The sequence below is a fragment of the Sarcophilus harrisii genome, chromosome 3, assembly GCF_902635505.1.
Source record: "Sarcophilus harrisii chromosome 3, mSarHar1.11, whole genome shotgun sequence".
Lineage (NCBI taxonomy): Eukaryota > Metazoa > Chordata > Mammalia > Dasyuromorphia > Dasyuridae > Sarcophilus > Sarcophilus harrisii.
The window spans coordinates 353085602-353373959 of NC_045428.1; the positions used below are offsets into that span (position 1 = coordinate 353085602).

Here is a 288358-nt window from a genome sequence, read left to right on the forward strand (position 1 = left end):
CAAAACATACTCATGGAGGTAACTTGGACCATTTTGCTTCCTTGGCATCCAAGGGAAAGGATGAGCTACTATGGCCCTTAGATAGGTTTCTGATCTTCCTCAGGAACAGTCAGCCTAAAGTCCCAAGAACATGATACTGCTGCTATTGAGAGAAGTAGCATTAACCCTAGTGGTCTCTTCTTTCTACCCAGGACACCATGAAGTCATAAGAACTTAGTCGCTGTAATGTCAATTCTTTCCCATCTTAACAAAAAAAAAGAAAAAATTGGAGATAGAGCAGACTAGTTTTTGACTTTGTGAATTTTGAAAGGTCAGGATAACTCCCAGAAGTCTGAAAGCTGAAGTACATCACAGAGTTTGCAGTCAGACAAACCAAAATGCCCTTAGGATTGAATGGGATATTGACTAGAAATAAATTGATCTTATAATCAAGATGTCAGTTCCTAAAAGAAAAAAAAAAATGTTTTTCCACTGGTTGTAACGTTCAGAGGTAAATTTGTTATCTGTATGAATGTTTGTGTTTGGGGTGTACTGGGATGAATACTTTATAGAAAGATTTGTTTGAGCCTACTCTCCTAGAACCTGGGGTAGGATAAGGAAGAGTATGTTCCTTCCTTCTCCCCCAGTGTGTTGGTGGTACATCTTTGTACATCTTTTCTTACTACATCTCCTCAGTACATAGCCTTTCATAAAAACTAATCATTGTTATTTGGTTAAATGATATTGGGAAACAAGTATAATTGCCATTTGATATTGGAGAGAACACAAAAAATGGAAATTTAAGCCAATAGAATTCAAGGGGGGAAAAATGAGAAAAACAACATCTCAGGAGCATCCAGAACTTTGAGAGGATGATGCAGTCTGCTGTGAACTCTATGAGGAAACTGCTCAACAGTGTGAGTGTAAATTAGGCTAAGGACCCCAGAATTAAAAAAAAAATCTAAATACACATAACTGATTCTACTGGGAAATAGAATCTGTAGAAAGATGGATTTTGTAACAAGTCTTTGACTCATATTATTTGACCATATAATCTTTAGAGATGACCTTAGGTAAATTATACGTTAAGTATAGCTTGACTTCTATGTTCCTTGTACTTTCAATATCTCCCCTTTTTCCAAAGTTCCCATCCTTTTCTTCCTGAGTCAGCTAATGTTCAAGATTGGTTTCTCTACCCTTATTCTCTCATATTTCAATAACAAAAACTTGTTGCTAATAGGCTTACCCCTTACAAATTTGCTTGTCCTCTATTTTATTCCTTTTGGCCCCAAGTGTCAGACATTCAATAATATAAATTATTTTACACTGATGAATGCCTATGCACATAAAATTTGCACTTTGATTATGACCTTTCCTAGAATAATATTTCCATCTTTGTTGTATGACCCATCAGCTAAAAAAAAGTTATGATGGAAGGGGTTAAAGGGGCAAGGAAGTTGATTGTTTGAAAGCCATTTGGTGGTTAGTATGCATGTTATCTCTGCTTCTTAAAACCAAGTTATTGAATTGATTGGTACATAAATGAGTGGCTGAGTTTGATAAAGAGGGCTTTTTTAATGGGTATAAAATATGTATATTTAAAAGTAAAATTTAACATAAATAATGTCATTGGTAAGCCACAAGATGGGAAATCTAATGCACTTTGGGAGATCTGATTTGGATTTGTATATCTACTTTCTTTCACTTCAAAATTCAGAAGGAAGGCCCCTGAGGCAACTTACTTAACTCTAAAACTTGATAGTTCAAGTCTTCTTGGCAGACTTAACTTTGCCCTCTTATACAGAGGCATTATGATAGAATCTTTTATTATGTTATCATATAACACTGTGTGACATACCATTTATCAAATAATACAATAGGAACCATATTTGTTCTCTAATCTTAACTGTGCATATATAGTTTGAGGATTGCATTCCACAGAGTATTCCCCAGATAAATTTGATTACTGTTCATCTAGTAAGATTTTTAGACTAAGCTGAATTTTGTAAGGTATATTTTTTGTTTTAAATGGAACACCATTGTCCAATGAAAATATTCTTCATATTGCAGGATATCATACATGTGAAATGTAATAATTGATAATCTTAAATTCCAAAGTTGAATTAGGAGGGTGGATTTTCAATAATATAGATCTCAAACCTGTATTTGTCAAAACAGCTATACTAGCTTAACTTTGAAACAGTCTTACATATTATGTGTCTATATCTGTGTATTTGCATGGCTGCATATATGTGTATATGTGTGAGAGAGAGACAGAGACAAGAGACAGAGACAGAGAGAGAGAGACAAAGAAAGAGATAGAGACAGAGACAGAGAGACAAAGAGATGAAGAAAACAGGAAAGACAGAGAAATAGAGACAGACAGAAGCCTAGAGAGAGAGAGGAGAGACAAAGTTATAGGGGTAGAGATAGAGTCAAAGAGAGAAAGACAAAAAAAAGCAATGTTCCCTTTCCTAAAAGTAATACATTTTCCTAAATGATAGATTCCCTAAAACTTGGAAGTTATATAATTTGGGGATAAATGAAAGTATCACTTTGTCCTCTAGCTTAATACCAATGGAATTCACTGGTTCTTGAGATAATGGTAACAATACAAAATTCAGAAAGATTCATACAATAAATTATTATTAGAAAATTAGAATTGTTAGAATTTCATTGATGGATTTTGAGGATAAGGTAACTATAAAATGATTATTGTGCCTTCCTACAACTATGCTTTGATGAAACTGTCATAAGCAGGACCTCAGAGTGAACATATCAAGTTTCTGATGACAAATGACATTTCTTAAGATCTTATGATTTAGGAGTCAGAATAGAGAAAATTAATCACTCGTCATAAAGAAATGTAAAGATTTACACCTATGCTAATTATTTAGAAACAATATCACTTCTACCAATTTTCTTCTATATCAAATAGGGAAAATATATTTTTATTTCTTCCTGTTATGATAACTATGACTGACTTCTTATTACTTATAAAACTCATAGAACTAGGAGAAGCAAGCTCATTCCCATACTTTTAGACTTTTTCCTAAAAACTAGGAAAGAGTAAGTAAAGGGTAGATAGATTATAGGTTCCCTAGATAACCTGAAGGTATGTTGGGGACATTTTTGAGGGGATGAAAGAGAAACTGAAGCTGGGTTAAATCATCACTCTATTAATGTTGCTAATATTGCAAATAGATGCTGTCTTTCCTTTTCACTTTTTCCTTCTCTCTTTTTCCTTCTTTTTTATTTTCCCCTATCTTGTTTTTTTTTCTTTTGTTTTTGCAAAGCAATTGAAGTAAGTGACTTGCCCAAGGTCACACAGCTAGTAAGTTTTAAGTGTCTGAGGCTGGATTTGAAATTAGATCCTTCTGACTCCAGAATAGGTGCTTTATCTACTGTACCATCTAGCTATCCCTATTTTCTCCTTTCTTAAACCAGTCTTTTACTCTAGCATTTAAATATGTATTGCCATTGAGTATACTAATTTCTACCATCAGCATTAATGTTAATCTTTCATAGGCACACATATTTCTTATATTAATACAAGCATTTGTACTCATTTATTCTCCTTTTTCAAAAGTAGCAGAACATACTATACTTTTCAAACTTTTGTTTGAAATAACATCTTATTGCATTTAATATATTTTTGAAGAAAAGGCGTGCAGTACACTTTATCATTTGTCATTTTTTTATAGGTTTGGGTTTTTAAGGCCTATTTTCCAAAGTAGGTTAATTTTAATTTTCTTATATTAATTTTGATGTTAAATTTCTTAGTAGCAGCAAGGTGGACTATGGTGCAATTTACTTTAATCCAGGTCTTATTATAAGAATGGGTCATCTACTTTACCTTTAAGAATAGGTTTCTATTACGAGAACAGAGCCTGATACATAGTAGGAACTTAATAAATGTATGTGAACCTATTCATTGATATTACATAATAACAGGTATTTACAAATCAAAACATATTTGTAAATATAACAGACATTTTTTAAATAATCAAAATTTCAAAAATGAAGATAATTTATTCCCCCCCCTTTTCCATTTCTATTTTTTCTTTATTTTTCTGTTTATACATATACATTAAATTTTTAAAGTGCATGTTTCTCTATGAATCATGTGAGGAGAGAAAAAGGAAAACACATAAGAGAAAAAATAGAAGAAAAAGAAAAAAATGAACATAGTATATTATGATTTTCAGTCTTTCTCCATAGTCCCCTTTCTATTTCATTATTTTCATATTTCATAACTTATTCAGTAATTCCCCAACTGATGGGCATCCACTCACTTTCCAATTCTTTGCTCCCACAAACAGACCTGCTACAAATATTTTTGCACATGTGACTTCTTTTCCATTCTTTATGATTTCTGTGGGATATAGACCCAGTAATGACCCTATTGCATCAAAGAATATACATAGTTTTATAACCTTTGGACATAGTTCCAAATTACTCTCCAAAATGGCTAAATCATTTCACGACTCCACGAACAATACATTAGTGTCCCAGTTTTCCCACATCCCTTCCAACATTTATCATTATCTTTTTCTGTCATCTTAGACAATCTGAGGGGCATGAGGTGGTACCTCAGAATCATTTTAATTTGCATTTCTTGAATCAATAGTGATTTAGAGCAATTTTTTTCAATTGGGGAATGGCATAAATTTGCCTAGTCCTTTATATATTTTAGAAATGATGACTTTCTGAGAAACAGGATGTAAAAATTTTTCCTCATCTTTGTACTTCCCTTTTAATCTAGTTTGTGTTGTTTGTTTGTGCAGAAACTTTTAAATTTAATATGTTCAAAGTTGTCCATTTTGCATTTCATAATGTTCTCTAGTTCTTCTTTGGTCATAAATTTCTGCCTATTTTTGTATTATCAGAGTGACTTCTCTTAATGTAGAAAAGGTGAATTAGAGGGAATGAACAGAGATGGAAAAATGAATTGATAAAACCTTTAATAATATGTTGGTGAAGGGGGCAGAGTCAAACTGATGGTGTTAAGGCAAGAATTCAACATGCTCTCCCTGAAACTGCTCCACGTTTCTTTAAATAAGGATTCTAAACAAACCTGAGAGCATAAAAAATATTAATGAATTGTTAGTGGAGTTGTGAAATGATCTACCCATTTTGGAGAGCAATTTGGAACTATTCCCAAAGAGCTATAAAATTGTGCATACCCTTTGATCCAGCAGTGCCACTACTGAATCTGTATCCCAAGGAAATCATAAAGGAGGGAAAAGAAAACACATGTACAAAAATATTTGTAGTAGTTCTTTTATGATAGTAAAAATTTAGAAAATGGTAGTTCTGAGGGTGCAGGCAAAATGGCAGAATAAAATCAAGAAGCTGCTCAAGCTCTCCCAATTTCCCTCAAAAACCACATGAAACCAAGCCTCTGAACACAGTCTGATGGTCCTCTCTCCAGCTCAAAATAAACTGAAAAAAACTTCAAGAAAGGTCAGTTTCACTGGGGTGAAAAGGGTGTTCAGCCCAGGTCAGATGGACTCTGGAAAAGTTAGTGAGAGGTTCTTAACCACAGCAAATCAGCAACTAAGAGCCTCAGTCCTGGCTCAGTAGAGGAGCAAATAAAAAATCTAGCTATATGAAAAGATGTTCCAAGTCATTATTAATCAGAGAAATCAAATTAAGACAATTCTGAGATACCACTACATACCAGTCAGACTGGCTAGAATGACAGGGAAAGATAATGCAGAATGTTGGAGGGGATGTGGGAAAACAGGGAACCTAATACATTGTTGGTGCAATTGTGAATACATCTAGCCATTCTGGAGAGCAATTTGGAACTATGCTCAAAAAGTTATCAAAATGTGCATACCCTTTGATTCAGCAGTGTTACTTCTGGGCTTATATCCCAAAGAGATTTTAAAGAAGGGAAAAAGACCTGTATATGCTAGAATTTTTGTGGCAGCCCTCTTTGTAGTGGCCAGAAACTGGAAACTGAGTGGATGTCCATCAATTGGAGAATGGCTGAATAAATTGTAGTATATGAATATTATGGAATATTATTGTACAGGAAGAAATGAACAACAGTATGATTTCAGAAAGGCCTGCAGAGACTTACATGAACTGATGCTGATTGAAATGAGTAGGATCAGGAGATCATTGTATACTTCAACAACAATCCTATATGATGATCAATTCTGATGGACCTGGCCATCTTCAGCAATGAGATGAACCAAATCAGTTCCAGTGGAGCAGTAATGAATTGAACCAGCTACACCCAGCGAAAGAACTCTGGGAGATGACTAAAAACCATTACATAGAATTCCCAATCCCTATATTTTTGTCTGCCTGCATTTTTGATTTCCTTCACAGGCTAATTGTACACTATTTCAGAGTCTGATTCTTTTTGTACAGCAAAATAACTGTTTGGACATGTATACTTATTTTGTATTTAATTTATACTGTAACATATTTAACATGTATTGATCAACCTGCCATTGGGGGGAGTGGGGGGGAGAAGGAGGGGGAAAATTGAAACAAAAGGTTTGCCAATTGTCAATGCTGTAAAATTACCCATGCATATAACTTGTAAAAAAAGCTATAATAAAAAAAAAAATATTCGCCTAACTGAAAGTCATGACCAAAAGAATGGCCTGGATAGCATTCTACAGGAAGTCATTAAGGAAAACTGCCCCAATATTCTAGAAACACAAGGGGAGATACTCATTCAATGAATCCATTGATCACTTCTAGAAAAAAAGATCCCATAAGGAAAACCCCAAGGAACACTGTTGTAAATTCTAAAACTATAATCTTGAGTAAAAAATGCTGCAAATTGTCAGACAAAAACAATTCACATATCAAGGAGCAACATTAAGGAGTATCCAAGATCTGGCAGCTTCTACAATAAAGGATGAGAGGGACTGGAATATCACATTTTGGGAAGGCAAAGGACTTGGACTTACAACCAAGAATTAACTATCCAGTGAGATTCAGCATCATCTTAGAGGAGAAGCTGGAGCTTCAATGAAGTAAGAGACTTTCAATTATTTCTACTGAAAAAAAAAAAACAAAACTAAACAGAAAATTCAGTCTACAAACACAGGACTCAAGAGAACCATAGAAAGGTAAACAGGGGGAGGGAAATTATATATATAATGAGTGGATCAGTGGATCAAATAACAAATCAAAGAAAAAATCCATAATTTCGCCCAAGAAAATGATAGTAAGGAGAAAACTTATCAAAACCTATGAGACTCAAGCAAAGCAGTCCTTAGGGGAAAATTTTATATCTCTAAATTAACTATATAAATAAAATAGGGAAAATAAAGATCAATGAATTAGGCATGCAACTAAAAACCATAAAAAAAGAATAAATTAAAACCCCCAATTAATACCAAATTAGAAATTTGGAATTCAAATGAGAGATTAATAAAATACAAATTAAGAAAACTATTGAAATAATAAAGAAAAACTAAGTTGGTTTTATGAAAAAACCCAACAAGATAGATAAACCTTTGGTTAATCTGATCAGATAAAGGAAAAAAAAAAGAAACAAATCACCAGCATCAAACATGAAAGACATGGACTCACCACCAATGAAAAAGAAATTAAAAAAATAATTAGGAGTTACTTTGCCCATTTCTGTTATGGGTCAGCACTTGAACAAGGTGCCAAGTCATTGGAATGGATAGAGACAATGCTTATGTATTTAGTTCACACCTTTAGAGTTCACATCTTTAAGAGAGTTCACACATTTAGAGAGCTTATATAAGCTAGGATCCTCAACTAGAGACTTTGAGAGATTCACAAGTCAGGATTCAGTGGAGGAGATTCACAAGTCACAGCTCCTACAAGCCCACTCTCTTGGAGGAGGAGTCAGATCCATTCGATATTCCACCATTGTGTTGGCTGGAGGTTTTGGATTCAGAGGGAGCTGGAGGCTGAAGCTGGCAGAGGCAAAGAACCAGCAACAAGAGCTCTTAGAACCAAGGAAAGCTAACCAGGCTATTTTGGAAGAGACAATAAAGGACTAGACTTTAACAGCTGGCTGTATTTGAGGTGATTATTACACTGAACTGAAATTAAGGCTCCTTCCAGAACCCCCCCCCCCCAAGAAATCTGCTCACAGAGAACAATATACTTTAGAGAAGAGAACACTACACATTTCTATGGCAGCAAGTCTGACAATCTAACTAAAGTGGATGAATATTTACAAAAACATTAATTGCTCAGGTTGACAGAAGAGGAAATAAATTACTTACATAGTTCCCATTTTTGGAAAAAAGAAATTGAAAAATTCATTAATGAGCTCCCTAAGAAAAAATCTCCAAGGCCAGATGGATTCACAAGTGAATTCTACCAAACATTTAAAGAACAATCAATTCCATGTAAACTATTTGAAAAAAAATAAAGAAGGAGTACTGTCAAATCCCTTTTATGACATCAATATGACACTGATAGCTAAAGCAGGAAAGGTCAAAACAGAGAAAGAAAATTACAAACCAATCTCCCTAATGAACGTAGATGCAAAAATCTTAAATCAAATACTAACAAAGAGATTATAGCAATTTATTAGCAGGATAATACACTATAATTAAGTAGGATTTATACCAGGAAGGCAGGGGTATTTTAATATCAGGAAAACCATTACCATAATTGACCATATCAATAAAAATATCAACAGAAAACATGAAAATCTTAATAGATGCAGAAAAATATTTTGACAAAATACAGCACCCATTCCTCTTAAAAACACTAGCGAGCTTAGGGATAAAGGAAACTTTCCTTAAAATAATGATCATCTATCTAAAACCTACAGCAAGCATTATTTATAATGGAGAGTTGCTGGACACATTTCCAATAAGATTAGGAATGAAACAAGGATGCCCATTATCATCACTATTATTCAATATTGTTCTAGGAATGTTGGCTTTAGTAATAAGAAAAGAAAAAGAAATTAAAGGAATTAGAATAGGTAATGAGGATATAAAACTATCCCTTTTGCACATTTTATGATGGTATGATTAGAAATTTTTGGAAAATCATCCAAAAACATACTAGAAACAATTCATAGCTTTAGCAAAATTGCAGGATATAAAATAAACTTGCAATTACCATCAGCATTTCTGTATATTACTGACAAAGTCCATCAGTAAGAGATAGAAAGAGACAAATTACTTTAAATTTACTTTAGAGAAAATAAAATGCTTGGGTGTCTACCTGCCAAGATAATCTCAAGAACTATATGAACACAATTACAAAACACTTCTCACAACAATAAAATTAGATTTAAACAAGTGGAAAAATATCATTTTTCATGGCTGTCCGAGTTAATATAATAAAATTGACAGTTCTGCCAAAATTGGTCTACTTTGTTCAGTGTCATACCAAAGAAATTGCCAAAATTTTTTTTATAGAATTAGAAAAAAAAATTAGCAAAATTCATCTGAAAAAACAAGAGGTCAAGAATATCAATGTAACTAATGAAAAAAAATACAAAGGATGGTGTTTTACCAGTACCAAACCTAAAACTATGTTATAAAGCAGTGTCCATCAAAACCATTTGGTACTGGCTAAGAAACAGAATAGTGGATCAATGGAATAGATTAGATACACATGACACATTAATCAAGGCCTATAGCAATCTAGTATTTGATAAATCCTCAAACTCCAGCTTCTGGAATAAGAACTCACTATTTGACAAAAATTGATAGAATAACTGGAAAATAATGTCAGAAAATTGTCATGACCCACGTCTCACACCCCATAGCAAAATAAGGTCAGAATGGATAAGTGACTTGGGCATAAAGGATAATTCCATAAACAAATCAAGAAAGAAAGAGATAATTTACCTATCACATCTTTGGAAAAGGAAAAAAATGACCAAAGTATAACTAGAGAGCATAATCAAAGGCAAAATGGACAACTTTGATTACATTACATTAAAATGGTTTTGCACAAATAAGACCAACAGAAACAAGATTAAAGGTGTAGTAAAAAAAACTGGGAAAAATAGTTATATCCAGTATTTCTGGCAAAAATCTTATTTCTATTATATATAATGAAGTATCAAATTTATAAGAATACAAGTCATTACTCAATAGATAAATGGTCAAAAGATATGGACAAATAATTTTCAGATGATGAAATTAAAGCCATTTATAATTATATAAAAATGCTCTAAGTCACTATCAGAGAAATGTAAATTAAAACAACTCTGACATACCAACTCACATTTCTCAGATTGGTTAAGGTGACAGGAATAGATAATGATAAATGTTGGAGGGCATGTTGGAAAACTGGGACACTAATGTATTTTTGGAGGTCTTGTGAACTGATCTGACCATTTTGAAAAGCAATATGGAACTATGCTCAAAAGGCTAAAAACTTTATATACCCTTTGACCCAGCAGTGCCATTACTGGGTCTATACTGCAAGGAATCATAAAGGATGGAAAAGGAGTGGATGCCCATCTATTGTGGAAGGGTTAAACAAGCTATTGTACATGAAGGTAATAAAATATTGTTGTTCTATGAAAAATGTTGAAGAAGCTGGTTACACAAAGGCCTGGAAAGATTTTCATGAACAGATGCTGAGCGAAACAAGCAGAGCTAGGAATATTCTGTACACAATAAGAGCAAGAATGTGTGCTCATTAATTATGAAAGGCTTGATTCTTCTAAGTTGTTCAGTCCCAATAGACTTTGGACAGAAAATGACATCTGCATATAGGAAAACATCTAAGGAGACTGAATGTAAATCAATACATACTATATTCGTTTCTTTTTTCTATTTTTTAATCTCTCCCATGGTTTTTGCTTTTTCTTCTGATTTTTCTCTCTCAACACAATTCATAAAGTGAGGTGTATTAAAAAAAATAAACTTGCCAAAAAAAAAGAAAGAAAAGGAAAATTCCTTTTACTGGGGAATGGCTGAATAAATTGTGGTCTATGAAGTTAATGGAATATTATTGTTTTACCTAAAAAACAATGAATAAACTAATTTCAGAAAGGCCTGGAAAGATTTACATGAACTGATGTTGATTGAACCAAGCAGAACCAGGAATACACAGTGACAGCAAGATCATGTGATGATCAACTATGAAACACTTGGTTCTTTTCAGTGGTTCAGTAATCTAAGGCAATCCCAATAAACTTTGTTTTTACGGAACAATCTGCATGCAGAAAGAGAACTATGAAGACTGAATGCATGCTGGGTTCACTTCTTTTTTCTGTTTTTATTTTTTCTCATGATTTTTTCTATCAATTTGATAAAGAAATGTATATTTAAAAATAGTTTACATGTATAACAAAAAAGTAAAACAATTTATAAAATTTTCTTTAAAAAAAAACTCATAAAAGATGGAGAACTATATTACAGTAGAAGACACCTTAGAAGAGCAGCAAGAAAAGTCTGTGGCACCAGGGTGAGAGTCCAGGATACAGACCCAGTACAGCCCTGACCCCAGGGCCAGCAAAGCCAGGACTGGCCTAAAGATCTCTGAAACAATGGCAGTACTGGTGGCTTCTAAATCTCTTAACCCAGAGACACACTAAAGATGACTTGCAAGGTCAGTAAAAAAGATCGGTGACACCAGTATACAAGCCCAGCACACAGTTGCAGTACATGTCACATGAATGCAGCCTTAGCTCCAGCCCAAGCCTCAGCTCTAGTCCCAAGTTCCAGCAACAGAAGAATGGGCTGGGAAATTCTGAATCAGTACCAGGACTGGTGGCTTCTAGACTTTTCAGCCCAGAGACACCAAAGAGGACCTTGAAATTTGTCAAGCAAAATTTGTCAATAAAATGAGTGGACCTTGGGAAGCCAGCAACTTGGAGTAGGCATGAGCAGTGGGAGCTGTGGCAGCTTCCAGAGGCCTTAGGTCACAGAAGGTCTCTTTATTAGCAGTGAGAAACAACTTTGTTGATTTAGCACACTAGATCTTACATCCATAGTGGAGTGTGGACACTGCTTACAATTCCAGGCTAGAAAAGAGTGCCTCTGGTTAGTCCTTAGAAGAATCTTTGAAAATAGCTGCAAAAACTCCTGAAGCTTAGGACACTGCACCCTCCATCCTGGAAACAGCAACAAAGAGTTAAAAGACAAGTAATAGGCTGGGGAAAAGAGTAAACAACAACAAAAAAAAGATTCTTTTTTTTTCCCTTTTCTTTTTTTTTTTAATTAAAGCTTTTTATTTATAAAATATATGCATGGATAATTTTTTTTAACTTTGACCCTTACAGAGCCTTCTGTTCCAAATTATCCTCTCCTTCTCCCCATTCCCTCCTCTAGATGGCAGGTAATCCAATACATGTTAAATATATTAAAATATATATTAAATCCAATATATGTATACATATTGATACAGTTATCTCACTGCACAAGAAAAATCAGATCAAAAACAACAACAACAACAAAAAACTGGGAAAGAAAACAAAATGCAAGCAAACAACAACAAAAAGAGTGAGAATGCTGTGTTGTGGTCCAAACTTACCTCCCATGGTCCTCTCTTTGGGTCTAGATGGCTCTCTTCATCACTGAACAATTGGAACTGATTTGAATCATCTCAATGTTGAAGAGAACCATGTCCATCAGAATTGATCTTTATATAGTCTTGTTGTTGCCGTGTATAATGATCGTCCGGTTCTGCTCATTTCACTTAGTATCAGTTCATATAAGTCTCTCTAGGCCTCTCTGAAATCATCCAGTTGGTCATTTCTTACAGAAAAATAATATTCCATAACATTCCTATACCATAATTTATTCAGCCATTCTCCAATTGATAGACATCCATTCACTTTCCAGTTCCTTGCCACTACAAAAAGGGCTGCCAGAAACACTTTTGCACATATAGGTCCCTTTGTCTCCTTTAAGATCTCTTTGGAATATAAGCCTAATAGAAACACTGCTGGACCAAAGGATATGCTCAATTTGATAACTTTTCAAGCAAAGTTTCAAATTGCTCTCTAGAATGGTTGGATTTGTTCACAGTTCCACCAGTAATGTATCAGTGTCCCAATTTCCCCACATCCCCTCCAGAATTTGTCATCTTTTCCTGTCATCTTAGCCAATCTGAAAGGTGTATAGTGGTATCTTAGAGTTATCTTAATTTGCATTTCTCTAATAAATAGTGATTTGGAACACCTTTTCATATGATTACAAATAGTTTCAATTTTTTCATCTGAAAATTGTGTGTTCATGTCCTTTGACCATTTATCAATTGGAGAATGGCTTGAATTGTTATCAAGTTGAGTCAATTCTCTATAGATTTTAGAAATGAGGCTTTTATCATAACCTTTGAATGTAAAAATTTTATTGCTTCCCTTCTAATTTTGTCTGCATAAGGTTTGTTTGTACAAAAACTTCTACAAAAAGATTCCAATCACAGACAGTTATTGTGGTAAAAGAAAGATCAAAATACATAACCAAAAGAAGACACCAAAGTTAAAGCTCCTACATCCAAAGACACCAAGAAAAATAAGAATTGGGCTCAGGCCAAGGAAGAACTCAAAAGAGATTTTGAAAGCAATGTATGAGAGATAGAGGAAAAATTAGGAAAAGAATTGAGAAGGGTACAAAACAAAATACAAAAAGCTAACGAGGAGAAGAATATCTTCAAAAGCAAAATTGGCTAAATGGGAAAAAAGATATAAAAGCTCATTGAGGAAAATAAGTCCTTAATAATTAGAATTGATCAAATGGAAGCTAATGACTTCATGAGAAATCAAAATATGATAAAACAAAACCAAGAAAAAAAATTTAAAAATAGAAAAAACTGGGGGAGGGGTTTGAAATATGACATTCTGGAGAGTAATGGAGCTAAGTTTACAACAAAAAAATCACCTACTCAGTACAACTGAATATAATCTTTTAGGGGAAAAGGTGGATAATCAATGAAATGGAGAACTTTCAAGCATTAGTGGTGAAAATGCCAAAGTTAAATAAAAATTTTGATTTTCAAATACAGGATTCAGAAGAAGCATAAGGAGTAAAGTGGGAAAGTGATAAGGAACTTAATACAGTTTATTTATATTTTAACATGGGAGGTTGAAATTTGTAACTTATTAAAGCTTTCTCATTATTATGGCAGTTAGAAAGAATATATTTAGACAGAAGACACAGGTGTGAGTTAATATGAATAAAGTTAACTGGTAAGAGAAGAATTTATTGGGAGAAAAGAAAAGGGATAAGTGGAATGGTTTTCTGCCATAAAATTATCTGCCATAAAAATTACAAGGAAAAGCTTTTACAGAAGAAGGGAAGAGAGAGAGTAGAGGATCAGTAAGTGAACCATACTCTCATCATAATTGGTTCAAAGGAGAAATAACATGCATACACAGTATGGTATAGAAATTATTTTACCTTGCAAGAGAGTAAGAAGAGAAGGGGATTTGAAAAGCATGGGACGGTGATAGAAGTGAGAGTATATTGGGGGAGGGAGAAGTCAGTAGCAAAATACTTTTGAGGAGTGACAACATGAAAGGAGAGAGAAAGAGAGAGAATAGAATGAATGGGGGAAAAATAGTTAACAATGATAATTCTAAAAACATTTTCCAGATTAATAACTTTTTATTTTTTATTTTTTAATGTTTGCACAATTTGTTTTTTTTTTGGATTCCAAAATTTTTCCCTTCCTTTCATGTGAAATCTTCTCTACATATTCTCACAGTTATCAGGCTGCATAAGAAAAATCATATCAAAAAGAAAAAAGAAAGAAAGAAAGAAAACAAAATACAAGCAAATAACAACAAAAAGTGAAAATACTATGTTGTAATCCACACTCAATCCCCACAGTCCTCTTTGAGGGTGCAGATGGTTCTCTCAATATCAAGACCATTGGGACTGACCTGAAACACCTCACTGTTGAAAAAAGCTGTACCCATCAGAATTAGTCATTGTATCATCTTGCTGTCACTGTATACAGTGTTCTCCAGATTCTACTCATTTCACTTAGCATCAATTCATGTAAATCTCCCCAGACCTTCCTGAAGTCATATTGCTGAACATTTCTTTTTTTTTTTTTTTTTTTTGGCTTTTTTTGTTTTTTTTTTTTTTTTGGTTTTTATTTAATAGCCTTTTATTTATAGGATATATGCATGGGTAACTTTAGAGCATTAACAATTGCCAAACCTCTTGTTCCAATTTTTTACCTCTTACCCCCACCCCTCCCTAGATGGCAGGATGATCAGTAGATGTTAAATATATTAAAATATAAATTAGATACACAATAAGTATACATGACCAAAACGTTATTTTGCTGTACAAAAAGAATCAGACTCTGAAATATTGTACAATTAGCTTGTGAAGGAAATCAAAAATGCATGTGTGCATAAATATAGGGATTGGGAATTCAATGTAATAGATTTTAGCCATCTCCCAGAGTTCTTTTTCTGGGCATAGCTGGTTCAGTTCATTACTGCTCCATTGGAAATGATTTGGTTGATCTCGTTGCTGAGGATGGCCTGGTCCATCAGAACTGGTCATCATATAGTACTGTTGTTGAAGTATATAATGATCTCCTGGTCCTGCTCATTTCACTCAGCATCAGTTCGTGTAAGTCTCTTCAGGCCTTTCTTAAATCATCCTTTTGGTCATTTCTTACAGAACAGTAATATTCCATAATATTCATATACCACAATTTATTCAGCCATTCTCCAACTGATGGACATCCATTCAGTTTCCAGTTTTTAGCCACTACAAAAAGGGCTGCCACAAACATTCGTGCACATACAGGTCCCTTTCCCTTCTTTATAATCTCTTTGGGATATAATCCCAGTAGTAACACTGCTGGATCAAAGGGTATTCACAGTTTGATAACTTTTTGAGCATAGTTCCAAACTACTCTCCAAAATGGTTGGATTCGTTCACAACTCCACCAACAATGCATCAATGTCCCAGTTTTCCCGCATCCCCTCCAACAATCATCATTAATTTTTCCTGTCATCTTAGCCAATCTGACAGGTGTGTAGTGGTATCTTAGAGTTGTCTTAATTTGCATTTCTCTGATTAATAATGACTTGGAGCATCTTTTCATATGACTAGAAATAGGTTCAATTTCTTCATCTGAGAATTGTCTGTTCATATCCTTTGACCATTTTTCAATTGGAGAATGTCTTGATTTTTTATAAATTAGAGTTAATTCTCTATATATTTTGGAAATGAGGCCTTTATCGGAACTTTTGACTGTAAAAATATTTTAGCAGTTTATTGCTTCCCTTCTAATCTTGTCTGCATTAGTTTTGTTTGTACAAAAACTTTTCAGTTTGGTATAATCGAAATTTTCTATTTTGTGATCAGTAATGATCTCTAGTTCTGCTTTGGTCATAAAGACCTTCCCCTTCCACAGGTCTGAGAGGTAAACTATCCTGTGTTCCTCTAATTTATTAATAATTTCATTCTTTATCCCTAGGTCATGAACCCATTTTGACCTTATCTTGGTGTACGGTGTTAAGTATGGATCAATGCCTAGTTTCTGCCATATTAGTTTCCAATTTTCCCAGAAATTTTTATCAAACAGTAAGCTCTTATCCCAAAAGCTGGGATCTTTGGGTTTGTCAAAGACTAGGTTGCTATATTTGTTGACTGTTTTATCCCTTGAACCTAATCTATTCCACTGATCAACTAATCTATTCCTTAGCCAATACCAAATAGTTTTGGTAACTGCTGCTCTATAACATAATTTTAGATCTGGTACAGCTAAGCCACCTTCATTTGATTTTTCTTTCATTAATTCCCTTGCAATTCTTGACCTTTTGTTTTTCCATATGAACTTTGTTGTTATTTTTTCTAGGTCATTAAAATAGTTTTTTGGGACTCTGATTGGTATAGCGCTAAATAAATAGATTAGTTTAGGTAATATTGTCATCTTTATTATATTTGCTTGCCCTATCCAAGAGCATTTAAAAGGGGGAAAGAGGGTTGGGGGAGGCAAGAATAAGTAAAGCATAATCTGGGGTTATTAAGATGGCAGGAAATACAGATTTAGTAATTCTAACCGTAAATGTGAATGGGATGAACTCCCCATAAAGAGGAGGCAGATAGCAGACTGGATCAAAAGTCAGAACCCTACAATATGTTGTTTACAAGAAACACATTTAAAGCAGGGAGATACATATAGAGTAAAGATAAAAGGCTGGAGCAAAATCTATTATGCTTCAGGTGAAGTCAAAAAGTGAGGTAGCCATCCTTATCTCAGATCAAGCAAAAGCAAAAATTGATCTAATTAAAAGAGATAAGGAAGGAAACTACATCCTGCTAAAGGGTAGTATAAACAACGAAACAATATCAATATTAAACATATATGCACCAAGTGGTATGGCATCCAACTTCCTAAAGAAGTTAAGAGAGCTGCAAGAAGAAATAGACAACAAAACTGTAATAGTGGGAGATCTCAACCTTGCACTTCAGAATTAGACAAATCAAACCACAAAAAAATAAGAAAGAAATTAAAGAAGTAAATAGAATATTAGAAAAATTAGTATGTTGGATCTTTGGAGAAAATTGAATGGAGATAGAAAGGAATATACTTTCTTCTCAGCAGTTCATGGAACCTATTCAAAAATTGACCATATATTAGGACATAAAGACCTCAAAATTAAATGCAAGAAAGCAGAAATAGTAAATGCTTTCTTTTCAGATCATGATGCAATAAAAACTACATTCAACAAAAAGTTAGGGGGAAATAGACCAAAAAGTAATTGGAAACTAAACAATGTCATCTTAAAGAATGATTGGGTGAAGCAGCAAATTATAGATACAATTAATAATTTCACTCAAGACAATGACAATGATGAGACATCATACCAAAATTTGTGGGATGCAGCCAAAGCGATAATAAGAGGGAATTTTATATCCTTAGAGGCTTACTTGAATAAAACAGAGAAAGAAAAGATTAATGAATTGGGCTTGCAACTAAAAAACTAAAAAGACCAAATTAAAAACCCCCAATCAAATACTAAATTGGAAATTCTAAAATTAAAAGGAGAAATTAAAAATATTGAAAGTAAAAAACTATTGAACTAATTAATAAAACTAAGAGTTGGTTCTATGAAAAAGCCAATAAAATAGATAAGCCTTTGGTAAATCTGATTAGAAAAAGGAGGGAGGAAAATGAAATTAGTAGTCTTAAAATGAAAAGGAGAACTTTCCACCAATGAAGAGGAAATTAGAGAAATAATAAGGAGTTATTTTGCTCAACTTTATGCCAATAAATTTGATAACCTAAGTGAAATGGATGATTACCTCCAAAAATATAGACTTCCCAGACTAACAGAGGAGGAAGTAAATTGCTTGAATAGTCCCATTTCAGAAAAAAGAAATAGAACAGGCAATTAAACAACTCCCTAAGAAAAAATCCCCAGGACCAGATGGATTTACATGTGAATTTTACCAAACATTTAAAGAACAATTGGCCCCAATGCTATATAAATTATTTGATAAAATAGGGAATGAAGGAGTCCTACCAAATTCCTTCTATGACACAGACATGGTACTGATACCTAAACCAGGTAGGCTGAAAACAGAGAAAGAAAATTATAGACCAATCTCCCTAATGAATAATGATGCTAAAATCTTAAATAAGATATTAGCAAAAAGACTACAGAAAATCATCTCCAAGATAATACACTATGATCAAGTAGGATTTATACCAGGAATGCAGGGCTGGTTCAATATTAGGATAACTATCAATATAATTGGCCATGTTAATAACCAAATTAACAAAAACCATATGATCATCTCAATAGATGCAGAAAAAGCATTTGATAAAATCCAACATCCATTCCTATTAAAAACACTTGAGAGTATAGGAATAAATGGACTTTTCCTTAAAATAATCAGCAGCATCTATTTAAAACCATCAGTAAGCATCATATGTAATGGAGACAAACTGCAACCATTCCCAATAAGATCTGGAGTGAAACAAGGTTGCCCACTATCACCGTTACTATTTAATATTGTATTAGAAACGCTAGCTTTAGCAATAAGAGCTGAGAAAGAGATTAAAGGGATAAGAATAGGCAATGAGGAAACCAAATTATCACTCTTTGCCGATGACATGATGGTATACTTAGAGAACCCCAGAGATTCTACTAAAAGTTATTAGAAATAATCCACAACTTTAGCAAAAGTTGCTGGTTATAAAATAAACCCACATAAGTCATCAGCATTCTTATATATCACTAACAAAATCCAACAGTCAGAGTTACAAAGAGAAATTCCATTTAAAGTAACTACTGATAATATAAAATATTTAGGAATCTATCTGCCAAGGGAAAATCAGAAACTTTATGAGCAAAATTACAGACCACTTTTCACACAAATTAAGTCTGATCTAACCAATTGAACATTTCTTATAGAAAAACAATATTCCATAATATTCATATATCATATCTTATGCAACCATTCTCCAACTGATGGACATTGATTCAGTTTCTAGTATCTTGCCACTACAAAAAGGGCTGATACAAACATTTTTGCACATGCCTGTCCTTTTCCCTTTTTTATAATCTCTTTGTAATACAAGCCCAGTAGAAGCACTACTGGATCAAAGGTTATGAACAATTAGATAGCCCTTTGTGTATAGTTCCATACTGCTCTCTAGAATGGTTGGCTCAGTTCACAACTCCATCAAAATGTATTAGTGTCCCAGTTTTCCCACACCCCCTCCAATATTCATCATTATCTTTTCCTATCATCTTAGCCAATCTGAAAGGTGTGTAGAGGTACCTCAGAGTTATCTTAATTTGCATTTCTCTGATCAATAGTGATTTAGAACATTGTTTCATATGACTAGAACTGATTTTAATTTCTTAATTGAAAATTGTTAAATCATATCCGTTGACCGCTTATCAATTGGAGAATGGCTTGAATTCTTATAAATATGAATAAATTCTTTATCAGAATACTTGATGTAAAAATTTTTTTTGCATGTTTTCCCATCTTACTGCTTCCCTTCTAATCTTGTCTGCATTGGCATTCTTTGTAGTAAAAATAAGGCCTCATTTCTTGAACATATAGGAACATGAGTGAAATTTAAAAAAGATAACAGCCATGTCCAATTGATAAATGATCAAAAGATATGAACTATATCCAAAGGGCTATAAAATCATGCATATTCTCTGATCAAACAATACCAGTAGTAGGCATGAATCCCAAAGATCTGTACATGCAAAGATACTTATTGCAGCTCTCTTCTCAGAGCAAAAAAAGTGGAAACCAAGAGGGTGCCATCAATTGGGAAATGGCTGAATAAATTGTTGTATGTGATTATGATGGAATATTAATAACAAACAAAGTGAAATGTACTGTATACAAAGTAATTACAATGTGTTAAAATGCTTAGCTTTGAATGACTTTGCTATTACCAGAAATAAAATGAGCACAACTATTCTGAAGGACTTAAGATGAAAAATTCTTTCCATACTCATACAGATTGAAATATTCTCTCTCTCTCTCTCTCTCTCTCTCTCTCTCTCTCTTTCTTTCTCTCTCTCTCTCTCTCATCCCCTCACTCACTTTATTTTTCTTGAGGGTTTTTTTTTCTGGTGGGTGCATTTATATTTTATAAACAACATAACTTTTACAGAAATGTTTTGCACAATTTCTTTCTTAATTAAGGGTGGGATGGGGAGGAAGGGAGAGAATCTAAAACTGAAAGTTTTAAAAACAAACTTAAAATGTGTTTTAAATGTAACTGGGTAAAAATGGAAATATTTAAAACAAATTTTAAATCTTTTATACTACCTTAAAAAATAATACCTTGGTGAAGGTCAGGTGGAGGCATGATGATGCAACAGAGGGAGTGCTACAATTGAACTATCTTTACATTCACCTCCAAATACCTTTAAACTAATACCTTAAAAATAGAGTGGTGGAGCAAACAGAAAGAGATGATGAAACATTTTTCCTCTCCAAGATAACTTAGAAATTCTGAAGGAGAGCTTTCTAATATTGGGTTGGGAGTTGGTACAGAACCCATGTGGCAGCAACACCAGGTATGGGACTGAATGGTGCTGACAACAATAGTAGCTTCCAGAGTACTCAGCTCCCTTAAGCAGATCTTTAGAAAATTGGCCAGAAGGAGATTACTATCACGGAGTATAGAACAAGGCACTGTTTGGGAAATCTGTAGCTGTAATCTAGTAGCAAATTGCCATTTCAGGGAGGAGAGGAGTACTGTCAGTCACTTGTGAACAAGGGCCATGAGGAGCACTAACAATTGTGACTAGAAGGATCAGAAACTTTTTTTTGGAAAGGATCAGAGAGAGCATAGAGCAAGAAGGCAGTGACCACATCTCTGTGGATCACACTACCTTGAAATCCCCCAAAGCTTTCACACACCTTGAACTAGCTCCAAAAGAAAGCAGGGCAAAGAAGCAAAACTTGAGATTACTATCCCCTGCTCCAGTTGAGCAGTGCCCATTTTAGTATAAAGTTCTAAGTCAAGAAATAGATTGTAAATAAAGAGCAAACAACAAAAAGAACCTGAATGGCTAGTAGCAAATCTAGTAGCAAAGAACCTGAATCAAGACAGCAACCTAGAATACAATAATGTGAAAACACCTCTAAACAAAACCTCAACCCTAAAAGATTGCAATTTGCAAAAAGAAGCCAACACTAATTCCTGGTAGAGTTAAAAATATTAAAAAAAAAAAAAACAAATAAGAGTGTTTGAGGGGGAAAATGGGAAATTAAAACAACAAGAAAATTATGAAGACACAAGTTTGATAAAAAAGAAAAGCAAAATTTACTAAAAACCTTTAAAAATGATTGACAAATAGTAAAATATTTAGAAAAGATCACTGAGGAAAATGTTTCTTTAAAAATTAGAGTTGAGTAAGTGGAAGCTAATGATTTCATGAGACATTAAGAAAGAAAAAAAGTCAAAAGAGTGAAAAAATGTAAATATGTTATTGGAAAAACAATAGAATTGGAAAATGTATTGAGGAGGAATAATTTAATATATAATTATAAGATACATGAAAATCATGATATTTGAACCTAATTATAATATTGGGAAAATATTATAAAGGAAAACTATGCTGATATCATATATCAGAGTGTAAAATAGAATCTATCAGTCATCCTGAAAGAAATCCCCAAATGAAAACTTTCAGTAATATTATAGCTAAATTCTAGAACTCCTGAATTACTGAAAGCAGAGAGAAAGAAACCATTCAAAATATCATTGAGTCACTGTAAGGGTCACACAATATTTAGCAGAACAGAGGGTTAGGAATATGATATTCCAGAAAGCAAAGGATCTAGAATTAGAGTAAAAAATAATCTACCTAGCAAAACAAAGTATAATCCTTCAGAGGAAAAATTTAATGAAATAAATAACTTTCAAAAGTACTTATGAAACTATCAGAGCTGAATAGAAAATTTAACTTTGCAAATATAAGACTCAAGAAAAGCATAATAAAGTAAAAATGAAAGAGAAATCATAAGGGATGCAATATTGCTAAACTGTTTACATTTGCATGTGGAAAGATGGGAAAGATGATATGTAAGTTACATGTATCATCTTTCCACATGCAAATGTAAACAAAGTTATTTTAAAAAAATTAACAACTTTGTCATTGAAGATGGGATGGTTATCCTGGCAAAATGGTAGGGTAGGTTATAAAATTCCAAGCCCTCCAGATTTTCTGCACAAACAAGATAAAATTATGCCTCAGGACAAACATAGAGTGCTAAAAACAAATAAGAGTTGGGGGAGAACAAGATCCAAAGAAAGATACCAGCCTTGAGGTTTGACCCAGTTGAAGTGTAAACACCTCCATGCTAATTCTGTTGAAACAGCAAGTGACAAGCTTTACTTTCCCAGGCAGTGTGATGAGTCAACTGTCTGAGTCAGGGAAGATTGAGGGGACCTCTGCTGATAAGGAACACCACTTCTAGCTATGCTGTCCAAACCTGGCCCTGGGTAAGAAGGAATGGGCATACCCCTAGTGAGTACAAAAACAGTGAGGAAGGGAAGGTGCTGGCTGCAGTCACTAACAGGAGGGTGGAGTTCTTGGTTTTGGGTTTCAGACCATAAGAAAGAACAGAAAAAAGACCTGAGGTCAGAGGTACCATTCTTCCCCCACCTCCCACTAAAGAACTAGAGGTAATTACACTAACAAGCTCTTATTTAAAAAAAAATACATGAGCAGGTAAAGGAGAAAGAACCCAGTCATGGGAAGTTACTATGGGAATATGGAAGAATTGGGTTCATCTTTAGAGGAAGGAACTGATTTTTAAAAAAGCCTCTTCTAATCCCAAAAGTAAGATCAAATTCATCACCTGGCCATAAACAATTCAAAGAAAAACTTAAAATACCTTTTAAAATAAAATGAGAAATATTGAAAAACAAACAAAAATAAGAACAAGGCAAGAAAAATAACAAGATTATGTAAAAAAGTCAACCAACTAGAAAAGGATATCCAGAATCACAGGGAAGCAAAAGACTCCCTGAAAACTGGGACTGAGCAAGGAGAAGTCAAAGAAGTAAAAAGGGACCAAATGAAATATAAAGAATGAAAAAAATAGAAAAGAATGTGAAACATTCATAAAGGAACAGCAGATCTTTACAACAGGTCAAGAAGAGAAAATATAAGAATAATTGCACTACATAAAAGCTATGACCAAAAAAAATTAGATATAATAATGAAAGAAATAATTAAGAAAACTGTTCTGTGAATGTGGTTCACAACTTAGCAATTCCATTCTTTTTGTTGTTGCCTGCTTGCATTTTATTTTGTTTCTTTTTTTTTTTTTTTATACTGGTTTAATTTTATTTTTCTTGTGCTGCACAATAATTGTATGCATACGTTAGATTTAACATATATTTCTACCATGTTTAGCAGTATTGGACTACTTGCCATCTAGGGGAGTATGTGAGGGAAGGGAGGGAAAATTGGAATGCAAGGTTTTGCAAAGGCTAATATTGAAGAATTATCCACGTATATATTTTGAAAAGTAAAAAGCTTTAATAAAAAAAAATAAAATTGTTCTGATATTAGAACAAAAGGGGAAAATAGAAGAAGAAAAAAAATCTACTGATCATCACATGAAAGAGATTCTATTATGAAATCATAGAATAAATCATAGAAATATAGCTAAATTCTTAATAGTCAGGTCAAGAAAAAATATCATCATCATCAACAACAACAAAATCAAAAACAATTGAAATATTACAGTGCTACAATTAGAATCACCTAAGACCAAGCAGTGGCTGCATTAAAAGACTGTCATTCTTGGGACACTATACATCAAAGAGTCAAAAGACTCAAGTTGTGGCTTAAAATATCATATGAAGTAAAGTTAAGCATAATCCTTAAGAAGGCTTTTTAATGAATTATCAGACTTTCAGGATTTAGTTGAAAGAAAATGTGACCTTAATAGAAAATCTGACGTATAAGAAGCAAGAAAAATATTAGATAAACATCAAAGATCAATTTCAAGCAATTCAATAAGGACAGCTATTTATGTTTTACATATGGAGATGTTAACCATATGTCTAAGACTGTCATTAGTAAGTTAGTAGTTCAAAAGAAAGATCGGGATAGAACTGAGTAAAAGAAAAAAACTGAAAAAGAAACTGAAGGAAAAGTTAAAAAAAGCAATTAGACTATATGAATGAGGTGTAGGAATAAGAAGTGATAAAGAGATATTACATGGGAGAGGAGGGATATCTGGAATCCTATTCACATTGGGAATAGATTAAAGAGGGAACAATTTACATACACATGTAGTAAGGCAAGATATTAGATGGATATAAAATAGAGGAGTCAGCAGGGATAGGAAACAGATACATATTAATATAATAATAAATATCAGGAGTAGAATTTATTAGAAAAAAGCAGGGGTAGTAATCATTGATCTCAGATGAATTTGAAGTTTAAAATTCATTTAAGAGAAAAATAGGGAAACTACAATGTATGTCAGCCATATTAAACATTATTGTATGAGACTATTGAAAACAACTAGATAGTATAGCATTGGAATATTGTTGTGATGTAGGAAATAAGGAATTGGTTGATTTAGAAAAATATGGAAAGAATTGGAACTAATAAGCATGATGTTATCCACCTTCAAAAAAACAGAAAATAAACAAAGCACAAATTTATATAGATGTATGTGAATGTATATGTGTATATATATATATATGATTATACATATCTGTGTATATATGTTTATGTATGTATTCATATGTATGTGTATGTGTGTGTGAGTGTATATGTGTATCCACACTTAGGTCTCGTCTTCTAAAGGGAGGTAAAGGAGAAGAAAGGGAAAAAAATGAATAAAGTAAAAAATGCACATGTACATGTATACACAAACAATAAATGGCAGTAGATGTATAGATTAAAAATTATTTGGAAATTAAATAATTTAATCCTAAAGAATGGATGGGTCAAAGTACAAATCAAAAACAATAAACAATTTCATTAAATAGCATGATGACAATGAGATAACGTGCCAAAATATGTGGGATGGAGCCAAAGCAGTTCATGGGACAAATTTATATTTCTAAATGCATGCATCAATAAGAAAGAGAAAGAGAAAAATCAATAAATTGGGAATGCAAAAAAAAAAAAAAGAAAAAAGAAAACCAAATGAAACGAGAGAGGGAAAAAATTAAATAGCTTATCTTAGGAAATTGAGCAAGCCATAAATAAGCTCCCTAAAAGAAAATCCCAAGGACCAAGTAGATTTAAAAATGAATTCTACCAAACATTTAGGGAAAATAACTTCCACTATTATAATTTTTTTTTAAAAGGTAGAGGAGTCCTACCAAATTCCTCTTAGGACTTAAATATGGTTTTTAGATCTAAACCAGAAGAACAAAAAACAGTAAAAGAAAAAAGCTATAGGTTAATTTCCCTTATAATTATTTATGTAAAATTAAAAAAAAACTTACAAGAATATTATAGCAATATGTCACAAAGATCATACACTGTGACTACATGAAGTCTATACCAGGAATTCAGGGTTGTTCAGTATTTGGAAATCAATAAGAATAATCAACCAAATTGATAGTAAAGTCCAGCAGCAAAAGATAAAAAGAGAAATTCCATTTTAAAATAAAAGTGGATAATACAAAACACAAGAGAATATGTCTGCCAAAACAAATGTATGACTATATGAACATAATTACAAACACTTTTCACACAAATAAAACAAAAATCAAAGAAATATTAATTGCTCATAAGCAAAAAAATATATTAAAAATAATAATTCTATTTAAATTAATTTACTTAATCAGTCTTATACCAATTAAATAACCAAAGAAATTATTTTGTAGAGTCACAAATTCTTATTGGAAAAATAGTCAAGAATACAGAGTGTCAATGAAAAAAATGTGAAAGAAGGCAAACTAATAGTACCAGATTTTAAACGATTATGCAAAAAGAAAATCACAAAATCAATATGACATTGGTTCAGAAATAGAGTGTTAGATCAGAGGAATAGATTAGACATTGTATAGTAGTAAATGACCATAGCAATCTAGTGTTTGATAAACCTAAAGATCAAAGCTTTTGAAGTAACAACTCACCATCTGATAAAAATTGCTAAGAAAATTGAAAAGCAGTTTGACAAAAAATAGTCATAGACCAACACCTCTTATAGTGTTACAATATAAGGTCAATATGAGAACATGTTCTAAAAAGAAAGAATAATTAGGGAAAGAAATTAGGGAAGTATGGAAAAATTTGCCTGTCATACTTACGGATAAGAGCAGAGTTTATGACTAAACAAGAGATAAAAAGGATCATGGGAAGTAAGATGGATAATTTTTTTGATGCCAAATTAAAAAAGGTTTTGCACAAATAAAACAAATGCAGTCAAAATAAGGAGAGTAGGAAATTAGGGATGGCTGAGTGGGAAATATACTATATTACTCAGATAAAGTCCTCTTTTCTCAAAAATATGGTGGATTGAGCCAATTTATTTTTAAATAGCCGTTCTTTAATTGATAAATAAATAAAGAATGTGAAAAGGAAGTTTTCAGATGAAGAAATCAGAACCACATGGAAAAATGCTGCTAATCAATATTGATTAGAGCAATATAAATTAAAATAATTCTGAAGTATCATTTATCTGATTGGTTCAAAAGATTGAAAAAGAAAAATAGCAAATGATTGAGGGCATGTGGGAAAATAGGTACCTTAATGCATTGTTGTTGGTGCTGTAAAACTGTGCATTCACTTTGACCTAGTAATACCACTATAGGATTTGAATCCAAGAGACTTTTCAGTCTCTAAGATAAAGGATATACAGATATAAAAATATTTTATAGTAGCTTTTTGTTTCAGCAAAGAATTAGAATTTGGTGGGATGTTTTGCAACTGGGGAATGGTTGAGCAAGTTATAGTAAATGATTTTGAAGGGAATAGTTTTAGAAAAATCTGGAACTTTTATGTGAACTGATAAAAACTAAGATAAGCAGAACTAGGAGTACATTGTTCATAGTAGCAACAATATCATAAGGATCATTGACTGGAAAATTTAGGTACTCAAATCAATACAATGATACAACATAATTCCAAAGAACCCATGAAGAAAAAATGTCTATCTACCTCCAGAGAGAGAACTGATGAACTTTTAGTGCAGATTGAGATATACTTTCTTTTTAATCCTTTCTTTTTCCACCTTTTCATTTCAACATGGCAAATATGATTTACATGATTTTACATATAGATTAAGGATTATATTGCTTTCCTTCTCAATGGGTAATGAAAGAGCTAACAGGTATGAGAAAATATTAGCTCAAAAATTTAAAAAAATGAATGATAAAAATAAATATATATAGCACACCCTCAATAATTGTATTATTAGTGTCAATAATTTTGGGAACAATCATGATGAATGAGAAATGTTGTAGGTCTTAAGAAAGTCTGTCTCTCTTTCTTTGTCTCCCCTCTTGGTATGTTTCTCTATGTTTCTCTTTCTCTTTCTCTCTCTCCTTTTTCCCCTTTCTCTGTCTTTCTCTTTTCATCAAGGACATCTTAATACATTACTATGCCATTGTCCTTAAGATTTTATAGAAATGAAGTAATAGACAGGTAAAGAGTTAATAGTTCCTGTCAACTTCTCAGTCACCTTTTCTATATTAGTACTTGTTTGTAATTCTGACATTTTTTTTGATATTTGAAAACTGATCACAAATATCTTAAAAATTGTGTCACATCACAGATTCATTCTGAATTTATTTTAGTCCAGTCAATTTGCTTGTTCTTGATTTCATCTGCTCCAGTGGCATTTATACAAACACACATTAGATTTAGGAAGTTTGTTGACATCAGTAATGAGAATAGATTTCTATAGAGAAACAAGTAAATCTGTGCTACTTCACAACTATTTGTTTTCCTTCTTGGGATGATTTGGCACAGTTTGGTTTTATGCCAACTTCCTGCAAGCGCCAATTTTCCTCTCCACTGATTTTTATAGTTTTGCATGATGACAATGCTCAAAATTCTGCTATCTTTTTTTTAATGTTTTACAAATGAGCTTTTATTCAATGTTGCCTTTGGCTGCCATGATTCTAAGTTTGGCAAGGAAATAATGTATTTTGTAGCTAAATAAAATTTAGGACTTCTTCAATTTTTACAATATGAATTGTTTTCAACTGGTTCAATTATTTGTGAAAATAAGTTGATATCTAATGAATTTGCCATTTTTAAGCGTCAACAATTTGTTTAAATAGTTTCAGTTGAAGGTGGGGCAATTATCTACACTTTCAATTTTCATTGATTTTTCTGATGCAATATTGAATAAATATTTAAATAGTTAATGATTTGACCACATACAGATTTATTCTGAAATGGTTTCTATATCCAGAAGAAATCTTTTATTTGTTGTTTTTCCCTAAGAGATTAAGGATTAATATTGTTTTTGTGCTATTATGTGTGAGGTTGTGTACATAATGAGTTAATATTAGTTGGCAAGAAAATTTTCAGTAACCTTGGATTTGGCATTGAATTTCTTAGTCCTTACCTTCCAACATGGCTTTCAACAACATGCATTTTTGTTATTTTTTCCTATGTGTACAATGATAATCTTTGGTATATATCGGCTCTGCTGGTAGGTAATTCTTTCATCAAGTTATTAATAAAATTTCTTTTCATGTTATAATATAATTATATATTATCACATCACCAGCACCATCATCATCATCAAAACTTCTTTAGTAACTTCTGAGAAAAACTGCAAATGAAATGTTCTTTTTCTGTTACAACTTTTTATGTTGTCTGGTTTCATGTACAGTGAAATATCAATGTGAATGTGGTTCATTAACAAGGTCAGTGCTACAGAAGGAAAATAAACAAGAGACACAAAGGCATACAGGAACTTGGCCTGGCTTATGACCTCTCTAGTTGATAATTACTCTATGTGGAGCATCATGAAAGAGTATAAATGAGCATACCTTCTCTATCTCTCATAGAGCTATCTTGTCTTCTGAAAGGATGTATTCAAGATAAAATATACATGCCTCCATGTCTATCAGATTTGTTACCTAGCATCATTAGTTCTTCTAGCTGACCAACAAATCAGAGTACTCTCAAAAGATAAATCATACATGGCTGGAAGTTGTTACTCCTCCTGCCCCTCCCTCTCTAACTTCCCTATTGGTAAATTAAAATGATAGTTGCACATGCACTGGCAGAGGTTTCAAACTCAGTAGTACCATCCAACCAGAAGTAAACAAAATATAATTAGCCAATATTTCATAAAATAAATACAATTATAAAACAACATAGATAAGTTTAATTTATGATTTTAGTGTCAGTGGAAAATCTGAATAAATTTAAGTTTTACACTACTGGAGTAGAGCAATTCTACTTTTCATTAGGACAGTACCTAAATTATTTCCTCTATGGTAAAACATGTGATTATCTGGAAAACCCAACACAAATCCAGGATGACATCGATACTATAATAAAGAGTAAGAATGGAACTCTTGTATAGGCTCTCAAAATTTGGTATCACATTTTTTCATAACTTATTCATCAAAACTTTTGAAGTTTAAAATAACTTCCTTAATAAATTTCAAAATTTTTTAACTGATTCACAAACATCTCTTTTGAATAAATAATGCATTTTTTTTTTCCTGAGGCAATTAGGGTTAAGTGACTTACCTGGGGTCATATAGCTAGGAAGTGTTAAGTGTCTGAGATCAGATTTGAACTCAGGACCTCCTGATTTCAAGACTGGTGTTCTATCCAATGCACCAACTAGCTGTCCAATAATGTATCTTTAATGCCATTCCAAATATGCTTCAAATCCTTCACAGACCTTTTTTTTTTCCTTTTAGTTTTGACCCATTTTGACCCATAATAACTCCTGGGATATCCAACACATCTTCATAACAAATATCGACACATTAGCCCTTCTTGGGTTAATCCTTGCTGCAACTGGAAAATCAGCCCTGCATTGCTGATTCTTCATAAATATCCAATTATCAAGCCTCTTCTTGAGTTAAATGATTTACATGTTAGAAGGAACATTGGATTTGGGATAAAGATGCAATAAAATGTCATTTTCAAAGAGAGGATATTTTTTCCTATTTTATGGAATGTTTATATTTTTAATGTAACTTAGTAACTTTTTGGATTCATATTGTTACTATTGTTATTGTTGTTATTGTTTAGCTTTAATATGGATTTTTAAGTCAGAGGATCTGAGTTCAAATTTAGCTCTCATACTAATTAAGTGTTTGATCTTGGGCAGATGACTTAAACTTTCTGCACCTCAATTTGCTAATCATTAAAAGAAAACACATGGCTTCAGAGATCCCTTTTAGCTCTAAATCTATGATTTTCTGAATCTTTGGTTTAGAATCTCCAATAGTTTTATCCATATGCCATGCTATACAATGGAGATAGTGCTAAGTATGAAAAAACATATATAGAATCCTGGGAAGATGTAAAGTGATGGGACACCTAGATTGAAGCTATGCCTTCCCCCACCATATAAAATTAACAGAAAACTAATCACTTCCCCATTGTTGAATAAAGATCAATTGAGGAAAAAAGAAAAGCTTTATGAAAAATAATTCTCACAGAAATAAGTGAATATGGTTTAATTATCCTGTTACTTTAGCTATTCTTTATTTTCCCTCACTTAACAGAAGATTTTCCCATATTAATTGTAGGAGTTACAGTCATAAGCATAAATTTTTATAGTTCATACCTTAGTAATATTAAAGGGGGTACCTCATTAGCATAGTAAATAGTAAATTTGTTAGCATAGTAAATTGAAATCAGTCCTGAAGTTTTAGGAGTCCATAGAGTATAGAAAACAGAAAGAAAAATTCTATAGAAAAGGAACAGGACAAAGAGTAGAGTTCTGTTTAAAGCAAATTAATGCTAAATTGTTTTGAGAAAAATTTAGAGAAGAAAGACCGACTTGAAAAATCTTTCCTGGATTTCCCTTTCAACAGTGCCCAGGAGTACCTATTTAGTTTTATAGACTATTGTATTCAACTAACTACTGAGACTAGTCTAGACACCATAAAAAGTCGTTTATAAAGAGGAAAATAGAATCCACAAATGGATGGGTAGTAAGGGTGACAAATAGGCTCAACTATATAAGTTTTTCTTTTTTTTTTTTTCTGGAAGTGGCCCTACTAGTCACCTTCATCTCTTAAGAGCCAAATATCTTCTCTAATCCACCACCTAAGGAAGAGAAATTATCAAGCAATGAAAAAAAAAGCTATTTAATAAAAAAAAATGTCATTATCTAATGAAAGCACATTACAACAAAATCTGCACAGTTCCTTGAAAGAACAATGAAGCAATATCAAGAGCTACCAAAATGATTCATAAAAGCAACAAAAGAATTAATGAATCCGATAATAATAGAAATTAGAAATCTTGAGGAGGAAATCAAAAAGTCTAAAATGAAAGTACAAAATTAGAAATACAAAAGCAAAACAATTGTCTTTTCAAAAGACTAGACATTCTGAAAAAGAGAAAGACAGAATCTGAAAATATAAATTAATTCTGAGAAAAGGGAAAAAATAATTGAACAAGTCTAATTACAATTATTTTAAGAAGTGTGAGAAGCAAAAGTAACATGAGGATAAGAAAAGATATAATCTAGTGATTTTCCATTCATTCCAATACAGATTCTGATTTTATAGTGAAGTCTTTGGACTTCACTATAATACCTCAATTGTTTTCTCACCCAGGAAGTATCTTGGATAGTTCCAGCCTTCTCACCCTGAAAACACACAAGATGAAATCCTATAGTTCCCTTCTTCCCAGATTTCTGAGACAGTGCTCAGACCAGCTGTCCAGCTCTCCTAATTTCCTGAATTTTGCAAAAATATCCCAAAAGAAGTACCTTCAGCGCAAATTTTTTCTGCTCCCTTTTTGCATTTTATATTTCTGAATCAGAATGTAAGGTTTTTAAGAGCAGGGATCATCTTTCTTTTTTTTTTCTCTTATCCTTGTATCTGTAGCACTTAATTCAATAGTATGTGCTTAATGCAAGCAAAAAGTGTTTATTGACTTAATTTCCAAAAAAATCAGTATGAAATAATAATATGTAAGATTGACAAAAACTACACTTTCTTTCTATGTTAAAGAAAATGTTTTGGAAAATTATATAGAAATATTAGAGGTAAAAGGAAGTGTGTGTGTATGTGTATATATTTGTATGTGTGTGTGTGTTAATGTATGAATGTGTTATAGAGAGAGAGCAAGAGAGAGAGTGCACAAACCTATGGAACATAAACAGAAAGAAATGCAAAATCTAACTCAACAGGAAACATCATGGTCAAACTAGAATTTTAGAATAAATCAGCAAATTTTGCAATTAATATAAAAGTTTACATTAAAAGGATAATCTATCAGAAATAAGTTTATCCATTGCATAAAACAGTTCAAAAGAAAAATTATAGTATTTAATATTCCGAAATAAAAAGATTGACTCATATTCCAAAATAGTATAAACTAAAAAAACTCATATAACATAAGTAGATCTCAAAGAAGAAAAAATGATTGATTCCTTAAAAATACCTAGAGAAAAGCAGGATTTTCAGTGTGTGCATTGATCAAGACAAATACAAATAAACTCATTCAAATAGTATTGAAAGACTAAGAAATTATATGTATGTTTTATATAAACTAAAGCTAAACAATGTCATGAATGTGGGATGTCATTTAAATAAAGAAATAAATATTTATACACATATGCGATTTTCTTAAAAAAAAAAAAAAAACCTTGCCAATTATCTTAGAGTTATGGAAGAAAAGTAAACACGACAATATAACATTAACAAGATAAAAAAAAAAAAAAACTTAAATGAACAAGTAGATACTAGTAATAGCCTGGGAAGCTAGATAGATTGAGGAATTGAATGATGAGTCATAGGTTTAGGCAAGTATAGAAAGAGATGGAGTGATAGATTATGAACATATATAAAGCCATTTCAGAGTTCTTGATCAGTGAAGTTTAACATTTTTGTACTTAGGCCATCAGTCTTGTCCTGGCTACATTAACTTTTTTCCTAATACTGACCCTCTGATAAAGCCATTCAATCCAATATCTTCCTTTACCCTGTATTCCCTTATTCCCTCTATACCCAAAAATCTTTTAGTATCTTATACTTTTATCCATCACTTCTCAACTATACATTACTCCCACTTACCACCTCTTTGTTTCCACACACATACTGCTGAATGAAACTAGAAGAAACCATGCAAACACATTAACTGGACTACTACACATTTATTATCCAATCTTAACTAAGCCATCAACTTAGACTTTTTGCCTCACCCTATTCAACCAGTTGATATGCATTCCTCATATATTATGAAGGACAATTAAGACTATTACCTAGAAACTCTATTTCTTCTCTTCTAATCATCTCACAATCTCTTTCCTTTTTAAAAAAACCTTCACTGACATCATACCATAATGTTAGTTCATTTATTCCAGTTTATGATGAAAACATAACTCCTTTTCTCACTAAAACCAATCTACTTTATGTATACCTATAGTCCCACACACTCCCATCTACTTCAGAAGAATACTCCTACTTTTATTCTTGCTCATCCCTTCATTTTAAATCTTTATCTAAGTTTTGTTTCTTTGCTATAAATCTAAATGGATACTGGAAAACATTTTCCTGATCACTCATAGTTAAGAGAAAAGAAAATTAAAGCATTGAATTTTCACTTGATATAATTTGCAAAAATGACTGAAAAGTGAATTTTTGGTGTTGGAGAAGCTATGACAAAAAAAAAAAAACCAAACCAAAACAAAACAAAACAAAAAAAAAATAAATACAATGTTGGTAGAACTGGGAATTAATCCAGAAATTCTGTATATTAATTTGGAATCAGTCATATAAGAAAAGTGACCAAGTTGCTCTTACTCTTAGATTTGTAGATCACTACTATGTATATAGCTCAAGGAGGGCGATCTCATAAAGCAATTTCCAAAATATATTAAAATATACACTTTAGTAACAGTCTTTGGGGGAATCAAAAAAACTAGGAAAAAAATGTCAGGACCTATCAATTTAATAATGTCTGAAAAATCATGGTATGTGAAAGCAGAGAATATCATTTCACTCTTGATCAGTCTATACAAATCTTCATATGCTTTTATGACTTTTTCATGTTTGTTATTTCTATATTCGTAATAACATTCATTTATACCATGCATTAAGACACAACAGGGTTGCAATCTATATTAGAAGAGAGAATATTCATTGGGTAAATGGTATAAAAAGGTATAAAAGTAGTATAAAATGCATTTGAATTATTCTTGGATGACTGTCTGTAAAAAGGAAATTATATTACTGTTTATAGATTCTGAGCTTTACTAATTAGCACTTCATACCTTGTTTTTTAGATACTGCTCAATAAGTCTTCTTCTTCCACAGGAGTTGATCTGAGTTCTCTTTATAGTGTAGAGGGAACCTAAGATTTCTGAAGGATACACCAGTGAAGCACAGACTATGGTTTCATTGATTTTCAAACGTTTTGAGGAAAGACCTCGTGATAAAAACCCCATTTCTGGTCTTTGAGGGCTAAAGTTAGAGTAGTCTGTCACCTGAAACTGCTATACCAGGTGAAGAAATCTTTGTTTAACCTTACAATAATAATAAAGAAACTTGCTAAAATACATCAAAAGTAATTTGATTTCAAAGTGAGTTTGCATCTAGAGGTTCTTTTTCTTTGTTAGACATTGCTTAAAGATGTGATAATGTCCTACATAAGCTCATAAGATTTAGAGCTAGGGAAAAAAAACCTTTAGAGAGCATCTACACCAGTATTGTCAAGCTCAAATAGAAATAAAGGCTACAAAATCATATATAAAGATCGTGTTGGATCCAGCATGGTGGAGAGGGCATAAGTTTCTTTCTGACCTTCTGCTACAACCCTCAGACCAATTAGCAAATCCAGCCTCTGAATTAGTTCTGGATCTGCATAATCCACAAATGTTGGGAGTGCAACAAATTACCAACAGAAAATAATTTCGAAGATTGCTAGAAAAGGTCTGTTATAATTAGGACCCATGAGAGGTAGGCCAAGCACAAACAAGCTGAGCACAGATGCCAGTGAAGACAGAGCAGAGTCCCAGGATGCTGCAGAATCCACATGGTGGAAAATTTAAGGGGAGGAATCTACAGGAGCAGTGTTGGCTACTTTGCCTGGTTGTAAGCCAGTAGATCAGCAGAGAAATTACAAAACACCCAACACAAACACAAAAGGTAAGTAGTGAACCTAGAAACACAAAATCTCATAGAATCTGGCCATGACCACCCAGCACCAGAAGGTAATCAGCACTAATTCAGCACAGTTGTGGCCCCTTATAGAGGAAGCTGCTGCTTGTAAAGAAAGCTTGGAAAACCTTCCCTGCCCTAAAAGCAGGCTTTAACTTTTTAAAAAATGAGTAAAAAAGCAAAGAGAAGTCTGATAATAGACAGTTTTTATGGTGAAAGAGAATAGATTTCAAACTCTGAGGAGACTAAAAGAAGATCATCACCAGATGAAGTCCCAAAAGGTGATATAATCTGGTCTCCATCACACAAGGCTCTACTAGAAGAAATTAAAAAGGATTTTAAAAGAGAGAAGAAAAACATGAAAAGAAAATGAAAACTTTGCAAGAAGGTTTGAAAAAAGACATATAACTCATTAAAAGATACATTTGATAAAATGGAAAAAGAAAACAACTCCCAGAAAAACAGAATTTGTGAAACAGAAAAAGAAAATAAGTCCTTAAAAACAGAATTTTTAAAATGGAAAAAGATAATAACTCTTTAAAAAACAGAATTTGTGAAATGGAAAAAAAAATCCATAGAACAAAACAACTCACTTAAAAATTCAATTGGACAATACAAAAAGAAGTAAAAAAAAAAAAAAAGGTAAATGAAGAAAATAATTCACTAAAATTCAGAACAAATAGTAATACATGACTCAATGAGACAACAAGAAAGAGTCAAATGAAACAAAAAAAAATAAAGAAGAATAGAAAAATTGTAAAATAATTGGGAAAACAACTGATCTGGAAAGTAGATCTAAGAGAAAAAATCTAAGGATTATTGGACTCCCTGAAAACTATGATGTAAAAAAGAACCTAGACACTATTTTTTATGAAATCATCAAAGAGAACTGCCTCAATGTCATAGAATCTGAAGTATTGAAAGTATTCACCAAACATCTCCTGAAAGAGACTTCAAAAATAAACTCCAAGGAATATCATGGCTAACAGAACTATCAGACCAAGTAAAAAAAAATATTACAAAGCAGCCAGAAAGAAACAATTCAAATACCAAGGAGCCACAATAAGGATTACCCAGAATCTAGCAGCTTCTACTGTAAATGATCAAAGGGCCTGGAATCTGACATTCAGAAAGGCAAAAGAACTTGGAATGCAGCCAAGAATAAATTATCCCATTAAACTGAGCATTTTCTTTCAGGGAAAAAGATGGATATTCAATGAAACAGGTGAATTCCATTTTTTTCTAATGAAAAGACCAGACAAAACAAAATAAAAAAAAATGACGTCCAAATATAGAACTCAATAGAAGCATAACAAGGTAAAAAAAAAAGAACTCTTAAGAACAGTATTTCTGTTCTGAGTATACATAGAGATTGCATGTATAATCTGATTTTATTGTTATAATATAAAAAAGAATGTAGAGATGGAAAGAGGAATGCCATGGAAAAAAAGCAGAAAGTGAAGGTAAAATGAGGTTAATTACATCTCAGGAAGAGGCAAAAAAACCTATTATAATTGAGGGAATAAAAGAACATTGTGTGAATCTTACTTGCATCACGTTTGGCTCAAAGAAAGAATATTAGACATATTTGGTTTCACCGAGAAACTTCTCTCACATTATAGAAAAACTGGAGGGGAAAGGGGAAAAGGAAAGGGGTAGGCTAAATAGAAGGGAAAACAAATAGTAGGGGCAAGTATAAGAAAGGGGGAGGGTCTCTAAAGGGGGAGAAGTGCTTGAGATAAGTAATACTCATAAGTAAAATACTGAGAAGGAGAGAAAGGGGGAAAAAGAAAGAGAAAAGCAAAATTTGGGGTTAATAAGATGGCAGAAAATGCAGAATTAGTATTTTTAATCATAAATGTGAATTGGGTGAACTCTCACATAAAAGGTAAGTGGATAGCAGATAGGATTAAAAACTAGAATCCTGTAATATGTTGTTTACAAGAAACACATTTAAAGCAGAGTGATACATACAGAGTAAAGGTAAAAGGGTGGAGCAGAATCTATTATGTTTCAGGTGAAATACAAAGCAGGGGTAGCCATCCTTTTCTCAGATCAAGCAAAAGCAAAAATTGATCTAATTAAAAGAGATAAGAAAGGAAACTATATCTTTCTAAAGGATGCCATAATGAAACAATATCAATATTAAACATGTATGTACCAAGTGGTACAGCATCTAAATTCCTAAAGGAGAAGTAAAGAGAGTTGCAAGAAAAAAATAGACAGCAAAACTATAATAGTGGGAGACCTCAGCATTGCACTATCAGAACTAGATAAATAAAACCATGAAATATATAAGAAAGATGTTAAAGAAATAAATAGAATACTAGAAAAGTGAGGTAGGTATGATAAATCTTTGGAAGAGAGTGCCTGTTCATCTCAGTAGTTCATGGAACCTATACAAAAATTAACAATATATTAGGACATAAAGTCCTCAAAATCAAATACAGAAAGGCAGAAATAGTAAATGCATTTTTTTTTCTAGATCACAATGCAGAAAAAATACATTCAATAAAGTGCCAGGGGAAAATAGACCAAAAAGTAATTGGAAACTAAATAATCTCATCCTAAAGAATAAATGGGTGAAATAGCTAATCAGACACACTCAATAATTTCATCCAAGATAATGACAATAATGAGACAACATACCAAAAGTTGTGGGATACCAAAGCCATAATAAGCCTTTTGCCGTAATGTGGGATGCCAAAGCCATAATTTAGTCAATGTAGTAATAAGGGTAAATTTTATATTTCTAAATGCTTATTTGCATAAAATAGAGAAAGAGAAGATCAATGAATTGGGCTTGCAACTAAAAAATCTAGAAAAAAGAACAAATTTAAAAACCCCAATCAAATATTAAATTTGAAATTCTAAAAATAAAAGGAGAGATCAATAAAACTGAAACTAAAAAAAAATTGAATCAATAAATAAAACAGACTCGGTTTTATGTAAAAAAACAATATAGATAAATCTTTAGTTGATTAGAAAAAGAAAGGAGAAAAATCAAATTGTTAGTCTTAAAAATGAAAAGGGAGAACATTCTATCAATGAAGAGGAAATTAGAGCAATAATTAGGAGTTACTTTGCCCAATTTTATGCCAATAAATTTGACAACCTAAGTGAAATGGAGGAATATCTACAGAAATATAGATTGCCCAGATTAACAGTGTAAAGGTCTGAAACTCTGGAGTTAATGCACTGAGATTAGACAACTGAGCACTTAAGGCTAACTACCGATTGGACAATATTCTATTAGCATATGCTTGGAAACTGGCCCTTTCCACTATTCTGTGCTGGTTCAATCTTTTGGTGTATACAGAGAATTGTGAAAAGGATTAGGGGGTAGAGTAAGACAAGCCAGAGTCACTTGGGGCAGTGGAGATGGAAAAGGAAGGATGTGGAGATACTGTGTCCATTACTTTCACTTCTACCCCTAAAGACCAAGGATTTTTGCTTATCCTGACTCCAGCTGATTCTAAGGTATCCAGGGTGCTAACTCCATTTTCACATAACAGAAAAGAAAATAAATTATTTAAATAGTGCCATTTTTGAAAAAAAGAAATTGAACAAACCATTAATCAACTCCCTAAGAAAAAATCCCCAGGACCAAATGGATTTACATATGAATTCTACCAAAACATTTAAAGAACAATTAACTCCAATACTATATAAACTATTTGAAAAAATAGGAAATGAAGGACTCCTACAAAATTCCTTTTATGACACAGACATGGTACTGATACCCGAACCAGATAGAATGAATATGGAGAAAGAAAATTATAGACCAATCTCCCTAATGAATATTGATGCAAAAATCTTAAATAAAATATTATCAAAGAGATTACAAAAAAAATCATCCCTAGATAATACACCATGACCAAGCAGGATTTATAACAGAAAGTCAGGACTGGTTCAATATTAGGAAAACTATTAACATAATTGAGTATACCAATAACCAAATTAATAAAAACCATATGATTATATCAATGGATGCAGAAAAAGCATTTGATAACATCCAACATCCATTCCTAATAAAAACACTTGAGGTATAGGAATAAATAGGCTTTTCCTTAAAACAGTCAGTAGCATCTATTTAAAACCGTCAGCAAGTATTATATGTAATGAGGATAAACTGGAAACATTCTCAGTAAAATCAGGGGTGAAACAAGGTTGCCCACTATCACCATTATTTTTCAATATAGTATTAGAAATGCTAACTTTGGCAAAAAGAGAAGAAGAAAAGTTTAAAGGAATTAGAGTAGGTAATGAGGAAACCAAGTTATCACTCTTTGCAGATGATATGATGGTATGCTTAGAGAAACCTAGAGAATCAATTAAAAAACTATTAGAAATAATCCACAACTTTAGCAAAGTTGCAGGGTACAAAATAAATTTACATAAATAATCAGCATTTTTATACATCACTAACAAAATCCAACAGCAAGAGATATAAAGAGAAATTCCATCGAAAATAACTAGCAATATGATAAAATATTTGGGAATCTACTTACCAAGGGAGGGTCAGGAACAATATGAGTGCAACTACAAAACTTTCCACACATATAAAGTCATATCTCAGCAATTGGAAAAGTATCAAGTGCTCTTGGATAAGTCAAGCAAATATAATAAAGATGGCAATAATACCTCAACTATTTTATTTATTTAGTGCTATACCAATCAAACTGCCAAGAAACTATTTTACTGATCTAGAAAAAATAACAAAATTCATCTGGAAGAACAAAAGGTCAAGAATTTCAAGGAAATTAATAAAAAGAAAATCAAATGAAGGTGGCCTAACTTTACTAGATCAAAAACTATGTTATAAAGGAATGGTCATCAAAATCATTTGGTACTGGCTAAGAAATAGAGCAGTTGATCAGTTGAATAGGTTAGATTCACAGAACAAAATAGTCAGTGACTATAGTAATCTAGTTTTTTTTTTTTACACAAACCTAAAGACCCCAGCTTTTGGGATAAGAATTTCCTATTTGGCAAAAACTTCTGGGAAAATTGGAAACTAGTATGGCAGAAACTAGGCACTGACCCATATTTAACACCATACACCAAGATATGGTCAAAAAAATGGGTTCATGATCTAGACATAAAAAATGATATTATAAACAAATTAGAAGAATATAACATAGTTTACCTTTCAGATCTGTGGAGGAGGAAGGAATTTGTGACCAAAGAAGAACTAAAAATTATTATTGATTACAAAATAATTTTGATTATATTAAGTTAAAAAACTTCTGTACAAAAAAAAACTAATATAGACAAGATTAGAAGGAAACAATAAACTGGGGAAACATTTTTACATTCAAAGGTTCTGATAAAAGCCTCATTTCTAAAATATATAAAGAAGTGCCTCAAATTTATAAGAAATTAAGCCTTTTTCCAGTTGATAAATGGTCAAAGGAAATGAACTGACAATTTTCAGATGAAGAAATTGAAACTATTTGTAGTCATATGAAAAGGTGTTTCAAATCATTATTGATCAGAGAAATGCAAATTAAGACAACTCTGAGATACCACTACACATCTCTCAGATTGGCTAAGATGACAGGAAAAGATAATGACAAATTCTGGAGGGGATGTGGGAAAATTGGGACACTGATATATTGTTGGTGGAACTGTAAACAAATGCAACCATTCTAGAGAGCAATTTGAAACTTTGCTTGAAAAGTTATCAAATTGTGTATACTTTTTTGATCCAGCAGTGTTTCTACTGGAATTATATCCCAAAGAGACTTTAAAGAATCAGGACCTGGCTCTCTTCAACAATGAGATTATTCAAACCAGTTATACTTGTTCAGTGATGAAGAGAGCCATCTACACCCAGAGAGAGGGAACTGAGTGTAGACCACAACATAGCATTCTCATTCTTTCTGTTGTTATTTGCTTGCATTTTGTTTTCTTTCTCGGTGTTTTTTTCCTTCTTGATTTTTCTCATGCAGCAAGATGATTGTATAAATATGTGTACATACATTGGATTTAAGATATATTTTAAAATATTTAACATGTATTGGACTACCTGCCAGCTAGGGGAATGGGTGTGGAAAGGAGAGGAAAATTTGGAACAAAAGATGTTGCAAGGGTCAATGTGAAAAATTACCCATGCTTTGATTAATTAATTTAATGAATAAAAAAGCTTTAATTAATTAATAAAAATGATCATATTGTGCCACATATCAACCAGAAAAACACATATCTGCTTTATCTTATTTTTATTTATTTTGTTAAATATTTCCTAATTATATTTTAATCTGGCTCAGACTGTACTTGGGAATGTTTTAGACTACGTTTGACACTTCTAGTCTACTCGAACATGCTCATTTCATACATGAGGAAATGGAAGTCTAGAACAGATAAATATCTCATGTAAGGCCCCACAGACAGTGGATAACAGAACCAGAATTTCAACACATATTCTGACTCACAATCTAGTATGTATTCAGTATTCTACACTTTTCATTATGCGTCCTTGTAATATCTATATCTATACATATATACTTATGTGGATGTATGTATATATATATATATATATATATATATATATACACACACACACATATACACATATGTGTGTTATTCTGCACCTGCCAATCACCCTCAAAGAAGTATTTCCATATAGAAATAGAACATAAAATTATGAATCATCATTCTATCCCCATTTTTTCATTTAATTGTTTTTGCTTTTTTCTTTATTTTATAAATAGTATTTCATTTTTTCCAATTACATGTAAATTTTTACAAAAATTTTAATTCCAAATTTTTCTTACTCCCTCTTCTCCCCTCTCCTCAAGATGACAAGCAATTGGATATAGGTTATACATGTGTAATCATGTTAAACATATTTCCCCATTAGTTATGTTGTGAAAGAAGTATTAGAACAAAAGACAAAAACCATGAGAAAGAAAAAGTGAAAATAATATACCTTAATTGGCATTCATATTCCATAATTTTTTCTCTGATGGAATAAGTCTTCAGGAATTGTTTTAGATCATTGTATTGCTGATAAGAGCTCAGCTTGCCTTAGTTTATCATTATACAATGTTGCTGTTACTGTGTATGATGTTCCTCTTGTTCTACATATGTCACTGAGCATCAGTTCATGTAAGTCTTTCCATGTTTTTGTGAAATCTGCCTAGTCATCATTTCTCATTGTACAATAAGTATTCCATTGCATCCATTGCATTCCATTTATATCAAAACATGTTCCGTCACTTTCAAGTTGATGGGCATTACCTCAATTTCTAATTCTTTAACACCATAAAAAATTGTTCTAAATATTTTTGTACATGTAAGTTCTTTTACCTTTTTATGATCTTTTATCCCATTGTTTTTTAATATAATAAAATCAACCTGCTGCTTTAAAAACTGTAAAATTTATCTATGCTTCTTTCTAAAATGCCCTGTGCACTCCTCTTTGCAAATTTCAATGGTCCTCTTATTATTTCTTTCCTTGTTGTATGTTGAGAAAGGACATTACCATTGCTATTCTTTTCTCTATCCAATTAAAATGTGTGTGTATGGGTAGGAGAAGATGTCTCTTTTGACAAATAATCATAGTACAGCAAAATAGACTCATGCAGTGATCAAGTCCAAAAATGTATGTATCATTCCCCTACTTTCATACCATCACCTTTTTGTCAGCTGGTGAGGAAGAGGGTAACATGTTTTTCACCCTAGGTCCTCTAGAGATGTTACCTATGTCATTTTAAATTCATTTGTATTGACCAGTGTTCAAGGACTTAAATTTCTCAACAAAGTTTCTCCTAGTTCTATTCCATTTCACCTTCCTTTAGTTTTCTTGGATATATTGTCAGACTTCAGTGCCTATCATTCTGAAAAATGTTCTAATCTTTTAATAGCCAATTTTAGTGCTATCTCTAGGTTTCTTAATTCCCTTTTTTATGCCTTTAAATTTAGGATCAGATTTATTCAAAGTAGAACAGGTACATAAGAATTGTTTAATACCTTTTCATGACTTTTATTATCTTTAAGAAAGCCTTTTTTATATTGCTAATTGCATTTAAATTTATAAGTATCAGTGAAACTTTTGGGGCCATTTTCCTAAATTGGAATTATAACTTCTTCTTGTCCACATTCTTACATACTTTTTAGTCTTTGAAAATCCACCAGAATCACCCCATAAGAACTATTTTTTAGATATTATAACATCTATAAAGAAACATTTCCAGCTAAGAATGGGTTCAGCTTGCCAACCAAGGACCTCAGTTAATCTTTTATGTAGTTATGAGTTCCCAAGTACCTATATTCCAATATATCTAAAATAGAGACAATCTATTGTTGACATTTTTTCTACTTTGTCAAACTTTTAGGAATTTTGCATTTTATTTTTAAATAAATGAAAGATGGTATAATTAATACAAATAAGTTACTAATATTTTTATTAGGAGTAAGAGATTAATACACTTAGCAAAATTAATGATTTTAAAACCTTTTACTCAATGAAATAAAATAATGGAAATTCAAAGAGTCAGATTGCCACCTATAGAAAAAAAGAGTATATGAAAAGAAAAATGTCTAAATCATGTTCCCAAAAGAGAATTATAATTATATATTTGGGTCCCAATCAACTTATATTAATTTAAATAAAGTGTTTTAATTTGGTTATGAGCAACCACCAGTGGACTTGGTTTCAATATACACAGTTGTTCCATATAAGGACTATTATAGTGCTTAGAGATAGAGAAGATTGCCCATAAGTATTGTAATTAATTCAATGGTAAGGGCCTCCATCTCCAGCACAGAGGTTAGTTGCAGATAGCATTGAAGACAACATCTATTCAGATATCAAAGGAGGAAGAAATAAAGGATGAGAGGAATAGAACCTTGTGTCTTATTGGAAAAAATAATTAAAAATAAGAGTTTAGTAAAAATTGATACAAAGAATTCTGTATACTTGTGGTAGCCATAATGCATACAACTACTGCAACATGATACAATATTGAATGGTATTGAGAATGTCATTTTAACTCTATCTCTTTCAACCATCAGAGCAGTTAAAGAGCCTTCTCACTCATGATCTTTAACATAGGATGTGAGGCTCTAGTAATCTAATACTGCCTTTTCATTCTTCCTCATAATGGTTCTCAATCTTCATCCTTCTTGATCTCTCTGCAACCTTTGACATTGCAGAACACTTTCTTTCTGATACTCTGTTCTCTCCAGTTTTTCATGACATTGTTGTGTCCTGATTTTCTGCCTGATGTCTTCTATCTGTCTAATATTCAAAATCTTCTTTACTGGATCTTTATCCAGATAATGCCTGGTAATCAGCAGTGTCCTCAGGGGAATGCCAGAGCCAGTTCATCCTGTTGTGAGAAAGCCAATTATTAAATTTTCAACTCAGAAATCAGTAAATGCTACAAATCAAGGCTTGATTTATTGTTTTTTGATTGTCTAAGCTTAATGAAGTGATAGAGAAAAAGTTAGCAATGCAGATTAAATTTAAAAGTGTGTCATGATTTTTTTCCCCAGAGGTCTGGTTAGTAAATATTTATAAGCATACCACTAGATGTATTTTAAGATTCTTTCTGGTTCCTCTTCTCTTTTAGTAATATTATTCATTGGTATGGAATCAATTATCAGGTCTATGATGTTTCCAAGATCTGCTTTTCTGGTCCTAATCTTTCTTCTGACATCCATTTTATTTTTCACTACTTATTAAGCATCACATATTTGATGTCTTAAAGCTATATAAACTCAGTTGTCCAAAATTGAATTCACATTTTTCCTAAAAAAGCTTCCCTTCTTAACTTTTTTGTTTCTGTTGAAAATACCATGTCCTTTTTGGCAAGAAACTGGAAATTAAGTGGCTGCTCATCAATTGGAGAATGTGAAAAGGTTATGGTATATGAATGTTATGGAATATTATTGTTCTATAAGAAACAATCAGTAGTATGATTTTAGAGAGCCCTGGAGAGACTTACATGAACTGATGCTAAGTGAAATGAGCAAAACCAGGAAATCATTGTACATGGCAACATCAATGTTACATGTGATGGACGTGGCTCTTTCCAACAATGAGATGACTGAGACCAGTTCCAATGATCTTGTGACAAAGAGAGCCATCTACACCCAGAGAGAGGACTGTGAAACTGAATGTGGATCACAGCATAATATTCTCATTCTGTTTGTTGTTGTTTGCTTGCATTTTGCTTTCTTACTCATTTGCTTTCTTTTTTTTTTTTGATCTGATTCCTCTTATACAGCAAGAAAATTGTATAAATATGTTTATACATATTTGATTTAACATATATTTTAACATGTGTAACATATATTGGATTGCTTGCCATCTGGATGAGGCTGGGGGGGAAGGAGGGGAAAATCTGAAACACAAGGCTATGCAAGGGTCAATGCTGAAAATTTATCTGTGCGTGTTTTGAAAATAAAATGCTTTAAAAAATGATTCATATGTTATGCTCAGTGCAAAAAAAGAGTATCCATATTTTTTTTTGTTGTTGTTGTATGTCCTTCGTTCTCAAAAGAAACCAATGTATCAGGGAGATGATGCCATGAAATGTAAATAAATTGGATTTAAGTGAGGAAAGGCTGTGCAAGGTCACCTGTCTCACTTTTCCCTTCAGAGCCATTTGGGTCCAGTGGCAAAATATAGAATAAATAAATGGAAATGGTCCTGGATGATATGGGATCCAATTGCCTTTTGAAGCTGAATTCTTCACAACAAAAGGACCTCATAAAAGTTTTAGTCCAATTTCTTATTTTATATATGAGGAAACTGAGACTCAAAGAAATGAACTTAATTTCTTAAAGTCACTCAGCTATCAGATGGCAGTCTTCTGACTTTAAATTCTATGGATTCATATATATATATATATATATATATATATATATATATATATATATATGAGATAGTGCTCATGTGCCCCCATACATTTATGTATATTCATGCCACAACTATGACCTAAATAGCTAGGCAATACAGTGAATAAAGTGCTGGACTTAGAGACAGGAAGACCTGAGTTCAAATCTAGTCACAGACACTAGCTATATGACTAAGAGCAAGTCACTTACCAGCTATCTCCTCAGTTTCCTCAATTGTACAATGGAGACAAAAGTCCCACCTACAGCACAGGGGTTGTTATAAAGATCAAAGGAGAGAATATGTATAAAGTATACTTTACAAACCTTAAGGTGCTATCTATCAACCATTCTGGAGAGCAATTTGGAATTATGGCCAAAGGGCAATCAAACTCTGCATACTCTTTGATTCAGCAATACCATTACTGGATCTGTATCCCAAAGAGATCATGCAAAAGCAGATCATACATGTTCAAAGTAACTTATACATCATCCTTAATTCTGTCTCTCATCATTCATAGTCAAACAGATACTAAACCTTATTTATTTCAATACATCTCTTTGTTATAACTCTTTTATGTGCCCCCTTGTCTTCTTTAATAGCATCACCACTCTGGTTTAAGCCTTCCTCACTTCATGTATCTATTAATCCACAGGCTAGTGGCTAGTCTCCCTAATTCAAGTATCCATTCTAGTCCATTCAGCCATCAAATTCATCTTCCTGAAGCATGGTCTGACAGTGTGACATACTCACCCTCATTCTGTAAACTTCAATGTCATTCTATTACTTACAGGAACAAATAATATTATCTGCTTGGCTTTTATAGATCTTTACAAAATTGTCAATTCTTATTTTTCCAATCTTCTTTTTAACATATTGCTCCCCTCCATATACTGTTTGTGCTAATAACATTGGTTTCCTCATAAAAGACATCCCATCCATCTCTTTACTTAATGCATTTGCAACAATTTTTTCCCTACTTCTCAAATTAGCTCCCTCCTCATTTCTGTCTTCTGTCTTCTCACTTCTTTCAAATGTTAAATAAAATTCTACTTTCTACAGGAAACTTTTCTTGATTTTTTTCTTAATGTTAGTGTCCTTCATCTATTCAATATCTTTAATTTATTGTATATGTAAAAATCTGTGTACAGAATTGTTTGTTTTTTGTTTCCCCTATTAGAAAGGAAGCTCTTTTAATTACGGAGGTTTTTTTTTTTTCTCCAAATTTGTATCTCTACTATTTTACCTAGCAGATAATAGTTTCTACATGTGTGATATAAGGAGGATGAGTGTGTTTGTACCTTTTGCCTTTTTTATTCTTTTTGATTACAATCCAGAGACTTGAGATATTGGAGTTAGTGAGTTTTTGCCGGAAAAGGTGGAAGTAACTTGATCAGTGGCAAAGCATGCTAAAAAAATACATAAGAATTAATAACAATTAAGAACATTGTCTTTGGATGAGGTTTGGGCAGTGTTATTCTTTTATTATTTAATTCTTGACTTCTAGTAAGAAGAAAGGAATTACCAAGGCAGCTCAATGCCATAATCTAGTCCTCAAATTTGAGAAGTGATTTTTTAAAACTTTTGTCTTGCTTTGTTTTTGTTTTTACAACATCAGCTTTAGGGGTTACCCTTTAAGTAATACCAAATTCAAGCATTAGGTTTCTCCACCCAGAGAATTTAAATTCCTTGAACTTGTGTCTCTCAGAAAATCAGAGTAGCAATTGGAGAATCGGTAAGGGATTAACTATTTCAGTGAGAAACTGAGATAGTGCAGGTCCTAACAGCTTCAAAGTGTTTTTGTCTTACAGGCAAATCACAAAATCACAAACCATACATAGGCTTTATGATGCTTGAGGGGAAAGTCTGTGTAGAAAGAAAGTTTCACTGGAATTTCAAATCATTGTCCTAATAAAACTACAATATCAGTTCATTTTTGAGAATATCTCAAAATATAATATGGTGACACTGAGTTTGGAGAATTTTAGGGTGCTGGGCAAATTAGAAACCACCAAAAAAAAAAGAGAATTACAAAGATATGGCATACTGAGACTGTCTTTATGAGTTTGCTACATTTCACGATGAATACCATCAAGTCCTTTACATTATTTGTCTTGTGAAATAAAATATATATATTTTTTTACCTCAAGTGCTTATTATGGGAACTGTGTACCCCATTGCTCACATTTGTGGAACGCTATACATGAGCTATATATTATTTTCACTGATAAATCAGTAAACTCTGGGTTGGTAACATAAAGAGCTAAAGTGATATTGATAATATTTTATAGCCATGATTCCTAAACTTTCTTGTTTTGGGACCTCTTTATACTTTTAAAATTATTTAAGACTCCCCCAAGGGGTTTGTGGGTGCATATATTTATTATTGCATGAATCATCTTAGTATTATTATGAACATAATTTCATGGAACATAATTCCATGAAAAGTTTGTGTGGATTCTAAGGAGATCCTATTCTCTGCTTTGAGAATCTGTTTTAAAGGTACCCTTACGATTGAAACCTGTCCATGTAAATATAGAGGTACTAAGCTATGATTTAAAATTATAAGGAGCATGTTCATAGTATTATACTCAGAGCCTACTGTTACTGCCAAAATGTAATTGTTAGCCTTCTAAATCAGGTAAACACTAAAGCTGTGTCTATAGGTTCATATTTCCACTTCAAATAGCAAATGAAACTGAATTTTTTGAATACTTCAATAATCCAATTATGCCATTTTATCAACATAAATCAACATCACCTATATTGGGTTGCTCATCAGAAATTCAGTTCCAACTGTGATAAATAAGCTTGTCCCAGTTATCTCATAGTCTCACTCTCATGATCTTACCAAGCTAATAATTAGAGATGACCTGTCAATGAGACCAGATCTAAGCTGGCAAGATGGAGAGGGATTCTCTCCAGGAGTTTCTATAGCCATAAGATAGAGCTTTAAAATGAAGTGATTAAAATGAATTATTTTTCTAAATGCTTAATTTTAGAGGGCTGGTAAGAGGAAACAATCAAACCTAATCCAAATCAATATATAAGTCAATAAGAAAACAGATAATCCAAGTTCTCCACTTTTTTCAGCCTGTTTCTATATAGAACACATTTAATAAAGCAATTATTTCAGACAGGTGAAAGAATTCAGTTAATAGAAATTTGTACATTGTGATAAATCATTACCTATGCTTTCAAACTCAAACTAGATATTGTTTTAGAAATAACTTATAGGTGACCAGATCTCCTAGTATTTTTAGAAGAATTTGGCAAAGTCAGACCTGGTTAGTTCAGAGAAGCATTGAATAAGCATCCCAGTTTCTGTCAGTTTTGTGCAAATTAGAATCCAAATTCTGGAGCTTTTGAGATTGGCCCATTGCTAATTACAAATGTAGCTATTGCTGATTAGCTAACATATTCAAAATTGAACCCATTTGTCAGATCTACAGCACGGTAAATGTGCCAGGTCTTTTATGTTAAGTTCTTTGAGTATAGGGACACAAGATCTAGCAGAGAAAAACAAAAGCTCTACTGCAGAATACAAAATAGTTTTACACTCATTTCTTTCCCCCTTGTTCCTTTCCATTAATTTATTTTTTTTCCTTCAGTGACACTGATATTTCATACTGCTTAGAAAATTTGGAACCTCACCCAATCACTTTTAAATAATTAGCTTGACGTCATGATACCTAGCCCAAATTATTATGGGCAATTTTCTGATTCAGTAGTTGGCAAAAATGGGCATTCTTTTTGGCACCAAGAATATGACATATTGGTGTATATAACTACTTCCACAGATCTCAGATTGGTGAATGGATAGTTGTGGGGCAGTCTTGGGGATTTTGACTGAGACTAAATTAACATATTGTACCTTATTCTATCATCTCCTTCCTGCTATTGGGTCTAGAAAGTATTTCTGTGAGAGTTTAGGAATTCTAGATGAAGTACCTCCAGAGAGTAAAAAGAATTCAAATTTAATTGGGTTTCCATATAATTTAATTTAATGAAGACCTGAGAAAAACTTTCTCAGGTATGTCTACTACAATATTGGCACACTAAATACAAATATAAAGTCACTTATAAAGGGTTCATAAACTTCAATTCCTTAGTATTTGTACCCTCACATTATTCCCACAAGCCATTAATCTCTACTTGGTGATTACAATACTTGCCCATCAATCCAATGTCAGTTTTTCCACAAATAGTTATTTATCGACTGGATCAAGGGAACTATCCTTCAAACAAAATGAGATATTCTTTTCACAATTAGGTCATTAATATCTCAGCAAAGTTACTTTTCTTCAAAGAATAAGAAAATAAATCTTTAAAGGGATTTACATCCATATAGGCCTGTTAATGAGCAACCGTGGTGTCATTTTTCAAAATTTACGTGACTTTGTCGCTTAATAAAATTTGCATAATATTTTAAGGTCCATATTTGGTAATTATCATAGAAATCACTTATAGTAGCAAATGCTTTTCTGGCCATTGACAGCTTCTGGGTTTTTTCTCTCAGTTTTAATAAAAATGTTAACACATTTTTGAGAAAACTGTAGTAGTTATTGTAATAAATTAACTATGGCTGCAAGTATGTTTGCAGAGACCTCAGACTTTAGTAATAAAACACCATGCTTATCTAAAATCTTGATGATGTGTTCTTTGGGAGTATATCTTCAGATCATTAGCTAAACTTGCAAGAATACCAAAAATGACAATTTCTGCAAATCATAGGTCTTGCAGTCTTTTTTTCCTTCCATGATGCAAATAATTCAATTTTTTTTCCCCATGTAGTTTGCTAAAACACAAGCTTTTTTGAAAACTGAAACGTCTTTGGGGTTCTCAAGTAGTACAATTATGTGCCTGTTCCATCCAACTTTGTTTTTATTTTCTTTTTTGGTGAGGCAGTTGAGGTTAAGTGACTTGCCTAGTGTCATACATACATAATAGGGGTTGAGTTTTCTGAAGTGAGATTTGAACTCATCCACTACACCATCCAGCCACCCCTCATCTCACTTTATTAATTAACTCTATATTGATATGATAGAGGTAAAAGCATTACAAGAAAGGAGATAGTTATTTACATAGCAATGATTTTATAAATGAAATGTATCACTGTATTATTAGGTCTTTATTTTCAAAGAAATTTATAATCTATATAATCATTTTATGATTTTATAGATCAGGAAACTCCAAGTCACATGAGTGCTAACTTATAGAGCCAGGAATTAAACCCAATCCCTTTGACTTGTAATGAAATGCTCTCTCTGTTGTAATGCATTGTATCCATACATTTATATAAATAGCCCAAATCAAGAATAAGAACCTCAAATCAGTTTTTATTGAATCCTGAGAAAATAATCAGATTGGGTTGAGTTAAATGAGGCTGCTTGTATGCTTTGCATGGAGAATCCCAGAGATCATATTGTACAATGATACCTACACAGGGATCTCTCTTTTCTATATAATAGCTAGCATTTATAAAAGATTTTAAGGATTGCAAAACATTTTAAAATATTTTCTCATTTTCTCCTTGTTCAGTCTTTTATTTGTGTTTAACTCTTCTTGACACCTTAGACCAAAACACGCCAGACCCTTCTTTCTAGCCTTCCCTATCTAAAATCTGACCAAATTCATGTTTTTTGTTTTGTTTTGTTTTGTTTTTTGTTTTTTGTTTGTTTTTTTTTTTTTTTTTGGTTTCCTTGATACTATCTGTTTATGTTATCTTTTAACACTTTTTTTCCCTTTTGCCATTTATATTTTCTAACATCAGGGTTTGTAAGTCTGTTTTCCCAATCAATCCCATTGTTTCATTATGTGACCAAAGTATTTAAACTTTAGCTTTGGTATTTGACTTTTCAGTGAACAACCTGTGTTAATTTCTTTAAGTACTGAACAATTTGATTCCTTTGCTGTCCAAATAATTCTCAAAAGTCTTCTTCAGAGCCATAATTTGAAAATGTTGATTCAGCATCACTTGGCTTTACTTATTGTCCAACTTTCAAAACTACTATTGCTACTAGGAAAACCATAGTTTTGACTCTATGGACCTTTATGAATAAGATGATTTCTCTGCTTTCTAGTGTGCTGGCCAGATTTTGCCAAAGCTTTCCTTTCAAAGAGCAAACTTATTTTTTTTTTAATTTCATGACTGCAGTTCCCATCTGTAGTGATATTTTAGCCCAAGAATATAAAATCTGACACTGTTGCCATTTCTTCTTCTATTTGCCAGGAAACAATGGGACCAGTTGCCAACATCTTTTTCTTCCTTCCTTCCTTCCTTCCTTGCTTCCTTCCTTCCTTCCTTCCTTCCTTCCTTCCTTCCTTTCTTTCTTTTTTTCTTTCTTTCTTTCTTTCAGCTCCAAACCAGCTTTGGATCTCTCTTCTTTCACCCTCATGAAGCCATTTGGCTTCTTAATTTCCTTTCATTTTCTGCCATCAAAGTGGTATATTATACATATCTGGTATTGGTAATATTTCTTCTGGCAACCTTAATTCCAGTTTTATAATTCATCCAACCCAGCATTTCACATGAAATACTTTGATTATAAGTTAAACCAATAAAGTGAAATATAATGCCTTGCCATACTCCTTGTCCAGTCTTAAAAAACAATCAGTTATTTTATATATGGTTGTGTTACTTCTTGACCCACATATAGATTCCTCAGAAATAAAGATGATCTGGTACTCCCATCTCTTTGAGGACTTGAACATTTTGTTGTGATCCACATAGTAAAAGTCTTTAGTGCAGTCAATAAAGCAATAGTAGCTTTCCCTGTTTCCCCTGGAATTCCCTTTCTTTCTCCATAATCAGTAAATGATGGCAATTTGATCTGCAGCTCCTCTGGCTCTTTGAAAACCAGTTTGCTCTCAGTTCACATATTGTTAAAGTATAGATTGCAGAATCTAAAGTATAACTTTGCTGTCATTTAAAATAAGTGGAATTGTTTGGTAATTTGGTAATTCTTCAGCATTGCCTTTCTTAGGATTAGAACATAAACTGATCTTTTCCAGTCTAGTGAATATTGTTGTGTTTTCCAGATATGGTAGTATATTCAGTCCAGCACCATATATCAGGGTTTTAAATAGTTCAGCTGAAATTCCATCATCTCCACTCGCTTTATTGTTAGCAATACTTCTTTTTTTATGTTGTTTTCCTCATTATAATGTAAATTTCTTTTTTTTTAATTATAGCTTTTAATTTACAAAATATATGCATGGGAAATTTTTTCAACATTGACCCTTGCAAAATCTTCTGTTCCAAATTTCCCCCTCCTTCCTCCGAACCCCTCCTCTAGATGGCAGGTAATCCAATACATGTCAAATATGTTAAAATATATGTTAAATGCAACATATGTATATATATTTATACAGTTATCTTGCTGCACAAGAAAAATTAGATTTCAAAAGAAACAAAATAACATGAGAAGGAAAACAAAAACGCAAGCAAACAATAACAGAAAGAGTGAAAATGCTATTTTATGATCCACACTCATTTCCCAGAGTTCTTTCACTGGGTTTAGCTCATTCTATTCATTATTGAACAAATGGAACTGATTTGGTTCATCTCATTGTTGAAGAAAGACAGATCCATCAGAATTGATCATCGTATAGTCTTCTTGTTGTCCTGTATAGTTATCTCCTGGTCCTGCTCATTTCACTTAACATCAATTCATGTAAGTCTCTTCAGGCCTTTCTTAAATCATCCTTTTGGTCATTTCTTACATAACAATAATATTCCATAACATTCATATACCACAAGTTATTCAGCCATTCTCCAACTGATGGGCATCCATTTAGTTTCCAGGTTCTAGCCACTACAAAAAGGGCTGCCACAAATAGTTTACACATGTGGGTCCCTTTCCCTCTTTTAAGATCTCTTTGGGATATAAGCCCAGTAGAAACACTGCTGGGTCAAAGCATATGCACAATTTGATAATTTTTTGAGCATAGTTCCAAATTGATCTCCAGAATGGTTGGATCTGTTCACGTTTCCACTAACAATGTATCAGTGCCCCAGTTTTCCCACATACCCTCCAACATTCAGCACTATCTTTTCCTGTCATCTTAGCCAATCGGAGAGGTGTGTAGTGATATCTCAGAGTTATCTTAATTTGCATTTTTCTGATCAATAGTGTTTTGGAGCACTCTTTCATATGACTACAGATACCTTTAATTTCTTCTTCTAAAAATTGTCTGTTCATATCCTTTGACCATTTATCAGTTAGAAATTGGCTAATTTCTTATAAATTTGAGTCAATTTTCTACATATTTTGGAAAGGAGTCCTTTGTCAGAACCTTTGAATGTAAAAAATGTTTTCCCAGTTTATTGCTTCCTTCGAATTTTGTCTGCATTAGTTTTGTTTGTACAAAAACTTTTTAACTTAATATATTCAAAATGATGTATTTTGTGATCAATAATGATGTATAGTTCTTCTTTGATCACAAATTCCTGCCTCCTCCACAAATCTGAGAGGTAAACTATCCTATGTTCTTCTAATTTGTTTATAATATCATTCTTTATGTCTAGATCATGAATCCATTTCAATCTTATCTTGGTATATGATGTTAAATGTGGGTCAATGCCTAGTTTCTAGTTCCAATTTTCCCATCATTTTTGTCAAATAGTGAATTCTTATTCCAAAAGCTGGGGTCTTTGGGTTTGTCAAACACTAGATTGCTATAGTTGTTGACTATTTTGTCCTGTGAACCTAACCTATTTTACTGATCAAATAGTCTATTTCTTAGCCAGTACCAAAAGGTTTTGATGACAGCTGCTTTATAATATAGTTTTAGATCTGGTACAATTAGGTCACTTTAATTTGATTTTTTTTTTCATTACTTCCCTTGAAATTTTTGACCTTTTGTTCTTCCAGATGAATTTTGTTGTTATTTTTTCTGGGTCAGTATAATAGTTTCTTGAGATTTTGACTGTTATAGCTATAAATAAATAGATTAGGTTAGGGAGCATTGTCATCTTTATTATATTTGCTCAAACTATCCACAAGCACATGCTAGTTCTCCAGTTGCTTAGATATGACTTTATTTGTGTGGAAAGTGGTTTGTAATTTTGCTCATATAGTTCTTGACTTTTCCTTGACAAATAGATTCCTAAATATTTTATAATATTGCCAGTTATTTTAAGTGGAATTTCTCTTTGTATCTCTTACTGCTGGAATTTGTTAGTAATGTATAAAAATACTGATGATTTATGTGGATTTATTTTGTATCCTGCAACTTTGCTAAAGTTCTAATAGTTTTTTAGTTGATTCTCTGGGGTTCATTATATATATATATATATATATATATATATATATATATATACCATCATATCATCTGCAAAGAGTGATAACTTGGTTTCCTCATTACCTACTCTAATTCTTTTAAACTTTTTTTCTTCTCTTATTGCCAAAGTTAGCATTTCTAATACTATATTGAATAGTAATGTGATAGTGGGCAACCTTGTTTTATCCTTGATCTTACTGGGCATGGTTTCAGTTTATCCCTATTACATATGATGCTCATTGATGGTTTTAAGTAAATGCTATTATTTTAAGGAAAAGTCCATTTATTCCTAGACTCTCTAGTGTTTTTAATAGGAATGGGTGTTGGATTTTATAAAATGCCTTTTCTGCATCTATTGAGATAATCATATGTTTTTTGTTAATTTGGTTATTGATATACTCAATTATTCTAATAGTTTTCCTAATATTAAAGCAGCCCTGTATTCCTGGTACAAATCCTACTTAGTCATAGTATATTATCCAGGGGATGATTTTCTGTAATCTCTTTGCTAATATTTTATTTAAAATTTTTGCATTAATATTCATTAGGGGGATTGGTCTATAATTTTCTTTTTCTGTTTTCATTCTGCCTGGTTTAGGTATCAGTACAATGTCTGTGTCATAAAAGGGACTTGGTAGGAGTCCTTCATTCCCTATTTTTTCAAATAGTTTATATAGTATTGGAGTTAATTGTTCTTTAAATGTTTGGTAGAATTCACATCTGTGAATTCAGGGTTCACTATTTATCTTTTTTTTTATTCTTTATTCATTTTTATTTTATTTTATTTTATTTTATTTTATTTTATTTTATTTTATTTTATTTTATTTAATAGCCTTTTATTTACAGGATATATACATGGGTAACTTTACAGCATTAACAATTGCCAAACCTCTTGTTCCAATTTTTCACCTCTTACCCCCACCCCTCCCTAGATGGCAGGATGACCAGTAGATGTTAAATATATTAAAATATAAATTAGATACACAATAAGTATACATGACCAAAACGTTATTTTGCTGTACAAAAAGAATCAGACTCTGAAATATTGTACAATTAGCTTGTGAAGGAAATCAAAAATGCAGGTGTGCATAAATATAGGGATTAGAATTCAATGTAATGGTTTTAGTCATCTCCCAGAGTTCTTTTTCTGGGCATAGCTAGTTCAGTTCATTACTGCTCCATTAGAAATGATTTGGTTGATCTCGTTGCTGAGAAGGGCCTGATCCATCAGAACTGGTCATCATATAGTATTGTTGTTGAAGTATATAATGATCTCCTGGTCCTGCTCATTTCACTCAGCATCAGTTCATGTAAGTCTCTCAGGCCTTTCTGAAATTATCCTGTTGGTCATTTCTTACAGAACAGTAATATTCCATAATTTTCATATACCACAATTTATTCAACCATTCTCCAACTGATGGACATCCATTCAGTTTCCAGTTTTAGCCACTACAAAAGGGCTGCCACAAACATTCATGCACATACAGGTCCCTTTCCCTTCTTTATAATCTCTTTGGGATATAATCCCAGTAGTAACACTGCTGGATCAAAGGGTATGCACAGTTTGATAACTTTTTGAGCATAGTTCAAACTATTCTCCAAAATGGTTGGATTCGTTCACAACTCCACCAACAATGCACCAATGTCCCAGTTTTCCGCATCCCCTCAACAATCATCATTATTTTTCCTGTCATCTTAGCCAATCTGACAGGTGTGTAGTGGTATCTTAGAGTTGTCTTAATTTGCATTTCTCTGATTAATAATGACTTGGAGCATCTTTTCATATGACTAGAAATAGTTTCAATTTCTTCATCTGAGGAATTGTCTGTTCATATCCTTTGACCATTTTCAATTGGAGAATGGCTTGATTTTTATAAATTAGAGTTAATTCTCTATATATTTTGGAAATGAGGCCTTTATCAGAACCTTTGACTGTAAAAATATTTTCCCAGTTTATTGCTTCCCTTCTAATCTTGTCTGCATTAGTTTTCTTTGTACAAAAACTTTTCAGTTTGGTATAATCGAAATTTTCTATTTTGTGATCTCTAGTTCTGCTTTGGCCATAAAGACCTTCCCCTTCCACATGTCCACTATTTATCTTTTGTGTTTTTGTTGGATGTTTTATGACTTCTCTGATGATCTACTGGCTTGCAACCAAGAAGGACTAGCCAACACTGGGTGTAGAGTCCTCCACAGAGTGCTCAGAGTCTGCACCATCTTGGAGAGACTACACCCCACCCAGGGTCTGCACAGTGTGCCCTGGCCTCTGTGCTTTGTCTTCCTGCGCCTGGCCACCTCTCTCTTTGCCTGACCTAAACAGACCTTTTCTAACAACCTTTGAAATTATCTTCTGCTAGTAATTTGTTGCACTCCAAATATTTGTGGATTTTGCTGATCCAGAGCTAATTCAAAGGCTGAATTTGCTAATTAGTTGAGGGTATAGGAGAAGATCAGAAAAAAGTGGATGTCCTCTCCTTCATCTTGGCTCTGGCCCCAGCAATACTTGTTAAGTCCCTCTTGACTTTATTTTCTAGGATTTATTGCTCTAGATCAGGACTTCTTTAACTTTTTCATCTCAACCTCTTTTCTCCCATGAAAATTTTACATGAACTTGGGTGTATATGGATGTAAAACACTTTTACAAATCAAACATTTACTGATAAGAAATCAAAATTTTGTGACCCCATACTCAGTTATGACATCCTATATTAGGTTTTGATTCACAACAAGTTTAAGAAGCTGGGTCCCAGATCAGTAACCACACCATCATAATTATCAGTGATATTAAGATCTTTCTTGGGTATTCTTTCCATGTCTTCTTAATCTCTTTGATTTCTCTCAAATCCCTAGTATTTTTATTTTTATTGTGCCCATTTTTTTTGCATAAAACATCCCCTTCATATTTCCAATTTTTAAAAAAGATATTTCTTTTCTTTCTCATTTCATTACTTTCTTCTATTTCTTTGCATGGCTCATTTGAGAAAATCTTCTAATCTCTCCTTGCTATTCTCTGGAATATTTCCTTCAACTGAGTATATTTTTTCTCTTTATCCTTTTTCTTTCCCTTTCCTGCTTTGCTCAGCTATTTGCAAAGCCCCACCAACTATTTTATTTTCTTGATCTTTTTCTCTGGAATGTTTGTTTATTATTTTTGCTGCTGCTACTGAATACTATACTGCTACTGCTTCCTCACAATGTTGGGACTATCCATAGTTACATTTTATTTATTACATCTAATTGCTTAAATATATTCAGCACCTCTACTTCCTATTAATATTCTAGCTAGGTTCCATTATTATTTCCATTTTACAGAATGTCTACTGCAGTTTAGTCTACTGTTTACTGCAGTAAACAGAGACTAAAAGGTGTGTATAGTGTCACAGCTTATAAGTATTTGAGGACAAATTTGAATTCAGATCTTCCTAAATACAAAGTCAACACTGTATCCACTTTGCCACCCAGCTTTTATCTAAAATTTTATTAATGCATGCTTACCCAGATGCTGTTTGAATACTTTCAGTGAATAATAACCCACTATCTCTTAGGCAGCTTGTTACACTTTGGCAAATCTCTAATTGTTACAAAGTTGTTTATTTCATCAACTTAATATCAATCACTTAATTATCAAATTTCTTTGTAAGTCTTCTCTAGTCTAAACTCTCTCGTTGCCTCCAAAACTTCCTCATAGGGCAATGGTTTCTAGTCAACTCAAGACTTTAGATAAGTGAACTACAAAAAAAAATACACCAATTTTGTTATATTCTTGGTGATTTAGCGACTATTTAAATCAAATTTCAAATTAACTGGCAAAATTAGAAGTGTTTACTCTTTCTCTCCAATTCTCCTGTAGTATTTTATCTAGCTCTTTCCTTGGCTCTTATCACTTCTGTCTTATATAATACTTTTGTTCACAGTTTAAATTCCTTCAATGCAGAACCTTTAGAATTTGTATTTGTCCCCAATGTTGGTGTCTTCAAGATTTTTTTTTTTGATCAATTTAGGAAATTCCAAATGAGTAATTCATCTATCAATGACAACTAGCATTTTCTTTGAAACTTATAGTCTTATGAACCACTACATAGAATTCCCAATCCCTCTATTTTTGTCTGCCTGCATTTTTTATTTCCTTCACAGGTTAATTGTACACTATTTCAAAGTCCAACTCTTTTTGTACAGCAAAATAACTGTTTGGACATGTATACATATATTTTATTTAATTTATACTTTAACATATTTAACATGTATTGTTCAACCTGCCATCTAGGGGAAGGGGTGGGGGGAAGGAGGGAAAAAATTGGAACAAAAGGATTTGCAACCATCAATGCTGAAAAATTACCTATGCATATAATTTGTAAATAAAAAGCTATAATAATAACAAAAAAAAAAGAAACTTATAGTCTTACGAGGTTGTCAAATTTTGTGACATATACAAGTTTACCCAGTCAGTGTGTGGCAAAGGCAGGACTTAAAATAAAAGTCAGTTTTCCCTTTACCTTCCTGGGTTGCTTCTTTCTATGTGCCAAGAATAGGAGGAACTCAATAAACTAAACTAAATAGAAAATCTCATTCTAAGGGAAATGTCTCAAGAGCTAACCGAGTTTTTCACTTATTTGCATTTTCCTGAATTTAACCTTCCTTTTTTTTTTTTTTTTTTTTTTTTTTTTAACCTCTGGTCTCTTTGCATAAGCTGAATTGTGAGCCTGGAATAAACTCCTTCAACTAAGAAGCAGTTGTGCAGTAATTAGAATAGAACACTAGGTAAACCCAAGTACAAATCTAGTTACAAATATTAGCTGCATGATCCTGGACAAGCCACTTAACTTCTATTTGCTTCAGTTTACTCAACTACAAAGAATATAATCATAGCCCATCCCTCCCAGGCTAGTTCTGAGGATCAAAAACAATTGCCTGTAAAATGCACAGTGCCTGACATACAGTAAGTACTTAAAAAAAGATTTCTTTCCTTCTGTGCTACCTGTGCTACCTAGAATCTCTGGTTTTCTTCATTATTCAATTCATGTCTTTCATGATCTTACTAATGCTTTAAGCTCTTTCCTTCCTCAAGTTGCATAGGGTTATAAGATCCAAAAGAAAAACTAGAAGGACTTTTAGAAGTCATTTAGTTCCCTTCATACTTTTATAAGGATCAGGATGAAGATTAAAAGAAGCAAAACAGATGCTACCTTCTTAAAGTTTACATTCTTAGGGGATAGAAGTGGCACCAAAATGAACAAATACAAAATACAAAATGTTTTCATTTTGGTGAGACAATTTGAAGAGAGAATACTGATAACTGAGGGGATCTAGTAAGGCACCAGGAAGGAATCAATACCTCATCTGAACTTTGAAGTGAGAAAACCAGAAAAAATGAGAAGTCCAATCAGGGCATAATGGTCTTATTGGGTGGGGAGAGAATGATGCAAGAGCTTTTTTTTTTCTTCCAGAAAACAAAATAACAGTTCACAGAGGCTCTTTTTAATATGTATTGATTATTTTGTCATGTGAGACTATATCAAGAGGCAGCAAGGTAAATGTATAGTAAATAGAGAGTTGGTCTTGGAGCAGGAAGATCTGAATTCAGGTTCTAACAATTTTTTGCCTATGTGACAATCTCCCAAAGGTCTAAGGCAACTAGAACTAAAGCAACTAATTTGCATTAAAAGGTCTGATCTGCCTAGATTCCTCATTGGGAGCTTCAGACACCTCTGAAATCATAAGTCCAGGTCTATGCTTCAGATCATTTCAGAATAAGTCATCCATATGTAGTCCTATCATAGACTGCTTACCAGATAGGTCAAAATTAATGCCAATTTAAAAGAAAAAAAATGAGAAGGTACTAAGGACCTGAGAAGCATAATTTTATGTATGTGGGAGATGGTAATGGTGGATGGGATATAGGGAGTTCACAGTTGGAGGAAAAAGAAGTATTCAAAGGTTTCAGGAAAGGGAATCCTAAATCTAGTTTCCTGAGAAATCTCCTATACTCTAGGTTTGGATGGAACTAGTAATAACAAATCTTCAATTAATACATTGTTTTGTTTTGTTTTACCCCAAAAACAATCATGTTCCACAGCTGGAAAAGATATAATGAATCTCACCAGAGGAGCAGAGTTATTGGAAAGATACTGGATGTTCATGTAAGGAATAAAAGATATAGACGGATTAGATGAAAAAGACAATTTAATTATAGCTGGAACCTGTGAGTTCAGAACCTAATTTATTTAACCTCAGTCTTTCTAGGATCTGGTCAAGTAAGGTGAACAATAGGACAAAGACACTGTAGATACAGAAGCTAGGCTAAGAAGGACTTTTAGACTCAAGTTAACCTCACTTTCAGGTCCCCAACCCTTCAAGCTCATCCCATTCTATTTCCCTTTGTGTTTGTTACAGAAACCAAGAAGGAAAGCAATTAAATTGCTCACTCTTTGTGTATGGAGGTGAGAGTGATAAGAGTGGGGGCCTTATCTGTAAACATAATACTTCCAGATTTTAATTAACAACCCAGAGTAAAGGAATAAAGACTAATGTCCCAGGAAATACTTATCTGTGATTTGACAAAGGATAATGTAATAGAAAAGTACACCTTTAAACCTAGGATGGGACATTCATCTAACTCAGTCTCTTCCTATCCACATTTATAGAACAAACTGTAGAAAAAGAATCTCCTCCTTCTTCCCACTGTCAATGTAAATTCAGTTAAAATGTCTAAATTTCTAGTAATTTAGTGTCTATTTTCAAAACAGAATTATATAAAAATACTTTGCAGTATTTTTTGTTTGTTTGCTTTTGTTCTAAAGGAAGTCATGTTGCTAGGATGAAGGAGATAGAAACAATCAGGCCAATAAGGATGTCAGAATCAATGGGATGGGGGTGGGGAAGAGTGTTCCACTGCTCCTGCAACCTATGATTTAGTAGGGTCAGTAGGCATTTTCCCATTAGCTAACAAATAATCCACTTAGGCTCTCTATGCAGAAGAGTCAAATGGGAATCTTCAAGAGTAAAACTGGGTTGTATGCCAAGTATATTGATGGAAATTTACTTCCTTATCTTAGATTACTCCGAGAAGTAAGTTAGCTGAGAGCATCTACATGCTGAAGTTATAAATATTAAGCTAATTCTTGACTTAACAAAGCCACAACTAGTTGTTGATCAAACTAGGTGGCTACCCATATAACACAACTTTCTCTTCCTCTTTCCCTCCCTTCCTTCCTTCCTTCTTTCCTTCCTTCCTTCCTTCCTTCTTTCCTTCCTTCCTTCTTTCCTTCCTTCCTTCCTTCCTTCCTTCCTTCCTTCTTCTTTCCTTCCTTCTTCTTTCCTTCCTTCCTTCCTTCCTTCCTTCCTTCCTTCCTTCCTTCCTTCCTTCCTTCCTTCCCCTTCTACTAGGTCTAGAATAAGACCACTTTAACTCATTTATGAATCTGTATTTTTCTCCTATTTTGTGAGATTTTTGGTAGAACAGACTTGCCTTGTAGATCTATTTATCTACACATTTTATCATTATGCAAATTTTGGTAGATTTAGAAGTGATTTCTGAGCAAGTCAACTTATAAGAGCGTAGGATCTATCTCAATAGTGCTGACACAAACTTGCATGGAAGGGAAACTTCTAGGTTCCACACAGAATCTACTTTCAGAGAGAAAAGCCTGGACAAGAGTCATAATGGGTCAGATTTTCATTGATTGTAGTAAAAAGAGAATGATACTAGGAGTAGAAACACCGGAGTTCAAATCTCAGCTCTTTGAGGCACTACTTATGTGATTTCATATTAGCTTCTATTTCTAAATTTTCTGATCTATAAAATAAGGGATCTGTGCTAGATAGCTTCAAAAGTCACTTCTAGTTCTAAATCTGTAGATCTGTGATTTGACTTCTTACCTCTTTAAGTTAACTAGATAATGACTGAGTGGGATTATAAGAGATGAAATTGGAAAGTATTGCTATTGTTTTCTTCATCATATTTGGGTGGTGGTGGTGACAAAATATTAAAATATGATAATCCACTCAAAAAGGAAATGTCTACTTACTTTATTCCTTAGGCAACTATGAAAAAAAGTATTATTTTAAACAGGGAATTAAATAAGCAAGTACTATTGTGTGTTGAGAATTATATAGAAAACTAGACTCAATAGCAGTATTCTGTAAGGATGATCTAAATATTCTTACTCTTGCCCTTATATTTGTAAAATATAGATTGTCCTCCAAAATCTTCTTGTGAATAAAAAAAAATCAAAGTTCAGTCAACAACAATGACAAAAAAAGACACCCCCCCCAGAAATATTCATATGAGTGAAAAATAATCATTTTTTGAAGAAAGCAATGTACAAAACCTGGAAATGATCATGTTCCATACTTTTATCTTCCTTTTTTATGACAAATTTGGAAGTTCAAGGGGCAGGCAAGATTAAAGGAAAAACTCTTTGTGGCTATAATAGTACTGTCAATAGTGCCTGTTATTTTCTCAGTAGAGGCATATTGTTCAGATTAATCAACTAGGATTTGTAAAATACCTTAAGTTCCTGTGATAATGTACTAGAAATAGTAGTAAAAGGAGTCAAAGTAGTGAAAAATGCTGTAACTAAAATGGTTCTTCACTGTTTTTATAATATAGAGCCAAAATAAAGAAGAGTGAATTTTTAATTCTCTGAAATTTTTCTCTTTCTTCCTTCCTTCCTTTCTTCCTCTCTCCTTCCCTCCCTCCTGCCTTTCTTCCTTTTTTCTTTCTTTCTTTCTTTCTTTCTTTCTTTCTTTCTTTCTTTCTTTCTTTCTTTCTTTCTTTCTTTCTTTCTTCCTTTTTCTTTCTTTCTTCTTTCTTTCTTTCTTTCTTTCTTTCTTTCTTTCTTTCTTTCTTTCTTTCTTTCTTTCTTTCTTTCTTCTTTCTTTCTTTCTTTCTTTCTTTCTTTCTTTCTTTCTTTCTTTCTTTCTTTGTTTTCTTTCTGTCTTCTTTATTTCTTTCTTCCTTCCTTCTTTCTTCCCTTCCTTCCTTTCTTCCTCTCTCCTTCCTTCTTTCTTCCTCCTTTTATTTCCTTTCTTTCTTTCTCTCTTTTTTTTTTTAAATTTTAAATTCTCACCTCATATTGGTTTAGGATTTCATTTTCTTCTTTGGTAATGTTAGTTCATGAATTCTACTCATGAAGAAAAGATGAATTTTGTAGGTGTGAGAAAAAGAAACTCTAAAATACAAGATATTTTCTAATATGGCAAACAAAGATTTAGGAATATTGTCAAGTAAGAGAACTAATAATTCACTGGGGAAATCACCCTGCGATGTATAGTTCCTGATTGTTTCATCTAGCCACTTAAAATAAATAATACTTTTCCCTACTATCTTTCATGAGATTATTTCATTTAGAAGATTGTCTGTCAATGAACAACTTCAAATTTGCCTTTAAAATATTTAAGAATGAAGCTGTTACTACTTTGGAAAATAAAAGTCATTCAATTTGATTTTCAATTTATACATGAAATATTTTGTTCCTGTGTCCTCAAACTTATGTGTCTAAAGAACAGGATTTAACATGTGGTTATAGGGCAATTTTATAGCACAGTGAGTATCTGGCTTGAGTCAGGAAGTCTCATCTTCCTGAGTTTAAATCCAGCCTCAGATATTTTCTAGCTGTCCTGGACAAGTCACTTAAACCTCTTTACCTTTATTTCTTCATCTGTAAAATGAATTGGACAAGGGAATGGCAAACCAGTCCAGTCATCTGCCAAGAAAACCTCTAAGGGGTCAAGAAAAGTCAAACTAAAAATAGCTGAACAACAAAATCTGTGGCTATTATTATTTATTATTATTAAGTAGGATTAACTAGGAAGCAAAATGATCACAAATGACAAATGTATCTCTGTCCCTAATTGTTAGATTTCCATTCTGGAAATATTTTACTAGCCTCTCTGTATATTTGCATCTTTCCCTTTTATATTCCATATCTAGTAGATTCTAAGTTCCTTGAAGACAATTAATTTAATTTCCTTTTTTTTCTGTTTCTTAATTTCTTTATCTCTTTCTTTCTTTCTTTTCCCAAAGGAGAGATTAGTAAATGTTTGGTAATTATGTTGAATTCAATCTTTAGTTCTAAAATCATTGTATAATGATTGATCAGAATTTTTTTTTTCTTTTTGTTTGTTTAAGCTCCAAAAGTTAGGATAGTGGCTGGTACTTAGTTCTTAATCATTTTTGTTCATTGAGTGATCATGGCCCAGGACTTCTTCAAAGAACATTGTACATTTGTACTATCAGTCTAGTTGCATCATGTATAATTTACAAACAAAATTTAGTCTTTAAAAAAAAATGGTTCTGTTTTTAGTAGGTAGAACTTATCAGTCAAGCAATCAAAGTTTTTAGATTCTTGTTCCAGGTCTGCCACTAAGGAGGGATATACTTTGGGAAAAGTCAGGTAATGATTCTTCAACTTAGTTTGCTTATTCATCTGGAAAGGCCTTAGCAAAGATCAAGGCCTCTTGAACCTGTTTGTGTGTTCTAAACACGTTTGGCAATCTGGGATGCCTTTGGACCATTATGAATTGTTGCCTTTAGTCATGATCAAAGGAAATGCTAAATTTAGCTAAAAGCTAGTGAAAATGAAGGTTTTTTTTCCTCATCAATGTACTTGAACCATTTGAAATCTATCCATAAACCCCTTTGGGTTCTCCGTATCCCAGGTTAAAAACCACTGAAGTAGATATTTCCTAAGGTCTCTTTCTGCTTCCAAATTCTGTGGTTTTGAATTCCTGTGGTAACAATTAAAAACTAATTCTTTTCAGATGTTCATAAGATATACTATTTTAACTATTTCAGCATTGAAATCCAGAATAATGGTTTAAAACAATACTTTTTAATACATGTGTGACAGAAATTTTTATGTCTATTTTACCAGAATTCTTTGTGTAAAGGTGGAATAGGAAATATTGTTGAAAAATTAAAAATGGTAGAAGCACTTTAATACAAGTTTAAATAAAACAAACTCCCCTCTCTCCCATAAATGCTAGTTATAGCCACCTCTTTCCTTTATCTTGGAATATTAGTTATTTGATCATCAAATGTAACAAATACAGTAAGAAACCTCTTAAACTCTCCTTTTCCCCCAGATAGCATATCATTATCCCATGTGATTTTACTTTATATTTTGTCAGCAAAAAGTGGGAGAGAAATGAATATGATTCAGTAAAATGCAAACAGCAAACTGACCTGACAACTGAAATTTGAAAGGGAAAGTATTTACTGTACTTGCGCATTGGCTACTGCTTTCAAATTGTATATTTGGCAGCAATGAAGCTAAATATGAGAGCTAGGAAGATCTCTAATGCCAGGAAATAAGGATCTGCTCTTTCAGGAAATGCTGGAGTTGACCTAAGTAGCTGAATCTCCTTTTTCCAACTTACTCTTGTCCTTTTCAAGTGTCATCTGGAAAAGGAGAACTAAGCAAGCAAGGTGTTCGTGACTCAACAACTCTTCAAGAAGTTGAGGATGGATTAATCCATAGAAAAACAAAAGAATGAACTACAGCCCTTTACTTCTTATAGTTTTGTCCCACTGCACAATAAGTCAAATTACAATGAAAGTTTCAAAGAAAAATCCTCAAATAAGCCTTTTCCAAGATCTGATATCATTTTATTTAATTCATTGATAGTCCAGGCACAGTTCAGGTTACCAAGGGAAGATTCATTCTTTTCTGAAGCATAATTACATTATCAGATATTAAGAAGAGGCCATAAACCACAAAATGGAAATTAGTCTTCCAATGGTCATTTTATACTCTGAAGATGATCATATTTTAATATTTTTGTTGTCAACCAGAGCAGTGGCAAGTTACAATTGTGAATCCCAAATTTCAACATCACTCCAACCTGAATAAAATTTAAATATATGAACACTAAATTGAATAATCAATAATAGTCTTTTTTAGCAAGATAACCATCTCTCTGGCAGTAACCAGCACATGGACAGATCCATCTTAGCAAACTCGATCTTCATTAGTGTCACTACATTGCATGATCTTTTTGAAGCAAGAGGAAACTTTGCATGTTTCCCTTAGCTCTATTGTTTTTAGGTCTCCATTAAAAATAGAAGGCTGCAGGACTGCTTTTTCTTCTTCATTGCCCATTCAGATTTGTAAATGGAATTTATTGCATTCAGAGTCCTCTTATAGATTAAATTAATGTTATTGTAAAGAGCTTTAATCCTCAGAGATATTTATGAGTCATGCTGAGAAAGGGTCTGTACTCAGTTATGATGATTAATACAATTTCCCCAAGTTCTCACAGATGAAATTGCCGCAATGTGCATATTTTGAGCACAAACCACATAATAATTCTAAAAAAAAAGCTTCAATGATTTTGTTATTGATGTGTCATTTGGAATTAGCAAGTTATTAGTGACCTGGAATATTTTCTGTTCCTGTCTATCTCTCTTTGTCTTTTTCTCTGTTTCTGTCTGTGTCTGTTTTTCTGTGCCCATCTTAGTGTCTCTTTCTCTCTCATTTCTCTCTGTCTCTGCCTGTGTCTCTATCTCTGTTTTTTCTCTCTGTTTATCTCTTTGTCTCTGTTTGCATGTCTGTTTCTGTTTATCTTTCTATCTGTCTCTGTATCCTTCGTCTCTTTGTCTCTCTCTTCTTCTTTCTACATACCAAGCAGACTAAAACATTTGCATATTTCTAAAACAATTGTACTGATGTGATTCTTATAAATGAGAAATGGAAACATCCAGCTCTGCTTATAACAATTTCCATTTCCATAGTATTTTATGGTTACTAAATGATTTATGGATATTATCTTACTAAAGCTTTACAATAACCCATTGGGGTAAGGTAGGGAACACATGAGTATCCAAATTTATTTCTGAGGGGACTGACTTTTCTGGAGAGATTAAAAGGCATGCCCTTCATCAGTAAATGCTTGCTTGACTTATATATAGTTCAGACTTGAAGGAAGATTTTTTTTAAATCTCTAAATCAAAGGTTGATTTTTCTAGACAATGGCACCTGTCACTTCTCCTTTCAGTAGGAGTATTAATGCATCAAAACCAGCATGGGTGGGGAGGGAAGAAGGGAAATAAGCACCAAAAAACAAAAACAAAAACAAAAAACTATGCTTTGAGACCAGAATATCTGAGTTTGTGGGTTTGAATCCTGCTTTGGCCACTTACTACATGTGAGACCTTGGAGTTTGGGTGGGGAGGGAAGAAGGGAAACAACCACCAAAAAAAAATGCTTTGAGACCAAACTATCTGAGTTTGTGGATTTGAATCCTACTTCTGCAACTTACTACATGTGAGACCTTGAACAATCCTCATTTTTGTCATCCATAAAATGAGAAAGTTAGAAGGACTCCAATAACTTTTGATATATTGTTTTGAATTCTATGAGATCAACTGAGAACTTGGTTAAAAATGAAAATATTAAAGATGGGAAAACAAAATATCAAACATTATAATTTTTTGAAATACTAGAAAATCTTGATACATGTAAAACATGCCAGCTGAACGTCTTGATAATCCACGATCTTCAAGCCATTCTCCAGTTGATAAATGGTCCAAAGATATGAACAGACAATTTTCAGATGAAGAAATTAAAACCATTTCTAATCATATGAAAAGATGCTCTAAATCACTATTAATAAGAGAAATGCAAATTAAGACATCTTTGAGATACCACTACACACCTCTCAGATTGGCTAAGATGACAGGAAAAAATGATAAATTTGGAGAGTATGTAGCAAAATTGTGACACTAGTACATTGTTGGTGGAGTTGTGAACAATTCCAGCATTCTGGAGAATAATGGAATTATACTCAAAATATTGTCAAACTCTGCATACCCTTTGACCCAGCAGTGTTTCTATTAGGCCTATATTCCAAAGGAATAATAAAGGAAGGAAAGGGACCCACATGTGCAAAAATATTTGTGGCAGCCCTTTTTCGTAGTGGTTAGATACTGGAAATTGAGTGGATTTCCATCCATTGGAGAATGGCTGAATAAGTTATGGTATATGAATGTTATGAAATATTATTGTTCTAAGAGAAACAATCAGCAGGATGATTTTAGAAAGCCCTGGAGAGATTTATATGAACTGATACTAAGTGAAATGAGCAGAACCAGTAGATCATTGCACATGGCAAAATCAATATTATACGATGATCAATTCTAATGAATGTGACTTTCCAACAATGAGATGATTGATGCCATTTCCAATGATCTTGTGACAAAGAGAGCTATCTAAACCCAGATAGAGGATTGTGGGAACTGAGAGTGGATCACAATATAACATTCTTACTCTTTTTGTTGTTGTTCGTTTGCATTTTTTTTCTTACTCATTTACTTTCTTTTTTTTAATCTGATTTTTCTTGTGCAGCAAAAGAATAGTATAAATGTGTTTACACATATTGGTTTTAACATATATTTTAACATGTATAACATATATTAGATTGCTTGTCATCTAGGGGAAGTGAGGAGAAGGAGGGGAAAATCTGAAACAAAGATATGTAAGGGTCAATATTGTTAAATTATCTGTGCATATGTTTTGAAAATATAAAACTTAAAAAAAACAAAAACAAAAGATAATCCAGAATCGTATATATATATATATATATATATATATATATATATATATATATTAAAAAGAACCAAATACAACAAAATAATATCAGAATTTTCTCTCTCAAATCACTTAGCTAAATGTTTGGATCAGTATTTGAGCTAAATAACCTTTTACAAACCAGTAGAACAACAACGACTGTGCATATGTTTGGGTATATATCTATCTATCAAATATCTATATATTCTTTGAGGATAGAGAGGAGAGCTATAGATTAGATTAGATATAGATGTAGTTATAGATATAAACACATATATAATATAAATATGATAAATAATATATTAAAAATTTTACCATATATTATTATATTACATATGTAACAAATAAGATATATAATAAAATGCACAGTATATTATTATAAATTAGAAATAAATAATACTTATTATATGTATATATATATAATAATTAAAAACTGATCTTTCATCAACTACATACTCCAAAGCCCCATTATACCATGATATATCAGGGCTATTGAAAGCTATACTAGGGGAGAAAGGCAGTTAGGTGATTCAGAAGATAGAATGTCAGGCCTGGAATCAGAAGATTCATTTTTCTCAGTTCAAATCTGACCTCAGACACTTACTAGCTGTGTGATCCTGAGCAAGTAATCTAACCTTTCTTGAATCAGTTTCCTCATCTGTAAAATTAACTGGAGAAAGAAATGACAATGAGTATTTTTGCCAAGAAAACTCCAAATAGAGTCACAAAGAATCAGACAAGATTCAAAAACTACTGAACTGAATACCAGTGGAATACCATATACTGGCAGGTACAGGTCCTATGACAGAGTCTGTGTCTAGAACCATAAGTAAGGCAGAGAAATTTTGCTTTTTTTTCCAGGAAACTAAATTTAGAAGACCCCAGCAGCATCTGCTATTCTCACCAATATAAAATTAACAGAGCTTAGCACTACTTGGCAAGAATAATTAGGTAAAATAGGAAGCTACTACATCATAGAAGGGGAGGAGTAGAAACTCATTCTGCTCTCTCTTCCCTATCCCCAATCCATTATGGGTAGATTTTGTCTTGCTATATAGCTTATAATACATATCTCAGGCCCCCAAATTCCTAATTAAAGTCAATCTCTTTGTCCACTAATCATCAGTTTAACTAAATTAATTGAGACTCAAAGCTAGATATTTGATCACATGATAATGAGTTTGGGGCCAAAATAATTCTTGGAATAGTTTACTAAAGTATTGAGTTGTTTGAGGGCAACATCAGTGTAGGGAATATTCCTCCCAATGAAATCATGATCTTTTGAAATATTGAAGATATACAGAAGCACTAAATCCTGAATAATCAAAGATTCAATTTGCTCTACTTATTGATGCATTTAAAGAGTATGGTTTTACTCAAACTTTATTTCTGAGTTAATCAGAAAAAGCAGACTCTATTTCCTATGAATTCTAATTACTCATAGTCCTACTGGGTTGAGGAACTAAGCCATTTATACCCTGAATATTTTCAAATATTGAATATTTTCAAACATATTTTCAAAAAGTTATATATTTGGAATTCATATTGCTACTTTCTTTCAAAGAATAACCTCCCTGGGACTCATTTTCCTCATCTCCAAAATTAGAAGACAGACTAGATAGATTCTGAGGCTATGATCATATGATTCTATGATGCCATGATAAGCTATATTTCTATCTGCAAAGTAACCTTAAGATAAGAATAATTCTAAAATAACCTCAAAAATTACTACCTCAGATATGATGGTTCTTGCCATATAAGCAAGAATAGCTCAGGATTTTCATGCCAAATTGTATTTTCCTTATAGGATATGTAAATGCTGAGTTGAATTACAAAGCTATTTCATTTTTTTCTTTCTAAATCAAATGGCCCCTTTGGTAGATTTCATTAAAGAGTGATCTAAATAGAAATAGCTGGATTCATTTATACCAATTCCTTAAAAAATAATATAATCAAGTGCATTATAATTAAATAGAAAACTCTTTTTTCTCTATATTCACAGAGTTACATTGTTTAATCTTGGTTGGTCTTTATGCACAATTAATTCACATTTCAGAGTCTTTTCAGCTTATTCTGTAAATGTGCAAAATTAATAATCTCCTCAGGGTTATTGCATTTTGGGGGAGAAGCACATTTCTTTGTATTATACTAAAAAGAAGTGTTCAGCCAATGAAATCCAATGCTACTAAAAAAAGGTTCAATATTTTTATAGCATGGATACCATTTTAGTAACCTTGAAAAGTATGCTCTGATGGAAAGAACAATGGACTTAGAGGCCAAATATATAGGTTTAAGTGCTATCTTATATATTAACTGGCTGTTACTATGGACCATGTTATTACTTAGATTTTATTTTCTCATCTGCAAAATGGGAATAGTATTTAGATCACACATTTAATGGGAAAGTAAAGGAAAAGTTTTATAAATATCAAAATGCATTTAAAAGTGAGCTATTATAACTTTAGTTACCAATACAAAATCAGACACAGACCACATGGTTTTCCTTGTAGAATTAAAAAATCCATTATGCCATCAATTTTTTTTTTTTTAGTTTGGTTATATCATGATTTGAGCTCAACATATTGTTATATTTTATTTTGACATTTTGGATCTGGTTTTTGTCAGGAAAATCAACTAACATCACATGAATTCCAAATTCTTTTTCAAATTCAACTGAATTATAAAAATTGATACTAAACCATCTTCATTACAATGAAATTCAGTCTAGTTTATATTATCTTCAAGATATAAATATGGTAGCACAGAGTTTTTTTAATTATTTTGTGGGTCATAAACCTCTTTGGTAGCTTGATGAAGTCTATGGATCTTTTTTCCAGAATGTTCTTAAATAATTGAAGGAAATACTAAATTTCAGTTACAGATTAATGAAAATAAAAATGTCATTTTCTCCATTGAATTTCACAGATGCTTAAAACCTATTCACAGACAATTTTTGTACCTTGGGCTAAGAAGCCATGAAATAACCTGTCACATAACTAAAGAGTTAAAACCTGGAATCAAGACAAAGTTCTAATTACTTGTTTCTTAAGAAACTCTTTTTTTTTTTTAAATACATAATTTTCCCTGTCTCTTAATAAAGGGAGAAAAATATTGGACATAAATAACTTGAAATGGAATTTAACAGAAATCATGGGTTTACTTCTGAGGTGAAGTTAGAAGGGAAAAAAAAATCCTGTAATCATTAAATTAGAAAAGGCAGAACATGTGTAAGAGCTGGCCCAGACTCAGTTTCTCCATAGCTGTATTAACTTGGGCAAGTCACTTAATCTACAGTACTCTAAGAATAATTTTAACCTACTTCACAGAATTCTTCTGACAAAACACTGTATGAATTATCCAAGAATGTATAACTTTTTTTTTTAATTACTGAAGAATGATTAAGCAACCAAGTTTAGTTCTATCCGTATTTTATAGAGCTGTTTTAGTTCACTGCACTGGACTGATGACTGGAATGATATTTGTCCAACTATATGAATTGTTGAATTCCTTTAGAGAAGCATTTTCTAAACTTTACATAGTGAGATTCCTCTTTAAAGTTTTTCTAGGTTTCCACAACACATATTTTTCATAACACAATTTGGTTGAATATTTTCTTTTATTATATTCAAATAAAATTAAGAATTCATTAAAAATAATAATCATTTTAAAAGTAGGAAATTAGGTAGTGCAGTGAATAAAGTACTAAAATTGAATTCAGGAAGGTCTGAGTTCAAATTTGGCCTCAACTCTTACTTATTAATGCTGGGCACGTCATTTAACCCTGTTTGCCTCAGTTTCTTCATCTGCAAAATAAATTCCAGAAGGAAATGACAAATCACTCCAATATCTTTCCAAGAAAACCCCAAATGGGGTCATGAAGATTTGGACAAAAATGATTTTAAAATATTTAAAGTAAAAATCATGCAAGTATGAATACATATATATTTATTCCTAAGAAACTTTATGCTGTATTGATTTATGACTGTAAAAAAATAACAGAAAGTCACAATAGATATAGAGTTACTTTCAGCATCAGAATGACATGGATTCAAGTTCTATGAACTTGAGACCTGCTGACTGGTGATATCTAAGCAAATCACTTAACTTCTTAATGCCAAGACAATTAGCTAAACTTGCATATTACAGAACAATGGTGCATATGAACTGGCAGAAGTTTCCTCACTGTAAAATTCTTTATATTGAAGAAATCCCAAGTTCAAGAAAAATAGTAACTTTAATAATATTGGTAATGTGATGAATGATCTAATTTTGTGGCAAAAATTTTCTCAACTTCGTGTCATTGATGATAGTACTACTCATAATTCTTTTATCTAGTAATCAGTGATATTTGACCTTATAATAGCAATAACAGAAAATTATTTCAAACAAATGTCATATCATTTCATGTGATAGATAACTCTCATTTAACCCATGTCAAAATATACAAAGATTTTCATGTTTAAATACTAATTTTAAAGTATCACAAGGTAATTCTATTAACCAATCTCTTTCAGATGAAGTATAACCAAACATATTATATTTTTTCGTGACAAAAAATCTTCTAATAAAATTATTTTAAAATATCTTGGTCTCTAAAATGCAACAAGAATTGTTTTTCTTAATATGTCAGGTCTTAATATGTTTGATTTTTCTTTTCTATTAAAATTTATTACCCATAGCTACAATTAATTGTCAATTTAACTTTTTGTATTAAAATGCACATCTCAGGAATACTCATTATTAAGATTATTCAAAATATTTTAATCAATGAATATGAATTAAAGATGGAAAATTTTCATAGAAAATAAAATATGCTGCGTCATTATTATTATTATCACTGAAAATTACAATGTAATTTTTAGCTACAACACCTTTTCAAGTATTTTGAGATAAGAGAGTCAGCATGTTTTACAATAATAAAGAAGAATTTTCTGCCGTACTTTAATTTAATTGCACAATTCTGAAAAGATCTTAAACTTAATGTACTAATAATTTTTGTAACAGTTTAAAAAAATTTAAATGGCTCTTTGAATATATTTTTCAATACAAGGATTAATTATGAAGTATTCAGTATAATGTGTGAATTATCTGTGGTGTACTAAAAAGCAAAATAATATTACATTGTGATTCATTTGTTAATATATTTTTTTTATTTTTTATTTTGCAAATAATTCAATTCAATTTCAGGCAGCTGAGTTGCATAGTGGATAAAGTGATAGTCCTGGAATCAGAAGGACATGTGTTCAAAAGTAGCCTCAGGCACTTACTAGCTGTGTGACCTTTAGTAATGCACTTAACCCTGTTTGCCTTAGTTTCCTCATTTGTAAAATGAGTTGGAGAAGGAAATGTCAAATAATTTAGTATATTTGAGAAAACAAACAGAGTTTTGCAATAGAAGATGATTAGAATAACTGAACAACAAAATCCAGTACATCCAATCTAAAAGGAGCCATAATTTAAATTGTACTAGCAAAATTAAATTTCATCCTAATGTCAATTGGGCTTTTTTAGAACATTATTCAACACCACTTTCCAACATACGATTTTCATTTTTTAAAAAATGTAATTATGTCAATATATCTAAATATGACTTCAATAGGTTTTCAAAAGAACATTTCCTTAGTATCAGTTTCAATACTATATTGTGCATATATAATAAAACTAAGGAGTATAGGATTTGTTCAAAGGAAATCAGTACCTCTGTTATGATGGCTCCTGAGACCTTTTCAGGGCTGCTTTGTACCTTTGATTTCTATCTGATCAACCCAACTCTTACCTGTGGCTCCAAAAATCTATAGCATCTGCAGTGACTGCATCCTGGTTAACTGTTTTGGCAGTTAGGTTAAATCAGGTTGAGGCTAAATTTATAACTCAGTGATCTCAAACCCTTTAGGGACTTAGACCATTGTTTAGTCTAAGCTTGTGAAAACTTCCCTGGTGGAGTAGCTGAATGGAAATGATTTATTACAATAGCCATAAAAGTGGCTGAAGTAGATGCTGTGGAATCAGCTTTGTTTGACATCTGGAGGACCCTCTTTATCAATGTGCAAAAAAGAGAACAAGCTTACAATTATAGGTGACTTTAATGGCAGGGAGTCCAGGGAAAGAATGAAGTTGAAAATAGCAACAGCAATGGTCACTTACTACTAGAGACTTGTGCATCTCATGACTTTTTTATCACCAATATCATCTTCTGTTTACAGAAACACAAAAAAAGTCTTATGGAAGCACCCTGGCAGCAAACATTAGCATTTAATACACTGTATTTATAAGGAAAAGACACAGATAGGATGTGAGAATGACAAAGGTTTTATGTAGCACAGAGTGCTGGACTGATCATAGACTTATCCTCTCCAGCTAAATATTTCCATTAAACAAAAACAGCAGTTCCAAAATAAAATGACTACCAGAAAATTTAATGTCAACAGAAAAGTAGCACTTTTCTACAAGGAGCATTCATGGCTAACTTGGAGGGAAAGATCAAATAACACATGGTCAGCTCAATAAGAAGACACATAAAATTCAGTTTTATGTTGCTAGTAGCAATCAAAAGTGCTACTGAAAGCAATTTATGGGCCAAAGTCCTAAACTGCATCTTAAATACTTAGTGTTGATGGAGGCTCATTGATTAGTGATAAGGACATGATCCTGAAAAATGGACTAAACACACCCCCAATATAACATACTCACATCAAAGAAGTTGCATTGCTCTTTGAGTGAAGCAGAATTGTAGTAGCTCAAAAGAAATGTGAGATGCACAAACATCTCTTCTTCAAATGTTCACATGGACTATCTCTATCTGTGGTAGAACATTCTGTGTTTATAATGTTCTGATCAGCCACAGTTGAATACACTATTCCTTGACTCCAACAAAGTGATGTTATTTTGGTCCTTTTTGAGAATGAAGGACATTAACCAACCAATCAAATTAATATATTTAACTATAACTATTACTTCATACTCTTGCAATGATCATGAAGGTCTTCTTCCATATGGACTATTATCCTTTTCACTGTAGTATCAATTTTAGTGGAACAATGGAGTCTTTTGAATATGATTTATCAATAATCACATTAACTGTAACAAGCTGAAAGTAAAATACAATTTTTGTCATGTTGACAGAGGGTTGTTTTGTAATCAGTCTTATTCAAGCCATTCATTTGATGTGAAAGACAAGTTTTTGTATGTCTGTTAATTATAACCATTTAAATTTGTTCTAGGAAAAAGAAAAACTACCTTTTCTTTGTAACATTTCTGCAATATACATATTCAACATATTGTTTCAATTTATTAACTTTCAGCTAAATATTATACAATGTAAAAACAGTAGTCTTTTTCTGTCATCAAGAATAGTAGTTGTGAATCTCAATAATCAATACAATGGCATTATAATTTCTGGATCAACACTTTTACTTTGTAGTTCTAGGGGTTTTTGCTTGTTTGTTTTTGTTTCATTTTTGTTTTTTTTTCCTACTTAAACTGCCTCTGTCATTTTTGCTTGCATACTAGTTTCAGCTGCTTCATTAGATTTTATCACATTAATTAATTTTACAAACATAACAAAATCATATTATTTTACTAGAGAACTAGAGAAAACAAATTAAAGAATTAGATTTAAATTCTCCATGAGTATCTGCAGCCTTTCTCAAGCTACTTCAACTTGTTAAAAATGCTTTGGAGTTTAATGTATTGGAGTTATCAAAATAAATGTCATTGAGAAATAAAGTATATAATGCTTTAAACTTTTAAACAAAATTATTTAGCTTCAGGTTTATGTTCAAAAGAAGTAAGTAGCAGTAGGGCACAAGGCCTCTCTATCTTAAATCTATAGCAGTTTACTTGTGATGATGATAGAGTATACCTGCTTATAGATCAGATCGATGATCCTAATCATCTCATTAAAGCAAAGCAGAAAATCTTTTTTTTTTTTTTTTTTTTTTTAAAGAATCATTGAAAGTAACTGTGATACCTGCTTAATTATCCTGCTTTCACTCCCCACAAGTCTCCTGAATTGGATGCATGTCTAGCACAGCCACTAACAATTGGGAACAGCTTATGTTACCTTTCTAAATTTACATTCTCTTAATATGTAAATGGGAGTAATCCTTAATTTACCTGTTTCATAGAGGCAAAGTAAAATAAAAAAAAAAAAACAACTTCATCTGTCTGAATGATAGTGCCTACCAGTAACAAATAAACTTGGCCTTAATTAATTATCTATTCCAAGAACTATTGTTTCAGTAGTTGAAATAATCAGGGTACCTGCAATGTAGAGGAACAATATGATAGATGGTAGAAGCTATAGATGAAAGAAACTTTGCAAGTCCAATGAATAACTAGATAAAGTATCAGGGACTTGATGCCAATCTAGATCAGGAAGAATTCAGTTCAAATCCTACTTCTACTATGTAGTAGGTATATGACTATGGGTAAGTTTGTTTTTTGTTTTTTGTTGTTTTTTTTTAAATATCCCAGGACCTTTTCTCATCAGTAAAATAAGAATTAGAATTAGCACCTACTTCACTGTATTGTTGTAAAGATCAGATGAAACTATGTGAGAAAAGCCCTTTCCAAACCTTATAGTGTTATTATTAATGTCAGTTATTGTGAATATGTTCTCAATCTTTTCAATGAGCTTTGGATGGAAACTGATAAGAGAAGATAAATAACTTCAGTAAGCTGGAAGAAAGAGGAAAAAAGAAATAATGCTGAATCTTTGACCTACTGATACACTTCTAGTCATTTCCCAAAGTGCCACTATTTATATAGGTTCTTTTCTTTCTTTTTCTTTCACTATATAAATAATGGTACTTTTTGTTGAAATAAAGACCTTGAGGGAAAAAAAAAGTAGGGGGGTATAATTCAAGAAATTGTTGATGAAAATATGAAAGGAAATGGATTTAAGGAAGCAGCCAGAAGATAATGATGAAGAGAATCAAATGTTTAAAAGGTATGGCTGAATAAGAGTTTTAGTAAGAAAAAAGTAGAAAGGCTTTGTTCTTATGAAGGAAAAGACATGAGGAATGATTGCTTCCCAATGGATAAATTATATCTGAAGCATGGAAGAAATTAAGGGGTTAACAGCTTGAATCCGAGGCAGAGAATGAGGCTTTTAGGATTCTGTGAGAAGGTGTCAGCCAGAAACATCAATTCCAATGGAGCAGATAGAATCAGAAACCAAGCATCATGTGAGGAAAAGAAAAGAGAAAAGAGAAAAAAGAAAAGATCAGATGGGGGAGAAAAACAAGCCAAAAAAAAAAAAAAAAGACATAAGAATGAGAAAAAGCCAGAACTGAGAGGTGAAATTCAAGATCACAGAAAAGCTTGACAAAACTACAGGAAGCTAAGTCACTGTGGAGACAAGTTCTCTAGTATTCAGGAGTCTAAGACTGTCTGAGTTAGTTATTTATTGTTGTTTTTGTCTTGACTTGTTTTATTTTTGGACAGAACATAGAGATGTAATTGACAGCCAAATCCAAGCCATTATTTAAAATGAACTACCAAAAACTCATAAATTTTTTGGACTGCAAGTGGCCACTGTAGTCTAACTTATACCTGAGAAATAATCTCTTCTTGAACATTCTAAATAAGTAGGTCTCCAGCTTCCAATTAAAGAGCTCAAGAGATGAAGAAATTTATTGGAGAAGTAGCATGCAATAGTTGACAGCATGCTGAATTTGGAGTCAGAAATCCTGCACTGAAAATTCTCAAACACTTACTAGTTGGTAACATTGGGCAAGTTCCTTTACCTCTCTACCTCTCAATTCCTCATTGGTAAAGTAGGTAATTTGTACTTAATAATCACTAAGATCCTTTTCAGTTCTAAATGAATAATTCTATGGCAACTTATTGTAGTTTAGGATAATAATTACCTGGAAAAATCAAAGGTGAAGAAGGCAAAAAAAAAATTGAACTATGTAGACTTTAGCTAGAACTATAGATCTCAACAAATAAGCAAAAAAGAAATTTAGTAGGAGAGAAATAACAGGGATGATGTTCAAAGCTATAGTACCATATCTAGTAGTAAAGAAAACCTGCAGGGGAAATCATATATTCATCAGGAAGTAAATAACATTCCAAAGGCAGGACTAAACTTATGGCATCCACACAACTACAGAATATTACAAATACCTGCTATTATAATACAGAGACTGGGATAGAGATAGTATTGGAACTCACTTAAAACACAGGAATGACAAGGTCTTTGCCAGGGGAAATATGTAATTAACAGTGACCTATAAAAACAGACAAATCAACTAAAAAGTATAGAGAAGGGAGAAAATTGTCTATTTCTAGTCATCAGCCTAAATACTGTAGAGTATAGTTACTATGTAGAAAGAATTTCATGAGAGATACCTCAGATTTTGTAGACAAAAAAAATAAATAAATAAAACAGAACCAGAAACAATATTTATGAGCTCTAATCACTTACATAAACATATGTATACATTGTAAACAACAAAAAAGGTGAACTAGAAAATCTTTAACTAAGGAAACAAATTTGACATAAGGAACTCATTTAAATTTGGAGTGAAACTAAAAAATAGAAAACGACTTTGCAAGAACATGTGCCCTTATTAAAAATAAAGAGAATTAAGATGTATATGTGAATTGTTAAATTATGAAAGTATAAAATAATGAAATGAGGGCCAATATTCTCAGTTTTTGGTTACTCACTGGGAAGGATCCTCAATAGTTATGATAATGAAGTGCAGTCACACTTTAATAAGTCAAAGCAAATAGAAAAGGAAGAGATATGAGGCAAAAGAGATATTAATTGAGGTGACATGAAGGTAGGGAAAAGGGAGGTAAAGGAAAACAAACAGCATAGATCTGATGGAGGTGGAAGTTTTGGGAGGGGAAGAGCTTGAAGCCTAATTTTTGCAAGATTTTTATTGGGGAAAGAAGCATTTGGATGAATGCCTCAATGGAAATAGAAACTAAAGGTCTTTCATTTTCTTTCTTTGGTTTATTTACTATTTTATCCCCCCACCCCCAGTTATATGTGTAAAAACAAAACAAACAAACAAACAAACAAACAAAAAAACCCTTTAACATTTGTTTTTAAAACTTTGAGTTCCAGATTCCTTCCCCACTTCTTTGTCTTCCCCACAGCACCTTAATGAGAAGGCAAACAATTCCATTTAGGTTATGCATACGTAGTCATGCAAAACATTTCCATGATAATCATGTTGTGAAAGAAAACATAGATCAGCAACAACTACTACTACTACAAAAACTCTCAAGAAAAATAAAGGTTTTTTTAAATGTATTTTTCAATCTATGTTCAGACACCATCAGTACTTTCTCTGGGTATGAATAGCATTTTTAATTCTATGTCCTTAAGAGCTGCCTTAAATCATTGTACTGCTGAGAATAGTTAAGTAATTCACAGCTGATCATCTTAAATATTATTATTATTATTTTGCCCATAGTAGATTTCACTTTGTATCAACCCAAGCAAGTTATTCTGGGTTTGTCTGAGAATATCTAGCTTCCATTTCTTACAACTTGATAGTATTCCATCATAGTCATGTTTGTTCCACCATTCCTCAATTAATAGGTATCCCCTCAATTTCTAATTCTTTACTACCAGAAATATTTTTGACAAATAGGTCCCTTATATTTTTTTTTATCTCTTTTGTGATACAGATCTACTAGTAGTATTGCTGGATTAAAAGACATGTATGATTTTATAATCCTTTGGGCAAAATTCCAGATTGCTCTACAGAATGCTTGAATTAACTCATAACTCCACCAACAATACATTAATACCTCATTCTCTTCACCTACTAAATTTCAAACTCTTCAGATTTCCCCCACAAATAGAACAAATTTGCACCTCAGTGCAAACATGGACTGGTGAAAAACTAAGATGATTTACGTCAGAACACAGAGTATCCAAGAAAATTCTAAAAAAGACCCCAGGCTAGGGATCAACCAGTGTAAAGTGCAAACACCTCTGGGTTAGCTCTGCAGAAACACCAAGTGAGGACTCATAGGGAAAGCTGGTTTGTCTGGAGTCTCAACAGGAGCTACAGAAATTTTTAGCTCTGACTGTATGTGAAGTCAGGGATCTGAATCTGGGAAAATGGAGTGTCCCTCGCTGATTAGGACAGTCAAGCCAGATGTTCTGCTGAACAGCAGCCCCTAGTGGAAAAGAACCAATACTCTTCTGAGTGCAGAGGCAGAAGAGCAGAGATGCTACTGGCTGTGGGCACTTATAGGATGGGGGGTCTTTTGGTTTGGGGTTGCAGATCAGAGGAGAGAGCTGAAGAGAACCTAGAGGTACCATCCTCCCACCCTACCATTAGAGATGCCTACACTAATACTTCTCATTTAAATAAAATGAATTGTCAAAGAAGAAAGAACCCAATTGTAGAAAGTTAACTATTGAATAGGGAAGACAGGGCTTCACCTTCAGATAAGGATAGTAAAGTAAAAAAAAAAAAAGTTTCTTCTAACCTAAAGAGGAATGTTAAATGGCTCCTTGCCCAATGAGAATTTCTAGAACTCATGAGAGAATTTAAAAATCAAATGAAAGAAAGGGAGGAAAATCTAAAATAAATAAATTAATTACTAGACAAAGAAATGGATAAATGAAAGTCACTCAAGAAAAACAAAATTATCAAAAAAAAGTTAACAAACTATAAAAGAAGATAAAGTCTTAAAGAAGAAAAAGAAGTCTTAAAAAAGCTATAAAGGCCCAAGAAATTACAAAACAAAATCAAAAGAATGAAAATTAGGACAAAATGTGAAATGTAAGAAAAACAACAGATCTAGAGACCAGATTAAGATAGATAAGAATAATTAGACAACCAGAAAGCTGTGACCAACAAAAAGAGCCTTGATGAAGTAATGCAAGAAATAATCCAAGAAAATTGTCCTGGAGTGATAGAACTTGAAGGGAAAGTAGAAATAGAAAAAAAAAAATCCATCGATCACCACGTCAAAAAGATCATTTGTAGAAAACACATAGGAATATCATCATCAAATTTTGAAACCCCCAGATTAAAGAGAAAAATTTGCAAAAAACAACAACAAAAACCAATTTAAATATTTTGGAGCTACAATAAAAGACTATGGGACTAATCAGCAGCCACAATAAAAGACCACAGTACCTTTAATTATATATGTCATCAATCAAAAGAATTAGCCCTGTTGCCAAAAAGATCATTTCCAACAAAACTATCCATAATATTAAATCAAAAAATAATGAACATCCAACAAACTTGTAGATTTTCAGGACTGTCTCTTAACCAAATCCAAACTTAAGAGAAAATTTAACATATAAGAGCCAATATCAAATATTAATTTTAAAGAACTTCCATTGACAAATTATTTCTGTAATTTTTACATGGAAATGTATGCCATATGATTAAGATTAACATTAGTAATTGGGTAGCTCAAAAAAAGAAGTTTGGGGCAAAGTTGAGTATGACTTGAGTCTAAAAAACAAAGTGTTCTAAGAAAAGATAAAAATAGTAATTATATTGCACAAATGAGGTACAGAAGAAAAATAGACACAGAGGCAGTAGAGGGGGGATAAGGGCTGGTAGTTCTGAAAATCTAGTCACATCAACAATGAGTTAAATAGGCAACATTGCACACATATTCTGAAGGGTATAGCACTTTCCAAAATCTACAAAAAAAAAAAAAAAAAAAAAAAAAAGGTTAAGGGATAGAGGGAGGAGGAAGCAAAAGATAGGCAAAAAAAGGCAAGGGAGGGAGCAGGGATCCATGGGTTGGATGAAGTTAAGTAAAAGCAAAGCAAATTAAGGAGCAGGATTAAAGTAGAAGGTTAGCAGGGATAAGAAAGAAGAGATATACATAAACACTACAACAAGGATCAGGAGTAGAAGTTATTAGAAAAAACAAGGCAAGTAATCATTGGAAATTTATGTTATATCTCAGCCATATTAATACTGTTTTAGATGCATGTTTATATATGGGTAAATGAATGTGTGTGTGAGTATATATAGATATGTATATATGTAGTGCTGTATATGTGCATAAATGTTAGCGTATGTGTGTGGCTTTGTAGCTGGGTGTGAATGTAGGTATAGGTCTCTGTGTTTGTCTGTTTACACTTTTCTCTCACCTTTTACCTTGTTAATCCTCACCAATGTTTTTGCTTCTGACCAATAACTCCTTCAATCCACACCCCTCTTCATATGCCCCCTATTCTTTTCCCTTTGCCTCCATTCTGCTCTTCCTTCTAAGAGCTCCCCACCTCCTTTTTTTCTTCTTTCCCCTCCTTTTTCCCTTTTCCCTGCCAGTTCCCAATAGTGTAAGATAAATTTCTATACCCAAATATGGCTATGTTATTCCCTCTTTGATCTAAATATAATGAGAGTAAGGTTCAATAATGCTCATCCTCTCTTCCTTCACTCTACTTTAATAGACCTTTTACTTCTCTTCATGAAATTTAGTTTACCTTATTCTGATCCTCCTTTCTTTTTCTCCCAAGTACAATCCATGAAAATCAAATTATATTCATACCCTTTAAGTATGTATACTCCTTCTAATTGCATTATTAGAAAGTCAGTTTTTTCAAGAATTACACATATCTTCTCATGTAGGGTTGTAAACAAGCTAAACTTGTTGAATTATTTTTTTTCTTTCCTGTTTTTTTTTTATGCTTCCCTCACATCTTGTATTCAAAGATGTAATTTTCTGTTCAACCCTGGTCTTTCATCAGAAAAGTTTGAAAGATTCCTATTTCATCAAATAGTCATATTTTCACAGGAAAGCTTATGCCCAGTTTTGATGGGTAGTTGATTCTTGGTTACAATCTAAGTCCTTAGCTTTCTTGAATATTATATTCCAAGAATTCTGCATCTTTGATGCTGAAGCTTCTAAGTCCACTGCCCTGGGATGGCCTAGCTTACTTACACCTCCTATTCTGGGGCTGACAGTTTTTCTTTGGTGCTAGAGTGGGAGGCCTCCAAGATGGCCTGCCTTGCCCTTATACTGCTGAGCCAAGCCCAAAATGCTTGGGTTGCTGATCTGTGCCATGGCTAAGAACTTCCTGCAGACTTTCCTGGACACTATCTATGCTATGCTGCATTACCTTTTTATACAAGAGAGATAGACTTTTCATGAAGTCCTTCAAATTTATCTTGAACTGGAAATTTGTTTCACTTGATCTCTTCTGTGGCTCCAGAATCTATTCAGATGATTGGTTTATCATGTTTCCTAGAGGAAATGCAGAGACCTTAGGCAACTTCTTAACTTTTATCCACCATCTTGACTCTGTGTCCCAGATTTATCAATTTAAAAAAATTATTTTGGGGAGTTTCCATGCAATTATTATTTCCCCAAATATTTAGTACTGTATTTCTGTGAAAAATGCTTTGTATTTATATTTATATTTTTCATGGAGTTTCCCAAGTATTTTACATTTTCCATAATTATTTTTAATGCAACTTGTTTATCTCTTCCTTCTTGATTTATTGGTAACATAAAAAAACAGTAATGATTTATAGGGGAATGTTTTATATCTTATAACTTTGCTGAATTTTTAAATTGTTTTGACTAACTTTTTAGTTGACTCTTTTGGGTTCTCTAAATACACCCTCATTTCATATGGAAGAAATAGGTATTACTTTCAATTCCTTCTTATTTCTGTTTATCCCATCAATTTCATTTTCTTGTCTTTTTTGTGATGTTCTTGTTTGGTTTTCTGGAGGTCTTGGAGCAGCCTTCCTTTCAGTTGAGTAATCACTACAAAAATAGCCAGATGTTAAAGTCCAAAATCCAAATTCTTTATTGTCTCCTTGTCTGGGGCTGGGCAGCTTTCTGGAGAGCCTTCCAGACCTGTCTTGGTCTTAGTGGGGGAAGTACAGGAGGACAGGGCAGCCACCAACCACAAGGCTGATGAAGATGAAAATGAATCTATCTGTGCATGTCTCTGAGAGCTTGAGCTCCCACCTCCAGTCCACTTGTCTTTTCTGGCTCTGACTCTGGATGATTTTTCCCAGCTTATATGCTCTCCTATAAATATAAATCTTGTAGAACTATATTGAGTACTAAGTACCTGTACTGAATTAGAGAACTATTAAGCACCATGCTAAACTAGATGACCATTGTCTTATCAGTTCTACTGACTTAACACCTTGTAAGAATCCTTGTTTCAGAGTTCTGGTCCATAACATTATTCATATAGTTAGCATTTCTAGTTAAAAAAAAAAAGGTAACTCCTGAAACTTGAGACAGTGCATCCTTTATCCTGGAAACAGATTCCCCATCTTAGGAAAAGTTTAAAAGTCAAAAAACAGGCTGAGAAACTAGAAAACAAACAAACAAAAAAAAAAACTGACCTAGAAAGTAACTACGGTGGCAAGGAAAAGAAAACATACTCAGTAAAAGACAGCAAAGATAAAATTCATATATCCAAATCCTCCAAGAAAAATATGAATTGGCTTCAGGCAAGGAAGAGCTCAAAATATATTCTAAAACATCATGCAAAAGAGATAGAGGGAAAATGCTAAGGGAGATAAGATTGATGTAAGAAAATCATGGGAAAGAGAGGGAACAGCTTGGTAGAGGTGGTAGAAAAAATACTGAAGAAAAATATACCTTAAGAAATAAAATAGGAAAAATGGTAAAAGAGTTACAAAAATTTAATGAAAAGGATACTTTGAATTCAGTATTGTCCAACCTGTGGTGGGATGAGGGAGTGGGAAAGATGTACAAAATTCACCAAAGAAAAGAATTCATTAAAAATAGATTTGGTCAGATGGGAAGGGGAATACAAAAGCTCACTGAAAAAATAATTTCTTTTTTATTATTTTTTTCTGTTTATACATATTATATATATATATATATATGTATCTTATAAACACATTTATTTATGAATCATTTTGGAAGAGAAAAATCAGAACAAAAGAGAAAAACCACAAGAGGGGAAAACAACAGCTAAAAGAAATGAACATAGCATATGTTGATTTACAGTCAATTTCCATAGTTATTTTTCTAAATGCAGATGCATTTTCTATTCAAAGTTTATTGGGATTGCCTTGGAGAAAATAATTTCTTAAAAAATAGAATTGAGCAAGTGGTAGATGGCTCTATGAGACATGAAAAAGAATAAAATAAAACGAAAGAATGAAATAAAATAGACAATGTAAAATATCTTATTGAAAAAACAACTGACCTCAAAAATAGATAGAAGGGAGATAATTTAAAAATTATAAGACTCTCTGAAGATCATGATTTAAACAAAAAAAAAAGGACCTAGGCAGCCTCTTTCAAGAAATTGCCAAGGACAACTGCCTTGATATTCTAGAATCAGAAGATAAAAATTGAAAGAATTCACTAATAGCTCTTGAAAAAGATCCCAAAATAACCTCTTTCGATTAATTTAGACAAATTCCAGAATTAACTGGTTAAGAAAAAATTATTTCAAACATTCAGAAAGAAACAATTGTAGTATCATGGAGTGACAGTCAGAATAACATAAGATTTAGGAACTGCTTCATTAAAGAATTGGAGGGCTTGGAGTATGATACTCCAGAGGGCAAAAATCTAGGATTATAACTAAGAATACCAGCAAAAAAGAGTCTAATTCAAGGGTAGAGCCAAGATGGAAGAGAGTAGATACAGCTGTATCTGACCTTCTCTGACCTTTTCTCAAACCAACAGCAGATTAAGTTTCTAAACTTGTTTTGAAGTGACAGGACCAACAAATATTTGAAATACAACACATTTCCAGAAGAAGATATTTTGGCAGAACTTCAGAACATGTCTGTTTCAATCTGGCAAGGGGAGAGTCTGCTGAGTCTAGACTGCAGCATAGGGAGATCAGGGCAAGGAACTGGGGCAGGGAGCCAGAGATTTAAATAGTCTGCCCACCAGGGGATCTTCTGTGAGGCTCTTAGGCCACCCTGTCCTGGTTGCAAGTGGGTAGCTTAGCAGATTTGCTATAAAATACCCAAAAGCAAATACAAAAGGCAAACTATAAGTCACTTAGCCCTGGAATAATGGGGGGCCTGGCCACAATTACCCACCACCAAAAGTCATTCAGCAGAACTACCCCAGGGCAAACTAAAGCAGCTGATGTTCCTTTGCATTAAGAACAGACCTCAACCCTTAAAAAAGAAAATGAGCAAAAAAAAAGCAAAAAGAGCTCTGGCCATTAAAAAAAAAAAGGGAGATATAAGCTGGTTTCCAGTTCACAAAGCTTGCTTGGAAGATTTCAAAAAAAGATCTCAAAAGAGAGTTAGAAGGATAATGGGGAAAGGAAATTACATCTTTGCAAGAGGATATGGAAAAGGCAAAACAGAATTTATCTAAAGAAAACTCCTTAAAAATATATATGATGAAATGAGAAAAGCATATAACTCCTTATAAAATAGATATGAAAAAGAAAAAATTTGTTGAAAACAGGATTTGTAAAATAGAAAAAATATATATAGTGAAAAAAACAACTCAGTTAAAAATTAAATTGGTCAAATACAAAAGTAGCTAAAAAGGTAACTGAAGAAAATAATACACAAAAATTAAAATTAACTGAATGGGAGTGAATGACTCAAAAACAAAAAAAAAAATTGAAAATGTGAAATACTTCATTAGAAAAACAAAAAAAACTGGAAAATAGATTTAGGAGAGACAATCTAAGGATTATTGGACTTCCTGAAAGCCACGATGAAAAAAAGACCTTAGACATCATCCTTCAGAAAATCATCAGGGAAAAGTGCTCTGATGTTCTAGAACCAGAAAGTAAAGTAGCCATTGAAAGAATTAACCAATAACTTCCAGAAAGAGACTCCAAAATGAAAACTCTAAGGAATATTCTGGCTAAATTTCAGATCTATCAGATCAAGATAAAATACTGTAGACAGTCAGAATGAAGAAATTCAAACATCAAAGAGTAACGATCAGGATTACTTAGCAGCTTCTACCATGAAGGATCAAAAGGCCTAGAATCTGATATTATTCTGTAAGGAAAGGCAACTTGTATTACAGCCAAGAATAAACTATGCTGCTAAACTGAACATTATTATTCAGGAAAGAAGATGGACATTCAATGATACAGGTTAATTTCATTTATTTCTGATAAAAGGACCAAAGCTGAACAAAAAATTTGGTCTCCAACTATAGAACTCAAAAGAAACATAAAAAGGTAAAAAACAAACAAAAAACAAAAAACAAAAAAATTCTTGAGAACTATATCTGTTATGGATATATTTAGATAGTACAAGTATAATTTAATTTTATTGGGATAATATGAAAAAGAAACTAGAAGTAGAAAGGTGATTGTACTGGAGAAAAGTGGAAAATGGAGGTAAAATGAGGGAAATTGCATCTTATGAAGAAGCAAAGAAGACCTATTATAATTGAGGGGAAGAAGGAAGGGGGATGAGCATTATGTGAATCTTATTTTCCTCAAACTTGGCTCAAAGAGAGCATATTATACATGTTTCACAGAGAAACTTATCTCACCTTACAGGGGAGTGGGGGGGGGAAAGGAGAAAAGGAAAGGGGAGACTAATAGAAAGGAAAACAAAATTAGTAGGGGGAAGGTATAAGAAAGGGGAGAGGCTGTAAAGCAGCAGGACAGTTTAAGGAAAATAGTGTTCAGAAGCAAAATACTGGGGAGGAGACAAGGGGAAAAGAAAAAAGAAAAACATAATGGGGTAAATAAAATGACAGGATATACAGAATTAGTTATTTTAACTAATTAGTAGTTATATACAGAATGTGAATGGCATGAACTCTCCTATAAAATGGAAGCAGATAGCAGACTGGATTAAAAGTCAGAATCTTACAATCTTACAATATGTTGTTTACAAGAAATACATTTAACACAGAGTGAAACATGCAGAGTAAAAGTAAAAGGCTGGAGCAGAGTCTATTATGCTTCAGGTGATGTAAAAAAAAAAATCAGGGGTAGCCATTCTGATCTTAGATCAAGCAAAAGCACAAATACGTCTAATTAAAAGAGATAAGGAAATTATATCTTGTTAAAAGGTACCATAGATAAGGAAACCATATAAATAGTAAACATATGCACCAAGTGGTATAGCATCCATAATTCTAGAGGAGAAGTTAAGAGAACTGAAAGAAGAAATAGACATCAAAACTATACTACAAGTTGCTCTCTCAAAACTAGATGAATCGAGCTGCAAAATGAATAAAAAAGAAGGTAAAGAAGTAAATAGAATTTTAGAAAAATTAGTTTTGATAGACCTTTGGAGAAAATTGAATGGAGACAGAAGGATGTTTCCTTTTTTTCTCAGAAATTCATGAAACTTATACAAAAATTGAGCATATATTAGGCCATAAAAACTCAAAGATCAAATGCAGAAAGAGAGAAATAGTAAATGAATTTTTTTCAGCTCATGACATAATAAAAATCACATGCAATGAGAGGCTAGGGGAAAACAGAACAAAAATTAATTGGAAACTAAATAATCTAATCTTAAATAATGAATGGGTGAAACAAAAAATCATAAACACAATCAATAACTTCATCCAGAGAATGACAATAATGAGACAACATAACAAAATTTGTGGGATGCAGCCAAAGCATATTAGGGGAAATTTTATAGCTCTAGATGCTTACTTGCATAAAATAGAGAAAGAATAAATCAATGGGCTTACAACTAAAAAGATAGGGGAAAAAAGATTTAAAAACCCTGAATTAAATATCAAATTTGAAAGTCTGAAAATAAAAGAGGAGATTGATAAAATTGAAAGTAAGAAAACTATTGAATTAATAAAACCGTTGGGTTTATGAAAAAAACAGCAAAATAGATATTTAGTTAATTTGATTATAAAAAGGAAAGAAGAAAACCAAATTGCTTGTCTAAAAAATGAAAAGGGAGGAGTTTCCACCAATGAAGAGGAAATTAGAGCAATAATTAGGAGTTATTTTTTCCAACTATATGTCAATAAATTTGATAATTTAAGTGAAATGGAGGAATACCTACAAAAATATAGATTGCTCAGGTTAACAGAAGATTAAATAAATTATCTAAATAGTCCCATTTTAGAAAAAGAAATACAATAAGCTATTAATCAACTCCCTAAGAAAAAATCTCCAGGGCCAGATGGATTTACATGTGAATTCTACCAAACATTCAAAGAATAATTAATTCCAATACTATATAAACTATTTGAAAAAATGAGGAAAAAAGAAGTTCTACCAAATTCCTTTTATGACACAGATATGGTGCTGATACCTAAACCAGGGAAAGCAAAAGCAGAGAAAGAAAATTCTAGACCAATTTCTTTAATGAATATTGATGCAAAGATCTTACATAAAATATTAGCAAAGATATTACCAAAAGCCATCCCTAAAATAATTCACTATGACCAATTAGGAGTTATACTAGGGATAAAGAGCTGGTACAATATTAGGAAAAGTATTAACATAAATGACTATATTAATAACCAAACATACAAAAATCATGATTATCTCAATAGTTGCAGAAAAAGCATTTGATAAAATCCAACATCAATTCCTATTAAAAAACACTAGAGAGTATAAAAATAAATGGGCTTTTCCTTGAAATTATCAGTAACATCTATTTAAAATCATTAGCAACCATCATATGTAATGGGGACAATAGAACAGTTCCCAATAAGATCAGGATGAAACAAGGCTGTGCCAGACCTAAAACTGTAATATAAAGCAGTGGTTATCAAAACCATTTGGTACTGGCTATCTATCAGTGGAACAGGTTAGGTTCACAGGACAAAATAGTCAATGACTATAGCAATCTAGTGTTTGACAAAACCAAAGACCCCAGTTTTTGGGATAAGAACTCACTATGTGATAAAAACTGCTGGGAAAATTGGAAACTAGTATGACAGAAACTAGGCATTGACCCACACCTAATACCATATACTAAGATAAGGTCAAAATGGGTTCATGATTTAGACATAAAGAGTGATAGTATCAGCAAATTTGAGGAACATAGGATAGTTTACATCTCAGATCTGTGGAGAAGGAAGAAATTTGTGACCAAAGAAGAACTGGAACTCATTATTGAACATCAAATGGATAATTTTGATTATATCAAGTTATATTGTTTTTTGTACAAACAAAACTAATGCAGACAAAATTAGAAGGGAAGCAATAAATTGGGAAAATGTCATTTTCACTCTTTTTGTTGTTGTTTGCTTGCATTTTGTTTTCTTTCTTTTATTTTGATCTGATTGTTTTTGTGCAGCAAGATAATTATATAAATGTGTATACATATATTGCATTTAACATATATTTTAACATGTTTAAAATATATTACATTACTTGCCATCTAGGGGAGTGGGAGAAGGAAGGGTAGGGAAACCTGAAACACAAGGTTTTTCAAAAGTTAATGTTGAAAAATTATCCATGCATTTATTTTGAAAATAAAAAGCTTTAATAAAAAATGAATCTAATTCTTCAAAGGGCAAATGAATATACTATGAAATAGAGGATTTTCGAGCATTCTTGATTAAAAAAAAAGAACCAAATAGAAAAAGAACCAAGATTCAAGAGAAGCATGAACAGGTAAACAAGTTTTCTGAGCAGTTTTCCTTGATAATTTTTGAAGGATTGTATCTAGGCTCTTTTATGATCATGATTTCCCCTTCTGTCTGTCCCACTGAGAGATACAGTTCTCAAAAGTTCCGGATATTGTTTCCTCATCTAGGGAAAATAAACATTTAACCTTTGGTCTGCCCTGTCATTATAGTAGCTTTTGATGGTCAAGGTTCTTTTCTCTTTTTTGCTTATTTTCTTTCCTTTTCTTTTGGTATTTCCTCTTTTTTTTTTTTAACTTTTAAGGTGGAGTTCTGCTCCTGGGGTAAAGGGGGCATTCTCCCAAGTTTCCAATGCAGCTCTGAGCCTTGGTTTTGAACACAGAAACCCCTTTTATTTGCAGGAGGTAGCTTTGCCTGTCTTTCCAGGAAACATCCTGGTTTCCCAGAGTTTGCCTTCTGAGTTGGTACTGGAAAGAAGAACCTCACTGCTTTTCTGCTGAGCCAGGACTGAGAGTCTTAGTTGCTGATATACTGTGATCTCTCACTGGCTTTCCCAGACTCCTTCTGATCTGGGATAAACACCCTTTTCACTCCAGTGAGACTGATCTTTCTTGAATTTTTTCAGTTTATCTTTACCTGGAGAATGGTTTCATAACATCAGACTATTTTCAGAAGCTTGGTTTCATTCAGTTTTTGAGGGAAACATTTCTACTGTACTATTATAAGTCTCCTATTTAGTTATGATGTCTCAAGTCTGTCTCTCCTCACTTTCTGAATATATTTTCTACTAGGCTTTTCTTCTATCACAGGTCTAAGCCTATTATCACTCCCTTTTGAATGAAATTTTGTGGTTTATTGACTATTCTTTGTGATTCAAAAGGAATTCACAACTTTGTCATAACCACATATATCATTAAGCTTCATGTGTTGATCCAGAAAAAATTTTTCTTTTAGCTATTATTCACATATGATTTTGTCTCCTATGTGTGAACCTAATTTACACAGGAAATGTTTTTGCCTTAAAATAGTTTTTACCTGTACCTCTTAGAAACTATGAAGTTTAAATGAGACCGTTTCCAATCTGCAGTTACCAGGCAAAATTCTAAAACTTGGCCTCAGGTATATTGGAGTTAAATAGATTATACAGGGTTGTAAGCATCAGAAGCAGGATTTCAATCTTGCTCTAACCTTCTCCACCCCATTTTCTATGCACTAAATCTTCATGTGTTCTATAAATGCTAGTTATTATTATTCATATTAAAAAAAACATTCTAACCTGATGGTGAGTCTTTATGCTCTCTATTCTTCTTATAATTGTTTTTTAGTTCTGTTTTTCTTAAATAATGCTTATTTTCCCTAGCTAGTTCTTCTGTAGCCAGATACTTTTAAAAACAAAGGCAGAAGAAACAGCAAAATAGATACATGTATGCTCTCTAGTCCTCTGTACCCATATTAAGGCTGACTGTCTTAGAAAAGGGTGTTTGTATTGCCCTGCTTTCACAAAGAAATAAAATAGTTTATTTTCATTCCTTCAGAAAAGTATTTAATAAATATTTTTGATAATGGTCTCTTTCTCATTATATTTTCAAAAATATCAGGACTAAGAACTCAGCTGACTTTCAGATATGACATGACTGTTACTCTGACCTGTAGAGCATCTCACTGTCACGTGGGAGTTTTCTCTGTAACACTTCCCCACTACCGCGGGGAAAACTATGAGAGGGTTAAGACAACAGGAATCATTTTAACAATCCCCAGCCACTTAAAAAGCCCTTCAATCCAGACTTTTCATCCTTTTTTCCTCTTTGCAAGAGTTCTTGTCAAGTTGCATTAGATGTGAATAACACAAAGACTTAAAGACATACCCTCCGGTTAAATAAGAAAACCTAACAGTTTTCTGGAGCAGGCAGGATTAATCACACATAATAATTATACAAAGTGATAACACACTTATTATGAGAGCACATAAACACCATTAAACAAACAGTGGCAGCAACCTCTAGGAAAGAGGAAAATAAACATTAATTGTTGGTAGTGAGAGGAGGGAAAGATATCCAAAAATGCAAATCCAAATATCCACTTACTAAACAGTCTACATTATAAGGTTCCTTTAATTTCTGTTACTTCTGGCTCCTAAATCAGCCTTCCTTTTTGTCCTTGAAGTATGTATGGGAGAAAGATTGATATTTGACCCTGGCATTGTTAAACTGGCAGAATAAAGCAGGGGAGATTGTCCAAGCCCCATGTTTCCATTTTCATTTCTTTAGTTTTAAATGTCTTCTGATGTCAGAAGAAAGTAAGACTGCACCAAAGAACACCACAAAATAGATTCAGATGTATGCGTCGATTTTAATATTGTTCTTCTTGATCCAAGAGCTACATCTACTGAACCATAATAAAGTTCACTTGATGAGGCTGTATGATTGACCTTCTCATTGCAGTGTATTATGGGGAAAGAGGTTTTACTGTGTAACTTTTTCCTGTGAATGATGGAATGCTCAGAAAGCAATTGGAGATGCACAGCAGTGAGAAATAGAGAAAATGCTTATTTTATTTTTTTCCCTAAAAGTATAATCAGAACAGTCACTTAAATTCTTTTATTCTATGACATCCATTTCCCAACACTTTATGCTTTATATTACTTCTTCATGTCATGACACGACTCTCTGCAATTACCCTTCTGTACAGTCAGATACTTTGAGTTATATCAAAGTTTGCCCCTAACCAATGGTTGGTCTCATAGGTATTTCATGTATGGAGAATTATATGGCTGAAAACTCATGAATAACCACAGACTGTCTTCACCAATGAACACTGAAGGACTTTATCACCTCTCCAGTCATGGATTTTTTTTATTGATACCTTTATGTTCTCCCCACCCCTCAAAAGAGTTCTCTGGTTTTATGAAATAACTAAGAGAGGTAGTACCTCCCATCACAGAATACTTTACAAGGTATGAAATAACTCCTTCCTACAAAAATTAAATAAACATTTTTAAAAGATTATACTTATTCTTATTGCTCATAAAGTTTTCTTTGTCCCAACTGCTCTTTTACTAACTGCTTCTATGTTGTAGCAAGGAGACAGGGCTAGGAATAGAAAATTTGGTAACACTGGAAAGAATATTTGAGGTGCTTTCTGTATGATAATGTGATATTTTTAATCTTCTTAATGACTAACTTTTTTAAACAGCCATCATAGTAATGTGATTGTGACATTCTCAGCATGAGCAGTAGCACATTAAAAGCTGTCCTCCATCTTGGTGTGATTACCTATCTCCCGTCCCTTGCATTGACATTTTTACTGTTTGCCTATTGTCGAACTACAGAGTCTGGGATCATTAAATACATAAAAGGCTCAGAGATCTATATTTTACCTTTGTGTCAAATATTTACATGTCATGCGTAGAGCCTCACAAAGGAATTGTTGTGATTAGTTGCCAAGAAATATCAAGAATCAAACGCAATTGTTAGTGTTTAAAGGTTTTCCTGTTTATTTCTGCAAATACAGAGGATAAACACTGTCAATTCAAAGTAAACTCTAGAGTATATATTACTTTTATAGATGATAGTCCTTTAAACTCTTCCATTGTTGAAAACGCATGCCACACTGCTAAGTTTTTCAGCCAACCCTTTGTGGTTAATGGTGCCATGTGTGAAGAATCAAGCAACTGCCTTGCCCTCCGGCCACTTAGCAACTAATTAGAAACTTACATTAACCAGGCAAGCCTTATGGAGACTTATAAGTGAGGAGAATAAACCTAAACAGGCAAACACAAACCTGGTTAACATCTTTGAAGGGAGAACATTGTAAGTTTCATATTTGGGATAAACAGAAAAACAACACACAATAATCAGAGTTTAGAGGCTGGAGGAATGAGAAAATAATTCAATTTAGTTACTATAAGCTACTGTTTTAAGGATCTTGATTATTGAGTGATGTTCAGGAGATTTTGATTTAAGGCAGCCATTTGTTTCATTCCCTTGAGAACTATTTTCTAGTAATAGCCTCCTTGCCAAATAATCTTTCCCTGATTCCCACTGATATGATTAAGAAGTTAATTTCATTTAATGATGAATCCCAGTTGCATGAGAACCTCTATCTAGTATATATAATTATTATTTTTATCCTTTTATTTGTTAAAAATATAAAATGAAACAGGCTATGGAATTTTCTCTAATCCATGATTTATGTTCTCTTCATATGGGAATCAACAGACAAAAATGAACAAAACTGTCTTTGGTAAAGTTTATGCCATTTCATCTTTTCTAAATTAATCTTTTTGCATTAGTGATTGTGCTAGGAACTCTGCATTGTAATTAGGTATATGAGCATAGTCATCTTCTTGATGAAGAAACTAAGAGGTTAAGTAACTTGGCCCTATTCTTTATTTTTCTAAATGTAGGCCCTTTATTCCATCCCTCTGTTTCTCCTTCAGGCACTAGCCTTTTGGATTTTTTTTTCTCTCATCATTTTTTTTTAAATTTCCCTTTTCTCTACTGACTCATTCAGTGCTGCCTACAAGAATTCCCAATTCTCCTCTATCCTTAAAAAACAAACGAACAAACAAAAAACCTTTTCACTTGACCGTATCATTTCAAGCTATTTTTCTATATCTACCTTCCCTCTTACAGCAAAACTTTTTGAAAAATTCATCTACATTCACAACTCTACTTTCTAACTCCCACTAATTTTACAACCACTTATGATCTGATACCCATCCTTTGGATTTCACCAAAGCTACTATCTCTAATATCCATTTGAAAATTAGGAGCAAAGCCCAGAGAGGAGTTAAGGAGTAGTCATTAATGATCAGTTTATTCCTAAAACCAATGGCTTATTCTCAGTTCTCATCTTTCTTGACCTATCTTCAGTGTTTAGCACTATGAAACACATCTTCCTTTTGGATACTTCCTCTTTACCGGACATTCACAAAATTAGACTGTCACTGATCTATTCCTACCTGTATTTTCAGTTTTTATCTTCTATTGCCCATAACTGTGTACACTGTCCTTTACACCTGAAATTCTCTCCCTCTTTCCCTTAGTCTCTTAGAACACCTTTCTCCCTAACAAGGTAAGCTTGACTGCTTTCTTCTTCAAAAAACCTTCCCTGCTTTCTTTTAGGTGATAATGGCATCCTTTTTTCACTGTGTATTTATTTTTCAAATATTCTCTATTTATTTATATGTAAACATGTCCTATACCCCTTAAGAATTAAGCTACATAAGGATAGATACCTTTGTATTTATTTCTATAGCTCCCTGATTAATGCCTAATTTAATGCCTGATTAAAGCAAGGAGAAAATTTCTGAGGCAATTAGAATAATAGAGTGCTTAGTTTGAAATTAGGAAGAACTGAGTTCAAATATGGTTTCAAGATACTATCTGTGTGAACCAGGGACAAATTATTTAACCTAGGCCTTGATTTCCTCAAACATAAAAAAGAATATTAATATTCATAACATTTTTCTCTCATGGTGGTTGATAGAATCAAATAAAATTATATTTTCAGTTTAAGCACGTATTAGACACTGAATAAGTGCATATTTTTTGTTTTTCCTTCCTGTTTTTCTCTCTCCCTTTTTTCTCCCTCCTTCCCCTTCCTCCTTCCCTCTTTCTCTTCCTTTCTTTCTCCTTTCTGTCCTACAAGATACAACCTAATTGTTTAAAGAACACTATACCATAAATCAGAAGACCTATGTTCAAATCCTGACTCTCCAAATTAATATCTTGCATTCTTGGGAAAGAAATGATCTCTTTCAAGACCTAAGTATCCTATTTGTAAAATGAAGAACTAAATGGTATCTAAGGTTACTGCAAATGCTAGCTATCCTTTTATCATTCCAGACTATAATAATTCCAAACCTAGCTAAAAACTCTTAAAAGTACCCATTAAGCCTTCTGACCTATTCTTTATAAAATAAATCAAACCATTATCAATCATACTCACCCATGAGTACTTTTGATACATAATATTCCAACAATGCCTATTGTCAGAGCATATTTTTAAGCCCTTGCTAAACTTTGGTTTTCCAAGCTAGTCTCTCAAATCAGCTCATCACCTTTGTCAATTTCACATAGCACTCAAAATTCTACCATAAATGTAGACTCCTGTAAAATTCATACACAAGAAGGAAAGCAGAGAATGCTGAATCTATCTAAGACTTCTACTTGGTTTTATGTATATCCCATGTAATATGTGAATAGTAAATTAAATCTTACTAGAACATTTCTGAAATAAAAATCAAGAGACAGAAAAATTGATCTATTCTAATGTATTAATGGAAATAGGGTACATGAGATCTTCACCTCCTCGATGCCTTGTATGGTAAAATTGTCATGAACAGTACAAATCATATCTTGTGGGAGAAATGTGAGGGTAAATAGATCCAGAGACTACACTATGATGGGATGTACACAATAAGCAGACAGAAGTGATCACAGGGATGTTAACATTTAAAGTTTTCTTTCCTCCTATACATTTTTTTAAATTATGGAATAAAACAAACATTTTCAAAACACAGTATAATAAAAAAAGATGATTGTGAAGAAAATAAAAAAAATACTCAATCTGTCAAATTACAGGAGGAAAGATGCTTTTTTTGATTTTTCAGAGGGCCAAATTTTCCTTTCACAAATATTCTGATAATTTGAAGGGGAAAAAAAGAAATTTTCATTAAAACTTTATTATATGTTGAAAGGAAGGTTATTGAACATGAAATTGTGAATCTAACATACACAACTTGCTCTTATTTTCTTCCATGGCATTATATTATCTACATCTATTATTTGTTGTTTCCATTGAGCCTGCTTCCTTCAGTTTAATTTATTATATAGTATTATGATGTTAATTTTAATAGTCAATTATGATAACTGAAGGCTGGTACTTCACTACTCTTTTGGTCTTTGGGTTTGATTCTGCTACAAATATAATGAACTTTTGAAACTTATAGCTTCTGGCTTTGGATGAAGTCCTTGACGGAGGTACTACCCTTTCCTTATAAGAAAAAGAGGAGATTCTGCCATTTCTTGTTTAGCTTTGAATCAAAAAGCTTGAACAACAATCCTTTCACATATCAGGTGTTAAATTAATTAAACTCAGCTATTTTCTTCCCTTTTTTCTATCTATCCTCAGATTTTTGACATCTTTCTCTAACAGTCCTTATTTCCAAGGATCAACCTTTTTAGGACTTATAATATCCACTAAGTTACATAGCATTACCAAATATTAAATATCTGCCTTCATTATCTTTTTGTCTAATTCATTTGAACAAGGCTTAGGTGCTAAGAATCTATCTGATTTAATGTGGGAAACTTTTTGTAACTCCTACTTATTATTGTCAAACTGCACTTTTAAAAAATTTCTGAATCTATTAAATACTTTTTTCAACTCAATCTCTATATTTTTTTTCTCAGCAAAGTATCCTTAGCTTTTACCAAACTCAGAAAACCAAGATTATCTATAATAAGTTACATCTTCCCCTTTACTATGCCTCAAAATTTCTGTATATTATGTTCTCTTTTCCTGTTTTTGCCAATATCTGAGGAGGTATTAGCGTTTCTCCTGAAATTTGTCTATTCTGAAAGTCCATTTCCCTTTCATCTTTGGTCTTTTTTATATCTAGCTTCTTACTTTATGAAAACAAATGCACCTAAAGCACAACAAAATAACAACAAAAAAACCTTCTGATTTGACCAGGATATCATTTCAATGCTTCAGTATATCTTGATGTCTCTTCTCCATTTTAAAACCAAATTTTTGGGAAAAAAAAGGAAAATTTGTTTTTTGCTTTCTTGCCCAATTATTTCAATTTATTCAGGGCTTAGCCTCACTCAATATTTTATAATCCTGCTTTTGGATCTACCTCAGAACTTAAACTACTCTAAGGTTACTAATTATTTTTAAATTTTTAAACCCGATGAAATCTTCATAATTTTCATCACAATTATCCTTCCTGAGTTGTTAAATGTTCTTTACTACCTCAATTATCTAATATTTATTTGTTTGCACACGTTATACATCATTTATCTCTTCTCCTCTCCCATAACAAAATTTATTTAAAAGATTGTAATTTTTAGTTTAACCATGTCATCCACTGTATATTCTCACACCCACACACATTCAGACACACACTTATATTCACATATGCATACAAAGATGCATGCATTGACCTGAATTGAATGGAAAACAAACACTCATAAGATCACTGTACTCAGTAAGTAGATATGTCAGGAAAGGAGGTGGGATGGAGGAGGGGGGGAGAGAGAGAGAGAGAGGAAATGCCTACTCCATTTTCACTGTTATCAATTATAAAGTTCCAAAATCAGTTATGTATATTCTGAAGTTTTGTACCAATGATGGATGAAGAGCTTTTCTCAGAAACCTAAACATAAGTGTTTACTTCCTTAAAGTTATCAACATAAAACTTTCCTTTCCTTTCCTTCCTTCTTTCCTTCTTTCCTTCCTTCCTTCCTTCCTTCCTTCCTTCCTTCCTTCCTTCCTTCCTTCCTTCCTTCCTTCCTTCCTTCCTCCTTTCCTTCCTTCTTTCCTCTTCTTTCCTTCCTTCCTTCCTTCCTTTTCTTCTTTCTTTCTTGTTGATAATTCTGGTTCATAGAGAAATTCTTCAACTCAAACCTATTGAGTTATTTTAAATTTTTTCTTCTTTATTTTCACAGTAAAAGAAATTTTTATGCAACTTGATGACAATGAAAGTAATTAATTTCATTGATAACAGGTTAAGATATGTTATCAGTACATTTCCATCCAATAAATATTTTTAAGGAAACACCTTAACACCTACTAAGTACAAATACTATGTTAGATTCTAGAGATAAAAATAAACAACTACAAAATTGTTCTAACTTGGTATTCATTCTACGAGGAATGATCTGTATGTATGCCAACCTATATGTGCATAAATGCAAAGCACATACAAAGTTATAAAATGAAATTTCAAGTATCTATAAACATTATTATCTGGAGAGATTATGAATGGCATCATGTAGAAGTAGCACCAAATTTCTGGAAGGTGAATGAGGAAGAAGAACATTCTAGGCTCAGATAATGCATATTTTATTGCTGAAATGTCAATTATTTTGTGTACAATATATGTACACACATATGTAATATTTATATTATCTTCATGTACATATATGTATAAATGCACATTACATATATTTGCATATTATATAGATAATATACACATACAAATTATATATAAACAACTTTATGTATATATATACACACAGGTACATATATACACATAAATACAAATATGTATATGCATGTACATATTTCACATAAAGTTTTGGCAATAAAATATGTGGGTTTTACAAGTGTGGAATATTCTCCCTTTTCACTCGCCTCTCAGAATCCCTAACTTTCTTCAAATTGTACCTAAGGTACCACCTTCTCCCATGAGGTTATTCATAATCTTTCTCATTAGTAATTTACATACATAACTATTATTTATGTGCTTCATCACAAAATATCAAAATCTAACTATATGCTTTATATATAAATATATTTACATATGTGCATATATATATAATTTATTAGTAAAACAATGACTCAAAATAATTTTTAATTGATATAGAAGACTTTCTTATTGGGTAGTTTTTTTTTTCTCTGATAATAACTTGCACATCTACTCCTGCATTTGTAGAGAGAGAACTTGGATTCAAATCTTATTTCTACCATTGAATATGTCTGTGACTTCAACCAAGGCACTTTTTTCCTCTGAACCTTATTTTCTTCATCTTCAAAATTAGGTACAAAGGTAGACCTAAAGTCCCTTCCAACTTGGTAGCTGAGATTCAATGTCACTTCCTTCTGCTATGATTTTATGATTTTATTCTTAATTATATCAAATGATTTTATTATTAATTATATCAAAATAAATAGTGGAGAAAAGACATAACACTTTTAGTGGATCAAATGATTTTGTTCTTATTCCTTATCAGCTTCCTCTAGAACCAGGCACTCCAAAACTCATGTTGACAACTCAACCTTGAACTGTGAATTAAGAGATAGCTCCCTGCAATGTTGAAAAATTAACTCAAATTCCAATATCAACCCCAAGAGCATAATTGCATCAAAGAGGAGGAACCTTGTCAAATACAGTCCCAAGCAAGATAATCAGTGGTTTTCAAAGAATGTTTGACATTGAGGAGGCCTGAAAAACAACATAGAAGCCAAAGAAACACACATCGATGGTCTGTCAAAATTTTTTGTTAGACATGATGCTATTATCAAGGCACATCAGGATGAAATAAAATGACCTGGCTGACCACAGGCTTACAAATGTCTTGGGAAGGAAGGAAAAACGGTGAATCAAAAGGTAGCTTTGTTGCATGTCCCCTCAGGCCTTTTTATTGACAGGAATGACAATGGTCCCAAGATGCACCATTATCTATGACCAGCAAGCAGACATCAAATGCTCTTGAGCTGTCTCTGTCAGAATAGAAAATGCTGCTCAAAACATACAGGGCTTGTTACATTTTGTTCAGCTAAGGTTTGTCAAAAGCCGGGGTCACTGTATTTGCCCTGCCCTGAAGGGGAATTTTAAAGAGAGAGAGGCACTCAATCCTTCAGCGCTTCTTCTATACAGATACTTGGAGTCAGTAGATGACCAGAATGTTTTGAAAGTCAAATAATGACTCAGAAAAGACAGACAACTAAGTTAGTTGGAATCCACTGGACTGTCTCCTTAGAATGTGAGTTTCATTCTTAAGAAAGGTTTAGGAGCACTCCCACATTGAGAGGGCTTTTGTGATGAATTTAGTCAGTAGGTCAGATGCCCCAAGGTAAAAGTTACTATTTGGAAAAATGTCCTGAAGAAACTAAAGAATGTTTCGTTCAAACATCAGGACCATGACATTTAGCAGCTTTTACAATGTGATATTGTCAATCGTAGGAACTATCTCTAATTTGTTCCTATTTGAAAAGGGTAAGTAATTTTATATATAATGTCTGAAATTTAAGCAGATTCCCTGACTCATGTAACATCTGTTAAATACTTACTGGGAATTAAAGTTTATATATATATATATATATATATATATATATATATATATATATATTTCTCCCTAAATTGAAATTTAAATATTTCTTAATATATAATTTTTCTAGAAATCTAAAGTCTGAAAAATGCATCTATTCAGTGAATTCATCAATTTACATTTGCATTCACAGATGATTGCTACTTCAAATTCTAGAGTTAACACTATGGGTATATTCTTCTACCACTGTTGTTCACTAATCCCAACCAGGGAGTTTACCATTAATAATTAACCAATAGATACAATTAGCTCTCACTCACCTTTTTCTCTCCCATCAATCTAGGACATATTATTTTAAGAAAACTCACAGGCTTCATAAGAAAAGCAAATTTAGATTTAGAGTATAACGATAATGAAACTCATGTTTAGATGCATTTGTGGCAAAGGCAACTGAGGATCAGCAAGGCCTAGAGTCCTGATTGTTTAAATGTAGTATCTCAGCTAAATTAGAGCCCCATTTTGTGATCTCTCTACAGACCCTTGTTTTGGCAGTTACTAGTGCTTTTCAGAAATTAATTTTCTATTTTGTTATCTGTCTAGAATGTATAATTTTGCTTTCTTAATTATGCTTTGAACTTTCTAATACTGATTAATTTTCAAACTGGATGGTTTGGTGTCATGTTCCATGGGGCAAAAGGAGAAAGGTATAACTTCCTTCTGCAGTCCCATGAAGAGATCTCCTATAGAAACTATCCTGAACTCACATTTCTTTGTAATCAAACTGTTTCATAAGACTTATCTCCATGAAGCTTTTCAAAGGTATATCTATTTTTTCCTTATCCAATGTTCTTTGTATTTCCATAAGAGAAAAGCATTCATAAATCATAGAGAGAGAAAGTTGAAGATCTATTTTTAAACTTAGCAGAACAGATATGATTATACTGGAATATGGGGTGGGGAGGAATGTGATCAAATATAAATTCCTCCACAAAAAGATCAGATCATTCTCCTCTTCTCCCATCTCTTTCTACTCTGATAGATTCAATTTCTAGTTCTGCTGCATAATCACTTGTGTGTCTAATCAAATTACCTAATTTTCTTTTTAAAAGGAGAGAGTTGAACTCCATGACATTTTGGAATCCATACAACATTAAATTTATGATCCCCTTTTCCTCACCATATCTTTCTATCTTTTTTTTTTTTTTATTCTTGCTCATCTATTTTTTTTTTTAGTTTTTCTTCCCTTTATTGCTTTTCTTTTTCTTTTCTTTTTTATCTCTTTTTCTCCCTTCCCACATATATGAAGATCACTTTCTTCCTAAACATCTTCCTTGGTGCAATATGCAGACTAACTGATGCATTATTCTGTGAAGTGCTCCTCAGACCTATTTGTAATTGTTGAACATTATTTCTATAAGTTCACCTGCGTACGTTAGTACTTCTTTAAGAAAAAAGAAAAGCTCTAATGAACTAGGCAAATAATTCTCATGTTCAATTTGGCTATTTATTGTTCTGTAGTTGTCACATAGATTGACTCTATTTTGGATTATTGGGTTGTTTAGGTAAGATCTCTCTATCTTCTCTTCTCTTCTCTGTCTCTATGTCTCTGTCTTTCTATTCAAATAACAGGCATTTACTTTCTCTTCCAAGAATTGCAAAAGAAAAACAGAACTTTTTATTTTTGACCTATATTTCTTTTTTATTTTTGATTTATTTTATTTGAAAAAATCAGTAAGAAAAAAATATATATATATATTAGTAAAAGAAATTATATTCATAAATGACCATTTTTCTTTACTTCCTTATAAATTGTTCTTTAGTTCTCTGCTGCACACCTATTTACTTTATTATTTTTTCCCCTTTCATTCCCCCCCCCATTTCCAAGCAAATTACAGTTAAGAAAAGATATTTTTGTATACATATATAGATATAGAAATAGATATAGATATATATACATACACACACATACCACATATATACATATATATTTTTTAAATACGTGCTACCTCTTTAATTAGACTATGTTCCATAACTTACCTTGTTAATACTTAACCTGCCCCCACTCAAGGATTCCTCTGTCTTCTTCCATCACTCTTTGCTTCCCTATCCACTCATCTCTCCCTTCTTATTTCTTTATAGATTTTCAATGTAAATATTGAAGCCATTCTCAATGTAAGTTTTAAGAATTATGAACCCTCTTTTCTCCTCTAATGGCTCTGTATCTATTCTTCTAAACCTCATTTATATAACACTATTGCTATTTTTACCTTAATACTGTCAGTCTTTTTTTTTTTTTTTATTTAATAGCCTTTTATTTACAGGATATATACATGGGTAACTTTACAGCATTAACAATTGCCAAACCTCTTGTTCCAATTTTTCACCTCTTACCCCCCCACCCCCTCCCCTAGATGGCAGGATGACCAGTAGATGTTAAATATATTAAAATATAAATTAGATACACAATAAGTATACATGACCAAAACGTTATTTTGCTGTACAAAAAGAATCAGACTCTGAAATATTGTACAATTAGCTTGTGAAGGAAATCAAAAATGCAGGTGTGAATAAATATAGGGATTGGGAATTCAATGTAATGGTTTTTAGTCATCTCCCAGAGTTCTTTTTCTGGGCATAGCTAGTTCAGTTCATTACTGCTCCATTAGAAATGATTTGGTTGATCTCGTTGCTGAGGATGGCCTGGTCCATCAGAACTGGTCATCATATAGTATTGTTGTTGAAGTATATAATGATCTCCTGGTCCTGCTCATTTCACTCAGCATCAGTTCGTGTAAGTCTCTCCAGGCCTTTCTGTCAGTCTTTCTTTCGAGCTACCCTATTATTGATGTGAATCTTAAACATATAGTATACATATATACATATATATGATTGATTTGTCCATGTTTAAACAGTTTGTCTATGCTAAGTTCCTTAAAATTGATCTTTCATATTGGATCTTATATGTTAAAAGTCCTGAAAATCTGCAAGTTCATTGAAAATCCATTTTTTCTCATTCAATATTAGAGATAATTTTGTTGAATATGTTTTTGGCTGCAGACCTAATTCTTTTGATTGTCAGTAGATATGATTTCAGGACCCGTGGTCTTTTGTTGTAGCTACTGATAAGTCTTACATCATTCAATTGTAGCTCCAGTGTATTTGAATTTTTTTTAATTGTTTCTTGCAAAATTTTCTCTTTGATCTGGGGATTTCAAAATTTGGCAATAATATTACTGTATATTTTCCACACAGGATCTCTTTGAGGTGGTGATTGGTGAATGTTTTCTATTTCTACTTTCCCCTCATGTTCTACTACTCTAGGACAATTTTCTTGGGTTATTTTTTTCATTATTGTGTGAAGGTTGGTCACAACTTTCTGGCAATCCAATTATTCTTATATTTTCTCTTCTTGATCTGTTCTTCAGATCTGTCATTTTTCTTATAAAACGTTTTACATTCTATTCTTTTTTTTCCTCATTCTTTATAATCTGTTTTGTTATTTCTTGGTCTCTCATAGCTTCTCTGGCTTTCTCTTGCCCACTTCTAATTTTCAAAGCATTATTTTCATCTTTGACACTCTGTACCTCCTTTTCTAATTGGTTAAGTTTTTATTCATAATTTTCTTGTTTTTCTTTGATGTTTTTTTTCTTTTTCTTTTTTTAATTTTTCCTCAATGTCTTTCATCTGATTTTAAAAAAAATTTAGAGTTCTTCTATAAATTCTCTCTGGGCAGGGAGCCATTTCACATTACACTTTGGGGAAGAAATTTTTTTTTACTAAAGGTTCTCCTCTGAAGATGAACCCTAGTCTTCCCTATCCTTATAATATGTTTCAATGGTAGGATTCTTTCTTCTTTGATGGTTCTTTTTTATTATATTATAACTTTTTATTTACAAGACATATGCATGGGTAATTTTTCAACAATGACCCTTGCAAAACCTTCTGTTCCAACTTTTCCCCTCCTTCCCCCCACTCCTTCCCCAGATGGCAGGTAGTTCAATACATGTTAAATATGCTAAAGTATATGTTAAGTACAATATATGTATACATATTTATACAGTTATCTTGCTGGACAAGAAAAATTGGATTTAGAAATAAGGTGAAAATAACTTGAGAAGGAAAACAAAAACAGTTCTTTTGCTGGATGTAGCTGGTTCTCTTCATTACTGAACAATTGGAACTGATTTGGATATTTTCATTGTTGAAGAGAGCCACGTTGCAGGTTCATTTTTTAAAATAAGAGGTATTAGTCTAAACACCTTTAATCAAGGGTGTGGGGGGTGATATTTCAAGCTTCCATTTAGCTCTCTACTCTGACCAGGAAACCCAAACCAAGAACTCTACCCTTCTGCAAGTGCCCACAGCCATCAGGGTCCCTGCCCTGCTGCCTCTGTACTCATTGGGTGCTGGTTCCTTTTCACCTACAGCAGCATATTAGCAACATAGCTGGGCCTGGCTTTCCCAATCAGCTGAGGTTCATTCAGTCTTCCCCAACTCAAACTTTGAGTCTACAAACAGTCCAGGAGTTGAAAGTCTTTATGTTTTCTGATGAGACTGCAGGTGTATCTGCAGTACACCCTACTAGCCCTAGAGCTCCCAACTTGGTGTTTCTTGGAAGCTTGCCTAGAGGTGTTTGCACTTCAGACAGGTTAAACCTAGCTCTGGATCTTTCTTTAGATTTTGTCAAGTTGTATCAGGAAGACCCCTGTTCTGTCCCAAGTTTTTTTGATTTTTCACCAATCTATGTTTGCCCTGAGGCAGGAACTTGTTATTTTTGTGAGAGAAATCAGGAGAGCTAGAAAATTTTCATTTTTTAAAAAAAAAATTTTATTAAAATTTTTGAAACATATGTATAGATAATTTTCAGAATTCACCCTAGCAAAACCTTGTGTTCCAATTTTTTTCATTCCCCTCTACCTCTCCCTTATATAGCCAATAACCCAATCTATATTAAACATGTACAATTCTTCTATATGTATTCCACAATTATCATGTTGCACAAGAAAAATCAAATCAAAAAGGAAAAAATGAGAAAGAAAACAAAATGCAAGCAAACAACAACCAAAAAAGGGAAAATATTATGTTGTGATCTACACTCAGTCTCCACAATCCTCTCTCTGGGTGCCAGTGGCTCTCCATCACAATTGTACAAGATCATCAACTAAAAAACTATTAGAAACAATTCACAACTTTACTAAAGTTTCAGAAAAATAAATCCACATAACTCATCAGTATTTCTATATGTTTCCACAAAGTCCAGCAGCAAGAGATTAAAGAGACATTTCATTTAAAGTTACTGTAGATATTATAAAATATTTGGGAGTCTACTTGCTAAGACAAAGTAAAGAACTATATGAACACAATTACAAAATACTTACCATACAAAAAAGTCAGATGTAATCAATTGGAAGAATATCAAGTGTTTATGGGCAGAGTGAGCTAATATAACAAAAGTGATCATTCTACCTAAATGAATCCACTTATTTAGTTCCATACCAATCAGACTCCCAAGAAATTATTTTACAGAGCTAGAAAAAATAATAACAAAATTTATCTGGAAGAACAAAATGTCAGGAATTTCAAGGGAATTCATGAACAAAATGCAAATGAAGGTGGTTTAACTATATCATACCTAAAATTATATTATAAAGCAGTAGTCATCAAAACCATTTTGAACTGGCTAAGAAATACACCAGTTGTAGGTTAGGTTAGGTTCATAAGTCAATGAATTATAGTAATCTAGTGTTTCATAAACTCCAGCTTCTAGGAAAAGAACTATTTACTTTTTTTTTTTATTTAATAGCCTTTTATTTACAGGATATATGCATGGGTAACTTTACAGCATTAACAATTGCCAAACCTCTTGTTCCAATTTTTCACCTCTTACCCCCCCACCCCCTCCCCTAGATGGCAGGATGACCAGTAGATGTTAAATATATTAAAATATAAATTAGATACACAATAAGTATACATGACCAAAACGTTATTTTGCTGTACAAAAAGAATCACTCTGAAATATTGTACAATTAGCTTGTGAAGGAAATCAAAAATGCAGGTGTGCATAAATAGAGAGATTGGGAATTCAATGTAATGGTTTTTAGTCATCTCCCAGAGTTCTTTTTCTGGGCATAGCTAGTTCAGTTCATTACTGCTCCATTGGAAATGATTTGGTTGATCTCGTTGCTGAGGATGGCCTGGTCCATCAGAACTGGTCATCATATAGTATTGTTGTTGAAGTATATAATGATCTCCTGGTCCTGCTCATTTCACTCAGCATCAGTTCGTGTAAGTCTCTCCAGGCCTTTCTGAAATTATCCTGTTGGTCATTTCTTACAGAACAGTAAGAAAAGAACTATTTACAAAAATTGCTGGGAAAATTAGAAATCAGTATGGCAGAAACTAGACATTGACCTAGACTTAATACCCTATACCAAAATAAGATAAAAATGGGTTCATGATTATATAAAGATACTATAAGAAAATTAGAAGAACAAAGGGTAATCTATCTCTCTGATCTCTGGAGCAGAAAGGAATTTGTGGCCAAAGAAGAATATGGAGTACAATATGGATAGTTTTTATTATTTTAAGCTAAAAAGGTTTTGTACAAATAAACCAATGCAGACAAGATTAGAAGGCAAGCTTAACTTAATCAAACGTATTAGAATTCAAACCATTCTCCAACTGATAAATGGTCAAAGATTAAGAACAGACAATTTTCATATGAAGAAATTAAAACCATTTCTAGTAATATGAAAAAATGCTCTAAATCATTGTTGATCAGAGAAATGTAAATTGAGACAACTCTGAGGTATCACTATACACCTCTAAGATTAGTTAAGATAAAAGGAAAAGGTAATGATGAATGTTGGAGGGCATGTGAGAAAATTGGGACAGTTGGAGTTGTGAAGTGATCTAACTGTTCTGGAGAGTAATCTGGACCTATGCCAAAGGACTATCAAACTGTGGATACCATTTGATCCAACAGTCTCTCTACTGGGCCCCTTTTTCAGTAGCAAAGAATTAGAAACTGAATAGATGTCCATGAGTTTGAAAATAGCCAAATAAGTTATGGTATATGAATGTAATGGATTATTATTATTCTATAAGAAACAATAAATGTGATAATTTCAGAGAGGCCTGGGGAGACTTACATAAATTGATGCTTAATGAAGTGAGTAGAACCAGGAGAACATTGTAAACAGCAACTGTAGGATTATACGGTGATGAATTTCTGATGGGAATGGCTCTTTTCAACAGCAAAGTGATTTAGGCCAGTTCTAATGGACTTGTAATTAAAAGAGGCATCTGCACCAGAGAGAGAACTGTTGGGACTGAGGGTAGTTCACAACATAGTATTTTCACTTTTTTGGGTTTTTTTTTATTTGCTTGCATTTTGTTTTCTTTCTGATTTTTTTTTTCTTTTTGATCTGATTTGTGTGTGTGTGTGTGTGTGTGTGTGTGTGTGTGTGTGTATGTGTGTGTGTGCAGTATGATAATTGTGGAAATATGTATAGAAGAATTGCACATGTTTAATATAAATTATATTACTTGCTGTCTGGGGGGAGAGTGGTGGGGAATGGAGAGAGGAAAATAAAACTTTGGAACACAAAGTTTTTCAAGGGTGAATGCTGAAAACTATCTCTGCATATATTTTGAAAATAAAAGGCTTTATATTAAAAAAGAAAAAGAAATGTTTTCTAGGTTCTTTTTTTCATTATGGTTTTAGGGTATCCAATAATTCTTATATCATCTCTCCTAGATCTGTTTTCCAGGTTAGTTGGTTTTCCAATTATGTATTTTATATTTTCTTCTATATTTTCATTTTTAAAATTTTATTTGATTCTTGATGTCTCATTGAGTCATTCACTTCCATTTGTTCAATTTTAATTTTTTGTGAATTATTTTCTTCAATTAGCTTTTTTATCTCCTTTTGAATTTGGCCAATTGAACTTTTAAATGGATTGTTTTATTCATTGAATTTTTTTCAATTTCAGAAATTCTGCTTTTCAATGACTTGATTGTTTTCCACATATTCAAAACTATTTTAAAGAAGTAATTTTCTTCAGATAATTTCTGTGTTTCCTTTTCCAGAACTCTCATTTCCTTACCCCATTTTTCTTCTAACTCTTTTAGCATCCTTTTTGAATTTTTTCAAGAAAGCCTTGTGAGATGGAGGCCAATTTATGTTACTCTTTGAGGCTTCATTCACAGAGATGTTTTGTCTTTAATGTCTTTAAGGACTGAAGTATTTTCTTCTCTCTCACCATATAAGTTATCGATGGTCAGAACTATTTTTACTTTTTCTGCTCATTTTTAAGGGTTAAGGTCTGCTCTTAGGGCAAAACGAGAGATTTTCCCAAGTTTCCTCTACAGATGATAGTGGCATGTTTGGTGGGTGTAGCTAAGTCCTGCATTTTTCTAGAATCCAGGTGCTCATTATTTGCTTTGTGTAGTTGTGGGAGGTCTCGTATCTAATCTGCTGATCCACTGGCTTCTGAACCTGGACAGAGTAGCTAATGCTGATATATTTTGGTTTATGAGCTTGTCACTAAATTTCCCCAGTGCAAGGAAGCCTCTTTGCCTTGGGTCTCCCTGCACTGCACTATGCTGAACTTCAATCCCTCTACCTCCTACTACTCAAGTGAGACAGACCTTTACTGAAGTTCTTCCAAATTACCTTCTGCTTGAAATTTGTTGCACTCCAAATATTTTTGGATTCTGTCACTTCAAAATCTGTTCAGAAGCTTGATCTGCTATTGATCTGAGGGAAGCCAGAAAGAGCTCAAAGATCCATCTACTCTCTGCCATCTTTGCTCTGCCCCCAAGAGCTTGAAATTTACTAACCTTTTCCATAATCTTCCCAAAATCCTCCCCAAAACAGAACTTTTCAAACAAATGTGTAATGCAACATTAAAGAAAACAAAATTCCTCATTGACCAGATTCTAAAATGTTCACTTCCTATTTTCCTTTTTCATCTTGACTCTGTCACTTCTCTTGCAGGAGATGGATAAGGAAGAAGGGAATGAGAAAGTATTTATGTAGTGCCTTACTATGTGCTAGGCACTATATTATGTACTTTATAAATTTTATATCATTTAATCCTCCCAACAGCACCCAATTATATTATATTATATCATTGGGTGCTATTATAATCTCCATTTAAAAGACAAGGAAACTGAGACTGGCTGAGATAAAATAACTTGTCTGGGGTGTAAGTTAAGCTGGCAAGTTTCTAAAGTTGATTTGAACTCAGGTTTTTCTGATAGCAGTTTTTCATCATCAATCCTCTATTTTCATTTTTGATCCTTCTATGGATCAGAGTTCTTAAGTCTTTCAAATTTGTTTTCATTCAAAATGTTGTAATTATGTAAATTCTTCTTTTAACTGAGGCATGAACTTTTTTCTTTTATTATAATAACTTTTTATTGACAGAACCCATGCCAGGGTAATTTTTAACAACATTATCCCTTGCACTCACTTCTGTTACGATTTTTCCCCTCTCTCCTTCTACCCCCACCCCTAGATGGCAAGCAGTCCTATATATGTTAAATATGTTGCAGTATATCCTAGATACAATATATGTGTGCAGAACCGAACAGTTCTCTTGTTGCACAGGGAGAATTGGATTCAGAAGATAGAAACAACCCAGGAAGAAAAACAAAAATGCAAACAGTTCACATTCATTTCCCAGTGTTCTTTCTTTGGGTGTAGCTGTTTCTGTCCATCACTGATCAATTGAAACTGAGTTAGGTCTCTTTGTCAAAGAAATCCACTTCCATCAGAATACATCTTCATACAGTATTGTTGTTGAAGTAGATAATGATCTTCTGGTTCTGCTCATTTCACTTAACATCAATTCATGTAAGTCTTTCCAAGCCTCTCTGTATTCATCCTGTTAGTCATTTCTTACAGAACAATAATATTCCATAACATTCATATACCACAATTTACCCAACCATTCTCCAATTGATGGGCATCCATTCATTTTCCAGTTTCTAGCCACTACAAACAGGACTGCCACAAACATTTTGGCACATACAGGGCCCTTTCCCTTCTTTAGAATCTCTTTGGGGTATAAACCCAGTAGTAGCACTGCTGGATCAAAGGATATGCACAGTTTGATAACTTTTTGGGCATAATTCCAGATTGCTCTCCAGAATGGTTGGATTTGATGAACTCTTTCTTTTAAAAAAATTAATAGCTTTTTATTTACAAGTTATATGCATGGGTAATTTTACAGCATTGACAATTGCCAAACCTTTTGTTCCAATTTTTCCCCTCCTTCCCCTCATCCCCTCCCCTAGATGGCAGAATGACCAATAAATGTTAAATATATTAGAGTATAAATTAAATACAAAATAAGTATACATGTCCAAACCATTATTTTGCTGTACAAAAAGAATCAGATTTTGAAATATTATACAGTTAGCCTGTGAAGGAAATCAAAAATGCAGGTGAGCAAAAATATAGGGATTGGGAATTCAATGTAATGGTTCTTAGTCATCTCCCAGAATTCTTTCACTGGGTGTAGCTGGTTCAGTTCAATACTGCTCCACTGGAACTAATTTGGTTCATCTCATTGCTGAAGATAGCCAGGTCCATCAGAATTGATCATCATATAGTATTGTTGTTGTAGTATATAATGATCTCCTGGTCCTGCTCATTTCACTCAGCATCAGTTCATGTAAGTCTCTCCAGGTCTTTCTGAAATCATCCTGTTGGTCATTTCTTACCAAACAATAACATTCCATATTATTCATATACCACAATTTATTCAGCCATTCTCCAATTGATGGGCATTTACTCAATTTCCAGTTTCTGGCCACTACAAAGAGGGCTGCCACAAACATTCTTGCACATAAAGGTCCCTTTCCCTTCTTTAGGATCTCTTTGGGTAGAGATCCTATGCTGGATGAAAGGGTATGCACAGTTTGATAACTTTTTGCGTATAGTTCCAAATTGCTCTCCAGAATGGCTGGATGTATTCATAATTCCACCAACAATGTATTAGTGTCCCTGTTTTCCCACATCCCCTCCAACATTCTGAATTATCTTTCCCTGTCATTCTAGCCAGTCTGACAGGTGTGTAGTGGTATCTCAGAGTTGTCTTAATTTGCATTTTTCTGATTAATAATGACTTGAAGAATCTTTTCATATAGCTAGATATAGTTTCAGTTTCTTCATCTGAGAATTGTCTGTTCATATCCTTTGACCATTTATCAATTGAAGAATGGCTTGATTTTTTATGAGGCCTTTATCAGAACCTTTGACAGCAAAAATGTTTTCCCAGTTTATTGCTTCCCTTCTAATCTTGTCTGCATTAGTTTTGTTTGTACAAAAACTTTTCAATTTGATATAATCAAAATTTTCTATTTTGTGATCAGTAATGATCTCTACTTCTTCTTTGGTCATAAATTCCTTCCTCTTCCACAGGTCTGAGAGGTAAACTATCCTGTGTTCCTCTTATTTGTAATTTCATTCTTTATGCCTAGGTCATAACCCATTTTGACCTTATCTTGGTGTACGGTGTAAAGTGTGGGTCAATGCCTAGTTTCTGAGGCATGAACTCTTATGTTTCACATTCCTCTAGCAATTAGTATGTAAAAAACACTCAATTATGATATTTGTTTATTGATTGAGTTTAATGAAATCAAGCACACATACTCCAAGACTTGTGTTCTGAGTACTACCTCTTTTCTGATTACTGGATTACAAGTGGTCTTTCTATCATTTTTGTTTCCCAGCTAAACTCTTGCAAAACTCTAATAAGTAATAGAAAATTGTAGTGAAATGTTCATTTTAATGTAAATATTTTACCTAAGGAAATCATAAACCACATTATTATCTTTTCTTAATCAGTGTTTGATTTCATTATAAAAGTCACTGAACAAAGTATTTAAATCCTGGTACCTAGACAAAACCTCTAATGATTGCTTACTTGGACTTACATAGAGACATCATCTTTCTAATTAAAAATTATTCAGTTCTATTCCTCCCTGAACCATCCTCCAAGAATTTTTCTAAAACAGAGCAGTTTTCACCAATTCTTCAAATTTTCTCTGATTCAAAGGTTCAAATTCAAAGTAATGACTTCTCAACTCAAATGAACAACATAGAGTTTAAAGTCAGACATGACCAAACCATTCTAAATTGGTCCTATTGATTGAACTAAGCTAGCTATCTTCATAAGGCCCTAAGCAAGACAATTAGGCATCTAATACATTAGTATTGGGATAAAAAATATGTTATTACTTTGAATGATACAGGGAACACTTCCTAATCAAGTGAAGAAGTTTATAACCACTAAGCTAAGTCATCAGTATTCTCTCCAGATAAATGTCCATCCTTTTGTACTAGGTTCTATTTGCCAGTGTTTGTTTAGCCAACTGGATGTTTAGAGTAACATTAGTTGAGTTTGTGGATCAACTAAGTACACCTCTGTTTTGAAATAAGAATCACTATTCTTTCTTTTAGGGCATCTTCTATCTGTGTTCCAACCTCTATGAACCATGATTCCCTACATAAGTATCATTGTAACCCTGTTCAAACAAACTCCATTGCTGTCATTTACAATTTATCGTGGCAGAAGCTAAAGGTGGAAAACAATATATAGAAACTTTTGAAGTCTATGTAAATTTAAATACCATCATGAAAAATGTGGGAACTTCTGGAAATCACTTTTAATTTTACCTGGATTATAGATCATGTTAACTTTGAATCATAATTTTGTTTTCCTCCTTTAAAGCTAAAAAGAAAATCAAAATAATTTATGCTGGAAGCTAATATAACACAAAAATAAATCAATACTATTATGCAAAGTAATTTGTGTCCACTTGGAGTTTATATGTGTATGTGTGTGCTATTAAGACATTGGACTAAACATGATTACAAGGATAAGAATAACAAAAACAATAACATAGCACTTTCAATTTTTCAAAGTCTTTTAAAAATATGATCTAATTAGTTGATATTAAATGCATTTACAGATAAGGAAACAGAGATAAATAAATTTTAACTGGCTTGCTCAGGATAACATAGCTAGCAAATGTGTGAGACTAGATATAAAACACAGGTTTTCTTGTCTCTGAATTCAATGCCCTAATCACTAGATCAGCTAGTCACTCAATAACGTCTGCCTGATTATGTTAATTTTCCAAGAGATTCTTAAGGAAGATGGAATATTTCTTGCACTGATTTGTATTCTTAAATTTATCAGCCACTGAATTACACAGTGCTTTAATGACTCAGAAGTTTACTTAATTGCTCCCCCCATTTATTTTTGTTTCTTTTTTTAAACAAATTCCAAATAGTTTTGGAGATTATATATTTAAGTCTCTAATATTACAAATATTCCTATTTGTCACCATTATTTCCCTACAGATTTTTTAGGTTTTTTTTCATATATGTAATTTTTACACGTTTTTTAAAGTTTTACAACATAATACCATCGTTGTTTATTTTGCATATCATTAAATCTATAAATTATTTTTATGGGCAATACTACTTTTATTATAATTGACAATGTCTATTCATGGGCAATTAAATATATCACAAATTTCTAAAGTCTTCCTTTGTTTCAATGCAGTGTTTTGTAATTATATTTATTGGTTTTAAATTAATCTTCATAACCTTACCTGTTTTTTTACAGATAGTGTAGTAGTTTAAATTGAATTTATATTGTTACCCTTCCCTACTGTCTTTGTTATCTGCAGAAAAACATAATTTTAGAGAGTTTATTTCTTATTTTGTAACTATTATTTTTTCTGAAAATAGGTATGATTTTTGAGTCTTTTTTGCCAATATTTAAAAGCACAATTAATTTTTCTTGTTATATCTAAAATTTCTGGACAGCATAAATCCTAGCTTTACCATTATCTTGTTGGGAAAGTTTATGATTATCTTCCCTAATAAACAACACCAACTCTTGATTTTATTTCCATAGAGTGTTTTAATCATATCCCTTTAATTATTTTTTCCCATTGTTTCCAATAAGTACTTTTAAAAAATATTTTATTTCTATTGAGATAAAAATGAACAGTTGAACACTACATTAAAATAGAAACTTACTATGGATTGGGAAGATCTGGATTCAAATCCTTTTGACAAAAAAACTTATTTGATATTGGTCTTATTTTAACTTTCCTGGGTCTTTTTTGCTTTATCTGTAAAATTAAGTGATTGGTCTAGATGGACTCTAATGACCCTTCTTTTTCAAGATCAATGGTTATATGTGAGTTTTTTGGTTAAAATTAACTATTATGTTTTTAATTTTACTAAAACTAGAGGTTTTATTTATTTTTTGTTTTATTCCTGGCACAAATCTAGTTTTAAAAATGATATTTCTAAATCTCCATTGTATTATTTTTTTTGTCAATATTCATTAATTATTATAGTTTATGGCTTTGTTTCTCTGTTTTATCTGAGTACCAGGGCTCTTTATCACAAAAGAAATTTGTTAAGCCCCTCCCCCCAATTCTGTTTATAATATCTTTTGTTGTTGTTGTTTACACATTTACTTATGGCTTCCATAGTTTTGCTTTCTAAATAAAGTTGATCATATTCTCAAATTCTCATTCTGTTATTCTGGAGATTTTGGGGGGAGAGAGAGAGAGAGAGAGAGTATGTGTATATACAGAATCATACTCATATGATTAAAAACATATGTCACTTACATTACCAATTTTGTTAGCATGTAATTATTTGTAATATTCTCTATTTTTTTTTATTTCTACTACATTTGTTGTTAATTCTCCTTTCTTTTTTTATAATAGCAAAATATTCAGACAAGCAAATTACTTATCTATTTGGTTGATCTTATAGATATAGCTTTATTTTTCATCTGAAGAACTTTTTAATATTTTGATTTTAATTTCAATTTTGTTTATCTCTGATTATGGTAATTTCTCTTACTTGGGGTAGTGGCTATTTTTTTGTTTTCTTATGCTTTGATATATTTTGGTATTTTGTGTAAATATGTATGCATATATATAAGTATGTATGAATATATTTCTCCCCTAAAGACTTCCTCAGCTGCTTTACATAAAATTCCTTATATATTCACATTGATACATTTTATGTATTATAATTATTTGGTCTTTTTAAGATTTATTACTTTTCCCATTTATCTTTTATGTAATATTACTTTTTCATTTATGTCTGAATTCTTTCTTCATGTTTTCCTATTGAATACACTTTTGCAGTAAAGGATATTTAATACTTCTGACTGTATTAATGAGTTTTTACTAATTAGCTTCTAATTAATTTTTTAAAAATATGAAACAGTACTGAAAATATGTATGCTCCATATAATTTCCATTTAATATTTGCCAAATTGCTTTTAATATATATTTTTCAATAACTGTCTTAAAAGATTTACCTTCTTTATTCCTTATTTTTACATTACATTTGTGTTAGATTTACACACGCATGTTGAATTATATAATACATTTTGTTTTGCTTTGTGGATGGGAGATTGGCAAATTATGATCTAAAGGCCACCTATTTTCCTGTGGTTCAGACTAAGAAAGTTTTCTTATGTTTTAAAATATAATAAAACTTTATTTACAAATATAAAAGCCACTTTTAGCTTGTAAGCCATACAAAAACAGATGGCAGTTTGGGTTTATTCCATGGATCATAGTAAGCCAATCCTAGTTTAAATCTTTGTGTTATTTGATTAGCTCTTTCTTTAAATATTTGATGCTGTATCATTTGTAGACATTTAATATTAATAGAATTTCATTATATTTTAAGCATAATTTCTGTGTTTATTACTTAACCATGTTTATCTCTTCATCCAATTATGTTATAATATTTCCTTTCTTTGTCTATCCTTTCTTTTGAACTAAATAGAGTTAAGAAGAATAAGGATGAAATCAGAACTTGACGGTAATTTGTATTGCTTGGGCAACACAATACCATTTCTCTCTCTTTCCTTTTCTTCCAATTCAGCTTCTTTTTATTTTTTAGCTTATAATTAATCCTTCATAATTCTGTTTTGTTTTATTGTGCCAATCTTCTCCTCAACTTTGCCTTCCCTGTTGCCTTCTTTTTTTTTCCCAATTCCAAGCTATTCTCCCTTTACTGCAACTCATATATTCCTCCTCAACATTCCTCCTTGTAAGATTCAAATAATAGCAATAATAAAAAACTTCATAAAATCCTAATTCTTGATATCTAAAACTTTTTAATAAGTTTATACTTTGACACTTCAATTAAAAGAGATATGTTCTGTCTTCTTCTTCTTTACTTCTTCCCTATGTCTTGTGAATAAAAATTATCCTTATTGATGATGTGATTCAAAGGAATATGTTTCTTGTTTCTCCATCAGGATTTAATCATTTGACCAACATTTATATTTTTTTCAAGTTACTCAAATCTAATTACTTTTTAGGATTCTTTCTCTGTTGATTAGTTCCTTTTTTTTTTTTAAACACATTCTGATTTTTGTTTTCTCAACAAAATTGCTAAGTGACTGAATGCATTAAAAATTCACTTTTTTGTTGTTGAGGCAATTGGGGTTAAGTGACTTGCCTAAGGTCACACAGCTAGGAAGTGTTAAATGTCTGAGGTCACATTTGAAAACAGGTCCTCCTGACTTCAGGGCTGGCACTCTAGCTGCCCCACAAAAAGTCACTTTTTAAAAGTTAGATTATGCACAGTTTTGCTGGATAATTTTTATTGTATGCAGGACATTTATTTTCCTTTTTTTGGTATGAGATAATTCAGTCTTTTCTTTCCTTCCTCCTATTATATAGGTAGTATTGTTTAATGCTGATTGGGTCTTCTGTTTTGTTATCTATTTTTTCTTAGATGCTTGTATTTTTCTGCAATCAGTTTGGTAATCACATTTCTACATATAATAAATTGATATTTCTTTTTGATAAATAAATGTAAACTCTTCTTTGCCTTTTCATTCTGATACTTCTATACACATTTATTTTGTGACTTTTAAAAACATCTTTCTAGGTGTCAATTTCATCATATTTTTTCAGGGTCTGTAATGATTCCAAAAAGTTCTCTCTTTGGTTACTTTCAAGATCAATCGTCAGTGAAATATTTATATCCAGTTGTTTTATTTTTATATTTTTATTTATTTATTTTAGTTTTCAGTGTAGCTCTAATATCCTTTGTTAGACCAATGGACTCATTCCTTTCTTCTTTTTTTCCCCAGAGGTTTTCAAAAGCTTTCTAATTTTTGCTTATATTTTCTTTTGAGGTTTTTTCCCCCACAATATAATACCTTTTACTTTATAATGTGTTATAATCTATACATAACCTCTTCCTGCAGTTTTATACCAATTTTTATTTTTTCTCATGTATTGGGTGATATTCTATTCTGATTTTCTTAGCTTTTGTTCTGCTTTATTTTTGTCCTTTCCTTCTATAAATTACTCTTATTGAATGTTTTAGGGTTCTGGGTGAATCACCATTAATGGGTTTTGAAAGTTCAGCCTATATGTTATTATTTTCAAATTCTCATTTTTACAATGAAGTGTAATAGAAATAATAGCTGGTATATTAGACTTGGTCCAGAAAGATTTGAGTTCATATCTTACCTCAGTCACTATCTTGTGATGCTGGGAAAATTATATATATATATATGTATATCAATATATGTCTTTTTTTCATACTTTATAAAATAAAAGAGTTGAACTTGATAGTGCCTAAGTTCCTGCAAGTGCCAATTTATGATCCTATGATCCATTTTGAACCTTCAACTCTTATGTTTCATATATTTATGTGTTGGAGGCAATTGACTGGCTACAAATAGATTCCCAATAGGTTCTATGACTTTTTCTCTGTTTTCCCACAGTGCCCCTAGCCTTTATTGCAGAGCATTAAATTTTTAATGTTGAAGCTCCTGATTTTCTATAGGGACACCTGTCTCTTAGTTTGTAGTCCTACACAATCAGCATAGGTTAAAGGATAAGAATGGTGCAGCTGGGAAAATAAACAAAAGAAAAACCAATCAAATGTGTGGATGATTTCTTCCTTTTTGATGTGGGGAGAAGAAAAAGAGATTAAGAGAATTTATTTTTGATATGTTGTCAGTTTTTTTAGCTTTTGGTTGTTGGATTCACTGTTTTATATTTTAAACTATTATCAAAGAACAAGTTGTACAGAAACTGACTTCACCATCTTTAATCATGAGCATATTAATTCAGTCTCCATAAAAGCCCTATAAAGATGAATGATCATGCTGTTATTAAGTAAAACTGTGGCAAGTAGACTTTGAAAATGTATCATTAGATCAAAAAAGTACTATAGGTTAAATATTGCTTATCCAGTGCTCCCTTGATTATTATGACCTTGCAATCTCCCTTTGAAAACCTCATTTCTGCACTCTGCCATTTAGAATTATTCTAGGTATATATCTGTTCTATGTTCTGTCTACTCTAGCCTTACTGTGGCTCAGGCTATTTGAATTATTTTTATGCATATTTGTGCCAGTCACTGGTTCTTCTTTTTACCAATACCCATTTCCCACAACAATCTATTGATCTCATACCAACTGCTATTGAAAAATTGGATAATATTTGTTGATATCTTGGCATTGATTATAAACTATAAAAAATGTGTGGGTATGAGTGTGTATTAAATAGATAGACAGATAAATTTTAGTTGTATAGATATTTAAATGCATTTGTGATATATTATAAAATATATGTTCTTCTATATATACTATTTGTATACTTATGGATACATATACATGTGACCATCCTGGTCTTTTCATAAAGATAGGAATTGTATATTTTGTCTTTTAAAAATTACTTCCCTTAGTTTTTTGTTTGTTTTTGCTTTTGTTGTTAGCAAGTTCTGTGAAAGAATCAGTCATACAAGCCAGGGATAAATTAGTTTTTCTATTCTGTTGAGTTGATTGTTACATTCAATGTCATTTTCTTCCCAAGTAGATTGCAGTGCTGAGTAATTTAAAAGATTCTGCCTACTTAAACCCAAAACAACTCAGCCACTCAAGGAATCCCTGTACACAATTAAGGAATTAAAATAGTAATAGGATAGTCCAAAATAGCAATTGGAATTTTTTTTTTTTTTTTGCCAAACTTCTAGACATCAGTGAATTGGTAAAATGGTTGTTCCCAGGAACCAAGATAAAGAGAACTGTTTCTCTCATAAATAGAAACCTTTTGCTGCTGAGGTAGTTGGGGTTAAGTGACTTCCCCAGAGTCATACAGCCAGGAAGTGTGAAGTGTCTGAGGCCAGATTTGAACTCAGGTCTTCATGACTTCAGGGCTGGTACTATATCTACTTCACCAACTAGCTGCCCCCAGTACAGACTTTTAAAATTTTTTTGATGGAGGAAAAATTGTTCTAGTTACTGTGAAAACTTTTCTGTGAGGACAAAGGTTATTGAGGACAAACAAGGCATTCTGACCTGGTTTAGCATCTGAAGTTTAATTCTAGAACTTCTTGGAAAGTCTGGAATGTCCTCTGCCCCTTACCCTCCAACCCCCCAGGAAAAAATATCCTTCTGTAATATAGACAGCTGTCTTTGATAGAACAAATTATTATTTTTTTAATTTGTTAGTTGTTAAGCACTACAAGCATAGTGATATGGAACATACACATTGGTAAACCAGCAGAAAGAGCAATGGCTGGGAAGTCTTAAACATTTCATTAAAGTGATGTTGAAGACTACCTGTTAGGAACTTCAGCAAATAATAATAAATGTCATGTGCCGAGGAAGTACAAAACTCTTCCTTGGAAATTGGTCAGTGTTTATAAATTCCATGAATTGTACTAAGAGCTGAACTGTGTCTTTTGGTTTGTTTGTTTATCTTTTGCTTTCTTTAGCCTCTAAATAAACTTGTACTTTGAACCTAATGAACAATATACCTGCAAGATAAGTTGTTGACAATTAGCTGAATGGTGTCATTCAGGATGATTTCCAAAGTTTTTGAGAGCAGTCAAGGAAGCAGAAACTGAGTACTCCTCCAAAATGTACCTAGTCTTTCAGTGTCATTGCCTATTACATAAAGTTTTTGTTTGAAATCCACAGTATAGATTTCAAGGGCAGAATCAAAATGGCAGAGAGCAAATAAAACTCTCTGTGACATCCTCTGACTTTCTCCAAACCAACAGCAGATTAAGCTTCTAAACTAGTTTTGGAGAAAAAGAATTCACAAATATTTGGAGTACAACACATTCCCAGAAGAAGATACCTCGGAAGAACATCAGAACAGGTCTGTTTCAAACAGGCAGGAGGATAATCTGCTGAGCCCAGACCATAGCACAGGGAGCCCAGAGCAAAGTGCTGGAGCAGGAGTCAGAGCATTGCAGCTTCCATGCACCTGAGAATCTTCTGTGAGCCTGTTAGGCTACTCTGTAGGGGTTGCAAGCAGGTGGTTTGGCAAATTTGCTACAAAAGGCAAATTGTAAACCACTGAGCCTCAGAAGTACACCATTATCCAGCATCCGAAATCAATCAGCAGAATTGCCCCAGGGCAAATTAAAGCTGTCACTCCTCTGACTGAACAGACCTTAAGTCTTAAAAAATGAATAAAAAACCAGAAAGAACTCTCACCATAGACAGCTTTTATGGAGAGAGAGGGAAGAACAGACCTCAAATCCTGAGGTTTCTAAAGGCGAAGCAACTCCAGATGAAGCTCTAAAGTGAGACATGAGCTGGTCCCCATTTCACAAAGCTTACTTAGAATTTTTCATATAGAATCTTAAAAGAGAGTTAGAAGAAAAATGGGGAAATAAAATGATATCATTGCAAGAAGGAATGAAAAAGAATATAATGCCCTACAAAATAGATATGAAAAAGACACCAATTCACTGAAAAACAAAATTTGTGAAATGGGAAAAAAATGCAATGAACAAAAAAGTTCAATTGGCCATTTACAAGAGGAGCTAAAAAAGGTAACTGAAAAAAATAATATACTGAAAATTAGAATTGAACAAGTGGAAGTGAATGACTCAATAAAACTTCAAGAATCAGTCAAACAAAAACAACAACAAAAAAAGAAAAATTAGAAGAAAATATTAAATATCTCCTAGGAAAAACAACTGACCTGCAAAATAGATCTAGAAGAGGCAATCTAAGGAATATTGGATTTCCTGAAAGCCATGATGAAAAAAAGAACATAGAATTATCTTACAGGAAATCATAAAAGAAAACTGCCCTGATATTTTAGAATAAGAAGGTAAAATTGCCATGGAAAGAATCCACCAGTCACCTCCTGAAAGAGATCCCAAAATTAAATCCCCAATATAGTGTGTAAATTTCAGAACTATCACACCAAGGAAAAGATATTGCAAGATGTCAGAAGAAAAAAACAATTTAAATACTGAGAAGCCACAATTACAATTACCCAGGACCTAGCAGCTCTGCACCTTAAAGGATCTAAGGACCTGGAATCTGATATTCTGAAAGGCAAAGGAACTTGGATTAAAACAAATGATAAGCTATGCAGCTAATATGAGCATTATCTTTCAGGGAAGAAGATGGCTATTCAATGATATAGGGGAATTTCACCTATTTCAATGAAAAGACCAGAACTGAACAAAAAAATTTGATCTCCAAACACAGAACTCAAGAGAAGCACAAAAAGGTAAAATGAAAGAACTCTTGAGAACTATATTTCTGTTATGGGTATACTTAGAGAATGCAGGTGTAATTTGATTTTGTTATGATAATATGAAAAAGAAACTAGAGGTGGAAAGGGGATCGTACTGGGAAAAGAGGGAAAAAGAGGTAAAATAAAGGAAATTACATCTCATGAAGATGCAAAAAAAATTATTATAATTGTGGGAAAGAAGGGAGGGGGATGAGCATTGTGTGAATCTTACTCACGCAAACTTTTTTGTTTGGCTCTAAGAGAGAATATCAGACATATTTGGTTTCCCAGAGAAACTTTTCTCATCTTATAGGGAAGTGGAAGAAAAAGGGGGAAAAGAAAGGGACAGAATAATAGAAGGAACAACAGAAGTATTACGGAAAAGGTGTAAAAAAGGGGGAGGGGCTCTAAAGGGGAAAGGCTGCTGATCATCAAAAAAAAAAATACTAGGGAAGAAGGAAGGGAAAAAGGAAAGAGAAAAATACAACAGGGTAAATAAGATGGCAGGAAATACACAATTAGTTATTTTAACTGTGAATGGGAATGGGATGAACTCTCCCATAAAACAAAAGTAGGTAGCAGACTGAATTAAAAGTCAGTATCCCACAATATGTTGTTTACAAGAAACACATTTAAAGCATAGTGATATATACAAAGTGAGGGTAAGGGGCAGGAACAGAATGTATTATGCATCAGGTGAAGTTGAAAAAAAAAAAAGAAGGGATAGCAAACCTGATCTCAGAACAAATAAAAACAAAGATAGATCTAATTAAAAGAGATAAGGAAGGAAGCTATATTTTACTAAAGGGTACCATAGATAATGAAGCAATATAAATTATAAACATATAAGCACCAAGTGGTATAGCATCCATATTTCTAGAGAATTTAAGACAGCTGTAAGAAGAAATTGACAGCAAAACTATACTAGTGGGGGATCTCAACCTTGCTCTCTCAGAACTAGATAAATTGAACCACAAAATAAATAAAAAAGAAGTTAAGGAGGTAAAAAAATGTTAGAAAAGTTAGGTATGGTATGTTAGATCTTTGAAGAAAATTAAATGGAGATAGACAGGAGTTTACTTTTTTCTCAGCAGTTCATGGAACTAAGACAAAAATTGACCTTGTATTAGGTCATAAAAACATAAAAACCTCAAAATCAAATGCAGAAAGGCAGAAATAGTAAATGTGTTTTTTTTTCAGATCTTGAGCAATAAAATTCACATATATTATAAAGCCAGGAGAAAATAGGCCAAAAGCTAATTAGAAATTAAATAATCTAATCCTAAAGAATGAATGGATGAAATATCAAATCACAGACAAAATCAATAATTTCATACAAGAGAATGACAAAGAAACAACATACCAAAATTTGTGAGATATAGCCAATGTGGTTATGAGGGAAATTTTTTATCTCTAGATGCTTCCTTGCATAAAATAGAGAAACAGAAGATCAATAAATTGGGCTTACAACAAAAACTAAAAAAAAGAACAAATCAAAAACCCTCAATTAAATACCAAATTTGAAATTCTGAAAATAAAAGGGGAGATTAATAAAATTTGAAAATAAGAAACTTATTGAATTAATAAATAAAACTAAGACTTGGTTTTATGAAAAAAACAACAAAATAGAAAAGCCTTTAATTAATTTCATTAGAAAAAGGAAAGAAAAAAATCAAATTGTTAGTCTTAAAAAAGAAAATGGAGAATGTTCCACCAATGATGAAAAGGAAATTAGAAAAGGAAATAAATTATTTAAATGGTCTCATTTTATTTATTTATTTATTTTTATTTAATAGCCTTTTATTTACAGGTTATATGTATAGGTAACTTTACAGCATTAACAATTGCCAAACCTCTTGTTCCAATTTTTCACCTCTTACCCCCCACCTCCTCCCCCAGAAGGCAGGATGTAAATGGTCTCATTTTAGAAAAAGAAATAGATCAAGCTATTAATCACCTCCCTAAGCAAAAATCCCCAGGGCCAGATGGATTTACATATGAATTCTACCAAACATTCAAAGAACACTTAATTCCAATATTATATAAACTTTTTGAAAAAATAGGGAAATAATGAGTCCTACCAAATTCCTTTTTTTTTTTTTTTTTTTTTTTGGAGCAAATTGTTTTAGTTGAATGATAAAATAAAAAGTCATTTTTGAAAACAAACTTAGTAGGGAGTCAGAAGAGAAAAGTACCATCACATTTCCCGCTTAATTTTTTTATTACATCATTATTTGCACATAGGAAATGTTTGGCCATATGCTGCAACCTTCTTTTTTATTATTATTTTTTTTATTATTATAGTAACTTTTTATTGACAGAATCCATGCCAGGGTAATTTTTTTACAACATTATCCCTTGCACTCACCGATTTTTCCCTCCCACCCTCCACCCCCTCCCCTAGATGGCAAGCAGTCCTATACATGTTAAATAAATTACAGTATATCCTAAATACAATATATGTGTGCAGATCCAAACAGTTCTCTTGTTGCTCAGGGAGAATTGGATTCAGAAGTTAAAAATAACCCGGAAAGAAAAACAAAAATGCAAACAGTTTACATTCATTTCCCAGTGTTTTTTCTTTGGGTGTAGCTGCTTCTGTCCATCATTGATCAATTGAAACTGAATTAGGTCTCTTTTTCAAAGAAATCCACTTCCATCAGATTACATCTTCATACAGTATCATTGTTGAAGTGTATAATGATCTCTTGGTTCTGCTCATTTCACTTAACATCAGTTCATGTAATTCTCTCCAAGCCTCTCTGCATTCATCCTGCTGGTCATTTCTTACAGAACAATAATATTCCATGACATTCATATACCACAATTTACCCAACCATTCTCCAATTGATGGGCATCCACTCCGTTACCAGCTTCTAGCCACTACAAACAGGGATGCCACAAACATTTTGGCACATATTGGTCCCTTTCCCTTCTTTAGTATCTCCTTGGGGTATAAGCCCAGTAGAAACACGCTGGATCAAAGGGTATGCACAGTTTGATAACTTTTTGGGCATAACTCCAGATTGCTCTCCAGAATGGTTGGATTCGTTCACAGCTCCACCAACAATGTATCAGTGTCCCAGTTTTCCTGCATCCCCTCCAACAATCATCATTATTTTTTCCTGTCATCTTAGCCAATCTGACAGGTGTGTAGTGGTATCTCAGAATTGTCTTAGTTTGCATTTCTTTGATTAATAATGATTTGGAACACTCTTTCATATGAGTGGTAATAATTTCAATTTCATCATCTGAAAATTGTCTGTTCATATCCTTTGACCATTTATCAATTGGAGAATGGCTTGGTTTCTTATAAATTAGAGTCAATTCTCTATATATTTTGGAAATGAGGCCTTTATCAGAACCTTTAACTGTGAAGATGCTTTTCCAGTTTGTTGCTTCCCTTCTAATCTTGTTTACATTAGTTTTGTTTGTACAGAAGCTTTTTAATTTGATGTAATCAAAATTTTTTATTTTGTGATCAATAATGATCTCTAGTTCATCTTTAGTCACAAATTTCTTCCTCCTCCACAAGTCTGAGAGATAAACTATCCTATGTTCCTCCAATTTGTTTATAATCTTGCTCTTTATGTCTAAATCATGGACCCATTTTGATCTTATCTTGGTATACGGTGTTAAGTGTGGGTCCATGCCTAATTTCTTCCATACTAATTTCCAGTTATCCCAGCAGTTTTTGTCAAATAATGAATTCTTATCCCAAAAGCTAGGATCTTTGGGTTTGTCAAACACTGAATTGCTATAGTTGACTATTCTGCCTTGTGAACCTAACCTGTTCCACTGATCAACTAATCTATTTCTTAGCCAATACCAAATGGTTTTGGTGACTGCTGCTTTATAATATAGTTTTAGATCAGGTACAGCTAGGCCACCTTCCAAATTCCTTTTTTGACAAAGATATGGTACTGATGCCTAAACCAGGTAGGGTGAAAATAAAGAAAATGATAGACCAATTTCCCTAATTAATATTGATAAATTAGCAATTAGATTACAATAAGTCATCCCCAGGATAATACACTATGACCAAGTAGTATTTATACTAGGAATTCAGGGCTGGTTCAATATTAGGAAAACTATCAGCATAATCAATTATATAAGTAACCAAACTAACAAAAATCATATGATTATCTCAATAAATGCAGAAAAAGCATTTTGATAAAATCCAACACCCATTAGTATTGAAAATGCTAGGGAATATATAAATAAATGGACTTCTCTTTAAAATGGTCATTATCATCTATTTAAAACCATCAGCAAGTATCATTTATAATGGGGGCAAACTAGAACCATTCCCAATAAGATCAGGAGTGAAACAAGGCTGTCCACTATCACCATTACTATTCAATATTGTATTAGAAATATTAGCTTTGGCAATAAAAGAAGAAAAAGAGATTAAAGGAATTAGAGTAGGTCGTGAAAAAACCAAATTATATGACGATCAATTCTGATGAACACAACTCTTTCTAACAATGAGATGATTGATATCTTGTGATGAAGAGACCTATCTTCATTCAGAGAGAGGATTGTGGGAACTGAATATGGACAGATATGGACAACATAACATTCTCACTCATTATGTTGTTGTTTTATTGTATTTTGTTTTGTTACTCTTTTACTTTTTTTTTAAATCTGATTTCTCTTGTGCAGCAAGAGAATTGTATAAACATGTTTATACATATTGGATTTCACATATATTTTAACATTTTTTACATATATATTGAATTGCTTACCACCTAGGGGTGGGGGAAAGGGAGAAAGAGGAGAAAATCTGAAACACAAGGCTATGCAAGGGCCAATGTTGTCAAATTATCCATGCATATGTTTTGAAAATTAATAGCTTTATAATTTAAATAAATAAATAAAAGTTACTTCAGAAGATAAAAAAAGAAATCCACAGTAGATAGATTGACTTGGTGATGTTTTCCATGATTCTCCATGGCATTTGTGGTCTGCTACTCCCATCTGAGCAAGGAAGTGATTTATTGTGCATTATTCATACAATTGTGGTTTTATTACAGTTCTCTATAGTTCCCAACTAGTGAACCCTTTGCTCTTTGAAATATTACTTATATTGTCTTAGTTATATCTCATAGAAAACATTTTTATCTGATATATATATTCTCTTAACTCTGTAGTTTTTTATTAACCATTAATTAGATAATAAACCCTAGGATTTTAAGTAGACTTCATGTTCAGTAGTGTTCCTGGCAGTCCAAAAGCAAAAGAAAATACTTAGTCAACTTTTATAAAAATATATTCAGGATGAGGGAAGAGATAATTCTTTTAGGAGTTTCCCTGATTAGACTGAAGCTTGAGGAATGTTTTAGTTGTAGATTAAACATTTTGATCATGACTTTGGCAGCTGGAGACCATAAACAGTAATCACTGGTATGGTGCAAGGACTATGTATTTTGTCATAGATGAAGGCTTGCTTTTTTTCCTTCTAGTTTTTGAAGGGCCACCATGCAGGAGAAGAAAAGGTTCAACTATTTCTCTTAGCTAATGAGCAGAATTCTTCAAATGACCTCAAATAGGGTCTGTTTTTCAGCTTGAAAGTATGATTATCTGTGGAGGAAGGAAATGACTCAAATAACTCAAATGGAGTTAGGTTACATACATTGATTAAAAGTTTGCATTCATCTTTGTCATTTTCTTGTTTCAGCATTTGTCATGCTGTTTTGAGTATAAGATGACAACAACAATAATAATACCTTATATTCTTTAAATTTTTCATGTTTTCAGAATATTTTCACATAGATTAGCTCATTTTTTTCTTAAATAAATTCTTCACTTCCTTTGAAATGCCTAACATTTTTGTTCTTAGTGACATAACATTTTACGTTGTTCAGAACATTTCATAATGATAAAGTTTATTGAAGCTACATTATTATATCTGCTAGACTAATTTTTACACAGTCTCAGAGTAGAGCAGATATTAGATGTAGTTGTCATTCTATAATCATCATAGAAATGTGACTTTACCTTATATTCTTAACTGCACTTTCAAAATTAAACAAAAATCCTCACACTTCTCATAATTGTAATCTAGTATTTCTGAGTCACAAAAGATGGTAGTTTGATTTAGTAGAAAATATTCCTTATTTAATAAATGTCTAAATTTTCCCTTTGGCCTTCAGACAATGACTAGAAAGGGCTTTGTTGTCCCTAGTATCATGTTTCAAAAATGTTTTAGAGATGGAGATAGAGGAGAGAATCAGATTAATTAGATAAGGGAACTCAATGAGAGTTTATCATCAACTTTTTTGTTTATCATTGCAACTTAAACAGTAAATAAATATAAAAGGTAGTTGAACATATTTTTAGATAAAGACATTCCATGTTACTGTTGCGAATAAACAACATAGTTGACTTTGAAATATGAATTCAAATTTACCATGAATGGAATTATCCATTAATATCTCAGAGACTACATAGATTTTCCTAAGGTATTTTTGGAAATCATTACAGAATTATAGGTAGAAAAGATTTATTTTCTCCCTTGTGAAACATATGAATGAATGATTATATATGTATGTATATATATATATATATATTTATATACTTAATAATATATTTTCACTGTCATTATGTGAACCAGACATTTAGATGATTAAGAGATATGATTTTACTCAGAAATTCAAAAAACATAGAAATTTTTCCAAATTTCTAGTTCATGTCTCAGCTATATACAATCTAACAACACAGGAACTATATTTTAGGGATACATGACACAAGTAGTTCAGAATTATATGTTAACTCCAAGCCCCTAACCTTTGGAGACAATGTTTGAGATACATAGAGGGATGAGTGTGTTTTTCTATGTATCTATCTATTTATTTTAAGTAAGTGAAAATAAGAGCAAAAATGTGTATTTTTTTCTAGTATGCAGAAGGAAAATGTCATATACTGAATGATATGAATCTGAAGCAGAGACCTTAGTCTTGATTATTTAGATGTATATGTTTTCTTATTTTTCTATCTATAACTACAAGAACTAAGAACTTCACCCATAAGAAAAGATAAATGACTTCCTGAAAATCAGTCACTTTTGACAAAGTTTCTAGTTAGGACATGTTGTCCTTCAAGCTATGAGAAGATGCTGTAACCTTTCAGGTCTGGCCCTTGAGTGAAGATGATGAGGGTGCAGGGAACCATGGTGACTGGGGATGATCCCGATACAAAACTGAGCAAAAACGAACTGAAGAGATGTTTGAAAGCATAGAAGAAAATGGCTGAGAAGGAGGCAAAGCTTAAAGTATATTAAGTGAGAAACAGCTGAATCAAGCCCCCACCACTAATTATGCTGTTGACAATGTTGTGCCTGCTGATGAGGAGAGTTTAGACTCAAACCAATATTCTAAGATCTACAGGTGGTCCAGCAGCTAAAGGCCATTGGAGAGGACCCCTACCCACACAAATCCCATGTAGACACCTCACTTACTCACTTCATTGAACAGAATAATCATTTACAACCAGGTGATCACCTGAGTGATGCCACCCTGAGAATAGCAGGCCAAATCCATGAAAAATGAGCTTATGGGAGAAAACTCATTTTTTTAATGATCTTTGAGGGGAAGGAGTGAAGCTACAAATGATGGCTAATTCCAAAAATTAAAAATCAGAAGAATATATTTTTCATATAAATAACAAACTTTGATGAGGAGACATTATTGGAGTTCAGGGGAATCCAGGGAAGACCAAAAGGGAGAGCTGAGCATCATACACCATGAGAGTAATTACACTCCTGCCACCATGTCTTATTTTGATCTCAAAGACAAGGAAACCCGTTAGTGTCAGCGATACTTAAACCTGATCCTGAATGACTTGTGAGGCAGAAATTTATCATCTGCTCCAAGATAATTACCTACATTAGGTGCTTTCTGAATGAGTTGGGCTTTCTGGAGATAGAAACACCTATGATAAATGTCACCCCAGGCAGAGCTGTTGCCAAACCCTTTATCACCTACCACAATAAGCTGTACAGAAATCTCTATATGTGAATTATCCCAGAACTCCATCCAGGTTTATGAAACTGGACGTCAGTCAGGAAATGACTTTATTTGACTCACAATTTTGGATTTACATTTGTGAGTTCTACATGAGACCATGATCTCATGGAGATCACCAAAAAGATGATTTCAGTAATGGTGAAAAACATTACAGGGAATCATAAAGTCACCTAACACCCAGATGGTCCAGAGAGTCAGATCTATGAAATTGATTTCGCACCCCACTTCCAGAGAATCAGCATGGTAGAAGAGCTTGAGTAAGCTCTTGGCAGAAAACTTCCTAAGATCAGACTTTTTGAAACAGAAGAAACTTGTAAGATTCTTGATGACATCGGTGTGACAAGAGGTGTGGGATATCCTCCTCCCGAACCACAGCAAAGCTTCTTTGCAAGATTGTAGGTGAGTTCCTGGAAGGGATCTGCACCCCACCTTCATCCCTGACAATGAGCCCACTGGCCGCTCCAAGTCTAGCCTTACTGAGCTCTTTGAGCTCTTCCTGATAGAGAAGGAAATATTCAGTGCTTACCCAGAGCTGAATGATCCTGGACAGCAGCAGCAGGGTTTTGAAGCGAGGGCCAAAGCCAAGGCCACATATGATGATGAAGCCATAGTCATCAATTACAACTTCTGTTCTGTGCTGGAGTATGAGCTCCCGCCAACGGCCGGCTAGGGGATGGGCACTGACAGACTCACCATGCTTATACACTAGCAACATTGAGGAGCTCCTTCTCTTTCCTGCCATGAAGCCTGAAAAGAAGGAGAATTCATCACACACTGGGCTGTCTGAAGGCACACTGACTGCTGTATCGTTCTGGTCTGGATGAGGGATTCAGAGATACCAAGACTGATGTAAGTGACCTGAGCTCAGTATGGTAGAAGCCTCTGACCTAGGGGAGTGTGGCAAGAAGTGTTTTCTACTTCTCACCACTAAATAAACAATTTTTCTTTCAAAAAAGAAAAGATACTGTATTTCTTTTTTTTTTCCTGGGCAATATTCCTTAGAAATAGAAATTTTGGAACTTCTGGCTTACATCTTCATAGAAATACCAATTAGTTTAAGCTGTGATAAGTTCTGACCAAAATTTATTGCTTTCCCAATCTTACCGGCAAGTCTTTGGGCTTTTTCCTACTATCCAGAGTACAATATAGACTTGTGTTTTTTACCTCAAAGAGTTTCTTCTGTCCTAAGAATGCCAGGATTAAACATGTGCCCCTTTTGCTAGATACAAAAGGACACTAGCAAACACACATACAGAGCAACAGATATCTGAAGTTCCATTGCTCTTTATTCTTTAAATCTTTGGATATTCTATAAATCTTTCCATCAAAATGAAATGAAAATTCTAAAGGAAAATAAATACCATGTTCTTCTTCTGTACTCAAATCAACAGCATTAGATACTTCTATGACTTTAGTTTAGATCTAGACTAACTGTAAACAAGCAAGGTTAGGGGCTACTGTGAATTACTTAGGGTTATAAACTACCTGATTTTAGTGGCACTATGGACATTGTAGTCTCCATCTCATTGAACTCCTAGAGCCCAAACTTCCCAACAAAATCTTGCTGTAATGGCCAAGTCTAATGATACTTGTTTTTGTTTATTCATTAACTCGTTTGTTTGTTTATTTATTTTACTGTGAATGGTTACATATGAGTATGGATTCTTTTAATACTTCCAACTCTCTGGGACACAGAATCACAGAAATTCAGAGTTGGGTGGGACCTTAGAGATCCAGCAGTACTTGAATATGGATATCTCTATATCTCTTGACAATTAGCAATTCATTTTCTGAGTGAGTACTTCCAGGGGTGACATGGAAACTATGTCTTCCCTAGCCAGCCAATATTTTTTTTAGCAGACTTTTGCTTCTATCTCTCAAAAGTTCAGCTTTGTATAAGTGCATGTCTAATTATACCTAATTCATTCTCTACTGATCCAATATGGTTTCTTCTCTCATGATAAACATCCAAGTGTTTAATGGAAATTATCTCTTTTACTTTAATCTCCAGTAGTCTCTGGTGCTCAAACCATTCTAGTCTCTTCCTTCTGGCTATGCTCTAGTTAGTCAGTGACCTAAATGTGGCACCCAAAATTCACAGTGCAATGCTCCAGATGTGATTATTTTAGGGCTAGTAACAGCTGGAGTATCACTTACCTTATTTGGACACAATGTCTCTTATTACTATTTCCTAAGATTTTATTGATGGTCATGTCATACATTAAGCTTGTGGGTCAATTAAGGTTTCTAGCTTTCTATTCTTTAGATATGCAACTATTCAACCATGCCTATTCCATTCTTTGTGTTTTATAGCATTTTCCCTTTATCCCAATTCATCTTCTTAAACCCATCCTATTATCCTGCTCCGTTAATTTTTTAGATGCTCACTGTAGAATGCATATATCAAGCTATATTTACTGCCATTTTGTTACCTGTGAATTTAGTAAGCATGAAAACTGTCTTTATTCTAAGCACTGACAAAATACTAGACTTCATAGGGCCAGAGAGACTGTGGTACTTCATGAAAGATACCTTCCAACTAAATTTGATTCTGTAATGATTATTCAATTGGGCCTATCATTCAACCACTTGAAAATCCATTTTGGTGTCAAGTTACTTAGGCACATTTCTCTATTTTTACCACATGGATTGTTTGAAACACATTAGGTAGACATTAAATGCTTGATAAATATTTTAACTAGTCAAGTGTTTTGATGAGATAAATGTATATGATATCTCGGCATGATATACACTTCTGGGCAATGCCAGGTACACATAGTATTTACTAAAGACTTTACATAAGTGCTTTGCTGAAATCAAGTTGTACTATGTCACTAGCATGCTCCTCACATCCTCGATATGCCAGTTACTTAAAGCTATAAAAAAAGAAAATATGATTAGTTTAGAATGGTTTCTTCCTGGTGGACAAGTTAGAGAAGAATGGCACTAGCAATTAGAGGGTGAGGAAAGGTTTTGCAAAGAAGGTCTGATATCTCTTAAAGGAATTGAGGGATTCCATGAGGCAGAGATGAGGCAAAAGTGTCTTCCAGACATGTGAAATTATGCAAACCTTGGAGGTAGGAGATGTAAGAACCAGAGATAATGCCAGTTTAGCTGGACTATAGAATGCAGATAGAAATACAACCTAAGTGTGACTAGAAAGATAAGAAATTCAAGTATTTTTTATCTAAATAGTAGAATTTCAAATTCTGTGTTTTTGTGGGTTTTGAATATTCAAACCATTTCATTTTTAAGTTTGTACCTCAATATCCAACATGATATCTGGAACAAAAAAGGTTGCAACAAATGCTTATAGGTTTATATCTTTACTTGAATTTCAAAGACCATTTTACTTAATCCTTTTAAGGAATAAAATAACTAACTGGAGCACAGTGAATAAAGTTCCTTAGTTTTTCTGTGGCTCAGTTTCTTCCTTTTTAAATTTAAGACTTAGACTAGTTGTTTTAAAGGTTTCTTCCAGTTCTCAAATTATGTGACATTCTCTGATACTCTGCACCTGTGCTCCTGAGGCCCTGGACATAACTGCTGTGGAACTGTCTTTGTTGTCAGCTACACAAATTCCTGGCTGCTGACAGAATATTTAGTGGCTACCTTGGGATAAAGCTGCCACTGACTTGTCACCCTACTTGTCTAGTGAAACTGGGGCAACTGGTACTCAGGAAAGGTTATTCCATAGTGACCAGAATACTTCAGTGATAGAACAGTCTATGGGAAAAATAGATGAGCACATGACAACCATGAAAAGAGGAATTTGGAACATTGGCAGAATTTTAGCATTATTACACATAAGGGAGAATAAACTCTGACCTTAGTCATTATCCTTTAGGGAAGTGCTGTAAAAGTGATTTATAGCCCAGGAATAGTGTGGATCTATAAAGATTATCAGAATAAGAACTTTTTTCTCTATTTACAAATATTCTGAATGATCCAAAATGATCCATCAGTTATTATTGCAAAATTGTTCTTTCACACTAGAGATATGATTCTGTATAATGTTTGATCCTATTCATTCATAGACCTGTTAGATATGGATAATAACATGTGAGTGAGGGATTGGTGGAAGTGCTGGAGAGCGTAGAGGGATCAAAGATTGTGTGTGTGTGTGTATGTGTGTGTGTGTGTGTGTGTGTGTGTGTGCGTGTGTGTAGTCATTTATTGACTGTTGTGTGTCTTGCGTCTCAATGTCTGTATCTCTATGACTACAGATATTAGCCTGATCTGTTCAGAAGGAAACTAGGGAACGATGAACCAGATGTCAGCTGCCACTAGCCAGAAGTACGTTAGGGAATAAGGATTTTCTCTTTTACTGCCAAACAGAGTAAATAAATGTGGACTAGAGGTCATTGTAACTGCAGTTGTATACCTTGCTTTTAAAACAAGAGAGATGAAATCACTGTTTTCTCATACATACTTTTAGTTGGTGTTTTTCCCATCTGTTAGTTTATAGATTCCTAATGGTTTTTGCAACATTGTTACAAGAAAGTAATGTCTTGCCTAGGATGAAATTACAAAGTTTTCTTCATTTTTTTCAGTTATAAAAATGCATATCATTGGTCTCCCATCTAAGTAAAAAAATAAGTACCTTCTAAATTAACTGAAAGGTATGTATCTACAAGCCTTTGTGATTATCTGTATCATGCTTTGTTGGGAAGGTTGGAAAGTTTTGGCACCTGAACAGTGTGTTTCAGATGGGTCATATGAAGTAGAAGCAGTAGGTAACTGGAAGAAAGAAATACTTAAACATCAAAACAGGTTTTAAATAAAATATGTGTAAAAAAACCCTCTCTTCTTGTATTAAGCTTCTTTTTCAGTTGGGAATATTTTGGATGCTTAATTTATGGGGGACATCTTAACATGAACTAAAGATTGAAAAGTGAGTCGATTGTTAAGGATTATCACAGTAGTTGAGGGATTACACACCACATATATAAAGGGCTGGCTGCATAGATATGATGAAATCCAACTTCAAATGATGTTAGGGATCTTTGAAAACAATGTCTACTTCTTTAGAATGGATTTCCTGGCATTAATATTGAACACAATTTTTTATGATAAAATTAAATGAGAAGAAAGATTGTATCTCTTATTTTCACAATTAGTCTATTCAACCATTCCAATAAAACAACCTCACATAAAAGATAAAACAACACATCACACTCAATCTTTTTTTAAAACTGACCTAAATTAATTTAATCAAGAATTAAAACTAAAATAAAATCCCCTTATTTTACCTGACTAGAGAATTTGGTTTTAAAAAATAGTTGCCCTAATTGTCCCATATGAACTGTCATTTGACCCAATTAGCAAATAGTTCTTTAATTAAGTAGAGTTTCTGCATTTTCCAACACAGCACTAGAAAAACAGAACCAAGTTTCTTGGTTATAAAAAATAATCATTAATTTGTTTACAAGTAGACAAAGTACAAATTATTAGCATCTGAAGAAGCAAAGGAAAAAAACACATAAAATGACATTTCCACCTATCTCACAACCACAGATATGCTCAGAACTCTTGATGCCTTGGCATTAGCCTTGGTACTCTATTTCAATACTCTCTGTTCCTCTGATCACAGAGTAGGACCATGGGCCCAAAAATCTCTTTTTAAGAAGAGAGCTCCTCATTTCTTACCTGGATGTACTTTGGGACTTCTCTGACTTTTTCATAATGCTTTCATATCTGGTACTTTTCCTGGCTCTTGATTCCCACTCTCCACCTTCTGATTTTTTGGCTTCCTGTTTTTTGTTTGTTTGTTATTGTTGTTGTTGTTATCGTTTCATTTTGTTTTCTCTTCCCCTATTAAATTGTAATCTCCATCAGGACAGGGACTATATTTTCCCCATATTTTTTATCCTCAGTGTTTACCAGAATATCTGGTATATAGTAGGCATTTAATAAATGTTTATAAACTGACTACTGACTGACCATAGCCAAAGAATATTTGGGCACCTGAACACTTTTAAAATTAATTTTATTATATATGATCAATACAAATTCTCCTCTCAATGACCTTTGCTAGGTTTTCTTAAATGATCTCTAATGAAGCCTGAAGTGAGGATCTCTACTATATCTTTCAACTAATGGGAGAGGGACCAATTTCTGTGAGAGATACCTGAAGGAAGCTGTCAATGGAACCCCATCCTGAGTGTTTTTTCTATAGCCTATTGGAATATCAACTGAGGTCCACCTTACACTCATTTGTGGCAGGTGGCTTTTCTACCTTTTTGTTCACTCCTGTGCCAAGGATGAAGCAAATTAAAGTTTTAGACTTTATTCATAATTTCCTAATCCTCTTCTCACTTTGAGGCTGAAGAAGGTAGTACAAAAAGTAAACATTTTCAAGGAGTTGTTTTCTTTTCCCATTTTGCCAAATCTATTTTTAAAAAGTGGTTTTCTTCAGACCATTTCTGGGTTTCTTTTTCTAAACTCTCCTGCAAAACTTTCATTTCCTTTCCCTATCTTTCTTCTAACTCTCTTTTAAGGTACTTTTTGAATTCTTCAAAAAAACCTTTCTGAGTTGGAAATTAACTCATGTCACCCTTTGAGGCTTCATCTGGATGTTTTGCCTTTAGTGTCCTCAAGGTTTGAGATTTGTTCTTTCCTGTCTCCTTAATAGCTCTCTATAGTCAGAGCTCTTTGTTTTTTTGTTCATTTTTTTAAAAAGGTCAAGATCTGCTCTTAAGGCAAAGGGAAGATTGTAGTAAGCTTTCTCTATGGGACAACAGGGGCTTTACTCTATCCTTGGGTTAGTGATGCTTTCCTTCCTGTACTGGATGAGCATGGCCAAGTCCCATTATGCTGGAGTTCAGGAGCTACTATTTGCCTCCTGTAGTTACATTAGAGTTCTCACAGTCTGATCCACTGAACCAGAATAGAGTAACCAGTGCTGCTGTATTTTGGCTAAGAACTTCCCACTATATTGCTCACAAAGGGCCTCTCCAACCTTGGGCTTCCCTGCACTGCACTTGCCCTGGGCCACATCCCCTTTCCTCATTAAGATGGTCCTTTCCTGACGTCCTTCCAAGATATTTTCTGCTGGAAGTTTGTTGCACTCTAAATATTTTTGGGTTCTGTCATTCCAAAATCCATTCAGAGACTTGATCTGGTGTTAATTCTGAGGAAAGTCAGGTAGAGCTCCAGCAAAATCTTATCTACTCTCTGTCATCTTGGCTCTGCCCTTCCAAAAAGTAAAATTTTGAGTTTCTATAGTCGTTTTTGTTAACAAAAAGCTTATCTTCCACTTAGAACACAGTGGCTATAAATGAGATACTATCTCCAAAATTGTATTGCCTAAAAGCAAATTAGTAGACAACAATCATACAGTGAAAAAGTATATACTGATAAAAAGACCTATCTCCACTTAAAAAAAAAAATTAAAGGTGATCAGTAAATACATATGTTCCTGCTACTCTTACCTTCCATATCAATTCTTATGACCAATTTGAATCTTTATTCTTTGTATGTGCTTTAAAGTTTCATAGAAAGATAATAACTGCTATTTAAAGAACACCACCATTATTATCATTAGTTCAATTCAAAAAAAATTTTTTTATCAATGGATTAGTGGTCCAGAATGGCTTATTCCTGCCATATTAAATGTAAGAGACTGGAATGAGGTGTTTTCTCAGTCTTATTGTCTTAGAACAACATCTCTTCAATATACAATCTGACAAACCTGGAGAGAAACCAGAAAGAAAAGTTCTCTTCTCCAGATGTTTCTGTTTCTGATTGCTCCCTTTGTTTTATATGATGCTCAGGAATATATTCTCCAATAGGATCAACTTGAATATTCCCACCAAAGATTCAAATTGAAACCCATCTGCTCCTTCACACAGTGACTAGTCCAGGCATTTTCCTTCATCCTCTACAGGGAGGACACTTAACATGCTGGAGGCTTTCCATGAGTTCTCTTGATGTTAGAATTGTAATCATTTGTGTTTGTTTTAAATAGCAATGGGGAAGCTATTTATTAACTCATTCAGCTTCAGATCTGAAATTGTTAAACTAGTTTCTGCCTACAGCAACTTTTTCAGATCTTAAAAACATCAACCTCTTTCAAAAGGATTCCATCTATCCTGCCCCCCATCTCCGCATATGCACGTAATTTTTTTCCCTTTTAATATCAAAGCTTAATGTTATATGACATAGTAAAGATATTCTCATAAGAAGAAATTTGGATTTGGAGTTAGAAAGCCTGGATTCAGATCTTGATTCAGATAAACAAATTCAGGAATTCAGAGGTGAAAAGATCCTTAGAGAGTGTATATGTCTATATAATAAAATCAAAACAGTAATATTGCATCCCTGCTCTTATATTTTGTAAAGATCAAAAGTCATTTCATTTCTCTTGACCTAAATTCTTCCTTTATTAAATGGAGATTATGTTTTTAGTACCTCTCACAGGATTAAAAGTAAACAGTGTGTAAATATAAAAAGATTATATAACTATGTACTCATTAATAGAGTCTTGATAGTATTTTTGGGTCCTATATCTGCTCCTAAATTACCTAGGCAATCTCCTTTTTTTATCATGTTCCTCAAGTTATTACAGTTTTCATACTATTCAACAAATATGCCATGCTCTCTCTCTCTATATATACATGAATTCAAGTTACTTTTTATTTTACCTATTTTATCTCTACAATCCTTCTTCCTAGCCTCATTTGCCTGTTGCTACCCCTCAAGACCCATCTCCTTAGTGTAGGCAATATATCACATTCACTCAATATTGATTGATTACAATATTTAAAAACCTAAGTCTAGTTAATCCATGTTTAATTATCTTTTCCTTCTGATTTCATAGGTAGAAAATTTATGACAGTAATCATTCTAAAACAAAGACCAGTACACAGAACATGTAATAACTATATCTATATCTAAATTTCTATATACAGGAGCATGTGTATATGTGTAATTATATATAAAAATATATACATGTCAAAATCTATCTAATGAATGAATATTTAACCTTCAGATTGGATGATATCTATACTGTTTTCTTTCCCAGTTTATTTCTTCATGATGGAAATATACTTAACCATTATTTATTGTATTATTGGCATGAGAATATGCTAGCCAGAATTTACTTTTGAAAAGTTTTACCAGAAGAACAGGAAGACAGAAATACTCAGGGCAATTTTTAATGGCAAAGTTTAGCAAATGAAATTGTTTAGCATTGTTATTGGTCAAAGATTCTTTCTATGTCTCTTTGGTTACAAAGCTCATGAATTTGAAAACCATCTGATATAATGTCACCTTAATGTCTCTTCTTTCCCCTATTCTCTTTCTCTCCCTCTCTCTGTCTTCCTCTCCCTCCCTCTCTCCCTCCCTCCATTTCTTCCCCTTCCTTCCCACTCCTCCCGCTCTCTCTCTGTCTCTCTCTGAATCTTTCTCTCTCCTTCCCTTTTTCTCTCCCTCCCTCTCACTCTCTTCTTTCTTTTTCATCCTACCTTGTTGTGTATTTGAGAAAGATGGAGGATTTATTTTTTCTGCCTTCCTTTTCCTATTTTCTTTGAGCAACAAAAATGGACACAATATTTTAAAACTTTACTTAAATAATATGTATTTTATTATCATTCACTGACTAGGCAACTCAATATAAATTCTCAAATTTATAGTTTCAAATGATTTAACTTTTTTTTTTTTACGTTGGCATTGTTAACAGAAAGTATCCTTATTATTCCAAGAGGTCCTTAAGTAGAAAAAGAAAGAAATGAGAAAACATTTTTTCCAGAAAGAAATGTTGTTAGGACTTTCTAAAAGTTTGATTAAAAGCAATGGGGTATTTATTTTACTGGAAATACACTCTAGTCACCTATTTCAATGCATGTTTGTATTTAACAAACATAACTATGCTGTGGAACACGTCAACTTCTACAGTTGTATAGAAGTGACTTTCTTTACCAAATTTATACAATCCCCTCCCTTAACTGACCAAAAATAAGGAGAGTAGTTAGATTTGGGATTTATTAATATAGGAACTCTCTTACTGATAGAGATCTCTAATCTCCCCATAATTTTATAATCTTAAAGAATAGCCTAGACAAATGAGAGATAAATGATTGGTGAATATTTATATTCAATAATATCAGAGGTAGGATCTGATTCCAGATCTTCATGATACTGAAGCCCATCCTGGATCAATTCCACCATGTGTGGGAATATTTTTTTAAAAATTAGTAGTATTAATTTCTTTTTATCATATATATTGGTCTAGAAAGATTTCAGGTAAGAAAATTCCCTCTACCAATGCAATTATACACCTTCTTTTTAACTTTGAGTTCTAGATAGCTGCTTAGTACACAGACAGTTTTAGTGTCATACATCAACTTAAATATAGATCTACTTGTCTCTAAAGCTGATTCTCTAACTTTTACATGATTTTGTCTCTCCCATATCAGGATATGGTCTTTCTCATAATGTATGGGATGTTCTAAATCCATTGTTATCTCTACCACTCCATCATTTTTTATATTTTTCCAAATAGTCTCTTTTATAGTCACAAAAAATATTTCTTATAAATTCTCACAATGGCCAGGATTCATTTTGATTTTTCTTTCTTTCTTTCTTTCTTTCTTTCTTTCTTTCTTTCTTTCTTTCTTTCTTTCTTTCTTTCTTAATCTCTCTCTCTCTCTCTCTTAAAATAAAGGTACATTCATGTTTTGATCAGTCAGCTCTCCAGACAACTCAGGAGATTTCACATTTATATCCATATAAAATTCTAGCTGCTCTCAAAGGCTTTTCTGAGAATTCTTTCCTTGTTCCCCTACTCCTAGGATTCTGATTTAAAAATAAGAATTCATTTAGACTTCAAACTCTTGGTTAGACCTTGAACTTGTTATGGAGGTGGGATGGCAAGGCAGAAACAGAATTTTTTGGCATCTTCGTTCCAATTCATTTAATTAGTGACTTCCTTGCCTCTTCTGTATCTGCTCTTTTATCTTGGAAGTTCCTACACAAAAGCAATCTCTATTCCATAAAAGAACTTGAAGTTTTCCAAGAAGAACAGATTCTGTTTCTGTCCTTTATACCCTACTGTCATTATCTACCTAGCACTGTAACTATTTCCAGTTTAAAATGCCATGCAAATTGCAGTGAAATAGCACATTAGCCCCATATCTCACCATAGCACAGGAAGACAAATGGCAGGTACTTAAAAAGAATTATTCAACTTTTTTTAGGCTATTAAAGTTAAGTGAAGAGATTCAAAAAACAAACCTGACTCAAAAAACAGATTCCAGTTGAAGATGCAAACTACTTTCAATATGTTCTTCCTACAGGTTTTTTGTATTCCCTATTAGAAACTTCTAGCTGTGCTTTCAATCTTTTGGCACTGTTAGAATTCCCTCAGTGGAAATACACAGAGGAAATACACTATAGAGTGAAATCATATTTTGAATAGCTAAATTAATCAGGGAGCTGATTTTTTTTTTCAAATGATGGAACTAAAAGTTACCCCAAATTATTAGGGTCATCACTTGGCCAAAAAAAAATCTATTGTAAAATTATGTACAGGGTGGTTTTTTGGATTTTATAATTTTTATTTTTTTTGTCCAGTGGGACACATAAAGTATAATGTGAAAGAGAAAATTAATCAAATCTAGTATAGAGAATTTAAACTTAAAATCCTGTTTTTCACTTATAGAATCTTAAATCAAGTGAACTTTTGTACTTTAAAGTTTGCAAAATTATTTATGAATATTGTCTTATTTTAATCCTTACAATAATCCTCTGAAATAGCTTTTACTTTCTTTTCATAGATAAAAATACTGAGGCAGAGGTTAAATGACCAGAGGTCATTATTAGATATCTAAATCCAGATCTAAACTTGTGTCTTCCTGATGCTAGGTACAGTATTTAATCTATTGTATTACTGAGCTACCTATAAGAATATATAATATAAGAATAAATAATCTGGACAACAAATGAACACATGTGCACGAAAATATACAAAATCCACAGCATTTTTTTCCTTAAGAAAAGATAAATTCTAATGTTGAAAGAATCAATAATAGTTTTTTGTAAGCAATGCTGTCTGAACTGATTCTTGAAACTAGCTAGGTATTTCTAAAGATAGAAGTGAAGAGTGAAAACATTATGGGGACAATTTTTGCATAGGCATGGACGTGAGATGAGTTCATTATAAAAATTCTTTAAAAAGTTGAACATTTCACATATTAGATTATGCTTCTAGCTAGAATTGCTTTTTATCTCTTCATTCATTTGTTATGGTTCTCTACTTTGTAATAGCTTGAGGAATCACTGAATTTTATAGTTGGAGAGGTCATCTACTTCATCCCACATTCAAAAAGAAATCCCTAATACAATATACCTGGGAATACTTCTCTGTCATGTCATATTCCTTTAATGGATTCATCATTGGTAACTGTATTGCTCTTCTGAATATGGTGTTTATTATATCTTTTCATTTTGCCTGTAACCTCTTCTAAATAAACGTAGTTTTTGCCAAAAAGAATGGCCATTGTGAATTCTTCACATGAGCAAACACCAACATTTGATGCCCATTTCTCTCCTAAATCCCATCATTTGGTGCCAGTCTCAAACACATTAGATGTATTATACCATGTGACCATTATATTCACTTCTAAATTTTCCTCTATTCTAGACTAATCAACTTTTCCTTCACTTTTTTAAACTAAACCTCAAGGGAAAAACCTCATAATTCTTTACAATCTTCATTAGTCTCTTCTGGATGTTCTTCAGTTTATAATAACCCTCCTAAATTGTTGTGCCCAGAATTCAGGAATCAGATAATGTCTGACCAGGACTTAATGCAGCTGGACTGTTATCCCCTTATTCTCGAAAGTTGCCTCTCTTAAAGCAGCCCAAAATGGCATTAGTCTTTTTGGTGCTACAACATACTCATATTGAACTTTCAGTTACTCAAAACCTCAAATGTTTAAGACAGACTGTTAAACAGGAAAATCTTCTCTATCTTTCAGTCCATACTAAATTTTATTATATTCTCTTCACTTCAGCATTCTGGATTGTCAAGATCTTTCCAGCTAGTGAGTTAAAATGATTCGCTGCCAGCTCTGTGTCATCTATAAATTTGATAAAGAACTTTATCAATGCTTTTATCCAAGTAATTGCTAAAAATGTTAAATAGTTTAGGACTAAGCACAAATCTCAAAGGTATTCCATGGGAGACCTCCTATAAAGTTTATACTGGACAATTAATTATTATGCTTAGAGTCTAGAAGTCATGCATTAGGAATTCAAATATTCTTTTTGTAGTTTTCCTCTGTGATCATTTTCATTTTGACTTAGATTGGCAGAACTTGTCCAATACTTCATAAAATATTTTTATCTCTTTAAACTGAGCAATAAACATTGGAGGACACAGTAAATGGACTTAGGACTTTAACACACTGGTTCTCTTGGATAAACCCTCATCATGTTACAATTGGACTATTACAATAACAGCTGATTATTTTCTCTTCCTCAAGCCTCTCCCCACTCCAAACCACTCTTTATTCAGTCACTAAAGTGATTTCTGTAAGGCACAGAAGAGAAACTCGCTACTATTTGGCTTTTAAAACCCTACATAACCTAATTCCCACCTAAATTTCTTACTCCTTTCCACATATTCTCCTATTCAATGACACTCATTGTCTGGTTGTTCCAGGAACAAGGCTCATTTCTCAACTCCAGATATTTTTCTAGCTATCCCTCTTGATTAGAATTTGTTCCCTTGGGGGCAGAGCCAAGATGGTGGAGAAGACACACAGTTCATTCTAAGCTCCTCTTCAACCCTCACTATTTTACCAAATTCAGCCTCAGAAATAGTGCTTGACTGGTAAAATCTATGAATACTGGGAGTACAACAAATTACCAGCCAATCTGGAAGATCACCAGAAAAGATTTGTCCTGATTGGCAGGAGCAGGCCAGTACAGACCGGGAAGCAGATCCAGAGGCTAACACACTGAGTGGACCGGGGTGGAGATTTTGCAGGAAGGACTCTACTGCAGATTGGCTGCTCTGCTTTGATTGTAAAGCAGTACATCAGCAGAGAAGTTACAAAAAGGCCAAAGGTAGAATATACTCCAAAAAAAGCCAGGATCTAACAGGATCTGGCTACACCCACTCAGCACTGGAAGTGATTCAACACAGACCACAGCAAAGCCATGCAGCCACATTCTGCAGCCCGGGGCTTTTGCCCAGGGCAGCCAAACTTCTGCACACCAAGGAGGCTCTGCCTGGGGCAGTCACAATTCTGCACAGGGGAGGGGGAGGTTCTGCCCGGGGCAGCCACAAATCTGCACAGCAGGAAGGCACTGGCCAGGGCAACAGAACTTCCACAGCCAGGATTCTGTCTGAGGCAGTGACACTTCTGCTGCTCAGCCATCAGTCCCAGGGCAGCTGCTAATTCATACAGGGGACTCTTCCCAGGTCACTTTCACAGCTCTTTTTCAGCCATTGGCAAGACAGCTACTGTCCATATATCTATCCCTGCTCTACAGAGGAAGTTGGTAACCCCCTTATCCTGAAGGCAGATCCTAAGGACTTTTAAAAAATGAGTAAAAAAGCCAAGCATGTAATAACCATCATTAGCTTCTATACAGAAAGAGAGCAGATTTTCAACCCTGAGGAGACTAATAGCAGACAGTCTCCAGACAAACCCCAAATGGGGATGTAACCTAGTCTCCATCACACAAGACTTTCCTAGATGAAATTATAAAAAATTTTAAAAGAGAGCTTGAAGAAAAATGAGGAAAGGAAAGAGAAGCTATGCAAAAGAGTACAGAAAAGGCATATAACTCATTTAAAGAAAAATTTGATAAAATGGAAAACGAAAACAACTTCCTGAAATGTGAATTGGAAAAGGTAAAAAAAACTCCCAGGGAAACAGAATTTGTGAATTGGAAAAAAGAAAATAATTCAGTAAAAAATAAAAATTAATGAAATGGAAAAAAAATTCCATAGAGCAAAAAACTCATTTAAAAACTCAATTGGACATAAACAAAAAGAAGTAAAAAAAAAAAAAAAGACAATGAAGAAAATAACTATTAAAAATCAGAACTGAACAAATAGAAATGAATGATTCATTGAGACATCAAGAATCAGTCAAACAAAACCAAAAATATGAAAAATAGGAAAAAATGTTAAATATGTACTTGGAAAAATAACAGATTTGGAAAATAGATTTAGGAGAGATAATCTGAGGATTATGGGACTTTCTAAAAATTATGATGAAAAAAAGAGCCTAGATACCATTTTATGGAAAATCATAAAAGAGAAGTGCCCAGATGTAATAGAATCAGAAGGTAAAATAGGCATTGAAATAATTTATTGAACATCTTCTGAAAGAGACCCAAAAATAAAAACTTCAAGGAATATTGTGGCTAAATTTCAGAATTATCAGACTACGGAAAAATATTACAAGCAGCCAAAAAAAAACAATTCAAATACCGAGGAGCCACAATAAGAATCATTCAGGATTTAGCTGTTTCCACATTAAAGGATCAAAGGGCCTAGAATCTGATATTCCAAAAGGCAAAAGAATGCAGCCAAGAATAAACTACCCAGCTAAGCTGAGTATTTTCTTCCAGGGAAGAAGATGGACATTTAATGAAACAGGTGAATTCCATTTGTTTCTAATGAAAAAAACCAGAGCTAAACAAAAAAATTGATCTCCAACTATAGGACTCAAGAGAAGCACAAAAAGGTAAAAAGAACACTTGAGAACTGTATTTCTCTTATGGACATACATAAAGAGTGCATGTATAATCTGGATTTTACTGATAAGATAAAAAAAAGGAAGATGAAATGGAAAGATGATAATAACAGAAAAAAAGAAAAGGGGAGATAAAAAGAGGGAAACTACATCCCATGAAGAGGCAAAGGAAGCTTATCCTATCTGAGAGAATTTAGAGAGGGGGAGAAACATTGTGGGAATCTGAGTCTCATCAGAGTTGGCTCAAAGAGAAAATAACTCACATATTTGTTTTACAGAGAATCTCCTCTCACCTCATTAAAAAGTGGGAGAGGAAAAGTGAAAAGGATAAGAGTAATAAGAGAAAAGTCAAGAAAGGGGAAGAGATTCAAAGAGGTTGGGAGCGATTCTAAAGAGGGAGAACTGCATGAGGCAAATGATGCCCATAAGTTTAATACTTGGGAGGGAGGTAACTGGGGGGTGTAAGAAAAAGAAAAGCATAATCTGGAGATAATAAGATGGCAGGAAATACAGAATTAGTCATTTTAACCCTAAATGTGAATGGGATGAACTCTCCCATAAATGGGAGATAGCAGACTGGATCAAAAGCCAGAACCCTACAATATGTTGTTTACAGGAAACACATGTAAAGTAGGGAGATACATACAGAGTAAAGATAAAAGGCTGGAGCAGAATCTATTATGCTTGAGGTGAAGTAAAAGCAAGTTGCAAGAAGAAATAGACAGCAAATAATAGTGGGAAATCTCAACCTTGTACTCTCAGAATTAGATAAATCAAACCACAAAACAAATAAGAAAGAAATTAAAGAGGTGAATAGAATATTAGAAAAATTATGTATGATAGATCTTTGGAGAAAACTGAATGGTGACAGAAAGGAGTATACTTTCTTCTCAACAGTTCATGGAACCTATAGAAAAATCAACCATATATTAGAACATATGTTAGGTGAATTTTGAGTATTTGATTTTTCAAATTTCAATGCAGGAAGGCAGAAATAGTAAATGCTTTCTTTTCAGATCATGATGCAATAAAAACTACATTCAACAAAAAGTTAGGGGTAAATAGACCAAAAAGTAATTGGAAACGAAAAAATCTCATCTTAAAGAATGATTGTGTGAAACAGCAAATTATTGACACAATTAATAATTTCACCCAAGATAATGATGAAGAGACATCATAACAAAATTGGTGGGATGCAGCCAAAGAGGTAATAAGAAAAAATTTTATATCTTTAGAGCTTACTTGAATAAAATAGAAAAAAAGAAGATCAATGAATTGGGCTTACAACTTAAAAAGCTAGAAAAAGACAAAATTAAAACCCCCAATCAAATACTAAACTTGAAATTCTAAAATTCAAAGGAGAAATTAATATTGAAAGTAAAAAAAAAAACTATTGAATTAATAAATAAAGCTAAGAGTTGGTTTTATAAAAAAAAACAATAAAATAATAAGCCTTTGGTAAATCTGATTAGAAAAAGGAAAGGAAAATCAAATTGTTAGTCTTAAAAATGAAAAGGGAGAACTTTCCACTAATGACAAGGAAATTAGAGCAATAATAAAAAGTTACTTTGCCCAACTTTATGCCAATAAATTTGATAATCTAAGTGAAATGGATGACTACCTCCAAAAATATAAGCTTAAAATAATCTATTTATTTAGTACTATACCAATCAGACTCCCCAAAAATTATTTTAATGACCTAGAAAAAATAAAAACAAAGTTTACATGGAAAAAGAAAAGGTCAAGAATTTCAAGGGAACTAATGAAAAAGAAAATCAAATGAAGGTGGCCTAGCTGTACCAGATCTAAAATTATATTATAAAGCAGTGGTTACCAAAACCATTTGGTATTGGCTAAGAAATAGATTAGTTGACCAGTGGAATAGGTTAGGTTCACAAGACAAAACAGTTAGTAATTTTAATAATCCAGTGTTTGACACACCAAAAGGCCCCAGTTTTGGGGATAAGAACTCACTGTTTGCAAACTGCTGGGAAAATTGGAAATTAGTATGGCAAAAACTAGGCACTGACCCACAGTTAATACCATACACCAAGATAAGGTCAATATGGGTTCATGACCTAGGCATAAGGAATGAGATTATAAATAAATCAGAAGAACATAGGATAGTTTACCTCTCAGACCTGTGGAAGAGGAAGGAATTTATGACCAAAGAAGGACTAGAGATCATTATTGATCACAAAATAGAAAATGTTGATTATATGAAATTGAAAAGCTTTTGTAAAAACAAAATGAATGCAGACAAAATTAGAAGGGAAACAATAAACTTGGAAAATATTTTTACAGTCAAAGGTTCTGATCAAGGCCTCATTTCCAAAATATATAGAGAATCAACTCTAATTTATAAGAAATCAAACCATTCTCCAATTGATAAATGGTCAAAGGATATGAACAGACAATTTTCAGATGAAGAAATTGAAACTATTTCTAGCCATATGAAAAAAATACTCTAAATCATAATTAATCAGAGAAGTACAAATTAAGACAACTCTGAGATACCACTACACACCTCTTAGATTAGCTCGCGTGACAGGAAAAGATAATGCTGAATGTTGGAGAGGATGTGGGAAAACTGGGACACTGATACATTATTGATGGAATTGAGAATTCATCCAACCATTTTGGAGAGCAATTTGGAACTATGTTCAAAAAGTTATCAGACTGTGCATACCCTTTGAGCCAGTAGTGTTCCTACTGGGCTTATATCCCAAAGAGATCTTAAAGAAGGGAAAGGTACCTGTATGTGCAAGAATGTTTGTGGCAGCCCTCTTTGTAGAGGCCAGAAAATGGAAACTGAGTGGATGCCCATCAACTGGAGAATGGCTGAATAAATTGTGGTATATGAATATTATGGAATATTATTATTCTTTAATAAATGACCAGAAGTATGATTTCAGAAAAGCCTGGAGAGACTTACATAAACTGATGCTGAGTGAAATGAACAGGACCAGGAGATCATTATATTCTTTAACAACAATACTATATGATGATCATTTCTGATGGACATGGCTCTCTTTAACAATAAGATGAACCAAATCAGTTCCATTTGTTCAATAATGAAGAGAAACAGCTACACCAAGCAAAAGAACTCTGCGAAATGAGTGTGAACCATTCCATAGCATTCCCAATCTCTCTATTTTTGTCCACCTGCATTTTTTATTTCCTTCATAGGTTAATTGTACATTATTTCAAAGTCTCATTCTTCTTGTGCAGTAAAATAACTGTATGGATATGTATACATATATTATACTTAAGATATACATTAACATATTTAACATTTATTGGTCTACCTGCCATGGGGGAGGTGGTGGGGGGAAGGAGGAGAAAAATTGGAACAAAAGGTTTTGCAATTGTCAATGCTGAAAAATTAACCATGCATATATCTTGTAAATAAAAAGCTATAATAAAAATAAATAAATAAATAGTAATTAAAAAAAAAAAGAATGTGTTCCCTCCTCAACTAAACCTATTGACTTCTCTAGTTTCCTTTAAATCTCAATGAAAATCTATAATTTGTCTGAAGTCTTTTTAAACTCCCTATCTTCTGTTGCTTATTTCCTTCATATCCTATTTGTAGCTTGCTTTGTATATGTTTGCTAGCATGCAGTCTCCCCTATTATTTTGCAAGACCCTTGAAGTTATAGAATGCATTTTGCATATTTCTGTATCTCCAGTGCTACCAAATCACTCCATTTCTCAGTGATTGACCAACAGTAGGTCCCAGGCCAAGCCTAGTTTGGTTATTATTTGAGCCTTGATTGACCCAGAGTGAATGTAAATAGTAATTGCTTCTTTTTAGGCCAGAACCTCTGAGGATTTTCCTTTCCCAGGTTGACTATCTATTTATTTATTTTTGACTAGGTAAAAGAGGCCATTCTCTCTCTAATTTCTTATCTAGCTTTAATCACTGATTCGATATTGCTTCAATCAAAATTTAAAAGGCCAAGATCTTTCAATGTATCCAGGGCTATGTTCAATTGTCCTGATGTATAACAGACTCCTGGATCTAGATAGTTCTGCAGGAGAAAGTGGTCCTGATGAATTTTCATAGCCTTCACTCATTAAATCCAATTCACTTGCAGCTTATGGCATCATCTCTCTGATATCATGGTCCTCTTCAAAAAGGAGAAGCAACAACATCCTCAGTGCTTAACACGGTGCATGTCACAAAGCAGGTTCTAAATTAATATGTTGCTTGGTTGATTGAATCAGGAAGACTTGAGTTCAAATATATTACTGGACACTTACGAGTTGTGTGACACTGAGCAAATCACTGCAACTCTTCACCTTAGTTTCTTCAAATATAAATTGGAGAAAATAATAACACCTACCTTTTAGAGTTGTGGTGAAGATAAAAGTGAGATAGTATTTATAAAGCACCCTATGAGCATTAAAATGCTACATAACTGATAGTTATTCAATTATAATTTTCTTTAAAATGCTATTTTCCCTTATAGTTATAAGAAGTCCTACAAGTTAAGATGTCCATTCTCCTATGAAATGATGCCTTTCATTTTGTTATTGTTATTTAGGAGTTAACAGACTGATCTTAAGAACTCACTCCTTTTTCTCTCTAAGAAGTGCCTATCAGCTTTCTTTCTTTCATTGCAACTTCAGTATGTCTTCATGCTTTCCCTACATCACCATTTATTTGATTAATTTCCTCTAATAGCATAAGATCTAACTCCTTCTAATAGTACATATCTTATTCATGCAGTTCCAGTAGTTAAACTGATGTTCTAAAGTGACCTAAAAATATGATTTTTAGCACCTTCTGCCACCTTTCTTCTACTCTATATAATCAGCTCTGTAGCAATAAAATGGGTCTGCTCAGGCTTGAAGGCAATTTTGTATTTTTCTTGTATTGGCCAAAGGATCAGTCAGATAGTGGGCCACCCTGACTGAGATTTTCCATTTTGCCAGGTTGTGCTGTGAGTAAGACCCTCTCACCTGCTTACTCAGAGTCTGTCTGAGCTGGCCTGAACACCCTTTCACCTCAGTGACACTAACCTTTCTTGAAGTTTTTCCTGTCCATCTTCAGTTGAAGATTCATTTCATTCTCTCAGACTCTGCTCAGAGGCTGTGGTTTCATAAGGTGTTTGAGGGAAACTGCCTGATTTCACCCCTTTATCCACTGTACTGACTGGAAATCGGACAGCTAGTTGTTATGATGGGTATAAATAGAGGGCCAGGAGAAGCTCAGGAGTGTATGGTTGTTGTAGAGAGCACTAGGGGAAAAAGTTCCTTAGCACAAACTAGGGATCAAATTTACACCAAAAGTATAATAAGAACCAAGGGACGTGAGGTTGGGGTTTCTGGGGCAGGTTGCAATGCTCTCAGTTGCCACCTACTAAAGGGAGAAATACTGCTCCGACAGGAGACTTCTGAAGCTTGAATAAGCACCTCCAGATCATGCTGCCAAAGCCTTCTAAATTTCCCAACCTGAGTCAAAGACAAATGAGTTCACCTTCATTCTGGAAGCATAACGTCCAGTAGAATTTGGAGATAACCATCATGGGGAGAAAGTGGAGTGTAGAGAAGTGAGCCATAGCTGTGGAATTAGCAGACGGCATAATAGATACTCAATAACTATTGATTCACTGGCTTACTTAGGTTCAAATTCCAACTATTCTATTTATTTTACTTTTGTGATTTGATTGAAGCTGTGTTGAACTTGGTGGGTCTCAGTTTCCTCATTTGTACAATGATCACTAAAGTTTTTCCAGAACCAAATCCTCCTCACTACTAACAGAGAGAGCAGACAGGTAGATTATTGACATTCCACATACGAACATGGCTAAATATACACTGCTGAAGTCCAACATTCTTTTCAATTCAGAAGAAATTTAGTCATATTGCAATTCTCATGTCCTTTTTTTATCACATACACAACTACATTCTTTCTAACAAATTTGGTAGCATTTCTATTCTGTCTTGTACATTGTCTCTTGCCAACAGTCATTAGTCTGACATGGTTTTGTAGTTAGGAATGTGCAGAAATATATATTTTTTCTTTTATAATTGTATTCCATAGGTAGAATTTATTTTGGCCCACAAGAGTGTGAATTCAATATATGGGTTGATCATACTTGATAAATTAAAGAATTGCATATGAATGTTTCATTTCTAAGAAAATACCATTGTATTAATCATGCAGGGGAAAAACAAAGGAAAATAATGATTTCTTGTGTTTATAAGGTTTTAAAAGTAACACATTTCTTTGTTTTCTTTTAAGACTTTTTTAAGACTATTTTACCTTTTTTGAAGAGTAGACAAGCATTTCTTAGGTGAGTATTGGATACCAAGCACTGGGAAATAAAAAATAGCCCCTACTCTCAAGGAAGCTACACATAATAGGAGACACTCCTGTCCTAAGATGTTGAAACAGGGTATAAACTATGTGTGAACATGGCAGGTGTTAAGCTGATTAATGGTTGTCTTCTTTGAGGCATTTAGATGAAAAATCTTTTCTTGGTCTACCATTATCCCTCAATGACTTCAAAGATAACCACATTTTCCTGTACAGTGGGAACACAAATAAAGTGATCCATGTCTAGCTTTAATGAATATGCTCATTGTTTTACTTGCACTTTTGCATCATGCATATAATGGTTTTGTATAAAATGCTTTGCTGATTTTTTTTCCTTTGAAGTTTTTACTCCTTTTTTATATTTACAAAAATAGTAAGCTTTGCTCACATAATTTTTTTGCTTTTTATGTCCTGATTAAGAAGCATTTGGTTTTTATTCAAATTACAGCTAAAATAATCTATTTATCTACTTTTCTGTCTGCTTATCTATCCATCTATTCCTCCATCCATCCATTCATCCATCCATCTATTCATGTCTACTTCTATATCCGTCCATTGAATCTTTTTAAACACTCTCCCAGTTTTCTATGTCTTGCTCTGTGTCTATGTCTGCATTTCTTTCTATGTCCATGTTTCTCTCTGTTTCTCTCTCTCTCTCTCTCTCTCTCTCTCTCTCTCTCTCTCTCTCTCTGTGTGTGTGTGTGTGGTATGTCTGTATCTGTCTTTCTATCAGCTACATTCCTTTGAATTGTTCCCCCTTCTCCCATGTTATTCCCCCCATTAAAGAGTTTTCTTCTCATCCTTTTAGTTTCCTTTTGTATTTATTCTCTTACCCTGTTAGATTGGAAGTTCCTTGAGGGAGAGGACTATCTTTTTTTCATATTTGTATCCCCAGTACTTTGCATAATGCCTAACCTATAATAGGCTTTTAATATTACTGACTGTCTGACTCTGAGTCCTATGCCTGCTATTGGGGGAATACAAAGCTTAGTTCAGACATGGAATTGGTACTTATAGAGTTCATAGTCTGGAAAAGTAGTATGCAATATATACACAAATAAATATAATATAATATAGTATATAATTACTAAGAGAAGGACAAAGTGCTATATGAAATCCAAAAAAGAAATCACCAACTTGGAGTATAAGAAATGCAAAAACATTTAGGTTGGGCTTTAAAAGAGAGAAAGGGATATAATAAATGGAAGATGGCAGAAAGTGGGAGAACAGTGAACACAGCAAACCATGATGCAATGCTGGGGTGAAATAGTGGTGATGCTTTCTAGATGCTGAGTAATTCAGTTTGGTGAGACATTAGAATAACCTAATGGAGAATGACATAAGCCTGGAAAAATAAAGAAGAAACAGATTATTGAAGGTTTGGAATCCTAGACTAAAAAGTCCAATTATTTCTTGGAGAAAACAAAGAGCCATGAAAAGGATTTTAAACAAGGAAGTGAGTCCACAAAACTAGGATTATTCAGGAGGATGGTCCATCTGACAGACATAAAGCCTGAATTGAAGAGTTGGGGTGGGGCAGGTAGAGAACTGAGGCAATTCAACTTCTGAGGAGGATATTATTAGAATGGATAATCTCTCTCAACATGAGACAGGTTCTAGAGATCTTCATTTCTAGACAAATATGAAAATGTTTCTGAGCCTCATAAAATACATCAGATAGGTATTAGATTTTCTTTAATGTGTCCAATTTAAGAAAAAAAATTATGAGAATGACACACAAGAAGAAAAACTTCAATTAAATCCTAATGGTCTTTAGCACCTTTCTAAAACATCTCCAGCCTCTTTCTAAAAAAAAAGTATTTTTCTGACTCAGGGAATCCTTCGGGACATAATCAGGGAGATGCACAGAATAGGGTTGAAGCAGTATTTGGCACCATGACACAGTGAACACTTGAAATTGTGTAGCCTCCATAAAAACTCCAGTAGCCTTTATTCTTAGCTCATGTTCACACTCACAATTTAGGTCTCCTAACTGGCTACCTCTCAGTCTTTCTTTTTTTAATGTTGGCTCAAGACTATGACACCAATTATCTTTTGGATATCATCAAATAGATGTCACTTAATATTTGCTCAATTTCATGTATTCCATTGATTAGGATTTCAGTTTTACTTAACTAATTAACATCAATTAGCTTTTATAACATGGATTATCAAGAAACTATAGGAAGAATACATGTATAAACATATCTTCGATTTTAATGAAGGGAAAAAGACCTGTATGTGCAAGAATGTTTGTGGCAGCCTTCTTTGTAGTGGCCAGAAAATGGAAACTGAGTGGATGCCCATCAATTGGAGAATAGCTGAATAAACTGTGGTATATGAATATTATGGAATATTATTGTTCTGTAAGAAATGACCAACAGGATGATTTCAGAAAGGCCTGGAGAGACTTACATGATACTGAGTGAAATGAGCAGGACGAGGAGATCATTATATACTTCAACAACAATACTATATGATGATCAATTCTGATGGACGTGGCCACCATCTTCAGCAATGAGATGAACCAATCAGTTCCAATAGAGCATTAATGAATTGAACTAACTACACCCCAATCCTTATATTTTTGTCTGCCTGCATTTTTGATTTCCTTCACTGGCTAATAGTACACTATTTCAAAGTCCTATTCTTTTTGTATAGCAAAATAACTGTCTGGATATGTATACTTATATTGTATTTAATTTATACTTTAACATATTTAACATGTATTGGTCAACCTGCCATTTGGGGGAGGAAGTGGGGGGAAGGAAATGAAAAATTGGAAGAAAAGATTTGGCAATTGTCAATGCTGTAAAATTACCCGCATGTAACTTGTAATTAATATATATATATATATATATATATATATATATATATATTAATTACAATTTTTATGTTATTTATGCTATATATATATATATATATATATATATATATATATATATATATATTAGCATGGACTCAAGTTGAACCAAGTCCTCACATATTCTTTCAAAAGGAAAAGGTTGGAATCTAATCTGTTCTGTCTCCATCTGTTGTAATTGTTGTTTGCCCCTCACTCTCCAAAAGGACCATGACATCAGGGAGGTGATGCTATGACATGCAAATGAATTGAATTTAAGTGAGGGAGGACTAGTTAAGCTAACTTGCCTCACTTTCCCCTCCAGAGCCATCTAGATCAGTGTCCAGATATAGATCAACAAGACTGGAGATGGTCCTGGATATAATGGGAAATCTTGGCCTTTTTAAGTCAACGGCTTTGACAGGTCTCAGTTTGACTAAGGCCATACTCATTCAGTGATTAAGACTAGATTGAGTCAAATTGAGATAATTGAGGCAAAGAATCTTTTCTTTCATCTAGACAAAAAAAAATCTGAATAAATAAATAAATCTGGGAGGGGAAGACCCTTTGGCCAAAGTAGAAATGATTGCTATTCACATTCAATCTGAGTCAATCAGGACCCAAATTATGACCAAATGGGGCTTGGACTGGGACTTATTGGTGGCCAGTCAGTGAGAATCAGAGTGGCAGTTTCCTTCCTTCCCTCCTTCAATCCTTCTTTCCTGTAGTCTTCCCTCCCTCTCTTCCTTCTTCCCCCTCTCCTCCCTTTCTCCCTTTCTCCTTTCCTCCCTCCCTTTCTTCTTTCCTTTCTTTCTTCCCTCCCATCCTTCTTCCTTCCTTCTCTTCCTCTTTCCTTCCATTTCTTCTTCTGACCTTCCTCTTTCTCTCTCTATTTTGTCCTTATCAACATTTTTTTTTTCTTTTTGGATCTCTGAACCTTCCCAAGATATCTCAGGGTTTGCTGGCTAAATTTCTTTCTTAAGGACAAGGACTTACACCAAAATCACTGTGATTCTCATTCATTGGCCCCTACAAAGGTTACAGACCAAGTCCCATTTGCTTGTTGTTTGGGTTCTGATTGACTCAGATTGAATGTATTTCCAATATTCCTAAATCTAAAGCAGGAGAAAATAACACAACAGAAACAAATGTTTTGTTGAATAGCAATAATAGTTGAATGTTTTGTTGTTGAATAATAGAAAATTTTGTGCTCTTGGTTTCATGTTAACTCAGGTCTAGAGAAGGATGCTGGCACTTTCACCATCTAGAAGCTTGTAGAAATTATTGTCTACTTGCTCAACTTCAGTCCCTGTGAGGAAAGAAACTGAGTTGTTCCCTTGGGTGTTTTTTGTATGCACAGGCAACTCTAGCTCAGTAGCAAATAAAAAAAGGCATGTACAAAATAGACTGAAAACAATTGTAGAATAATTTCATGTATTCTGAAGTACATATGGGGAAATTGCATCAGTTTGAACACTCTGGGCCTCTAAGGACTGGCTTTCATCAGCCACCTCCTCCATTACAAGGCAAAATCTTTGATTTAGCATGGTTTCCAATTATACTGACAAATTCAGACAAATCCAGAAGTAGTTTCCCTACATTTTTTAATATCAGAATTATTCTGAAAATACATTATGCTCAAAACATGAATCTCAGAAGAGTTTTGTTGTTCAATCGTTTTTGCCATATCCAATTCTTCATGACCCCATTTGGGATTTTCTAGGTAAAAATACTGGGGTGATTTTCCATTTCCTTCCCCAGCTTCTTTTACAGATGCAGAATCTGAGGCAAAAAAGGCTAAATTACTAATGTAGGGTGACACAGCTACTGAGGGTTTGAGGACAAATTTTAATTCTTGTAATTGAAATTGAGTATTTCTGACTCCTGTCCTATCGCTCTATCCACAAAAAACTTAAAACATACATACACACATGTGTGCGTGTGTGTATATGTGAGAGAGAGAAAAAGAGAGAGAAGTGGGGGATACCTTTTAGGCCATCCAGTCTAAGTCTCTCACTTAATAGATGAGGAAACTAAGTTTCTTGCCCATTTTCAGAGCCAACATTTAGTTGCAAGTCCCCTGATTATCTGACTCCTCTTCATTCTCCCTACCATATCATCCATAAATGTGACTATTTCTTCCTGTATATCATCTCTTAAATTTTTTGTGCTCTTTGCTATACCTTTTGCCATGGCTTTTTACAAGTTTTCATCATCTCAACCTGGATTACTATATTGCAGACTAAATGGTTTTGATGCCTCTACTTACTCACTACTCCTCAAACTGAAATAATAGTACATTGTTGTCAGAATAATTTTGTTCCATTTCTTGTTTTGTTTTGTCTTTTATTGCATCTCTTCCCTCCTCAAGCATCTCTTATGGTTCCCTACTCCTATGAGACAAACTTCAAATGATGATCTCCTGGAAACTGAGATGGCAGAGTAAAAGCAGGAACTTGCCCAACCTCTCCCCACAAATTCTCCAAATTCCTTTAAATAATGACTCTAAACAAATTTTAGAGCATCAGATTACCCAAAGTACAGGGAGTACTAAAGAAGTGTATTTCAGGCCTGAAGTATTCTAGGATCAAGGGGCACCTGAGGGAATGACATAGTTCAAAATAGTATAGCTAGATGGATGACCTGGGTATCTTTTTTAACAGTTGAAGTCAACTTAGAAATTCTGTGACATCAGGGTGAAAGTCCAGTGTACAGTCCCAGTATAGGACCCACCAGGGCAGCCACAGACCTGCCCTGAACATAGATCTGGCCTCAGCCAGACCTCTGAATCAGCTGAAGTACCAGTGGTCTCCAGACTTCTCACCTTAGAGACACCAAAAAATCTTGGAAGTTCAGCAGACAAGGTCTGTGGAACCAGGGTAGGAGTCTAGCATGCAATCCCCAGGGTAGGCTGCACCAGTGCATCCCCAGTTCCAGCTCAGGTTGAGCCCCAGCTTCATCGAGGCAGGACTTCTGAATCAGTAGTGCTAGAGGTTTCTAGACTCTCCACCTGGGAACCCCAAAAAGGACTTGGAAGGTCAGTGGAGAGGATCTATAGCACCAGGATGGAAGCGCATCATGCAATCTCAGCTCAGACCACTTCAGTGCAGCCCCAGTCAGCAGCCCCAGCCCTGACCAGCATACTAGATCTTGCAGCTACAGTGGGGCAGGGATACACTCACAGCTCCAGAGCCTGTGGTCAGGAGAATAATCTCTGAAACCAGATGCACAAATCCACTGAAGCTTGGGTCAGTGAACCTCTACTTTGGAAACAGAGCCCTACTTTTAAAAAAAGTGATTAAAAGTCTAGTAATAGACTAGGAAAATGAACAGACAACAAAAAATAGTTTCTGATCATTGAAAGTTAATATGGTGACAAGGAAGATCAAAACACACACTCCGACGATAATAACAAAGTGAAAGCTCCTACAGCCAAAGCCTCCAAGAAAAAAAAAATTGGTCCCAGGCCATGGAAGAGCTCAAAAGAGATTTTGATATGTAATAAGAGAGATAGAGGAAAAATTAGGAAAAGAATTAAGTGTTATAAAAGGAAACGCTCATCTACAATTTGGATCAATATTATCTCTAATTGTTGCCTCTGTTCTTTCCAGTCCCTGTTACACCATTCCAATCAGATATCCTCCACTCATTAGTTCCATTTTTCCCCCTTATTCCTCATTTTACTCTTATCTCCTAAAATAACCTATCACTTACTCTACACCAATAGAAATTCTTCATATGAGAAAATAATTTTATATCTTTGCTTTCAAATACTGTTCTGCTTTGATGTACTTTTTGAAGTAAGTTCAGAAGGGAAAAGGGAAAGACACAGTCCTTTTAAAAGTTGGTTTTATCAGAGGTCTGTGTCAGAAGCAAGACAAATTTTCTAGAAGACTTAAGATGTTATTAAAAAACTAATTATATTTTCATTTCAAGGTGGTTGTTAGGAAAGTTATTTAGAGCAAGCAAAGAGTTAAATTGCTTGCCAGAAAACTCCATAGTTTACATACCCACACATACATACAGTATAAATATATAGTTATGTGTATAGATGCATATATACATATATATATATATATATATATATATATATATACAAATTAATTATACACACACACACACACACACACACACACACACACACACACTGATGGACACACAGTATAACCCTTTCCCTGTCCTCTTTTCTTCCTCCCTATTTAGCAGTAGTGGAGTTAGATGTTAGGATAGAGATTGTAGAACATGGAAGGGGAAATGCTTTTTCTTTGGAGCAATTGAAAGGAGGGTTAACAGTCTAATTTTATAGTCTCAAAACTTTAATGTCACTGACCTGGAAAAACTTTGAATACCAAGTTGTTCTGCAAACTGAAGTGTAAAAATTACATACTTTTTTCAGACCCACAGAACTTTTGATAGTCAACAAATGTCCAAGCTAAGTTGAAAGTTATTTTGTACTTAGATCTTGCACATAAAAACAGAAGCAAATTAATTTAATGATGCTAATGGTTAATAATAATGATTCATCCATTTACCAAGATAGGATAATCAAGGTTTCATTTTGCTTATTATTGGTCTTTATGAGCATGAAATACACTTTTTTTCCAAGGGTATCTGATGAAAGTATGTGAAGGAAATAGGCAGATCTTTGAAAAGAATGTTCTATGGCATATTAGATTAGACATGAAAGTAAAGAACAGTCCAAAGAATATATAATTCTCCTGTATTCACAACTCAGCTCATATGTTACCTTCTATATGGAATCTTTCTTGTCCCAACTGTTAGTATTTTCCCACACAAAAAAACAAGATCATTTTATTTTGTGTGTGCATAGTGTCAGTCAAGAAAGATATATTAAGCACTATATATCAGGCACTATACTAGACATTGGGAGTACAAAAAAAGACAAAATTTGTCCTTGTTCTCAGGGAAGTTACGAAGTAATGGCGGAGGGGGGGTGGAAGGTGGGAATGAAGGAAAAAATTAGTTGAAAAACAAGACAACAAGGACCTATCAAGGTATTAGATAGCTATTGTTGGAGAAAGGGAAGAAGAGGGACCTGTTATGAAGTCAAGAGGAATATAGCAAGCAGGAAATTAATAGATGAATAATCTTCTAGACAAGCTTTCTATATTCTCTGATTGGAGAGCAGAATGAACCCCAAGGATAGGGAGTACTAAAGAAGTGTGTTTCAGGACTGAAGTAATCTAGGATCAAGGGGCACCTGAGGGAATGGTAAAGTTCAAAATAGTATAGCTAGATGGATGACCTGAGTACCTTTTTAAAATAGAGATTCTGAGAAGAATTCCATTCCAGGGTGACATAAACTAAAAGATAATCTCTCGTATATATTGGCTTTCTGATTATGAGGAAGGCATCTAACCTCTCCATTTTCCGGGCAATTTTCTTAGATTATAAATTGCAAAGAAAATGTTGACCTCAATTGATAGAGAGCATTTCCTCCCAAAGTTTTCTATATTCTAATGAAATAATACATTCATTCTTTATTTCTATGCAATTGAGTTAGTCTGCTAGCACATATATCTTGGTCCATCATTCAATATGGACTATAAACTTGGCTTAGAATTAGCTTAGACTATGTAGAGGAATTAAACAGATTGAATTGCATTTCATAAACTTTAGAGTATTTTCAATATTCCTAAACTTCTACCTGGCAAAAATCCCCTAAATTTAACATAAATCTGAAGTAGCTAATTGGAGCAGTGCAAAGAGCATTGGACCTTTAGTCAGGATTATAAAAGAAATCAATTATATTGAAAAACAATTCTATGTATGCATGTATGTATGTACATTAAGTTCATAGGCTCCAGCTTATAGAGATCTCTAACAAGAGAGGTGAATCTTCTGTTCAGCAGTTTTTTTTCATAGTCCTATTTTTTTTGTGGATGTAGGGAACTTTAAAGCAGATCTTCATTTAACAATTATGGTCATAGGAAATATACCAAGAAATGCCCAACCCAGGATGATTGCAGATGCATGTGATAAGAAGTAGATTTAAACCTAGTGTTTCTGTTGAGTCTGAGGGCAGCTCTCTACTTAGAAAGTTGTATTGTCCCCTCTGTAGAGGGTTAATAGAAGAAAATGGACATAAATTAGATAGCATAAGGAAGCATGAAAGGTTGTGATATTCACTGATGGAGTGAGCCCTCACAACAATTAAATTGCAGATTTGCCAACATATGGAAAAAAGGAATATTAATATAGAAATAAAGATTGATGAAAGGGATACCCATTTTATCTGGCATTTAATTATAAAGATGTTTTTATGTTGCCTTCCCACATGAAAACAGTGTAAGGTTTTTTTGTTTGTTTGTTTGTTTTGTTTTGTTTTTTTTCCAGACAATGATTACATCAGTTCTACTACTCCTTTTCTGTTCATAGTACCTAACAGTGCTGGACATATGATTTGCTTCATAAATATTTGTCAATTGATTGATTTGAAGAGATATTTTTAATATGCTATCCTAAGCTGCTGAAGCATGTGACAAAGATCATAAAATTGAACTATAGCACAAGTCATAAGGGACTTAGGTGTCTGTATCACAGAAAAGTAATGCTCAGAACATATCCCCAAACCTTTCATGGTTAGTCAGCTTTTCCACACGGTATTTACTTTACGGTCAGTGAATGTTAGTGAAGTAGTTAGAGATTTTCTTTGCTTTTAAACTGAGATATGCTGACTATTTTCTTTTAAAAGAGACCACATCCCATTGGGGCATTAGCTAAGGCTATTCCAGGACCAAAAGGCAATATACAAACTGCTTTCCATATCCTCCTTAATTAATTTGTCATTGACATCAAAGAACTCAAGAGTGCTGACCCCACCCAGATCCAGATATGTTTGACAGGCTTCTGGTAAATATCTTTCTTTTTTTCATCTATTGCAGATAAAACAGCTCTGTACAATTTACAATTATGAAAATAAAGAGTTGGTTAATTTTTTTTTAAATATATATTGCCAATGTCCTAAATTTGTTGCAACCAGAGTCGGTTTATAAAATTTTAGGAAGATATGGACTAATTGAAAAACAGTTTCTAGTGTTCTTTGCATTGGTTCATTGAAAGTAAAAAAGTATTCTATAATCTAGTGGATTTGTTCATTCTAAATTCATCCTTTTGAGGCTTCCATATTTGGTCAAGCATTCTAAATATTGTCCATTTTGGGCATTGGTCAATGGCATGCTGGTAAATATCTAACAACTAGCTCTGGGTGGGTGAATAAAAATATATGTGCAATATACTTTTAAGTTTCAATTGAATTATTAACATTTTCTCCATGACTTTCTTAGTCTAAGCAATCAACAAAACAATAAATCAAACCCTGATCTGTAGCATTTGCCAACTGAACATTTAAATGTTGACACTGAAAATTTAACAACTGGCTCATGAGAATGAGTTAGAATTGGTTTTACAACTGCCTTGTATGATCAGATTATATCTGGCTTTACTATATCCTTGGTATTGACCAATAATGCCTTCAAAGAGTTCAAAAGATCATAGTAACTTTTATACCCCTCTTTTCTTTAATGTATGAATGTAATTTCCTTCATGAATAAAGGGTTTTTCTAATGATTATATTTCAATGGTTTCAGAAATCTGGAATAAATAGGAATTCATTAAAGCCTTTCTTATAATGACCTAGAAGGCCCTGATCTGTGAGACTCTTTTAACTAATATGTATCATCACTTTCTTTACAATTTATAACGATAAAGAGTTATGTGGAACACTAAGAGGTCAAATAAGTTGCCTAGGGGCCCACAGTCATTGGTAGTATTTGAATTGTGGCCTTTCTGGTTCCAGGCAAGCTAGTAATACATTTAAACACATTGCCTCTCTTTTAATAGACTCCTTGAAATTGTACATGAAATCTTTTTTCTCAGAATATAGCTGTTTTTGTTCAAATACAAACATAGTCTAGGTTACATCAAAATCATATCCTTCTGTGAATCTTACCATAATCACAAAACAAGAGTAATCAAGTGTGTTGGCCACTTTTTCCCATCCAAAAGATGGTCTTATATGGTTGTTGATAATCTCTCTCTCTCTCTCTCTCTCTCTCTCTCTCTCTCTCTCTATATATATATATATATATATATACACATTTATACATCCATCCCCCTCTCTCTCTCTCTTTATATATATATATATATATATATATATATATATATATGTATATATACACATACATACATCTCTCACTCTAGCTACATATATATATACACATTTATATACCCATCCCCCTCTCTCTATATACATCCATCCCTATATACATACATACATACATACACACACACACACACACACACACATATATGTATATATATGAAGAGAGAGAGAGGAATGGATGTATATATGGTTTAGTCCTTAAAACCAAAATAATACTTTGCTTTTAGTGTAAAGTTTTTAGCTAGTTAATTGTACATCTTAAGAAAAAAAAATATACACTTTCCGATTAACTGAGACAGATTCTGATTACCGGTCTTTGAGGAAATAGACTGCTTTAGAAAATTATTTGGCTCTCTCTACTATTGTACCTGTCACACACTTTTAATTAAAAATGTATTGATGCATGACTAAATTGCACTCAGTGAAAAACAGACCCATTTTAGTTCAATTGCCATAATGTACACATAGTACAATGAAGTAAGCCCATAGAATTATAATATGAAGACAGCCTAGACATAGTGATACCCTCACAAATCAGTCTCACAGCAGATGTATATGCTGCAGAGCCAAACATCACAAATCAGTGTGGACTCAATCAACACAAATGAATTTACTAATCTAGTCTAAATACCTGTAATGAAGCCATTTCACTAATCTATGGCAAATTAAATATGTGGGGAAATGAATGCAGAATAATGATTAACATTTTTCCTTTTTTTTTTTTTTCCAGTAGAATACAGCATTATAAGGCTACTACACTAAGACTATCTACACAGTCCTGTGGCTGAAACACATTTGCATATTTCAACAAATGTAGGAATGTTGTTATATTTTTTATTAACTAAGAAATGAAATGCAAATTATTCCTTTCATTTAATGATATTGAATAGGAATTTAAGAAAACTCACAGTTTAGCAAAGTTGCCAAATAAATCCCACCCAATCCCCCCAAAAATAGTTACAAAAAAAGGGAAATCAAAAAATTCGGAGCTAAAATAGGCCTTCAACTGTGTAGTCATAATTTCCCATTTTACAGAGGAGGAAAGTATAGTCTTAAAAAGAACTTGAATACTTTGCCCCAAAACACACACAAGACAGTATGTCCAACAAGATTAGACTATGGGTTAAGTAAAGTCTAAGTAACTATATCTTATAGTATATCACATTGGCATGTTTTATTACTTCTTTTAGGAATCCCCAAGTTATGAAAGTCTTCAATAGATCTTAAATATATAGGTCTGGTTCATAAAAACCTAAATTAAGTTAAAGTGATTTCAAAGTAGTGGTTATCACTTTCTCAAAGCAGTCCAAAAAAGAAAATTCTACAATTTTTCTTGATAATAAAGTAATAGCATATGTTGTTGATATCGTCAGGCACTTGGGAGGGATCATGTTAAATGTTCCACTTGTGTCAAAGTGGGTACTTTACCTTTTCTAATTGATGTTAAATTACTTTTATAAAATATATGTCCATTCTTTCAGTTATTGGTAACAGCCAAAAAACAAGAAGGCAAACACAAAATAATTACTTCTATATTTTATAATAATCCCATTACCATTTAAGATTTTCAATATGAACCCTAGGAATCATAAAAAACATATAGTGCTTAAAGGTACAAATATTTAAGTTGGATTGATGAATCTATACCATCTAGGATGTGTCTTCAGATTTTTTTGTTTTCAGGCCAGAAAATTTGTATTAAAATAATTTTTAATGAAGGAGAAACACAGCTATTATTAAATGATATATGTGGACTTATGTTTTAATCTATTATGTTACTCAAAGAAAATCGTTACTCTGAGAAATATAAGGATCTGAGAGGTCATCAAAAAGTGGGTATGTTAAAGGACAGATCAATTCTCTGAAAACCCCCTCAGCTGTGGATTATAGCATCTGAAGGAGTTGCAGGTCAGCCTTTGCTGACAACACAGGTATTGCGGACTGGGAATGAAATAAATTGGAGGCAGAGGGAAGAGGAGAGAGGTCAGAGAATAGCAACTGCCTCTCAGTCTCCTTGTATCATCCTCTCACACAAGGAGATCCATTCTGGGTTGGATCACCAGCAGCCACTGTTAGGTGGCTCCCTTGTATTCCAACATGGGTGAAATTGGCAAACCTGAATTTCCAATATGATTTGGTAATGAAAGGTTCAGTTCCAGTTTGATTAGGAAGTTGAGCTAGGTAAGAAGGACTCACTGAGAGCCCAAGAGAATAACAAAAAGCTTCTGTTCTGAAAACAAATTTCAGAACATAACTTAAAATTCATTATAGATTCATCATAATCATAAAGTAAGATTACAGACCAGCCTGGGGGATAAATTCACTAATTATTTACTGATCTTCATGCTTGGATAGAGCTCTCTGCCCCCACCTTCTGACTCTTCTAGGTTTGCAGTGACTAGCTGTAGAAGCCTATACCATCACCCCTATATGGATAATATGCTTAGTCATCCCAGGATAATAGAAGCTTTGATAAATTGTTTCTTTCCCTATCATATGGAAAGATATATTGGTTAGTTTTGCTGAACTGCTCTTGTCTCTCTGTTTTATTCTTTGATAGAAGGAATGTCTTACTGCATAGGGGATAGAGAGGAATATATTAGGTAGTAAAAGGAATATGAAAACAAAAAAAAAATCAACAAAACTTTAAAATATATAGATACTTTATCTATAGGTACTCATAGCTTTGTTTGTTTTTAATAAGACTACCCACAAAAGTACCATTTTTGTGAATGTTACTGTCAACCCATAGGAAGGTTAAGAAAGGGCTTTCTACCAGTGAGAAAAGTCTATCTTCTTAAGTAATAAAAATAAATTTAATGAAGTCCATGTTATTTTTAGCTAACCCTTAGTATTTATCCCCTACTCTTCATTTAGGAAATATATGATTATTTCACTTTCATAAACATGACAAGGACAAATAACTTTCCCTACTCCATTTCTTTTCCTGCCTCTCCCTCTTAATATTCTCTGAAACCTCATCATGAGGTTCAGAGGAGGTCAACCCAAAGGCCAATAGAAAAATCTCATTCTGCTCATCATCCACTGTATAGCCAAGGGAGTAGTCTGGGGATTACCAAGATCTATGGAAGATTTTTTTTTTTGGTCAAATATATACATGTCTGGTGCAAGAATAAATAAAGGTTTAATGAGTGAGGAAGGTCAAAGACAAAGAGTTAATCTTATTTAGATATGTAATTCTCTCATTCTCAGGCCACCTACTACTTGATGGGCAAGTATGTTATATTTCTACACATCCCCCAGAGTATTACTATTTAAGGTGGTTAAGTAATGTTTAGTTTTTGCTTCTTGCTCAGTGCTCCAGTGATTGTGATCTCTCAATATCTAGGGTCCAAACATCCATTTCTAGTTAATCACTTGGATTAGCTTTTACAAAGGAATATTTATCTCAAATGTGTAATAAGAACCAACATACAAACAATGCTACCTATAGCTACTTGGTCTTTGGATGGATAAATTAGGTTTACAGCTTAACTGATTTATATAGTACTGTCCCACTAAGTTTCAATTCCAGAGTTCTCCTGGGCTAATGTCTTGACACCCTAGCATCTCAGGGCTTTCCCACTAAACTGGCAGTGACATCTCCACTTGGAATTCTGACTCTAAGATCTCTTAACAGCTTGTGGGGCTGGGACAGTACCCTCTTTATTTAGAACTAAAAGGAAAAACTGAAACAAATAAGTCCATTTCTTGGTGCTACAGGGCTAAAGATGAAGTTGATCCTTCCTCCTACTTAGCTAAATGGTACTTCTGTGGGTGAAAAAGACTTTTCATGCCTGAACAATTCCAGAAAGAGAGAGAATAACTGGGATTCCAAAAAGCAGGTTTAAGGGATAATCCTTTGTAGCTAGGGGCTGGTGATATAAGACTACCTCCATCTAAACAGTAAGGATGTACAAAACATCTTTCTTCTAAAAGCAAATGGTAGTGTCCCTCAGATGAGTACCTCAATCTACACATCAAAACCCCATTACAGATGTAGCAGAAGGCCTGGAGCAGCTTTCCTTCTGATTTTGGGACTAATAATGTCTTTCTTTCACTATATATGAAAAATAGAGGGGAAAAAAGACCCTTTTGAGAAGATCACTGAAACTAACTTGAAGATCACAACAAACTTTATGAGGAATATTTACAAAGACATCGTGTCTTTTGGAAAGGTTGTGAAAGGTACTTATATGGGGAATTTTAGATTTTTAAATGAACTGTTTAATCTTGGTGGAGGGAGGGAAAACATTCAATTACCATAATTTTTAAAGAGAACTTTTACTGAAATAAAACAATCATCACAATGTTGAGGACAAAAAAAGATTTCAACCAGCAAATACTTTGTTTTCTTGGTGAGAACAAAGATATGGAAACCAAGAAAAACAACCATGAAGAATTATTTACAAAATAAGTCAAATTAGAGGATGAAGGAAGTTTGCAAATACTATCTATCACCTTTTCCTCCTCAAAAAAAGGAAAAATCAGTGAAGGAAAAAAAATAATGATGTAGATTTTAAAACTAAACTTTAAATATCATCTAGCCCAAAGATTTTTAAGTGTGTGTGTGTGTGTGTGTGTGTGTATGTCACTGGTCCCTTGGTAGTCTAGACCCTTTTTCAGAATGTTTTTAAATGCATAAAATAAAATGCCTAAGTAAAAAGGAAACCAATTAATATTAGAATAGTTATCAAAAAATTCAAAAATGCATAAGTTCCTAGTTTAAAATTTAATCTCATTCCTTCTTTTTATAGATGAGAACTGAGAATCAAGAGTTGAAATATTTCTTCTCACATCAATCACAGTTAGAGGAAAAATCAGAATTAAAATTTAGGTCCATTGACTCCAAAGGAAATATTCTATCTATTCTATTGCTTTTAGAAAACTTACTCTGATGCTCAACTAAGACAGCTTATGCCAAGAACACAGAGGATGAAACTGGAGGGAGAAGAACAGACAGAAACAGAATGAAAGAAATTTGCCAGCATTACTCTAACAATTTATTCTCATCATCCCTGTCAGTAGAATCTCCTCATTTGGACTATAACAACTCAGTTACTGGCACTTAAGAAGATGAAGTTGGGAAGAGTGACTGGACCCTTAGGGAAAGCATGATAGTTGTCTTCAAGTATTTGAAGGGCTGTCATGTGGAAGAGAGATTAAATTTGTTCTGCTTGGCCCCAGAGGGCAGAACTTGGAACAATGGGTGGAAATTGCAGTAAGGCAGATTTAGGCTATTTGCAAGGGGAGTAAAAAAAAAAGAAAAAGAAAGAAAAAGAAAAGAAAAAGAAAGGAAAAACTGTCCAGGAATTAGAGCTATGCAAAAGTGGAATGGGCTGCCTCAGGATGTAGTAAGTTCACCCTCATTAGAGGACTTCAAGAAAAGGCTAAACGATCATTATTCTGGGCATATTGTATACTATAAAGGATTTTTATTCAGGGAAAGGTTGAATTAGATGGCTCATAAGGTCCCTTTTAGCTCCGTGATTCTGTGATTTTCTGTGAAATCTTTGAAAGAATTATGGCAAAAATCATTCTCTATTTCCACTCTGAAGAGGAAAGGAATTTCAATCAAAGGGAGAGTTTCTCATTTCTTCTCTGTTGTTCACAGCTCATATTTACACAAACTCAGCTCATATTGTATATCCTATACGTCAAGCACTGTGCTAGACTGTGGGGATGCAAAGACTAGAATGAAACCATGTGTTGAAATATAAGCAATTGAAATGAAAACTGCTTTTTGAAAGCAAGGAGTGATGAGAATCTGCTTAGGGTGATAGCTTTGTGACTAGAGAGAAGATGTAAGGAATTTTGGAGGTAAAACTAGTAAAATAGTAAAAGTGAGGATATGTGTGATGAGGGAAATTGATAAGTCAAGATTGACATTAAGATTATGAAACTGAGTAACACTTGGAAAAATGTTTTATGAGGAAGTAAGCTCACTTATGGTCTTTATTATTGTTATTATTATTATTATTATTATTATTATTTAGTTTGAGAAATCTATGAAATATCTAGTTTCAAATATTTAATAGAAAGTTGAGATATATGTTTGGAGCTCAAGAAAGAGACTAGACCTAGTTATATAGGTTGGGGAATTAAATATGTAGAAATAATTAAGCTTTAAGAGGCTATTGAGGCCATCCTTTGAGAGAGTGTATGAGAGATGACAATAGGGATCAGGACAACCTTGAGGAACTCTTCCCGTTTGGGTGATATGGTGAAATAAATTTGAATCAGTGAAGAATACTGGGTATAAATCAATAATATAGGTAAAAGAGAAAAGCAAAGGAGACTCACAAAAATCCAAAGAAAAAGCAATATCTGAGAGGAGGTTGTAAATGCAGAAAAGAGGTTCTAAAAGATGAAGACTGAAAAAAGGATGTCAAATGTCACAATTTAGAGTTTATTTATAACTTTGAATCAAGAATAATTTCAGTAAGGCAGTAAAGTCATGAGACATATTGCAAAGTGTTAAGAAATAAAAGGAATGGAAGTGAAGGTAATGTATGTAAACAAGTTTTATTAGAAGTTCTGCTGTAAAATGGAAGAGAGTTTTATAGGATGACCACTGGTGGCAATAGTAGAGTCCAGTGAAGGTCTGTTTCAGATGGTCTCTTCAGAAAGAGATATGTATTTATCTTTAGGCTGCTGAGTAGACATCAGGAGAAAAAAGAGACTGAGTGAATGAAATTTTATTTATTTATTTATTAAGCATTTAATATGTAACAAGCACTATGTTAAGTGCTAAGAGTACAAATAGAAATAGCAAAACAAACTATCCTCTCAAGAAATTCACAATTTATTTTGTATGACACCATATAAAAACTTCATCTTCAAGGCAGATGGTAAATAGAAGTCCTAAGGTATTATAGTGAGGTGGATGGAAAGGCCTGGATTGAAGATGAGAGGAATGAAATAATCTGGTGGAGAAGATGGGATAGAATGAAATCAAGGATACATTTAGAATGTTTGGCTTCAAAAACAGCAGATCAGCAGAGAAATTAAAGCCCAAAGCAGAAAGTACCCTAAAATACTCCAGAACCTAACAGAATCTGGCTATACCCACCCAAAACTGGAAGTGACTCAGCACAGACTGTAACACAGCTCAGAAGCCACATTCCAGTATGGGCTTGCTTGGGGCAGTTACAAATCTGCATGGCAGGGGGGTACAGCCAGACTCTAATCTGCACAGTGGGGGGCTCGGCCTAGGACAATAGAATTTCTGCAGTGCAACTGTGCTTCCCTGGGCAGAGACACTTCTGGTCCATGCGGGACTACTTGCTGGTCAGCTGTTAATACCTACAGAGCCTCCCCTCCTCCCTCTCCCCCATGGGCTAGTGACACTGTCACTGCTCAGCCTCTAGCCTCAGGGAAGTTGCTAATCTGCACAGCAGGGTTCTGCACTGGGCACTTCTGCAGGCTGTGCTAACCAGGTCTGAATCACTTCTGGTGGTAGTGGTGGGGGAACTTTTCCCATATCTTGCTGCTCTTTATAGCCTGTTTATACCTTTCCCTGCTTTGTAGAAGAAGTTGATAACCTCCTTGCCCTGAAGGCAGACCCTAAAGGCTTTTAAAAATGAGTAAAAAAAAATTCAAAAGGATAATCAATAGCTTCTAGAGGAAACTAATAGCAAAAAGTCTCCAGACAATATCCCAAAGGGGAATGTTACCTGACCTCCATCACATCACGCTCTCCTAGAAGAGACTATTAAAACTTTTAAAAGACAGAAGAAAAAGTTTTGAGAGAGTGTACAGAGAGATGACAGTAAGGATCAGGACAACCTTGAGGAAAAAAAAAAGGGAAAGAGAAGCTATGAAAGAAAGTAACAACTTCCTGAAATGTGAATTGGAATTCCCAGGAAGTGTAGGGAATCAGAATTTGTGAACTGGAAAAGATAAAAAAAAAATCTCAGGAAAGTAGGATTTGTGAATTAGAAAAGATAGAGTATTTGGCTTCAGTAGAAAGTAGGACCAATTTTTCATTAGAGACTGTAATTATAAGGAGAGAAAGAGGGATGACATCAAGAGGTTTTTGAGATGTATTAAGAAAAGAAGTGAGTATTCATGGCAAATGATCTTATGCTCAATAAGTATGAAGGAAAAAAAGTACTTGGTTGAGAGGGAGAAGGAAAAGGGTAGAGGCACAAGAAAAGAAGAAAAGGTTTGGAACAGCCTCTGTGAGAAGTGGGAAAGAGAGTCAATTAGAGAGAAATAAAACTTTTTTTTTATGAATATCTACTTTGGGTTTGGGAAATTTTATTTTTGTTTTATGTTATATTAAACATCAAAACACTTTTCAAAGAATCAAAACATAGAGGAACACAAAAAGTAGATTGTATAAAAAACTACAGATATCCATTCAAAGCACTTGATTTTTTGAAAAAGTATAAAAGTTACACCTTAGTTTCAAAACTGCCTTGCTTGCTTGTGCTTATTTCTCAACTTTCTTTTTTCCCCTTATATACATTGTTATAGTGTTTTAAGGGGCTTTCCTCACCTTTAACTCATATATCTTTTATCCAAATAAAAATTAAGTCCAAAATACATAATAAATAGGCACAATCAAACAAAACAAATCCACAAGGTGGTCATGTTTTAAATTATGTCTTATTAAATCTTGAATCCATCACCTCTCTTTAGGAAGTGGATAATATGCGTTGGTCTAGATTGTATTCATGAAAATTCTTTAATCAATCAAAATTGTTTTTTTCCTGCAGTGTTATTTTTCTTGTACAAATTAATCTGTTGCTCACTTAACTCTGCAAGTATTCATACAGCTGGATTATCTAAATTGTTTCTTTCAAATATTTATTGTCTCCATAATATCCTATTACCTTCATCTACCATAACCTTCTCAGTTATTACACAGTTGATTGGCCGTTCTTAAATTCTAACACACACACACACACACACACACACACACACACACACACATCCTCCATACCTCATCCCCAATTCTTTTCTAATTGAGTTTCTCATATTTCTACAATAGATTTTATTTGGAGTCAGCCTATGACGTTCATCTGATGACTACTCCCTTAATCCTTCTTTTATCTTTGTATGCTTTTCTCATTCACCCTTCCTCTGTTCTACATTAGTGTATGCTTTCACTTCCCCTTTGTTATTCCAGTCTTCAAATACTCAGCACAAAAGTAATGATCTTTAGGTACCCTATTTTTTTTTTTTTACCTAAATCTGTAAATATTCTTTGAGAACATTAAGATTCTGAAGGGACACTTGTTTCTTCTCACCTTAGTAGAATGTTAACACTACATCATTATGAATCTCCTTCTGACTGATAAGAAACATATACCTTTTTTTGTTTCTCTAGATTCTGTACTTTCATTTCAAAGTTTCTATTTATCTCTCTTGCTAGAAATGCTTGAAAATACTATAGTCTATTATTTTTTTTTTCAATCCACATGGAATTATATTGAATTAAAAGTTATCTTGGCATAATTTTACATTTTGAAATATTGTAATTCAAGATCTTATCTCATTTTTATTAGATTCCAGATCTTGTGTGATCCGGACTATGTTTCCTTGATTCTTATTCTTTCTGGATATTTGCAGTATTTTGTTTTAAGATAGGAGTTCTGAATTTTGACTATGACTCTTTGGGGACTTTTTCTTTGGAGATTCCTTTCACGAAGTGACCAGTGAATTTTTCCCCATATATTCTCTGACCAATGATTCGAATGGATCTGAGATATTTTCATTTTTCATTTCTTAATGTATAGTGTTTAAGAATTTTTTTTTGGTTTGTTTTTGCTGAGATAATTGGGATTAAATGACTTACCCAGAGTTGCACAGCCAGGAAGTCTTAAGTGTCTGGGGCCAAAGTTGATCCTCTGACTTCAGGGCTGGTGCTCTATCCACTGCTCCACCTAGCTGCCCTCCATAAGTAATTTTTAATCATGGTTTTCACTGAGTCCAATTTTAAAATATTTTTCCTTGATCTATTTTGTGGATCAATTGTTTTTTAGTCATAAGTGATAAATGATTTCCCATCTTTTGATTTTGATTTTGTTCTAATTTTTTTTAATATTTACTGTGGTCATTTATTTCTGTTTGATCTATTCTAGTTTTCAGGGAGTCCATTTCTTGGATTGGAATGACTGCTTCCTCTTCTTTGCCCTTATATTCCTTTTCATTCTTTTCTCTAGAGATTTTATTTTATTTAAAAAAATGCTTTCTTCAATTATCCTTATGTATTCCTTATGAAAGCCCTCTTGTTTTTCTTTGAGTCTCTACTTGAAATTATTACTGCTTTATCCTTCATTTAGGTGATGATGATCTGTATTAATAATGATAGATTAATCGATGACTTCTGTCATTTATTTATTCTGCAGCTTTAGTTTCTGAATCAGAATTTTGTGCCTATTTATAAGCTATGTCTTTGCTCCAGTTTTGGGTAGGATAATCAATCCTACTTGACCCTGGCCTTTGGTTTCTATTCTGACCTTTATTACCTAGACTAGATCCTGATCCTGGATTGCTGAGGTTTAGAGTGCTGGATATTCAGATGTCCCTCTGAGATCTTAAGACAGTATTGGTGATTTCATTGTTGTGGGGCTGATATAAGCATTGTAGCACCACAAAGGTTATTATCAACTTGGTTACCAATGCTAATCACTTGTGGCTACTCCTGATTGGTGTTAATCAAGAAGTAATGTTCTCCAAAAAGTCTCCAACACCTCCCTGTTTGGAATTTTGTGAACAGAATGGAGCTCTCTGCTTAGCTCTTAAAATAGATACTTTCAAACTATATATATCCCATTTCTAAACATTTTGGATGGTCTTCTACCTTCCAATGGGCTTCTGGTTAGTTTTTTGAGTAGCTTTGGAATAGAAGAAATCACTTACTGTAATTTCTATCATTGGAATTTCTAAATCATTACTTGGCGTACTGTGAATTTCAGGTTTTTTTTTTTTTGCTGGAATATGTATATAGGAACTGGTTTGCCTGCCTTGAGACAGCCAACATAGCCAGAAGTCCCATTTACTCTGTTTTCAGATTCTTGCTGCTGTTTTATTTTTCAGTGCTGCTATCTTGGTGTATATAAGAACTTTCTATCTTTGACCTTCTTAGAGCATATACACAACAAGTAAGATCTCTGGGTTGCTTAGAGTTTTTGAAAAGTCTTATACCATTACAGTTTGCTTCTTAAGTCCCATTCCAATGTCATAGTGAAGAATACAGATGGCCATGGTGTCTCTAAGGCTATGCCAGTGAATTACTATTCAAGCTTTGGCAGGTCCTACCAAACTGGAAATATTTCTTGTATCTTTTGGCAAAGAGTTATGTGTCTGTCATCCAAGGACCAGTCTGGCTAAAATCAGACTCACTCATCACCAGAAGGTTAGCTACCAGGTGATGATTTTTAGATTGGCCCTAGCAATTCATGAAGACAATTGATGTAAGACTGGTAGGATTGTCCTCTGAAACTCTTTGAGGAGAATTCAAGGATGAAATAACAGATCAGTGAATTAAGTAAGAAATATTTAAGGATAATTCTTTCCCTGCAAGAGAGAATATGGCCTTACAAATATATGCAGTATCATTCTCAACAACTAATCTTTCCTCTCTCTCTGTCTCCCCTCTACCTATTCTCCTATGTTCCTTTAACCATTCTTCTAGACCCTCTATACCAAAAAAACTATCTTTAAGAAAGAATGTTTTATTAAGAGAGAAACCAAATTACAATCACAAATCCAATGAAAATGAGCTCAGATGCTAGTTAGATGAGTTAAGGTGCCCACAGAGACATTAATTTCAGACTCAGCTCATGAAAGAATGAAAAAGTAAATGCTCAGTGTGGCATTTTGGAATGACTTCTGACCTGAAACCATGCAATTTTATACAAGAAATGACTGGAAGTTAGTAAGAATTAAGTTTGTTTGATTTTGGTCAAGCAATTTAAATGCTTAGCCTCACTTCTTTCTTAAAGTGAGGATAATAATAACACCTATATCACAGGATTGTTGCAAGGATCAAATAAGGTAACATACATAGACATGAAAGCAAATCTTAAAACACTATGCAAAAGCTAGCTTTCATTATTACTAATTTCAGAATTTTATGTATCCTACTTGGAAATTTCTTGTGTAAATTTCCATTTCTGATCTTTGCTAGCTGTGTGATCATGAAAAATCAGCCAATTAGTATTGGTTAAGCAAGTCCTATTTATTAAAGAAAATAACATATAGATACTTTGATACACATAATTAGAAACAATTACAATAGTAAATGTAATAAGTGATAAGTATAACTAGAATTAAGGGAGAAGATATAAGAGATAACATACAGAGAGCATCAACAAGACCTAACTAATAATTTAAATGTGAGGTGAATGAAAGGAAAGAATTGAGCATAATTCTGAGGTTGTGAAATTAAGTGACTGGAAGGATGAAAGGTGGTGGTTCCCTCAACAGAAATATGAAAGTTCTGAAGAGAGGTGAATTTTGGGTGAAAAAAAGATGAATTCTGTTCATTTTGAAATACCCACAGGTCATCCAGATAAAAATGTTCAGTAGACAATTGATGATTGGGGCTAGAGCTTAGGAGATAGAAAGAAACTAAAAAAATACATCTGGACATGATCTGCAGAACTGATAATTAATAGGGTAACTTAATCTCTCTGAACTTGTTTCATCATCTATAAAATGAGAATAATAATACCTGTACAATTTACCTCCCAGGTCAGTTGTTAGGCTCAGCTAATTCAATGCAAACTTTAAAGCATTGTGTAGCTATGAGGGAAAATCCATGACACTTTCATTCCCTTGGTTCTCTTCTTGTGTAAAGACAGGGGTGTTTCTGAATACAATTAAACAAAAGGATTTTCCTAGTCAGAACAAAATTATTTCATCCATCACAAAGAGATGTGCCAAGCTCTGTGCTATACACCATTAATATAAAGACAAAAAGAAACAAAAACTGCCTTTAATGAATTTACTTATATTCTATTGAAGAAGAAAACACATACATGGGGTCACCATATACACATGGGTATGTATATGTATATATAATCAATTGACAAAGGTAGGAAACACATCTGTGATTTAAATAGTATAGTGAACCCAGAGATAAGGAAAACCTCTTTACCAATGCAGGATAGCATCTTCTCATCAATTTATAGTTTGTTAGGTCTTTACCCAGACAACTGCTAAGTTACATGACTTGATCAGGGTTACACAGCTCTGGCAGTGTGGCTTCTTGGAAACAGAGCTGGGCAATCAATCAAAAAGATTTGGTTTTAAGACCCACCTCTGACACATAGTGATTTTGTGATTCTAAGCAATTATATATAAAATAAAAATACCTATAAAACCAGGCAGCAGTAAGATACTTCTCCAGGGGAATGAGGATTAAGTCCAGAGCTTCTAGAATATATTACAGGGTGTCTACTCTTCTATAACCTATTACTAAACCTCTCCCAAACTTGAATTCTTAAAGAAACACATCCCCCTGCCCTCTTACTTCTGTAATCAGTAGTATTCATTTTCACTTCTGAGACTAGTACAGAAGAGAAAGAGTCTGTTTTAATAGCATATCTTCAGCGCAGTGTACTGGAAGAGATTTATTGCCAGGAAGAGTTGGGTTCTAGGAACATTGAGAGCCAGAGGGAGATACAGATGTGTGCAGAAGTGTTTAGTCACATTTTCAGGTGCCTGCCTTCAACATTCTGTTGATGACTAGGGCATCCCTGTGAAAGCCGTCTGTGCAACATCTTGGGATAACATGTGGCATTCATTGGGACGAACTTATAGATATGAAATATCATTCAATGGTCCCCTTGCTCCTTACATTTGCTGCTTCTAAGACTATAGTTTTGCTTATTTTTTCCAGTAAATCACCTGCCTGAATGCTGATAAAATCTATGGTATTCTGAATTCCTAATTAACTGGCTTTGCTCTGATTTGGGGTAATTTCATGAAGAAATTCTTTAAGTCATAAAAATCAGGTACCTAATTCTACAGGGTTAGCCAGTCCATAGCCATTTTGATTTGTGTTCAGGTCACAAATGAAAAGTATAAAATAATAATTTAAGGCAACTCAATATAAATTTATATACATATATATGCATACTTTATATACACATATACATGTTTACATATATATAGTATATATTTTTTTAGAATTTGATATGATATTGGATTCTAAGATTTAAACCTATCTGGTTAGTCATCTTTTGTTGGGGAAAAAAACCTTAATAACTGATATTTACATGACTCCTTAAATTTAATGGCTTTACATATAGTTTTTCATTTGAGCCTCAAACATAACTATGATTAAAATATGCATCATTTCCATTTTACAAATGAGGAAACAGACTGAGAGTACTTAAGTGAGTTTTCCATAGTCACACAGTTAGTTGATATCAGAGGCAGGATTTGAATTGAAATTTTAATATGTTTGGCCAGCACTATGTCCTCTGTATTGTATTATGTCTCTGAATTTCTGCTTACTAAGTTATTGTACCATCCCAATGCAGTGATGAATATATGATATCTGTAACAAAGAGCTTGGCTGAGGGGTTGTGAATAGCTGAGAACAACTCATCATCTCTCCTGTGGTGGATCCCACTATGAAGCAGAGATATAAAGTGCATTTTGTAAGCAAGATAAAACTAGCAACCTCATTTAGCCTCTATCCCATACTCCATGTCTTCTGGAAACAAAACGTATTTGGCCTCAACAATAGATTATTTGGATGTCTCCTTAATTCTTAAAGCCATGCTTATTTTACAGAAAATGTATCCCTGGTGTTTTTCATTTACATTTAACTCATCAAAAGATTTGGATTCAATTCCCTCAAAAAATAGTAAATACCTTCATATTTTCCTTCCTAAATACCAGAGGTTGTTTCTGCCAGTTATAAATCCTTATCCAACATTAACAGAGAACATTGACTTTACAATGTTTCCAGCCATTTTTATTGGATATTGGTCAAAACTAAACCCTTTGAGGTAAGTTTATATTGTTATACATATGGAACAAAATTACATCAAAACATAGTGCTTTCATTCCACTATTTCTTTGTCCTTATTTGATGATCTTTTAGTTATCTAGGTATGCACAGAAAAATGTTTAGCAACCTGCTTCCCAGGAGTCAGTGGAGGTGGTGTCATGTGACAAATCTTTAAGTCTAACTTTATTAAAATTTTCTCCATCACTTTCTGAAAGTCTAGACAATTAACAAAACCATAAATAAAGCCCTGGTTTGTAGCATTTACTGATTTCTGGGGTTAAAGTGTTCACACTGAACACTTAATAAATTGTTCTTATAAGATGATACATGTAGCCCCAGAAGATGGGGGTTCCTATCTGTTTGATTTATCTAGGAAAGAAAGAAAGACAAGATGATAAGGGTTTTGAAACTGTCATATGGACATTAATTGAGGCATCTGAGAATAAATAATCTAGAAAAGAGAAAATCTGGGCTTGGTAGGGAAGGAAGATGTCTATTGTCTACAAATAATGTAATATAATACTCATTGTAGAGAAAATGCATTAAGCTTATTTTATGTAATTTGAGAGAGCAGATCTAGTGTCTAAGACCATGGCAGTATTCATACAGCAATGAGAGGCTATTCCTAATATACTCACCACAAAATATGAGGATTAAGCAGGTTATAGGAGACAAAATATCAGTTCTAATAGACTCCCTTTCTAATGTATCTTCTCTGTCTTCTCCAGCTTTAGAGCACTTTTTTTATCCCTTACCTTTTTGTGGTTAAGTCATTTTTCTCTGTGTCATTCTCTGTGACCCCATTTGGAGTTTTCTTGCCAAAAATAATTGGTTATTTTGCCATTTCCTTCTCCAGCTTGTTTTACACCTGGCTTAGCCTTTGGATTTTGGTGCCTTTTGACTTGATTCAACACAATTTTTTTTCCTTACCAACTCTTAGAGAATGTACCCTTTCCCCTCTTTATAATAGGTTTTGTCCTTTCACTTCTAAAAGTTGACCTATAATCATTCAAAGGGGCAGGATTTGATATTAAAGGTCACATAGCAAAGATTGTTTGACTGCTTATGAGAACTGATATGAGGCCTGGATTGGGCAGATATCTGTTGATTCTAAGACTCTCTGATTCTATGATAGGATCAATCATTTAGTTTAATCACAGTAGACCAAAAATATAATAATTTGATATTTCAAATGAATTCTTTTTTTTTCCTTCCAGGTTAGAAAGCCATAGAACGTGTATCTCCAAAGACATGTAACTAAATTATCTTAGTTACTATCTAAATTGATCAAGGTAAGCATATGATTTTAAGTTTATATTCTGTAATAGAGGAAAATTCAGGCAAACAGAGCTATCATGACTTATTCTCTATAACTATGTATCAGTTGCAAATAAAACTAAGATTAGAATTGTCATCCCAGATTTCTTGTCTCAAAACTCATTACTAGTAGGCCAGATCCCACTGCTACCTTTTGGTCAACAAAGTTGAATTCTTCCTACTCCCACTTGATTCCTGACAGAATGAATACTCCTTTGTCACCTGACCTCAAGGGTAAACTACTCTTTTCAAAGGCCTTCTCATAGTTTTCGGTTCTCATTTCTATTACCATTCTGCTTTACCAAAGTAGAAAACCCATTCTCCTGTCATGGGTAAACCATTCTTTATCTGACACTGAGCTGTTTCCTCTATTATATGCTTTTCTATGTCTTTTTCTAATGCAGCCAAGCATCTACTCTGCCTTTTGCAACTGTGCTGTGCATTGAGCTGATACCTTCATTGAGTCAGCTAGGAAAACGATGAATTTCTTGTGTCCCTCAGAGGATCCTCAAGTTCACAGCCTCTTGGTATATATGGGAAGTTTAAATTATTTTTCTCAATATTCCTTCCCGTACATTTATCCAAATTGAATTTCATCTGCCACTGTGCTGCCCAATCCTCCAGTATGATTAGAGCCATCTGGAGCTTCTCCCAATCCTCATTAGTTTTTAACTAACCAAAATAGTTTTGTGTTGTCGGAAAATTTCACCACCTCGCTGTTTGTGTTCTCCTCCAGATCATTAGCAAATACACTGAAAAACAGAGGTCCCAATACTAGACCCAAGAGTGCCCCTTTTCAGTTTCACCCAGCTCTAAGGAATATACACTTATTATCATTCATTGTTTCCTATCATTTAACCACTCTCTTTCCATCTACAACTCCATTCATCCAAGCATTCTGATTCATTGCCATGGAGGCCATTGGAATATTGCAGACATTGGATTATATCACAGGAGAATGTTTCATACTGAAAAGAAGCAGGCTTCCATTTCCTACTAATTCTTTGATAATTAGTAATTCATGAGGTGGAACATGGGATAAAAAGCAAGATGAAAATTTGGCAAAATTCACTGGCCTTTTTCTTCTAGATATTATCTCTCATAAAGGTTTGTTGTTGTTCAGTTGTTTCAGTTTTGTTCAATTTTTTATTTTTTGTGTGACTCCATTTGAGATTTTCTTGGCAAAGATGATGGAGTGCTTTTTTCCTTTTCCAGCTGATTTTACAGACAAGGAAACTAAAACAAACAGGGTTAAATGACTTGCCTAGGGTCACACAGCTAGTAAATGTCTGAGGCCAGATTTGAACTCAGAAAGATGAGTCTCTGATTCCAAGCTTGATTCTCTATCCTCTACTTCACCTAGACCTTATTTTTTCTTTAAAGATTTTGGCATTATTACAAAGTATAATAAGTAATAAATTTGAACTTCAATTTGACTTTCCCCTTAATCTGAAGCGTAGAATAAATGATTTAATCCTTCAATGCCTGACTTCTGGTCAGTAAAATTGGGAACAGTAATATCAGTCAGAAGTACTATTCGGATTAGCTATTTAATTATTATGAACCATTCTGGAAACATGCTATGGGGTGGCAATTAATAATAAAGTATGTTAATTATTAAGGTGAATTATTAAATTCCTCGGACTTTAGCACAGTTATTCTATAATTTTAAGTGTATTATTAACAATGTAATTGAAAGAAACAGTTTATAGCTTAAAGTGCCATATAATTTCTTTGAGTTTAGTTTTAAATTTCTGTTGTTGTATTTTTTGATGAATTCCTGGCTTTACATAAATGTTTCTTGGCTATTCATATTCTACATTGCTTCTTTGTGCATTCTATTTTTTTCTTCCTTATTCATTCTTTTATTTATTCTGGGCCTTACAAAGTTCTTTATTATTATATTTTAAAGGTTCCACGATTTTCCATTATTTCTATTTATTTCTCATGGGAAGTTCTTTTGCTTGACTAATAGTAGAGAAAGAACTGCAGTGATCCAGTTCTTACATTAATATGGATATGGGAGACAATGTAGATTTAATGGAACATTTGAGTTAGATTGGGTTTAAATTCCCACTTAAAACACATATCCTATCTCACATTGGGTAAGCCACTTCACCTCCCTAGGTCTCCATTTTTCCATCTATCAAAGGAGTAGATGGTCTCTAAAGTTATTTCCACCTCCAAATATGTAATATATTTATATACATGTATATATAATCACACACACCTATAACTACACACATAGATGCATATGTATATACATATATAATATCTATATATATATATATATATATATATATATATATATACACTTTTATCCCATTTTGAGATAGGTTTATCAGCAAATCTAGACATTTGAAGTAGATGACCCAACTTAAAATGTCAAGGTAGCAAAACAATCCTTTTGATCATGATAATTTTGCATCATCCTCCATGCGATTTTAATGGACATTTTTATCCACTGTCATCTACAAATTTTACATACTATATGTAGACTGTTTATGACTTAAAATATAAATGTGATCTACAAAGTAGCAAATATTTTAAAAATATCTAGTGTGAAGGTAAATAAAATGCCATTTCTAGAACCCTGAAGGAAGACTCCATGTTCAGAAGACTAAATATTATTTATCTGTGTTTATAAAAGAGGAGCTCCACAAAGTGCTAATATTATGCTACTTATTGGCATGCACAGTTTGGTCGCATTTTTCTATTTTCATATGCATTCTGATTGCCAGCACATCCAATATGCACTGCTAACCTGTTGTCTTTACCTCCTTAATTATCAATCTTTGTAATTAAAAATAATCAACCTTTACAATGATTAATTTAAATTAATTTAATGCAAGCAATGTTTCTGACAGGCAACGTTTTAAATTCCTGAAGCAACTTTGAGGAAGATTTTTAGTGTTAGGTCGTTGTAATCATGAGTACCCACAAATTCCATTATCTCCATTTAAAATTTCTCCAGTGATGGAATGCTTTATAGCTTCTTGCACTTGCCCTTCCCACTGTGAATCTGTCAAGATAATCTGTTTTGATTAGGTGGTATTATCTCAACCACTTAGATGAGGAATTTTTCCTACTTGCTAAAGAGAGTTCAGTACTTCTATGCCCTCAGATGGTTAATGTGCTAATTGCAATCAATCAATCAATTAGCAACAGCATTTATTAGTTACTTGCTGTGTCCCAGGCCACACAAGAGATAAAAAGATAAAAGATGAGTCTGTCTTCAAGGAGTTTCCATTCTATGGGAGTACTTAATTTGTGTGTGGGAGGGAGGGTATGGGTAGAGAGAGAGAGAGATGATAGATAGATAGATATACATATATATGTATAAATATAATATATCTTATCATATATAAAATAAGATATAGGATAATTTCAGGGATGGGGATCTAACAGTCAGGTGATTGGAAAAGAAAGACCTCATGTAAAAGGTAGCATCAAAGCAGAACTTTGAAGAAAATAAGACTAAAGTTAAGGAAGGATGGCATTCCAGATACAAGGCCCAGTCTGTGCAAAGAAATGAGGAAAAGAGTTGGAATGTCTTATATGAGGAACATTAGGAAGGGTAGTTCAGTTGAATTTTAGTTGAAGGCAGTGATAAATAATTTAGCTAGAAACATAGGCTGGAGTCAGGTTTTAAAATGATGTAAATACCTGTTAGTTTGTATTTAATTCTTGAGATTGTAAGGTAGAATTGATTTTTACTAAACACAAAAATATTTTAATAATAACATTTTGCTGTTAATCCTTCCACATATGAATTACATTTAACTGCATACAGACAAAACTATTATTATTAGCATAAGGAAGTACATAATATTTACAAACTATAAGACATTTCATTATAAAATATCTACAAAATTACTGCATTTTCAAGGTTTTCCTACACCTTTATTGAATACCTGTGTGAATACACAGTTCATTCTTTCCCCACCAATGGATAGAAATGGATAGAAGACTAGATACAATACAATACAATTCAAAATTCTTATTCATGTTATGAATCCAGAAGATTATCAAGAAGACTCAGCAACACTACAGGAACTCTAGACCTGGAGTCTCTTAGCTTCTCTGCTTGTAGAGAACATGAATTTAGTGTGAAGGCATAGATTTGGAAGAAAATAGAATCCCCCCATAGCCAGTGATTTGTCTTGGCTGTTTGGTCATTGGCAGGAGTTTACTATATCATTTTGTCCAGGTTGGGTGAAAGTACATATGATTAAGTGTGTATGATTTTCTTCAAAAGGTAGAATATTTGGCTTCTACATAAGTCATTATAATGCTTTATGAACAAAACAGTAACCTTTATTTCATGGCCTCTGAGTTGATAATTTACAGGAAATATATGCAAGGTATAGTAGAGAGATAAGTAGTTAAAATGTTAGCAAAACCTAGATTTCAGTTGTCTCTGACACAAACTAGCCATATGACTATGGGAAAGTCCCTTAACAAGTCAGTGTCCTGGACATATACCTAAGACTAAGCTACAGGGTGGTACATGTTCCAGTGATTAGCATAGGGCATGATGCAGAGTAAGAGGTTAATAAATGTTTGTAGATTCAATGACTGCATCAGTGAAAATTGTCAATACTTGGAGAGCTTCATACTGATAAAAGCACAGAGCAAGCTCAAAACAAGTTCAAACAAACCAAACAAACAAAAACAAAATGCTGATGTTAATTAGGTGTAACTATAGAAGCAGAGAAGGACAAATGTTAGAGGGCATGTGGAAAAATTGGGGCACTAATCCATTGGGTATGAATTTGCAAACTGATACAATCATTTTGGAAAGCAATCTGAAATTATGCCCAAAGAGTTATTAAACTATCTGTGCCCTTTATCCAATTACTATTGGATATTACTATTACTATTTGGTCTGTTTCCAAAGATAGTTTGTCAAAAAAGGAAAAGATCTTATTTGTCCTGAAATATTTATAGAAACTCACTTGTAGTGACAACTGGAAACCTTAAGAATGTATATCAGTTGGGGAATGGTTGGATAAATTGTGTATATGAATGTGATGGAATACCACTATGCTTTAAGAAATGATGAACTCAAAGCATAGAACTAAGGCAATATTGTTTACAATAATAGTAATATTGTTTTGAGAATGACTATGAACAAATAATTTATTTTACTATTATCAAAACTCAAATTAACTATAAAGGACATATGAAGAAAGACAATATCAGCATCCAGAGAAATAAATGATAAAAAGAAATATGTACAGAATTATTTGTCTAAAGGTAGCAGTCTCTAGGCCTGGGGGAAAAATTTACATGATAATGTATATTTAAAAACAATAGCAAGTTGTATTTAGAAGATTTGTAGTTTCATGTGTAATCATCTTTTTATTTTACTATGTGATGGAAAGGCTTGTTATAGTCTAGAAATTAAAAATAAAATTAATAATGAAAAGAATAATGAAAGTTTGACTTTTTCCAGAATGATACAATTATAATATCCAATGTGGAAGCCATACTCATAAGCTTATTTCATTGTTCATTCTTCTGATTTTCTCAGGTGGCCATCCATCTATCTGTCCACCCATCTATCAAAACCTTTTATTGAGTTCTTACCTATGTGTCAAGCATTTCATGAAGTACTGTGGCTCAAATAAACAAAAATGTAAGATAGCTCCTTCCCTCCAGGATCTTATGTTCTGCTACACTACAGACCACACTAATCTTTGTTTTATTATATTAATTTATGATAAAATTACATTTTTCTCTGTTAGAAAATGCTTAGAAATTATCGTGATGCTTGAAGAGACATACTCTCACATGACAACATTTTGCATGAACACAAATATAAAAGTTTTCTAAATTTTATTTCAAAATTTACCATTTGACAAATGTCTATACACTGTACACAAAATTATATATATATATATATATATATATATATATGAGAATAATAATATAACTTGTTGTATTACAGACAACCTACAAAATGATTTGTTCTGTGTGGTATATTAAAACTTTAAACAGCAAGAATGCAACTTTAAAAATTAAGAAAAAATACCTTAGTCAATCAGACTATTTGATTTTTTTAGTGTTTGATTTAAAAGAGAAAGAAGCAAATAATAGAAGAAAGGCAGACTAATATGAAGGCCTCAATTAAAATAACATCATCATTATAATATAATATTTTTCAGGGAGTATTTTGACATTAATATAAAATATAAATCTAACTTTTACATTGATAATAATACATGTTTGGAAAGACTCAGATATAAGTGAACAATCCTTAATTCACAAATTAAAATTCACTTACATTCAATAAGCTTAATTTACTAGTAATAAAAATACATTTTTTAAAAGAAAATTCTCAATAAAATAGGTTAATATAATATTGTGATTGCTGATATTGAAAATAAAGCAAGGAAATAGTATACTATAGCAAAAAAAAAAAAAAAGACTGAAGTCCCTGGTCTTAGAAAATTTGAGTTCAAATTCTGCTTTTGATACTTCCCATCTCTGTGTCCTTGACAAGCCATTTAAACTCTCCAGGCTGCCTTTTACTCATCACAAAAAATGAGAAGATTGGACTAAATACTTCTGAGTTTCTCTTATAAATTTTGGATTATAGCATATTTAAAATCTAATTTTGATTTATTCTTCAGTCAACCATGAAACCCAATTAAGGAAACTTTTCTTTATCCTTCACTATTAGATGATTTATTATATTAAATTATATGGCATTTTATGTAAGTTTGGAACTACTATCAATGAATGTTCTCAATCATCGCAGTTTTATGAAATGAGAGACAAGCAAATTACTTGTAGTTTTGATTCTTTACCTGGCTCTTTAAATACACACATACACAAACACCATACACACTGAAAGAGAAGAGAAGAGGGAATACCTCTTCTAGACTCAGCAACTTGTTTTCAATTCTAGTTTGCAATCAATTCTTTTTTTTTTTTTTATATAATAGCCTTTTATTTACAGGATATATACATGGGTAACTTTACAGCATTAACAATTGCCAAACCTCTTGTTCCAATTTTTCACCTCTTACCCCCCACCCTCCCTAAATGGCAGGATGACCAGTAGATGTTAAATATATTAAAATATAACTTAGATACACAATAAGTATGCATGACCAAAACATTATTTTGCTGTACAAAAGAATCAGACTCTGAATTATTGTACAATTAGCTTGTGAAGGAAGTCAAAATGCAGGTGTGCATAAATATAGGGATTGGGAATTCAATGTAATGGTTTTAGTCATCTCCCAGAGTTCTTTTTCTGGGTATAGCTAGTTCAGTTCCTTACTGCTCCATTAGAAATGATTTGGTTGATCTCGTTGCTGAGGATGGCCTGATCCATCAGAACTGGTCACCATCTAGTATTGTTGTTGAAGTATATAATGATCTCCTGGTCCTGCTCATTTCACTCAGCATCAGTTCGTGTAAGTCTCTCCAGGCCTTTCTGAAATCATCCTGTTGGTCATTTCTTACAGAACAGTAATATTCCATAATTTTCATATACCACAATTTATTCAGCCATTCTCCAACTGATGGACATCCATTCAGTTTCCAGTTTCTAGCCACTACAAAAGGGCTGCCACAAACATTCGTGCACATACAGGTCCCTTTCCTTCTTTATAATCTCTTTGGGATATAATCCCAGTAGTAACACTGCTGGATCAAAGGGTATGCACAGTTTGATAACTTTTTGAGCATAGTTCCAAACTACTCTCCAAAATGGTTGGATTGTTCACAACTCCACCAACAATGAATCAATGTCCCAGTTTTCCGCATCCCTCCAACAATCATCATTATTTTTCCTGTCATCTTAGCCAATCTGACAGGTGTGTAGTGGTATCTTAGAGTTGTCTTAATTTGCATTTCTCTGATTAATAATGACTTGGAGCATCTTTTCATATGACTAGAAATAGTTTCAATTTCTTCATCTGAGAATTGTCTGTTCATATCCTTTGACCATTTTTCAATTGGAGAATGGCTTGATTTTTTATAAATTAGAGTTAATTCTCTATATATTTTGGAAATGAGGCCGTTATCAGAACCTTTGACTGTAAAAATATTTTCCCAGTTTATTGCTTCCCTTCTAATCTTGTCTGCATTAGTTTTGTTTGTACAAAAACTTTTCAGTTTGGTATAATCGAAATTTTCTATTTTGTGATCAGTAATGATCTCTAGTTCTGCAATCAATTCTAAGCTATGGCTTAACTCTTTTAATTAGGGGGGCCAGGATCTCACTCTTGCTGGACATCACACTAACAATTAGCCTTTTAAGTGTTTCCCTATTGGTATAATGGAAGTGATGTTGTGATGCTTAGTAATGAAATGAAATCTCCTTTTCAAACATTTAAAGCAATAGAATCAGATCAAAAGATTTCAGATTTATTTATGCTCTGCCATGACTACCAAACTGCTACCCAAGAAATGTACCCTAGAGTTCAACTTACGTTGTACAGAACAAGTACAAATAAGATCATTCAGAGTCATGTCCTTCTGAGAAACAAGAATCAATATCGACACTGACATGATGCAGGAAAATGTACTGCATTTTTTACATAATTCTACTAAATGGTTGTTGCTGTCATTTGGGTTATATGATGTATTTGCTAACAACTGGTGTAATTCATGTAATTAGAGAAACATCATTAAACCATAAACATAAAATAAGCAGTAAATGTCCCATCACTCCCTCAAAAGACCTAGTAATGATGGGATATTGGTTGATAGTGGACAGTAGGGAGACCTCTTCTCAGAATACTATTTTGTTTAATGGAGAAAAGAAAATACATAAGATTTTAAAAGTTAATTATATTGAAATATAGTTATGAAAATATTTTTGATAACCCCTGGTCTATAGAACAACAAAATTCTCCAAAATATAATCTATTGTAACAACACAGTTCTTGATCCATTGTATCTTCTGGAATGACTTTTGTATCTTTAATAAAGTACTCATGATCTTTTATACTTTATCTTAAATTCCTTGTGTCTTTGGATAAATATACAATCTTGTCTTTCTTCAGAAGAAATTGAATCCTTAGTAAATTTTTTCAGAGGGTCTTATTCCTTCTCTTTTTCATTCCTAAGAAGAGAAATAGGTTTACTACATGGTTCCCACTATCATTTTAAGAACAAACCTTTGATGTCATAATTCTGAATCCTCATATTATAAGATCTTTATATATCACCCTGTCTAGATATACCAAATTCCAAGATCACTTTGTCTATTTTCTCTAGCAAAATGGTAGCTATCTCATAATCTTTTTCTGTCCCTTCTTTATCCTCAAAATTACTGACCCTATCTTTCTCTCTGAATCTCTTTTTTTTCCTGTCTCTTTCAGTGTCTTTTTGCTGTCTTTATCTCTTTATATCTGTCCCTGCTTTTCTGTGTCACCTCTCTCTCCCTCCCTTTCTCCACTGTAAAATGACCTGAAATTTTGTCAGTTTATTATAATGCTCTATAGCACATAAATGAGTTAAATGCAAAAGGAATGTAGAAAATGTCTAAAAACTATGGTAAAATATTGTGTTTTTAATAATAACAAGAGATATTCATAGCCATGGAATATACAGTTGCTTTGGAATATAAAGTGCTTTCCTGAATGTTCTGGAAACATGTATACAGCCTTTATTTTGACTTTGTATGCCTTGAAATTATCTATTTTATCCATAAATTAAAAGGGAAAAACACTATTAAGGAGAAAAACTCCTTTTCCCAGGCTGTCTTCATAGTTTGGCAACTTTAGACACAGAAGATTTTTTTTTTTCATGGCTGAGAAAGAGTATATAACCCCATGAAAACTGGGGTTTATGATGGCCCTTAGCAACAGCAGTGTGCATGGCGCCTCTGTAATTTTATTTGATCCAGGAAAAAAAACTAACTCAAGCTATAGAATAGATTTTTCCTTCAAATTTCCTTTCTTTGCAGTCTCACACATGTATTGTTTTATATATGCCAGTGTCAGCCTTTGTGATAAAATGCTGCCAAAAGTACTCTTTGATGAATGGTAATAAATTCAAATGCTTTACATTACCCTGTAGTTTTTGGAGGAGGGGGCAGTGGAGCAGCAGGGGGTTGTTCAAAGAACAAAAGAAAATTCTTAATAAATTACAGCTTAAATTTGACATTGAAGATTGGGCCAAATATTCATGGCATCAAAAGATGGAACCTGTCCAGTCAGATGACCCTTTCCTCCTGCTGCCTCTACTAATAAGTGGGACCATTAATATAAAGTCCTTTATTGTGCATACCAGCAAATGTAGACTTACATGTTAAAACACAATGATCTTTAGTGACTGGATGTGGAGGTCTTAGTGAAATTCCATTTCATCTTGGAATGGCTGTGTTTCTTGAAAATGAACATTGAAACACATGAAACTGGCATTCCGAAATATTCATCTGTTCAGTAGCAGATCCCTGGCAAGACTTTGGATTTGATGTGGTGGCTCCATTCCCTCCCTAATTGCCATTAACTAATTAACAATTAGAAAACATTTTGTAAAAGTAAAAGGTTTATACTGTCATACACTAAAAATTTGGATATCTTCAATTGTGATCATCTCTAGTGCACTTCGAAATTCTAGTAATATTCATCCCTATATCTATTTTCTATCACTACTTAGCAATTTCATAGTATCCTTTATATCTTTAATTCAGTCTCTGTAAACCATATATCCCTATCCTATTAACTGACAAGCTTGGAGGAGACTTTGAGAGGATAATTAGAGTACAATCTGTTAAAAGTATTTTATTCACCAAGTTTAAATTTCTCCTACTTGAATTACCCTTCTTCACTTTCCCAATCTATTTGAGTTTTAACCATTTCTCAGGATTCATATGAGCAGCTTGGTGGACAGTACTTGGACTAGTTAGAAAGACCTGATTTCATATTCAACCATAGATACTTGCTAGCTATGTGACCCTGGGCAGGTCACTTAACTCTGCCTCAGTTTCTTCATCTTTAAAATGAGCTGGAGAAAGAAATGGCAAACCACTCCAGTTTCCTTGTCAGAAAACTCTAAATTCAATCACAAAGAGTTGGACATGACTGAACAATAACCATGAACTACTCCTTAAGTTCCTTTGCTTTTCTTGACTACTAACTACTGTGCCCAGAAGCATTTGTGTGGCACTGTAGCTTGTTTTGTTACTTATATTTTGCTGATTTTGCTTTGTGTGTATCTCTCTTATGCAAAAGAATTGTTATAGAACCTACCTTCATATTTTTTTTTTCATCTCATACTGATTAGAAGCATCTTGCACTTGGGTATGTATTAGCATGACTAATTAAGGCCCCAAAGGCAATTGTTAGGTCCTGAGGCATATCACGTTTGAATAGCCCATCTGTTGTACCAGTGAGTACCAATCTTAAAAAAAAAAACTTTATATTTCCTATAGATAATCACATATATAAGCACTCCCCCCAAACTTGCAATTTAAGAAAGTTTCCTCTGTTCAATGTAATCATGAAGGCAACATTCCCACTTGGAGATTTTTTCACATTAATAGTAAATACACACATATCCACGCAATAGTACACACACACATACACACACACACACACATACACACATATTATCAGTTGTATATACACTCAATATTTATGTTCAATATTTTCAGTTATATTGAACTTTTCATGATCCCCTTTGGGATTTTCTTGACAAAAATATTGCAGTGGTCTGCCAATTCTTTTTCTAGCTCATTTTACAGATGAGGAAAATGAAATGAACAGTACTAAATGCCTTGCCCAGGTCAGAAAGATAGTAAGCGCATGAAACCAGATTTGAACTCAGTGAGAAGAATTATCCTGGCTCCAGATCCAGCACTTTATCCACCTCGCTGCCCTTCTATATATATATATATGTGTGTGTGTTTGTGTATGTGTGTGTATTTCCATATTATGGGGAATATATTTATCTTTAGTGTATATTTCTTCAATAAGAGAGGAATTCTTTTAATACTTTGAACAGAGACTTTTGAAAGTTTCTGATGCATGATCCAAATATGTGGACTAGTCTCTGACCATCTCAAAACAAGAGAAAGTACTTGGTAATACATATTTCTTAATTGCTTATCCTTGTCCTGTTATAAAGCCCTACAGAGAAGAGAATGCAACAAATTTTCTCAGCTAGTCATGCTGACTTTTTTCAGTTCTTATTTAAATATACCTTAAATTTCTGAGGAGGAATCATACACTCTCATGTCCTTTTATTCCTAAGTAGTTATGTTGTATAATTCAGAAGTGGCCTGGGCCAGTAGTAATAATTACCTATCTTTAGCCTTATTTTATTCCAGTTATGTGCCTTATATTTCTAAATACTAAACACATTCATGATTAAGTGTTCAAATAATTAGAATCTTCACAATAACCTATCTGACTTTCCCTTCCATAATTCAACTTTAATTTTCCCAGAATAAATTTTCACTACTTCTTATTCAATAAGTGAGTTACATTGTTTGCTACACAGGCCAAAATTTGTAATCCCTGAAAGCTGAATAAGACCCCAAGAAAAAATTTTTGTTCAAAGCTACCCATGTCCTTAAGTTATCATTCTTTAAGGCCATCTGGAGTAGTGTTCTGGAGGCAGGAAGTACAGTAAAATTACATGTCTCTGTTTTCCTTTGAATTCAGTATATATCAGTATAATCTCTATAGTCTACTTAATTGTTCATGACTCCCAGAGTTCATAAACAATAGTTGATAATGGAGCACAATGAAAGATAAACACTTTGGTTTATTCCATAAAGTAAATGTCTTCAGAGTCTCTTCAAAACTCAACTTCCTACCTGAGGACTTTCTTGATGCTCACAGGTGCTAGGGCACTTCCATTACTAAAATTTTTATACATTATTTATTTTGTCTCTGTGTGTATGTATGCATGTATGTGTGTTTATCCAAAATAAATGTGTTTTATAGACACACACATATAACATAAAAAACATATTGTATCTCCTGCTTTTAAGATCCTGGAAAGTAGGGGTTATTTTCATTTTTGACTTTTTTTTTTTTTGTATCTGTATATCTCAGATCCCAGAAAAATGTGGTAAATAGCACATGTTTATTCAAAAATTGAGGGAGTTTGGATGTGGTGTGCTCATAATCATTTGGGGTTAGTTCAAGAGTTATAATCTTTATTTCTTCTAGTCTTTTAATTTGAAAATCTTAAGGGATTCTATTAAAGAGCTAAATTAGAGAATCATTGACTTAGGTTAGAATAATTGCTGTCTTTCCTTTGGAAATGCCTGCTATAGGTGTTTGGGTATTTTAAAGTTTTAAAGTAACTTATTCACAAGATTTTAAGTCCCTTGAAAGTTGTCATTGTGTCTTGCACAACTTGTATTCTCTCTAGTACTTAACATGGTGCTTCACACATAATAAATATTCTTTTGAATGAATGAAAAAATGTCCAAACATCCTAGAAAATTTGTCATCTGCTTTGTATCTGAACAGACTTTACAATACACTATTTGTGTTTCTAAAAAGATATTAGATATTTGTTGTTCCCTCAAAAGACCCTAATAAGACTGATTATCATTTACATTAAGAACCCCTGTCAAAATAAAACAATGCTGAAGCTCTTTTGTTTCTTGTATTTGAATTATTTATTATTTTATCATGCGTTCTTAAGCTTTTTGTGTTATGGATTCCTTTGTCAGTCTGGTAAAGTCCACGAACTTCTTAAGATATGGTTTTTAATGCATAAAATAATACATATAAGATTACCAAAGAAACAAATCATTTTGAGATCCAATTATTAATTTTTTAAATAATTTCAGAATTTCCAGATCAAGAACTTCTATACCAACTATTAGGGTTCTTGAAAGCAAGAATGCTATCATATTTATCTCTGTTTCCCTTCCAAAGACCTAAAAGAATGAATGAATTGTACTTAGCCACTGCTAAATGAAAGATTTTTAAGTGAATATTCACTTCACTTGAATTTATTAAGGATGAACATTGTTCAGTGGAAAGGGCCCTCCATCACAATTTAGGAATCCTGTACTGTATGTTCAACTCTACCACAAGCTTTTTGAGTAATCTTCAACATATTTCTTTGCTTCTTCTCTAGGCATTTTTCTGTCTGTTTCTTTTTGCTTAAAACTAGAAACTTGGACTAATATATATCTATTTATCTATCTATGTCCCAAGAGTTATAATATAGTTTCAAGTTTGTATAACTTATACTTGCAAGTATAAGATTAGTAGGTATTTGAAATTAAATGTATGTATGTTTGTGTATGTGTAAATGTCCATGCACAGAAAAGCGGTGCACACACACAGAGAAAATTACTATTTTAACATATATGTAAATATATTTACCTGTAATTATGTAATTTCTTTCTTAAGGAAATCTTTCTCATGGCTTCCTAAAAATCTGTCTAGTAGTCCTAAAACATTACTGCCATTTTTAATTTCTATATTTTCTCACTCTCGTTATTCCTTTTTATGTTCCTAGTGCTTATAGTAGTCAAAATTTTATAAATAGCTTTTCAGACAATTATATTCTTTCCTCCCTATCTTTTCTTTCTTTGCTTCTTAGAGATGCTGCCTGAAATGAAAGCCTACCTTTTTTTTAAATTTCATTATAGTCTGCTCTTTCTCAGTCATTTGGGATTTCAGAGGTTTTTCTGGACTTTTGCATCTATGAAAGCACTTTAAGATAGTAATTTATGTCATAGGTTGGCTATGATAATAATGTATGCCATTTATACTTTATCATACTCACATAGTTTATGGGTGTGTACCTTAGAGGCAAAGAAGCAAATTTTTATTAACACATGTTTATACATAATTGACCAATTGGGAAATAGTAAGAAGTAATGGTTGTGATTTACATAGTTTAAGAAATGTCTTAGAGCACCTCACCCAGTCTGGAGCTCCCACTGTGACAGATGAACAAATGCCTATGGGAGATGACAGCATGGTATTTATGGTATTTCCTTCTGAGACAATTAAGTAACATATGCCAAGACCATAGGGATTATCTTTGAGCTACACAGTATGTAACTCTATCTGAAGAGAAATATAATATTTTACAAATTTGACAAACCATAAGAAAGGCTAAATTGAGTCACCAATTTTAATAAATGCAATAACTTTTCTCTGACTCAATAAGATTTGTTTGTTGATAAGTACCCGTTATAAAAAGATTAACATGTTAACATGTGCACACTATTCAGAAATACAGGATATTTATTTTGTTGGTATAGATGTTCATATTGAATTTTTATATGACTTCATAATCCTGACAGTGTCTTCTCCTTCATCATATTCAAATGGAAAGGAACAAAGCTTGGTTCTTTCACCTCATATGGGTATTTGAATCAATGTTTGAATGTGTATAGGCATGTAAAACTTCCCCCGATATGATTTCTCCTGCTGATGTGATGGTGACTCTGGCTTCTCAAAGTTTATGCAAGTGAAGTATAGGGTGTCTCATGCATTTGTTTTAAATATTCAATTATGGACCCAGTGACAAGCAACTGTCATCTCCAAACTTGCCCAGTTAAGTTCAGTGATACTGATCACTGGAAAATGAATCCCAAGTGGCTTTTGGTAGCTATATTAGGTCATCAAACTAAGATGTAGATGAGCACCTACATTTGACAAAATAATATTTTGAAATATGAAAGAAGAAATGACTTTGATGTGTAGAGTCACACTTTTATCCTTCCTCCCTCAATAATTCTTCATTTTCTTCAGTGTCCAGGGTCAAGTAGTCAAAAGGAGGAGACTCTGATGGTGTCTGGATCCCAGGAAAGAACCTTAATATACCAGGACATTGAGCTTTAAGCATCAACTGACAGTTACCCACTGAAAGCCAGTGCTTTCCTCTTTTCACCTTTTAAGTACTCTTGAGATATAAAATGTCACTACTGATTTACCTATATTCATAAGTCTTAAAGTTAGAAAGGAACTAGAGAAAATATCTGGTCCGGCCTCTTGTCTTCATTTTATCAATAAAATGACTCAGCATTTGAGAGGTTACGTGACTTATTGGAGTCATAAAGTGAATAGGTCATAGGCTATATAATTTAGAGCTCTTTAGAAATCATCTGCTCCAATCCATCTATTTTCCAAATGAAAAATCTGGTGAACAGTTTAATTCTCTCCTTTTGAATTTATTGAGAAGATTGAGGTAAAACAGTATGCTTTTGAGATACCTCAGAGTCTCTGCCCAAATTATTTTATGCCTAATTTAACTTTAAAACTGAGCCATCACTGACTAAAATTGAATTATCCTAATCATGGATAATTAACATACATAATACATATGTGTATGTGTAGTTCATATTTGTTTGTGACTAAAATGAGATTTCAGAACTTGTGATCTCTTAGCTGGGAAAAGTTCATTTTCACTGTTTATAATACTTTTTGGATTCTTGCTCAGATGATAAGCATTCTGAGCATCAATGATCTTGTCTATAAAATGGGGAAAATAAATATGTGAATTGCCTACCATCATGTAGGATATATGAACATATTCTTGAAGTGCTATTTGAATATGAACTTTATTACCTGAGACTTCCCTGTATAGGTTCACTTTGGAAAGATATTCAAAAATGTAATGAACACTCCTACCTCCTTAGCCTTCCCATTCCAACACATAAATCCTCTTGGACCAAAAGTCATATTTGAATCAGTAGTCCTTAAGTATATTTTTTTTATTGCAAAGATATCAAGTTTGGCAGTTTTCTCCATGTTTAATTTGATCCTATATAAAATTTATTGTTCAGCATAGCATATTTTTGTTTCCCTGAGGTTTATATAGTATATATTACTAATTAGTGATAATGACAATATTATTTTAATAAGAATTCTTCTTTGATTTGCTTGATGACTTTTATCACAACATTACTATATCATAGCACAAAAGTTTCATTTCAGTTTTCTTGATCAATCTCTAATGCTCTCTCCATTAAACTACAGCAGAATCCCTATAGAAGATTGTATAATCAGTATTGTTCCATATTAATACATATCTTAAATGTAATAGAAGGAGAAAAGGTAACAGTAAAGCAATGCTGAGTTAGCTTTACTTGGTTCAATTAAGTCATCTACAGAATGAGGGCATTAGAATACAAAAACTTGCCAAAGCAGATAGACCATTGGGTTTGTTCAGAAGACTTGAGTTGGAAGTTAGCCTCATATCTTTAATAATTGTGTAATCATGGACAGATCATTTCTTTTCTGTGTCTCTGTTTCTTGATCTATAAGCTGAGGATAATGATAACATTTTCTTCACAGAGAAGAGGCAGCTAAGTGGTGCAGGGGATAGAGCAGCAGGCTGGCAATTTGGAAGACTCATCTTTGTGAGTTGAAATGTGGCCTCAGGCACTTATAAGATGTTTGACCCTGTTTCCTTGAATTCCTCACCTGTGAATTGAGCTGAAGAAGGAAAAGGCAAAACATTCCAGTATCCTTGCCAAGTAAATCCAAATGGCTTCAGGAAGAATCAGGAGCAACTGAATGGTAACAATGCTTTGAAGACTCCAAACTTGACCCTCTTACAGAGGTCAAGGGAGATGAAGAATGAAAAAAGGATCAATGGATTTAATGATAAGAAACTCATGAATGACCTTTAAGAGAAGAACTAGTAAGAATAAAAAAAGAGTAAAGTAGCATTATACTGTCTAATTGTATTTTTTTGTGAATATAAGGCCTTTAACTCACATTGTTTAATTATTACTTAACATTTTGATGGTGAAAGCCAACAAAAAATAAATTTCAATCGTCTCTGTAATGTTATAAAATATGTTTATGATTGACATAAAATCTGATAGCACAATTAGTTAACAGAAGATTCTATTTTAAAAACTTGTCTCATTATTTTTCATTTTCATTCTTTCTTATCTACAATTTTCCTTAGTTTTCACAATTCTTCTGGCTCTTAACCAGGAGAGATTCATTACCTAGTGAGTAAGTCACGAGATAATTTTTCCACTATTCTCCAAAAATGGCCTATTTAAAAACACTAGTGCTTTCACCTAAATCCATTTTACACACACACATACACACACATATTCATACACCTGATTTGCATGTGTGTGTCTGCATGTCAAGTCCAACATTTAAGGTTGATCAATTATTATTGAAGTAATTACTTATTCATTACAAATATACATTTAATTATACTTACTGAATTTTTTTTTAACTAGACCTGTGATTTCACTAGGGTAGGGACTGTTCAGGGAATAAAGCCTTGTGACTAAGGCAGATTGATAATTATTCTGCTATGTTAAGTCTTAGAGAGTTTCCCTTTGTGAATTGGGAGATTGAATGACTGAGCCAGAGTCACACAAGTAGGCTATGTGAATTTGCAAATATGATATTAGATATTACTGACTTTTAGGTCAGCTTTCAATTTATAACATATTGCTTCTTACCATTTTGAATAAATCTATTAATATACTCTAGAAGAATGGAAGGCAATAAGCCAATAGTGTTTACTATGTTAAACATTTTATATACAGTATCTCATTTAATCCTCTCAAGAACTCTATGAGGAAGATGCTTTAATTATCCCCATATTACAGTTGAGAACCCTGAAGCAAAAAGAGAGGTTATAGATAGCTAATAAGGGTAGAAGACTGGATTTGAACTCCTTCTTCAGATCCACTACACTATGTCCATTGTGCCATCCAGCTATTTCTAAAAACATAGGTGTTGTTTGAAGCTAAAAAAGAAGGAAGCAGAAGGACTACATGTCACAGACCATAGAACAGATTAGACATGATTTAGTTTAGCTTCTTTTTGGCAGATAAAGAACTTGAAGTGTTAAATAACTTACCCAAACTATTGAATAGTATATTTAAAACTAGAGCACAAGGTCCCTGATTCCAATTCTAGCACCCTTACCATTATACCAATACTGTCTCTTCTGTCTTGACTGGAAGAATAACCAATTTGCCTTACAACTCTCATATCTTGAGAATAAATTAGCAGGCTATTTCAAAGGTCATGTGAAACAGTACCTGAGTGAACCCCAATGATCACAGCCAGTAAGGTTCATGGAGATGCAAATACTGTTTCTATGCCCCCCCCCACCCACACAATCCATTTGACTGAACCTTTGAGTTTTTATGAACCAGTTGCTGAGACATGAATCAAAAAGATCAGACCAATTGCATGTATAGACAGACCCATAATGAAAGCGCTTCAAAGCAGGGCAAGGTAACATTTTCTAATCATTGATTTAAACATTATTTTACTCTGGGGTTAGGAATGTTATGGCTAGGTTCTGCTTTCAATTAATTTTTACAGCCATATTAAAAAACCTTGTAAAAATGCAAGGAGACAACTCCAGTGGCAGTTTTAGGATACCTCCATTCTGCTGCCAGATTCCAGTCATCTACAAATTCATACATTCACTACAGGCAAATCTGTGGCCAAACAGAAATAATGACATGTATTGTCAAATAAAATGATAAATGCATGGTACCAATTTACCTATGTGCTTTATGGGAACAATCATTTTAAGAAGTTTAATTTATCAAACAGATTCTCTCAAATTTACATGAGCAAAAAAAAATTTCACAAGTAATTTTTTTTCTAATTTTAACTTTGAAGTGGGCAGACTGAAGTCCATTTCTCTATGAGGCTTTTTCATTCTCTAATTCTCTAATAGATCGAATGCTGTCAGAAATTCTCATGTTCAATTCTTGTCTCTGATACCAACAACCTCTGTTACTATAGAGACATCTCAGTTTCTTTATCTGTATAGTTAATGTAGTAACATTCATAGTATTTATCTCATGGGTACTTGAATGAAATAAGATTAAGGATTTTATAAAGTCTAAAGTAGTATATAAATCAGTTAAAATTAGAGTGAAAAAGTCCCAATTTAAGCCAGAGACAAGTACACATGATTGTGACAGGTCTGGAAACTTGAATAAAAGAACAGGAACTGTTTTAAAAAATCTGCTTTCTGCAAGGTATTACACTGGACATGCGAGATATAAAGATAGTGATTAAACAGTCCTTGCCCTCAAGGAGGTTTCATTCTACTGGGAAAGCAAAGGGCAAATAGATTGGGATTAGTTCCTGGATATATACCTCACAAAGGAAAGTGTGATGCAGGAAAAGGAGACCAAACTCTAGCAATCTGTAGAGAATATTGTCGGTTGATAGGAACTTCAAAGAACACAATCACAAAGGAATTGGCACTAGATCTGAGACTTGAATGAAGAAATTTATTCTAAAAGGTAGAGATTAAGAGCAAGTCCATTTTAGACATGAGGGAATGTGCAGTAAAGGAAGGTGACATACTGAAATGATGGAAGAACTAGAATTCTAGTTAAGAACACAGAACATTTAAAAAGGGACATAAAAAATTTAAAGGCTAAAAATGCAGACTGGAGCCAGATTGTGGTGGGCCTTAAATAACAGGCTAAGAAGTTAGTATTTTATTTACAGATTAATGGTTTCCATATTTTTTTTTATTTCATACCCCAATAGTAATGCACATATATGCATATATGAATGTATGTGTGTACATGTATATGTCTAGATCTAAATCTACATACATATAAATACACATGTGTACATGTACACATTTACATGATATATGTATATGTGTATGTATGTATTTAAAGGTATACTACCTTATATATACACATTATATTCATAGATTAGCTTGCTAATACTTATGCATATTAGAAAGTTTACAGAAAAATACATTTAAAATTTAAATTTAAAAATTAATTTTAGATATGAGCTGACAAAGATGAAAAATATTAAAAAGTTTGCAGAAAAATAAAATTTAAATATGATCTGACAAAGATGACAAAGAATGAGTTTTCCTTATTCCAAGAGGAGTTATATGGTCACAGCTGCACTTTAGGAAAACAAGTTGGGCAGTTCTGTAACAGATGTATCAGAATGGAGGAAGACTTGAAGCAGGGAGTTAATATAGGGCAGTATTGCAATAATCAACAAAACAGATGATGAGAGGGTGTCCTGCAATGGGAGTTATTTGACTAGAAAAGGACATATTATAAATGTATTGTGGAGGTAGAACTAATATAATTTGACAACTGATTGGACATGAAAGGTGAGTAGTAGTGAGGAATTGGAAATGACAGTAGGGTTATGAATCTAGGTGGGGTAACTGGAAAAAATGATGGTGCACTGGACAATCATAGAGAAGTTTGTAGGAGAGGAGGATGTCTGCTCATCCTATATACTTCACCTTGAGTCAATCTAAATAAAACAAAGTCTATTTTCTCAGACATGGGTCACTAAACTAGAACCTGAAGGACAACGGCCTTGGACTTCTTTCTATTTTAGTTTTATTACTACTTTTAAGTTCAGTCCAAAATGGCTCAAGGCCCATGGGCTGCATGCAGCCCCCCCAAACTAGGTTATAATATAATTAGGAACTATTTAATAAAATGAATAAATATTCAATATAATATATTAATATAGGGTTTTAAAAGTTAATATATGTAGCTGCAATGATCCATATATATATATATATATATATATATATATATATATAAATGAGTGACCTCATTTCTATTTGAATTTGACCCTCTGATGTAGAGCACTTCTCTAATTTTACAGAAGCAGAAACTGAGGCCTAGGAAAGTGAGAAAAGTGATAAAAAGTCTCTTAGAATTAATCACAGAACCAGGACTTGACCACAGGTTTCCAGATTCCTAATGCAGCATTATTTCCATTATTTTGTGTGGATTAATCATGGCCACTGAAATTCTTTCCAAATCTGAGGAAATAATAATTGATAATTATAAAGAACAATTTTGTTGTTGTTCAGTCATTTCAGTTGTGGCTGAACTGTTTGTGAAGGGAGGAGGTTTCTTGGCAAAGATATTAGAGTGATTTCCCATTTCCCTTTTCCATCTCATTTTATGGACACAAATAATTAAGGCAAGCAGGATTAAATGACTTGCTCAGGATCACACAGGTAGTAAGTTTCTGAGTATAGATTTAAATTCAGAGAGATGAGTCTTCCTCATTCTAAGTTCAGGGTTTTAAGACCTGGGCCACCTAGCTGCCCCTAAAATAATAATAGTGGCTAACATTTACAATGCCATGGTACTGCATGTACCAGGCATTATGCTAAGCACTTTATATGTATTATTTGATCCTCACAGCATTCCTGGGAAATAGGTGCTATTATTATTCTTATTTTACAGATAAGGAAACTGAGGCAAACAAAAGTGAAGTGACTTGCCCATTTGCATTCAGCTTCTTCTGACTCCAGGCCAAGAGCACCATCCACAGCACCAAGTGGCTGATTTATTATGACTGAATTTCAGACATTGTAAAATATTGGTGAGAGAAAAAAAAAGAAAGGATAGTGTTTCCACTTTTTTAAATGAAAAGTATAACATTTACTTTCCTAGTATATTTTCTTCATTAGAGGGAGAAGCAAATAAAACAAAGTAGCTTCTCATACAGACCCATGGATATTTTAGGGATCCAGGTTTAGTTGTGGGTCTTTCAGTGGGTTTAATGTGATAGAAAATGTGTTCTCACAGGGACTTTGGGAAAAGCTGTTCTTTGTCTTTAAACACCTAACTTTAGGGAGTGAACAAGTGATGCCAATAAAACCGAAACATGATAATGGACATTAGTGAAAGTCACAGCTGCAAAGCTGTCCTTTTAGGTAATTTTAGATGAGACTCATTTTCTAGTATTGTGTTATTTGGTACAGAGAGCTAGAAATGAGTACTATCTCTTTTTTCTTTCTCTCTCATCTTATTTTTCTAACAAAGACTGTTTGTTAATTTTATGGTTAACAATAACAAAATGTCACCCAAAGTGAAATGATACCTTTTTTTTGTTGCTTTAATTTTGGACAATGTCCTCAAAATGTTCTGTAAATATCCAGAAAATGCATTTTCATTTTCTAGGTGAGAGAAATCATATACTTTGCCAATACTATATTTTTAAAAGATGAGTGCAATTACATCAATATTATTGTAATTAATGATTACATCATGCTTTAGAAGGAAAGTACAGAAAAGGTTGGTATTAACATGCATGACACGCCATAGTGATATCAATACTCATTTTACTGTTCAGATTTTTTTAAGCTAATAGCTGTCAAAAATACCCATTATAGGCTAGTCTATAATTTGTAGAAGTCAAGTAATACATTTTTTCTGAAGGTATAATGGATGCTCCATGGAGCAATTATTTTAGAAAGACAACTTCATCTCAGCTGTCTCGTGCCAGCAGAACTATTTAAGAGCCAGAGATGCATAATTCAACATGGAAGGGCTGTCAGATTTGAGAATACCTTTAAATTATAAAAACTTAGCACCACTAGTCAGTTATAATTATAATGGAAATGTAGTTTTCTGTCATTTTATCATGGCAAACATCTCTCAAGAAGCAATTTCATGTGTTAAAATATTTTGGCAAAGTGACTTTTGATTCCAAAGGGATACAGATTATCTGATTTTATACCTGAATATTTTTCTTATAAATTGAGTTCAACAGTCTACACTGTTCAAGATGGCAAACATAAGAATATTATTGAAATCCCATTGGAAATCTTCACTGAATGGCCATAGGCTGAAATAACTCACCAAGACAGATCAGGTTATATATAAAAATATATTATTTTAATAGCAAAATATGACAGAACTGTTCTTCATCCAATATCCAAATATTTTACATAGCAAATATCTGAGAAAATAAAACTAGTTCTCAACTTAGAGCATCCTCTCCTTATGATTTTTCAATATTTGAAACCAAGGTAATTGGAATGGCATGTTCAAGTCCTTCACATATGATTTAGGCTTATTGGTGAAAGACAAAAGCATAGAACATTTCAAAGGCCCTATCTACATGTTCACTACATTCCCATCTCAGATACTCATTATTTTTTTTTTAAATATATCATGACAAATATAAACTATAAAACATTCTCTCTTTTCATTGTGGAGAATGAAACAACCAAAGTTAGATATTGTAATGGGCTGAGGCTTGAGTTGATGCACTGAGGTCCCAAGCATGTGAGGCTAAATAGTAATTGGACTATACTCTATTAATATACATGCTTGGATAAAGAATGGCCCCTGCCCACTCTCTGTGCAAGTCCTGATGTGTTGTATAGGAAATGACAATTTTGGTGGGTGGAGGCTGAGAGAGACAGGAAGAGAAGCTGGGAGAGATTGGGCCTGGGTTCTATGCTGCTAGCTGCTGGTCTTGTGGCTGCTGGTCTAGCTAGCTTCTTGACTCAGCTACGCACATTGCTATTGCCCATTCTCTTCCACTTCCCATCTTTCTTCACTGAGAATAAAGACTGATGATTTTCCCCTAACCTGAATTCCTGACTCCGGCTGATTTTCAAATACACGATCTTCACAAGATATAAAATGCTATAATCTTTTACCAAAATCTAGGTAAATCCCTTACTATTTCCTGAAAATGGGGAAAATATTGAATCATTAATTTACAGGAAAGTAATTTTATAATTGCATTAATTAGTCGTTATGTTATTGATTAATCAAAGTATGCCTTTTCTCAACAATTTTGAATTCATGTAGACTACACAGATATAACTTTGATTTAACTTTTCTCATAAGCATTTTTGTGTATTTATTGAGCAGCCACTACTATAGTTATTACCATCAATAGTCTAAAATTCCAAATAGATAATTTCCCATTGTCCATTTTCAATCAAGATTTGTGGGACATTTTTTTCTTAAATTTGTTATTAGTACACTTTTTAACAGTATATTCTTTTCCAAATATATCCCTCTAGCAAGGAGAGATATTCTTCTACTCAGCAAACTATTCCGAATTAAACAGATAAAGAATAAAAAAGAAAGAAAAATAATTTAGGGAAGCTCATCAAAAGATGAAAACACATGACCTTATATACAATATTTTATACCCAAAGTCTTTCATCACTTCAAAGAAAAGAGTGATGGATTTGATCAATTTTTTCCAGAACTAGCCTTCTTGGGCAATATAATTCTATAACATTCAGTTTCTTTAATTTGATGATTCCATTCACATCATTTTAGTTATTATGTATATTTTTTCCTGATTTTGAGAAGAAACTATTGATGTCATCTTTTTTAATTTATTAAATTTCTTATTTAGGAAACTAAGGGCCTTTGAAGTTGAGATCATATACATACTCAATAGTCAAACCAAAGTTTGAATCTCTAGTCTTCTGACTCCAAATCCAAAGATTTTCCCAATTTCATATGCTTATTTCATTCTCCATCAGTTGTCTTTTTATGCTTCTCTGAATTCTCCAGTCATCATTTCTCAAAGTGATATTAAATTTTATCAATGTACTGCAAGTGATTTAGCTAATTTCCAGTCAATGTAAATTTGCTTTATTTCTATTTCTTTTGCACAAGATCATCTTAAATAAAATATTGAAAGCCAAAATATTTTAAAATGTCATGTGTTGAGGAAATTCAAGCTTAATCTCTAGATATAGATGAAAAATATAACTCAAGTTGATACAGGCAAGTAAAAGACATTACCATCAAATTACAAAGAAAATTACCATCTTGCTCCATGAAGACAATTGCTAAATGATCAGACAACCTTTTTTCCAGTCAAACATAATCTTGAAAATGTCTCTATTAAAAATCATTTTTGGTAATATCATGAAGTCTATTACCCACATGTGCCTTTAATTCCATCTGAGTTATCTGAAAATTTTATTCTACTGAGATAGGAATACTCTATTGTTCATAGACACATAGTATCATCAGAGGATTCTAGAGCAAAGATCATCTCAAAAAAGTTACTTTCCTTTTATAAATACTGACAAAGTATAATGACATCACAATGTCTTGTTATTTCTTATGAAATAAGCTTTAATGAAATGAATTCAGTTCAACAAATATTTAGTTGAAAGTTGACCTAACTTAAATGATTTTTCTGAGATTATACTAGCTAGATCATTCCCCTATCCAGAACCATAACTATATAGAATAAATGAGGTATAGCCATATCCAGTGTGGTTGCCTAGCATGCCATCAGTTAAATTGACTATTGTAATGTCCCGACTAGCTCTCTGGAGGACCTCGATATTAACCTGAGTCCTTGGTCTTAATGGAGGAGTGAAGAAGGCAGGAGACCCACAAGGATGGTCAAAGATAGAGTCTGGAATCCATTATCTTCTCTTGTGTCTGTGGCAGAGAGCTGTGGCTGAGAGAACGTTCTGAGTCTGAGAATGCCTTAAATATTCCAGTAGGATTATGTCACTATCTCACACTGAGCATGCACAACTGTAGCCAATACTGCACAAGTGCTAACTATAGTAGCATTACATCACCACAGAACATTGAATATATGTACTTAACTAGTGATTACATCATTAGCTAGTGAATCATTATTTCATCAATCATGCTGAGTTTTAAGTATACCTTTTCAGAGTTCTGGCCCTCCATAGACTATTCTCATATCCCATTGTCTAACCTATTCACTAGGTATATATGAATATCTGTGATTATGTATGCATGCATATTCACACATGGATGAGACAGGCAGATAGATAGAGAGAGAGATACATGCATATACACATGTGTGTGTATCTACATACACAGGATTTATGTATATATAATATATATTCATATATAATAGATACACATATGTGTATAAGTATATAAACATACATATACATGCCTGTATATAAACACACATACATCTCTATGCACATATATACATGCACATACATGTGTATGTGTGTGTATGTGTGTATACCATGACATTTTTAAATAATTTTATTTATAGTTCATCTCTGTCTGTAGGCAGGACTCAATCTGAAATATTCCAAGAAGCTTTATTAAATATCACTGAACCAATTTTGAAGATGTCTACATATATTTCAAGTATTTTAAGAAAATGCTTCATCCAAGTTTTACTAATGTTAAAATACTAAAATGCTTATTGAACCTGTCTTCTTTGTTACCTAGTAATATTTTAAGATGCTATCTTTGAATAATTAATGGATAATTTTTCCCTATGCTATAATAAAAAGAACATATAAAATCCTGCTTTCCTATAACCTAATTTATTGACTCTTTGAGATTCTCATATTTCATTTTCCTTTATCAGTATTAGAATGAAAAGTATTCAGATGAAAAATCAAACACAATGACTGTTATCACTTTAATATTTTGTAGAATCATGGGAGATAAACATCACATGGAAAATATGAAATAAAATATTATAGCTATCTGTACTACACACATGATTACTTCTAATATAATATAATGTGATACAAATAAATTTCAAACAACTTCTTAACTGTATTCATTGCACAAAGATCACAAGTTGTAGAAGACCAAAACATAAAGCATAAGGAATATTACCAAATGTACTATTTTTTAAATTATGAAAATTTAAAAAAAAATAATTATGAGAAAATTGATTTTATTTTGTTTTTGTGAATAGCAATTGATTTTTAATAACAAAGTATTAATAGCATTTCTCCTTAGAATTACTTTCATTCTTTGCACATTAATAGGCACCTTCCAAAATAGTCATTCGATGAATCAATGTGACTTTCTACATGTTTTACACTGAAATAATAGTTTAAATCATTATCCTAAGAATAATATGAATCTCTTTAAAATGTATATTCAAAAGGCAGAGGAACTAAGAATTCAACAAGCATTTTTAAAGTACCTACTATATGTCAGCATGGGGTAGGATCTGGGCATACAGAAATAAAATACAATAGTACTTGCCTTCAAGAATATTATTATGGTCTATTGGGAAAGACAACATGCACAAATATGTATGTACAAAATTAGTACAAGGTGATTTTTAGGGGAGACATTGGGGACGTCAGCAAATTTCTCCTTTTGAAGTTAAAATTGACAGTCCTGAGCTTTGAAGTATTGTAAAGGGCCCAATGAGAAAGAAAGACATATCTTATAAACATCAATCTATGTAAAAGGGGAGGAAAAAGAGCAAAGAAAGAATAGGGAGGAAAAATGAGGGAAAGACAAAACAAGAAGTGAAGTAGAAAAAGGTAGAGAAGAAAAGTGATAAAAATACAGAGGTCAGTAAAAGAAGTAAGAACAAAAAGAAAGAGGAAAAAAAGAGTGAAATTAGGCAGATATGTGTGAGCTCACTGGGTGGAAAGCCAGATTATCCAAGGTTCTCACTTTAAATGGTTAGATTTACCCTTTTTCATGGATTTTTCTTGTTTAATATACTAATAGACTAATATAATACCACAAGTGTGGTCTTAAAATTAATGCTATAAATACAGCCTTTTAATACAATGCTAAGTTTTGCACAATATCACATTAGAGGCTTCTAATGAGTCAACAAAATTTCTGTTTGCCTCCCTCTAATACTTTACAAATAGGAAATTTAATAATAATGAATAATAAATATATATGTATTTTTAATAGAGAAAGAGTTCACTTTGTAGCGTCTGTGATGCAAGTTGTTATGCTCAGTTCAAACTCAGAATTGGAGTTAATACAAAGAGCTACTTACTGCTCACAAATTTCTTCTATTTGAAATTTTTGTCATCTATCGAATGATGTTTATATAGACTTGTCTCAAACATATTGCTTCCTAGGTACCAGGAGCTATGTTAAGTATGTTTTAATTATTATCTCTTTTGATCCTCACAGCAAATCATTTTACAGATGAAGAACCTGAGGCAGGCAAAGGTTAAGTGACTTAGAGTCATACTGCTTGTGTGGCTGAGACCAAATCTGAATTTAGGAATTTATGACTTTCAGTTCAGTGCTCTATCTACTACACTTACTTAGCTGCCTTCTAAAAAAGATGGGAAAATGTGTCTTATAAGAATTAAAAATTGGTGATATCAGAAAAAAATCTTTTTTAAAAATATAGCACAAAAGGCAAACCTTGATGGATCTAGAAATTCTAAGAAGCAGAGCTAAATTTGGAGAGCGTTCTATCTGAGGCTTCTAGGAGTCAGGAAGACCTGAATTCAGCTGCAAGCATTTATTTAATTGCTGTGTAACTGAGTAATTCTGTTAATCTCTGGCTCAGTTTCCTTAACTGTTAAATGAGAATAATAATAGCAAATATCTTATAAGGTTGCTGTGAGGATCAAATGAAATATTTGTAAAGTGCTTAGCTTAGTGTCACATGGTAAGTGCTTAATAAATGCTGGTTTTCTTCCATTCCCTGTCCCCATCTTTTTTTTTTTTTTTTCATTTCAAACTATTTAAGATTAGGAATAAAGCATTGTCTACCTTAATTTTCACTACAGCTTTTCATACTGCTTTTATTTAAAAAAAATAAATAAAACCAGTCTTTTAATAACTTTTATCCTTTGAAGAGGCAACTTTTAGGAGGTAGGAGAGAAAACTGGTCAGAGTGGAAAGGGGGAGCAGTACCTCTTATGTTCTCTAACTAAAAGGAGTCTTACTAAAAGGAGTCTTATTTGGAAAGAAACTGATGAAAAGAAAAATAAAAAATAACCAAATGAATGGTTAAAGGTAGAAAATATATGAAATTATCGAATATGTAACTACCAAATCAGTTTGATAGTTTCAAATGAAATGCCTACTAGATAGGGGCAAAAACATTCTCTTGGCTTGAAAGATACATAATAAAGTAGATACAATTGCATCCAATGTTTATACCTAGGAATCTATCACCTAAACTGGTTATATCATGTTGCACATGGTAATTTACACAATATATATGCATGCATTCAAATAACCAATAAAGTTACTTTTTTTTAATTTAGAAGGTAAAAATCCTTTATATCAGCCCATTTTAGAAATGATTTTTAAAATCTGTTGTATGGGAGATGTTAGAACTGACAAGTCAGTTGTTAAACAATTACCTCAATTTTTCCCCAAATCTATAAAGATGCATTTGACAAGGGCAGAGATACAAAAATGGCCTTGGATATAGATTTCCATCATTGATTATTAGGTGATTCTGTTCCTTTCAGTGTCTGTATTTGAAGTTTTGTAAATAAAAATAGTACAACAAAGATTCTTTGTTTACTTGTTATTTAATTCTTACCCCAGAGCCATGATGTTCTTTAAGGCTTTCTTTCTCTCTATTTTCACTTCCTTTTCCTCCCATCCTTAGAATTCTAATAAAAAAAGAGTTCTTCCAAATATACTTTATAGTTGCATATAGTTTTTGTAATACATACCAATATCAAAAGCCTCAAGGATCTAAGGCATACTCTCCTTTAGAGGAGTTACTACTAAAGTTATAAAGACAGAAACAGGAAAAGATGGTTCACTAACAGATCTAGTGACATCTAATATACAAAATGCAGTAGTTTTAGACTAAATTCCATTTTTGAGGGTTCATATAAAAATCAGATCCAGTAAAAAACACTTTCCAGGCTTTTAGTCTCTTTAAAATACCTCTGTGATCTCAAAATTTCTTAGCCCAATATGCTTGGATTCTATTAGTGCAGACATTCTAGCACTTACGTCAAGTTATACTGCATATAAATGGAGGATAAAAGGATTACCAGATTATAAATCAAATGAGAGTTTCTGGTAATATAAATCTTAAAGACGTTAGACTCCTATGTTAATGGATATGCAGGATTCCATTGGCCAGTGAGAATTTAAATTCGGTGTTAGAAATATCACTAATTTTTTAAAGGATCCCCTCAGTAAAATCCTGGAAAGTAAAAGCAGAGGAAACCAAACTGGTTTGGAAATGGAGTTGGTAACAGCTTCTGAAAATGGTCTTTAAGTTATTGCCAAGGGAAATGCTGCAGACATTCAACATTTTCATAAAACTTGCCTGCTGTACAATAAGGAGATTTGACTCTGTACTTGTTTAGTACTTTAATCTTTGTAATATAGACAGCAAAACTGTATCAAGTACAAACCAGATCAAACTTGAGTACTGAAATGTGTGATATAGTTTGACTACTGGGACAGAACCCATTGAAGCAATGTTTGTTTTATTCAAATAATCTGTTAAATTAGTCAAAAGTAATGGCAGTACTGTCAAACTATGTTTTGTTGCTGTTGTTGCTATTTGTTGTTATTGTTGTTGAGGAGGAGTGAGAGGTGGGAGTTATTTTATTCTTATCTGTAAATAGGTTGTCATTGTAAAATCATTCTTATATGTAGACCCAGCTAGCATGTTTATTTCTATATTTATTTTTTATGCTACTTCAGTTTAACTTAACAGATGTTTATTAAATACCTCTTATATGCTAGGCACTGTGTTAGACATTAGATTTTTTTCCTACTCTAAAATCCCAAGGCGTCTTCATCAAGAATAATTGTAAAGAAATTGCACTTTGAAAAGAGAGACCAAAGTCTATTTTGGTAGTGTCAAAATTTCATTTCTTGGGCAAAGATACATAGGGAAAAGGAGTAAGTGAGTGTGTCAGAGAGTTAATACAGAAAGATATACACATAAACATACATTGTCTGCCTTTCTAATCTATCTCTCTATATCAATTAAATATTAGTCTTAGTACTATGTATTAAGGCTAAAGGAAAATAGAACCTGGTCCCAGTATTTGAGGATCTTGCATTCATTTTGTCATATAAGATGAAGAGAGCTGAAATTCATTGAATTTCAGTGACTTGCTCAGTCACATAGCTAGTTAGTGCCAGAATCTGGGTTCAAACTCAGGTATTACAGATTTCAAGTCTAACATTCCATCCACCATTTTATGCTACCTCCATAATAAAATACAGATGTACACATGTGCATGTAAACATATAAGATGTGTTAAAATAAATATTGTAAACTATAAACTCTTATGTGTTGTTAAATAAGGACAGAAGAAAATAAAGGAACATTCTCAAAATTCTCTATTCGTGATCACACTCAATTAACTGCTTTTCTGTTATGAGGAAAAGAATATTTTTCTCCCTACAAAAAAAACTAAAGATAAATTCTCTATGCCTCAAAATGACCAGCATTTAAAGAGTTAGAAAATCATTCATAAATTACATCTATAAATCAGTGACAATAGAATTTTAAAATGTTAATGTCAGAAGAGATCTTAGTGATCTCTTTTTGCTTTTAGAAACTCTTTACACTCAGAATTATTAAGGATCTCTAGAGAGCTTTTGTTTATGTAGGTTATATCTATTAATATTTACCTTATTAGAAATTAAAGAGATAGCTACAATTATAAAAAATGATTTTGATACTTGAAAGACTATTAAATCCTTTCACACTCCATGGGTAATAACTTTGAGACCTGCTGATCTAATCTAATTCCCTCACTTTACCACTAGGGAAATAAAATGATGTGTACAGAATATGTTGTCTTAGGTCACATAGCTTATCTTTTTTTTTTTTTTTTATTATAGCTTTTTATTTACAAGATATATGTATGGGTAATTTTTCAGCATTGACAATTGCAAAACCTTTTGTGTGGTGTTCTCTTCTTTTCTCAAATATAATCGTTCTCTGGGGAGCAGGTTTCTCGGGGGCTTCTGGAGGCAGCCTTAGTTTCAGTTCAAATCAATAATCACCTCAAATACAGCCAGCTGTTAAAGTATAGTCCTTTATTGTCTCTTCCAAAATAGCCCGGTTAATTTTCTTAGAGGCCTATCTCCCTCCTTGGTTCCAAGAACTCTTGCAGCTTGTCCTTTAGCTCTTCCAGCTTCAGCTTCAGCCTCCAGCTCCCTCTGAATCTCCAGTTCTGAATCTTCTCCGACTGAATTCTGGCTCTGTCAATCTCCCGAACTGACTTACTTCACTGACTCCTCCCAAGCTTCTACCACCACCCAGACTTCAATTCAAGCTTCCACTACCAACCAGATTGCAACCCAAGCTTCTACTGAGGATTAAGCTTCTTTACATTTTAAAATGCATGATCATTTAAACATACAATCACTGTGGCCAAATTTGCATGAATGTTCAACTTTGTACGGAATCTTCATCAAAACAAGGCTCTTTGCCCTTTTCCCAGAGAGTGACTCTAATTATTCACTTAGAAAAGCAAAGCTTGAGAGATTATAAAACATGAAAAAGAATCCTGCTTATGACAAGACTGTGGTAACAGATAGGGACCACACTACAGAAGGTAGTGCCTTGAGAAAGGGGAAGTTAGAAAATAAACACAGAATTGATGAGAGGTTGGGAACCCCAAAAGGCATTACATATACTTTTATGTCCTCCAGTCCCTCTAAACCCAAATATCCACGGGTGATCTAAGTCATGGTCAGGCTACAACTTGGTCTGGGTTTTCTCTGTTTAACACTTTTCTTGGGAATTTAAAATTTGAGGGTAGTGTTTGGATCAGCTCTAGATGCTTCTTCGTTGGTGGAGGTGAAATGGAAGCAGGTATCAATGAAGTCTTCATCCTCTAGCAGGCTGTAACCAAGTTTTACTTCTGGAGAGTGGAATTGTGGGAGGTGAATCTCCTGAACTTGTGAACTCTAACGTGTGAGCTAATGTGTGAACTCTCAAAGGTGTAAACTTAAGTACAAAAGCATTGTTTCTATCAATTCCAGTGAGTTAACACTTTGTTCCAATTTTTCCCCTTCTTTCCCCTTCCCCCTCCTGCAGATGGCAGGTTGACCAATAACTGTTAAATAGGTCACATAGCTTATCGATAGCAGTCAGGATTCAAATCCTGGTCTTTCAGTTTCAAGTCTAGTGTTGTTTTCACAGTATTATACAGCCTTAGAAAGCAAATAGGCCCATTGTGATAAAATTATAAAAATATTTCAAATTGAGAAATACAATGTTTTACATAAAATGGTTATATTTAGTTTTCAACTTTTAATTGACTTGAAATTATTGACTAAAAACAATGGGATAGCAGCAGATAATGGACAGAGTTGGTCTTAGGGACAAAATAGATGTGGGATCAACTCTTACCTTTTTTATTCTAGTTTTGTGATCAGAACAAGAAACAACTTCCCAGGGCAACCAAAAATCACTCTAAGATAATGAATTACAGAAGAATTTCTAGTTTGTATAAATGAAAAGAAGAGGAATCATGAGGGGAGAGGAAGTAAAATAAATTCTCTTATTACATATAGATACATATATACATGTTTGTGTATATATATATATATATATATATATATATATATATATATATACACAGATTCACACATAAATATAAAAGGGGAAATGTGTATGTCTTATGATATCAGAAAATTATAATTCTATATACAAAAGTTAAAAAGTACTATAAGGCTCTAAAGTCTCAAGCTCAGGCATAATACATCTCTGTCTTCAGAAGTCACTAATATCTTCACTGTACACTAAAAGGGGATTGACTACTTGCCTTGTGATTGCTTTCTTTTAGCAGCTTTGCAACTGAAAGTAATATATATTATTCTCCTGTAATGGAGCAATCTAATTCTTCCTACAAGAAATGGAAAAGAGGAGTTTGCTTCCCTAACAAACAGAAGAAACAAGTCATGTTTTTATCTTTTAAAGGAATAATTTTACACTGTGTCTAGTGTCTACTGTCCTATACTAGGTCAAGAGAAGAATAACATATATACTGACATTCTCTTCTGAAACTTATAGGAAGAAATATGGTCTAAATGGAGACAATACTTGTTTCTGCTTTTATGGGTATAGCATCAAACTTTTGTTAATAAGTGACATTGAAGAATAAACTACTTATGGTTTGTGTACATTGATGGGAGCAATCATCTTTGCTCTCTCTTCCTATTCCCCTCAAGAAGCAACAAACAAAAGGATTTATAAATTTCAGGCACAATTTTTAGTCCACATAATTAGTAGGTATTACTGATAGAGCAAAAATGATCTTCTGTTATTCTTCCTCATAACTTTTCTCTTTGGTGGCATTTATTTCACTAACACCATCAAAAATAGTTTGAGAGTGAGAAACAGAGAAAGTGAGAGAGGAAGAGAGATAGAGAGGAAGAAGGGAACAAGAAGGAAGGAAGGGAACAAGAAGGAAGGAAGAGAACAGACAAAGACAGCAACAGAGATTGATCACGTTGTTATCATGAGGTTTATGGACATTTAAAGAAGATTTTTTATGAAAGTTTAGGATAATATACAATTTAGTCAAATCTCAGAAACTTTATTAGGTTATGAAACCTCTAGTGTATTATAACTCCACTGATATTATTTTACTTGTAATTTTTTATTATTTATGGGCTTATACTCTGTGTTTGAAAAAAAAATTTTCTGAAAAGTTCCACCTGTTACTTCTGAACATACCTTCCAGATCTCTCAACTTACGTCAATCATAACCTAGTCAGGAGTGCAGAAGAAAGAGATGCCAGACCTCAAAATAATGCATTGTTTTTTTTTTTTTTTAACACAAGGTTGATCTAAGTTCTTTAGTTAGCACATACCATGACTTCTTGCCTCAGCTCTTACAACATGGTCCTTGCTTGTTCACATTGAAATAACTCATGAAACTTCTCACAAAATTGTTTTCCTTAGTGTGGTAATTTTAATATATTAAAATTACCAATATCTTTCATCTCAAAAGAAAACAAGAAATATGTCATCCTTACTTAAGTTCAGCCAATTTAAAAAAAAAAAAATAAGGCACAGAGCTCTCTAGTACTTGTGATAAATAGCAGAGCCCAACCACTCAGGAATATTCGAAAAGGCATAAGCTCATAGAGATTTTAAACCATGGTCAGTCACAGGGGACCTGAGTGAATATAGCTAGTTGACTATGCTATTTTCCTAATTTGCTTCTATAAAATATCTTTTTGTTCACTCTACCAATGAAATAAAACAGCTTTTCTCTAGTCAACAGATATTTAACAAATAGTATGTGCAAGACATCTGGTTAGGTGCTAGGGAGACAAAGATAGACGAATCAAAATCTCTCTTAAAAAGTACTTTCTAGAAATGGTTTATAATAATTCATATTCATTTTTTGCTTCACTTTTTCCCTCTTAGTGACTATAAAGTTTCTAGAAAGACATTTTTACATGAAAGTCTCATAACTTTCCATTTTGATGATTTGTATGCTAAGATAGAAAAAGACATTGATGAAAGCTTTCTATCAGGAACATAAAAAGTATACATTTTAGTGAATCATTTCTTGTGACCAAGTACACTTAAACTTAAAAATAGGATAGATCACAAGATTTAATAGGATCATAGAGTTGGATGGTCCATCATCTTTACAGAAAAAAATAATTGAAATCAGGGAAGATACATGACTAAGCCAAGTTAAAAAAGATGATTAGAATTTGAGTACCAAAATCCTCTGACTGAGCATCTTTGTTTTTACACTGTACCATGTATTTTTCAAGCATTAAATACATGCAAGGTAGTTCACACACAATTGTTCTCTCTACTCAAAAAGGACCAATGGAGTCATGATGGTGGGGTCAAACTATAGTATATCCAACTATGGCTGATTAGTTCAATATGAGCTCAGAAGGGTCTACCACAAGCCAGACACAAATAGGTCTTATAACCATTTGGAATTGTGATGGCACTAAATTTGTGCATCTCACATTTCTTTTGAGCTACTATAATTCTGTTTTGATCATAGAGAACAGAGTATTCTTTGAATTGTGGATGCCATGCTTAGTGATCCTGTACCAGCATCTCCCTTGTATCACATTTGACACTAACATACTTCAGAGAGACCTTGAGAGTGTCCTTGTGTTGTTTCTTCTGATCTGTGTGTGAATGCTTGCCTTGTGTGAGTGTTCCATAAAGTAATGTTTCAGCTAAATGTGTATTTGATGTTGTGAATCTGTGGTTTGCCGTGTGCTGAAGATATAAAGATAAAAAGGGGGAATCCCTAATCTTAGGAAATTAGTTTACCTACTACCCAGTGTTGGGTAGTTTTAACTATTCAGTGTTTTAACATATTTTTCCAAATATGAGAAAACAAGAATTGTTGCAAATTTCATTTATTGTGAACTCTTTCTAAGGACATAGAAGAGGATTTTCTAAAACTCTGTTCTCTTTTCCAGACAAGACAATGTGAAATGATGGTATCATAAAACAGATCTGACTGAAAGTTTTGTGCCTGGTCAACAGCTCCTGCTTTGGCCACATCTAATTACTTTGAAACTCGAAAGAAGCAGTTTCTAGTGCTTTGTCACCAAGCTGTGAGCTATGTCTGTCCACACAACTCACAAGGCCAGCAGGACTCAGATGTTAGACAGGGGTAGAGAAATCATTTAGTGTTTTGTGGGTGGGAAAGTATGAAGTAGAGGTAAAGAGGTAGTCAGCTGCTATGAATTCTTTTCAGAGTGATGAATTTTTTTAAAAAAACATATTTCTGAAACTTCAAAGAATAGAGTAGGAACATTAGGAAAAATATTTGGCAGCCTGAATAGTACCTGAAAGAGAACAAGATAAAAAATATCACTGGGAAAGCAGAAAAGGTCAGATATAAAAGTAGCGACTCAAGGGCAATGTGGACTTATTGCTTTCTGATTTTCTTTGAAAGCATACTTTTTGCTGATTATTATAAGAAATAAATGTCAATGAGACAATATGGTAGAGCTGATTCTGCTACTCTGGTTAAAAAAAAAAGATATGAAGGGTATTTTGTCTTTGAAGGGTTAGTTGAGAGTTTATAAATATGACTTTTAGACAGATTGAAAATAAACAGGGAGAAAAAGCTCTAGTACTGGACTTTTTTCAGGGCATGTTTTATGCTTTTCTAAGTCATGAACAATCAGGTGCTTAATGTTTAATCGGCTATTGTACTATTTATTGACTAGAAGGAAGGGAAAAGTCTGCTTTGTCAAAAATGGGAAGGGGAAGTAATAGAGAAAGTTCTTTGAGTACTGTATTCTACAGAAAATACTTACAACAAAGAAGCTTTTGTAAGACCTTATGAATGTACCCAATACATCAGGATATCCTATTTGAAATAATGGGAATGCTCTGAGAAGGCATGACCCCAAGCAATTGAGGAGGGGCCTGAAGAGAGGAGGTGGCATGGGAGATATTAAATCATGCTTCCTTTTGTCATTGGCAATTATGTATTCATGTTTCAAGTCAATGTTTAATATATCATCATAGCAATGTATTACAGATCCAGTATGGTCCACATAATTGTAGTAACATCGCTCTGATGTCATGTTAGATGCTGGCAGGGAGCCATAATGAGCATGAAACTTGGACCTTACTAAGAAATAAGTCTATGGTATTTTTTTTTCAAATAAATGATTAATTTTAAGCCAAACTAAAGAAACCACTCATTTGAAGAACTGGAGGTCATTTTCCAACTGTTACTTCATGGTGTACACTGGCAAAAAGCCAGTAAGACAGAAGGGAAAGCCCTGTAATAAAATATGTTTTAATAAATTATTAATTTTTTATAGCTAGGCCAAAGATTTAGAAGGAGGATGATATTTTCCAACTTGGCTACAGGCTTGCTCAGGTTAAAACTCTTTTTTTCCCCTCTTACCCAGCACTGCAGTTCGGATTAGATCTTGCTATAGCTTATCGTAACTGCAGCACACAATCAATGCTTAGAATCCTGAAAGATCAGCAATAATGTACGTGAACTGAAGAGATCAATATCAAGCCTTTTCTGGGCTGTAACTTTTATCTTAGCCCCAATTACTCCATGACACAGAGGTTAGTTTTTTTCATCTTTTAGTTGTTTAGGGATCAAAGTAATTTTTATATTTATGTTATATAATCAGGATATTTTAAACTTTTCATAGAAATAGTTACTGGTAACAATTCTATGACATATTTGAGTTATTTCCACATCTTGGCAAAATATACTTTGCAGAAATAAATTCTAATTGAGACAATTGTATTAGTTTGTTTTTTTAATTCCTAGGTGATCAGATACCATTACAATTTAAAGATACATTTCTATGTATGCTCTTTTGTGTATATAACTTAGTAAATGTAAAGTATATACTCCTTTAATAATCTGTTAGACTGTAAACTGGCCATTTGTATCAAGGATAAAAGTAGTAATTTCAAATGTTATATTCAGATCACATTGGGTAGCACCTGAAAAACTTACTATTCAGGAAATTAGCATTTATTAAGCTTCCACTACATGTCAGGCCCGGTGGTAACTATTAGGGATACAAAGAAAGGCAAACAAAAAAGAAAAAAAAAATTCTTGCTCTCAAGATGCTCACAGTTTTATCAGGGAAACAACATGCAAAAATAAAATTATCAAAGACTCAACACTTCTTAGAAATACTATGATTCAAAACAATTCCAATAGACTTGTGATGATAGAAAATGTCATCCACATCTAGAGAAAGAGCTATGAAACTTGAATGCAGACTGAAACACACCATATTTACCTTATTTTTTCTTTTGTTGTGGTTTTTCCCTTTTGATGTTTCTTTTACAACATGACTAAAATAGAAATGTGTTTTAAATGATTGTACATATATAACCTATATCAAATTGCTTTCTGTCTTGGGAGGGAAAGAAGGAAGTAAGAAAAAAGAAAAACTGGAACTCAAAATCTTACAAAAGTATTCACAGTTGAAAACTATCTTCACATGTAATTGGAAAGAATAAAATACTATTAAGTAAAAACGTCAAAAAAACATTTAGTAAGCATTTATTAAGTGCAGAGTCTTTGCTAAGCACTGAAAATACAGAGAAAAGTCAAAAGGCAGCCCTTCCCTTTAGGGATCTTTCAATGTAATAGGGAGAAAATATGCAAACAACTATCTACAAGCATACTACAGACCAAAGGATAACTTGAGGATAATCCACAGAAAGAAGCTCTAAAATTAAGGGGGATTGCGAAAGTCTTCTTGTCAAAGGTAGCATTTATTTAAAAAAAAAATAAGGTATCATACTAGTTTAAACACCAGAGGAAAAGAGAATCGATGACCAAATTGGAGCAAGAAGGAGGGATATATGAAAACTAATTTTGTAGGGGGTGTCTTAAGAAGAACTGTCAATTGAAATCTCATTCAAATGAGAATGTATTAAAGTCCTTTGTAACCCTGAAGTTTCATATTAAATTATCCATTATTATTACTACTGTATTACATGTAGTTTATTAAAGATGCATTGCAAGCAAAGCAGATTGGTAAACTGGCCCTCTGTCAGGGAGACAGAGCTGGTTTCAAAGTGTCCCTGACATGTGTAATCTTATGTAACATCTGAATTCACCCAGCAACAATCTAAGACTATAAGCTATATACAAGTTGCCGATCTATGAAATAGAAAGAGTTTTCGTACTTGGAAGTGGTTACAATAAAGGAATCACTTTTTGACCACCTTATCTTCCAATACCGCAGACATTAACAAATGATGTACACCCCAATCTCTATGTATTTATAATTACTGACTAGGTTATTACATTAGGCTTTTTACTTAGGACAGCTAGGTGATGAAGTACATAGAGTGCAATTCTGGAGTCAGGAAGATTCACCTTCATGAGTTCAAAACTGACCTCAGACACTGAGGTCACTTTGTGACTCTTGCAAGTCATTAACTGTTATTTATAAAAATGAACTGAAGAAGAAAATAGTGGATTATTCCAGTGTCTTTGCCAATAATTCAATAAGAGAATATTTGTATATTTATGTAGAATTGATACCCTTTTTGGACTTTCTTTGCATGTATAAGGATTTCAGTATATATATATATATATATATATATATATATGTATACAGATATGTATGTATGTATGTATCAACAAATGATGTAGAATGTGATGAATTCAGTGGTGCTTCTTTTATTTCTTTTCAAAATGTTGCTTTCCTAAGTTTTTTGGCAAGCATACTCTACCTAACTTAGTGACCCAGTTAACAATATCATCTTATAACTTAAAATTATATCTATAAGCAACATCCAAATTAAAATAGAGCCAAATGAAATGTTCCATATAAGTTTGCTATGTCTATAGTATTTGCCAGCCCAATCAATTCTCCAGAAATCCAAATTGTTTACTGTTATCTACTGACCTTTGAAGTGGGCCAATGGCATGGCGTTTTCCTTTTGGATAGAGAATATAGACAAAGGCTGTGACAACTAAAGTTAATGATCCACTCAGGATAAAATATATCTGCTTTTTGTATTTTGTAAAGATGAATTGATTAAGATTTATTTTAATGGTTTGTTCCCCTGAACTCCTGATTTCCTTGTAATTCATTATTGCTATCTGGTTCAACATTTGCTATGTGTTGTCCTTCCAACAAAACTTTCCATTTATGTTATGCAGGAGAGGCAATGTAATGTTAATGTCAATGCAGAACCTGCAGTCAGGAAGACTTGATTTGACATCCCAACTCAGACTCTCATATTATGATTAGAATAGGTATGTCACTTAGCTTCTCTGAGCCCCTATTTTCTCACCTGTAAAATGGAGATGATAGTGATATTACATTATTCACAGGGCTGTTATGAGAATCAACAGGAATTGAGTAGATAGAGTATTTTGCAAATCTTTAAAAAAGCAATTTAATTGTCATCTTTTATTAGCCATCATCTTAATTTAAAGGTAGGAGGGAGCCATCTAGAAGGAAAAATAAAGCATTTACTTTTATCAAAGAAATTTGTTGGTCTCAGTTTTATTTATACTTTGGTATTTTTAGCCTAATCTAACTCATGATAAAAAGCCATATCCATTTCACATTTTTTGGAAGTACTATACCAAAATCAAACAAATGTTCATGGGAAAGTCTGATGTTTGTTTTCTTCCACCAAATAAAGTCATTTGGATTTTGTCAACAATGTGTAATAATTATCTTTTCAAATTTTTTTGTTTATATTCCACCTTTAATTCATTACAACAAGGCTTTTTACATAATGGTTAATATGACAGTTGTATGTTTAAGTGATGTTTAGTAAGCATTGACCATTTTTAATGGTAGAGATGATGATTTTTAGGGAAGGAAATGAATATTAGAGAAAATTCTTTTCATTCCTGTTTTTAATAGTGTACAGAATGAAATGGTTATTATGCAATGGAAGCATCACACTGTCACAATCTGATTCAATAATGATAATACTAATAAATAACTTATTATTGTTCAGTCACTCATTTGTGTTTAACTCTTTGATTCCATGGATCATATTGTCCATGGAGTGTTTGTGGCAAAGTTACTAAAGTGGTATGCTATTTTCTTCTCCAGTGAATTATTGCATTACAAAAGTTAAGTGATTTGCTTATACAGGTCAGTCAGAGTCTAAGTCACATAGGTAGTCAGAGTTTAAGGCAAGATCTGAACTTAGGTTTCCCAAACTCCAGACCCAATTTTCTATCCATTGAGCCACCTAGTTGTTTTCTAGGTAAGGTTAAGTGACTTTCCTTGGGTTCAATAGAAGTGTCTAAGACCAGATTTGGACTCAGGGCTTCTTACCCCAGGCCACTGCTTTGTTCACTGAGCCATTTTGCTGTCTCTAATAACAAGTACTTGAGTGCAAATTGTTTCCTTCCATTGTACCAGGCTATCTATTGAGCTGAAATGATTTTAATAAAAATATAATATAGCTGATACATATGAACAATACAAAACACTTTAAAAGTTGGTAGGATAGAAAAATTACTTTCATTTGAGGAGTCAAGGTAATTTGTATGGAGGAGATAGCGTTTAAGCTAGGTTTTGAAGAGTAGTAAATAGAATTTCAGTAGCTAGAGATAGAAAAGAAGGAAAAGCATTCTAGATTTAAGGAATAGTGTGAGTAAGGGTTTTGTGTTGGGAAATCCACAATATGTTTTAAAAATACTGGATTTGTTAACCCTCAGTCTTACTTTTATAATTGAAATGAAGATCTTAAACCTTTTAAAATATAATTGTTAACATGGTGACTAATTATATAAAATTTTAAAAACCTTCTTAACATGGTGACTAAATTATATAAAAGTTTAAAAACCATGTTATTTTTCAATGAATCAGAGGGAGTTAATATTTAATTTTGTTTCCCCTTATCATTGAATGTGATGACTTCATTAGCACCCTGGATACCTTAGAATCTGCCGAATCAGGATAAGCAAAAGTCCTTGACCTTTATTCTTTGTCTTTAGAGATAGGATTGAATTGGATGGAAGCAGAATCTCCTCAACCTTCCTTCTTTGCTTCCTGCCCAGAAGTGACCCTGGCTAGTCTTACTCTACCCCCAGTCCCTCCTACAATTTTCTGTATACACCAATTATCAAGCCAGCACAAAATAGTGGGAAGGGCCATTTTCCAAGCATATGCTTATAGAATATTGTCCAATCAGTAATTAGCCTTAAGTGCTCGGACCAACCTCAGTGCATTGACTCAAAAGTTTCAGCCCTTTACAATTGAATCTATAATAAATACTCTCATGCCTTATTTTAATTTTTCTTTTTTTTCTAATATATTTTATGGTAGAGTAGGAAATTTGGAATTTCTCCAGGAAATGCAATATCCATTTATGAACATGGTCTATAAAATAATTTAGTTGATAAATAATATGATTTTTTGATGAAGCTTACATTTCCAGAAATTAACCTCAGCATTTTTCCCAAAGTGATATTAAAAATATCAAAGTTGATTATGCTATTTTAGTGTTTAACGATAATCCAAACTTAAATAATACTCAGTTGAGTTAGTGTTAGTATGACTTTTCTTCTTTGAAAAGTTCCACCTGAGAAATTCCTGCAGTTCATGTTGAGGACACTTTGAGGCCTAGGACACCAAGTTATGATAATAGCAACAATATATAGTAATATCAAGAATAACAAGAAAACTTCTGTGCAATTCTGAGACACAATATTGATGTACTTAAGGATTTCTCCTTTTCAGCTACTTCCATGTTATGGTACCTGGTTTCTACAGACCATTGGCTACAGTTGGCATCATATTTTCTCCACTTCATTGCTTACTCATAGATGTAGATCTAAAGAGCTCTTCGAAGATATTCTACTCTGACTCCATTTTGCCAATAAGGAAACTTTTTTAAGTACACAGAAGTTGTTATTTGTTGATAATCACATAAAAAGCAGGTAATAGAGCTAGTGTTTTGATTCAAAGTCCCATAACATGAAAACAAACCTTCTCTACTCAGTCAGTCAATAAGCATGGTTACAATGTGCTAGACACTTTACTAAGCATTAGATCTGTTAAGATCCGCAAAAAGATAGCCCCTGTCCTCAGGGGATTCACAATCTCATAAGGGTGGCAAAAAAAGAAACAAATATGTATAAATAGGTTATATATAGAATAAATAGGAAATCATTAATAGAGGGAAGATTCTAGAATACTAAAAGTAACTAATCTCAGTTGCCACTTGAAGGGGAAGAGCAAAGCCAAGAGATAAAAATAAGGAAGGAGAAAATTCTAGGTATGGAGTGTAGATAGAGAAAATGCCTGCAGCCTAAAGATGGAGTTTCTTATTTGTCAAATAGCCAGGAGGCCAGCCTCCTTGGATTGAGAACTCAAGAGAAAGGAGACTGGAAAGATGAGCGATGCTTGCTTATGAAGGGCTTTGAATGACAAAAGATTTTATTTTTGATTGTTTGGGATGACATCATTGAAGTTTATTGACTTTACTGAACTGACACAATTGCAATTGCATTTTAGGAAAATCTCTTTGGTGACTAAAGAGAGAATGGGATAGAATGAAGAAAGACTTGGGGCAGGTAGATTCACTAGGAAACTATTATTGTAGTACAAGTATATTTTGATAAGCATCTACACCTGCATCCTGGCAGTATCAGAGGAGAAACAGGGTTTATTTTGAGAGATATTGCAAAGGTAAAATCAGTAGACCTTGGCAAGAGTTGAGATATTGGGGGTGAGAGTGACAAGTGGATTATACCTAGGCTGTAAATATGGGAGAATGATGATGCCCTTAACAAAAATAGGGAAGTTAAGAAGTGGGGAGCAATTTTGGGGAAAAGATGTTGAATTCAGTTTTGGATCTTTGGAGTTCAGTAGTGGATTTTCCATTATTCCATGCTTCCTCCTTATTCCACAGCTAACAGGTGTCTAATCATTCATGTATCCTTGCAGATTTTCTTGGTTGAAGCAATCCATCTTCTTTCCATTAATTACCCTATTTATAGGATAACTTGACAATGTTTCTGACACTTGAGAATATTTCATTTTCTACCAAAGGCCACATTCGTCAAAATATGGCAGAGAGTAGGAATAGATGGGCATTTAAAAATCACATACACAAACAAATTAATGGTGAGATTTTCTGCCAGAGGTTTAAATCTACTTCTCCTTTAATAATGTATATTTACTTTTCCTTTTACTTTTTGAATCTTTATAGCCTATATTTCAAATAATGCTGTGCATTTTAACAATAAGAAGGGGGACTGCATGTGATATAATATGACAATTTAACAGGTAGATCTTTTCTATCATGTTACTCTGTTCTGAACAAAGAAAAAAAATCCTTGATAAATACTATATTATTTATAGCTACTTATTCTTAGTATGTTAAATATAGTGGAATTCTTTGGCACTCAATATATTTTTTTTATTTTACTAGAGAAAAAATTATTATAAACTGATCCTCTTCCTTTCCATTAAAGCGCAAAAGCCCCCACATATTACTTTTAGTTCAAGAAGCAGTTTGAAATCCTGAGCAATGTGCTCTAACAAATAATTCCTTTCGGCTGTAATTAAGAGAGCTTTGAAGAATTGCTATGAATTCTTGGTTGGAACCTAGACCCCTCCTCTCTTTCTCTGAAACAAAATCCTTTATCACATTTTTCTGAATTAATTATAAAAGTTAAAAATTAAATCTTACTTGTGGCCCCCACATTAATCCTCCCAAATCAGTATTTTTTGGCTCATATTAATGGGAGTACGGACTAGTAAGATTTAATTTCAAACTTTTATAATTATAGTTAAAATTAAATCTTACTGTGGATATATTGGATATATTACGCATTACTGTAGATGAAAGCCATCCTGGGAGGATTATCAACTGATACCCAAGTATAACTTATGTTAACTTGAGTAATTAATTAAAATCACAGAATAAAGTTCTATGTTTGCTATATGATGGAGGTCTTTATCTGGATTTTCTCAAGAAGTTTTAAATAGGCTTCTTTCAAGAAGTGGAGGCCACCCCAGGACAACTTCAAATAATTTGGTGATCCTATGGAAGCCAATTCTGACTAAACTTTCTCTACTGGAAATTATTTGAATTCATTTGTTTCTTCCCTAAGTTCTCTAGCAGGCTCACAATGTAGTTCTAAACTGAGAAGGCTGATTAACATGAAGATTCTAAGCTGGAGAAGTTCTGTTAGAAAGCAATTGATGAGTTCTGTAAGATCTGATCCTTTAATTTTTAAACATCCTCTACTTATTTGCCAAGGAGACATTTCTAAAGCATAGGTCTGATCCATGTTACCCCCTGCTCAATAAACTCCTTGTTCTATCCAGGATCAAATTTAGTACCCACTGTTTGGCATGTAAAGCTCTTTATACCTTTCTACTTTATTAACTCAGTTATAATTTGCTTTCTTCTGTCTATGCTGATCTATTTGCAATCCCTTGTATACAATTTCCCCTTTCCATGCCTTTGCACTGACTGTATCTCCAAAGTCTGCCTCTTAGATAGCTTGACTTACTTTAGAATCTGCTTAAATTCTAGTTAATGCAGGAAACCTTTCAGAGTTTTCTCTTTCTACCCTACCCCAATGTCTACTGTATTTGCTTTATCCTTTTATATAATCTTCATTTACCCTGCATATATCTTGTTTATTTCTTGTTAATTACATGTTGTCTTCCCCATTAGAATTAAACACGTTGAGGGAAGAAACTTTAGTGTATATATATATATGTTTTACCTTTCCTTGTAGCTTCATAGCTTAGGATCTACTATATAGAAAGACCTTAATAAATGTATGCTGACTGATTAAGAAGATATGATTTAGGGAATCATTGCCAAAGTAGAAGTGAAAACACAATTGTTCCAGAACCACTATACTAATCCATGAGGACAATAAAACAAAACAAAAAAATTAATTTTATTTGCTATTAAAATATTAACATAATAGCAATGTGACCAATGTAGTATATTAATATTTATCATTATTTATTAGTAGCTAACATTTATAAAGCACTTTTTGTTTTGCAAAGCATTTTACATGTACTATTTCATTTGATCATCACAAAAACATTGATAAGTAGTTAACATGTCTCGATATTGTTGTCTCTTCTTTATTTTTCAAAAAAAGACCAAAAAATCATTGGGTAATATCCTGACATGCATGAATTGGATCGTAAGTGAGGCAGAATTCTCCAACTGATAAATGGTCAAAGGATATGAACAGATAATTTTCAGATAAAGAAATTGAAACCATTTCTAGTCATATGAAAAGGTGCTCTAAATTACTATTGGTGAGAGAAACGGAAGTTAAGACAACTCTAAGGTACCACTACATACCTCTCAGGTAGGCTAAGATGACAGGAAAAGAGAGTGATGACTGTTGGAGGGAATGTCAGAAAACTGGGACACTAATACATTATTGGTTGATTTGTGAACAGATCCAGCCATTCTGGAGGCAATTGGGAATTATGCCCAAAGGGCTATCAACCTGTGCATATCCTTTGATCCAGCAGTGCTACTACTGGGCTTATATCCCAAAGAGATCATAAAGGAGGGAAAGGGACCCACGTGTACCAAAAAATGTTTGTGGCAGCCCTTTTTGTAGTGGCAAAGAATGGGAAACTGAGTGAATGCCCATCAGTTGGAGAATGGCTGAATAAGTTATGGCACATGAATGTTATGAAATATTTTTTCTGTAAGAAATGATCAGCAGGATAATATAAAAGAGGCCTGGAGAAATTTACATGAACTGATGCTAAGTGAAGTGAGCAAAATCAGGAGATCATTGTACACAGTAATAACAAGATTATATGATAATCCATTCTGATGGATGTGGATCTTTTCATCAGTGAAGTGATTCAGGCTAATTCCAGTGATCTTGTGATGAAGAGAGCCATCTGTACCCAGAGGGTGATTCACAACATAGTATTTTCACTTTTTGTTTTTGTTGTTTGCTTGCATTGTTTTCTTTCTCATGTTTTTTTTTCTCTTTGATCTGATTGTTTTCCTTGTACAACATAACTGTGGAAATATATATAGAAGAATTGAATATGTTTAACATTATTGGATTACTTGCTGTCCAGAGTCAGAGGTGAGGGTAAGCAAGAGAAAAAATTTGGAGCACAAGATTTTTCAAGGATGAATATTAAAAATTATCCATACATATATTTTGAAAATAAAAAGGTTTAATAAAAAACAAAGAACAAAAAGGAGAAAAATAAAAGTTTAGCAAAACTATCCAAGAAAAAAAGTGAGGTAGAGTTATACAGAGTCAGCCTCACTGTCTCACTCTCCCTTTAAAAGTCACCAAAGTCCAGTGACATGACAAAAGTCAAGACAACTGGAAATGACCTAAAATGCAGTGGTTGACTTTGGTGTCTTCAATGTCTGACCAAATGTAAACATTCCACATTTCCTGCTCCAGCCACCTTTGTGGCTGTTGGAACAAATTGCTCTCAAGAGACCATTCTTCCAGGGTAAGTCTTCTCATTCTTGGAACACTCTCTAATTACTCCCTCTAATTCATTGGTGGTGATGAAGTCTGTTGGTTACTCTTAACTTGGTTTAGCACATCTGCTGAAGTTTGACCAGGATGTGGCCTCTGAATATATTAAACTTCTTGGAGCATTAGTTGAGAGTAATCCCCATTTTGCTGATGAGGAAACCAAGACACTGAATTATTTGTCCAGGGTTATATAGCTATTTTCTGAGATAGTCTCTAAACTTACATTTTCCTGCCTCCAAGAAGTACATGTTTCCCTGAAGTGCCTATTTGCTTCTTCAATAATATTATGAACAATTTCTTGCATTTAGAAGATCTTATCTAAAGTGACCTGCCCTCTTTTCACAGATCTATCATGGAATATCATATAAGAAATGTTATAAAAGAATAAAGTTGCAAGTATGGCAAATGTCCACTATGAAATACAATGACTCAAGGAAATGATGGGTTTATTTGAAGCAGAAGTCCTTTATGTGGCCTATCTCAGAACACCCAGCATTCTATCAATGTGTCACATTAATAATAATCACTGCTTCATCAACTCCCTTGACTCAGGAAGCCCTTGATTTCAACATGCAAGGCTGTATTTAGAAAGGCAGCTGTCCCTTTTCATCCCCTCCCTATGATGTGCTCTTACTTGTCTGTCCTCCAGCAGTGACAATCACTATACTTTGCATCAGTGTGTTGTGAAGCCTTTTATCACTATTTCTTTCTAGTCTTGCTGTGAGACCTTATATATATCTTATCTCATTTGAAAGGTTTTCTGACTCCTGACAATCAGAAATGTCATTGTCATTTTAAATAGGAAATTAACAAATATAAGCAAAATTTTATTGTGGTTTCAAAGCAAATGGTATAGTGATTTTTGTCCTGTATGCTCTTCCTCCCCAACTTAATATTCTTTACATTCTATCTTCACTGACAATTCTTATACTACTTGAAGCCATTGGAACACTTTCTTTCATATGTAATATGAAAATGTAATGTTTTAGGAATTACTAATAGGATTACTAATAGGAAGATTTTGAATTGTAGCCTTCCTAATGCATCCTAAAAGCTCAAATGGATCGCAAAGAGGTGGACTTGACTGGAAAATGACTGAACAGCAATAACAAATGGTATAGATGCAACTGGTTTCCCTAAAGTCATGTCAACAGAGCATAAGCTCCAGTAGGTCCTCAGAATTTTAAATACTTTTAAGGATTATTCTAGTGGCAGATGACATTTTTGATGTGAAGACTAGCCTAAGGGAGATAGAGAAATTCATTAACAAATGGCTAATCATATATAATCATAATGGCATATGAAGAGTATTTTGGCTATATCAACTCAGGAAGATAGTCAACTAAATCAAATAGAGATTGATACATTGAGTGGTATAGAACATAGCCACAATAATGAAATCATAGTTTTTTGTTTGTTTTTTATTATTAAAGAACAGTGAGCAAATTAGTTCCAAGAAACCTAGATTTGAATATTTTTTTTGGAAGGAGGGAATGAAGAAGGCAGGTCTGGACTTTCTCTCCCTCTTCTCCCTCCCCCTCTCCCTTTTTGTCTCCCTCTCCCTCTTTCTCTCCCTTCCTTTCTCTCTCTCCCTCTCCTTTCTCTCTCTCCCCCCTCTCTCTGCTACAACCATTTTCTCATTCTCTCCTCCCTCTATCTTTTCCATATGACAAAGAAATATTCTGCATATCTACAAATAGAAAAGAAACAAATATAAGATTTAAAAAGTCATTGTTATAGAATACATAGCAGTCTATTTACATGTCTGTATGTTTTTCTGTTCTTTTTAAAATTCTGCTTTTTTCTCAACCTCACATCTACTTTAAACTAAAAAAAATGAAGAAAAACAAAATCTCCATTTCATTTATGTATCATATATACATATATATGTGTGTGTGCATATATATGTATACATATATGTATATGTGCATATGTGTGTGTATATATACATATATATATATATATATATATATATATATATATATATATATACATATATCAGAGCAAAACCAATTCCCATACTGAACATGTCTCAAAATATCTGTCTTATTCTGCATATTGAGTCCTGCTTATTGAACACTATCTTAGGAAATACTTACATTTTTCCATGTTGATTGTGTGTAGGTTAATCAGTGAAACTTCATTAATTGTTCTCCAATGAAGAGAGTCTTCCATGATTATCTAGATCTGAGTTATGCTTCAAGGGCTAATTAAAATGCTCACCTACTCAATGAAACCTCACAGTATCACTCTACTCTAGAGCTATTTCTTGCTCTTCTCTGTACTCATAACACTTATTATCCAAGCCACTTGTTTAGGAAGTTGTTATACACTTCCTTTTGACATCTCTTGCTATATTATTTAATTCTTCTCCAACTTTGTCTCAAACATTTGTTATCTTCACCGTTAGAGATTGCTTAAAGGTTGTAATATTCTAGAAGAGAGATTCTTATTCTGGTCTATGAATTTTCTTTAAAAATATTTTGAAAACTGTATTTTAAAAATTTTCTTAATAATAACCTCTTTATAGAGTTTAGAGAATATCTGTTGTATTACTTTTTTTCCTTCAAATATCTAGCAAAGTGTTTTATACATACATAATAAATACACACACACATATATAGCATAAAATAACATATATGTTCTGTACTTAATTGATTATTGAAAAAATGTTTGCCAACCTCAGCTGGCAAAAGTTTGGCCCCATTAACAATATTTTGATGATTTTGGGAGTCTCATTAGTTTAGAAACATAAGAAAATCTAATCAAAGAGAAACAGTAGATAGGGGACTGTGAGCTGAGCAAATTTAGAGGCAACTGAGTGGGGTGAGGAAGGACTGAAATAAGTGGTTAATTTCTTTATTAGTATCTGGGTAAATGATAGGTCAGGATCATTTATCAATCAACATCAACAATGTATACTTTTTCTTCAATACTATACTTTCCATGATGATTTTTAAAAGGAATGCTGAAAGCTATATATGCAACAAGGGACTGTGGCCCTACATAATCACATCTCCAATATGATCCAAATCATCAGCATCACCATGACTAGGATAACTAATAACCCACCATATGATAGCCACTATTTCCTTTGACATAACAGCATGTCAGACATCTGTTACCACTGCACTCCACTGCTTCTGCATATTTATATTAACCTCATTGACCTAATATTTGTCTTTTGCTTGCAGCAATGTCATATAAAGATACTCTGATCACTAATTCTGACAGTTAGAGGGTCCACTGCTTTTTATACATCAGTCAATGTCCAAAAAAACTCTGTTCATCATTTAAGTTGAAAGTTATGTTTAGTTTTATTCTTCATAGTTCGATTTTCACCCAAAAGCTAATAAGTATATTGGAGAAATTACTTTGTTCCCTATGTTTCCAGAAGAAGAAATATACCTAAAAGCTATGGGAGGGAAAGCTATAAATTTCCTACTATTATAGAATAGAAGGGACCTTAGAGAACACTGTATCCAACCACAACATCTAACAGATGAAGAATCTGGAATTCAAACAGATAAATCAGTTTGTTTAAAATCAAATACCTGGACTTTAGCTGAAAAAAATCTTGAACCCAGATCTACTGAACCAATTCTTCTACTATACCATTAATTTCTAGTCCCTGAACTAAATAGTTGGCAATATTGAATGACTATATTTCAATGCTTTTTACTAAAAGCCCAGAGTGTCTAATACTCACAATTTAGACAATTTGATTTTGAACAGACTTCTTCCTTTGGCTCTGTGCCTACTTTTGGCTCTCTCCCCTTCAGATTTTTCACTATGCTGATTACAATCAGCTTTCTTAAAGTTCATTATCTTTTTGATTTTTCTCCTTCCTTCCCAGAAGATACCAAATGTTCTCATCTTTCAGATTACTTCCACTAATATTTAAATCTGTCTTTTTAAAAAATATTAACTACTTCAAACCTTAGTGCAAAAATGACAGCTATACTCCTTTATATTTCAAAGAGAAAAGACAATAAGTTTGAATGATTTTTGTAGGTATTTGAGCATGGATTATCATCAGTAAAGGCTCATAATAAATCCCTAGATTGATTTTTTTCCTTTCCTTTTTAAGCTCACCTTTTGGTCACCTATTGCTTTCTTGGATATCAAAGTATAGGTATATACCTCAGAAACATGACACAAACAGACCTGAAAAATGTGGGACAAAATAGTTTTGTGGGAATCTCTGATTTCAATTTCTCCCTAGATGTGAAATAGAGGACAGAGCATAAGGTAGAGGTGATGAAGCATAATGGCACCAATGGTATGAACAAAGGCAAGTTTAAAAAATGATACAAAACAACAACTTACAGTGAAGAGCTATCTAGGGTATAGCTTGGGTAAGAAATGGAATAGAAGCCAAAGGTGAGATAGCTTGGCAGGTCAGAAAGCTAAAATTGAGAAGGTAAGCATCATGTCTGGAATAAGAAACAGCAACATATTGCCTAAGGTGAGAAAGGAATTCCATTCTGTGCCTTTCTGGCCATGATTGGATTCACTAGTCCTTCTTGGGTGTGGGCAAGCTGCCCTATTTTTGAAAAGTTCTTACCATCTGTGGGGCTTGGAGTATTCGTGGTAGCATAATGCCAAAAGGACTGGGATGAAGATTATGATGCAGATGGATATAGAAGCAGCAAGTTTTATATCCAAAGAAACTAGAAATATTAGTAGTCATAACTCCCCCATACTCAGAGGCAAAATAAAGTTGCTACTAGAAACAGAGGCAGCAGGAAGGAAGAGTACTTAGAACTATGTGGTATCTGTCACATGCCAATTGGTAAAGCCCTTGTTTAGTCATAGAACTGAGTGAAAATGTTAAAAAAAAAAATCAAAAGAATGTGTACGGAGCATGTGACTTCAGCTGATTATTTCTTCCATTCTGAACATTCATGTGGTTTATGAAATGTCAGGAAAATGAAAAATATTCATTTAAAAATCATATGACTAGATGAAAGAAGAAGTGGAAGAAGAGAAATATTGGTAAATAGAAAGAAAAAGAAAATTAGAATATTTTAGATTTAAATCTCTAAGGGAATTCAGAGGTCATTTCATCCAATCTTTTCATTTAATAGATAAAGATATTGAATACCAGGGAGAGGTATTTGTTCAAATTTACACAGCAAGCTACTGAGAAAAGATTTGAACCTAAATCTTTGGATCCCAAGCCAGTGGTCTTTTCACAGTATCAATGGAAAAAAAAGAGAAAACAAGAAAGGACAAGAGATTAGGCAGAAGAAAGAGAAAGAGATCATACAGGAAGAGAGGAATTCATTTAAATTCAGTTTAATTCAGCAGACATATACTTGTGGAAGACACTATATTAGATGTTAGGAATATAATGATAAAAACCAAACAAACTTTCCTTTTGAGTAAGAGGAAGACGAAAGGGAAATAAGAGTCAAATGTCAGCAGGAATGGCAGAGTAAACAATGCATAGGAGAGCAAGTCCACATTAATTTTCCTTTTAACTTGTTCACTCATTAGTCATTTGGGACCCCATGGACCATACTGCATATGGGATTTTCTATGGTGAAGTTCTTTTCCATTTCCTTCCCCAATTGAATCAGAAGTGAATTCTGATTCCAAGTCTAGCATGCTCTTCACAGAGCCATTTAATTGCCTCATCTTTTTAACTTAGGTGATCAGCTTTGATAGGTCTATAGCCTCCATGATGTGGGTACTTTTTTCAAAGGTACAAATTATAGCCTATTCATGTCTCTACAATCTTCAATAAATATTCCTCTGGAAGTCCAAACAGAAATCTGAAGATCTTTGCTAAATCCATTTGACTTTGTATGAATAGTAAAGTAGAATGTAGAGTATCCATGTTACCCCTTACTTTCACCAAATCACTTCTTTTTCTAATCACATGTAGGTTTCTAGGTTTAGAGATGAATTGGACTTCACGCAAGTGAAGGGAAGTCCTACACCCAAGTAGGACTAGTGAATCCAATCATGACCAGAAAGGCACAGAATTGAATTCCTTTCTCACCTTAGGCAATATGTTGTTTCTTACCCCAGGCATGATGCTTACCTTCTCATTTTTTCAGCTTTCTGACTGCCTTTATTTACAAATAAAGGAAGTCTCAGAGAGGTTAAGTGATTTGATAAAGGTGGCACTGCTACTTATTGTCAAAGGTGGGATTTGAACTCATAACATGCTTTTGATCCCAAGTTTCATGCTTCATGCATGACAATTATGCTATATTATTGATTCCATCCTTTAAATTTTGATTTGTCTATCCCTTGCTGGTCATGAGTTGTAGCCTACTTGCTTCCATTGGGCTCCTTTCATTTGCCATTAACTTCTCTGACAACATGGTATTCCAATGTTCAGAACCATGCATCCTTACTTAAACAACATTGATGTCAAAAAAAAATGTTTTTTTGCTTAACAGGAAAATAAGAATGATAAAGAATCATATAACTTTCCAAAAGCAATCTAACCTGCTCAGTTGTTCTGTTGGATTCTATGCCAATTCATTGTTCATTTATTATCTGCCCAAGATATAGGTACTAATGGACTAGTTTTGTGGATTATCTGTTTACCTGCATATCAATCTACTTGGACAATAAACATTCTTTATGCCATTGTTTTTTCATATACAGAATATTATAACAAACTTTTTAATGACTGTGACTTTCATTAGAAGGCTCTACAACATTATAGAATCTGTACAATATAACCTGTAAAGAGGAATATTTAAAGGACTTTGCCATTATGGGACACTCTTTTATTTGGACTCTACATTGGAGATCCTTCATGACCGTGGCAAACATTAATTTTTCAATTTGATTGATTTTAGTAATTAGAAGGTGATGAGAAAAAATATCACTCTTGTTAACACTTTTCAATCTTTTTTTATTTTTATGTAAATAAGACCTAATTAAGAAAAGTTGTTTTTTTTTTTTAATGACACTATTTGCAAATATATTTGTAGAAAACAACAGAACAGAACAGGAAAGAATAGAAAAAAATCTATGTTGGCTTTGGGGTTCTTTGGTATACTACAATTGGATCTAGCATCCCTTTTCTATTATAATCTATGCAGTTTTAGAAACAAAAGTTTCTCATTCACTCTTAGAAGGTATCCTGTCTTTTCTGAGCAATGATTTAAAAATATTTTCTCCAGGAGAGATTTATGATGTAGAATACTTAGCAGTTCTTTTCTTGAACTATTCTCCACTCAGTATAAATGACTGAAGATTCCATGGGCAAAAATTCGAAGCCAGATAACTGATGTCATTTAAGCTAATGCATTTGCATTGTCTAAATAATAGTCTCTGGAAAGCAGGATTTAGCCACTTTGAGGATAAAGAATTCACTTCTACATAAGAACAGTGGCCTGGAGACCTGATTATAGCAATCCCAAGGATCTGAAAACAACAGAAATCCCCCCCAAAACCTGTGTTTCTAACAGTAAATATAATAAATGAGATGCAGCATGACAGTTCACAGAGGCTGACTTTGACATGAGAAAAAACTGGGTTCACATCTTGCCTCTGACACATTACCTGCAAGACCATTGGCAATGTCTTCAGAAATACTCAAAGACTATAACATACAGATAAATTACTTATTACAGTAGTATAGGGAATTTTTGTGTTTTGTTCCTCCATACAAGTGAAATCACATGTATGGAAATTCGCAAAAGAAAACCAAACCAAACAAAAAAAGCATAATGAATTACTATGAAAATAATATTCAGACTATAGGACATCACAAACCAGAAGAGGCATTTTATATCTCAGTCAAATACTTCATGATAGAATATGTGCTATGCTGTTATAGCATTCTTGTTAGTTCCCATTTATTTAGATTTCTAGCTATATTACTTTCCTATTTATCTTGCCTCAGTCTGCAATCAGAGAACTAAAGAAGGAAAGGAAAAAATTATAACCCCCCCCTCTACAGCCCAAAGGCTTACACATACCTTTCAATGCTACATTTAAATGACCGTGAATTTGCATTGACCTTATAATGTCTCCTAAAGTACACATACCATTTTCCCCTTCTGGTTCTTTGATTAATGACTATACTTTGTTGTAGTTTCTCTTTTCTTCACTTTCCTGTTGATAAGTATGTTTCAATATGGAAGCAGCATGTCACCTCAAAGCTGAAGGTCATTTCCTGTTGGTCTTAGTTATTTCAAATTGCTAGCCCCTTGTGTTTCAGGCTTACAAGGCTACAAATATTTCATCCTGGCTATGTATTCCTTGTGATGGTGTTGTCTATTATTTGATATTAAGTGGCCTGTATTTCCTTTTTTTTTCCCTTTTGGTACAGCACTTGAGTATCATTGAATGACTGTTAATACTTAAAAAAAAAATGAGATTAGCATCCCTCAATTTGAGTCCTGGAACTAAAACTTCTAAATTATGGTTCTATAAAAAAGCAATTAAACTTCCCTTACCTTTTCCATATGTCAAATATTCCATATTTCCAAAATGTAGTTGCTGATGAAGACTAACCATTCTTTAACTACATTACCCCTTTCTCCCTCCAACCTTTAAACATCTGCCAAAGAATAATTAAGTGACTGTAAAAAGGTAAAAGTTGTAAAGAGAATCAATTAAATTCTACCCCACTCCACTTTGCACACCACTAACCAGGTCTTGTTTGGTTGAAGTTATTCTCTTTTTGTAAATTAGAAACAACTCACTCAAGTAAGTGTAGGGGTACTGGTAAAATTTATCTAGTATTATAATTGAATGAACTTGTTCTCCACATTTTTGACAGTTTATTAAATACTTTGATGACCACAAAGATGGCCAGGAAATACCTATGGAAACTGTTTTTGTTTCTTAATATCTTGTGGAACAAACAGGAAAAAAATGCAAAACCAACAACTAACTTTTATGTAGCCATCTCCTCACTCCTCCCACTCCTGTCCATGTTCTCATCATGTAGTCTATCATTATTTGGATGACTGAAAGCCTTAATTATTTACTTTGGGGACTCCCTGAAATCCATGTCATCACAAATACTGATGAATTTTCTGGGAAAGGTTTGAAATGTTTCCAGTTAAACTCTTGCCTTAACATCTCAAGAAGAATAAAAAAAAATAATGTTTCTACCACATATTTTATTAAACCCTTTAGGTCCTTTTACAAGAGAGGAAATACCAATTAACGTATAATTTAGCAGAACAAAATATTATCCCATTTCAACTAGTACCCACTTCCTTGAAGTTTATTCAAGCATTAATAACCATTTAATGCAATTTAACTACACTGAGGTATCCGTTACATTAATATCATATATCCATCAGGAAATTAGAGTTTTGTCTCCATAAATTTTGTATTACAAGAAGGTCTTTATAATTTTATTCTGCACTTTATGGTGCCTAATTTCAGCTTCTCAATCTCTTCCACAGTGTTAGGCTATCAAATTGTTACTAATGTTAAAAGATTGCAATTACATGATTTATTAAACAATGGAGTATAGTTAAGGTTGCTCCATACATTTGATTAGATATATGATGTAAACTTGAATGCTACAAGGACTTATGTATTATGAATAAATTTATGTAAGGATGGAGCACTACTCCCACATTTTTGAGATTAAATTATTAATCTTTTATCCTAGAATGTACAAATATGCTTAGTGTTCATGAAGTAATGTTCCAATGGGCTGGAAATTTCAATAGTATTTTTTTTTTATTTTTTAAGGGCTTTGTAGGCTTTTCTTACATGCATTCATAGTGGAGCTTTATGAGTAACTTTGTATGTTCTTTGTTCAAAAAATTAACTGTCATGGAACTCTAACAAAATGTGCAGCACAAAACTAAAAATACAAAATTAGCTAGGTAACAAGTAGTCACAAGCAGCTTACTGTGTGCAAGATGCTCTTTGGGTGGGTGCTTTCATGGTTTGTTGAACCATTATTTCTACCACTATTTCAAAATTATAATATTTGGCATATTGAATAGAGTTTTCCTGATTGTTTATCCACCCATTCTACTTAGCATTTTGAGCTAGAAGAGGCCTTAGAGATTAGAGATTACAGGGGCACTTGTTTAGACATGCAACAGAGTACAGTCATTCAAATATTACCTGATTCCAAATTTAGAGCTCTTTCTACTGAAACTTGTAGCTTGTTCCATATAACTAGATCAAATACAGAAAAGATATGTATGTGTGTTGGGGGGGGGATATTTGGAGACAGGCAATATAGAGAGATTATAGATAGATACTCAGATAGAAAGGAAAAAAAAAAAAACTTCTATTCTCAGCCTAAATGTACAATCCTAAATCCATTATTTTAATTTTAATCTTCTAAAGTAGTTATGTCTTTGGGCAAGAAATACCTCAGTTGGGAATATCAAATATATAATAATAAAATAAATTATAATAAACTTATAGTTATTCATTTCATAATAGAATGATTCCTCTGCTTCCTAATTTCAATGTTTTCTTTGTTTTACTTTTCTTAGAAACATAATCAGAGTGAAATTTCAGGCCATTCTTCCAGGTAAGCTTACACATGTAAATGCATATATGAATATATATGCACTCAAACATATATATATATATATATATATATATATATATATATATATATGTGTGTGTGTGTGTGTGTGTCTGTGATGGCATGTGTGTTTATGCATACATATATATACATATATGTGAGTTTGCACGTATCTTCTCTTCCTCCTCTCTCCTGAACTTGCACAACATTTTATCTGTCAACTGACAGAATAAATGAACACGGACCTTTCTAGTAATGTTAGTGATTCAGTGTTATTGTAGCTTATTTTTAAAGAATTTGGAGAGTCAGGCACCAATACACAGTGTCAGGAACAGTGTCTTTCTTGTTCTGTTATCCACCTACTAGGATCTACGTTGTATCCTCCAGCTGTAGTGTTGATGATGAGATTCTCTTTAATATTTCCTGCCCCTATCATTTTCCCCTCAAGTAGGGCAGACCCTATTGGGGGGGGGGGTCCCTGATGGAAGTAACTCACTAGCATAGGGTCATAAATATCTTTTATTCATGGGAAAGAATGAAATTTTTACTCAGAACCCTTTCTATTTAGTGATGGTTTTTATTGTTGTTTTCTTTGGCTTTATTATGATGTATAATATACCTAACTCTTCCAATGTATATGGTAAGTTTTTGTAGGAATCTTGTTTGTCAGTTCTGGCTTCAGAGATGTGTAGATTCTATCTGCCATTATCAGGAGATATGACACCCCCATAGACATATGACTTCTTATTATACACTCTTTGCACTCTGGTAACTATCTCTAAGTAAAAGGTTGTTTGGATTCTGATAATTCAGAAAAGTAGTTATCACCAAAACCAATTTTAGCAAATGAATGTCAATCCTGTGTTCTGAGCCACTGATCATAAGTAAACCAATTGTTAATAGTTATAAAAGCAGTTTAATTTATTGGGAATGCCTAAGGGAAACTGGTTAAAAGCAAGAAATATTTAATTCCCAAACCTTGATTATTAGAAGTAAGACTCAGTTCTCTGTTACCCTGGTGACTAAATTCATTTAAAAAACCTTTATGGCTTAGTTTAAAAAATAAAACAACCTTATTTAGAGCTATTACTAAGGAAACTTCTGATTCAAAGCATAAGCATTTTGAAGGAGCCAGATCAAAATTACTCAATATTCATGAAATCATACATAGTAGGAGAAGGTGAAAGAAGATCATCTGGATAGTTTCATCATGGATTGTTAAAGAGATCTATGAACAATTCCTTAATGAAGCCTAAGAATCTTTCCAGAACATGGATGAATTATTCATAACAAATGAGGAATTTGTGTCCTGTCTTTTCTTTCTATTATCGAGTGAAATGAGCTTTTAGCTATCTTATAGGGCCCTATTTGTATAAACCTTCATCCCCACCCCCATTCCCTGTACTCATTCTAAAAGTTCAGAGATTGTCAATCCAACATTGTAATTTTATCCCATTGTTTTGTCACAAAAAAAGAATAGAATCCCAGCTAAGGATCAAAAGTGACTTTTTCAGATTATATGCAGATATTTTCTCAATATTTAACCATCCATTTCTTATGTTATGTTAGCATAAACCCATGGAGATGAAATGTTCCTAACAATATAATACACAAAGAATATAGGATGGAGTAGGGAAGTAGAGCTGACTGGCCACTTCTTTTTAGGATACTGCTCTGGTACCATGTTATCATTTTATTGATCAATCAAAATTGACTTAAATGTTTACTATGGCACTATACTGGATGCTGGTGATACCAAGACAAAATGCAACAATCCTTCCCATCAGAAAATAATATATTTGATAATGGATATAATATGTATATGTTAATGGAGATATATTTAGAGCATGATAATAATTTTTACATAATATTCTTGCAGAGATTCTGAAAGTCATTTAGAAAAAAAAAAGCTTAAGGTCTTATGTTCCTAGATGGAATTGAGTAACCATAACAACTGAAACGTAAATATGTTGTTATTGTTGTTATTTAGTTGATTAGATAATCTGACTCTTCTGACCACACTTGGGGTTTTCTTGGAAAAGATACTGAAGTGCTTTGCCATTTCCTTCTTGAGATCATTTTACAAATGAAGAAATGAAGTATTGATGACTTTTCCAAAATCAAATAGTTAATAAGTATCTGAGGCCAGATTTTAACTCAGGTCCTACTGATATAGTGCTCTATTCATTGTATACTTAGCTGCCCTAAATCTAAAAATAACTTCTGTGTTACTTTTGTTCATAATGCCCAAAATGCCCTGAGTACAAGGCAACAGTATGATTTCTTCCCAACCACACCTTCTGTCAATGACTAGTCAGTCACTAAAGTCATTCCCTACTTAACTTCCTTGAAAACCTTACAATTTGCTGGAGGAAATAACAAATAAATATCCATAAAATTTAGGATAAATAAATAATTGACAGAAGGAAGCAAGCAGAATTAAGAAGGTTAGGTAAGGATTTTGTGTAGAGGTTGGGAAAAGATCGGTAAGCATTCTAAATATGAGGAATAGTTAGAGAAGTTGTTTGTAGTTGAGAGACATCTTGTTTTCAAACAGCAAAGATGGAAAAATAGGTTTGTGTTGGGGAAAAGTGTAAAGTATGAAAAGACAAGGAATGTGGGGAAAAGGCTGTTATAAAAGGATTTCAACATCAAACGTTGTATTTGATCCAGGAAGTAAAAGGGAGCCACTGTAATTTACTGATATGATAGTGGTATGGTTGAACCTGTGCTTTATGGAAAACACTTTAGTGTTTGTATGGAGAATAGAAGGAGAGATTTGTGGCAGCACACCAAATCAGGCTATTGAAAGAGTATGGACGTGATGTATTGAGGGCCTGTACCAGAATGATGTCGTATCAGAGGAGAAAAGAAAATATATACAAGATATGGTAAAAAAGTGAAAAAGAAAAACCTTGACAACATGCTGGATATGGGGCAGAGGGTGAGAGATAACAAGGACTTATGTGACATTTTGGTTGTAAACTTGCAGTCTGAAAAGATGGGGTGTCCTTGACAATAATAGGGAAGTTTGAAATGCCCCTGGGGTTATATTTGGAGTATAGTAATACTTTAAAGGAAGTTTTTAAGGGACAGGTAAATGAGTTCATTATGGGACATGTTGAGTTTAAGATCTCCTGAATATCTAGTTTCAATTATCCAAAAAGAAGTGGAATGGAAAGTCAGCAGGCAGGTTGTGACTAGATATGCACATTTGAGATTCATCATCATTTAATTATCAATTAATTAATCAATAATTATTAATAATTATATTATTACATAATCATATATAATATAATTATTAATAATTAATTAATAATTAAATCCATGGGAGCTTGTGAGATCACTAAATTGAATGGAAGTAAGTTTAAGACTTAGAACAGCGTTCTGTATGATATTTATTGCTAGTAGGTTAAAAAATATACTCATCAGTGGTCCACTGGCTTCTAAGAGTATTGGCACAAAAATGAGAGAATCACTGAGGTCTAGTAGATGTCCTTTCAGACAGAAAATCTTGCCTTATTTCAACTGGTCTCTTTCCCCTACATTTTAGAGGTATTATATTTACTATCTGTATTACCAGATCATAAAATTGAGAAAGATACTTCATAAGAATGAACCTTAGGGTATGGTCATACATTAGGTCATGCTGTTTCCCTTTTTATTCCTTCCTTGGTTTCTTGTCATTGCTTCTTGCCTCCTTCCCCTCTCCTGAAACTGCTTCCTCCTTTATTCTTTAAATTTCTGAATTATATGGCCATGTTGATTAAGCTAGTATGGTTCTTAAGAAAAAATATTCTGTCTACCTTCTAATTTCTTGCTCAACTCTACCTTGCATAGTTGGAGTAGAATGTATTTATACTTATGTATCTATTTCATGTCAGGATAATATATAACTGGAAAAAATCCATTATCACACCCCAGCAGGGAACAATATTGCTTTGCATCATTATTTAACTAAATTCAATCAGAAATTTTTGGTAATTTTCCAAGTCTCCATCTCTCCATCAAAGAGATTTATCTCTCATTGGTAACTCTTTCTAGTATTATTGAATTGTTTTAGTCAGATCTAACTTTTCAGATCCCATATAGGGTTTTCTTGGAGAAGGTATAGCAATGGTTTGAGATTTCTTTCTCCAGTTTATTTTATGGATAAGAAAACTCAGGGAAACAGTGTTAAGACCCTGACTTGCCCAGGGTCATGCAATAAATGTTCAAGGCTAGATTTGAACTTAGTTCTTTCTTATGCCAGGGCCAAGATGCTACCTACCATATCACCTAGCTGCCATTATTACAGCTACAATGATCACTGTTACCTAGTTCATATGAAATCTAAGAGGTGGTTCACAAATGCCAATTTTAAACCAGTGAAAAAATACTAGTGTCTGTTCCTAACACCAGTCCTAGAAAGTAGCCAAAGAAAGAATGGCAGCAGAGTTCCAGAGATTTGTTTCTTTTTTTTCTATGAGCACAAATGAAACTATCAAGATGGAATGAACTGATAGATGCTCAGCATTATCACTTATGCTATAATTCTCCATGGATTATCTGCAACTGACTTTTCACCAAGGGATCATCACCTAGATAAACATTTTTAGGGCAAGTGGAGAATTATCTTTTGTCATGGCTGCTTCTTTTGTTCCTAGATCTGAGGTTTCTGGATCAAGCATACTCTGAAGTAGAAAGGTAAAAGTAACAATTTTGTTCATTAAACACAGAGAATAACTAAATTTGAGGAGCTTTGCCTCATTATTGGTCAAATCTCATAGGGTTTATTTTTCTTAATTTTTCATTATTTGTCTGGAAGCAATGTATTGTGTTTAAAAAAAATTAGAGTTGAAATAAAAAATTTTGTGTTCAAGTTTCAATTCTACTATTCACTGTCTGTGTAACCACAGGCAAGCCATTCTCCTTCCCACTCCCTGAGTTTTCTCATCTTCAAAATAAGCATGATGGACAAGGTATCCACAAATGTCCCTTCTAGCTCTGCATAAATGATCTTAGCAACATAAACAAGATAGGTAATACTTATGTCAATAATTATATGATATACTATTCAACACAGAACAAACTATGAGCATTATCTTGAGCTATGAAGCATTATAGAGAGCCACAACAATGATATGAATGAGCAGGATCAAGGTGCCTATATGCTGTGTAGTACAGGATTAGAATCAATGCCTTGGTAAAAGGATTCTTAATCTGTGTTCTGGGAATTTAGGTGTATGATTTTATATTTTGATAACTATTTCAATATAATTCATTTCCTTTGTAATCTTATGCATTTCAATTTTTGTTTAAAAAGATTGCTTAAAGAAGGTTAAGAATCTTTACTTTAGAAGATAAACAGTTCAAAGATACTTCTCCAGTGAGTATAATTTAGCATTCCTGGGCAAAATGTTATTAATGGTGGGCCAATTAAGAATCCTTTCAGCTGGGAGCCAAGATGGCAGAACACAGGACTTTCTAAGCTCCTCTCATTCCCTCACGACCAGCTATTAAATTCAGCCTCAAAAATAGCTCTTGACTGGTAAAATTCACGAAGATTAGAAGTATTATCTAACTACATGCTGTTTCCCTTTTTATTCCTTCCTTTCTTGGTTCCTTATCATTGCTTCTTGCCTCCTTCCAAAGATAATCTGGAAGATCACTAGGAAAGATTTGTCCTGAGGGGCCAGGAACAGACCAGCACAGGCAGGGAGAGACAAGTGTCTGTAGCAGACCAGGGATGGGGGAGACCTCTTCGGCTAGAGAAGACTCTCCCATAGCCTAACTGCTCTGCCTTAATTATAAAGCAGTAAACTGGCAGAAAAATTAAAGCCAAAGACAGAGGTACTCTCTAAAAAACGCCAGAACCTAACAAGATCTGGCTATAACTACCCAAAACTGGAAGTGAAAGCACATACTGTAACATAGCCCTACAGCCACATCCTGCAGTATGGGGCTTTTGCTGGGGGCAGGTACCAATCTGCATGGCAGGGGGACACAGCCCGGGACAGCTTCTAATCTGCACAGTGTGGGGTTTGGCCTGGGACAATAGAACTTTTGCAGCCAACTGTGCGTCCCTGGGCAGAGACACTTCTGGTCCCTGCAGGAATATTCACTTGTCAGCTGCTAATACCCACACCAGAAGGGGAGGGGGGTGTTTGGCCTGGGGTAGTGACACTTTCACTGCCAAGCTTGTAGCCCCAGGGCAGTCCTTAACTCACACAGTAAGGTTCTTTGCAGGGCACTTCTACAGCTTCTCAGTGCAGGCCTGAGTTACTTCCAGGGGGAACTCTTTTCCAGAGCACTCCCATTCATCCCTGCTCTTTGTAGCCAGTTGGCAGGACAACTACCTGTCCATACACCTATCCTTGCTCTGCAGAGGAAGCTGGAAACCTCCTGGCCCTGAAGGCAGAACCCTACAGGCTTTAACAAAATGAGTAAAAAAATCAAAAGGGCAATCAATAGATTCTATACAGAAAGAGAGCAGGTTTTCAAACCCAAGGAGACTAATAGCAGACAGTCTCAAGACAATTGTTGGTCCCCAACACAAAAGGCTCTCCTAGAAGAGATTAAAAACCTTAAAAGAGAACTAGAAGAAAAATGGGGAAAGGAAAGAGAAGCTATGCAAGAGAGCAACAACTTCCTGAAATGTGAATTGGAAAAGGTAAAAAAAACTTCTCTGCAGGAAGTACAGGGAAACAGAATTTATGAATTGGAAAAGGTAAAGATTCCCAAGAAAGTAGGATTTGTGAATCGGAAAAAGAAAATAACTCACTAAAAAAAAATTAGTGAAATGGAAAAAAAAATTCCATAGAGCGAAACAACTCATTTAAAAACTCAATTGGACATATACAAAAAGAAGTAAAAAAAGCTAATGAAGAAACTAACTCACTAAAAATCAGAACTGAACAAATAGAAATGACTGATTCATTGAGACACCAAGAATCAGTCAAGCAAAACAAAAAAAAAAAAATGAAAGATTAGAAAAAAAGTTCAATATTTACTTGGAAAAACAAGAGACCTGGGAAATAAATCTAGGAGAAATAACCTGAGGATTGTTGGAATCCTTACAAAATGTTAACTCATTAGAGTTGATAGAGACAATAATTATCTAATTTAGCGTGGTTCAGTATGATTGATCTGATCCTACCAGGAGATATTATGGGCCAGAACTTGAAACAGTGCAATTGAGGAGATAATGTTTAAATCTAGTTTAGCATTGATTTAATCATACAACAAATAATGGTTTCCCAGTGATATAATGATTGGTGTATACTCAGTGAACAGCATATAAGCAAGAAGCTCTCAGGGCCAAAGAGGACTCTGAAAGATACAGAAGCCCACAAGCCCACTCTCGGAGGCAAAGTCAGATTCATTCCATCTTCCACCTTTGTGCTGGCTGGAGGCTGAAGAAAGCAGAGGCAAAGGACAAGGTGCAGGAGCTCTTGGAACCAAGCAGTTAACCTATCTGGTCCCTTCCATTCACCACTTTCTGGATCTCTCCACATCACCTGGCGATCATCTAAAGATAGTGAAGCTACTTGCACTGCACACTGCTCTTCTGGTGGGTTATAAAACCTGTCTGCTGGAGCCAGTGCATTTTTATCAAATATTAAAAAAAATAATGGTATAGAAAACTAAATTTAGAAGTTCTCTAGGGTTATCCATGGCAGTTCTGGCCCATAACATCTCGTAGGATCAGATCAATCATACCGAACCATGCTAAATTAGATAATTATTGTCTCTATCAACTCTAATGAGTTAACACTTTGTAAGGATTCCAAGAGAGGATAATTGGACTTCCCAAAAATTATGATGAAAAAAAAACAGAGCCTGGATACTATTTTACAGGAAATCATCAAAGAGGACTGCCCAGAAGTAATAGAACCAGAAGGTAAAAAGACAGTGAAAGAATTCATTGAACACCTTCTGAAAAAGAACCTAAAATAAAAACTCCAAGGAATATTGTGGCCAAATTTCAGAACTATCAGACTAAAGAAAAAATATTACAAGTAGCCAGGAAAAAACAATTCAAAGGGTCACTCAAGATCTGGCTCCCTCAACATTAAAGGATCAAAGGAAAAGAATCTGATATTCCAAAAGGCAAAAAAAACTTGGAATGCAGCCAAGAATAAACTACTCGGCTAAGCTGAGCATTTTTTTCCCATGGAAGAAGATGGACATGTAATGAAACAAAGGAATTCCATTTGTTTCTAAGGAAAAAACCAGATCTAAACAAAAAATTTGATCTCCAACCATAGGACTCAAGAGAAGCAGAAAAAGGTAAAAAGAACTCTTGAAAACTGTATTTCTGTTGTGGATATACATTAAAAACCACATGTATAATTTGATTTTACTGATATAACATAAAAAAGGGAAGTAAAAATGGAAAGGGGATAGTGTCAGAAGAAAGGAAAAGAGGAGGTAAAAAGAAGGAAACTACATCCCATGATGAGGCAAAGGAAATCTATCATATCTGAGTGAACTTAGAGAAGGGGAGGAACATTGTGTGAATCTTACTCTCATCAGAGTTAATTGACATATTTATTTTACAGAGTATCTTTTCTCACCTCACTAAAAAGTGGGAGAGGAAAAGGAAAAGGAAAATCAGTAATAAGAGAAGGGTACAAGAAAGGGGAAGGAATTCAAAGGGAGAAGGGAGAGATCCTAAAGAGGGAGAGCTGCGTGACACAAGAATCCTTTCAGCTACAAAAAGCCATTAGTTTTATCTCAGCTGATCACTTTTACATTCCTAAAATGACCAGAAGAGTGAAGACCAGAAAAGTTTTTGAAGAATTTGAAGGAATCTCCTACATGGACAGTGTTTGCTCTTCCCCTAAAGCTTCTTAATGAGGACATTAATTTTTCTTTGAAAGGTATGTCAACTTCAGACATTACCCACTTTCAGTAACCATGACCTTATCAACCCAGTTATACCTACCATGTCTACTTCTTTTTTTCCTTATGTAGTTTTTAGTCTTCCTGCTACAGAATGACATTGGCTAGTATTAATATAGTAGCATCATACTGTTGCAGAGATCGATGCTTTAAATAACACAAAGTAATTTGTCATCCATGCAGGTTAATAATTGCCAGGCACTGTCCACAAAATCATTGTCCTTTCTCTAAACTATGTGCTATTAAAGGTTCATTGCTTCCCCTTCCTATATTGTTCACATGGCTATAGTATAAAATAAAAATCTGAGTAATTATCTAGTTAATTAGAATAAAAGAATGGGTCAGTTGAGACATTTTCTCCCAGGAGGAAAATTTGAGAAGAATATTTAATGGCCTTATTCCTCAATTAATTTGTTCTCTACACCCCTAGCATTTATTCAAGTAATATGTAATAAAACTAGGAGTTACTCTCACCATTTTGTTCATTATGAAATTATTTCAGAATGGAGAAAAGTAAGACTAAAGAACAGATTACATATATATTTGCCATTGCCTACTTAGTTTTTAGTGCTTTAAGGAGCTGTGATTTTCTTCCACTCGAGTATGTTGCAATCCATCTATAATTTATTAGATAAGTTTTAGAGCATTGCTAGAGAAAGAGAATTGAGTTTTTGTCTATTTGCATCTTCTATAATAAGTTAGGAAGTGCTGAGGCAGAAACTGAAACTCTATGCTCAACACTCTATCCACCATGAAATGCTACTTTTACTTTACAAAAGTAATATTAGGTAAATAGTTGAGATATTTTAGTTGATTCAGGCAAAAAAATCCTACTATTAAAGGAATTTAACTTGACTAAATCTAATGATATTTATATAAGAAATGGAAATTAGAGTTCGAATAACTAATGTGTAGATCTGTACCAAATACATAATTGGAGCTTCATTTATGTATTTTCCTTTATCCAAATAGATTCTTGAAATTATCACTTAGCATTGCCTAAAGTTATTACTTGAATAGCAGAGTAATCACATAATACTATTTGGGATGCTTAAAAGGTATACATTATAAGAAAATAATGAATTTTGTTTTCCCAATGTTCATTGGCAATTTCCACGTGAACTAATTGTTACTTATAATGAGTTATCCTTTTTCTCCTTTAAACTGATGGCCAATAAAACATGTAATAAGGTGAAGTGATATCACAACTAAGTAGCTTGGTGATATTTATCTTATTGATACAACAGCTACTATGATGTTATTAAATAGTAATATGTCAGAGAGACAAGATAATTAGCTTCATATTCAATGATCAAATCTTTCATAGTGTGAAGGAAATATTAGGATAGAAATCAAAAATTTAAAACTGGAAGGCTTCAGAAAAGAGAGATTGTCATTTCTACTTGTCATGTTCCATATTGATCCCTAAGTACTCAGCTTTTTTATGATTCTTTCTTTCTGTTTGGTCTTCATTCTGGAAAGTTGTCTCCTTCATGGGCTTCTAGTGGCTTTCTTCTACATAAAAGTTGGGCAGGGCTTTTGAATCATTGTTGAGTTAAAGGTCTTGCATATGGTGTTTAATCAATGTTTTTTTTTTTTTTAAATTTAGTTGGAAGGGGTACCCTCCTACTTTGTTTTTTATGTCCATTTCCTATTAATGCATTTAATCACTTTTTATTTTCCTCTGCCAACACATACCCAAGTTTGTTCCTAGTATTATCTGATAAGCAGTTTGGTTCTCTGAGATCCCTTGAAGTTCCTCAAATTATAGAAGAATTATATATTCCTTATTACTGAGCAGTAAATTGTAAGTTGGGCTTGGAGATAGAAAAATATGGGTTCAGATCCTGATTCTGATATATATTGATTATTTGACCCTAGATGATGATTGTTTCTCAATGCTAGGCATTTCTTTAAGATTCTACATTGCAGGGAAGCTGTTCATCTGCAACTTCCCAGTGACAAGGAAATCATGAATTTCATCCCTATTTCTACCTTTGCCTTTACTATCTATCAAAACTCCTAATTCCCAGTGAGCTAACATGAACAAGGGGGAAAAAAGAAATAGATTAATTCACATTAAATCATGACTATCTGAAATTTAATTTAAAATTAAAATTTACTTTTTGAAAAGACAATGCATGTTTATTGAAATAGTGAAGTTCTAGTCAATAGAATTTCAAGTGGTACAACAGTGAGAAAAAAGCATTTCTGCCAGTATAGGTAAGGTATCTTTTTATTAAGTAGCCTTACTCTCTGCCTCTCCAATTTTACCTTCATAGATAATTAACTACTCTGTCTATATTTATTGAACATTTTGACTGAATTGACAGCCTGATATTTTTCACTTATCCCTCACATAATTGACTAATATTTCATTTGTTTTCTTTTTTTCATTCCTCCTGCCACTATTGTATTATAAGACTATTTTTCTATTGATTAGTCTTTTTCAATAGTTTTCCATTTGGATTCACCACTTTCACTTTCTTGCTCTTCCATTCCACATTTTATATCACTGCCAAAATAATTTTCTTAGTGTACAAGTCTGATCAACTTATGCCTACATTAATGAACCTTATGGGAATCCTCACTGGATAAAATAATACTCCTTTGTTGGTCTGGCTGTGGCAGCTTGTACAATAAAGGATCAGAGGGCCTAGAAAACCATATTTTAGAAATTTGGGGTTACAATCAAGAATTAAGTATCCACCAAAATTGAGTATCATCTTTCAGGAGAGGAAATGGATATTCAATGAAGGAAGAGACTGTCAATCATTTCTATTGAAAAAATCAGACCCAAACAGAAAATTTATTTCTCAAATAGAGGGCTCAAGATAAGATTAAAAAGGTACATGGGTTAATATATATACACACACACACACACACACACACACATATATATATATATATATATATATATATATATGTGTGTGTGTGTGTGTGTGTGTTATTTAAAGGTTAAAATATTTACATCACTAGAAGGGGAAATTATATCTGTAACTTTTGAGAATAGAATCTGTCATTTGGGCAGATAGAGGGGGGACAACACATGGACAGAGGGAGTGGTTAGGAATAGACTCATGAGATGATATCAACGAAAAAGACATTACAGGGTGGAAAAAAAGACTACTGGGAGAAGAGGAAAGAGGAGGCATAATGGGACAAATTAGATCAAATGAAGAAGCACAACAGACCTATTCCAATTGTGGGAAACAAGGGAAGGGGATGAACAATGTCTGAAGATTGATCTCATCAGTTTTATCTCAAAAAGGGAATAAATTAATTATTCAGTAGAGTGTAGAAATTTATTTAACCTTATAAAAAAGTAGGAGGAGAAAGAGGAAAGAAAAGGGAGAAGCTGGATAGAAAAAAAAACAGAAACACTAAAAGAAAAAAGTAAGAGAAGGAGGAGGGATGGTAGAAAATAGGAAAAGTAGTGGGTGGGGTATGTTTAAAAAAACACTACTAAGGAGGGATAGAGTGGGAAAGAAAGAAAAATGTATTTGCAGAGGAGAAAATAGGATTGAGGGAAATGCAGAGCTGGTAATCATAACTGTAAATGTGAATGGAATAATCTCTCTCATAAAACAGAAGTAAATAGCAGAGTGGTATAAAAAACAGAATTCTACAATATATTGTTTCCAAGAAACACATTTGACACAGAGAAGCACATAAAGAGTAAAGGTAAAAGGCTTGAGTGGAATTTATTATACTTATGAATATTTACAAAAATATAAATTGCCCAGATTAATAGAAAAGGATTGCACTTTAGAAAAAAATTAGTTGCATTTTAGAAAAATAAAAGAAATTTAACAAGCCATCAATGAACTCCCTAGGAAAAAATCTTCAGGACCAGATGGATTTACAAGTGAATTATGTCAAGCATTTAAAGAACCATTAATTCCAATACCATGGAAATACAATAGTTGGTATTGTACTACATTTTGTATATTGTACTACTTTGTATTGTATTGTACTACTATTGTACTAGTACAATACTTTGTAAAAATAGGAAAAAAGAAGTCTTGCAAATTCCTTCTATGACACAAATATGGTATATATATCTACACCTGGAAGAGCCAAAAACAGAGAAAGAAAATTACAGGCCAATCTCCCTAATGGATATTGATACAAAATTTTTAAATAAAATATTTATTTTATATTATTTTATTTTTATTTTATAACAAAGAGATTACAGGAATTTATCAAAAGAATATTTCACCATGGTGAAGTGGGACTTGTACCAGGAATGCAGGGCTGGTTCAATATCAGGAAAACATTATAGACCATATCAATAACAAAACCAACAGAAGTCTACAACAGATACAGAAAAAGCTTTTGACAAAATACAGCAACCATTCCTATTAAAAGCACTAGAGATCACAAGGATAAAAGAAATTTTCCTTAAAATAATAAACAATATCTAACTAAAACCAACAGGAAGCATTATTTGTAAAGGAGAGAAGCTGAATGCATTCCCAATAGGATCAGAGTGAAACAAAGATTCCCAATTGTCACCAATATTATTCAATATTGTACTAGAAATGTTGGCTTTAGCCCCTAAAAAAAAATAAAAAAGAAATTGAAGAAATTAGAATAGACAATGAAGAAATCTATCACTATCACTCTTTATAGATGATATGATTATATACATAAACATTCTAGAAAATCATCCAAAGACCTACTTGAAACAATTACCAACTTTAATAAAGTTGTAAGATATAAAATAAATTCACAGAAATCATCAGCATTTCTATATATTGTTGATAAAGCCTAGCAGCAAGTGATAGAAAGAGAAATTCCATTTTAAATTGGAAAATTAGTATATTCCCATCAAGTGGGGAATGGCTGAAAAGGCTATATATATGATAGTAATGTAATATTATTGTTCCATAACAAATGATGAACAAACTGATTTTTGAAAGGCCTGGAAAGCTTTAGATTAATTGGGGTTTGGTGAAATAAGTAGAACGATGAAAACATTGTACATAGTAACATCAAGATTGTGTGATGATCAACTATGACAGACTTGGTTTTTCTCAGCTGTTCAGTGATCCAAGGCAATCTCGATAAATATTGCATGGAAAGTTCTGTCCACATCCAGAGAGAGAACTATGGAGACTGAATGTAAATTAACATGCTATGTTTCTTTTGTTGTTGTTGTTCTTTTTTTTTTCTCTTGTGATTTTTCACTTTTGTTCTGATTTTTCTCTCCCAACATGCTTCATAAGAAAATATTTTAAAATATTAATTTATATGTATAAACAAAAAAAATTGGCATGTAATAATGTAATCCCAAAGAATAAGTGGGTCAAAGAGCAAGTCATCAAAAAAATAAATAATTTTATCCAAGGCAATGATGAAAATGAGAAAACATACCAAATTTATGGGATAGAGCCAAAGTAATACTTAAAGCAATACATAACAGAAATTTCACATCTTTGAATTCTTACATGAATAAAATATAAAGAGATGATTAATGAATGTAAATAAAAAAATCTAAAAAAATTAAAAATACCCAATATCAAATCAAATATTTGGAAACTCAATACACACTAGTAAAATTAAAAGTAAAAACCACAAATGAATTAATAAATAAAATTAAGAGCTAGTTTTATGGTGGGAAAAAGAATAATATAAACATTTATATTATTTCATTTAAGAGAAGAAAGGAGAAAAGAAGGTCATGACTTTCAAAAATGAAAAAAGGAAATTAAAGCAATAATGAAGAGCTATTTTGTCCAACTGTATGTCAATAAATCTGACAATCTAAGCAAAATGGATGAATAGATATGAATAGGTATAATATAATGAGTGAATGTGAATATAGATATGTATATATGTATTGCTCTGTTTACCAGAAGAGGAAATAAAATATTTAAATTACTCTATTTTAGGAAAAAATAATTTCAAACAAGCCATCAGTGAACTCCCTAAGAAAAGAATCTACATGGCCAGATGGATTTTCAAATATATGCTATCAAACAATTAAGGAAAAATTAATTCCAATAAGATATAAAACATTTGGAAGAATAGAATCCTACAAAATTTCTTTCAAAAAACAGATATGGGGGTGAAAAAAGGATGCTCATTATCATCAGTATTATTCAACACTGTACTAGAAACATTGGCTTAAATAATAAGAAAAGAAAAACAATTAAATCGATTAGAAATAAAACTATAATTCTTTCCAGATTATATGATGATATATTCTGTAAGTATAATATCATATAATCTTCAAAGAGTGATATCAGCAAGAGATAAAAAGGGAATTCCATTTATATTTATGTATACAAAATTTTAAAAAATGGAGATCTGCCAAGACAAACCCCAAAACATGAATGTAATTACAAAACACTTTTCACAGAAAGTCAGATCTAAATAAATGAGAAAATATCAGTTGTTCATGTCTGGGAGCTAGCTAATAAAATAAAAATGACAATTCCGCATACATTGGTCAAATTGTTTAGTGCCATACCAATCAGACTGCCAAAACATTATTTTATATAACCAGAAAAAAGAATTACAAAATTCTTCTAGAAGAAGAAAGAGTCAAGAATATCAAGGGAATTAATTTTTTAAAAAATATGAAAGATAGCAACTTAGTAGTACAAAACCTAATACTATATCATAAAGCAACAATCATCAAAACCATTTGGTATTAGCTAAGAAACAGAGTGGTGGATCCAGTGGCATAGATTAGATATACATGAAACAATAAGCAAAAGCCTACAGCAATGCAGTATTTGATAAAACCCTAAACTCCAACTTCTGGAATAAGAATTCAGTATTTGACAAAAACTATTGGGAAAACTGGAAAATAATGTCAGAAATTTGTCACAGAACTACATTTCACACCTTATACCAAAATAAGGTCAAAATTGGATACATGATTTGGGCATAAAGGATGGTACCATAAACAACTCAGGAGAGAAAGTGAGAATTTGCCTATTAGATCTTTGGAGAAGGAAGGAATTTATGACCAAAAAGAACTATAGAATATTATAAAAGTTAGAATGGACAACTTTGATTACATTAAATCAAAAAGATTTCACAGAAAGAAAAGCAACTGAAACAAGATTTAAAAGGAAGTACAAGGCTAGAAAAAATCTTTTACAACAACATTTCTGATCCTCATTTCTAAAATATATAAATAACAGTGTTAAATTATAAGAATACATGTTCCCCAATGGATAAATGTTCAAAGAATACGAATAGACAATTTTCAAATGAAAAAATTAAAGTCATCTATTGTTATGGGCCAGAACTCTGAACTTGAAACAAAGATTCTTACAAGGTGTTAAGTCAGTAGAATTGATAAAGACAATGGTTATCTAATTTAGCACAATGCTTGATAGTTCTCTAGTGCAGTACATGTCAGAGCCAGAAAATACAAAGGATTGGAGGCTGGAGCTCAAGCTCTCAGAGCCAAGCAGAGCCACATTCATTCAGAGACAAATTCATTCCATCTTCATCAGCCTTGTGGCAGCTGGTCTGTCCTCCTGCACTTCCCCCACTGAGACCAAGGCCTGTCTGAAAGACTACTAAATCTATATCCTTCCTTCCTTTTTTCTTCCTTCCTTATTCCTTCTTCCTTCCTACCTCCCTCCCTTCTATATAAAACCATCAGAAAGGAATTTATATAATAAAGCTAACTTAGAACCAAGTTTTCAAGATGTAAACATATCTTTCCACATAGAGATGCAACCATTTTAACCTTTAAAAAACATAGTTTATTTTTTTCTTCACTTTTTTTTTTTACTTTCTAATGCTTTGCTTTCATGCTTCTGTATTTGATGATCAACTTTTCTGTTCAACTTTGGTCTTTTCATCAAAAATAAATGAATAATCCCTATTTCAATAAATTTCCATTTTTTCCCCTAAAGATAATGCTAATTTTGATGGATAGTTGATTTTTGATTGCAGTCCAAGCTCCTTCGCCCTCACAGAATATAATATTCCAGATCCTTTGAGCATTTAAAGTGGAAGGTGCTAAGTCCTGGTTTGTACTGATTGTAGCTCCTCATTATTTGAAATTTTTAATTATGGCTACTTACTGCTTACAGCATTTTCTCCTTCATCTGATAATTCTGCAATTTAACTATAATATTCCTAAGAGTTTCATTTTGGAATATTTTTCAAGAGGTGGTTGGTGGATTCTTTCAATGGTTATTTTATACTTTAATTCTAGGATATCAGGGCAGTTTTCTTTGATGATTTCTTGAAAGTTAATGTCTAGGCCCTTTTCATCATGGTTTTCATGTAGAGCAATAATTCTTAGATTGTCTCTCATATATCTATTTTCCAGGTCAGTTGATTTTCCATTACATTTTCTTCTATTTTCTTCTATTTTTTAGTTTTGTTTGATTGATCCTTGATGTTTCATTGAGTCATTCACTTCCATTCAATTCTAATTTTAGTGAATGATTTTCTTCATTTAGCTTTTTTATCTTCTTGGATTTTTGGCCAATTGAACTTTGAAAAGAGTTATTTTGTTCATTGATTTTTTTTTCCATTTCACCAATTCTGTTGTTTAGGAAATTGTTCTCAGTTCCTATTTCATCAATTCTGTTTTTCAAGTAGTTTTATTTTTCCATTTCATCAAATATATTTTTAAGGAGTTGCTTTCTTTTCCATTTTACCAAATCTATATTTTAAGGAGCGATTTTCTTCAGTCACTTTCTGTTTGTTTTTTCCAAACTCTCTGCAAAGATCTCATTTCCTTTCCCCCTTTTTATTCCAACTCTATTTTAAGATTCTTTTAAAATTCTTCCAAAAGAATCTTTTGACTTGGACAGTAAGTCATATTATCCTTCAGGGTATATCAGGCTTCATCTGGAAATGTTTTGCTTTTAGTGTCCTCAGGGTTTGAGTTGTGTTCTTTCCTGTCTCCGTAATAGCTATCTCTGACCAGAACAATTTTTGTTTTTTTGCTCATTTTTAAAAATTGAGGTCTGCTCTTAGTGACTGTCCCAAGATCCCTCTGCACGTGACAGCAGCTTCACACTACACTGGTGCCAGTGCTGCAGGCTTCCTTCCTGTGCTGGCTCTGTGTGATCAAGTCATGCTTGTTATGCTAAGGTTTAAGGGCTCAACATTTGCCTTCTGTAGCTTCCCTGAAGGTCTCAAAACTAGTCTGTTGATCCATGGCTTCTGAAACGTGACAGAGTAGCCAATGCTCCTGAATTCTGGCTAAGCCTCTCAGTAGATTCCCCTGGAACAGAGAGATTGCTCCACCATAGTTCTCCCTGTGCAGCACATATACTGGACTGCCTCCCCCATTACTAATCTAGACAGACCTTTCCTGAAGTTCGTCCAAAATGTCTTTTGCTGAAAATTTGTTGTACTCTAAATATGTACGGGTTCAAACAAAGACTTATGTATTCTCCAACAGCTTGGCTTTGTCTCCTAGAACTCACAATTTGACAAAATTGCTGAGAAATCTTGAAAATAGTAGGTAGAAAGTGGGCATAGACTATCTATGCCAATATAGGTCCAAAATAGATACATGATTTACACATAAATCATGTATTTTGTTTTACATAACAAAATTTAAAAAGCAAAGTTCTACTTAGGATTGTTGAAGAAGGGATAAAAATTGTGACCAAACAAAAGATAAAAAACTTTGATAATTTGCATTAAATTAGAAAGATTTTGCACAAAGTCAAAATACAAACTAGATTAAAAAGAAATCAGAAAAGTACTGGTTTACTGGTTTGATTTGATTTTTCTTGTGCAGCACAATGATTGTATAACTATGTACAAATACATTAAAAAAGAGAATTAGAAGAAAAAATGAGTAAAGGAAATGAGAAGTTTTCAAGAGGGTTTGGAAAATGAAACCCAGAAACAATCCCTGAAGAATATTACTTATAAAATAGTGAAATGGGAAAAATATAACTCCTTATAAAATAGATTTGACAAAATGTTAATAGAAAACATCTCCTGGAAGAGCAGACTTTGTGAAATAGGGAAAAAACCCATAGAACAAAACAACTCGTTTAAAAATTCAATTGACCATATACAAAAAAAAAATAAAATAGGTACGTGAAGAAACTAATTCACTAAAAATTGGAACTTAACAAATGGAAGTGAATGACTCAATGAGACATTAAGAATCAGTCTAACAAAATCAAAAAAAAATGAAAAAATAGAAGAAAATTTAGCATACTGCATTGAAAAAAAAAACTAACCTGGAAAATAGATCTAAGAGAGACAGTCTAAAGATTATAGGACATCTTGAAAACTATAATGGAAAAAAGAGCCATGACATTATCTTTCAGCAAATCATCAAGGAAAATAACCCCAATGTCCTAGAATCAGAAGATAAAATAATCATTGAAAGAATTCACTGATCATCTCCTGAAAGAGACTGTAAAATAAAAACCTCAAGGAATATCATAGCTAAATTTTAGATCTGACCAAGAGAAAAAAAATTGGGAGCAGGCAGAAAGAAACAATTCAAATACCAAGGAGTCACAATCAGGATTATACAGGACCTAGCAGCTTCCACCTTAAAGGATCAAAGGGCCTAGAATCTGATATTCTGATGGGCAAAGATAGAGGTGAATTTTATTAATTTCTGATGAAAAAACCAAAGTTGAATAAAAATTTTGACTTCCAAATATAGAACTCAAAAGAAGCATAAAAACGTAAAAAGGAAATAACTCTTGAGAATTATATCTCTGGCTATACTTAGAGAATGCAGGTATAAATTGACTTTACTGTGATAATATAAAAATGAAACTAGAGGTGAAAAGGGGATTGTATTGGAAAAGAAGAAAATGGAAGGAAAATGAAAGAAATTACATCTCATGAAAAGACAAAGAAGACCTCTTATAATTGAGGGAAAGAAAAGAGGGGGATGGATATTGTGTGAATCTTATTCTCATCAGGTTTGGTTCAAAGAGAGGGTATTAGACATATTTGGTTTCACAAAGAAACTTGTGTCACATTATAGTAAAGTGGGAGGGGAAAGGGGAAAGGAAAGGGGGGGAAGCTAATAGAAGGGAAAACAGAAATAGTAGGGGAAAGGTATAAGAAAGGGAGAGAGAGCTGTTTGATAGAAAGTAGTGGTCAGAAGCAAATACTGGGGAGATTAATAAAATTGAAAGTAGGAAAATTATTGAATTAATAAATAAATTCTCCAGGGCCAGGTGGATTGTGAATTCTACTAAACATTTAAAGAAGAATTAATTCCAATACTATGCAAACTATTTCAGAAAACAGGGAAAGGATGCTTACTAAATTTCTTTCATGACACAGATATAATGCTGATACTTAAACCATGTAGGGTAAAAACAAGGAAAAAATATAGACCAATTTTCCTGCAGAATATTGATGCAAAAATCTTGAACAAAATATTTGCAAAGAGATTACAGAAAGTCATCCCCAGGATAATACACCATGACCAAGTAGGATTTATAACCAGGAATGCAAGGTTGGTTCACTATTAGGAAAACTATTAAGATAATTGACTATATTAATAACCAACCAAACAAAATTATCCCAATATATTATCTTAGTAGATATAGAAAAAGCATTTGATAAAATCCAACATCCATTCCTATTAAAACACTAGAGGATATAAGAATAAATGGAGTTTTCTTTAAAATGACCAGTAGCATCTATTTAAAAAGATCAGCAAGCATCATATGTAATGGGGACAAACTAGAACCATTTTCAATAAGATCAGGATAGGTCAAAATGGGTTCATAATTTAGACATAAAGAGTGATATTATAAGCAAATTGAAAGAACACGAGATAGTTTACTTCTCAGATCTGGGGATAACTGGAGCTCATTATTTAACACCAAATTCCCCTGAGAGATCCCAAAATACCCAAATCCCAAAATTAAGATAATTTTGATTATATTAAGTTAAAATATTTTTGTACAAACAAACCTAATGTAGAAAAGATTAGAAGGGAAGCAGTAAACTGGGAAATTTTTTTACATTCAAGGGTTCTGATAAAGGCTCAAATTTATAAGAATTCAAGTTCATTCTCCAACTGATAAATGGTCAAGGGATGTGAACAATTTTCAGATGAATATATTGAAACCATTTCTAGTCATATGGAAAGGTGTTCTAAATCACTATTGATCAGAGAAATGCAAATTAAGACAACTCTGAGATATCACCATACACCTCTCAGAGTGGCTAAGATGACAGGAAAAGATGACAGATGTTTAAGGGGATGTGGGAAAACTGGGACACTAACACATTGTGTTGGAATTGTGAACTGATCCAAACATTCTTTTTTTTTTATTTAATAATCTTTTATTTACAGGTTATATGCATGGGTAACTTTACAGCGTTAACAATTGCCAATCCTCTTGTTCCAATTTTTCACCTCTTACCCCCCACCTCCTCCCCTAGATGGCAGGATGACCAGTAGATGTTAAATACATTAAAATATAAATTAGATACACAATAAGTATACATGACCAAAACATTATTTTGCTGTATAAAAAAGAATCAGACTCTGAAATATTGTACAATTAGCTTGTGAAGGAAATCAAAAATGCAGGTGGGCATAAATATAGGGATTGGGAATTCAATGGAATGGTTTTTAGTCATCTCCCAGAGTTCTTTCTCTGGGCGTAGCTGGTTCAGTTCATTACTGCTCCATTGGAAATGAATTTGGTTGATCTCGTTGCTGAGGATGGCCAGGTCCATCAGAACTAGTCATCATATAGTATTGTTGTTGAAGTATATAATGATCTCCTGGTCCTGCTCATTTCACTCAGCATCAGTTCGTGTAAGTCTCTCCAGGCCTTTCTGAAATCATCCTATTGGTCATTTCTTACAGAACAGTAATATTCCATAATATTCATATACCACAATTTATTCAGCCATTCTCCAACTGATGGATATCCATTCAGTTTCCAGTTTCTAGCCACTACAAAAAGGGCTGCCACAAACATTCATGCACATACAGGTCCCTTTCCCATCTTTATAATCTCTTTGGGATATAAGACCAGTAGCAACACTGCTGTGATCCAAACATTCTTGAGAGCAATTTGGAACTATGCACAAAAAATTATCAAACTCTGCACATCCTTTGATCCAGCAGTGTTTCTACTGGCTTATACCCCAAAGAGATCTTATAGGAGAGAAAGGGACCCACATGTGCAAAAATGTTTGTGGCAGCCCTTTTTGTAGTAGCAAGAAATTGGAAACTGAGTGGATGACCATCAATTGAAGAATGGCTGAATAAGTTATGGCATATAAATGTAATGAAATATATATATTATTTTTCTCTAAGAAACAATAGGATGATTTCAGAGAGGTTTGGAGAGACTTACATGAACTGATGCTAAGTGAAATGAGCAAAACGGGAAATCATTGTACATGGCAATGACAAGATTATATGATAATCAATACTGATGGATATGCCTCTTCTCAACAATGAGATAATTCAGGCCAGTTTTAATGATCTTATGATAAGAGCAATCTACACTTAGAGTGAGATCTTTAGGAGCTGAGTGTGGATCACAACATAGCATTTTCAGTTCTTTTTTTGTTATTTGCATGAATTTTATTTTGTCTTCCTTTTTGATCAGATTTTTCTTGTGTAGCAAGATAATTGTATAAATATGTATGCCTATATTCAATTTATATATACTTTTACCATGTTTGACTTGGTTTACTTGGATTACTTGCCATCTAAGGGAGGAGATGGAAAGGAAGGGGGAGAAATTGGAACACAATATTTTGTGAGGGTCAGTGATAAAAAATTATCCTTGCATATGTTTTGAAAGTAAAAAGCTTCAATAAGAAAATAAAAAGACTTATTTTTAACACTTAAAATAGTTTGCATAGCCTAGAAATTAATTGTTTTTTAAATGTTTGATAGAATTCATATATCTATTCATCTGGACCTGGAGATATTTTCTTAGGAAGTTGATTAATAACTTGTTCAATTTCTTTTTCTAAAATAGCACTATTTAAGTAACTTATTTCCTCCTCTCTTAACCAATCATAGTCTCAGTTTCATCATATATAAAATTAAGAAACTATACTCAGTGACCTCTAAGTACAATCTATCTTGTGCATAGATAAAGGGAGATGGGACTGTTACTACTGTCTCTCTTGAGGAAAAAGCATAATGATTTCAGCTTGTATTTGTGTAGTGCTTTTAAATCATTAAATACTTTCACATTTATTCTAGCAATTGAGTTGTGCCATAATACTATCAAAAAGTAATACAAATATTACTATTCCCATTTTTTTTCCACATGAGGAAACTGGAACTTAGAGATGAAGAGTACTTTCTAAGGTCATGTGGGAGATCTGGGATTTGAACCCAAGTCCCCTGACTCCCAGACCACTACTGTTTCAATATACCAAGTTCCCTTCCATTCCAATGACTATTGATGGAAATTTAGTTGGCATACTTTGTATTAAAATTACAGCCATTTATCCATGAACTCATTCTCATAAAAATTCCACCAAATAGGCAACATGTTTTACAATTTCATTTTCATTTCTACCTAATAAAAATGACACATAACAGTGATAAAAAAGAAAAAAAAATCATAGAAACTCAAAGATGCCAATTAATTCCTGTACAGAGACAGGAAAACTAAAAGGAACTCTTATTTGGCAAGCAAATATTTCCTAAGGTCTCCTTAGAATAAGTTATTTTCTTCATGAGATTAATTGTATGACAAATGACATGAAATGGCCTTATGAAATTTAAGTATGATGCAATCTTACTGCTAATGCAAATTATAAATAATATGTGCCTTTTGTCAACTTCATTCCTCAATAATCTAATTGTATCAGGCTAATGAGACCTGGGTTAGGAAATGCACTGAGGTTCCCATGCCCCAGGTCAAAGGATTCTGAAAGCTTCACAGAGCAGATGTGCTTAGTCTCAGGAGGATGGCAGCTGTATCACTTGGTTGACCCAAATAGCTTCAGTTGTGGAAGAAGCCATGCACTTGACCTTTCAGCCAGAGGTAAAGTGCCACCCTGTTGGATTACAGAAAAAAAAGGATTGGAAGGAAGATAAACTATTCATCTCCCTCTGATTCCCCCTTGTTTGCTCTTAATTGTCTGAAAGAGCTTTATGCTCAGTGAACTGTGAATACTATCAATTTATATGTATTTGGATCCTGAAATGAATCCTTATGTTCATGTGCTTGTGTGCTTGTGAATTGTTGTTATTGTTGTTAATATCATGGGGATTTTTACTAGAGGAGATTGCACTGGAGTAGCAGTGAGATAACTAAAAACAATAGCCAGTATTTATATATGGCTTACTCTGTGCCAGGCACTCTGCTAAGTGCTTTATAAATATTATCTCATTGGATCTTCTTAGCAAACCTAGAAGGTAAAAGTTATAATTATCCCCATTTTACAGATGAGGAAACTGAGGCAAACAGTGTTTAAGTGACTTGCCCAGGGACTCATAGGCCTTAAGTATCTGAGTCAGATTTGAACAGAAGTCTTCCTGAATCCACTTTGCCACCAGATGCCCTATGACCAAGACCACTAAGTGTACAGCCACCATGATTACCTCTTCTTCTTCCTTCTCCCTTTCCTTCTTTTCCTCACCACTTCTCCAAAACAGTATAATTTATTTTACCTCCAAAAGACCTAAAGCCACACTATTTCAGGTTGTGTCTGACTTCAGCTATTTCAACAATACCTTCCTTCTATGACAGAATGAGAGACTCTTAAGTGAAAAATTCCATGTTTTAAAAATAATACATGACATAAGCTCCCTAACCTTGAGGTTAGGATATATATGTGGGCAGAGATATAATTCCCTATATTCTCAGCATGATGTAATATAAGGGAAGGGCTTCATGAGGGTTTTATACTAATGTCTTGGTCCATTTCCAAAGTCTAATTTCAGAACTTTTATTTCTAAGTCTCTTATAACTTTGCTTTTATGCTTCCATTTCAACACAGCTGAGAAAGCATTTTTTATTTAACATAGGTCTTTTTCATCACTATGATTTGTGATGCCATGGGACAATAGAGTCTACCGCCCCATGCCAACAAAGGCCTGTTTCCTTCAGTAAACTTATTGATGTTTTATTTAGGATATTTCTAAAGTCCCAGGAAAGATCTTCACCATTTCCCCAGGGAAATGAAGAGTTCTCACAGTAAGCTTTCATTGTTGTTGTTCCTTTCTCATATTCAACTGAAATCTCCTTTCCTGAGTTCTATTCTTTGCTCTATCCCTTTGGATCCTGCCAAATGATTCTTCCTCCCCTGAGGTGTTTACATCTTTCAAATATTTGTATGCTGTTATCATGTCCCCTCTTAGTCCATCACTTAGCCAAAATATACATTACATTGTGTTCCTTTAATCTCGCCACATAAATCAAGTCTTCCATTCCCCTAATCATTTCGCTATCCTTGTATGAAGTCACTCCAATTTGGCTTTGGGTTCTGATGTGCCCAAAATGGAAGACAGATTTCCATGTGTAGCCTCACCACTGTCATGTTGAGACTCTATCACCTCCCAGGTCCTTTATATAATGCTTCTTCATCTGCCAACCAAATTAGTATTGGTCTTTTGTGTTGTTTTGCTTTTGTTGCTGCTATATCCCTTTCTTCCTGGAGGTCCAACCACATGCCTGAGTTGAAAAGATTTTATTAAGTTGTTTTTAAGCAAACAGTAAGAGCAGAAAGTCTAATTTTTTTTTATTAAGGAAGAAAAAACAGATTTTTTTTCTTTTCCATATTCTCGTAACATTGGGATTTTTTTTCAAACTTTTTTCCAGGGAGGTTGCATTAAGGATGAAACCAGACATGGAAAATTTCAGCCCCCTCAAAGGAATGTTTTAAGGAGAGAAATTCAGAAAGCAAAACTGGAAGCCTTACTGAATCCTTACCAAAAATTCTTCCATAAGGCACAGAAGCAAGAATTGATTTTTTGATATGTAATTGCTATATTTAAAACAAAACTAGATGGCTCTTCAGTGATTTTGAGGAATTATTTTCCAGCAGTATGTGAAATAATTCTTTTTAATGATGTTCTTGAAAGAGAGAATTTTTCACCTTCCTCATTGGTCCCAACATTCGAAACAACCTCATATTTACATCTGTCTTGATGCTAAAATAGGGTGTGGATGCTACTCTGTGGGTCATTAACACGTCATTTTTGTTATTTCAGAGACGTGGGGGTGTGAATGTACTTACTATGCCAACTTTTATAGTATTTCTTGGAAAATTAGAACTTTTGGTTTTGGGGGACTTGATTTCAATATTTTCTACGTTTATTTTCTCCCCCGCTCCATGAGAAATATACTTTTTAAGTTTAGACAGATTCTTCTTTTCTGTGTGAGCTAGTTAACAGATCCAGTGGATTTATTCAATGACCACCTGAAGCCTTGACCATTTTGATTAACCTTCACTCTAAGTTGAACTTAATGTAATCAATCAGCACCTTGTACAATTCTGCTTTGTATTCCATGTTTACTTCAATTTTCTTATTCAATTGAATCTCTAAATTTCACTCTCTCTCTCACACACACATAAAGATATAATTTGTCATTAAAGCTTTAAAACAAATGGTATCTATGAGATAATAATTTTGTAAAGATTAGTCAAAAAGTATCTATTATGTATTTACTATGTGGCAATAACTAAGTTTTACTCATCCTTGAATCATAAAGCAATTTTGTTCTTTTGGTTGATTTGAGTGTGGAGTTTTTTGTTTATTTGTTTTGTTGGCTTGTTATTTTCTTTTTAAAACAAACTTTTATTTTTGCAATGACAAGAAAGAATGGCTGAGGGTAGTGGTTCACAGGCTAAAGCAGTTGATATAAAATGAAACTTTTCTTTCTGTCACTCCCCTGGTTCAAATGGGTAAACATTTTCACATACTGGGGCAAGTGATCTAAATGCTTTCCAAATATGGTTCTATTACTTCTAGAGCAATTTAGCTCTCCCTCTATTTAACTCAAGGATGGAAGTTTTGCAGCTCTAGAGCGCTAAAAGTTTTGGTAGTACTATGAAAATAAATTATACATTTTCCAAGTGTCTTCTTGAACTCCAAATCTAACTCAAAGTTGTCACCTAACCTATGTATAATAGATTTATGATACTTATCAATTCATCAACCCAATCATTTGGTTTTTTGTTGTTTTTGTTGTTGTTGACAAGAGAAATAGTTAAATGGAAAGATCACTAGATTTAGCATCAGATGATTCAAATGCTGTCCCATCTCTGTTATTTATTTGCTATATGTATGATTTAGGATAAATAATCGTTTGATGGTATATCAGTTTCTTCATCTGCAAAATGTTGCAAAATTGTCTCTAATGTCACTTCCTGCTTTAAATCTTTGATTCTCAATCAAGAAATATTGATAGTTGGCAAATGAGATTTCTTGAGCATCAGCCATATGTGGAACATTTCTTTGGATTCACAATATTTGCTTCACCAAATAAAAAAAGCATAAACACATACACAAACAGCAACCAAAATATAGTTGACCAAAAATAAGGTGAACAGAACAGTACCATCGATTAGGTGCTACAGAGAGTTAATACAAGTTTTGGAATTTATTGTTTGTTGAAAAACCACACATGAATGAGAAGTGTATGAGTGAGAGGGAACAAGCTTGAGTAAGTGAGAGTGAACAAGATGGAATGGGATGGGACAAGTATTTATATAGGTCCTATGTTACCTATATAATGTACCAGGAATAATGCTAAGGACTTTTCATAAATATTGTCTCTTTTGATCCTGGGAAGTAGATGTTATCATTATCCCCATTTTACAGATGAGGAAACCAAGACAGAAAGGAGTTAAGGGACTTTCTCAGGGTCACATAGCTAGGAAGTACCTTTGAACTTTTGAATCCAGTTTTTCCTGATTCTGGGTAGAGTGCTCTTTATCTGCCATGACATCTATTTGTTTCTAATAATACTTTGTTGGTATAAAGTAACTCTGACATAGCTTGTTTGATTTAAACTGAATTTCTTGCTTCCCTTCCTCCCCTCCTATATTACATAGATGCAGTCAGTGGCAGAAGGAGTTGAATACTGTACTTGGAGTGAAAAAGTTCTAGATTTTATTGTTGTCTCCAGTACTTATAAGCAATGTTACTCTGAGCATAAAACTTAGCTTTCCTCAATTGTCAAATGGTTATTATCATAGTGGGGTACTTCCTTCCGCAGGCTGTTATAGGGAACAGAGGAAATGTAGATTACTTTGCAAACTTTAAAGTTCTATAGAAATGCCCTAATTATTATTATATTTTGTTTTAGCTTTGCCTTTTTCATTATGCAACAATTATACAAATCTTATAATACAAATCTTCTTTATATTTTTCTGAATTCTTTATTGAATAGTAACCCAGTACTTACTTTTATATACACTACAACTCATTCAGACTAATCCTAACTGTAGGGACTGCTATTTGTAACTATCTTTTATCTTTGCAAATGATCTTATGATTTTGGGGAAGGGATCAGGTAGGTCTTTTATTCTTGTCAATAATCTCTTTGGAGTATACAACCAATAGTAGGTTCATTGGGCCAAATGGGTTGAACAATTTTGTGTTTTTATTTTATAATATCATAATGCTTTTTGAAGCAGCCAGAGCCAAGTCACAATCCCACCACATGCAGTGCACTTTATTAAGTTCTGTGGACACAGTCCCTCTCTTTAAGGAGTTCATAGATATATAAGAAAACCCAAGCCCCAGTATGTGAAAAAAGTCTAAAGATCATACTTTAAGGAAGTACATACTGAAAGGAAGACATACTGAAAAGCACCAAACAACTACAACTATAGAGACCCCCATGCATAATTGCAGACCTGATGCTGGGAGGAATGAAGTTAATGATATCAATGATGGTTCATGCTTACATATAATATTAAACTTTCTTAATAATCAAATAGTAATTCAGTAATGTAATATCTACTGTATCCCCTGCAGGAGAAGGGTGATAAGTGCTAGTAATTAGGGTGATCACCTGGGTTGGGTCAATCCCTTCCCATACACAAGGAAACAGAGCCTGAATTGAAATCTAAGCTATTATAAACCAAAGTTTGAAAGCAGAGTTTCTTCTGAATATCAGAATCCAAGGAATCAGAGTTAGAAGCAAGGAGGCAAGGGCAGGCTCAGAGTTCAAATTAAGGATGTCAATACTACAATAGGCAGGCAGGGAGAGGAGGGTCAGTGAACTATTTGATTGATTGATCCTTGAGAAGTTCAGCCTATTTTCTCTTATTGCTGTGAATTCTTATCACTTCTGGCCTGTGGGATACAATTGCCCCTTGGTCTACTGAATTGTGGGAGCTTTGGAAATAGTACTCCCTCCATAGACAATTATAACACTATTATGACCCTGACAATGGAACAGTCTCCTTAAAGTATTTTTGCAGAAATATGCTCCAAGTCATTATTAATCAGAGAAATGCAAATTAAGATAACTCTGAGAAACCACTACACATCTGTCAGACTGGCTAGAATGATAGGGAAAGATAATGCGGAATGTTGGAGGGGATGTGGGAAAACAGGGACATTAATACATTGTTGGTGGAATTGTGAATACATTCAACCATTCTGGAGAGTCATTTGGAACTATGCTCAAAAAAGTTATCAAACTGTGCATACCCTTTGATCCAGCAGTGTTTCTACTGGGCTGATATCCCAAAGAAATCATAAAGAAGGGAAAGGGACCTGTATGTGCGTGAATGTTTGTGGCAGTCCTCTTTGTAGTAGCCAGAAACTGGAAACTAAGTGGATGCCCATCAATTGGAGAATGACTGAATAAATCGTGGTAAATGAATATTATGGCATATTATTGTTCTGTAAGAAATGACCAACAGGATGATTTCAGAAAGGCCTGGAGAGACTTACATGAACTGATGTTGAGTGAAATGACCAGGATCAGAAGATCATTATTTACCTCAACAACAATACTATATGATGATCAATTCTGATGGGACATGGTCTACTTCAACAAAGAGATGAACCAAATCAGTTCTAAGGGAACAGTAATGAACTGAACCAGCTGCACCCAATGAAAGAACTCTGGGAGATGACTAAGAACCATTACATAGAATTTCCAATCCCTATATTTTTGCCCACCTGCATTTTTGATTTCCTTCACAGGCTAATTGTACAATATTTCAGAGTCTGATCTTTTTGTATAGGAAAATAACGGTTTGGACATGTATACTTATTTTGTATTTAATTTATACTTTAACATATTCAACATGTATTGGTCATCCTGCCATCTAGGGGAGGGGGTAGGGGGAAGAAGGGGAAAAATTGGAACAAAAGATTTGGCAGTTGTCAATGCTGTAAAATTACCCATGCATATAACTTGTGAATAAAAAGCTATTAAAATCAATCAATCAATCAAAAAAAAGTATTTTTCCAGGAGAAGAATATCAATTTGTGCTTATTTAATGTATTATTAGTTGGTTCCCCATATGCCCAAGGTTGTTTTTTTTTTTTTTCTTTTTAATATATGGCTAGTGGTGCACTCTAAACTTTAGGACAAAGTAAAGTTGACAGACTCACAGAGGATCAAATATATGATTTTGATGTCATTCATATCTTACTCTAACCAGCTAAGGTAATCAATCAAATAGGATTGAAAGAAATCAAAGTACATACTGTAATGTACGATATCAGATTAGATGCTCAGGAAGATAGTAAATGTAAAGTTCAAAAGTAGAACAATGCTGTTGAAAACTATAATATATTTATTATAAAATGAACACATTTGAGTGTTATAGAACAAAGTGATATAAGGAAATCTTGCAAATCTTTAAAAGTTATATAAAATATCTGTGATGGTGAAGAGGAAGAGGAGATGAAATCTGAAGGGAAAAGGTAATATCAACTTGAGGGATCAGAAAGGATTTCTTGGAAGTGATAGTACTTGCCTTGGGCTCACTTAACAGGTAAGTCATGAACATTAAATAATAGGTAAGGATGTCATTCCATGCATGAGAACTACCCAAAACAAATGAATAGAAATGTCAGAGAGCAATTCATATTGATACTATCAAGTTTATCTGGAATATAGCAGGCAGGGGGGGAAGGAGATGCAATGTGAACTTTTGCTGGGAACTGAGAGTTCTGCTAGATTGTGGATAATATTTGGGTGCAAAAAAGATTTTAAAAGATTTTTTAAACGGCTTTAAAAAAAAAGGAAATCACTGAAGATTTCTGAAGAAATATATGATACAAAGAAAGGTTAAATGATTCTGGAAGGGATGTGAAGGCTAAATTGAAAAGGAGGAAGTGATGCCAAGGAGAATTTGTTGGGAAGAAACTTGGAATTGACAGTTAACCTTCCCTAACTCCTAAAAGAGCAACTGAAACTATTGCAAGCAAGAAAGTTGTCAGACCAATCTGAAGAAGACAGAGTAAACTTTGCCTACAAATAGATTGATCTGGGACACAGCTGTGGGTCCTTTGGGAAAGAGGCTATAAAAGTAGCTTTTAAAACTTTGGCAAGGAGCTCTTGAAACCCCAGGGAACTTTGCTGACTGATTTTTAGCGTTCTTATTGGTGGCTTTTATTTGTTGTTATAATCTAGACTGATTTTAAGCCACCTTGAGATTACCATTACCTGAGGACTGTAATATGATTTTAGTAAAAGGATTGTTTGTATAAACTCTTTGACTCTGAGTTACCCATTGCAGCAGATATAGGCTCCTGGCATACTACAGCAGTAGACAATGCAGAGGGAAATTATGACTTGTGCTGTACTTAATGAAATGGGGGAATGGAGGGTTTAGGAATGATATAAGAGAGATACTGTAGATTCATGAACTACAACATTTGAATAATTATCCCCTGATCCTTTTTAGTTATTCCTACAACCTTCAGAAGAGGAAGATCTCTGGAGATGCAATATACTGTTTTCAATTTGCATTCAGATTCCATAATCTTTTTCTCTATAGGTGGATAGCCTTTTTCATCATAAATATTTTGGAATTGTTGTGTTTATGTCATATCAATTTATGTGTATATTTATTCATTTGTCCTAATTATGTATATTAACTAAATGACTGATGACAATTTTTCAGCAACAAATTAGAAATCTATTATAAAACTGTCAGTGTCAGAGCCATGTCCAAATAGCTAACTGATTAAACACAAACTTTTTTATAAAGAATTATAAACTACAGGTGTCCTTAACAAAACATGCTCTAAAATATGAATAATAGAAATGAAAATTTATTGCTGCTATGATTTCAAATGAAGTCATATGACAGTATACTCACAAAGAAATCTCTCTATTATCCTAGGTCAAGACATGTTGAGAATGTGAATCAACATCTGTTGATTCTTACTATCTCACAAGCCCCTCTTTTTGATTCTTACCAGTTGAAAAAAGACACGGTTTCAAGCAAAAGTCATTTAATCAACAACCTAACACATTAAGTAATATGAAAATGCTGTACCTCCACATCCCAAATAAATGGAGTACTTTCTCTCATGGGTTACCACACTACCAGGGAAGAGAATGCGTATTCACAATATGAGTTTGACCAGGGAAGACAATTGGAGTAACCATGTTACTCCATGTAACATGAAGGCAATTGGCCCATACATAAGGATATGTTTAGCCAGTATTCACATATGTCTGGGGATCTCATATCTTTTGCTGACCCCACAGGATAATCTAATGATTACATCACACTAATCATTGCTCGACTTAAAGTCTCTAGTAGATATGGTGTACTCATTCTACAATGTTCCTCCTAATGGTCTTAAACATCTTGGGAAACATCTGTTGCTCTCTACTACCATCTACTGGAGTGCAATATTTGGCTATTAAGCAAAGGAGGACTAAAGTTATTTTAGCAGAGGACTATGAGTTGCCTCATGTGATCAGGCAATGCCAACAAAATGGGAAGAATAAAATTATCCATTATTTTGATGGCTTTCTTCATGCTAGTAAGGTCCTTGACCAAAGCCAATTTATCTTATTTCAGGTTAGGAAATTATCATTAACTCTTGAAATATCAAATTATCCTAAATCTTCAAATAACAGTTCAGAAACTCCCACCAAAAAACCCACACAAGAACTTTATGTAGGCTACCATGAGAAGATTCCCTCAAACTCTCATAATACTCTAATTAGCATATAAGAGAATTAGGAACAAAATCAAAATGACTAGTGAGATCTGTATTGAATGTACACTTCTCTCCCTCTATATTTCCTCCCTAATAATAAAATCACTGGATATTTAGTGTTCTGGATATCAAAAAAAATGGTCTCTCAATATTTCTTGAGCTCAATTTGATTTGTATCAACTTCTTCAGATGTTTCTACTCTGAATTCCTTGCCAGCAAGTTTTACTCATACTGAATTTCTCTGACTTGTTCTACTATTTCTGTTATATGAAATGCTAGCCAAAAGCAAATTTATTGTCATACTCTTGGATGAAGCAGTTTGATTCTCTCATTCTTTCTCATTATTTACACCCCCCTCCCTCTTCCTGATTTTTCCATTTTCCTTCTGTTACCTTATCTTTTTCCAGTTATCTGGTTATATATACCCCAAAAGGATGCATATGTGTACATTTCAATAGGTGAGAGGTTTTCCCATAGTTTCACTTTCCAATCAACTGTCACTGGTCTCAACTGAATTTTTCAGTCTTTGAAATGGCAGTCAGTGGCCATATTTATAGCCTTTCCATAGGGAAATAATTTGGCACGACTTTTTAGGGAATTTCCTGGCATATGACAATGCAGACCTTTTCATGATCCTGAACAAGCTCTCAGATCACATTTCATTGTTTTCCTTAAAATCATTTTGCAAAAGACTCACCATTCTTAAAGAAATACATTCTGCATAGAGAAGAACTCTACATTGAAGGCAGAATTCTTCCTGCAAAAGATAGTCCTGGTTATTGCCCTTTGGTGCTTCTACCCTCTAGGAAATCTTCTAAAGTGGCTAGGTGTATAATAAAGAGTGTGCCCTCCATTCACAAGGACCTGTGTTCAAAGTTGATCTCAGATACTTTCTACTTATGTGACCTTAAGCATGTCACTTAGTTGTCTCAGTTTTGTTATAGTAAAATGAGGCAGAGAAGAAAATGACAAATCACTCATTTCAGTATCTTTGACAAGAAAACCCCAGTCACAACAAGTCAACAATAATGAGTAAGTATAGTTCAAACTGTTAAATTTTTTATTTGTTTTCTCTACTAGGAAGGGAAAACAAAGGGAGAAACTGATTACACTAATTTAATCCCCTGGTGAATTAATTATATAAAGCCAAATTCCCTTCTCTGAATTCCTAAGGGAGAAAAAGATTGCATGAAAAGGCTCCAGGATTCTCTCTTAACCCACTAAGTACTTCAGAACTTCTGCAAACACAAAAGTTTGATGGAAATTTTTCCAACAGCTTAGCATTGCTGACTGGACATCTTTACATGACACACACCAGATGGAAAACATCAGTTGAGAGCACCAAGACTAGGATGATTTCACTCTTACATTGTCATTTTCTGTTAATTATTAAAAAATAAAAATAAAGACTTACTTTTCCTTCACAATAGCATTTGTGTTAGCAAAGTATAATGCAGAAAATATTTTAGCTAAAAGTTTATGTTCTAATTTTTAGGAGCAACTTCAAAACACATTAAAAGTCTGTATGATTTTTAAACCTGTATGTTGGTTTCCAGTAATGCTTTTCACTACTATTCTATTTGCAGATTTCCTTCTCAACTGCTGTCTGCAAAAATATTGTAATAACAGGGCTTTTTTGATTAACAAACAACCCATAACCAAGAATCTGTAGTGACTGACTATCATCCTTATGTAAATAAAAAGCTTATTTTTGCTCCCTAATAGCTGCACATAACAATGAAATGCTCTTAATAACTTTCAAGAGGCTAAGACCAAGAAATCAATTTAGTGAATGCCCTTTTCAATGACCGCACAGCATGGCTATGGTTGTATCCTGACATGTATGCATTGTTATTTGGCTGTAAACAAAATGAACAGATCTGTCACTGAAATATAAACAGATAGAGATTGGTTACATAAACTACAATATTCTAAACCCAGTATAGTACAATCAACAGCCTGAAGAGCCTTGTACAGCTAAACAAAGTTGGATTGTTGTTTTTTTTTTTTTTTTCCAGACAAGGAGGATTAATTATAAAATCATAACCTTCGTTTTTTTGTTATAAATTCTAAGGAATAGAAATGTAACTGTAAAAGAAAATGGTTAAACTTTACAAGATTAACATAAAGAAATCCCTAAGTATTTACAGTATATAGATATATAGATGTCTATAGATATAGATATAGATATAGATAGATATAGATATCTCCAATGAGGGCAGGTTAGGGTGATTATCTTCTCTGCCTAGTAATAATGCAAATTCCATATATTTTTGTCCTGACAAAATCCCAGCCCTTTGATTCTCAGGAAAGAGGAAACTGTTTATAAGAAGGACAGCTAAAGAAAAGAAAATATGCCTATTCGATAGAAAAAAAATCATATTGTTTAAATAATAGTGGCATGTTAACAATACTTATTCATGCCTTTTCTTATAAGTTTTTCATCTTTAAATGCCATTAGTGAATGCTCTGATCATTATTACAAAACAGGTATGAACAACATATATCAATATCTGTATATGTCAAACAGAGAACTCTAAAGGAATTTCACATAATTTTTTGACAAATGTTTCAAAATTCTTAGCAAAAAAAATGCATTATGGGGAGAAGGGAAAGAATAGGATTATATTCCCATCTATTTATCAGTGCATTTATTTCATTAGCTTACCATGAATCTATGATTATTGACAATAGTCCACATATTTTGGTAGCTGAAATCTAATAGAATAGAATAGAATTCATTTATAATTTAACATTATCCTAAATTGCTTATATTTATGATTAAATATAATTTATATAAAATTACCAGAGTCAAGTCAAGTAATATTTACTGTATTATCTAAGGACCATTTTTCTGCAAAATTCTCACATGAGTTTTAAAAAACTGTTAATGAAAATTCTGAGTCAGATGTTAAACTAAAGTCCAGATAATAGTGAAACAGAAGGAGCTAATCAAAAGCGTACTTTTCATCTCTTTAGGACTAAGAACTATTATATTATAAACATTGAAAGCAAAAGATCTCACAAAAATAACTGATAAATAACAAGCTATACATTGATAAATTGGATAAAAGACTTCCTATAAAAACTATGAAGGCTTCTTTTCTATATATCCCATAATCATAAATAGCCATACACAATCTAATGTAGATAATGCCTTTAGCTCTCTAAGAAAAATCAGAACATTTCCATCTGCTTAGCTCATCACTGTGATGTTCAGATTCTTAGGCTGAGACATGCATAACTCAGCCTTGAAGGTTCAAGGATAGCATATATTCATGCATTGGTTGTTGGTATTTCTCAGAACTGAAATGAAGTCTGATATACACATATATATTTATATATAAACTTTAAAACAAGCAATTACTTTATATTTTATATTTTTTATTTTCTGATTTGTGCAACATAGTATCTCTTCCTATCACAATACAAGTCCTTGAGGGAGGGACTATTAATTTATTGTCTTTTTATTCTCAGAACCCAGTATAATGTCCTTTATATAGCAAACAATATAGTAAACAAATCTCTTCAGATTTATTCTTTCTTTTTGTCTTTTTTTTGTTCCAAATATCTTAAAGACAATAATCTTCACTATATTCCAAAATGCTTACAGAAGTATCTTTGTGGAAAAAAAAAATTGGAAACAAAGTGCTTCCCATTAGTTAGGGAGACAGCTTAACAAACCATGGTACTTGAACATATTGTACAGTAATAAAAGACAAATATGAAGAATTCAGAGAAATGTGGGAAAATATATATAAACTGATGGAAAATAAGTGAACCTAAGAAACCAAAATGCTAAATGAAAACTTTAATGTAAATATAGATAATTAAAATAATCTGAGAAATTTGTATTGGAGTCACCAGATTTGGCTCTGGGTAACCAATAACATCATATACCTTGATTTTTTAATGAAAGAGATGGGGACAATAGATGGAGAATCTTTTGTTTTCAGATGTAGTCATTGTTATAGTCCATTTCTCTTAATCCTCCCACATATGAAGATTTTATATTTAGGGCTAGAAGTAAAAAGGACATATCCATAAATGATTATTATTAGAATAATTTAAAAACAAAATGCATTAATATGTTACTTTACAAAAAATTAAAAGAAAAAAATGTCTTGCAAATATTTTATTGGAATTTTTATTCATATTTATCTTTAGACTATTCACACATATACATATACACAGACATACAAATATACATGTTTGTTTGGATTATAGAGACACATCTCACCACTTGATATTCTATTACCTCTTGTACTTTAACCTAAGTAGGAATTATTTTCTAACAAATATAATAATGAAAGAAAAACATCCTACCAAAGGTGATCATTAATTCATAGAAATTCATAGAAAACAGGACTATCTCTCTAGGAGACATACTTTATATAATGGAGATTCCTTTCATTTATGGATAGGAATTGAGCTATGAATTCCATTTTAATTACTTTCAATATTTGGAAGAAAAATTAAAAAGCTCCAATTTTGTAGGCTTATAATTGCACATGTGTAACTTTTTTCAGCCAAACTAAATGAAGTATTTTATCATGCAAAATTATTGTACTGCACAAACACTGCTGCCAGATTGACAGGGTAGGCTGTAATGGCTCTAAAAGAACTGTGATGATTTATAGGGTCTCTAATCCGTGAACTAAAAAGGATTTGCAAGATAGATGAGCCAACTTGGCCTAACAGGTCAAAAATTCACTTTTTAGAAAGTTGCTAAATATGGTATTGGGTAAATAATAAGCATTTTCAAATTGAGCACACCACTATTACTTATTCTCCAGAACCATAACAAAATGTCAAGTAAAGAAGCAGGATTTCCCATAAGTAATAAACATAAGCATTGGTCTTGATTTCTTTGTCTTTTTACCTCCCTTTCTGTCTCTCTCAGTCAATGTCTCTATCTCCATACCCATGTCTCTCTGTGTCTCTCTCCTCTCTTTGTCTATTCCTCTACTCCTCCATCTTTTTATTCCTCCCTTTTCTTTCTTTTCCTTTCTTTTGCTCTCCTTGTCCCTATCCCCCTTTCCTCCCTGTTCTTTTCATCATCTCTTTCTGCTGCTCTCATTTTTCTTCTTCTCTCTCTTTTTCTTCTTGTTTCTCAATCAATAAAGAAAGAATGAACCAGTAGCTCACTTCTGGGAAATTCCATTAACTTTTTCAGGACTAGTTCAAATTTAAGCTATATTTACCCATGCTCAGAGACCAAACAATTGTAGGAATTAGTCCAAAAATGACACCTATTCATGCCAGTTGTTGCTGTTACTGTAGCAGTTACAATGAAGAATCCATCTGTGTTTTGTTTTGTTTTATTTTTTCCCTGCTTATGGAATTGACTATGTGAAAACCAGTGAATTGACCTGACCAAATGTTGTAGCTCAAAAGATTTCTGAAATGGTTTATTTTTTTCTATGGAAGAACTCTATATTTAAAAACAATATCAGAAAAATTAGAGATCCATTGAATGTTAGTAATATCTAAAAACTGATCTATATTTCCCTTCCAATGGAATTAGAATTTGCAAATGTTTTTGAATATCAGTAAAGTCTAATAGTACAATTTGAGTGGTTGAAATCACTTGACATATTTGAAAACACAAACTCTTTAAAAGGCAATTTGGCAAGAAGTGGGGGGACTAAGGATATGGAATGTTGTATATATGTTGTCAGACTACTTTTTCTTTTGGTTTTGCTTGACTGTTCTTTGTTACAAGGGAATGATCATGGGTGAATGCAATGTGGAGTAGGAGGAGAGAGAGAAAATATATATGTTAAAGTGATTTTGATATAAAAGCAAAAGGCATTAAAGATATCTCAAAGGCATTTTGACCTAATAGTTGAGGGATATTTTACCACATACACTGCATTTGAACATAAGTGTTTCTTCTTTATAGGAATAGCATTTAAATCTCATTTCTTTCCTGAAATGATAGAATTTGTGCTAGATTAATCTACTTTCTCTCCTCCATTCTCCATTGTTTCTATTCTCTAGCCTTTGAAAAGGATATGGTCTATAAAACTACACAACATTTTGTTTTATGTTAGTGGCTGCCAGACATCTACCTAAAAATAATGCATTTAGCTCCAAGACTCCTGTTTATATAACCCAGATTCTAACTTCAGATAAGTGTAGGTGTACTTGTATTTCAAGCAAGGTAAGAAATGCATATTCCCTCCCATGACCCTTTACTTTCTCTAAGAGCAAATGGATGAGAGCATTGAATGGTTGTTTGGGAGACTATTTATGATTTCCCTGTTCCCCTTGTGGTCCTTACTCATCTATTGTAAAGGAATTAGGCACTTGTTATAGGATGTTTAGGGAACAGAATAGAGACTTTTTGAGGAGCACTAAGAGATACTTGATGGAAAGAAATTGATTACTTCAAAGGCATCTGGTTTCTTAGCCATGACAAATTTAGTCACATGAAGGGAAAAAAAAATGTTTGTAGTTGGAAGGAACTTTATAGCAGGTGAATGCATAAAGAAACCTGCTTCTAAAAAGCAAGGTGACAATGGATAGGGCCCTGGACTTAAATGTCACAATGTTGTGAGTTCAGATCCTATTTCAGACATTTACTATCTGTGTATCCCTGTGTAGCATACTTAATCTCTTCAAGCCTCAGTTTCCTTATCTATAAAATAGATATAAGAATAGTATCTACCACAAAGAATTGTTTTTAAGATTCAACAGAAAGTGCTTTTAAAACTTCTCAGAGTTATGTAAATATTAGACGCTATTATTGCTTTCTTTTTTAAAAAAATTATTAAAGCTTTTTATTTACAAAACATATGCATGGGTAATTTTTCAACACTGACCCTTACAAAACCTTCTGTTCCAAATTTTTCCCTCCTTCCCCCCCATCCCCTCCCCTACATGGCAATACATGTTAAATATATTAAAATTTACTTATGTTAAATCCAATATATGTATACATATGCATACAATTATCTTGCTGCACAAGAAAAATCAGATCAAGAAGGAAAAAACTGAGAAAGAAAACAAAATGGAAGCAAACAACAATAGAAAGAGTGAAAATGATGCTATTATTGCTATTTCCTCATTTGGTACTAATGTTTCTGAGGTCACCAATTTAGACCACTTAGCAAGTAATTCACTGATCCATTGCATATAGCATTCTCTTCATAGCCTACCATCTCCTAGATTAGATATTGGTCACAAAGGGGTAGGTGAAAGGTTACAAAGAGAAGGTAAGCATAAATGGATCAGTACATGGCATCATTCTAGGAAATAATTACTACAAAAACTAGTAAATTCCCTGTGATTCTATAGTATAGAGATCACATCAGTAGTATAACCTTAAAAAAAATCCATTACAATGAATGTTATAGTTTACATATCTTTTTCTTGTGGTCTGATTATAATTTAGCAAGGAACTAGAATTTTGAGGTGCCGTTGTCATATGAGAATTGTTTTTAGCAGTTTAATCTTTTAATTTAATATTTTAAGGGACTGGCAATCTCACTGAAGTAGATACTGTCTCTAGCAAGGGAGATTAAAACATATCCCTGCTTTCTTAGTAGTTAGGAGAAAGCTATTATGATGATGATGATGATCTCCAAAAGGACATCTCAGTGAAACTCTACACAGCACACTTAAAATTAATTTGATGTCACTATAAAGCTTAGAAAAGGAAAAGTTCCATAATTATACCAGCTAATAGTCACCTTGTGGCTTTATTTAAATATAAAATGAGACAAAATACTACAACTTTCCTTAGTCAGGAAAAGTGCAATATAAAACATCCAAAACATTAAGATGCTAATAGCATGTCACATGAGTGTAAAACACAGAATGTTAAATGGTACCTCAGCATAGAGCCAGTAAGAGATACAGACACAGAATGCTTTCATATTTTGAATATTATATTAACAACAAATACTAAAAACCCCCTAGCTTTAGTATTTAATAACTAAAAACTACAAAAAATCAAGATATAAAGAATTATCTAACAATCATATCATTTCATTCTATTATCATTATCTTTTAAATCAACACACATAAAGTCCTGGATTACTAGTTAATCAATTAAATGAATGGTTTCAACTCTATTTAGCCCATTCTCCTGTAAAAGAAAAAGCTAGAGGAAGGAAATGGAATTAGTATAGATTTATTAAAACTAGAAATATAGAAGGCAAGAAAATTCTTATGGCAGCTACAAAGTGAGAAATCCACATCCAAGTCTTGGTAGGAACAAAAGACTAAAATCATTAACTATTATTGATTTTGTTTTCAGCTTATGATCTATTTAGCAATCTCATTAATTAATGTAGATAGATAGATAAATAGATAGGTATAGATATAAATATACTCATACATGTATACATAGCTCTCACCAGTTCATTGAATTACTCTCTCACAGCTATAATATATATTAAACATAGCATTTTCTGGTTACTTGCATAGCACTATTTTTTTTTTTTTCTGGTAGAGATAGGGCAGGCTACAGAAAATGCAATAATACCTTCAGATATTAGTTGAAGATAACTCTTAAGGAGAGATCACATGACAGGGGTAGGTGTGAGAATGCTAATTCAGAGCTTTGCTCTGAGAGCTGTTTTCCTTGTCAGGGGCCAGGACCCCATCATTTCTCACCTGGATTTTAACAGCAGCTTCCTAGCTGGCTTCCTTCATCTCTGTGCTCTTGCTCTACAATCCATCCTGTTAACTACTCAACCAATCTCTCTTAAAAGCCGTTTTCATCATGTCACTAGCATGTCACAACCTTCAATTGTGTCTAATCTCCTACTACATAAAGTGAAAATTCCTCTCTGGCTTTCAAATATCTATAAAATCTGGTGCTGCCCTGCTTTTCCAACCTGTTTTTTACTACCCTTCAATTTGCCTCTTCCACTTTAGCCAGGTCAGAGTCACCATACCATTAACAGGTCATGTGCTCATTCCTGCTTTCACTATTTCCCTAGAACAAGTTTCTTTCCCCATTAGATCTTTAAACATTTTATATTTTGAAACCCAATGGAAGTCTCCCATCAGTAACAACTTCCGTGACAAGCCCTTATAACCTCACTCTGCTTAAAAACTCCTACAACACTTAGAATCTGTACCACAGACTTCATGTTTAATCATATTTTGTGTTCTTTTATACACTAATCTTGACTTATCTAAAAGATACTAATGTGTTTTATCTCATCATCTCTTTGAAAGAAGGAGTCATGTTTTATATTTCTATTGTATCATTTACTGAACTTAGCCCAGAAATATGAAGGTACAATAAGTACTTGTTGATAGATTGACATGAAATTTTTTAAAAGTTTACCTCAGTAAATCGAGTGATAACAAGAATGCTGGGAAAAACATTTAACCTTCTTAAAAAGAAAAAAAATCAAGTACTTGAGGACTACCCATTTTCTTTAAAAATTAATAATGTGCTAAATATAAATGATATAAGATTATAGAATTTAGAGCTGGAAAGAGTTGATGTGTCTACTGTCATTTAATTATGAAGCAAAGAAAGGTTAAATACCTTGATCAAGTGCACACAAGCAGTAAGAAAAAGAACAAGGTTTTTTAGATGCTATTGCTTTTGCTGGGTCTTTACTCAGCCACAGACTTTATGTTACATCCATACTTGAAGGGAAATTGCATTTTTATATGGACATTTCAGAACTGTCATAAATGCAAGCAGAATATTTTCTCAAAGGCCCTAAATGTGTGAAAATTTGTTATTCCTTCAGTTAAAGGAAATGTTCGGTGATAGGGTTTAGTAATACACAGACTGACTCTTTACCCTGTCCAAAAATTGCCACATTTTTTTCAGGGGTAAAATCTTAAGCGGCGTTTATTTTGCCTACACTACAGAGAAATTAATTCCACAGGAGAAGTTTGCAGAATGATACCAACAAAACACAGCCAGCTTTGGGTTGAAATTTAAAATGTAATTTGAACTGTGCTTGCTCTTTTTCTGCATCCTGAAAGGTGCTATCACTCTAATCCAAGGCATTCATAAGGAGACATTTTTTATTTCTCTGTCTATCCACCACTGGAGTCATAGATTTAGTTAGTATGTCAGGATGGAAAGAATGAATGCAATGAAGCTTGTGGGATCTGGGGGTGCTTGGTTTAAGATGCATGATGATCTTGAACTGATGAACCCCATAATCATAGAGACCTATATCTAGTCCCTCCTTTCTCTTTCATGAAGTATGGAACATGAGTCATTCCAGGCAACTGTGAATTTATTTTGTTTTTAAAAGCATGAGTGGAAAAGATTTTACAACTTCTTATGGAAACCTAAAGAAATTTAATTTTTTTCAGGAAATCTTTATATATTCATGATTTTCTCCATGCTACAGTATGAGCTAATTTTCTCATAACTCCTCCTCCAGGAGAAAGAAACAAATAGTCATCATTATACTTTCTGGATATTTTGGATATAAGATGAAAGCCGTATTCCTTCAGTCAGCATTTCCTACAGGGAGGTGCCAAGGAGAATTTTTAGGATCATCAATTATAGACCTGTAAGCAGTCAGCTATAAATACTATAAACAAATTAAATCTTTCCTATGGCTAGGCCATCTCCTTGAATATCTCTTCTGTTTTTCTTTCTCTTTAACCTTGAAAATATTTTTCAAAGAGAGCTTCTAGCTTTGATTAGATAGAGAAAAATAATAAAGCAAGGTCTTTTCTTTTTTGTGGGGGAGGAGGTAGTGTGAGAGGGTTAAGTTGAACAAAGGAATCTATGGGGAAAAGGACTTTCATCCAAATCCTTAGCTCAATAGGTTAAAAGTACACTGTCTTTTAATTCAAAAAGGAGACTACATACCCAGTTGTCTAAGTTTGTAGTATCCTATATTAAATAGTTAATTCAAACATTTGATAAGCATTTATTAAGTGCCTACTATGTAAGTCATTATTCTGAGTATGGGTCAATGCAAAGAAAATAAAGAAACACCTTCCCCTAAAAAGAGTTACAAAGAGATAAATACAAACAAAATAAAACCAAAGTTATTGGGGAGTAAGAAAAGAACACACATAGTTTGGGGATGGATTAGGAAAGGCCTGATATGTAATGTAGAATTAGATGCTTTTTCTATAAAACCACCAACCAAAGTGGCTCATTTTTTCACTAAATATGCTAACTTATCATTCAATTTATTAGAAATTATGGCATTATAGTTATAGTATCTTATATTGAATACTCAAAGTTTTAATGGAGAAAATATATTTTTCTTTTTTTACTATGAGAAATGATCATACAAATGCTCTTCTTTTTTTTTTATTCTTTCAGCCTTCAAATGGTGGTCTACTCATTTTCCTTTATCATATACTTAAACTGTTGACATATGGAAGAAACTATACCACTGCTTGACAACTGATAGATGACACAATCTAAAATATCCTGTAAATAAATATAGACAAAACAAACTATGTATAGGATAAATAGAAAATAATTAGCAGAGAGAAAGGACTGGAATTAATAAAAGTTAGGGTAGTCTTCCTGTAGAAGGTGGAACTTTAGTTGAGATTTAAAGAAATTCAGAGAGATTAGTAGTTGAAGCAAAAAAGGTAGAGTGTTCCAAGCATGGAAAGCACTACCAGTACTTACAGAGTACAGGGAAAAGTGGGCTCAGAATTATGTGAAATTAAAATATAGCCCACAACTATTTAAAGTGTTCTGTAGAAGTCCTAAAAATATTCCCCTTAGGCATGTTTCTTAGCTTTTATACTATTTTATTGTAGAATTATGAAGGCGACTTTCTCATTGTTTTTTCCCCCTTTTGGTTTTAGATACAGATAATATGTCACTTTTCAAAGGATAATAAAAGAGCTAGGATACTGATAGCAAGTCCAAAGTATCCAATTTTCCAAATTTCACAAGGATTTCACAAAGAAAATGAAGAGATTGAAATTGATAAAACAAATAAAATTAAGAGGTTAAAACTGCCAAGAATGAAGCTGAAGTTTAACTGGGGCTATTCTCATCTCTTCCCTCCTCCTGTCTTTTCCCCCACCCCAGTGATTCCTTCTCAGCAGCTTGGCTGGAAGACTTCAAACAGATACTTAAATTCTCAGTTCTAAACTATATTCCAAGTTTTATACAAAGCCCACAAGAAATAGTTAAATCATTCAATCACTATGAACATATTCCTTTAAGGTATGGTGTTGTTTTATTTCAAGACTTTCAAGGACTTCTAAATTAACCAAAGATTGTACATATTTTAAAGCTATTGATTTACTTGATTCAATAGAGAACACTAGATTTTGTTCATATCTAAATCATAATTCTCTTTGACTGGTTCTTCTTACCTGACAAAGGATAAGTGTAGTCTCTTGTCACTATAATGTGGGATGGAACCTTGATTCCTTCAATTAACAACCCAACTTTACAAGTAACTTTATGACCTTCATATTTACCCTCTTCAGATTTGAATAGCTCCTTTTTTTCTTTTTGAGAATTGAGCAATACAATTGAGATACAATAATAGCACATAAAGAAAGTCTTCATGTCTCCAGATAATTTTAAATGTACTCATGGTTTACCTGTTTTAGTGATTAGTATCATTTGCATGTGAATATTTAAAGAAAGATTATAATTATAATAAAAATTGAATATTATAGGATCACAGGTAGCTAGATGATGAAGTGGATAAAGTGTTGGAAGTTGAGGCATGAAGACCTGAACCAGAATCATACCTCAAACAATTGCTAGCAGCATGAACCAAAAATAAACATATAACCTTTATCAGTATTAGTTTCCTTAGCAGCACAATTGTGATCATAATAGCACTAATTGAGATCATAATAATTGTTAATTGTTAATTATTGTTAATAATCAATAACTAATTGAGATCATAATAGCAACTATCTAACAGGATCAAATAGATGAACATTCCAACATGTGTTTCAAATCTTAAAAATGCTTTGTAAATGCTAGCTATTAATATCATAGAATCAGATTTCCATCATTAAAGTACCTTAGAGTGCATTGATCTGAACACATTTATAAAATGAGAAAATTGAGGCAGAGAGAGGTAAAGATGGCTTACTGTCACATAGCAAGTAAATGTATAAGGTAGAGTTTGAATTGATTTTTCTAATTCCAAGTCAATGCCCTTACCATTACAATACTTCATTCTTCAGTCCTCTATGTTCAAAGCTGCTAGTAATAACAGTTTCAAATTAGGACCAGAACTCTAAACTGCAATCTTCTATTTCCTAGTTTCATAGAAGTTGTTTAATCACACTGCTTATAAATTCCAATAGACTTGGAATGGAAAGTAGCATCCTGCATAACATGTTCACCCTTTTCGTTGGTTTTTCTTTTCTTTTCTTGTGTTTCTTCCCCTTTGATCCGATTTTTATTTTTAATTTTTTTTGCTCAGCATGACAAACATGGAAATATGTTTAGAAGAGGTGCACAGGTTTAATTTATATCAAATTGCTTGCTTTCTTGGGGAGAGGGAAATAAATTGGAACAAAAGGTGCTATGAAGGTTAATGTTGAAAAATATATTTGCATATATTTGGAAAAATAAAATACCATTTAAAAAATCAGTGCCTATGATGCTAACCCAATCAGTGGAAAATCTAGAACTTAATTAGCTATCTATCACTGTTTTTTAAGACCATGTTAGAGATTGTTCTTATTGTTCTTGTTACTGTTAGCTCCAGAACTATGATTTAACTAGCACGCAAAGTGG

General features: G+C 33.1%; 1 pseudogene; it reads left to right on the forward strand.

The window, feature by feature from the left end:
• Nucleotides 1-11314: 11314 nt before the first annotated feature.
• Nucleotides 11315-147879, forward strand: LOC100918275 (annotated as a pseudogene).
• Nucleotides 147880-288358: the final 140479 nt, after the last annotated feature.